Genomic DNA, 245,136 nt, shown 5'->3' with positions numbered 1-245,136 from the left:
AGTTTGTGACAAAAGGCAGTGGTGAACAGACAGAACACAGACTGCGAAGGAGGGGTGCAGATGTTTGGCAGCTGCTGCATCCCTCCATCTGCCCCCCTGGCCCCAGCACCTCTTAAACACCACACTTTAATGGAACGCTCCTGACCCTCTTGTGCGCTCTGCTCTGGCTGACACAGGCGGAGGGATTTCAGATGGCCCTTGCACAGGGAACGGCCGCTTCTTCCCGACAGGCCCTCCTAAAACCTTTTCACTACGCAGAGAGTGGAGTTTTAAAGGCTCTGTCGTTGGGATGTTTTAGGGCTTCAGCTTGCCAGGTGATTTTTATGACAATAAAATTAGACTTCAATGGCACAGCAAGGGAGGCTGCCAGACGGCTTAAGCTATGATTGCAAACAGAGGAAGGGAGGAAAGGAGGCAGAGCGTGTCTTGGGGTCTTCTACACTTAGCTCACCTTCCTGCCCATTTAATGTGGTTGTTGTACTCTTCAAAGGAGCTCCACTCCTCTTTTTCCAATGACAATTCAACATGGCTGAAAGCCTGAAAGCTTACATTAGCCTGCCACTACTCATTCTGTATATCTGATCCTCTATTTGCTTTTAAATGGCCTTTCAGTAGTAGCCTGTAACATATAAACATTTCTATCCGGTGCCTCAGATAGAATCAGCTAATGGCCGCAGGTGTTTACATTACAGCAGTTTCCAACAGGGGACTTGAAAGGGTCTTGGTTTCAGTTATAACTATACATCTTCCTCTCTTTCTCTCTCTCTCACTTTCTTTTCCCTCTCTCTCATTGTCTTACACTCATTCTCTTGCTGTAAGGTTGGTGAGGTCAATCCCCCCCGGTGCTTCTCCGACAACCCCCCAGCCCTTGGCTCAGTTTGTGCCCAGAGAGGGGCTGACAATCCTGGGCAGGACAATAGGAACAGACCCCCCTTTGTTTTGGCCTCCATGGGCCTGATGACAGTCACAGTAAACAGTGGGCACAGGCTGAGGCCAGGCTGGGTGAGCAGCACTGAGGGGCCTTTGACAAGGAGAACTAAAGCAGAAAAGCAGAACAAATGGTGTTTGAATCTTCCGTCAACGACACACACGGAGAAATATCTACCCATCAGTATTTTACACTAATCTCAATATTTTGTCTAAGATTCACATTGTTACTTCCATATTTAGATAACCAGTGATACACACTGTCAAGACTGGCACCATTACATTTCAGTAGCAAAATAAAACATGCACTGACATTTCTGGCCCTACCTGAGGACAGCTCTACATCCATGACTATGATACAAGGGTTTAACTATTAGGTCTTACAAAGGTAAGATCCTCACATATCATATTTACGGTCAATTGCATCTTCCTGTTCTCTGTTTAAGCAGATTTTACACTTATATTTCATCAACAGAAGCTCAAATTCTGCATTTGGCCTGGAGCACTTTGAGTGCAAACGCATTCTCTGCCCACCATGATCTAAGACAATCTGTGCAAATACACACCTCCACACTCCATCAGGTTGGAGCATGATACTGAGCTCTAAAGAAGACCACACAGCAGAGCAGTGAAACATCCCTGGAAACTATTTCACACGCCCACAACATAAAAAAAAAAAAAAAGCAACAAAAAGACACTTTTTATCTCTACATCAGACGTGACTAAAGTAATTTGATCAAGGACGAAGTTACAGCTATTGTTACTGCTATAAGTGATATATTTTCATTAAAATAAGTCTTAATTAGTTTTATATTCTGACAGCGATCACTGTTGTGAGTGTTTGGTCAGTAACCCATGCCTCTCCTTTCGTCCCGCTGCTCATACAGTAAATGAGAAAATACATTTTCCTGTATCCACTTTATCCACTCAGGACAGAAAACTCCATAAAGACGCGGTCCTGTCTGCTCGGGGAACAGGCAGAGAGCAGGATGCTCCTGTTCTGATACCTCCAACAACAATGGTGGAACAGGGTAAGCTACCACTTCCAGCACTCCCATTGACGGCTTATACTACCAAACACACTAAGTGATGAGAAACCCTTGAGGAAAAGAGAGAGAGCTGCCTCGAAAAAAGGCTGGTGGAGTGGTGGAAGTGTGGTGACGTAGAGCTAACTGTAAAACGGACAGGAAGTTAGATATATCGTCGAAAACACTTACTGCAGCTCTAAGGCAAGGCAAGTCACCCCCCACGATACTTACCTGCATTATCTAGCCTTTGTAAAGAGAAAAAACAAGACTACCTGTCTAATAATGATATTATTGGCTACTTCGAACACAGACAACAACAAAAAATGAAACTTCTTTGTATTAGCTTTAACTCTCAAGTCCAAGCTGAGTTTCGAGTCATTTATTTTCTGTCAAGTGAACTATAAGTCATCAGAACAGTGACTCATGTCGACTCAAGTCTACATCTTTACTCTACATAATACTGTTCTGTCTTTCACATCCTTTTTATCTCTGGTAAGAGTTTGTACTTTTCCCATCTGCCAGGTTATCTCTATTTAGGAGCTCAAAGCATGCGGTCAGAGGTCAGATTAATATTTATTTCATGTGTTGCCTCAGAAAGCAGCAGGCAGCAGTCCTTTGAAGGCCTGTGTATGCGGGAGGCGGATGAGGTTTGGCGGAGGGGGGTCTGACCAAGCAGACCCACAGACGATACAGTAAAACTTTTTTCAGGGTAAACTGACCCTCAAATGAAGCAGTGTGGGGTCGGAGTGCAAGGACAGGCGAGGGTGGAGGCGCATTTTTTTCCTCCGTCTGCCTGTCACGTCCACCCATGTCTACGTTTTTTGACTAAACCCCACTGTGTGCACCGCACAAACCAGCGCCCTGTTAAAACAGCCTAACCAGGTGGAGCTGAGCTATTGCAAATGTTCCCCTTCTGGTGTCTCACACTTCCAGGGGCCTCATGAACATATGAGACACAGCTGTGAGACAGGCAGGAGAAAGAGAGGGGGTGGTTATATGAAACAGCTTGAAAACATTTCAATTGTGCATCCCATTTAGGTTTCAGGTTTGACAGCATTAAATAAAAAACTGAATCCAGCACTGAATTATTATTATATAGTGCTTTTCAATAATTTTTAAGGTGTAATGTAACATTTCCACATTAAAATGTGTAAAAACAACTGAACCTCAGTGTATATTTTGTTGTAAGTTTCCAACAACATTCAGAGAATTTTGTAATTTTATTCAAGATAATGGTGTGTCTCATTTGGTCGCCTGTCACTACAACTTTAAGAGAAACATCAGATGATACTTCAGCCAGTGAGGAAGGAAGTTGTGTTGTTATCAGTCTACATGTTGTCCAACATGCACTGATATGAATGTTTTTTTTACAATGGAGAATAAGATACTTGGGGTAATTCATAATTATTACATTCCTAGTGAAGTTTACCGAGTTAGGTTTTTTGTTAAAACTCAAAAATATCCTGCTACCATTACATATATTTCACACAAGTGTTTGATAACCACATTTAAAGGATCATTACAAAAATAATGTGGCCGAATATCTGAATTTTTTACTTCCAAATATCAATAGTCATTGGCCCCAAAAATCAAGTATCAAGTTAAACATTACTTCATTTTTAAGGACTAATACTCCAGTTTAGTGTTCCAGATTACTTATTTAACTAAATCATTATATAATCACTGTTACATCACGCCAACAACAACAAACACGTCCGGGTCACAACTGGAGGTTGATTTGCGTTGTAGATGTATGTGAAATCAGCAAATTTGTTTATTTCTGGTGTCATTTTCAGCAGTAACTGTAATGTTTAATGATATACAGTATAGGTAAACATGTTGTGTACTCTGTCCTTTTTCTAGTATCTTTGATATACCAAATGTACCCAATAGCAATATCTCATCGATGAGAAGAGAAATGAAATAAGAAAATTAGAGTGTACGTAAGCTACATGACGCAGGGGATGTAAACAGACATTGTGATTTGTTCCATATGTTCTTTGATACATTTTCAGTTTCTGCCATAATGAATTTGGATCTACTACAACAACTACGCTTAATGGCAGCATCGCGTGTCCAAACGACATGCATACATTTTCTGCTGAGAAATACATGATTACTTTAGTTAAAAAAACTGCAACTAGCAATCCTCCTTGTTATCGCTCAGTATCTACTTTTGCCTGTATCCGGCATGTCCTGTCACTCTCGCCTCTGTCTGCAGCTGGGTATGGCACTCGGGAACACCAGAGTAGCTTGGATCTGATTCATAGCTCTCAGCACTCCGGCCAGACCCATCAGTTATAGCTGGTGTCGCTGACAGTCAGAGATACCGTTTTAGTTAAGCTTTGGATAATGCCTGGCTCAGAGGAGCTTATCCATTGCAGGATGTTATCACTCAGGCGCTCTGTCGCTTGTGTCATCGGCACGGAGTCCGAGCTTGACACTGAGCTGATCTCTTCGCCCGGGCCACATACTTATCAGCATCCATTACTGAGGTGTGAGGGCCTGATAAAGGTCTACCCAGCTCCATGCAGCTGTAGACAGAGGTCCCATTTAGATTGTTGTCTCTGCAGCGAGAGGCCTTGCCCCCTTTGACTCTTGCTTTCATCACTCTGTAAGGCTGTGTTGGCCTGTCAATCAGAGAGGACCCTGGGTGATCAGTCAGCTCCTCTTTAGGGGATGCTGGTCTGAGGAGCCATTAGAGAGGAGGCGGCATAGCCAGACTGGCCCAGACCCAGAGCTGATGAGAAACAGAGAAGCAGGAGAGCCTGAGGTGGAAAATGGGGGGGCAGAGGAGCAGGAGGTGGATGTGCTGAACTATGTGGATTGTGAGGGGAGGGCAGCTCTGTTTTCTATTTGTGAGGATTAGGTTGACAGATCTGTATTTAGTTTCTTTGGGCCTCTAGCTGCAGCTAATCCCCCTCACCTGCAGCGAGTGCCCCCGCTCTCTTTCCTCTGACCCTGCAGCCCCCTACTTCCCCCCACGTTCCCCCCTCCTGCCCAGCACAAACACTCATCCCGAGACAAGCACATGACTCGTTGCACTCTGTCTCCTCAGGTTAGGGCCTCACACTCGACACAAATCTCTGCCGGGCCAAAGGAACAGCAGGGGTCTCAGCCTTTCTGGAACAGAAGAAAAAAGGACCCCCACAACCTGTGGGCTTCCACATGTTAAGATTTTTTTTCATCTTGTGTGAGGGGTTGTCCCTCATCACTTAGAGATAGCAATTACTCAGAAATTAAGAGCCATTACTACGGAAGCAGCTTGTCAAAGCCACTCAGGGGAAAGGGGAACCTTTGGTAAAGCTGCACATTAGGAAATATTCAGGGTCAGGTCAGGGGCACAGACCTCTTCTCTTTAGATCCTGGCTCCCACACACTCCGACCAGGCCTTCACACTGTGAAAGAAAGACCGCAGTGCCTCGGCAAACACACACAGCATGCCTGCCAGCAATTCTTGAAGGTGGGAACTCTGAATGACCTAATAGTTTTCTAAGCTATTTCTCTGTTTTAACAATGAAGCGACATGACTGCAAGATGATGCAACAAAGGGACTGAAACAGGTTTTCAAGGATTGTTAATGAGGCAACATGTGAGATTTCCTCGAGGCGTCGTAATTATTTAATTTTGTTTGAATGTTTGGAGCTTAAAACAGCTGTTATTAGTCAATAGCTGTCAGAGACGGGACGCTGAACTGCCAAAACATTTACAGCATCTCACCGTGCCCCAAAACACATGTTGGCCAGCATTAGCGTACACACAGCCATCATCAAAATGATATTTAAAAATCACTTCCACATGGCTGACAGATACACTAATATTTGGTTTCTCTCTGGGACTCTAACCACAGCCGATTACCACCCACCAACCATACTGAAACCAACATACACACACAAACACATGCACACAGATACAGTAGACACACCTTTGGACATGTAGCAGCAAGCTCACATAAAGGGTCTCATTACTGAGTGCCACAGAAGGTGCTAATGGGGATTTTTCTAAATACCACCAGCGTAGGCCGTACTACCTTACAGCGATGAGGTGCTAACTGGCCCACACACATTCCTGGATCTTGTGAATGGACCAAGTTTGTGTACTGACCTTTAGCTTGGAGAGGAAGACAGGTAGCTTCATGCATTCATTTCCAGAACACTTTGTTCCTGGAAAGACATACAAACTTATTGTAGGTTACTAAGTCTGATATTTCTGCATTCTTAACCATGGCAATCTGATAGCACAAATAAGGAGAGGAAAAGATATAGGGCATAAAGGCAAGAAGAAAATCACAAGAGGTTGTATGAAGAACTTGTTGGCAGCATATCATACATGCAAAGTCATTTCTAGATAGAAATGTAGATTTTTGAGTCTCAGTAGATTTTTGAGTCTCAGTCTCACTCAAATACTGACACACAGGGATGCTGGCTGACCTGTCCTACAATCCCAACGCCTATTTGACGAGACTCAAAAATCAACTTTTCTTACATAGGACCTTTAAGTAAAAGCAGCAATACCACACTGTAAAAATACTCCATTATAAGTAAAAGTCCTGCATTAAAAATTCAAAAAAGTAAGGAAGTATTAAACATAAAATATACTTGAAGCATCAAAAGCAAATGTTTTCATTTATTTATTTTTATCTGACCTTTATTTAACCAGGCAAGTCATTAGAAAATTACTGAAATCCTCATTATGCAGCAAGTCGATAAGGTATTTACAGTGTGGTATTGCTGCTTTTACTTAAGGAATGTGCACTCAGTATGCAATCAGTCATTTTGCAATAAAAACAAATGACAATGACCCTTCATTTAGTGTAATAAATGGCAAAGAAGAGCAGCAGATCCTTAGAGTTAAGAAGCTAGTGCCAGCAAATGTTTGACATTTTTGCTTTAACCATTAATTGTCAAAATAGTTGGCAACTAACTTACTTTCGATTGACTAATTGACTAAATGACTAATCGTTCCAGCTCTAATGCAGAATGCCTCTTTCAGACTGCTAGTGTTACTAATTAAATTATTGCAAAACATAGTTGAAATTATGTTTCATACTGTATACTGTATATGCCCATACAGTACAGTTTTTTTCATATATATAGTTTCTTATAGTATAGCAGGCTATAATATATCACAATGCATAAACTGCCATGAAGTTATTCACTGGCAAGTCATTTGAGTAGTGTAAAAATGCAAAATGAAAGGGGTTGAATCAAAGTGAAAACAACAGAAGCAGAAAATGTAGATAGGCCTACTTAATTAAAGTACAAAAACCTCTTTTTCCATCCCCTCTTCATGTATGACAGGCACAATCTGGGGCTAGCTTGTAAACTGTCGATTTTTACACTTGAATCCCGTTCAGAAATAAAGTACTAAATAGGCAACATTTATGCATATTGTCTAAATTTCGTCTCACCCTTTATGAAGTCATTGTAGTCCAAAAACAAAGATATAAACACGTGTACTGAATCAAAACACTACAGCACAGGTCTTGAATTCTTCCGGTTGGAAACGCAGCCAATCAGTGAGCTGCGCAAATCACGCGAGATTTCCACAAACTCCACAGGCGGGAACGTCGCGTATGTAATGTCTTAATTAATCTCTGTAATTAATTTGTTTAAACACTTTGTAATAAGACATGATGGGGTGTCGTAGAGCGGACCTGTTCTCCGAAATTGACAAGCTCCGTGCTCAACTACTGCACAATGTCGAGGTCATGGCAGACCGCCAGCGTGTCGAAGAAGAAATCAGCCAGTAAGTTCACCTGCTCGGGCTGCTAGCTACATTAGCATGATGGTTCCCAGTGTAGTGTAACAGGTGCACTGGGATTCTCCAGCAGCAAAATGACAGCTGGCATTACACTTGCCCAATAGCCAGATTTGACTCTGTACTGTGATAATGTTACCACAGGGCTGCTGAGAGCTAGTTAGCTAAATAGCTGTATGTGAGCATTATGCTAATGTGGACATGCTAATAACATTATCAGACTGAGCTCATTAGGATTAAATGTCAGTAATGGTTTGTGTCTAACAGAGGTGTATAGCGTTGGTTGTTCTGACACATAATTACTTTTTTTCCCCCAATAAACTTAATTGACAAAAAGTGTGATAGGTATACAGCAAGTATGATAACAATAAATCTACAAATAACTATCCTACTGAGCAAAAACACATCAGAAAGACGTCTATTCAGGGTGACATCCTTACAGGGTTCAAAATTTAGACATCTTTTCCACTTCAGTCACAGAAGTCTAGGGTAAGAACTTGTTGTGGTTCAAAATTAAAGTTTTTTATGACGGACACATTTTACTCCATACAGCAAAAGCTACAGGACCTCTAGTTTCAACCTCTGTAGTCTAAACAAGGCATGCACTTTACTAGATGAGATATTCATCAGCTTTATTACATACCACCAGGGCCGTAGCTACCATCGAGGACACTGAGGTACTCATGTACTCAGTATTTTTTTCTGGGTCTTTGATATCTTGGTATATACATTAGGTAACACTTTCTAATATCTTATTATATATAATATAAAATACAAATTTATAGTTCATTTTATAGTTAATTAAACTTTAGTTAATGGTTATTTCACGGTGAAAAAGCAATAAAATGCTTTATCTACTATTTAGTAGCATTTGTTTATTGGAAAGTTGCAATTGATGTTCATAATAGTGTAAATGATTGATAAATACAGTGTAGTTTATTTATAAACATTATTAAGGCCATTTGAGAGTTGCAACTGATGTTTTTAACATTTACAATTGCTTAATAAATGTTTTATGAACCATTTCATTGTTTCACAGTGAAATTACTTAAATTAATCTAATAAACTATAAATGTACCATTTATTATTGATGGTTATTATAAAGTGTTACCCATGTCAATAAGTTATTTTTAGCCAATAAATAAGTTTAAAAGAAATAAGTCAAAATTGGCCGTATTTATTACTTTTCTTCTTTGTCTTCTGTTGGAATTTGCGTCCAATTTTCATCTATTTGCTGGCACTGAAATTATTTCCAGAATGCAGAGAAATGCAAAGATTTATACTATAGTCTTCAAAATTTTCTCAGTGGATGGGTGGAGGTGAGGGGCATGACTTCAGTATTTCTAAAATCCTGGCTATGGCCCTGCATGCCATGCTTTGGTCATCCAACCTTCATCAAGTTGGCTAATATTCCAAGGTTGAAGTTGAAAAAATGTCTAAAATTACATTGTAAAAACTTTAATTTTGAACCCTGTAAAGATGTCACTTGTGAGTGAACATCTGAAAAAGACATAAAAGAAAAATTTAATTCTGGCTCTCCACTGGATATCTTTTCATCATTGGCCAAGACGTTGAATAGATGTCTTTTTGATATGTTTTTGCTCAGTGGGATATGTATACTACTTGCACACATTAATACACCAGGTGGTGTAAAGCAAGATGGTGATAGGGGGAAAACATTTTTTTTTAAAGGAAACCTTTAAAGATATGTCTGATATAGATGATCACCTCACCAAAATTCAGCTTCTAGCTTGTAATTTTTTAATCATGAACATACAGTTTGGTTAAAAAAAAAAAATCAGTTAGATTGATCAAGTAAAACTGAGAGCAGGAATACCTCTCATATTCTGTGAAACAAAATCTTTTTTTCAAAGCAAAATAAATTAAGGTCAATGTGATCAGCCGACAATCTTGACACTTAACTCCATGGTTGTTTTGAAGACAAGCAAGACTAAAGAAAATGTACCAATACTGAGTCTAAATAAATATTGTCAACGATTTTGCAAACAGTAAATGCGGCGGTACAGTAGCTGTCCCTCTGTCTATTCTGGGCAATATTGCAAATCAAGGAACAACACTGCTTTATGGCTAAATGTATTTTTTATTTATCTGATTTTTGATGATTTATGTATCAGGTATTTAATTCATTGGATAAGTCGAAAAGAACCATTCCTATCTTATTGTTTTATCCATAAACCGTTTTTTTTTTTTTTTAGGTTTTTTTGTTTTTTCAAATTTTTCAGACATTTTCACAGAAATTACTGTCCGTTGTATTTTTCTGTAACGTTCATTTTTGATATAACGTCATCCCCTCTTAATTTCCAGGCAGGATGTTTTGACCCGCATTGAAAACATAATCCTAGGAATAGTGACCAGTCTGTCCAAAGATGAGGCCCCTGTCCTGGCACTGCCCAACAGATCCAGCTGGGCCAACGTCAGGTAACCTGACATAAACACTTTTTGGCATGAAAAGTTTTTCTCCCTCCACCAAGAACACTGCAGTCATTTTACACGCCAGCTGTGTGGGATCCGTGTAAGCTGTCTGGCCTTTAAAAGATAAACACACGCGGCCATGTTGCATAAAGAAACAAATAAACATTTACTTACATAGGTTTTGTTTTTTTTTGTGGGAGGTCAGGCCACACAAGAGGATCAGATTGCTGTTTAATTTCCTTTAAAGAGGAAACACACACTTCAACTCTGTCTAAATTTATATAAGAGGTGTTTGAAGCAGACTGAGTTGGCAACCAGGTGGTAGGGGGAAAAAAAATTAAACTTTGGTTCTGAGACACTGAGGTTGAAATAACTTCCTGCTGCTTAAAAGATGAGAGGGTGACAAGGAATTGAAAAGCACTGGCCTGCACACACAAACACAAATTTACTAAAGGCTTTAATGTGAGTAGACTGCAGAGACCTTCTACTCAGAACAAAGCAAACTGTCTGATCTTGTTTGGATCAAACTTTGCTGCAGCTTAAAGCACATTCTGGCCAGGCCCTTTCAAATGTGAGAACACCACAGACTAAACGCCAGAGGAATCAGGACTTTAAGGTACGAGGGAGGTATTTTCACAGGTAGCCCTCAGGGTGTGGGGAATTTTAGATGGCTTACAGGTGGGGGAGCGGACTCTCAAAGCTGAAAAAGTAAATGCAGCACACACAGATTTCTTTGATGGCCTCTTTTTGTAAGTTTCCATTCGTTTATCTTTCATTACTTCCTACTTAAGTTTTGACATCGCCATCGGGCTTCAAATGAGTTCAGGAAGTTGTGTCACCACCATTAGGAGCGACTGTGCTTCGTCCGTCGCTAAATTTGGTGAGAAGATGCACACACACCTCTGTTCTTACATTTTCTCATAGATTTTCTCTTCTTAACACTAGACATTCCTTGTAGACAAAAAAGCCTCTGCAGTTGTATTGTACTTCATGTGGCTTTCATTTATATTCATTGTGAACATATGCATAAACTGCACAAACGGCAGTAAAAGTCAGACTTAGTTTTAGGTGACAAATTGGCAGAGACAGAATATGTTGAAAGAGGCATTTAGGGATTGGTTTACCACATGGATATCCTAATTAAGAACAGAGTATGTTTTTTTCCACTCCAGTCCTTTTAAAGATGTGTTAAACACTCATGATCGTAATGTTGAATGTTCACATGAAAATTATTGTTTTTTTTCATTTGCTTCTTTGTTTAAAGCGCAAATTCTCAAGATTCTTTTGGTCATCTACAGACTCGTCCAGAGCAACTCATATGCTACGAAAAGGTTGTTATCAGTTCACCATTAATTCACATTTTAAATGATTACTAATACTAGATAAAATTCCTGTTCTGTGCATGGCAGTTGTTTTTTTTTTGTGACGCAGTTTCGTTTTACTTGGTTATTGCCGAATTTGCTGTACTGAGGATTTACATTTTATTTCCACAGAGACATCTATTACAACAATACACAGCTGTTTGGTTCTCAAAAAACTGTTGATAGTATAGTGGATGATATCTCCTGCATGCTAAAGGTTCCCCGCAGATCACTGCATGTGGTAAGTGTGTATGCACAGATTAATGTCAGCGACAGTTTACATGTTATGGCATAAAACACACACCTTAGACATTAAAACCTAGTAGCAAAATTCCTCTACATGTTATGCCCTTTTGAGTGCAGGTTTACAATTTATATCTATTAGTATAGTATAGTATAAGATATTTTCAGCAGTTTGGGCTGCTGCATATGTTAGCAAACAGTCTGTAGAAATAATATGATTCTACTGATCAAACAGAAATTAAACCTGAAGTCAGAGAGGCAGTGTCAGAAGTATTTGTATTTAGATATCTGTTAATCAGCCCAGTCGCCAGGATAAAATGTTGGCAGTCAAGGTTTCTGCAAATCACAAGATACATTCACATTCGGACGTGTCACATCATGTTCACATTACATGTTTATGACTTGACTTTCATACTGGAAGGTGGATGTAATGGTGGTGGAGATTCAGGTGAGAAGGCTGCCAATCCACTGACTGCAGTTTGAGACTGTGTTTCAACATTTTTTATGTATGAAACCACTGGATTGTTTTAAGGAGAACTTGCGATAATTTCCTGCTGTGTTTGTGGCAACAAAATATGGATATTTTTTACTTGAAGTTGGGACATATTCAGGCATGTTTGTGCTTTGACAAAACTGTGTTTTTCAGGGGTGTTTTAAGCCAGAAAAATATCTTTACCCAACTCTAACCAAGTGATTTTTGTGCCTAAACCAGAAACCTACAATGCCAACATATGTTCTGGCGATTGGGTTGGTGTTAATATGAGCATGCCTTAACGAGTGTGTGTGTGTGTGTGTGTGTGTGTGTGTGTGTGTGTGTGTGTGTGTGTGTGTGTGTGTGTGTGTGTGTGTAACTTCTATATCACTAGTCGGCCACTTCCAAAGGATTCATTTCAGGTGATCTGTGTTACATGGAGGAGGATGGCACAAGGATTGACTGCCACTCAAGCTCTGCAGTAAGTTCCATCAACAGCCTAAACCAACTGACTGAAACGGTCTTCATTTTACTACAATGACAAACATCAAGACTTAAAGGTATTCTGTGGAGTTTGAATTGATAAAAAAAAAAGTTTATTTATATTTGTCACCAAAACCTTAAGAAAACATTTTCAAAGCCTTTTGAAACTGCATTGTTGGGCTTTTTTCCTCTCTTCTACCAATTTTTGGCACATTACTGACAGCAACTTACCACCATCTGCAGTCAACAGAACAGTAATTCATACCATGTTACCCTGTAGTGCGTGGTATTAATGTTCCGTTGTGTGATACAAACAATATGCCAACAATACTCTGCAGCACCATGAGGTGTCAAGAACCCCACAGGGGGCAGGTGTTTCCTGCCAAACCAACAGTGGTACAACCAGGCTTATAACAAAAGAATCCATGAAATTATGAAATGAAATAAATTGAGACTTATTTTAACTTTTTTCTGTGTTTTGTTTTAGGCTGTTGCAGTTTCATCAAACATTGGTGGGATTAGAAGTATCCTTTGTGATTTGTTTGAGAATTTTACTCTGTGCACATGCCTGTGGTTAAATGATAGGTTGTTCAAAACAATTACCAATAGTTTTGTTGGATATAGAGTCCTTGGCTTTCTGGACTGTTGGATGGCTCTGTGAAATTGTGAAAGCATTTTTCATTTTTAAAATATTTTATAAACAATTTATTCTGAAAATAACGGACAGATTGTAGATAGTGAAAATGATCATTAGTCACCCCATTGTATTTTAAATGTTTTCTTTCTGTGTGGGGAGGACACTATATGGTTTTATGTGTGTTGTCCTTGATTCATGTACAGATATTGTATCATGTGCAAAATTTGTCATGATTGTTGAGAAGGATGCAACGTTTCAGAGACTTCTGGATGATGACTTCTGCACAAAGCTCTCTCCTTGCATCATAATCACGGTGTGTTTCCCTTTTTTCGCCACTACTTCTGTCAGGGATTTTGTAATTGTGACCTATTCATCTGAATGAAATGGGGGATTATTACTGTTCTGTATAAATAACAGGTGTGTTTGTGTGGATCAGGGTAAAGGCGTGCCAGATGTGAACAGCAGGCTGATGGTGAGAAAGCTTTGGGACACGCTGCACATCCCCATCTTCGCGCTGGTAGATGCTGACCCTCACGGTACACAACATCTGAGTGCAAAACCACTTTACCTGATACCTACATATTACCACACATTTAACAACACTTAACACTCTTTTTGTCTCCACACTCACATATCTCCCACTGAGACGGCAGATGTTAGCACCTGTCTGGTACGTCATGGTGCCTGGTCTGGCTGTTATTTCCGTTGGAGTGATCTCGTCCAGGCGGGATGGCTCTGTTTCCACTACTCTCCATACCTCTAAACCTTTTCCCATTGCATGGCGAGACACATGTGTAATGCTTTACTTTGTTCTAAGCTCCGTTACACATCTTGGAGGATAATTGCTCTGGTATGCCAGTGATTGCAGCGTGTCTCTGTCTCTCTTGATTTTCCCAGGGATTGAGATCATGTGTATCTACAAGTACGGATCAGTGGTGAGTCTCACGATGCCAGTTATTCCTGTCCTGTATGTTATCCAATGTGCCCTGTTCTGTGTGTCTCTGTTGGCAATATGCAATTATGCCCCTCTTTGAGTAAAAGAAAAAATTCACCAATCATCCATCTCAGAATATTTAAACTGACATTTTATGGATTGAAAATGTTTAGCGATGTCTTTGTCGATCTTGTGTAATCATCCCCATGTTCATGAACCTCATTGTGAACATGTGTTGGGCATAACCACATTATGGTTGTTACAGCACTGATTATCTGTGTGTTTATTTGAGATATACTCTTGTGTATAAGCATGTGGTGTGACTGGGCGTGTGTTTGTGTGCGCGTCGGTTTTTCCACAGGCCATGTCGTTTGAGGCCCACAGTCTGACCGTCCCCAGCGTTATGTGGCTGGGCCTCCTCCCCTCTGACCTCCAGAGGTTTGGACTCAACATTCGCTACTTCCTACTTCCTCCTCCTGCCTCTAATTGGGATTATATTCTGGGGACATTTAGATTGTTTGTTTTGGTTTCTGTTGCTGTCGCCCTCACTTTTTTTTTCCCCTTAAGGAACTGCGTCTGAGAGCATATTGAGTTTTAAGTATATGTTCCCTTGAACAAATTTAGGCCAAAATGGCTTTTTGACATACATTTAATTGTAGACTGCAGTTTGTTTCCTCCTAAATGTACACATAATAACTCCTCAATGTGAGTCTGTTGAGAATCGGAGGAAATCAATCAACAGAGCTGCCTGCAGGCTGCTGTCATTTTCAGGACATTTATTTAGTTACAGTATATGGAGTCAATGTTGGAAATCAATGTTTCTTTCTTCAGGCTGCGGGTTCCAGAGGATGCCCTGATCCCTCTCACCAGGAGAGATGAAAACAAACTCACCAGCCTCCTCAAAAGGCCGTACTTAACCAGCCAACCAGACTGGCAGAAAGAGGTGAGAGAAGAGAAAGGGAAAGAGAAAAGTACTTTCAGGTAGAGTGAAGGATGGAAGTCACACTCAACTTAGATTCAATTTCAAGTGACCTTGTCATAATGCAATATTTTAGCTCCATAACATGTGTTCTCCTATTTTAGTTATAATTTTAGGTCTTGCATCTAAATCGATGAGTTAAATTTTATCAAATAATGTCCCAGTGTGAGGGTTTAACAATTCATATGGATACTATCTAAATCACAGTTGCAAGTGCAATATCAGAATCAGAGGAGCTGAATTTTTTGATAAATGTCAGATTTGTCACAACATACAGGACCATTATAAATGAAGCATTGTGGTTCTACAGAGATGCCCTGATCTACAAATGATATTCTCCAGACGTAAGGGGACATGTTTGTTTGGCACAGACCATAAACAAAAATCACATCATCAACATTTATGTATTTTTTGCAGCGAAATGAAATGCAAAAATTACTGTTCCCACAAAAATTGGGTAAATGAGTAAATGATTAAGTTAAACTGAAATGCTATATCTAATTTTGTCCACGTTGCCACGTGTCTTCACCCAGCACATTCAGATCCTATAAGCCTACTTGGGGAAAATGTTGGTCTGAAGCACCCTGTTCCTTTTTCAAAAGTAATAGGCGTTCTACCTCACAGGTTTACACAGTTTGAACATTTTGCTCATGTGACACACATCGTAGGAATATGTCTGAGAGGACTCTTAACTCGCTGGTACTGAGATTTGGGTGAAAAAAGATAAACACCTGATGATTTATGCTTGTTTGTACTGCTTCCTCTTGTGCGCTCCTTAAAATTGCATGTTTGCTCTTGTTGTAGATGGAACTGATGCAGCAGACTAAGGTCAAGGCCGAAATACAGTCCCTGGCAGCCATTGCTCCTGATTATCTCACCAGCATCTACCTGCCCAATAAGCTGCGTTACGGGGGCTGGGTATGAGCACAATGCTGCCACTCAGTGGATTTACCAGTGAACTGCTGCAGCTGGTTGCAAAACTTGGGAAAGGTCTTCTATGCAACTGTCCTGCCTGACCTTGTTGGACAGATTCAAATATAAAGCTGGTGTGGTTTGTAATGTTTGCATATTTATCTGTGACTATGTGTGTTCATTTTTTCCAATTGTGTTTCAGAAATGTCTCATCCTACCATTAAAAAGATGTAATCCAATAGACAAGTCAGAGCATGTTTTGGTCTTTTGGTTTGGAGCCGCTATTACAAAGTCATCAAACACACTTTGTTGATTTGTTTTATTTATGGACCTAATTATTCTACAATTGTCTTACATTATTTACAACCTCTGAACATCATCACTATGCATGCTGGTTCAAAGACTACAAAAGAGCAGATGAAGTGATGATTTAATGGTTTGGAATTGGAGTATCTGTGAGGCTGTTCACTCATTAATGTTCAGCATACGTACACTGTAAAGACTTTTGGCTGCTTTTCTTTATATACTTTGTTCTCCAGCAGGTGGAGACAGTGTTCATTCAATGGTGGAAATGTGCAATATCATAAAGAGCAGCGTTTTAGATCTTTTAGAGATGTAATTTCATTTTATTGATATGTGCTTCCTCTTGACATGTTTATTTACTTACTTTAAACATAACTTCAACAGTACTTATGTGTTTGTCAAATCAAAGGAATAAGTTGTGTTGAGTAAATAAAGCAGAAAAGTTGTTAAAAAAATGGGTTTAAAAAATGGCTTTAAATTACTAGTGATGGGATATTCAGTATATTTACTCAGGTAAAAGTTGAATCACCACACTGTCATGAGTCGTTGTTAATGTTGTATTATGTTACGAAATCATTATTAGTGCTTGTGAACAGTACTTTGATATTGTAGTTGTTCATGGTTAAGCTCATTTTACTGCTTTATGTACAGTTGGGTGGTTTAATCTCCAGCAATTTCATAAATTGGTCATGGCCTCATTCTTTGAGATAAAATCATCATCATCATCATCATACTGTCAGAAGCGGCTAACTGGGAAATAAATGTAGTGGAGAAACAACAAATATTTGCCCAAGAAAAGAGTCAGAAAATGTGGAAATAGTCATATTAAGTATCTTGAAATTGTACTTAATTAAGTGCGCAAGTACTTTCCATTACAGTAGGGACATTTTCAGTATTATGTTACTTATATTGTCATTTTAACTTTAGGGCTAAATGGCAGTGTTGTCATGTTGAAATATTACTTTTGTAAAAGTGAATGTCACACACAAACGGTACTTTAGTAAAAGTCTTGAAGTATCTGATATTAAATGTACTTGAATCTGAAAAGTTATTTTCTGGCAATAAATGTACTCAAGTATCAAAAGTAGAAGTAAAAGTAAATTGTTCCCATATATACCTGTATGTTTTATTATTGGATTAGATATTCAGCATTTTTCTGAAGTGCTTTTTTTAAATCAGATTTCAGATCAAATAAAGTAATTTTAAACTCTGTCAGCAAAAAAGTAACAGACAATTCAAGCTCAAAATTGTAATGAAGTAAAGTACTTGAGAAAAAGTAGTCAGTTACTTTCCATCACAGCCAAAGAGATGAGTTCAATCAGACCAAGATGTTGTTATTTTACATAAGCCACTTCTAAACATGTTTAAAGAAAAAAAAAAATGTGTCCAGTTTAAGAGAAGTAAAGTGCTTCCTGTTTGGAATAGACGATCTTTGGTAGTGTTATGACACAGTCGGTGGGCGTGGCTCCATGCTTGTGCAACATACTACTGCTACGTCACTGCGGTGATCAAATGTCAGCTGAAGTTTCCTTAATTTGGAGGAAGGATCGTCTTCAGAGGAGCACAGCGCTGAGCACCGTTTGATTCTTAAAGGATAAAGCAGGTGAGTTCATGTTAGTACTGTACGAGTGAACACAGCAGGGACGGTTTACACGACATGTGCTCCAGTGTCATGTCCAGCTGGTTGAAGATGAGCCACTAAAGGGGTTTATTTGTTCCTTTATATGTTCCTGTGTACATAGATTTTTATGATATAGCTGTTGATGTGGATAAGATGTTTACCAAAATTGCCTCTGGAGAGTTGTTTTTGGCGTTGTGTTTGTCTCAGTTTTCAGCTTAATTGACTTGTTTTGATTGATCAGATTGTTGTCCTCTAACAGGTAAACAACTGAAATACAATGCCTGGCTAAAGAAAGTTGACTCATTTTGTACATGCATTTATAAATAATGTTTTTTGAGTCAAGGTCAGTTACCTAAAAGCCATCAATTCCCAGAGTGTTCACCAACTGTTAACAAAGACAAAATATATAATAGCATCATGTTTGACTTGGTGGATGGTCTGTAGCAATGACCCCGCCCCTGATGTATAACACATGGGATGTTTGAGGGTCAGTCTATCACAGTATCATCATCAAGATGGCTCTTCTTCCCCTCTGTCTCAGTATGTTGGACTGTACGTGTACAGTAGTAGTAGCAGCCAGACAGGTCCTTGAGAGGCCTTCCCCTTTTCCGCTTGTCAAGGACAGCTGACTCCAGAGTAGAGCGAATTAAAATAGTCCCATGGGCTTTTCACATAACATCGTCTCTGGTCTCACCGGTCATAGATTAGTCTGGTATCAGTCATGTTTCGCAAGACATTTTTCGTCTGTTACATGAAGGTGGACTGGGATGTGTTCAGGTAAGGATATGACTGTGTTTACCTAGAAAAAAGGGAGAAGGGTCGATAAAGACAGCATTTTTATGGGATCCGTTTTGGTCAAAAATATTCTTGGATTGTTGAGATGGCACCTTTTTACTGGATTATTTATTATTCAGTTAAGTTTTAGGAATTTTCTTTCATAACACTGCCTTTGCTATCTGTCTTTATTTCCTTGAAAGTTAACAGGAAAACTACCTTGACACATTGTTAATGTGCCCACCCTTTTGTTTTTCTCCTTCTTGTTTAGGTCAAGAGTGTCTCATATGGACGCAGTGATTCGTCGGTGCCCTTTCCTGACTGTCGTGCCCAGTGTCTGCCTGCAGCTGGCTGGGAAGTCATCGCTCGCGAGCTATGCCCAAAGGTGCCCTGTGATGATGGACCTGGCCTGCAGAGCTCCGGCCAGAGCTCTGTCCTCATCAGCTTCTGCGTCCAAAGGCAGGACCCCAAATGACGGTCGGTTGTAAGGCTGAGATTGTAATGCATCTTCTTCTTTGTTTTTTTACACCATTATAATTTGGATATGTACTCCTGCGTTTTGTAGATCAGAAGCATGTAGTCAGGTTGCCCCCAGGCCACGTCACACCACCTTCTGGCCAGGCTGTAGGCACCAAATGCCCTTTCCTGGCTGCGGAGATGGTGCAGAAAAACAACAGGGTAGTAAGAGAGGCCAGCATGGAGCTGCAAGAGGACGTCCAGGAGATGCACTCTGTCCGCACAGGTAAGCAGTTGCACAACCTCACCTGTAATTGGAAACCCTTGCAGTAAGACAGTTATGTAAATTGTGAAAGGTTATTGTTTGGGGCAAACACATTGAATGTTTTGCATTCATTCTTAATAGTGTGCATCTTTTTTTACCAGGCAAAGCAGACGTCGCGGATCTTATCGAGGCAGACGAGGCCAACAGAAGAACACCAAAAAGCCTTTTTAAACCTGCGTCTTCCAAAGTGTCTCACCTGCTGAAGGATCACCTTTCTGATGGTAAGAAGACAAATTCTTTTTGATAAATAACCATTCTCAAAAAATATGAGATTTTTTTTTATTAATTAATCCCTCCACCCATTTTTTTCCCTCATCAGCTGTCACCTTCCAGTATGACAGTTTTTTTGAAAAGAAGATTGAAAGCAAGAAGACTGATCACACATACAGGGTTTTTAAGACGGTGAACCGACGTGCCTGTACATTCCCCATGGCAGACGACTACTCAGCGTCCTTTCACGCAAAAAGAGACGTGTCTGTGTGGTGCAGCAACGACTACCTCGGCATGAGCCGCCACCCTAAAGTCACCCAGGCTATCGTGTGAGTAGGCTCTCTGATCAGCAGTCACCCATAAACCTGATTAGTGACGTAAAACAGACACAAAAAGAGATCGGTGATAATTTCAGATTCAGATTAATTTAAACTTTTTTATTATTTTTCATTTTAGGGATACTTTACGAAAACACGGTGCTGGTGCAGGAGGAACACGAAACATTTCAGGGACGAGCAAATTCCACGTTGAACTTGAATATGAGCTGGCTGACCTGCACGGCAAGGATGCTGCACTGCTGTTCACCTCCTGCTTCGTAGCCAACGACTCTACATTGTTTACTCTGGCAAAAATGCTCCCAGGTACATTAGATTACTCTAAACATTATGGCATGTGACCTACAGGTTCCTTGCTTTGTTTCAAAATTGCAATGTAGTCTTTCTTGATATAGACTTACATCAGAATTAACATTTATTTAATTTGTTTACCCCTCTAGGATGTGAAATCTACTCTGACGCTGGTAACCACGCCTCAATGATCCAGGGTATCAGAAACAGTGGCGTCAAGAAGTTTATCTTCCGTCACAATGACGTCAGCCACCTTCAAGAGCTGCTAGAGAAGTCAGACCCTTCCACTCCAAAGATTGTTGCCTTCGAAACAGTGCATTCAATGGATGGTAAGTGCACAGACAAGAAACTGTCAGTCTTATTTAAGAGGAAATCAATCAATTATTTATTCCTAAAGTACTGTGTGTGTTTTTCGAAAATTGTTAAAGGTGCACTGTGTAGTTTTGGGGAAAAAGTTTCAATCAGAAGAGAAAGATCTTCATTCTCTTTGTTTTCATAACTGAATAAACAAACTGACCTTTCATATTGTTTTACTTTGTTTATATTTGGCGGACCCTGCCACCTTTCTAGCCTCTAACACTGTTCTGGAGACCTTATTTTCTTTTGAGAAAAGCTTGTTTATTCAGTTATAGAGAAAATAAATATTTCTGAGTTTGTATTATTACCTCATTGATAATATAGATATTAAAATTCTGAGTTTGGATTTCTTCTCCAAAACTACATAGTGCCCGTTTAATCAGAAAACATTGAAAGTAGTATTTATTGCATTTAGTGTTATACAAACAGTATATACAAACACAAAATTTTATAACATTTTATGTTCCTTTATAGGATGCTTATTAACATCTTCATGTGTTATTAAGACTTGTTGAAGTGTTAATAATAGCATCATAAACACAAGACTTTAATACATATTTATAATAAACGTATTAACAATTATTAACATTATATAGATGCTTTAGAATGTTAATAAAAGCCTTATGAGTTTCTTGTAATTGTTGAAGCATTACTAACACATTTACTGACACATTGACACTGAGTTTAACTAACTTATCTATTATGTCATTGTTAAACATTTACAAAGCTGTTTTGTTGCTTTATTAAAGATTTAAATTTACTGTATTATGCACTTACTAAAGTTTACTATGCACTTATGTTAACTTAACACTTAAGTTTTGCATTTAAAGCGAGAACAATGATTATAAGAAATAAGGTTAATAAATCATTTATTATGCTTAATATTGAGCATTACCCAAATGTTTTAAATAATGAGTGTAATATTAACAAGAGTAATATAGCATTTAATATAAACAGATAAAAAAAAGTATGCATGCTACAGTAAATAATCAAAAATAGTCTCATTGTTCCTTCGTTCGTCTGAAGGTGAAACCCAGTCTCTCTGGAGCTAGTTCGCCTCTGTGTCAATAACACCAGCTTTGTCTCCGGGGCAACCAAGGCTACTAGATTTGATGTACTCAGCCACAGACTCTTACAGGCAGACAGACATTTTCCTGTCGGAGTGTATTACATGTGACTTAATGATCACACCACGTGACTTAGGATAATTTAGGTAAACATAGTTTCTTGTTTAGATTCAAATTCCCAATAAAATACCTTCACATATGACATATGAGTGAAGAGCAACCTTATTTAGACACCTAGTAAGTCTTGTTCTGGTCCAGCACTACTTTCACTTGTAATGATTATGTCTATTCTCCTCTATCGAGTGTCAATAAATGCTTTAATGTAAGTCATCCCAGTCTCCTGAACCTTCTCCAGTAACCAGTTGAGCAGTTCTCAAGAATTTCCTCTCACTAATGACCGCTGTGCTCTCTACAGGGGCTGTGTGCCCATTGGAAGAGATGTGTGATATTGCCCACAAGTTTGGTGCCATTACCTTTGTGGATGAAGTTCACGCCGTGGGCTTGTATGGGCCCAGAGGAGGAGGCATTGGAGACAGAGACAGAGTCATGCACAAGATGGACATCATCTCTGGTACCCTTGGTAAGCATAACTCTCACTAATGAGGGGAAACCTCTCATAACACCCTCACCAGTTACATATGTGCCTCTCTGACTTGTTGTGGGTTTTGTTTCCAGGCAAGGCATTTGGCTGCGTGGGCGGCTACATCGCCAGCACCAGCGCCCTGGTGGACACAGTGCGCTCCTACGCTGCAGGCTTCATCTTCACCACTTCGCTGCCCCCCATGCTGCTGGCAGGGGCAAAGGAGTCCATCAAGGTCCTGAAAAGTGAGGAAGGCCGGGTGCTCCGGAGGAAACATCAGAGGAGCGTCAAGCTGCTCCGACAGATGCTGATGGACTCGGGCCTGCCTGTGGTCCACTGCCCAAGCCACATTATCCCTGTGCGGGTAAGAAAATTAATAATTTATCCATTTAACTGGTGCTGATACAGGGATTCCTTTGCAGGACGGTCTCTCAGTCTCCAACCACAAGGCTTCCATGCCACTGTAACTAGCTGTTCATTTGGTTTTTGCTGTAGCGACCGAAAGATATACTTTTTACCGCTAAAGCTGAATAAATCTCAGTGTTACAGAATGCTTTAAAATGTTAATCGGACATATGACGAATCTGTTTTGCAGGTGGCAGATGCAGAGAAGAACAGTGAGATCTGTGACATCATGATGTCTCGTTACAACATCTACGTCCAGGCAATCAACTACCCCACGGTGGCTAAAGGAGAGGAGTTGCTGCGTATCGCCCCCACACCGCACCACACCCCCCAGATGATGTTCTACTTTGTTGGTATGTCCAGTATGAGTGTTGCCGAGTCAAAAATATCTGAAAATTGACTTTTAAGGAACCTTTTTTTCTGACAAATATTTCAAACAGTATTTCCCGTTGGGTTGAGCAGTCCTGAGTATATAAAGTATATTGTTGCTACATTGGATAGAGACAAGTAATTCATTGCAAACTACAGCACTGTTTGGATTCTTTTGACACTGTTTACTTAACACTTTTAGATGTATCTAATATCCATAATTAATGGCAAAGATGGTCGTATCTTCAGCTGTTCGCTCTCTCCACAGACCGGCTGGTGAAGACGTGGAAGGAGGCGGGTTTGGAGCTGAAGCAGCACTCCTCAGCAGAGTGTGACTTCTGCCAGCAGCCTCTTCACTTCGAGCTGATGAGTGAGAGGGAGAAGTCCTACTTCACAGGCCTCAGCCACATATCAGCAGTAGCCTGATATCACATCAAGCACTAAATCCTCCTAGTTCAAAATGCTATTTATTGTATTTAAATTTAACATATTAGACAGATTATAATGTTGTGTGTCACCAATGAATGTGTGGGCAAAGTGTTGAAATAAATGAAGTGGTGAACCAACACTTGTGAGAAAAAATGTATCATTATTTGCTTCATAAGGTTGAATACAGACAAGTGTGATACAGCCACTTATCACATGAGGCTGTATTCAAGTGTCAATCAGTGTATCAGTCAGCAGTGAGCTGTCACATGCATATTTTACATCAGCAAGTTGGGTATGACAACAACTAAACAACTAAGAAAATCTATAAGATCATTGTTATTAGTAATTAAACCCTTTTTAAAGCTGATATCTTCGCCATAGCTGCTCAGCTATAAGCGTTAGCGTGTAACCCGTCTGAATATGTGCATTAGCTTAACCATGTTTTCAGGATGTAAATCAAATCAATTTGGGATATTGTGGCTTTTGGAGACTTGAATTACACTCGACGAGCCGTATGGAGGCATTTTATGTTTATTCATTCACTTCAGTTGTTTAGGAGAACGCTGTTTTGCTGTGAAGCTCCACAAATGTTTTGTGGACTTGTGAAACTTCACCTGACTTTCCATCAGCATGGAGGTGAGTAGATAATGACTGAATTTTCATTTTTGGGGTAAACTTATCCTTTAAATTAACATGTTCTAACTCCTATTAAATGCTAATATGCTGGGTAAAAGCACCAAAGGCAATAGTATTGTATTATTGTTTATTATGCTGCCTTGCTGGAAAAAAAAGTCCTCTCTTCTCCTTTTCCCCCCGTAATATGAAGACTATGTTATGTGCAAAATGTGTTACGTAATGATCTATTTTGAATAATCTATTTGACTTTTTTATGCTAAAATATTTATGAAGTAAATAAATGGGCACATGGGATGGAATATCACCCAGCCACTCCAAGCCAGTGAACACACAGCATCTTTAATCATTAAGATGTTTCTTGGCTCTCTATTTTTATCTTTTAAGATTTAATGATACCCAGGATATTTATGTAAATACACTGTTTATGTAATGTATTTCAAAAAAAATATCTCATAGCAGCTAGAGCATGTGAGAGAACAGGACATTGCTTCTCCTAAAAAGTAGGTAAGTCCCTCAAAAGTCTGTTATGAGGAGATGGAGAAGCATTGGCACAGGCTACAGGTAATTTAGACAAAAATGAGTAGTCTTGATTGTAATAACTTGTTTTAATCATATCAACATCAAAGGTATATTACATATATTCTATTATTTTATTCTTCCATTGGAAAACATAGTGTTTTGGCAAAAAGGCAGAGATGTATCATGTAGTGGTGTTCATGTTTAATCAGCTTAAGGGCAGATTTGTGGTCGTCTGGTCATTCATTCATGAAACGCTCCTCGTGGCATTCTTGTTTTCACCACACGGAGGCATACTGAGTCTCCTGTTTGCAGCTGCGAGGCTGTGACGTCAGACACCTCCTCCCTCCTTTGCAGATGACTCATAGCTGGTGCAGCAGCTTTCATGATGTGCCACTAGATGGTATCAATGGAGAACAGGATATTGTGTTTCCCATCTAGATAACATGGGGGATCATATCGGTTGTAATAAAATGCTGCAAATACACTTCAGCGCCCCTCACAGCATGTGTCAGAGTGAGATTATAGAGCATTTTAAACGGATTGTCAGATTTGTCTGCCATTACTGTAGCAGCCTGGTTACTTTATGTCATTTTATTAACATTGTTATTGGCTTTATACATTTTCTATCCTGTCGCCTGTGATCATCATGTGTAGATAAGATTAGCTCAATAAAAAAGCCTTTTACTCCCACATGCAGAGAAACATCAATGGAGAAGAAGCCCTCCTCCCATCTGTCTCATCCCTGAATGCATCCCACTGTACATCTCCACGTGACAGGAGTGGGTTTGTGTGCCCATCGGGTGTGCGTGAAAGCCCTCAAAGCAGCACTTGACATGCAAAACCGGGGATACTGTAAAACACTGAGATCAAAGTTAAACCGAGGTTTCCTCTCTTTCCTCTGAGAGAATTACCATGAGCTCACGTTTGGAGCATGTTATGTAACCGAAGTGTTGGTGGAAGTGGAGCAGTCAGGTGACCACCACTATCAGCCTGCTCTGAAAAGCCTGATTCTCTGTGTTTAAATTCACTAATCTTGTTAGTTTTCGTGTCGATTTAGTTGATTTGGATATCAAATTTTGAGACATAATTGTTTGTCATTCTTGGATTTGTTCAATAAATGAGGTCATCCTTCACCCTAAGCCAACTCTGGGCTCATATAGTGAATCCAGTGTAGAAAGTCCCAGAAAGTACTTGCAGGAAATACTCTGATGTGTTTTGTTTGATCTCATTGTCACACAATATTTCCCTCATCCATCACTGTCTTTTATGGGTGCAGGGTGCTCAGTTCTTTATTTCTTTATTTCTTTATTTCTGATAGTCCGGGGCTGGCCCTACACACCTCCTCACTTCCTGGCGGAGAGTTCAACTGGAACAGCAATCATGTGGGTATGAGGGCCGAAGGCAGTGTGTGTGTGTGTGTGTGTGTGTGTGTGCGTGCGTGTGTGTGCGTTTGGCGTGTGTGTTTTTAAACTCTTGACATCATGTGGTGGCTGCCTGTTGGAGGCAGGTGCTGAAATGATTTCTGGTGTGGTGTAGTGTGGCGATGATATGGTGCCTGTTTGTTGTGTGTCGGACGATCAGTGTATGGTTGAGAGCATTTGTGTGTGTGTGTGCAGGTTTAGCTCTATTCCTCATTCTGTGTTAATCCTGATGCTCTGCACATCTGCGTCTCCCCCCACTCACGTGCGCAGACAGATGAGCTACACAGCTGAATTCCCACTGCACGCATCCCTCCCTCCCTCCCATCTCCTATTCCTACACATTCACACTTGCATTATTAGACACATCAGTGGTGAACTACGGGGATGCTGCAGTTGCATTCTAAGAAAGGATACCTATGCACAGTAGCATGTTTCCCTCTTGTGGTCAGCGTGTTATCTCGGGAGGGAAAGAAAAGCTCTCTCGATACACTTCACCTCCCAAATAAAATGAAATTGAGGAAGAGAGCAGTTTCAAGGGAGTGTCCGATCTAATAATGAATATTATCACGATGAGAGATAACATACTACCGTGGTAAAATGTTCTGCTGCTCTTCCGCAGAAAAATGCCCCACTAATTCAAAATAATCTGCAGATCAAGTGAAGGTCAGTGGAGTTTGCTGCTCCAGAAAACTAATGGATTCAGCCCATTTGTTAGTGCTTGTGTTCTGAATGGAGGATGTGATTTCACTGTAGATAACCCATTACACTTGTATCTTGTGTAATAAGCCCCTAGCTGTTGTAATATAACTTGTATTGCAGGGTTGCACGTGCACCCAAAAATCTGAACCATATATTTTCACTTAGAGGGTTACTTTTGAAACAAGTGAGATTATCGCAAGTTCTTGTTGCGTGTGATTTAAATGAAGAAGAACATGTATTTCCACAATCATTTGCATAATGTATAAAGAAAGTAAGTTAAAATGTGTCATCGGGTGCACCTGGTGCACCAGCGCAGCCAGTGTGAAAAAGTAGTCTGGAGTCCTGTACTGTTGTATATGAAATTACTTATAATAGCTATATAATTATAGTATCTGGAGCCAATTACTATACAGTGTATCACATAATTTCTGTTTTGTGAGAGCACTTTAGAAAAATGCTACATGGGAGAAGGAAAATGTGGCTGTGATCAAGAAACAACAATGCATCAATAAAGCATATTATGTGCAATAATGCAATCCTAACTAATGTGTCACACTAGTCAAGAAGTCCCAACCTTTAAAACTAAGTACAATGCAACTTGCAGCTATGCATTATGCAAGATTGTTGTCATACTTACCCGGACACACCTTGAGCACCTTGTCTAATAGTGATAATTAATAAGTAATACATTTTTTAAAAAAGTAATAAAAGTCACCCAATGGCATCACAAAGTCTGTCTGAAGTCTGATTTATCCCTTAAGACAAAATGTGGCACTGATCACAATAACAATCTCCTTCAAAGTCAGAATAAACTTGCTATAATACCACAAAGACTTGTTAAGAAATATGATTGATAAAACTGAGACCTCCTGGCAGCAAACTTTGTGATTCCTCTGCTATGACTTTAAATCATAAGAAATAAACTCCTCCCTCTTGAGTTGCACTACTGTCAACTCAAAAAAAAAAAAAAAAGAAAAGAAAAGAAAAAAAGAAAAAAGAAAACCCTCCCATGCATCGGAATGGTAAAGCGAGAATGTGCATGGAGGACCCTGGCACGATGTGGATGGAGTAGCTGAAGTTGGAGAGGAGATCACTGGCTTCGTTTTGAAACTTGCGTGTCGTAAATTAAAGTGTGAGCAGCTCTCCATTCGCTGCGGGGCAGGTCAGGACTCACTGACTCACTGATGGAAACAGAGAAGAGGAAAAAGGGGAAATCTCTTCGCTCGAGCAGAAGCGCCATGCACTGGCGGGGCATCATCTAACGCTCCTTTCTCGGCTGAAATGTAGTTTACCGTCGCTCGGCGGACCATGTAGTAAGTGTTTGTGCTTGCGTGTAGTATGATATTGAGTCCGATATGTCTAATGTGACGCCGAGTAAAAGCGTGGAATGGCTGCAACTCGAGTTAGAGTCCGGGGGCACTTCTCTGCTCCTGCTGGACTGCCGTCCACACGAGCTGTATGAATCATCCCACATAGAGACCGCCATAAACCTGGCCATACCGGGGCTCATGCTCCGGAGGTTCAAAAAGGGCAACATACCTATCCGGACTATCATCCCCAACCACGAGGATAAAGAGAAGTTCATAAGACGGTGCAAGACGGACACGGTCGTCCTGTACGATGAGTGCACGATGGGCTGGCAGGACTGTGGAGCTCCAGCGTCGGTTTTGGGTCTACTTCTTCAAAAACTATGGGAAGACGGCTGTAAGGCGTTTTACCTGGAAGGTAAGCTGTTATCTGAAGATTAAGATTAAGACATGACCGTAAAACATAGATAGTGTTGGTTGGTTGTAACATGTCTGTTACGTCAAACTGACGTCGCTTTAACGTTACAAGACGTTCTCTGAAGTGTTCTTATTAGCAAATAAGCTAGTTTTAGCGCAGCGGCGCTACACCTAGCATCGTGATAAACTGTATTAAAGGCTAGACATTCTTCAAGGAAGATGGTTTAAACTTTCCAAAACCGACTTTTGAATTTTAAGAAACAAGGCTGTAGTGTTCATCTCGGGGTTGTTGTTGTCTTCGGCGCTAAGGTTCATCCTGTGTTGTGGGTTTTGCGGTCTGTAAGCTGCTCAAAAGTTTGTGTGTTGTGTGTCACTGAGATTCTCAATTAAAATTCCAAAATGGCTGCGCCATGTTTTGCTCCAGCAGGAACAGGCATGCATTTCATGAATGGCCTTTTTTTTTGGGGAGGGGGGGTGACTTGAGTTACTTCTTTACAGGTCTGCTCCAAAAACCAAGTCATTCTGACATTGAAAATATGATGAAAGTGTCCCTTTTATTAATATATATATATATGATTCAACTTTATTGATTTGACTTTTTTTGGCTCTTGTCCAGGTGGATTTGTAAAGTTTCACACAGAGTACCCAGAACACTGTGAGACCCCCATTGACAGCTCCTGTCCCAGCTCCTCTCCTCCGCTGCCCGTTCTGGGTTTTGGAAATCTCCGCATCAGCTCCGATTGTTCCGATGGGGAATCTGATCGGGAGCCGAGCAGTGCCACAGAGTCTGAGGAGAGCCCGATCCCCAACAACCAGCCTGCATTCCCTGTCCAGATCATACCCTACCTTTTCCTGGGCTGCGCCAAAGACTCCACTAACCTAGACGTGCTGAGCCAGTACAACATCAAGTACATCCTGAACGTCACACCCAATCTCCCCAACATGTTTGAGCACGATGGCCACTTCAGGTACAAACAGATTCCCATTTCGGACCACTGGAGTCAGAACCTGTCCCAATTCTTCCCAGAGGCCATTTCATTTATAGGTGAGTAGGTTTTGTTAAACACATGGTCACACTCACACTTAACAGAGGATAAACGTGTTGATAGTGTGTACGTATTTAGTTGTTTGTTTTGCCATGAGGAGTATAGTTAGTATAGTAACCCCATGTTTGAGTACACATTTGACACGTGCGAGTATACAGGACTTAAACCAGAGTATTGATTAAGCGTTGTTTGCTGATTATGTATAATAATAAATACTTTTGAATAATTTATTGACAATGATTATTTGTTATGCTGGTGTGTGGAGGTGTTTGTGGGTTTTTATAGTGGTTTGCGACATGATGAATGTTCCCAACCTAACCGCTTGTGTAGGCTGTTATCGGTGTGTCTACTACAAGATCACAGAATTTGTTTAATGCAAAGTAGCAGCACATTGATGTTGAAAATAAACATATATTTTCCTGTTGGCGCCACAGAATGATTCAATTTTACTTTTGATTCGTCTCATCTCACCATGACTGCACCTGAAACCACAGCGTCTGACTTGTTTGTTTGGTGGTTGCAAGGCTGTGTGTCATGAACTAGTTTCCAATGGGTTTAGAGGTAGAATGAGGAAGGAAATGTTGTTTCCACCCTCTGGGGTTGTGTTTGATGGCTGGGTCATAGGTTGTGCTCAGTGTTGTTTAGTTCCCAGTTGTTCGCTAATGTCTGTAGTTAACGGGTTGTTAGGGTTGTTTGGTTTTAGGCTCAAGAGTTGATAATCTCATTAAGCAGCAGAAGCTTCTTTTACTATTATCATGCCATCTACATCCAGCGTTACTTCTGTCAAGAGCCAGAACAATGCTGACAACTACAAAAAGACCTTAAACACAGCAGTACAGGAAACAAATTATCAATGAAGATATGATGATAATGATTGAATATTCTTAAAACAGCTAAAGTATGTTTGCTAGGGATAGGCCGATTATCGGATCTGTAATTGAGAATTTTTGCGATCATTGGAATCTTTTTTTTTACTTTTAACAAAAGTTATCAAAGCAGCCGTCTTTTCCTCCAAACAAGTAATGGAGTGGAAGTATAAAGTAGAAGAAAATGTAAATACTCAAGTAAAGTACAAGTACCTCAAAATTGTACTTGGATGCAGTATTTGATTATAATTTTACATCACATCACAGGTTATTCAAACATTTTGACCATAAGATTTAGATTTTTACTGCAAATGCAAATGGTTTCAAATCAGTCCTTTATTACATATAACAGCTATCAGCCTTGAAAATTTCCAGTGGTTTCACACTTACAATGCTGAAACGCAGTCTTGAAGTGGCTTGGCTTCTTGTCTGTAACTCCACCACCATCCAAACCACCTCCTGATATGAAAGTCAGTTGGTAAACCAGTATAGTGAACGTGGTATGACGTGTTGTACAAATGTCAATATGGTACGTATATGTATACTGTATACTGTGGTTTGCGGAAACTGCCAACATTGTATCCTGGCAACTGGGCTGAATAAAACATATTATTTTGAATAATCTGAAAACTGCAAAGGAATGTTTCCTGTACTTGAATATTCCTCTGATAATTCTTGCTGACTGTACTTTTCCCTTCCTCTCACAGAGGAGGCACGGTCGAAGCAGTGCGGCATCCTGGTCCACTGCCTGGCCGGCATCAGTCGCTCAGTCACCGTCACTGTGGCCTACCTGATGCAGAAACTCCATCTCTCCCTCAACGACGCGTATGACTTTGTCAAGAGGAAGAAGTCCAACATTTCCCCAAATTTCAACTTCATGGGTCAGCTCCTGGACTTTGAGAGGACGCTGCAGCGCAGTCCCTGTGATAACCGTTCCACCAGCAAGGAGCAGCTCTTCTTCACAACACCGACCAATCACAACGTCTTCCAGCTGGACACGCTGGAGTCAACATGAAGATTGACTGGACAGCCCTTTTATTGACTCCTGTGGCGTCTTCTGAGGTTTTCTGAGCTTGTCAGATGCCTAACTAGCTGACACAAGCAGTAAGTCAGTTACAATATTTCTGCACCAAAAGGAACTACATTGATCTTTTAAAGGAACTGAACCCGTGTGTAGACTCCATTAAATTCAGTCTTGATGCCTTAATACCTAACATGAGGATGAATTTAGCTATCCACCGTACATGGCGTTAATCAATAGTCATGCACAGCCATAACAGCAGGACATTTCATAACTTTTCTATTAAATCTACGATTGTTGTTCGACTGTTATTTGTTATTCACCAGCTGTAAAGTGGATGTTTATGCATTGCTTTGTATCAGTTATGATTATTGCCTTGATGGTCTAAAAGGAGTCTTTGGCCAATCAGAATGTTTTCTGGGGACCAATCTGAGATGTTTTGATGGTACTCTAGCTGAGGGAAATAAGCTACTAAAGTGATCCGGCCTTGAATTATTGTCCAGTCTTTCTTCTGATGACTGTTGGCAGCTCTCTCGCAGCAGAATGGAGTGACAACATAAAGCTTTTTTTCTCATGCTTTAACTGCTAATACATTCACTAACGTCTGGTCAACACCATTATGGTAGGTAGTTTTCTTTCAGATCAAGTGGCCCCTTACGTGAGCTAAAACATTATTCTTCAGAAACACTCCTGTACATTCTTTTGCTTATAGCTGCGTTATTTTGCATGTGTTTATGTTTCTATGGTTGAAGCCTTGACCATACCTTAAAATGAAATTGAACTATATGTCAGTTGTCAGGTCAAGGTATAGCTTATAGGACTGGCTTTTGCCACAGTTGATGGAAACGTATGTATAAGTAATCCAGTGTATAAAGGAATGGATGTGTTCACCATATTTTTTACTCCGACAGTCTTCAGTCTGCAGCTACTCCTTCTGTGGCACAATAATGTTAAGGGAAACATGATGTATAATTAGCTGTTCTCTATTGCCAGTCTCGTCTCAGAACAAATGAGTGAGTTCGATGTATGAGAGGGAATGAAAGGAAATGAGTTTGACAAATGTGTTCTTACCTCACAGAGAGACATTTTCAGGGATTTTTATACAAGGCATCTGTATCTCGTCACGGCCTCTTAAAGTGCATCCAAGGGCTGTTTTGTTTGGTATGTTTGTAAAGATGTACATAAAATGTGGTTGTTTTAGGGGACATTTTCTCAAAATCATGAAGGATGCGAATGTCACCCTATTTTGACCCTTATGTATAGTATATGTAAAGCTAAATGTCCAAGACATTCTGTACAAGTTTATACAACAAATATATTGTATATTTTTACTTGAATATCTTTTGTTTGTCTTTGTTCTGACTCGTGTTTTTTTTTCTCTCCTGAAAGTCGATAGCACACTTTCATAAAACAAAACAAAAGTGGTTTTTGTGGTTGAGTCAGGACCTAAGCTTGTTCTGAGAAGTCAAAGTGTCCAGCCCCAAGGCTCTAGGTGTGGTCAAATGTCCGCTTTCTATCCACGCTTGATGCCTGGCTTCCTGTCTCCCACAGGCTTTCTGACACAAAGACAAGTGACAGGGCCAGATCTGTCAATACCACAGTGCAGACACACCCACTACCAGTCAGTCAAACAGTGCTTAGAGGAAGTGGAAGATGACACAGCATGTCCTCTACCACAGATATAAGACTTCCGACAGCTCTCCTTTGCAACTTTGGGAGAGATCAAATTAGCATCTGTTGCACAAGAGTGTTGCACAATACATGTGTGCCAGACTATTGTTAAACATGTTCTTTGTTGTTTATTATGATTTTATAACATTTATTGGCAAGAGTGCAATATCCTTTAAAAGCTATTTTAAGTTAATTGTTCAGCTTTTTTACAATTTTATGATACAGTTTATGAAGCCAGTGGATCTTAAGAAGCAATGTAGAGCAGTTTTCATAATAGCAAGCAAAACAAGATCCAGGTGTTCACAAGGTGACTCAGGATAGATTCATATCTTTGACTGTAAGTATGGATAGAGCTGCCAGGTCTGAAAAGTGAAGCCAACCGGCATTCTTTCCAGTGGCAAACGGGGACAGAACGCTGGTTTCAAAAAGAAGTCCGATTGTATGTAAGCTTATGAGAAAATGACCCTACTACTCACTTGATTTATTATCTCAGTAAAAGTTTCTCAATAACTTTATGGTCTGAATCACTACTAAATTTTTCTTCAGTACAGCATGATGTACACTTTGTAAATTATGGTCCCATTTAGAGTGAATAGACGATAAACCAGGATATGCTTTAGGGCGAGTAATGTGTCCTCAGGTTCTCTGTCAGATCCAATCAGTCCCCACTTTCACCCTCTCGTCCAAATATGGTCACTTCTGGTTCCAAAAAAACACGATGGCGCTGGCTGCCGACAGTAATCCACAAACCAATGGGTGGGTTTGCACTTGACAGATACACGTGTTATCACTAGTGGAGGAAATTTGTTGTGCTTAATTTGCTTCCTCACTCAACGATTAGACTTCTCAACGTACGAGTGTGTCACATTTATGTGTAAAAACGCTTCAGGTCTTATGTGTTACGTCAAATTTATGCTTCTTTACAGCTCCCTGAATGCTCCGTTGCTTTGGTATTGTTTTTTACCTAGTCTGGAAGATTTATTCATATGTTCTTAAACCGATGACAGAGAGTGAATTCCCTTCCCTGAAGAAATTATTTCATGAACTAGAGCCAAGCTTTCTAACTCGGGAAAGAAAAAGGGTGGGGAAATGTTCTGTAGTTGATCTGTGTTGCAGTTCACGGCCCAATAACTGCCACTCTTGTGGGATTTAATGACTTAAATGCTGCACTAAAACAGGTTTAGTTCCAGCTTCAGGGGCTGAGATGAATGAGAATATGGCAGCGGGCTAAGACTAAAATCTTCAACTTTCACGGCAGCGGCACAGCACATGAAGAGACTTGCCTAGCAACACCTCGCATTTGTGATAATAAAAGCTGTCGAGTGATGGGTTTTCCAGCATGACTGAACCCGGCTGGCCACATACCTGCAGGGCAAACCTATGATTAGGTTTGAAAAGACACCCACGATAAGGCAGAGGCAATGGATAGCTGCAGTGCACGAGCGATTGGAGAGCACTGCCTGGGGGTGACGGGCGTAGGAGCCATTAATCAGAGAGGTCTTATCTGTAACTGGTAGTGTGTATTTACAGTATATCTGCAGCACTGTAAAAGAGTAATGGGTGGTGATTTATATATTTACGCACAGCTTTCAAGACCAGTTTCTATTGCTGTTGCATGGTGGAGTGTATCCTCATGTACGGGATTCCCTCGAGGCTGCTTTTAGTGTATTTTGGCGCCAACTTTTCCATGCCGAGCGTCTGACCTGAGATTTAAGCACAGCCTCTTGCATTCTGTAATTATAAATCACTTTGTGTGCTGCTGCCAGCTTCAAAGGCAAGGTGTGGGGTCCTAACAGCTCCCTACTGTTTTTCCTCTGTTACTAAGTTACTCAAGAAAAATCAGCAGGAAACTCACGCCTGCCTCATGTAGATAGAAATTACAGATGAACTTTTCAAGTAAAACCTTTGATGAGAAAAATTACACTTTCCATTTATAGGGAAAAAAAGGATGCCTGTGTGTGTGATTCGCAAGCTTCTTTTTTTTTTGCACGCACAGTATGTTTTGTGTGACAGCTAAACTGAGTATTTTTGTCCTGTTATGATCACCCTTGAGGGGAAGCAGAGGCTAATGCAGTGCTTACTCAGCAGTAGTTGCTGGGGAAGCAGATGTGCATGAGACTGACAGGATTTTAGCTCGGGGATGTGGACGGGAGGGTGCATGTGTCTGTTTGCAAGCGTTGTGTGTGTTGCAGGGGCGAAGGAGAAGCCAGTCAGAGCTGGTTCACACCTGCTGCGGTTGTAAGAACATGCTTAGCATACTGCATGACTGACGGTAATTTCACAGCTGCTTCTGCCTCTGCTGCACAATAACTGGAGCAGTTCATCTATTCAGCTCACCACATAAAGAGAGTCAGCCATTTTTTTAGATGAGGAACAATTCAGAATTAATTAGTGTTTTGTATTTCTATAAAATCATAGGTCCAAGAGTTCTGTCATTTCTAAAAGGGCCACTGTTATCCTATTACAGATAAATGTTTGGCCATCCTGCCGTAAAAGCCAATCTCATCTGAATAACTGCCATCTTTACAGCAGGGATTTTTACTCCCAGCAGTCTCACTCTGTTCGTGTGCGGCAGATGTTCAGGGCCGAGAAGAATAATCCTAATCTCAGTATTTGGCCAGATGCTGACTCTGACATCGTGTCACTGAAGAGGGGATGACATCATGGATGCTGTGCTGTCCTCTGAGCCATGCTGTCTTTACTTTCTAGACAGAGCAGTATACAATCTATGCTTGTTAGCAGCTTACAGTAGTGGATAGTCACTGAGTTCATTTACTCGAGTACTATGCTTAAGTACAACTTTGAGTTACTTGTACTTTATTGTTTTCTTTTTCTGCTACTTCATACTTCCACTCCACTCTACTCTACTCCATCATATAATATTAAAGATTAATATAAAACTTTATTGATACTAAGGGGGAAAACATTTTTTTCAAGGTCCGATCTAAATTGTTTTCTCTCCTGTGTCTTTGACTCGGTTTTGCCTGGATAATCTAATAAATTCATTATTTTTCCCCTATCTGTTTAAAGACATGAAAAAAATTCAGGAGAAAAATGTGTGAAATCAAATGAAACAAAAAAAAAAGAAATTCTGCAGATATTTTTTTGAAATAATTTGTTAATTCACAACATTTTTTAAAAAGATTTTCATGTGTGAAACTGAGTGAAACAAAAATTTACTCGGTTTCAAGCACGAAAAATAAAAATTCAGAATTTTTTTTCACTCGTGTTCATACATGAATACATGTTTTTTTTTAATGTATATTAATAAAGCAACTAAGAAAGATTATCCTGGCACCAGTTCAGACAAAGAACAGATCAGACAAAAATGTCTTCACTTGCCGCTTAGCGCTTCCATAGAAATCCGCAACCTACAGAACAGAAAAACATCATCAACAAAGCAGTTTCCTGCTTCAACACTTAAAGTGATAATTACCCTATCCTGCAGTACTTTGGGCACTTATATACACACACACTTTTACTTGAGTGCAAGATTACTTCTTCCACCTCTGTCCGCCAGTTTATATGTAATGCTACCACCAGTGAGGATTCACTTGTCTGCTCTTACGAAATCCACCAAGTCAAACTATCTGGCAATCTCACAGGAAGTATCTTATCTCTCCAGGAACTCACTACAGATATCCAATCTTTTCAAAACAACTCTCACAACCCTTCAACTAGCTCTTGTGAAACATGTATGTCCTCCGAGGAGGAAGTAAAGTGTTAGTTTTGGCGAGGAGAATACTGGGTCATGTGTAAAGCACAGCCACATGGAATACTAGTGGCAGAGCTAGGCAGCCATCTGTTAACACCAGAAGTCTCTCATTCCGTGGCCAATTTCACCATCCGGTGATGTACAGTTGCTCGCGCACACCAAGCACCAAGAACAAAGTGATATTTGTTTGGAGTTTAATCTGTGGCAGAATGAATGAAAGGGAACATTCCTCGTGTCTTGCTAGACCCAACACAAAGTAAAGGTCATCTGTCTATCATGTGTTCTTGCTTAGGATCTACAGAGGAGGCCGTGCTGGGAACTGTCTTGCTGTCTGGTATGCCATTCACACAAGGCCATATGTTGCTTACAGTACAGAATCGCTGAGTGAGCCAAAGAGCATGTCTGTGCCTCGGGATGTGCTTGTACAACATTAGTGACCAAAATAATGATGTCACAGCTCAGAGGACAGGAATTTCCAAGTGTCTGTCACTTAAAACAAGCAAGTTAAAACCATTAGGGCTGCTGGAAAATGTCTTAAACTTAAAATGTGTCTTATATCTCCAGTAAACACACAGTTTTGTACTTACACTGTTAAACGTAAACTCTCATCCCTTCTTAAGTAGCTTAAGTTATGATTTTATTTTTTTAATACAATACACCTGTTCCAACTCTTAAAGAAAGTATACTAATTCGCTCTCTTCCTGCTGACTGTAGCTGCTTTTAGCTAATTAGCTCAGTTAGCTGTGCAGCTAGAAATCTCGACAGGGAGCTCAGAGCATAGGGTGAGTGTTGTCGGTGTTTATACCTCTAGAACTGGAGCTTTGGACCACCAGGAAGAGGAGATTTTCAGGCCCGGGGCAAGGGGAACCAGGAGGGAATGTAGCATCACAATGGGCCTGAGCTATACTATCAGCCTGTTGCTTCTTGAATTATAAAGTGGTCCTACTAGACAGGACTGGCCGTGCTAGCTGGTTAGCATGCTTGCTTCAGTAGATATCTTTTCAACACATTTCTTCACATTTTGTTGATCATTGTGGTTTGTCTTTGTATCCAAAGTCAATTAATTTCCATTTCAGGCGTCACTACATTTCAGAGGCAAATGCATTTTCTTTGCTCAGCTACATTTATAAGACTTCCATAAATACAAAACCCTCGAACGGCTTAGAAAACAGAAATACTTTTATATTTGTTGACCCAACAATTAGTAAAATGGTTGAAAGTAATGGTGGTGTATTTCCTGCATTTTAACATTGTAGTGAGCTACTGTTGCTTTACTTAAATGTATGATCTGAATACTTCTTCCACCATTTTACGCTCACATAAGTGGTAAAAATAGATAAACCCTCCAGTGGTACATTAAAACAAAACAATCGCTGTTATTCACGAACAGTTATTGTGGAATTTGAGCGTTCTGTGTCTTGTCGTCTTGCTCTTCTATGGGCCATTATGGCGGGGCAGTCCAGAAACAGTACTTCAGTGTTCTCAGCACCAGAAGTGGGATGGAGCATCATGATACAATATTCTGTCTGTTCAAGTTTGACTCGCAGTCCTTCCACTCTCTCTTTGTCTAAAGCGTTCCACTTCCTCATTGTGTATTTATGGAAATAAAAACAGCCTACCATTTGCAATCCAAAAACAAGGCAATCATCTAAGTTTCTGTTTTCATTCAGAATCAGTTAAAGTAATTTCATGGTTTCCTTGTGTTTTTGAAGAGGGGCATGTTGCTCATTGATGGAAGCATACAATCATAAACCAGACTGTCAATAGCTCAAACATCAGACATAGGAAACCATTATCACATGACCTAAAAAAAGTAGTTGACTATTGGCATTTTGAGAGCATATATTTATACATATATAAATATAATGTCATTGTGAATGGTGGTATGAAACATTTGCAAAAATTAAGCTGTGTTATTCTGCGTTGGACAACTTCCAAAACCATGTGATGTAGAGAAGCAAGAAAAACAGGAATCCTCTAAACCCAAAAGCCTGCTGGCTTCAAACCAGGTCTCCGTGTGTGGGCGGCAGTGAGATGGTATGAGTAGTTAACGCCTTCCAAGCTCTAAACCATGTCCGGGGTATTCCTCACTCTTCCGGGGATTTTATACATCTATAAATCACACTGAGCTGGGAAAAGGTTATGAAAACATCACACTGCTGGCATAGCTTAGTGGTGCAGTTTCAGGACAATTTCATGGTGGATCATGACTCTTATGTGATCTAATGGTTTGAGTGGATGATTTATAAATCAATAAAACACTAAAACACTGGAGCAGTGTGTGTGTGTGTGTGTGTGCTATACACAGCTCCATATCCGCCTGACTCACTCTTAGCCAATGGAATTACCCTTTTACCCAGTGCACACACACACACTGGTAGAATAAATCTGAATGAAGTCAGTTACATAACATTGATAGCATACTATTACCTATGTAAATCCCCTCTATCCCAGTCATTCTCAAAGGTCAGTGTTACATGGGTGTGTGTGTGCCTTACACACAATAAGGAGACAGGTCTTATGGTGGCTTATGTGTCCCTGAAATCCACGTTACCAAAGGTGGCTCAAAACCGCAGTGTGTGTTATTAACAGCAGGCATGAGTCATCAGGCCTGTCTTGCGTAACTGCGTCACTTCTCCACCCAACTTGCTGCTAGTGCGCCACACCCCAGATTCATTCACACACTCTGCTCTGCTGCTGCCCAGCCTCCCATTGATGGCAGGGAGAGCACTACTCATGCTGTTCCATGCTGCAGACGGTGGCTTATAGAGCTTATAAACAACTCTGGCAGCAGAGCGGTGCAATCTGTGTGATAAAAAACCAACACGTCAGATTTTAACATCTTTTCACTTGATATTATGGCTCGGCCCTAATGCAGTGTTTTTGTTCGGTGCAGCTGGACGGGAGATAATTGTGGATAGTGCAGCTGATGTTATATTTGTCAGATGTGTTTGGTCTGGCAGAGCAGCACTGCTGATTGGGGTTTAAAATCCCATAAGTAACACAGACCATTAGGATTGAATTGAGCGAACAGGACCCTCAGGGAAACAGAGAGGGATGGAGGGAGGTGGGGAGGCCTTTGGACGTTGTCATCAGTCAGGCCACTGACGTCACCCGCTCTCACAAAACACAGCCAGTGCCATTTCACATAACGAAACTATAGGACAGATCTATTGCACGATTTAAAAATGGTGAGTGCTTTTAAAAAATAATATGCACTTTTTCATTCATTCTGGAAATTAGAATGGGATTTGATATTTTTCAGATATCATAATGAACTTATATTCAGGGTCATTTTCAAAGATTATTTCAATCACCTTGAACATAAACATATTATCATTAAAACGTGTTAAGTCTACGTGTTTTCACAGACAGGGGAGTAAGTATTATCTATCTTTGGGAAGAGTGTAGCTGTGCCACAAAATCTCCTCATCCTCTGGTTCTTGTAACTGAGCCAAACAAACAGATAAGATTGTGCTTTCCTGCTGACATCAAGTGGCCACCGTGTTAACTGCACGACTCCTCGGCTACTAAAGCTGCAGCCTGTTTACCTGGGACTGATGTTTTACGCAACCGAAACATTCAGGATATTATCAATACGTTTTCTATTGTTTTAGCAGCGAATCCCTCTGAATGTGGCACTAGAGTCTAACATCACTTACAGAGATAAAATATATAGCTATTCTAGAATTAAATTAATATTTTCCTTTTCTTTTTACTGTAATCATCCAGATATTACTTATTTCAGAATTACTATTGTCAGAATTCAAGCTGTTTTAACAATAGAAGTGTCATCTCTGTGTGGAGGAACAACAACATTCTTTATATGGACAAAGGCATCTGATTGTCAACTGGTGTCGGTCAATCCAGATCCCCTAACATGGGCACTAACATGATTAGACATAAATAGCTCCTGTCTCAATAGACTGTGTAACTAGATACTTACATGGAAAACATGTGAATAGTCCACATGCCACAGACACCAGTCACAATAGAGCACAAATTACACATAAATCACAATTTTGGGCAGGCAGCACAGTTGCACCGTGACACCGTACCTTGATATCACAACAATAATATTTCAGGCCTCTGCTTTTTTATTTGCCTGGCGCAAACAGCAGAGGACAGGTCAGAGAGGAAGGCATGTGATCAGCTTGTAAAGCCCAAAGAGCTGCGAGGCAAATCGGGAATGAGATGGCAAAATAAGTGTTGTTTGCTTCTCAATAACAGCAGCTGATTTATTCTCAGGGTTATGAAGAGCAAAGTATTAAGATACACTGATGTGTTTCCACAAATAATAATAAAAAAACGAATGTTGTGAGAATATTTAAACAAAAAGAAAAATTGACACCTCTCTGACAAATGCATCTTGTTTATTACATGACCTTTCTTGTAGAAATATGCAGACGTTCCAGGGGCAAACAGAAAGTCCTGAGCGTGTTTTAAACATACAGAAATGTATGCAACGTGCACATCAGAACGTGTATACAGACTGGATCCAGTACATTGCTCTAAAAGTATGATTAGTCTCCCAGAGCCTGGGGTAAAAGCCATGTTGACACATGGATATGTTCTGCTTTGTGCATACATACATTTTCTGCCCAGCTAAACAATATCAGCCTCTCAGTGAGAAGATTTGCAAACTGCCTGTGGCACTATATGAGAATTAGTCGGAAACAAACACAACCGGTTCACTACGTGGGTTTATATAGAAAATATAAGTAATTTGGATACATTTACACAAATTCAGTATACATGGGCTCCAAAAGTAGTTACAAACTGTATTTACAACAATGCAAGAGATGGTAGAAAAATACAGAAAGCTACAGTAGGCCTATTCGAATGAATCTTGCAAAGTCGTTCCAATGTTTCAGTCAGAGGCATCCATGTCTTCAGGCTTCTGGTTTTGCACGGATGATCGTGGAGTCACAGAGAAATACAAAAAAATAACACTCTGGATCTTCTCTTGCTCAGGATTACTCCACTCCTTTCATGAACTCCAAGAACTCTGAAAAATGAAGGAAGACAAAGATAAAGATGCCTCTATCAAGCAAAAGTCATAATAAATTGACCTGTATTTTTGAGGAATAAGGAATGAATTATAGAATGAGTGTTTCAACAGGTCTTTCTCGGACTCCTCACCATCATAGTCAATTTTGCCGTCGTTGTTCTTGTCCCCGTCTTTCATCAGCTCCTCAATGTCGTCCTCGGTGATCGCCTCTCCTGTAGACTCCAGCATCATTTTCAGCTCATCCAGGTCGATGTAACCATCTGCGTTCCTGCACAATCAGAGGAGTAAAGTACATTAACAAACCCCCGTTAAGCCTCACAGATGGCACAGTGGAGGAGGTGGCGTGTGAAATGTAACCGATCATATACTTCGTTTAAGTATTTGAGAACCATCGCTGTGAGGAGAAAAAAAGTATAGCAAGTTTCCTCTTTGATTCTCTAGACGAGGTGTCTGGCTTACATGGAGTGGGTGTTTGAAATATTCAGCACTGTCAAAGAGGATTATAGAACAAACTACACGCTGTACTCTGCAGAGCTACTTGGCATTTTGTCAGTACACATAATTGCACAGGGGGAGCATACTTCGCAGGAACCACAGAGCAATTTCAAATACTGGTCTGCAGTGATTATCAGATGAAAGCATCATCTTGTTGTAGCTGTTTTGTCAAGTTCGGTATCTTTTACGTTTCAAGATTGTAAAAAGTGAACCACTCTCTTCTTATAATTCACCGGGGCGAACTAGCAGCAGGGTTCAGACATGAAACTCACTTGTCAAACATGCGAAACAGCTCTGCCAGTTCCTCCTCTGACTTCCCTTTGCTGTCGTCCTTCATGCACCTCACCATCATGACCAGGAACTCGTCAAAGTCCACCGTTCCACTCCCTGCACAAACACCATGCTTCATTAAATCATTACACTCCACACCACTTAACCACCAGACCTGTAATGTTCTCCTTAAAGGCCAAAGTTATGAACATAATCAAGAACAGTATTGGAACCTCTTTTAATGCAAGACAATGATCATTAAGTCAAAATCTTAATTTCCTGTATAGTATACTTGTCATTTATGTGGTCAAAAAAATACAGATTGTCCCTTTAAATGTCTCCTTAAGCAGCCTTATTTAAAAAAATATTATATTTGACAACATGTGATATAGGTTTATACTTTATCAAACAAACCCAAGATGTGATTTTTGCTTAATGTTTCATCATTGCATCTCATGGGAAAGTCAAGATGACTTGTGCACCATCTGATACGCATTTCCCTTTAATTCAGCCTGACACGTCTTGTTGTCATAAGATCCTTGACCATCATTTGACATTAAGTTCAGAGGCTTTGAACTGCACTTGTCTCGCAACATGATTGCGCAATGATGGTCCTGCCAGCTGGCCCGTGGAGACGAAGAGGTCAACAATCAATCAGCCCATCGTTTAGACTCTCGTGGTGTTTTGATTTACCGTCTTCATCCACCTCGTCAATCATCTCCTGCAGCTCCTCCGGTGTGGGGTTCTGGCCCAGCATCCTCATCACCTTCCCCAGCTCCTTGGTGCTGATGCAGCCGTCCTCCGCATCTTGTACGAAGATGTCAAAGGCAGCCTTGAACTCTGCAACACACAGGCAAACAACTCTATATCACTGACAAACGTGGTGTGGACCGGGACAAGGTAAACGATGATGTTTTGATGCATGCTTGAGTTTTTGATTCACGCACCATTTTTCTGTTCGTCTGTCAGCTGCTCAACCTGTAAGAAGAAAAAGTTGGAGTAGTAAAGGCTTTGTTTGCCTGATTGTACAGTATCGATTTTGGAAATTAGTTTATTCTGTATATTCTCAGTTACTGTCTGTCTGTACACCGTTGTGAAAAAAGTCAAATTTGAATTTGGGTTAAGATTTAAAGTGTGAAAGCAGCCTCTGGAATAGATTACTTCTAACTGTTTTGATATCTTTAAAGTCAACAAACGTAATATTTTGGTCCCACACCCTGGGCCATCCTTGACAAAACACAGAACCTATATATCATATGTGAGATCCAGTAAGAGGAGTTAAAAATAAACAGACAGGAGGATCAGGAACCACAGATAAAGCACACAATACACAGTGCTTTAAATTAGCATAGCTGTGGATCTGGACCAACAATGGAACAGTAATCCTGGAAAAGCTACCACGAATGAGAGAGGGAGACAGCTGCTTATGTAAGAGTTATTGTCTGTCGTCCACTATAAATTAAACACACACACATGCAGACACACGCTCGCACACATGCAATCCTCTGGTGATGATATATGAAAACACCAATCTAAACAAACACATGTAATGTACATTCCTGTGTGTTTTTACTGTCTCAACTGCGCCGCTCACTCGGGACGTGAGTGGACGGGACAGCCGCGCTCGGCCGTCCAGGCGGAGGTGGACAGACTCTGGCTCACAGATAATGCTGGAATTCAGTCGTGGGGGGTTTATCTAAACCTGAAGCCCTTCTCTGGCACCAGAGAACCACGGATGCAGAAGCATCTGAGCAACTGGCCAAAATTAGCCACGTGAAGTGGGACCGTTCCATTTGGAGTCATGGATGAGGCAGCAGAGTGCGGACCAGGGACCTGTCCTGTCGGTGACCTCCTGAGTGGCTCCTATCAGCTCTGATAGGGCTGAAGTAGGAGAACATCTAGAGACGTATATGGTGTCGAGGCTCTTTTGACATCAGCTGGTGATGGAGGCAATGTGCTGCGCAAGCCGCATCAACAGGGATTTGTCAACCATTCAAGTAATGTCAGATGTCAGAAGATCAAACTGACGGGGGCTTTTTTTTTTCTTTTATCAAATAAATACACAAGTGCCAGAATATCCCATATAATGGCCACTTATTATATTATTTCAGTCTAACATTGCAAATCACTGATCATGCGTCACAAACTAAGTATTAGGGATTATGGTTTGTGGTCCAAAACAACATCACTCTCGTACCAGATTTAGTCCACACACAGGTTTTTGGTGAGCATCCAACAAACTAAAATCACTTCATCAGAGGAAGCCAACTGCACACTTTTCAGCTGTATGTGTTGTGAGAGGACGTACCGCTGCCTTGTAGATGTCGTTCATGTTGGAGGCTCGTCTGCTGCCTGTCCTGACGGCGTCCTGGCACAGAGGAAGGAGGTACTGTCCAGCTCAGGGCAGGACGCTGGCCTCATCTTGGGAGGGTTTTATAGCTGGAGCCCGGAGCTGCTCTGGTCCCTCCCCAGGCGGACCGGCCTCCCCTCGGCTTGTGCCTCGGCGAGTGTGTCTGTGTATGTGTGTCATTTGGCCAATCTGTCACAATCACCGGGCTCAGATAAAAATGCAGCAGCTCTTAGGGGGCATAGTTTGGAATGGAATGAAGTGAGGGGGGGCACGCATGGTCCTAATCTCCAGGGAGGGGGCTGGAGAGACACTCAACATTCCTCCAGACCTGGACCAGAGATGCAGAGGGCTCAGGAGGTTGTGTGTGTGTGTGTATGTGTGTGGGGATGGTAGAGGAGGGTAGAGGGTGGAGGCCAGGAGGCAGACGCAGACCACAGCCAGCAGACCACGAAGTAAGGAGAGCTCTGTGGAGTCAGAGGAGAGGAGAGTGTGAAGGTGTTAACTGGGATTCAGAGTGACCTGATCATAAAGACTGGTATGTTCACGGGTGTTCATGGCAGACATTTTGACTTGTCGCAGTAGGAAAAGCACAGGGGCAAGTCATAACATTGAAGGTGCATTGTGTAGTTTAGGAGACAAAATATTTACAATATTAATGAGGTGGTAATACAAACTTGGAAATATTTATTGTTTCCATTACTGAATAAACAAGCTGCTCTCAGAAGAAAATAAGGTCCCCAGAACACTGTTTGAAGCTAAAAAGGTGGCAGGGTCCGCCGCCAAATAAAAACAAAGTAAAACAGTATGAAAGTGTGTTGTCCTTTAAGGTCAGTTTGTTTTGTTCAGTCACAGAAAACAAAGAGAGTTTGTTTATTTAGTTTGTTGAGGCATAAAGAAAAAAAAAAGCTCTTCTGATGTTTGTCTTCTGACTAAAATTTCTTCCCCAAAACTACAAAGTGCACCTTTCATGATGGGACTTCTTACATTGTTATCTGTAGAAAAATAAAGCTAAAGCTAAATAAAGCTAAATTAAAAGATCTGTTCACCCAAACAACAAAAATCATATTCTCTCTCCTCTCATTACCTACATATCTTTCCGTAAACAATGTCTATGACTGGATTATCCACTGACGTCTCGAGGAAGAGTTTCCAGTACACTGTTTTTCTACTGACAAAATAGATTCTGTGCTCTGTGGATTATCCGGTAATGGAGTAATGGCAACACTGTTTCTGGAAAAAGATGTTGATGTCAAATGTTTAAAAGTTGAAGTGATGTAAGCACTAGAAATAAAAAAGGCCATTTTATTTCTCCATTGTATCAGGGTGAAGGCAGAAATCTTGGAAAAACCAGGTCACATGAAATCAAAGATACCGTTTGGATAAATGGAAAAATGGTTCTTTTTAATTTCACTGAACTGACCTTTAAAAGGGGAAATATCATTGTCTCCACATACCTTCATTTATTTACATCAATGCACAATGATACTGTTATCATACACAGTAGATTTAGTAAGAAGAACACAACTCAGGCAATTCCCCACTCTACATAATTTATGAGGATTTCAGTTCTTAGCCTTCATGTGCAACAGAGATTTAGTCAGCAGAGGGTGCTGTTCACTATATATCGACTAAATTAAATTGTTGCGCAAGGCTGCCTCCGGATATCCAATTTATCAACAGTGGGGTAGGTGAGAAATCTGGGTCAAACAAACCAAACACTTGCAGACACATTTAAATTGAATTGTACACAGTGCAAGACTTTGCAGCATTTTTTCCCCCCCCATGTTCCTTTGAAACAAGGCCATCTCAATCACTTGACTGTGTGATTCACACACACGTTCACACACGTGCTCTAACACAAGCTCACACACTCACAGACACACACATGCACACACACACACACAGCATGCTGTGGCAGGCATTCTAAGTGACGAGTGATCATGCTGGTTTATAATGGGATGCTAATGGGGACTGGCACAGCTTACAAGCATCATACAGCCGCTCAGAGAGAGAGAGAGAATGAGAGGGAGCTCACACTGAACAACATACATGTCCAACTCTTACACAAATACAGACACAGATCTCCTGAAAGAGACCTCACATCAGTGCACATCAGTCACATGCAAAGGTGACTGGTGGCTCCATTTTTCCATGGAAATAGACAGGCGGTGAGGTTGGAAGGGAACGTGAGGGGGGAGGGCAGGAGCCAAAATGAGATTTTGTGCTGGTTCTCATTGTTCGTTTCCTCAGTCATTCGTCAAAATTTCATAGTCAAACCCCACAGCACCGCTTTGTTCGTGGCTGTTGGAATTCAGCACAGAAATGAATCGTCATCAGTGGCACCGACTCCATCAGCTGAAACCAAAAGCATACTGATGAGTCTACATGGTCAGCCAGACAGATTCATTTGGAGAGCTGAGTGCAGTCTGGTGGGTGCCAAGAGTAAAGAGCAGCTCTGCAGGGGGCACTAGATTCTAATGTAAAGCTTTTCTTGAGCATGCACACACGCACACGCCCCCACATACACACAAGCGGTGGTACCAAAGACTGGCACACACATCACAGAAAGCATATGGAGTGCTGTTTCATTGGAGCTCTCCACCAATTTCCTCTTACAGAGGAAGGCTGACGAAAGAGCCAGCCATCTCCTCCACACAGCGCAATCAGACAGCGCATCTCAAATCCACAATTCACCGCACACCGCTTTTTGAGGGGTTGCCATAGAAACTCTGCTGGGTAGAAGCGGGCAGAAAATGAGAGGAGATGAGCGGGGCTATTTCCCCCTCCACCTCCCTCTCTGCCTCCCTGCCACCACATTTTGTCCTCAGAGTGACTGTATTATTTTCTATTCTTTGCCTCCTCCACGCATACATGCACACATCAGAATTGCAGACAGATATCAGGGTCACAATTAGGGTTGACAATGGTTATATGTGCTCTGGAATCATTCATGCAAATTAACTAAATCCACAAGTCAAAATTATTGCATTTCACGTCTCAGTCTGAATGCTGGAATACACTGCCTTCGATTCTTCTCTTCCAACCAGGTTAAGTGAAATGTTTTGAAGTTGCACAGGCATGCACATTGTGCTGTGCTAATCCTGCTTAACATAATAATAGTTATCTGGCTGACTTATTATGTAAAAGGCTGAATTTTCCATCATCAATCAAAATCTCTTCCTGCAGAAAACATTATAGATTCCAAGAGTGCAATATGTCCAAATGCCCGAGGCGTAACATCTCATGCTGGCAGTACTGAATCAGCTGGACTACATTTGTGAAGATCTACTACTATACACAGCATACATCATGTCAATTTAAATACTCGTGTGATATAATGATTGGGTTGACGTGCAGCTGAGCTTGAAGCATAGGTCCTACGCTCTCTCTCCTCCTCCCCTCTGTGTCCTCACCTCCTTGATTGCCGAGGGGAGGAGGGGAGCTCAGCCTGTCAGCCTTTCTTTCTTTCTCTCTCTCTATCTTTCCCCCCCATCCTCTTTCTATCCATTTCTCTCTGTGTCTCCTTTCATTGATGAGCAACCTGTCAGCAGCTCCTGTTGTGGCAGGCTGTGAAAGCTCTGCATGTGACTGAGTGATACATAGTGTTTTTCACCATGAAAGCATCTCTTCCTGTCCAGTGAGTGCTTTATTAGAGGCGCCCAATCTCTGATCAGTGACAATGTCTAACCCAAATTGAGGGATTTGTCTTTGGAGATGAGGGAGAGGGGTAGTCTTCAGTTTGCTTCACTGCGTTCAGTGGCTCCTTTTCTGAAACTCTTTGCGCCGAGGCACTTGGCGTTACGCAGTGTTCCTTACATCAGAGCTCTAATGAGGCAGTGGCCACATTAGCTCCAGCGCCGATAGAGCCACGCACTAACTCTCTGCCAGGGGGCAGCATTTTCCAGTCCACTGGACCACCAAGTCGCCTACCACCCTTTCTACCCGAACCCACCTCCCCCTCTTCCCCTTCAACCTCTATAATAGTGTACGAGACACCCAGAAAAGATTTCCTTTCAGATATATGGCGGATGAAGTTCGCTCCGAGCAAGAGAGAAATTGTGTTTCTTCTATGTGGCAGCAAAAGGAGCGGTCAAGATTCAGTCTCCAGATTTATTGTCGAACAAGCTTTGTAGTGGCAGTGTTGTAAAAAATAAAATAAAAAGTGTTCATGTGCATTAAGAATCCAATTTGGCTCTTTAATGAATGCTGCACTAGTTGCTGCTAACTATTCATCTAGACAGGAGTACAATGTTTTTTTAATATTAAATAATATCAGTACACACATCAGTGGCCACATTTTCTGTGCCAAAACGTTTGCGTGCACGTGAGTGTCTCTGCATGTGTCTACATAGAGCCACATCATCCTGTCCCTGTGAGATCAAAATGAATGTTATGTTAGTGATTTTTGATAATGTACGTAAATAGAGGTGCATATAGGCGCCATGTGTCAGACGATTAATGGTCAGTTCTGAGCATCATTACCCGACAGTTAGATATTTTGTCTTTGTCTGAAGATTGTGCCTTTCTGGCAGGATATCTCTATTTTGTTCTGTAAAATCTATGATTTATAGACCGAACCTGACACATCAATTGCCTTGTTTGTCTGTTCTGAAGCCTCTCTTGCACTGACACATACGACAGCAGAGTCGAATGTTTGGTATGCTCGTAGCAAAGAGGATAATTCTTCAGGAATGGAAGGCTACCAGCGCTCCTTGTTTCTTCATGGGTAAGGGAACTGGTCTCAGGGATACGTCTTGAGAGGCTCCCGAGGAACACACGTGGTTTTCATGAATGATTTGAGTTCCTGGGGCCCAATTATCAGACACCTTAAGTGTCCCATGTCTTTGCTGAATTCCCTGCTGCCTGACATCCAGTTGTGCTGTTCTTCACAATATGCTTTATTCAGGCTGGAACACTGTTGTATCAATCTCTGTCTAGTTTGGCTTTTTGTGTGTTGCTGTCTTTTTTAAATGTTGTTTTGTTTTGTTTTTAATGCGGGGTGTGTATGTTTGTAGTCATAATTTCTCTTAATATAATAAAAATACATTTTATTTTATATACCGTTCATAAGCAAGGAAACTTCCACTGTACAGTGCCCTAAGGACACGTCGCTGAAGATAGAGAACTGTGCACTTTATCAATGTCTCTATGTTTGCTGGATTGAAATATTTTCTTCTACTAGGTGTCTAGAGTGGAGATAAAATATAAATGTTTCAAACTGGACATTGTGGTTTTGGAACACACAATATAGTCTGCTGATAATCATATAAATGTTGAAAAAGTGGAAAAGATACAGCAGCATTTTTGTGCCAGATGAACGATAATTACACTTGCTGTATTTGTTTGATAAGTCTGCCCTCTGTACGATGTATGATCAATCATGTCACAATGTATGAATATTTCACTTGATCAAGATAGTAAAATATGGATTTTAGGCCTCACGTGACCGCTTTTCAGCCAATCGTGTTTGAAGTAGGCTATGATGATGAATATGAATCGTGAGCACGGCTGTTGTTTCTCAATATCCATTTGTGGGGACGTGGAGGTGACACTTGAACTTTCTCGTGAAGGTATGCTGCGTTCAAATCAAGTTATTTTGAATGCACCTGTAAGGCCGGTGTTTCATTTTAAATATGTGATCTGTAAAATTGCACATTTATACCTGTTGTTCTCATTTTCATCTACAATAATTTTCCCCAAAATGAGATAATTAAGCCTCTGGTACATTAGTTTAACATTTCCATATCTGGCAATGCTGCACAGCAGTGGGGTTGGTGGATGGATGCATAGTCAATGCCACAAATATATACGGCAATATACGAGGCAAGTGCATGATAACAACATATATTTTTAAGCATTTATAAATGTATCCTATAACAAGAGCTGTCTGTCTTAGTAAAAATTCTCCCTGCGTGCACACACGACCACCCATGTTGGATTTGTCAGTGTCTCTGCTGTCTCCTCTTCCCCTCAAATAGCAGCTCTCTGAAATGGAATCATGGGCCCTCAGGGTTTCTGACAATGTTTCAGACATTCCTGAGTCAAATGAACACTGGTACAACTTCAATATTACATTTTTAACTCTATGGCGAGTATATTGAGGAAAAGCGGGTCACAATTGTACTCCTCCAACCACTGTCATCCCATTTTTAGATTGCCAGTTGCCTCCTTGAGCACAATCAAAGTTGAAAATGGAGAATGATAATGAAAACCATTAACAGTAGCAACATTAATATTGCAGATGGTCATACCTTTACCATTAAATACATTAAATATAAAAAAAATGTGAAATCATCATTTACTGGTTCATCAACAGGGGCCCTATTGGAAAATACATACAAAGGTAATTTATGTGTATAAAATGCAGATAAAAAATGTCATGCATTCCAATATTAACTAGAATGGCACTCAGTAGTGTGCATACCTACACAAGGCCGCACAGTGCCCTTTGACTCAATCAAGCCTAATCCAATAACAAACTTGAAAGTCCTGTATTAATCTAAATGTTGAACCACCCATTACTGCTTAACCATAATTTTCCCATAACCATAACCATAAAGTTCACCAGATCTATAACAGCTTACCACTAGGACGACAAAGCAATGCAGATGGAATCATAATCTCCATTGTGTTGAGGAAGAACAATCGATCTTCATTAAGATCGGCATCAAATTGTACTCACTCAACTAAATACGCCTGTTTTCATCCATGCATAATTCCGAAGATGTAAAAAAAAAAACGTCCTGTCTTGCAATGTTAAAGAAAGAAAAAAAAAATCATGGATCCGTCATTTTATCCAAATCCACACCAAAAGTTAATAGAGTCTATTCTGGCCCGAGACCCATCCCTCATCCAAGTTTGGTGAAAATCCGTACATGTTGCCTGACAAACCAACCAACCACGGCCACGGGTGAAAACAAAACCTCCTTCATGGAGGTAAAAAGGTTCATCAGGGGTTTTGAGGCACGACAGGAAACTTTGAAAAAATGTGTGTGTTTTAGAGAAATGTCTGGACAACCGTGTCGTGACACCCTGATGTTTTCCAAGGGATGACACCTAATGGCCTTGGGGACCCCCTGACTTTTCCTTTAGTTACACCAGCAGGTCAAAGTTGTCATTTATCCAGTGAAATATCTCAACTTCTACTGCATGAATTGGCATAAATCGTTGCACTGACATTCATGGTTTGCAGACTATCTGAAAGACTTGAACACAGACTTTTCCTGTTGCGCAACCAGCAGGCCATATTATATTTGACAGATGCCATTTTTGGAATGTGTAATGTCTCCAGAACTCGGCTGCTGCTGCAAAATTTGCTTCAGATATTGTGTTCTCCACAGGATTATATTTTGGTGATCCTCTTCATCTACTGCGGGTCAAAATTGAAATTCAAATTACATTTCCCATGCACAGCAAAGATGGTGAACATGGTAAACATTACACATGCTTAGCATCAGCATACGAGCATTGCCATTGTAATCTGACTTTAGTATTTAGCCTAAAGCATGAGTGTGCCTCAGTACGGCCTCACAGAGCATTTAGCATGGCTGTAACTTCTGTTCTCATAAGCTAGGTGCTGTATTTCTGTCCTGGTATTTGCTTTTTGGCCAGAGCTGATCTGTATTCTGTGTATTGATTCCAAGAGAAACTGTTTTGAAATGGCTCTAACTGGGATACTGCCTGCGCCTTGAACAGACTGTCAGCATTAAAGCTGCACCAAGCCAGATTCTATGTCACAATACACTGATAAAAGCAGCCTAGCTTTCACCATAAAATAGGAACACAAGAGAGAGAGGTTTAGGCTCATTTTTCGCCTTTGTTAGAAAAGGAAATTAAAACAAAGTTATCTCATTTACTGGTTTAACATTTGGGGCTTAGTGGCAGGTAGAGGCATGCCAGACTGTGAGATCTGCTAAATTTTCTCAATAAGGACTTAAAGTAATGAAGAGCGATGGAGTCTAGTAGAACCTTTGTGTGTATACTTTAAACCCAATTACCAGAATAAATGGTGGCAATGTAAATTTCTGCAATATAAAGTTGAAACTGTAGATTTATTTTTGTTAAAGGTGTTATTGATAACATTCAGCCACTAAAAATGGCGCTCCATCTCCCCCCTACAATTGCATCTGACCTTTGACTTTTACGTTTAATCTTGTGACAGTGCTGCTAACGCGCTAACCGCGCAAACACGGCTCTAAATGTTCCAAAGTCTCAACACCCAGTTTTGTCATCACAAACACGGCTGGAGATGTGCTGACCGCTCGTCAAAAATATTTTTTATTGCAACACACATGGCTGGAAATGTCCCAAGGTCTCCTTAAAAATATCCAGTGGTCCGACGGTTACAGATATTAAAAGGCAGTGCTCCCTTGTCACAAATATCTAGTGGCTTAACACATGTTGAAACGCAGTTGCGAACTTCACAACCATCCGCTTTGCCTCCTTATATGAAAGTCAGGTCAGGAAAACGTGATGTAAATGTGATATGACACGTTTCGTGGAAATGTCATGGTAAGCAGACACTGACCTGTTCAAATGTGAGAGTATAAGCGGTTTGCAAAAGTGTTAGCTGCCAACATTTTATCTTGTCAACTGGGCTTCTAATTTAGTCATTTCATGCGTTGTTTGTTTAATCTCAAGTCAAACAACAACTTTGGACGATTCCTGCTTTGCCCTTTGTGAGATGTGGCTCCAGAAGTACAGTTTTATTCGTTATACAATTCATGGAACTGTCTGGGGATGGATGCCCTCCAGAGGCTCATTCATAAGATAAATTGGCCTGAAATTCATTAGTCCTGCAGACAGTTTGTGTCTCCCTTTGTATGTCTCACTTTCTCTCCTGCTCTTATGTGCAAACACAGTCCGTCACAAACGCACACTAACATACACGCACGTCCCCTAATGCCCTCGTGTTCTTCCGTGTTATTCAGGGTTGCAGTACACTCGGGCTAAAAGAGGGAAAAAAAACACCTTTGCATCTGTCTGTGTAGCTGAAGTCCAGCCTGAGGCCTACTAGGCTTCAGTGAAGTGTGCTGTGATTTGACAAGGCCAGTGACAGGAGGCACTGTAAATATCCGGCTGTCATGTGACTCACTTCGTGGCCTCAAGGAACCAACAAAAGGTCAATGTTTCCTGATGCCATTGCCAACAACTAAATTATGTGACTTCATCTCTTGCTCATGCATCTGTCCCATTTTAGGGGATGGATACATTGGAGGTGTTGCGTCACTTTGCTCACACACTGCAATGATCATTCACATTTCTACAAGCATCCATACATACTCACTCACAAACACACACGGCTTTAGTACACAAGCTTATGTGCCATCTGGAGATACAGATATACCAACACACGTACCATCAGGCATGTGGCACATACTCACAACCTCTGGGTTTGTCTTCATACATGTCATGTCTGACAGTGACAGCGGCGCATTAACACGTCTGCACAGCTTCTCTAATAAAACAAATTGTGATCCATGTTCTTTACTCCACAAAGTGCAAAAGGTTAAACAGCATCATCCTCCTCAGCTGAATCAAAAGGGCAGTTTCTGTCGCAACTGCAGTGCCGCTACTGTGGATGTGTCTCTCTGCCCTAAAATGGCTTCAGGGTCTTGCATTTATCCTGCATGCTTTAATGTTTCCACCTCTGAGTGCTAATGCATTTGAACTTATGTGCAAAGGCACCGAAATTATTCTGCATGGAGGCCACAAAAATTGTGTGCGCAAGTAGACACACGAAAATAAATCAAAGCAAAAAACATGTTTCACATATATAGAAGCACAGTCAAATATAAGTTGGACTGATGGAAGGACAAACACAGCTGGGAAAGGAAGCCAGCGAGAAAATAGATGTTGACAAATGTCCAAAAATCCAGAAACTCTGTAAAGCCCCCAGTGGAAAAGCCCCTAATGGAATATCTGCCCATGTGCTAAAACACTCATCACACTGATTAATTGGGCAACTACAAACCAATTTTCCAGTCCGCAACTGGTCTTTGCTTGTGGAAAATCCAGCGCTCTCTAAATAAAATGTGGTTTACTGTGCCATGGGGAGACATGGGAGATCATGGAGGAAATAACTCGGATAGAACAAGAAGCCAAAGCACACTGGCGAGACTGCTAAGCCATGGGCGTGGAGGCAAAGGGTGGTCTAACTAGTTTGGGATTTATATTAAACGTTTATGTCAAATTGACAAATAAGCATTCAGCATCAGCCATTGTTGGCCAGGTGGAATTTCATGGGAACGTGGAAAATTGTATTAATTGCAGATCTAGTCAAAGTCACTTATTATATTAAAATTTGCTCTGAATTCGGGTTTCCTGCACAACCTCACAGTATCAACCAAGTCATCAAATTAAAAAGAACACTGTGTCATCACCTGGCCACTAGCGGTGCTTTATAGGCTAATGTTAGCAACCCATCTTCCTGCCCTGACAGCCTGCAGTGATGTTAGAGGAGCAGTGCAACAGCAGAGTCTTCAACATTCAACATTAAAAAAACATCAAAATGCTGGACTGTCATGCTCAAATCAGCAATAACAATGCAACATTAGCTAGCTAGCTAGTTGGCAGCTACCGAGTCATCAGCGGCTGGTAATGATTGATTGATGCTTGGTATCAAGAAAAGGGGGTCTTATAACATTTGGTTGGAAGTTTGCCTCTGAAAATATCTCGTTTGGAGGGCCATGTAGGCGTAACGCTTCACCCTTTCCGACTATCCCAGCGAGAATTGGGACACCCTACCCCTGGACATGAACGCACAAAATGGAGGCCTAAGGGCCAAGTGGTAGGGGTGTATTGGGATTGGGCCATGGAGTACCTCAGGGCTTTGTTCTTGGCCTTCTTCCCTTCCTCCAGAATATACTCCCTGCTGATATCAGACAGTCTGACTTTGTAGGTGAATCTATTAAGGCTAGTATTATTATTCAATGTTTGTCCTGCCAACAAGAACACTGTGAAGTTTCTGAAAACCACTGCACCTCCCTCACCCTCTGTTTGTTTGATGCACCACAAGCACATGAGCATCCAAGCTGTGTGCCTCTCTCACTCTCTTTCTCTCTCAACCTATTTTCTCCTCCTAGTCCTGTCTTTTGATTCAGTCTTCTCTGTGCTCGACCATCGGCCATCCTGCACCCTTTGTTTCCCAGTTGGTTGTCGGTGCCTCTTTCCAGATGTTTTGCATCTGGATCTTTTTCCTCCAGGAGATTCAGCATTACCTCCTGTCTCTCCCTCCATCTGTGTGTTTGTTCCCTTTCTCCCATCTGAGTGAATGGCTTTGCCAAGTACATGTGCTTTCACACAGATGTATTTTGTATAAATATGCCATTGTGGATATGCTGTGGCAGGTTGTTGGTAGCTTTGGAAATCATTTAGACAGCCTCTCTGTAACTCCACAGCAAAGTACTGAAATTCAGTGCTCAAGATTATAAATTCAGGAATGGCAGATCTGGTTAGTCAGATTGCCACTTTGGTCCAGACTGAAACATCTCAACAACTAGAGAATGGATTGCCAAGAAATGTTTGTGTTGTTCATTGCCTTCAGAGGATGGACCATAAACAGAATTTATTCACCTAATGCCCCCAGCAGGTCAAAATTCTCACTTCCTCTATGAAGTATCTCAACATCTACCAGATGGATTGCTGTGAAATTTTGTAAATAAATGAATGTTTTCCACATAACGAATCCTAATGAATTTGGTTATCCCATTTTTTTTCTTCTAGCTTCATCACAAGGTTCACATTTGTGGATTTTTGTAGAACATCTCAACAACTGTTTTATGAACTGCTTTGAAATTGAAATGAAATATAACAGCTTCTTTCAATACTTTTTGGTTTATGACCAAATACCTGCACAAAGAATGACATTCCCATGAGCCTCTGCTTTACCTTCTGTACAGTGCAACTTAGCAAACATTAGCATGCTTGCTAGGCTATACAGTTGGATTGTCATCAAGGCAAATATACATGCTACTCATGTAGAGTGTTGGTCACTGTGATATATCAAGTGTCATACAATCTTAAATTGCCCTTACAGGCAATAGTCAGCATGGCTTCATGACAGATGACACATACACAGCTGGTAAAAAAACAAACAGCTACAATGTTCATAAACGCTACAGAATAATGGTGTGATCATATATCCCCTATGTCTGCGGGGGTATCTCAAGCAGCTGCCGTTAGCGTTTCCTAAAAAAGGAGATTTCTCAATCTTAAAGCAACATTATGTAACTTTATTTAACCTTAAAAATCAGCTTCCAAATCCTTTTAATGGTACAGTGTCTTGTAATAGGGTGAATGGTGTCTCTGTCTCAGCCACTTGCCCCCCCTATCACTTGTTTCTGCACTATGTAACTTCAGTGAGAGGGTAGGATCACAGCGTTACACACATGTTTTCTTCAACATACAAGTTTTCAACACATAACATCGTTATGGTTTCATGAGGTTTGTTTGAGGTTAGTTGTTACAGACCTGGGATTTGTATTTACAACAGTGGTGCTGCACTCAGAAACTGTGGGGGATGCCAAATCGCACAAAATGCCAATTTCTACGTAGTGTTGCTTTAAATTGGCAGTAGACCACTTTTTTGCTTTACCTTATCATTCTGGAGTAAACAGTGATTGCACGGTGTAATGGCTGTAGAAAAATGACACCATCCATGTATAGATTGGTTCCCTATAAACCTCACTTTCATTATGCTATTCTGGCCCACAACCGGGCTCTATTTTCCCCTAAAAATGAAGGATTTGCAGCAAATAGCATTGCACAATCGAAACAGGAAATGCCATTGTTCCCTTTTGCTATCCGATCCAACAACTGGAATAACTGTGGAAACTCTGCATTGCAAAAGACAAAGAACTCCGCTGATGGAGGAGGCAAAGGAGGCGAAGAGAGAGAGTGTTAGAAACTGAAGTAAAACAAGGATGGGTGTTCATTCGATGGAAAGCGCCGGTATTGTGTCAAGGTCTGTTCCTCTGCTTGCATTCTCTCTCCTAGATCAGTAAGTACCAAAACCTGCCTATATAAATACAATCAAGTGTTTTACTTTGCCTTTTCAAAGCATTGAAATCAGGATTTCCAGGTCAAACTGGGATTCTAACAGTCGATTTTTGCTTTGGACAGTAGCCAAGCCGTTAGCTGTAGCCATGTTGCTAACACTTAAAGCAAAAAGTAATACCACAGGTAAACACAGCTTCCTAACAGCTTCCAAGAGCTGAATAGATCAAATCAAAAAGCACATTGTGTGTTTGTGTCTGGGGAAAGCTTGTGCTGGCATGAAAGTTTTCTTGCAGCTGCGAAAAAAAAAGAAAAGAATTTGCCCAAAATCTGGGATTTTGAAAAATGTTTTAGTTGGCCGAACACGTTAGACCAGATGTTATTTCCTCCGCTGAGACAGAATCAAAACGGCATGTCTCAACAGCAAATGAGTTTGGTCCTAACACACACTCATAAATGTTAAAATAGTGTTGATTGTTGCACTGCTAGATGTGAATTTGTAAGAACAAATGACTTATGAATAATTTATCAAGGGAATAATTTATTTATTTCAGAGTTCACTGTTTGCTGATGTATTGCACAAATGGCAATTAAATCCGGGGAAGTGACTAACGGAAAAAATATAACTTTCCGAGCTTTTTTTTTCTTCTTTTTATCATAATTGACCTATTTTCAGTCCAACCCACCCCGAACTCTTATAGTCGATTTCTTTGATGAAAGCGAGGGTTCATTGTCAGATGAACAAAATGAGTCCAAAAAACCCAAATCTTTCATTTCAGCCACTTGACACTTTTTGAGAACAATGTCTATCATATAATACCATTTTTTGACTTGACAACATCAGAGTTTGCTCTGAAAATAGATTATTACCACAGAGACAGGGTTGAAACTTGTGCTAATTGATTGATTAGTCAGTAATCCAGTGAAAATATCAAATACATTGGAGAAGCTGCACTCCAACATAAGGATTTACTACTTTTCTGTTCCACATCAGTGTTGAATTCTTGACAAAATAAGCAGTTTAAATGACTTTGGGCTGTAGTGACTTGTAATTAGCTTTTTTACTTTGTATAGACGAGGTGATTGATCTAAAAATAATTAAATAATAATGCAGTAGTAAGGTATTTAAGGGCAGAGGAACATGTAATTAAACACATGATGGCACTGCTCAACAGGCAATGTGCATCAGCTTTGGGACACAAACTCACCCAGGCAGGTAATTAATGTCTCGGGCATGCTTTTGGCATTTTTTTTTGAGAAGATGTAAGATGACAGCGACAGGCCAAATAAGTGTGGGTGTGATTAAGTTGCTCTCCTGGTTTATTTCAGAAGGCTGAAACATCTCAAGATTCATGCAGCACGTGCTTCATTTTCACTCGCCTGATTAGGTTGTGTTTACCTGTGGGCTCTGTTCTCCATCTGATGCCGGCTTATCTCAGGCTATCAGTGTTAGCGCTGACCAGGCTGATGGTGCTGGTGATTAGAACCATCTTTTTCATGCAATTAGCAATTACTGAAGCTCTTCTACAAGATGTTGAGGGGGTTGAAGAAGTGGTTCGGGATGGATTAAAGCTGACGTCAATGGCAAAATGCAAATTTGCTTCTCGAGCTTTATGTAAAAGCTCTGAATTGGGAGCTTAGCTGGGGAATTTTGTCCACATGCTCTAACCCATTCTTGTCAGTGCTGGAAGGATTGCGTGGTCTCACTGATGGGTTGGACGACTGGCTCCCTCAGCTTTGAAGCTGATAAACCTTTTAAAACCATGACAAATATTCTCCTGCAATTTTGCCAGAGGAAAGGCAAAGAAATGAAATAGGTAGCAGGCGCAGGAATATGAAAATTTGCTCCATCCACCTAAAACTCCCCACCATACAGCCAAGTTTTTCTTTTGAAGGCTGAAGTGCTTACTCTTGCAAACCTTTGAGCTCATACTACAGTGAATTGTCTCTTCTGGAGCCGTCTTCTAGATCTTAAAGGACAGTAACCTAATGCTCCTGCATCAATATGGCAGCAAATAATGTCACAGCATAGAGACACGCAGCGTGCAGTGGAACGGTGATCATCAGGCAGCATTTAACCGCACAACCTCCATGTCAGTGGCAGACATGGCTGGATGGCACAAGTTAGGCAGCAAGGGTGAGACATCCAGTCAGTTTCCATAGTGATGTGGTTGAATGGAGGGGATTAGCAGGGGCAGTGTGGTGGGAAAGGATTGCAGGCTTCTGTCAAAGCTTGCTTTGAAAGACCTCGATGTCGTGGCTCCATCCTATTTGGTGATGCTGATGATGGACCCTTCGTCTCCCTTCACTCCCCACTCTTTCCCTGATGCAAGCATGTTTTATGTGCACTGACACTGCTGTCCCCTTTTGTGCACCGGTCTCTCAGGTGTACAGTCTTTGATGTGCCAGTTGTTCACAGTAATGTACGACCCTCGTGCAAACCCTCCTGCCAGATCCAAAACAAAAACCTTCAGAATGAACTTGTTGCTTTTGAGGTAACACGTTACAATTGAGGTACACAAAAATGTGAGTAGTTACTCAGTAACCAAGTAAGGAATGACTCAGGATGGACTGGGAAATTAATGAGTAGCTAATGCTGAGTTACTGGAGAACAGACTGGGAGATAATATATTAATTAATCTGTATTATAATGTAATGACTAGGTAATAAATATCTGTGAATTAACATACTGACCACTTGAGTTGTTCCTGATTAACTCTGAACCAGCAGCTGAGTGGAATAAACTAGTAACTACTCATCAACTACTAATTACTTAATCATTAGTTATGCATTTTGAACACTCAAGTTAGTAAGGTAAAACATAATACTCAGTAGTTACCGAGTAGACTCAATAATAACTAATTACTTAATCATCAGCTACTCTTTTTGCACTTTCAAGTGATGTAAACATAATACTGAGTAGTTACCAAGTAGACTCATTAATTATTAATTACTTAAGAGGGCACAAAAATAACAAATGATTAAGTAATCCTTAATTATTAAGTCTACTTGGTAACTACTCAGTATAATGTTTTAATTTACTTGAAGGTGCACAAAAAGAGTAACTAATGATTAAGTAATAAGAAGTTAAGGAGTAGTTATTAGTTTATTTCACTCAGCTGCTGGTTCAGAGCTAATCAGGAACAAATCATGAAGAAAGACACAGAAGAGTAACTAATAATTCTCTAATTAGTAAATAATGAGTCATCACTAGTGTGTGCCACTAAGCAGCTGGTTCAGAGTTAATCAGACACAACTAATATTAATGAACTAATCATTACCCAGTGATTCATTTATACTGGATCTCCTCATCTGGTATCCAGGACCTCATCATTATCTACTATATAGTCCTCGAACCACAGCTATTCATGAATTACTTATTAACGATTCATTAATTATCAAGTCTACTCACATTTTTTTGTACTGTATTGAAAAGTGTTACCCACAACTTTTCTGTCATCCAAGTTTGACTCTACACCACCACAACATGTAGACGGTTCTCTCAGTGCACACTTAAAACCTCCCGATTATAATGCATGGATTAGTTTGCCTTTAAATCTGCAGGATGTGAAGTTAAACATGCAATTTTTGACAGTTCATAGACAGCAATTTTAAGAATGTAATCCTCATCACTAAAGCTAATGATTATGTCAAGTTAGCCTCAGTCAGTCTACATTTTCCCCTTCAAATAGCACTCAGTAATATGATAATTAATCAACTTCTCCCCCAAATTATCAGCATTGTGATTATTGTGGGTTGTCATTTATTTGTAATCAAATTGCTTTAATCCTATTATTTTTTATTTTCTATCTTTCACTCTGTAGCCATGGTTGTCATGAGGACTGGATGGTCATAACAAGCAAAGAATTATGGGAGCTGAAATGCAACCCCTAATTGCAAGATGAGCCGTATAACAAAGACAAAACCAGAGACAATTAAATTCTAGTTTATCCGATACTGTCCCTTTGATATGATAAGATTTACTTAATCAATTTGCGAAAGCATTTTATTAACATGCATTGAGGTGGATTAAAAAAATCAGTTTATCTCAAATATCTGTTAACTCAAGCAGGCATATGTACTGAACCATTCAAACTGAGGGCCTTTTGTCTTGTTCTATTACACACTTACCATCCTCATCCAAGGACAAGATTTAAATCCACACTTATCTAGCGTCATCACTGACCATCACTTAAGCACAATATTTATATTAAAAAAAAGTAATATATTCTCGTTAAGAAAATATAAAAAAGATACCATCAGAGAAAAAGGAATAGCAGTATCATTGCTCAGGTTCAGTGCCAAACCTGAGGCTGACCTCAGCAAAAATGGGATTTAGTCACAGGAATCAGAGCTTTCCAACGTGTGAATAGAGTAGTCTGCAATATATCAAACAAAAGAAATGTGTCACCCACTGTTCTCAACCATTGGACTCACAGTTATTTGCATATACAGTGTGTTCTTACTGTGAGTGAGTGATAATGATTTAAAGAAAACTAGAAAAACCTGAGAGTGAAGGTTAACATGAAGAATTAAGGTCTATATTTTATTCATTAGAGTGATCTCCTTCATTTTTTCAGCTCACTATACACGACAAAAGTGAACCTCTAATAAATTCTGTGTTGCAATTTCTAAGAATTGATGTTATGTTGGGTGAACAATTAATTTGGGAAGGTATTCTGAACATACAATTTAAACGTAATGGATGAAAATGTTAGTGCACCTTTCCGTTTCTATGAATGATTCTATGAATTCTTGCGGCGACCCAACATATTTCACGTACTGAATATATTTTTGAGAGGCAAGAGGGTTTAAGAATAGTAATTGGCTGAATTTAAACCAAATCTCAGTATTATTTATATTTAAAAAAATTCTAGCAACTAGGGTAAAATAACATGACACGATGGTTGGTCACCATTTCTATGTATCAGTTTCTTTTTTCATTTGAAGATCTACTTATTTTTAGATTGTTGTGAGCTCAGGGTAGCATTTATTTATCACAACAGGCCTCGTAATTGTGTTAAAGTGTTTGCTCATTTTGAGAATCAATCCTAACAGATTATCTCTGTAAATGAGCTTGTCAGCGATGGAGCCAGTATGTCCAATTTGCCACATAACCTTTTCAATATTGATAATATTGTTTATAGCAGTCGTTAAAGCTGTTATTGCTCGAGTACAACCATAAGCATGGTGCTGGGATAATTCATTTCAAAGGCCTTTTAATCCCTTACATGCATTTGTATGTCGGCGTAGATTTTTTGCGTCGCCTCGATGTGCTTTTTAACCCTCAGAAGCCTAATCTGCACCATTAATGGACTTTTTGTAGAAGTTAATTAACCATTTTCAATGATAGCAGCAGAGCAATCCCAGTAGAGAGCCATATAAGGAGGGAGAGACGGAGACCGATTATGCTGTTGCCTAGCAACACATGTACAAAATTTGAAGCGATTTAGTGCCCCCATACTGGTTATCATGGAGGTCATATGTTTACTAAATCCACACCGTGTGCTGGCTGTCACACAGGGCTGTCAACAGATCGGCACAGGTACCCGTCCCCGTCCTGCTTGTTGCACGCTGACGTGTTGATGCCAAACATGTTAAAGCAGCACCCAGGCTGGATGTTAAATCACGGCTGTCTAATTCCCTGGATTTGTGGAAACGGCATTTCCTTTGACTGAGTGGCAAATGCTACATCAGAATCCCAACAGAGGAAGAAGCAAGTCTTTTGCAGCAGTGGGGTTTAACTTCTTTGCATAGTTGATCCCTTCAGGAAGGTAAAATCAGGAAAAGAAAAAAAAACACCACAGAGGAGATGAACAGAGCATGCTCCACAAATTTGGTAGATGATTCACTCACCATTCCTGAAATATCATTGGCCAGCCCACCTCACTGATTCCTACATCCCACAATACTTCACTACGCATGTAAATAATATCTGGCAAAAGCTGTTTGTTATTAAAAAAAAAAAACTGTCCTCTCAGCTTGTTTTGCCTGTTTGTAAATTGTGTGTGTGTGCGCGTGAGAGAGAGAGAGAGAGAGAGTGAGTGAAAGAGAAAAGGAGGCATACAAAGAGACAGAGAGAGAGACGTAGGGAGGGAGAAAGAGAGAGGCGAGACAGAGCTGCTGAGGCACTCACTTCACAGCAATTTAGGTCATGCTAAACAAATGCTATACTAAGGAAGCACAGACAAATAAGAGCATCAAGCCTCGAAGTGATTTCAGCGTCTTCGGCGGCTATATACGCCGCGGAGATGACAATGTAGCGTTAGCTGCGTACACACAGGGAATGTCACAAGTGTCTCTGAGCAGCACGTGCAGGTGTGAGGTAAATTTCATCAATCATCCCTGCGGAGGGAAGACCAAATTAAATTGAGGGTTTATATAGAAATATTGTGTGAGCTGTTATCCAGTTATGCCTTACTTCCCCAGTGAAATACATGTGTGCCAATCCCTCTATCATCAAGACACAAGTGGTACACACACACACACACACACACACACACACACACACAGCGGTGCACTCTCTCAGTGCTTACAAGTCAAGAAAAATGTACAGCAGCAATCACGGTTAGAGGCTGATGAAAACAAAGAGCAGACAGCAACAGAAAAGAGGCTGCACATCCAGGCTTCTGAAAGAAAAAACTCTTTGTGGGATTACCTAATGAGACATATTTATATATTAAAACCCCTCACTTGCTGTCAAAACAAGGGTTTTGTTAAATATTTAGTGTTGTTTTGTTTTTGAATTGCGCTTTTCGGATTTTGATTCTACGCAGCCACATTTATCCAGAAAAAGAGGATCCTTTACCACCGTGTCATCGTCGTTTATGTGTAGCCTTGCTGCACATACAAACGCTGATGCACTACATGGGAAGAAAACCACCATTCTCACTGTCAGCAGTCACCAGCTCCACTTGCATGTTTGCAATGAAAAATAAAACGGGATGTGTACACAATTCCAGCAAGAGGAGAAAAACAAGCCTGCGACAATATGAATAAAATATGTGAATTGCTTATGATTAGCATACTAATGACTAATCATCATGCTAATTAGTTCATTTTGTGGCCTCAAATTGCAGCCTGGTGTTGAGGAATATGAGTGCATGAAAATGCATTGTGAAAGCTGAGAAATGCTCTGAGAATTGCACAGAGATTATCGAGCAGTTTAGAACAATCATCTCAAGGTATGGCTGTTAGGAAGCAGAGACGTCAGGGGAGAGAAAATGGAGGGCAGATTCATACAGAGGCCTGTTAAGAGTCACATAGAGAAGTTTTTCTGGAAAATGGTACATTAAATGTTGTTATATTCTTACACGTTCTTGACATCTTACCTGAGCTTGAGTGAAAAACACATTTTAAAAAACATTTTAAGTGCTGAATTTATTCAGTATTTCATCCGAGGTTGTCACAATATCATCGTGGGGCAAACAAATCCACGATACCGATATTATCGCGATATCCACAGAAATTTTGGGGGAAAAATGCAAGCGATCAAATCTGTCTTCCACTTTGTTTACTGTGTGATTTTGTGTCTTTTTTGGCAAATAAATTAACCTCAAAATACGAGTGTACGGAAGTGGAGAGAGAGTCGATGACTAAAACAAAAGTGCACAGAAAGAACAACTACTAGCAACTGAGATGAACTCATAAACAAAAGATGATATTCGCTGTATTATTAACACGATATTATCACATGTGTATTATTTACACAATATCAATATTTCTTGTTTTAATATCACGGTTATCATGAATATCGTGACACCTCTGATCTCATCTTTGATTTAATATTTAGTGCTTTTATTCTGATTATTCTGCTTTGTATTGACCAAACCTGTAAACAAAGCATTCAATCTCACTTTCAGTCATATTTCTCACCACATTTTTGGGAATAATACATTAAAGATACATATATATCTGGTTCTGTCACATCTGACAACATAATCACGATGAAAATGACAAGGAAACTCCACCTCACCAACAATAACATGATTTTTCCAGCCAGTGGGCCAGCAAAGAAGGCTGACCCAAGACTCAATCTCAGCCACATACTCTAAAAGCCATTACAAGAAAAGGGACGAGTGATCCCAGCCTAATGGAGCACGTACGGCATTCACAAGGAGCCAAAATACGAGCTTCCAGCTGAAATTAAGAGAGCGTGGGGCTGCGGGTGAATAGGGCAGCTGAGCTGGATCAAAAACCACGAGCTGCGGGGTTAGGAGGTCAGCTGGCTGTGCGTACATGTCACCAGCCTATCGGACATGCCCGCGTGCTCCATCAGCAGGTGTATAAATATGTGTCATGTTTCACACTCCGTGTCCGCGGGGACGGCAGCCCAGATGGGATTTTAAATGCTGCATTTCATGTGGTATCATTTAGTAGGTTAGTTCACCCCTCATTGGTTTGCCATCTGGTGCCCTCTCAGCCTGTGATAGAAGATTCACACTGGAAGTCTAAACGCCCCAGAGCCTGCTGCCAGATGAGCGTTTCCTTCCACAGGTTTACATTACAGTCAGGAGTGCGCTCCCTCGACCTCGGTGACATTTAAAAGAAAAGGAGGAGGGTGGGGTAAAAAAAAAAAAAAAGAGCCAAGACACGTGGAGTTTGACAACAACACAAACTCCAAAGCTTTACAGTGAAGTTAGAGGAGAGACAGCGAGGAGCCAACAAACAGGGGAGCAGAGGAGGAGAAAAAAAACTTAATATTCAAGTAAATCAAACAAGTGGGCCTATTTATGAACGCTGGGGATCACCTACCGTCGCGCCTCAAACAGACGAAGGGCTCCTTAAAGAAATGTTTGCGTCTTGATTCCACTTTCCGGATGGTTTCTTTAGGGGAAAAAAAGAGGAAAAATAAAAAAAAAATCCGCGGCTGGATCCAGTCCTCGCTGATTTGCTGCCCATGTGAACGTTGTTGTTGTTGTTCCCCTCCAGCCCCCCTCGGTGCTTTTCATTCCTTCAATTTCTTCTTCTCCTTTTTTTTTTTTTTAAATTATGAGCTTATGGTCCACGAGTTTATTCCTCGCACATCATCCCCTCATTTGAGGAAGACGTCGGGCTTTGGACGATTACAGGCAGAGTTAGACAACCAGCCAATGTTCCCTCCCTTTATTGACGGGCTCCCTTTATCACAATTTGCCAGATTTGCAGACAGCCGCTGACTGGCCTCACCTTCCCAACACACGCGTTTTGGGACCTGATAACGCCGCTTATATTATCCTCCATATGTTTCCATTTTGCACCTCGACCATACATTTTATAACTGGAGGGGAGGGGGTGTCATTTTGGGGTGGGGGTCACTTTTGTGTTGCTGGGGATTTATTTTTAAAAAAGGTGAATCCTGAAAGTGTTTTGGGGGGAATAAAGCTGAATTAAAGACTCAAAATATGACTTTGAAATGAGGAGTCAGTCAGTTTGTACACGTGAGAAAAAACTTGCCTGCCTATCTGAGGGAGGTCATGGCAAAAACAGTGTGAATGCATCGGTATTGGTATTCATTAAAATGGAGGGAAAGAGTAAAATAATTTGAAATAGTGACAATAAAACAAGCGCTGTAAGTGCGATGTCAGTGCAGCCTATAGATGAGGATGAAGAAGAAGATGAAGAGGGGAAAGAGGAGGAGGGGGGGGCGACTTTGAGATGACATTGAGGCTGTGTGGATGGGAGTTGAGTCTCTGGTTGTTGATGTTAGACAGTCGCACAAGGCGAAGCGGCTGCTGCCCGTGTTGATTCAGCCTCCTCCTCCTCCTCCTCTTCCTCCTCTTCTTCCTCCTCCTGGTCTTCAGCACTGCTCCCCGCTGGACAGCTCCTGCTTGGACACCTCTAACGCTGCATGGTCCCTTTAAGTCTTTTAATGGAAGTAAAATCTATTTATGTTACAAGAAATATTGGGAGTTTACAACTTCACCCACAGGAGGAATCTACGGATACCTCGTTTCGAGATTTGTGGCAGGCAGCGTATCCTCGGCGGCACAGACCACAGAACCATTGTGAGTACACTGGCTGCATGATTTTTTTTCTCTTTCTGCCTCTCTGTGCGCGTTTGAACCCTCATACGAACGAGTCTGCTTAATGCATGGTTCGGTTTTGTCGTCTTTGCAGCTGATAGTGAGTGCGATTAAACCCTGAATGAGACTGTCAATATGTTGCTGTGGTCAACGTAATGACTGCATGATGCGCTCTGCGCCGACATGCTATAGCCAATTAAATGCAGAATTGATCGCGGTTTGATTGTCTATTGGATGGTGCAAATGTCGAGACGCATTCTCGTGCGTGTATTAACGCGTTTGGTTCTCAATTAATCGGACAGAATGGGGTGGCTATTTGTGCAGCCTGATGCGTAAAGCTTTTACGCATTGGAGATCCCTTTGTCTCCACTGTGCGTTTTGTGTTCCAGTTTGTTTGAGACCTCTCTGTATCCCCGCTGCTTGCCTCTCTGTGTGTGGATAACTGTTGGAAGAATCTGCAGGTGGTAATTGGTGGACTTGATTATGCTTAATTCTCATAGGCTATTTGCTATCGCTGCGGCGCGTCTTGCGCTCGAAGTGCATGTTTTGGATCCTTTAATTTGTCTTAAAGTTTTCTCTTTTTTCGTTGATGTTAGTATTACGGATTTTTTTTCCCTTTTGGGGTTATTTAATCGCAGACTTTGTTTAGGCTATCATGTGTGCTGATCTGGTTTTGGCTGCTGTGCATTTGCGCGCAATCTGTCGTGTGTGTTTTAGTTATGGGAGCAAGTCCAACATGACTTTGCCATCGATGTTTTTCTTTTTCTTTTTGTTTTTTTTTTTTCTCTTGGTGTTTGTTGAGTGTGGTATGAATGAAAATTTTGTCAGGGAGCCAAATGTTCACGAGATGCTTTAATCTACGTTTGACTGCATATTCCCGTATCACAGTGTGTGTTTGGATTTAATTGATATTGATTTACTGCACCTGCCGAGGAGTGAATGCATGTAGTGCAAAATGTGTCATATTTGCTTCACAAGTAACCACATTTTCAGCGCCTCCTGAAAAAAAAAAAGAAAAAAAAAAACGACGACCAAAAAAATGCTCTATTCACGATTCCAGGTTAACGGCGACTGGCGAGCCGTGTGTGCACAGGCTTCATCTCCAGACATTTGGTCCTAAAGGTTAGGTCTAAAAACCGCGAAGCTGCTGTCTACGTGGACTGGTGCTGAAGCCTCCCGTCCGACTGCCAGGACCTCTGCCAAATCCAGAGACATGGCGACGAACGGCACCAAAACGGATGGACAAGTGACAGAACTGAACGAGGTGGCCACTAATAATGACAAGCCCAAGTCACTGGACGTGAAACCCGAGAAGCAGAAAAAGGCATTGCCTGACAGAGAAACATGGGGGGGGAGATTTGATTTCCTCCTGTCGTGTGTGGGTTATGCAATTGGACTGGGGAACGTGTGGAGATTTCCCTATCTCTGTGGAAAAAACGGTGGAGGTAAACACTATTTCTCACAGCTAATTTAAGCAGAACTGCACGGCCCAGTCAGCTCCATGATGCACATAGTCGAGCTTATCTTAATTGACCGTGTCGGTTGACATGACATAGAATAGAATGAGAATATCACCCACATTTGCAACCCTAATTAATTGACGTTGTGCTGTGTTGTTTTTTTTTTAAGTAATGCGTCAGTGCAGTTTGAGCCAAAGATTGGTCTTTTTTTTTCTTTTCTTTGTTTTGTTTTTAAATGTATAACTTGATCTACTTTTTGTCCATCCAGGAGCCTTCTTGATTCCCTATTTTTTGACTCTCATATTTGCTGGAGTCCCCTTGTTTCTACTGGAATGCTCCCTTGGTCAATACACCTCAATTGGAGGGCTTGGTGTGTGGAAACTGGCTCCTATGTTTAAAGGTATACACCTCACTGCAACTTAAATATTTATACCAGGCCTGTGTGAAATATTATTATTAAATTATCAGGATTTATGGAGGCCACATAACACACACATCCAATTGTAGTTTTACTACGCTGCCTAATTCATGTCTGTGTGATAGGTGTGGGCCTTGCAGCAGCTGTCCTGTCCTTCTGGCTTAACATTTACTACATTGTAATCATTTCTTGGGCCATTTACTACCTGTACAACTCCTTCACCACTGTAAGTATTACCCCAGCACAGGGTCACGGTTGTTATATATTAGTTCATGAGGAATTGTAGCCTCTGACAACATTTTAAAGAGGGGGAGAAAAAAAAAATATGCGGTAATTTTTTGTTTTACAGAACCTTCCATGGAGCACATGTAACAATGATTGGAACACAGAGAAATGTTACACAAACCACTCCATTGCAGATACCACCAATCTCACCAGTTCAGTGTTGGAGTTCTGGGAGTAAGATATTGACCGCTTTCTCTCGCTTTTTCAGAGCTTTAAAGTATCCTGCATGCATCCCCGAGATCCATAAAAGACAGCCTCCTCTGCTGCATGATTATTTCCCTGTGTGTGTATAATAGTCTTGTCGTCGCTCGCTCTGACTTGCAGGCGCAACATGCATAACATGACCGATGGCTTGGAAAAACCAGGCCAGATTCGAGTGCATCTGGCGATAACACTGGCCATCGCCTGGGTCCTTGTGTACTTCTGTATCTGGAAAGGGGTTGGCTGGACAGGGAAGGTAAGACGTTTGCCACATTCGGGGTATCCAAGACCTCCTATGCAACACTGGATCCCAATCAGGAATGGTGTGTGACAGCGAATGCAATATTAATCCATCTAATATCACCTCATCAATCATTCAGATTGCAGTCAGCATTGTCCAGATTTAAAATAAGAGAAGAGACATCAAACACTCATGTTCACTAATCCCACTCTGCCTCATGGTGGCTCCTCTAATTCCAATCCTCCTGACACAGTGTCTACACTGACTGTGGATTCATGATAGGAGGAGCAACACACAGCCATACGCTACAATCTGGTTTTGTCCTCTCCCTCCACTTGAAGCAGTTTCCCTCCCTTGTGGTGCCACATTTCGAAAAGTCTGGTGCATCACGTGACCATGGCAAATAAAATTTGTTTTGCTCATAACCCCCCCCAGCACTCACACTCGCTTGCACAGTGTCATGACTGCACGTAGACACTCAAAGTGAAAGCTGCAGTGATTTCTTTGCTGAATGTTTGGTCTCTTTTGTTTTTGTTTTTTTTTTGTCTGTAAGAGATGGAAGAAAATAAATCTAGAAAATCTTTACGAGCCTCATGAGAATGTCTGAATAGTGGGTGAATTCCAGATTTACAAATTTTGTATGCATCATAAATTTACTGGAGGTGCACTGGTGTCATCCATCCTGCTGATAACTGCCTCTCATTTTTCTTTTTATAGGTCGTTTACTTCTCGGCTACATACCCCTACTTCATGCTGTTCATTCTCTTCATCCGTGGGGTGACTCTACCTGGAGCTAAAGATGGAATTTTGTTCTATATCACCCCTAACTTTGAAAAACTCAAAGAGTCAGAGGTAATGGCGTATTATCGTGTGATTCATACCTATTTTCCTGCACGCTTGAGTGAGCAGAGTTCGGCCTCACGCAGCTAAATGCCTGTGTTCCTTTTGTCAGGTATGGCTGGATGCAGCCACCCAGATCTTTTTCTCCTATGGATTGGGATTGGGGTCACTTATAGCTCTGGGCAGCTATAACCCTTTCAATAATAATGTTTACAGGTAAGACCAGTGAAAAAACTGAGTGGAGGTAATCTGAATTTCAGAGATGAGAGAAAATTGTAATAGCTGAAAATGGCAATGATTAAATTTCTGCTATCTTGCTACATATTCACCCATATTTAAGACCTCGGTCAAGGATACTTGGTAAGAGCCATTAAAGGGTCTTAATAATGTGAGTTGCTGGCATAAATATAATAACAATCTTAAAGAGGAGGCTGTTTCTTGCAGGAAAAAAAACAACAACTATGATTGCGAAGCCTGAGTGTTTTCTCCAGCAGCCCCATAGTTCTGGGTCACATAAACAATCAGTTACATAAAAATAGTTGCGTTCATACTGCGGCCTTGTTTCAAATGCGGCCATCTTTCTTCATCTTTTATTACATTTTTTATTATTTGTCACGAGTGTCTTTTAAATTAAATCTATTCACGTCTGTCACGAACGATGGAAATGTGTTTTTGCCAAACGTGTACGATGAAAAGGAATTAATAGCAGTGATTCATTCTCTCAGCCGCCCGTTCAGATCTTAGTGTTTCCCGTTGTGAAGAAAACAAGTCAACTTAAATCTTTGACAACAGGACTATTTTATGTTTCCTCTCCCCAGAGACTCTGTCATCGTGTGCTGCATCAACTCATGTACCAGCATGTTTGCAGGCTTTGTAATCTTCTCTATTGTCGGCTTCATGGCAAATGTGACAAAGAGACCTATTGCCGACGTAGCAGCTTCAGGTAACTACAGATTGCATAAATGCCTTCGTCTGTTCTCTGCATGAGAAACATGCACGGTCATTGAGACTGACTGCTAAACATTGCTTTTGTCATCGCTTCCCTGCAAATACATGTTTGCAGACCCTGATGAGATATTATTTTCCTATTTACCATCCAGGTCCTGGCTTAGCTTTTCTGGCCTACCCGGAGGCTGTAACCCAGTTGCCTGTGTCTCCTCTCTGGGCCATTCTGTTCTTCTCCATGCTGCTCATGCTGGGGATAGACAGCCAGGTAAGGGCCTTGGAGATGATCTGCTCATGGGCTGACCTAAATATTTAAAATGCAGGTACATATCATGCAGCTCACCCCTGCTCTTTGCATGATAAGCATGCAATTTGCTCCTTGTGGACAGATATAGCTGAGCTCTGACATCAGCTGTCAAGTCTTTTTAATGCAACTTTATCACCTCCATGTGCCTGCAGGTTTAGCTGTCTGGGTTTCTTTCTTTTGCGCTTATTTGGGTTCGAATGAGGCCACAGTGACTGGAAAAAAAAAAATGCATACATGCAGCTATACGCTGGCTATGAGCACCAGCGCTTCAAAGTAAAAAACATTCATTTTAAACTCCATTCTGAATGTCACAGCAACTGAGCCTTTGCATAACAGAGCTATTACCAAAATGGCCTCCAAGAAGTGGATGCTTGGTCATTCAGAAGATTACGTTAGCGTTTTTGTCCCATGCTTTGGTGCACACTGCAATTCTTTGTCATCTCTCATCATCAGTCAGCCTAACTGCAAAAACAAAACTTCTTTGCTGGAGAATACATTCAGCAAAATATTCACAGAGGCTACAAAAAATAATAATAATGAATATTTCTGTTAAATGACATAAAAGCAGCAGATGCAAATTGTGCACAAATTCCCTCTCATGCTTAATGCCGTTTCTATGATTGTGTCCTTCAGTTCTGCACCGTCGAAGGCTTCATCACCGCTCTGGTGGATGAGTTTCCCAGAGCTCTTAGGGGTAGACGAGAGATCTTCATCGCATGTGTCTGTCTGGTGTCCTATGTGATCGGACTTTCAAACATCACACAGGTACAGCAAGGGCAGATCTCTTATGTTACCACTGACTACTAATGGTACGAGATTAAACGAATGAGTAATGGGATTGAAAGATGTAATTAAGAGATAAGAGGAGTAAAATCTATGCATCTATTTAAAGGGCAAGAAGCTATTTAAATTTTGACTTTATGCTGTATCTGTAAGTCTTTTTATGTCTATGTTTCTGCAACCAGGGCGGACTCTATGTGTTCAAACTGTTTGACTACTACTCTGCCAGTGGAATGTGTCTGCTGTTCCTGGTCTTCTTTGAATGCATCTCCATATCCTGGTGCTACGGTGTGTATCATCAGTATTTCATGCAATACAGCAAAACAAATATAAAACTATCAGTCAAAATGTGCATTTTTTCTTTGCAATTTAACAAAAGAGGAAATGGAAATATCGCATATTTCAAAAGTCGGGGTAAATGTGAAGGTTAGAAAGCATCACACCTATCCAGAGATATCTGTGCAGCTTCAAACGCCGTTCAGCCTCAAGGTCGCGAGCACTCATGTGTTCCACCTCACCGTCCTCATCAACATGCGTGGCAGACCGGCAGCAAATTGAAATAAATTGGATATGAATATTTTGATCATAGATTCATTTGTCTCGCAGGTGTGAACAAGTTCTACGACAACATCCAGGAGATGATTGGCTACAAGCCCTGTATATGGTGGAAGATGTGCTGGGTCGTGTTCACCCCTCTCATTGTCGGCGTGAGTGCTCTGCACTAATACAACCCTACATCTAAAGTCATGACATGAAAAATGAAACAATAAATAAAGTCAATATTACCTGCCTGCGGCCATGTCAGGCTGAGACAGCGCTGCCTCCAGTCAGTGGTGTCAGGATGCATAAAGTGTCTCATGTCTCCCACAGGGGGTGTTCCTGTTCAGCGCCATACAAATGGTTCCTCTCACAATGGGAGACTATGTGTTCCCAGGCTGGGGTCAAGGAGTGGGCTGGCTCATGGCACTCTCCTCCATGGTTCTCATACCAGGATACATGGTCTACATGTATCTCGGACTCAAGGGCACTTACAAAGAGGTGAAGAGTCTGTTTGGTTTGCTAGCTTTTGTCGTTAGATTTTTAGCGTAAGATCTATTCTGACTACTTCTCTCATGTAATTTCTCTCGCAGCGACTTCGGATAATGCTCCAGCCTCCTGCAGTTGTCAGGCGACCTCAGGAGAACGGACCCGAGCAGCAGGCGGAGACCAACACCGCTAACTTATCCAGCCCTGCCAATCCAGCCAATCCCGCTAGCCCCGCCAACCCAGCTCCGGCAAACCTCGCAAGCCCAACCACTCCGGCTCCTGTCAACTCAACCAGCCCCGTGAGCCCCGCTAACCCGACTCCCCCGCCAGCAAATCCACCTGCCGCCGCCACTAGCCCGGTGAACCCGGCAACTAGTCCCACCGCTACCATCACCACCACCACCACCACTACAGCAGCCAGTCCAGTTAACCCCGCCACCACAACTCTTAGCCCTACCAGCCCTCCACCCAACCCCGTCAGCCCGACGGAGCCCGTTAACCCCCCGAACCCGACAAGCCCGACCTCTAACCTGACCAATGCCGAGGCCAACGTGTAGACAACAAAGAAACCCTCATGGAGCATGTAGACAAAAAGAGAACATTACAAAGGACTTCCAAGATTTTAATTGATTCACCTACCTCCAGGGGCAATATGTGATCAAAATAGATTTTCAAACCATGTTTAATTTTTCTGCATTTGTAAAACCCAAGCCAATGATGTCTTATTGTTGGTTTGCATTCTGAAAAACAATATCAAAGACTGTTAGTGTTCGCAAATACAACCATAAATCTGAATAAAAAAATGTAAACATACTGTGTAATACTGTGAGAAAAGAAAAAAAAACATAGAGATATAGATTAGAGATTTGTTGAATATCTTCATGAATCAAGTAAATACCGTGTGAATATAGTAGATGAAGTAGTGAACAAAAATTGACATCATTGAAGCGTGCGAGGGATGGCGTCAATTTTATTGTGGATGTTTACTAAACCTCACACAGTTGTCTCTTTTCCAAATGTTGCACTCTGTGAGGTAAACTACAGGCCACAAGGCGAACGAGGAGCTCTGAGTAAGCACAATGCCAATAAGAAGTTCATGTTTAGGAGCTCTGGAGCAAACCAGTATTTGTTGCAAAAGATTTTTGTGTGTGAGAGAGACTGTTATTTTTTCCTTCCTTTTTTTTCAGTAAAAAAAAAAGGGAAAACTTTTATGTGATCGAAACATTTTTAGAATTATTTTTAGGATGTTTTATACTATATGTGTTGTGATGGAGGACCAAAATCAATAGGCAGACAAAAGCAAAAACTATGCCATTTAGTGTTCGGTTGGCAAAGCACAGGGTACAAAGAAGTACGAGTAAAAAAGAAAAAAAAGAAGAAAAAAAAGCACAGGGTTAGAAAAGTGATTTACAAACATCGACTATCCCTTAATGCTGACAGTCAATCCTGTTTACGTTTTGCATGCTTTCCTCAGGAACATCAGTGAAAAATTTCTGACATGTCTCCTGACAAACAAAAAAAAAAAAAGAAGAAGAAGAACAGAGACGGCCTTAAGCCAATACACCAATTTTCAACGAAGCCATAGTCTGTTTACATGACTGGGCAGAAGTACAAAATACAACTTTGTATGCTAGCACAAAAAACCTGGACCAACTCTGTGTTAAAGTAAAGTCATTTATTTTTCTTTATGTGTAATGATCAATTATAGTTTGATCAATATGTATTCAGCAATACATATGTAGATGTTTAAGGCCAGTAAGCAAGTGGTCTGTTTCTCTTTTTGTTTATGTTGTCTTTGCTTTACTAGTGAAAAGCACAAAGCTTTAATTTCCCCAGACTTTTGCCATGGCGTGTTAGGACAATGTTAGTTTGCTTCTATGGCAGCTACTGTGAAAGGCATCTGGTCGAACAGAACATGTTTACTTTGAAAAGCAAAACAACTGAGCGAAAATGTGAAATGGCTACAGTTCATGTCCTGTGAATTTTGTATAAAGTTACTCTACCACAGTTTTCTCTGGAACTTTGTTGTAAAACTGTACTGTGTAAAACATGTAACTGTGAATGTCTGTATTACATTGGAAGTTATTGTCTAAATGTTGAAAAAATGGAGTTGCTGTTTTCTGCAATAATATTTTGATCACAGAAGCTAAAGCACATATCTTACAGAAATATACGAAATGATGATGACAATGAAGATACTGACGATTATATTAAAAATAGAAACTATGTCTAGTAAAACAATATTGTTTTGTATATTTTTAACTGTCTCACTGCCTAATGTAAAACATAATATAAACATGATATGTATCTATGGTGTCACATGATAAAGCACGATTGTTATGTTATACAAACAGAAAAAGACTGAAAAAATAAAGAATTATAGAAAATATAAATACAACACAAGCCTGGCATATGTCCCTTATAGCATGTGTGTTTAGAGTAGCGGCCCCCGTGCTTTTCAACACTGTTATCGGGAAATTAGGTCAACCCCACTATCCTCTCAAAAGATGTATGCTGCTGCTGAATCCTCCTGTAGTAATTGGCTATTGTTCCCTCTCTTGTGGATAATCCCTGTAGAGTATTTCCAGTCAATAGGTCAAGGAAAATGTGAAACCAATAAACACACAAGCAGGGATAAAGAGTGGAAAAACAAAAATGTTGTGAAGCTGGATTCTTTTTTTTCCCGTGTGTTTGTTTGGTTCGAATGAGGCCAGGTGGGAGGTATAAAATCCAACAGAAACCTCTCCTCGGTAGTTTTGGGTGCACTCTACCATGGGGGTAAAAGAAAAAAGGACTAAACATTACAGTTAAAAATAAAAGGAAACATCAAAAGAGAACGAGAGAAAAAGCGTCTGAAGGCTTTCCTTGTGGTTTTATTGAGTGTCAGAAACACAAGCTGATAGAGAGGCCGCGGCAACAAAAACATCACCACAGAACAGCTCTTGCCCCGGGGCCTGGCGTGCCCACCCGCCCCATCTCCCCAACCTCTTATGGTTCTGTGTGTATCTCTCTCTGTTTGTGTGTGTGTGTGTGCGTGTGTCTGCATCTTCTCCCCCCACCTCCTGCAGTTGCTGCTTCCATTAGCTTCCAGTGTGATAAAAGAGACGGCACCAGCTGACACCACCACAATGACTCACCATGGATAAAAGAATGAGATGTCCCCTCTAGTAGCTTGTGGCAAATTGTGTGTGTGTGTGTGTGTGTGTGTGTGTGTGTGTGTGTGTGTGTGTGTGTGTGTGTGTGTGTGTGTGTTTGTTTGTGACAGAGAGAGAGAGAAAGAGAGAGAGGTCGGGGACAGAAAGCTGTGTGTTTGAGTGGACCGGGGGTTTGAATAATGCCCCTAACGGCACCGTGTATAAACTAGCCCCTGATGGATGACTTACTAGCCTCCTTTATTCCCAGTTGTGTAATTTAGCATCATTACCTACGAAAACCAGTCGCCACCGAGACAACCCCAACTGATGTCTTACGTCCACGAGAGCCATGGATCATCATTTTCGGCAGGGGAGGACAGGAGGAGGAAGCTCTTGATTAGTTGGGAGCAATCTAGCGGAACACAATTAGTCTTCTGTTAGAGGGCCAGCAATTTTCAGCAGCTTCAGCAGTGATGGATTGACCTTTTTTTTTTATATTACTAATAACAGAAGAATATACACTTTTTCTTGGTGTGAAATATGTGCTTTTTGTTTTTCTACCAGAGAGGACGACCAAAATTTGACCTATTTATGGACTTTGTTCTTTGTTTATTGCTGACATCCCAGAAATCTGTGACCTATCGATTGTGTGGCCTGATTAGGAATACCAGCTACAGTGCTCACTGCAGATATTTACAGTGTTTTGGCAACCAAAATGGTGCCTCCATATTATTTGGATTGAAAATGTTGATGTTAAAGGTGAAGTTCATCCAAAAATCCAAAATACATAATTTTCCTCTAACCTGTTGTGCTATTTATCTATCCTGTGGTGTGAGTTGCCAAGTTTTAGAGATGTCTGCCTTCTCTCTAGTATAATGGAACAAGATGCCAATAAATAAATTAATAAATAAATAAAATTAATAAATAATACATTTGATAAACTCAACAGCAACTTCTCTCTCCAGAAATCAGGATCTGGTTACTCTTGATAATCCACAGACCTTGTTGTGTGAAGTTTCCCGTGGGAATAATTTCCCTCTACCGAACTACACCAACCAACCTTATTACCGTGCAAACTATAATTATAATAATAACAAATTATTATGGTGCCGGCCACCAACCCAAAGCATCAGTATTTGACAACCTATTTCCAAAAGCTTCCATTGGGGGCGCTGATGGCAAAAACCTGATCCTGCTTTGTCACGAACTGTGAATCTACTCACGGATGAGAGGCTTAGCTGTAACATTAGCTAGATTAGTTAGCTAGCCTGTCATCCACGAGTAGATAGCCCACACCGTGGATCTGATAATGGAAAATCTGGATACAGTGTTCAGGGCTTGAGATGCATGCTTCCTTCTGCACTGTGATACGGTTTGCAGATGTAGTTCGGTTCTTCTTTTACTGTGCACAAAAAGTTCTGTGGATTACCTTGAGAGTCGGGGTCATGATTTCTATAAAGGTTTTTGTGCACCACAAGTCGAGCGCCATCTAGTTCCATTATGTTCTAGAAAAAAAGGCAGACATCTCTATCAAAACTTGGCGACTCGTACCAAAACTAGATGGAAAAACAGCACAGATAAGAGAGAAAATATGCATTTTTTTTTTATTTTAGGGTGAAGTGTTCCTTTTGATGTGGGGTTGTATGAGGTACTTATCCCTAGTCAGTGTATTACCTGCAGTAGATGACTGTCAGCTCTCCCCCTGTGTGGAGAAGCAGTGCGCAACGCCTACAGAGATGCAGAGCATTGTACTGCTAAACGGAACTGACAAGATGGAAGACGTATTTTAGTCACCTAAAAGAAGGCACACCTATAAAACGGCCAAGTGCAGCCGTGCCTGCTGTGCACTGTGTTATGCCTCAGATCAGCTGTTTGGGTTGGACTTTTGGTGCGTTCCATTGTACTCAGAACTCGGGGAAAAAAAGACGTCCAACACAGAATGGTGCCATGGAACGACCATCCAAGTCCGAATTCCAAGTCAAAAACACGGGCAAGATCCGCGTAGCCCAGATTTTTGGTGGCCCCTCTTTTAGATGGCTAAAATGTGTCTTGTTGTTGGTCCCTTTTAAATGCTCTGTTTCCCTGTTGGTGCTACGTGCTGCTTCTCCACACGGGGGGGAGAGCTGACGGTCATCTAATGCAGGTAATACACCGACCAGGGTAAGTACCTCATACAACCCCACATCCAAAGACCCCAACTATCACTTTAAATAACAATTCACCCCATAATATCTACACTGGATCACAGATTTTGATACTATGCTAGCTGAACTGGTGGCCAGTTGTGTATTGAGTGTCTACAGAGCGCCAACAGTTCACCTGTCAATCAGCCCTTCAACCTTTTTCCTGAAGCTGAGCCTCTAGCATCACTGAATCTGCAGGGTGACATATTCCAGTGTAACACCTGTTCCCATGATGACCTTACTGGTGGTCCAGTTGTTGACAATTTTCATTTTCAACCAGCGTGATTCAGTGTTACTGCTTTTTATTACTATCTTTTCATTTAGTCAGCCCATGTTCATTAGACAGCTTCCTCTTTTTTTGCCTTAACGAGGGAATAAAGGAAACGCCTCCCAAAGTCTGGGGAGTGTCATTTTCATTTCCTGTCTCATAATGTTGGTGATACGAAGCTGATTGGCTCATTTTAAGGGGCATATAAATAAACCTGACCATACGCTGTACACATTAATTGATATAGATAGCATTAATTATTGTGACACTATTCTCTTCATGCAGAGTCTCTGGGCTTCTCAGCTCCATTTTGTGGCCATGGATCTGAGCGAGGGGACATTGTTTGGTGTTTAGCATTTCTTGGCACTCTCTGTCGCGAGCCTATTTTTAAAGTTAAAAAGTGCTCGCAGTGTGGCCGCGAGAGAGGACACTGAAGAAGCAAACTGGTGATCCATGATGCTTTTATGAAAGGATGACAGAACGCTACAGCTTATAAACTCACACAGGCTGCAATGATTAATCCTTGTAGCCCACTTAGAGCAAGAAAAACTAACTCTGCTGTGAAGATGAAAAGGCTGATAATTATGTTTATACTTTCTCTGTTTTTAACCCCAGTGCCAAAGGATTTTCTTAATCGTAACGCCCTATTGGGTACGCAGTTGTGGGTCACCGAACCTGCATATTTTTGATGTGGATTTTGTGTGATGGCTTGTGACATTTTTCCTCTGATGCATTCGGTTTGGCCCCAGACTTCTGTCTGAGGTACACTCACCCGAGAATTCAAAGCAAATACATTAATGAATAACTAATCTTTGCAGATGCATGAATCTACATATCAATGTAATCAGAGGATGTTGTGTGCATGGCTATTTCCAGCAGAGGGGCTGAGAGGATGTCAAGCATGCAAAGCCTCTCTGCATATATGCTAATTGGGCTCCATTTTCCAATCTGAATATGAACCTTGCTGGAATGAACTTGTTTACCAGTTCACTTTTAAGGAGCCCAAAGTGCCTTTTTTTTTTTTTTGCACATGCACACAAACTGCACTGCTGCTTACATAGCACGCATTTACGCCGTGCAGCTGGCTGAGATCTGAGATTAATGGGTGCACGCTGGGACATGTGAAAATGTGGATCCCCATCCGATTTTGCTGTTTGATAATGTGTTCTCGTGACACAGCAAATATTGCCAGGCAGCCAAGCTCACAGGCAAGCAGAGCATGTGATTTCTGCACAGATGCAAATATCAGATTCTGAAGCATATGCCAAAGAGGTTACCCTGTCACAAATCATAAGTGCTTATCACACTCACTGTAAGAATATCTGTGGGTTTGCATTAATAAATCCCCCTCTTCTGGAAAATTATACAGACCCTTCGATTTACATTACATTACCCTCCCCCCATGTTGCCTCTTCTGGCAGCTCATAAACCTACAATATCATATGGAGAAACTCGTGCCTGTCTGTCCCATCTGCTGTCTAATGTAAATATTTTACTGTTTGAATTTCTCGTCTGTATTTCTGTACAAACAACGGTGCATTTTCCCTGCACATTTCAAAAAAAGGGGGAGAGCATTTTTAATCAAGGAATGTTGCAAAAAAGCTAAAAGAATCTGTGTAATTGAGAGTGAATTTAAAGTCACATTAAAAGGGACAATTTTAGCTAATCAGAAAACTGTCCCCTGCTACTTTCAGTTTGCTGTAGCGCTTCTTGTCTTTTGTCACAGCTTATAACATCTCCCCAATGTGCCAGAGGCTTATGGGGGAGTCATTGTAGATTACTGCCTGGGTCAAACACTGAATGCAAATCAGGCCGAGGAACAGGCGAAGTGAAACATTGGAAAAAAGAATCAGGGTGCAGAAACAACGAAATGTATTTCTTATTCTATAAATTTGTCTCATACTCTAAATGTCAAGTGTGTTCGTGCCTGCGCGCGCGTGTGTGTGTAGTGGCCTCAAAAAAGTCATATTTGAACCGACGTATTCTAATATTAATCCACTAATTCACAGGACTTGAATTGCTCAAACGTAAGCCAAGGGGAGAAATTCCACATGGTGAGCAAGACATGTTACTCTGCCGGGATGTCACGCACAGTGGGTGCTCTGGATGATCTTGTGCCCTGATGTGAAGCTAGTGGGAGGAAGGGGCTAGCTCTCCACTGAAGCTCCTCTAATGGCTTCCTCCTGGATTCCCTGCCCAAAGGGTTTCAGGCCCTGTGCTCTACCCAGGGCCTCTTTAGGCTGTGGGACTATGATAATAGCTGACAAATGAAAAACTCTGCCGACATCAAATGGAGTTATTTGTTTCGCTGCTCTTGCACAGAAATGACAACAGAAGACTCTGTGTTCCACTGAATTTCATTATTCTGCAGCTAATCTCTTGGAACTTAACCCCTCAGCAACAAGCAACGCTGCACCTCCGAGCACCTGTGTGTGCATGCATGTCGTACGTCTGCATGCACACCTGCGTTTGCATAAGCGTGCTCGTTTGTGTTACCGTGAGCACGGATTTACTGTATGCGAATGTGTACAAATACTCCTGTTGATTGTAAAGACAGGACCAGGCAGCTGCTCCAGGCACAGCTTTAGTAAAGACCTGCATTCTAAATAAGTTCTGTCAGATTACCCTGGCACACACTTAGCACTTCACTCTGCAGGATATTGGCTGAGTCTACTCGGTTTATTACAGCTGGGAAGTGAAATCGAGGTGGAAGGTGAGGAGCAGGTGATTAAAAGAGTTCACGACCCTCAACAAATCTCATTTTATCTCAAATAAACATATCGGAGCCGAGCAAATATGGATCGTAATGGATTGTATGGCTGATTTCATTAGTCTGACACATGATAAATGATATGTACATAGTGCAGGCGAGAATCACAGTTTCATTGTCTGTGTGTTTGTGTGTGCAAACAAAGGTTGATTTGATTCATTTTGGCACATCGTTATATGCAAATGTGACCAAGTGACCTCCACACGTGCTCCGCATGCTCTATCCCTCCTGTTGCACGACATTTTCACTCATGTAGTTATGCCCTTGACTGCACATTATGACTGCGCAGAATAAGACACAAATATTTAAGCCGACCCACATGCATATGTAAATACAGCCCTCCGTCAAATACGAGACAAAAATCGAGACAAACGCACGAGACTGCGCTCTGGGAGACATTTTGAAGGCATGTTAAGATGCTGTTTACTCTTTCTGACACATAGAAAACACATGGGAAACTTTTATAGAAGCACTGTCGTATGCAAACAAGCTCATTCACTCCCTGTCTGTCTCGCTCGCTTCCTCAAACAACACACTCAGGCACACATGATGATTAAGAGGTCTGAGGGCCTTCAGGCCACACTTGGACTTGGGACTGCGGTGAATCATAGCTATGATGTGGTGCATGCTTTCTATTCTGATCTGTCAGAGAGGTTTGGGAACTGTGCTCACTGATGAGTGAGCCGGACCAGGCAGGGCCACAGCCGCCTGCCCGGTCTGTCCTTCCTCCTCCTCAGGCACCTCAGCTCTGCTGCCTGCCTGCCTCCCTCGCTCCTCAGAGCTAAACAGTGACAGGTAAGATGCCCCGAGAACAGCCTGCACACTGCAGGGCTGAGAGACACAGCAGGGGTCAATGAGGTCAAGACAGAGCCGAGCAGAGGAGCAAACAGGCTGAAGACACCTGTGTTGCTTCATAAAGTCACACATTAACGGCAGAACCAACTTCTATTCAGCAGCACATGAGATATATGTTGACATTTGTGTAGAGAAGTTTTTACAAATGTCTGTTCTGATATATCATATTAAATTATTCAAGATTAAATATACATATTTGCTTATTTTAGTGTGTATTTTAGTTTGAAATATATCACACCCTCTCCTTTATTGAAGCATTTACAGAGAGGTATAACATTTGTATCATATATCTGTTTAACTTCCTCCTATAATCACAGAACGAAAGTATTTAGGTTAAGAACACATAACACACTTATGAGCAAAATCTCGTTTCATAATAAATGCTTATATGTCAGCGAACACAATGACGCATCTCAAATCAATCCAAAGTTCAACGTTGGATCAGTTCCTTCCAGAATAAAATACTGGCATTTTACGTTTCAGCAAACCACTGATATGTTCAAGTCTGTACGTGTCACACATACCGTACTGACATTTAGTGTCGAATCATGTTCACATTACATGTGAGGTGACTTTTGTGGAGGGGATGGAGGTGCCATGACAGCTGACAACTGCTAATGACTGCTGTTCGAGATGGCGTTTCACCATTTTTAAGTGCGAAATCGATGGATATCTCAAATGAAATGTAAGAACTAAGGTTGCAACAGTATGAAATGTTCATGGTACGATAAAAATATCACGGCTTCACCGTATACGGTTTCTAAAGTTTCTAAATATCGGTGGTTTGCAGAAACAAGCATTGCCACAATGTATTTTGCCGGTTGGGTTCAGTTTACCTCGATTCATTCAGATATCTTTTTAGCTGTGTCACAAACACTGTTTTGTTTCTTCTCCAACAAAGGCGATACAAGTTTCAGAGTCAGAAGCACAGATCTCCAATGAACAATATGCCCATTTACAACCGTTTCTGCTGCACCACCATCAGTGCAAACTCATGCACAGCCTGTACATTTTTAATACTTGATAACAAGCTCTGGGTCAAGATGGATCCAACAAACACAGCGTGGTCAGTTTCAGCCAGCATTTTGAGTTTTACCACATAAAAAAGAAAAATCTGTTGTACAACTGATCCAGTCTTGATGTGTGAAGTAATGCACCTTAAAACTTATGCAAATTTAATTTAATTCCTCGACTGCCACTTTCGGTTGAAGGTTGAAGACACCTTATGGCATAAATACCAAAAATATTTCAAAGTGCACGACAGCTATATATTGCGACACACACTTTTCACTTCTTCCACGACCCTTGTTGTCACGACACGTAAAAAGGAAGCATCTTAAATGGCCTCAATAATGTGAATCTTTGGACACAATCTCAGTAACCAAACTTTGGCTTGTAGCTTTAAACATCTTTACAAGTTAACAGTGATTGAGTTTGTTTCATGACACCTGGATGAAAATAGGAATTGTGGGCATGATTAACATTCAAGTTAGTTACATTTATTATGGCGCACTGAAAGCTCACGCATCACTTAGAGCACAGTTATGAAAAAGCTTTTTTAGGAGCAGCGACTAATGTGTTTTACAGATGAGACTTTTACTGAAAATTGCAAACCTGCATGTCTGAACATTAGCTCCCTCACCTTAATAGAAGCTTTATTTATAGCATGTGCTCCAGTCTTCCTCAGTCTTATGTCTGATTGTCGATGCTTTGGTTCTATGTTGCCTGTAGATCGTTTAATTTCCCCTACATATCATTTGACATGTGATTTTTGGATGGGACTTAATGTCTCAGATTCACATGACACTTGATTGAAAGTGGATGCATTACTTACAGTACTTCACTCACTGATGAGTCACTCATGAGACAGTTAAGCAAGTCAGTTTAAATGGGTCTCTGTGTTAAACCTTTAACATTCCTGTAGTTACTTATACACTATACATCATTTACTGTTGTTTCTTTGGGTTGGGTCAAAGATGGTAGTTTAGACACAAAGACACTATGATTCCCTCTTGAATCGTCACTAATCCTCCCTGTACTTGTGTGCAGTGTGCCACCTGTGGGGTGCACTTTTGCTTCACTGTTTCAAATGAATATAAAGGAGTTTGTTTTCTAGTATCCAAATCTCACTGGGGAAAAAAGGCACTAAAAATGTGACTCTATAATCATATTTTAGGAATAATAGTCTAACTGAAGAAATGTTTTAGCTTCTTCCTCAGTGTCTTATATTAAACTTCTGCTGCTCTTTAAATCATCCTTTTTCCCCCGTCATATTTCTATAAATACTGGCGAATCAGGGAGAGAATTCAAGCCGATATTTTAAAAACAAGACCCCGAACGGGAACTTGTAACTATCAAGTAGCTCTGACAATATGAGTGGAGACGAAGCATTGTGCTGGAGTGAAGTTCCTGTGCTCTGTCAAACACATCCTCTGGCAGGGCCTAATGTGGCGTGTGACACGTCACACCCTATCACTCTGCCTCACAGATGACCAGCCGCTTACGTATGCCGCGTGCACCACTGGATCCCAAACCAGACACTGTCAGGTGTGATAACAGTTTGAGTGCCAAACCCACATTGAAGCCTTGCCCTCTCCCATTCCCCCACAATTCATTTGATGCTGCAGCTGCACAGCTCACGATCTGCTATGCACTACTGCAAGCATGTGCTGTGCCCTAAAGATGCTTTTATTCCTGGTTCACCTGCACATTCCCCCCAGGCTGACGGCCAGAGATAACCCCGCCGCTCTGCTCCCTCGGACCAGTGAACCACTCTCCATCACCGGGGGGGTTTGCAGAGATAAGGGCTGCTGCTGATCCCAGCTCTGTGGAGGGGATCAAATACCAGCTGAGGTGCACTGTGGGGATACTCAGACAGTGAGAGACAGTAGTTGGATCCTGCACATATAACCTACATGCACCAAATCTAATTTATATTGTACACCACTGTACAACAGCTAAAGTTTTTCCCTCCTGTAAAGGATCTATCCTCTCATAATTGCACACTAAAGGCTCAGCTTTTTCCCTGTTCTTTATTTTGTCATTCGTGCCCCTCGGTCCAAAAATGTGCTGTCTACATTTGGCATTGGAGGTAAATGTTCCCCCAGCACACACTCATTATTTCAATCCTCACAAGGCTGTGGACAGGCCTGGCCACTCTGACAGCGTTTGATGCTCTCTTGCTCTTTCTCTGTGTCACAATTTCTTCCACTCGATAGAGAGAAGGTTTTGTTCTTTATTCTTTTGCTGTTTATTTTTCTTTTGCTTTGTATTTCATTTTTAATCAAGGCTACCTGGCTTTGTGTGCGAGCGTGTGGTGGAACATTTAGTCCTGTTAGGTTTCTTTACTGGTTGCTGTAAATTGTTCTGCTTATTCACACGTGGTAGAAGTAAAAAATTGAATTCTGCATCATGTCGAGAGGAAACCCGTCCACAATAATCATTTCATCATAATTGCGTCAGTCTTTTTTAAAGGGGTGTTTTTCCTAACGTAAAAGAGGAAGCCCCCCGTGGATATGAAGTTAAAGCTACACTGAATTAAATCTAAAAAAATGTTGTAGCTTTTCCGTGAGCAATATTCTTTTATTTAAATCAATCTCTGCCGTCGCCTTCCTGATTTTGTTGACTCTCCTGCATATGCGTACAACGATGCAAGTAAATGAATGAGAGCACATCGGAAAAGTGAGGTGTAAGATCTCTACGCCTGAAGCGTCTTTGTCACATCTTGCCGATCTCCTCTAACCTTCTTTTTCTTAAACAGTGAAACCTCTGATCATTCCCCCCATTTGCTCTGTTTGGTTTTCAACATGAAGAGGAATGCTGGAGCAGATAATAATGCGGTCTACTGTACAGTCCCTGGGTACTGAAGTCTGATAAAACAATGTGATGGTGGAAGAGAAGGAAAAAATCAGCAAGGAGCAATTTTTCTGTGCTGGATTGTTCTCTTTGATCTGGAGTGCAGTGAAAGGAGGGCATTATGTAACGTCTTCAGCACACACATGGCCGACTGTGTGACTGCCAAACACACGGGGGGAGTGGTAGTGATGGTGGTGGTAGTGGTGGTGGTGGTGGCGGTGGTGGTGGTGGGGTGCTGTGGCAAAGAGGGGGGGAGGAGGCAGACAGACCAGAGGAAAGAGATAGGGCCATGGAAGACAGGAGTAGATGGACGTGAGAGGAGAAACATTGCTGCTCATATGGGTGTTGGGTCATTTTCCTTATTAAGGCTGCTCAGTCAAGCAGCTGTAATGTGGGCCCTAACAAGCCTCATAATGAGACATGAGAATGCCCTTTAGTGATGGTTCAAGCATTTATCTGCTGCTCAGTGCCCGAAACCCACTGTCTCAATACACATCCTCTTCTGTCTGCTGTAAAGAGAGGAAATTTGGGTAATTACATGGGTCCTGATCTTGTAAGAAAAACATGGTCTCTGGCTAACAAGAATTATTAGCCCGTCGTATGTATGTCCTAATTGGAAGCAATTCATTATCTTGAAGGAACAACAAAACCTCACAAGGCGGCACAGTCATGCTATTGTGCAGCAGATGGCCCTTTAAATCAATCATTTACAAATCAATCAATAATACATAAAACTGTCAAATATTAAGCCAACTGTATCAGGAGGAAATCACTGGCCGTGTCAAGCACCATACGGCCGTACATCGGGCCAAATGTTCGCCGCGAAGCAGGTCAAAGATGGATGCAACATAAAGGAGAGATGTATTAATAGGAACCTGCCAAATCAATGCATCGAGCACGCCACACAAGAGGCTCAAATCAAGAAGGAGCTGTCTTAGCTGATGGAAGGAGGAAGTGAGGAAAAGGCAAAGAGCGATTGGTAGAGTGTGTCTGTGGTGGTGTGCAGCTGAAAACTGATGCTGAGATGGCCTGACAGGGTCTGTTTCTGTTCATTGCAAGACCGTTATCCAGAGTGACCGTGTTGTCTTCCCTTCCCTCCACAAAGGTTATGCCATTGCCAGCAGTCCACATGACACAATGAATGAGCCACAGTCGCTGAAGCCAGAGATGCTCATCAGGTCGTTCTTAAAGCACGTACAAAGCCTGCGCTCGATCCATACGGCGTTCAGGAGTCATTTATGGGTAAAACCAGGGTCGGATCTCAATATTTCCCCCCTTGTTTGCGACCTATAGTAAGGTTGCGGCTGCATTTTAGAAATGACGTGCTTGGTAATCGGGTGTGTTGGGCTGTCAGCTCAGGGTGCATGATCTTGCCAGCATGACTCAAGTCTGCCCGTGAGCTGCTTCCTGTGCCTGTGCATCTACTCCAGTTGCTTGTATGATCTATTTTAGATTCTTTTGCCCAAGGATGTGTGTGCATCCTCACAGCAGAGAGCCACAGAAATAAGAAAAAAAGAGGAGGGGGAATAGATAATGTTCAAATAATCTACAGGCAATCATGCAAATTCCCCAGACGTTGTGCACTCGGGGATGTTGTAGATAGGGGTGCAGCCTCGCATTCTGTTCAGGCACAACAAATTTGGAATTATGCAAACGAAGAATGAGATCTCTATCAGACGTTTGTGCAGGCTAAAATGTATGCATTATGTGTGCCAACATGTGTGACACTGCAACGACCGGTTTTCCAATTTAGTCTGTAGTAAAATTATTCATTTACCCAATTGGATTAATTATAAAGCCATTCCGTGTTCATAGGGCACCACGTTAAACCCGTTTTCATTGGTTCGTTCCTTTCATGCAACCGAGCAAGAGCAAAATGGAGAGGACAGTGTTTAACATATGTGTGTCTTGACCGTGTCTGAACGCAGCAGAGTCCATCCTGTTACGGCAATAACAGGAGGCAGCGACTGAGAGACCAGTCCTCCATCGCAAGCACAGATGTCATGCTCCTTGTGGCCTTCACACACTGAAGGGGCCAAGCAGAATTTGGCGTGACCCTGATGTGTCATCTTGATTTAGACACTAGTTCCACGTCGGCCACCAATGTGGCCCGATATCTGCGTGCGTGCATGTGTGTGTGTGGCTCTGCGATTGGTTTTGCGCAAGAAGGAAAATGTGGATCTCCTCTTCCATAATCCCACAAGAGCAGGCTGCCTTGGAAGGCATGGTGCAGCAGAAGCAGGGGCATTGTGGTTGGTGAATGCCTTGGTCTAATCTCGTGGAGGCAGTGGTCTGTTGGAGGGGCTTTTGAGCAGATTTGAGCCCGAGGGGTGAGAGCAACAACAACCAAAAAGGGGGGGAAAGACAAAATAAAAAAAGGGACCTTTCTTTTCTAGTTTAAAGATTTGCGTCATGAATGGTGCTCAACAAATTCAAATCAGCCAAACTGAAGTGGAGGTATACTCATTTACATTTTCATTCAGCCTTTAAAGATTCTATTTATAGCTTAAAATCTAACTATGGATATGCTAATCCTGCACAATGTTTATAATACATAAATACATCTACAATGAAATTTAGAAAAAAAAACGATCCTTTGAAGCAAGAGTCTGGGATCTGGAGCCATGTTGGAGCCAACATCTACAGTGCATTCTGCTCTCAGCATGAAAGTCTTGTTACCTATAGACCCGTTTTACATGCAAAGTACATTTTCATACTACTAACAGACCCACTGAATTCATGCTGCATCCACATCAATCTTCACCGAATGATGATGCTCGTGTCTTTGTTTGATCTCCGGGGACTTGAGAATTTAAAGCGGTGGTCGTATAAGTGGTTTAACGCTGCCATCTGCTGGCTGGGAGAGTAAGAAATCAGCTAATCTCTGATCCAACTAAAGCCTGGTCTCACAAGAGTTATTATCAGTCATATTATCCCATTTCCATTATAACATAATAATGTGGAGACATGCTTTCTAGGTCAATGCTTAAGTCTGAATGGAGCAATCCTCAACACTGAGTCATTAATCATAATCTGCCCCTTTCTCACTTAAAACTGATGGATTTTTCCACCAGCAATTTGTTACCATGACATCAAATCAACCAAACAACATCGAGGGGCCAAAGACATCAGCTGCTTGTCGAGAACATGATGATGAGGCCATACAATTCATCGCACGCACACACACACACACACACACTTAGTAGAATTAGAAAGACATTAAACATACAGCTGTTTCCGTGTTGGACAAAGGCCTCCGAACAGAGACACTGGGACAAGAGAAAGTTAAAAAAAGACTTAATTTCGGGTTATTTTGGACACTGTAAACACATTTTGTGATCCGTTTACACAAGAGTAGACCATTTTTATGCCGTGTTATTAAGGGAGAATGACAATATAAGGACTTGGACTACGACTGACGAGCTGTTTGGAGCCATTTCATATTTTTTGTTTGTTTGTTACATTTTAAAACAAGTCCCCATCTACTTCAGTTGTTGAGGTGAATGCTGCAGCTCTTTTGCTGCGACGCTCCATAAAATGTTTTGTGGACTACGAAACTTTGCCCATCTTTCCATCAGCATTGGGGGCGAGTAGATATTGACTGAATTTTTATTTTTGAGTTGAACTTATCCTTTAATACATATACCCTAATATAAAATGTATACATGGCACCTGTTCCTCCGATGTGACATGAAACATTTGTTGTAGGTTTTTTCTGAAGTATAAGCTAGTTACAGGACTTTAACACCAAAGCTGCTTCAGGAACAAACACCAACATCAGGCATTGTCCCACATACAAAAAAAAAGATTTAGGAAGCATTCACGGATACAGTGTAATCACACTTAACATCTAAGGTCTATTACAAAAGGACATTTGTCCGATGAGCACCCCTCGGAGCTGAAGAGATCTGACTAATTAGTTGGTAAATCAATTAAATGTGTGGCCGTGGCAGCAGTTGCCCAATGCTAACAGAGAATGATCTATGATGCCTGATTGCCTGGTTCAGATACAAGTGCCTTAATCAGTGTAACCACCTCATTAAAGACTCGAGCGTCAACATAGAAGCTGCAACATTATAGATTATTAGACAATCTGAGGGAGAAGCAGCAGCCTAACCTACACAAGTCAGAAATAACATGGTTTAACTAAGGACCCTTTTTACATATACTGTCTGCAACACAAAAGGTTTCACTATCATCCGGCCTGCCTTTGTAGCTACGCTTCAACTAAATGTAGGTCACAAGCTTTTCTTTAACTGGACAGAGACGTGTTGCCTTAAATCAGGCAAACCTCGCAAATAAAACAATGTGCAGTAACTTGTTTGCATTTTTTTTTATTTAGCAGAAAGGATGACAAGAAATATCCAAAAGGTAGGCATTTGTATGTTTATTTGGAAGAAATTAAGTACAAAACAGTGGCGTTTTCTTCCAGAGAAATAAGGACAAAAGTGAACAAGTGTTTGTTTTTTGTTTTCTACACGGATGACATGTGGAGCAGGTCCATTCTGCAAACAGTCTTTCAGATACAGGTAGTCTAAATGTAGCAATTAAATAACAATGGACTAATACCCCAAACATATTACTGATTATCAACTTGTGTCAAACAAGCAGATCCCTAAAAATCCCTAAATCCACTACAGAACACAGAAAGCTAAATAAACTCGTTAAACTTTTAAGCACAGGAGTCTTTCTGACGCTGCACCGAGAAAGTCTTTGAACAGAAGACCGTTTGTGTTCCTGCACTTATTACAATTGTGGGAAAATAATCAACTTTTAGAAATATTTTTTTTTTAAAACAACGCATGGTTAGAAGATAATGAGCATCCATGCTACATACGAGTACACTAACTCTGAAACAGAAACAAAATATCTATGATCATTCCGCGCGGCGCAATGATAGTCTTGAATGAGTAAAATAAAATATAAAGACAGGATAGTGTAACAATTCAAGAACGGTATAATATTAATACAAACGTGTATGTTTTTCACAGACAGTTAATGGACATCCCAAAAAAAAACAATCTGAATTTTGCAAGAACACATTTTTAATCAGTGTTGACAAATAGGTTACGATAAAGTAGAGAATTTAAGAAGGGTGAGAAATTAATTTGAAGCAAAAGTCAACTAAAACAAAACCACCTTTACTCAATAAAGAAGGAAGATTTTTTTTTTGCAGCTCACACCATGACATCACCTCGAATTAAAAAAAAAAGATAAACATACTTTTCACTTCAGTTGTGCTTTCTAGACACAATAAAAGTGAATGATAAGCGTCAGGCGATCATGGTGGAATGGCACATCCATATTGTTTGTGTGCATTAAGGGAAATCAACTGCTTGTCGTTAAAGGAAACATCCTCTGTTCTCATTAGAAGTCTGTTGTCGCTATGTTTGAGCCGAAAAGAGAGTCAACATGAAACCATCGACATGTTCAGAATAAATAAAAACCACTGCTAATAGACTGTGCTACAGAAGGTCCGATTTTAGCTGTATTCAGTCATGTATAAAGCTAGCTCCAAAGAATAACAAAGCAACGTAGCCCTTTAAACTGCATTCAGACAACCTTGCCAGAGGCTGTGATTTGTAGATGGATGCTACAATATACACCTACATATAGTAATGAAAACCAGATACAAAAAATATATTGAGTACAACTGTACCAGCAGTGAGTATTTTCTAAATTGTTACAGATAAAAAATAAATTCTGAGTAAATATATAGTATAGAATAAAGGTTTGTAATAGAAACCAGCTATTTGAAACATGCTTTCTAGCTAGACACAGCTACTATGATTGATATTAGTTTACTAAGTAATCAGCCACAGTGAGCATATAGACAGGAAACTAAAATTATTTTTAGTTAACAGTGGATTAAGTCCAGTTCAGGATCATAAAGAAGTCAGACTAAGTGTCCGCAGAAAGCAAAGGGGGGCAACCGGATCTTTAAATGCATTATCGCAATTTCAAAACACGAGGCGCATCGTAGTTCCACATGAAACTGGTAACCTGCTACCTAAACGGTCAGAAACGCAATAGCGCGGTGAGACCTGGCTGTCCTTTTCAAGTAATATAGATTGAAAAAGCAGTGTGATTTTTAGAGTGAAGACAGTAAAAGACCAGATCTATGGCTTATATATGTTGATGGGGAAAGGCAGAAGAATTTCTTTGGCTGTCAAGGCAGGTAAAACAGAACGTGCGCTCCGAACAACTGATCGCTTTGTGAATCTCATTATAAACGCAAAATAAAACCTATGATTGTGCAGCTAAACACTTTCAACCCAACCATTTCTTTTCTCCATGTCGATAGAGAGACTTTGCCAATTTAAGAAGTACAAATTTGACCTCGATGTTCACAAGGGAACAGCGTACGAGAGCACCGTGTGTCTGACATTGTTCTTTGCTAAAGGGGAAGTTGATGCTTGGGGAGAAATGACAGCGGCCAATCTCCTCTCTCACATGCAAACACGAAGGAAGCGATCATCGTTTTACTCCCTTCTACTTCATGGATCTGCTTCTGGGGATTGATGACCGCCACCCTTGGCCTTGATCTGGAGCCAGGCATCTCCCAGCGCCTTAGCAAAGTGGTCGTCCACTGAACCGGTGATGGACACCGAGTTGGACACGGGCTCTGCTTCTTTGTAGTTTTCTCCAAGGCTGCGACGGAAGTGCTCCTCAATCACAGGATCGCTGACTGTGTTAGCTAAAAGACATTATGTGTGGAGGAAGGAGAAGGAAAAAACCTGGTTATTACCACATGCAATGTATAAAAAGACACATCTGTCATTGCTCCAACAAGTCGACACTAATAATTTAGTTTGAGGAATATTCTGCCAAACTCTGGTCTGTCTGTAACTGCTTTTAAAAACTAGTCTACTGTCTAATGACATTTAAAGACTTACCATTGGTCTTCCTCTGATCAGCAGGTGGGCTGGGTGAGCAGCCGTTCATGTGGCAGTGTGAGAGGTTACAATTGCGGCTGCTTGCAGGGGCACAGATAATAACAGAGGGACGATTCTATAGAGAGAGAAAAGTAAAACACAATCAGCTTACACGGACACAGTACTACATAGGACTTCATACGCTCCTTGCAGAGGAGTTTAATTGGTTCACGTACCTGCTGCCGCTCTGCAGTCCCGCTCACGACAGACCTCTCCCTGCCACTTACGCCGATGTCGTGGCTACTTTTGGTCAGAGCCAGAGGCTGGTCTACAGCATAGCCAGAAATGGAAGCGTACAGGTGGTTCCCGTGGAGGCCGTTCGGGGAAGAAGAAGAAATTTGCTCCGCGGGAGTTCGGCTGTGGCTCCAGTGCTCGTTACGGTTGTCTCCAGCAGAGGGACGGGCCCTTGATGAAGAGAGTTAAATTAAACCACCGCCTTTTAGTGTGCAGTCCTTTCTTCTTAATAGTCATCTGTTGGAATTACTTAAAACGATTATATGCATGATTTCCCATTTGCAGACTTGGTTGTGCTGGTTAGTCTAACGTGTCCCCTTTGAGCACTTTACAGCCCGGAGGTGGTTTTTGCACTCCACCACAGTTAATGCTGTAAAGTGTGTATGAAGCTGAATGTTTTGACTCTTGCTCAATATATACATTTGTTGAGGATTTCTCCTTTTTCCCCCAGTTATATCTAAATCAAAATATGTTTCTGGTGTAGTTTCTCTATGCAATTCTACCAGCCATATGTACATTTTATGAGTATTTGGCTAGTGGCTGGCTAGTGGCAAAAATGAAAACATATAGAAGACAAGATACTGATCGCTCTCCACTGGCTCCCCATCAAATACAGAATCTGTGATCACTTACAAAGCTCTGCGTGGTCAGGCTATGTCACTCGTAGGTCTTAAAGGTCCGATCAGTGCTTGCTGGTGTTTCCTATATCTGTGAAAACTGATCAACTAACACTAAAGGTCTCTCTTTGTGGCATCTCTGCTCTTGAAAGGTACTATTTAAATAATGTAACTTACTTACGAGATACTCTGCACATAACTTAATGAATGAAATTAAAGGAACTGATGTGTTGACGATGCCAAATAACGTACGCTTTAGATTGTAAAAGACACTCACAGCTCAGTGGCAAACAATCTGCTCATTTTGGTCATGTGGTCGTTATCACAGTTGATTCGGTCGTCCATTTGTTCTTCGCCATACTTCCGCTTGCTCGGGCAGTGTGGAGGAGGCCCAGTTATGTTGGCCATAGCAATGGGCAGGGAGGGTGTCCTGGACTCATCTGTGGGAAAGGAATCAACAGTACAATCAAGCTTATCAAATTTAGCCTAAATATAGCAATCAGTACCTCACAGCGTAGAAAACAGTATAGCTGTGTACATCTTTCTCAATCGGCACACTAAAGATGATCAGGAAAAAGTCACCAAACTCAATCAAAAAAGGCAGAATTTGTGGTGATTGCTGGTATTTGCTTTAGACCATTTAAACATGTCCTTGTGGATACTTCTAAGACCCGTGTGTATTTTCTAACATGCTAAAAATGAGAGTTTTAAACTGTGTTTTAAGGACAGGACACCAAATGTGTCGTATTTCCGGTATTTCACATGTAACGTCAACGCAAACCAAAACAAATTAATGTTGCTAGTAAGAGACGCATTAAAGTTAGATACACACGATAAAGACACGTTACAGCAAGCAAAACACTTTGACACTTACCGTCGTAGTGCAGTCTCCCGATGTTATTGTTCATCTTGTCCAGGAACTGAGAGTTCAACAGGTCCATTCTAGTGAATAGCATTTACACGAACAGGCTAGTTGCTAACATCGATGTTAGCAAGATATACCAGCGAAGCCAACACAATCTTTTATCCTGTAGAAGGTTTAAAAGGAAATGGACAAATCAAAAGGTGAACGGGAATGTGAACGTTGCTTACATTTGAAGCAATTTAGTGCAAATGGCAAGTGCTTTATTGAGCTTTTAGCGGTTAGCTGACGGTGACGATACCAAGGCTAGCAGTACAGCTACCTAAAACACGTAGGCTCCGCTAACTGCTAGCTTTACTCGGCTAGCTTTTACGGCTAAGATGAGAAAGCTACGCTTGCCGAGATGGGTAAGTCAATTATTATTGTTACAATTAACAGTTTTACAAATATTGTTACAGTAGATAGCTGAGCTTAGTTAACTTATCTTAGTTACACGAGCTAACGTTAGCATACTCGCTCGCTAACTTTAGCTACTTTGTCTATGACACAAACCAAAGTTAGCATTAACTGCTAGCTGTTATGCCCCAACTTTGTAGTTAAGCTAGTTTTAAGGTTGCCCGATTCAACTCGCCACACCGAATAAACCTTGAATTACGCCTAGTGAGAGACAACGTACGGTTCGGTTATATTCAGTTGGGTTAATGTCCAACAACAAAACTCCTAGTTAAGTAGCGTGATAACAATTGATGTTACTCACTTCATCGACAAAATTAGCTTCACAGCCATAACACGACCATGGCTAGCCCAGCGTGCCTTCACTGCATTTACGCACTTTCCCTACTGCACCAACACAAAAGAGTGGTGAGCGGCCCTAGCGGAGACGAGGCGAACTGGGGGTGAAATCACCGTGTTTGGGGATCTGCTCGACACAAAAAGGCGTTATGACATTCAGCTAAAAGACACATTTATTCAATATAAACAGTCAGTTGCTGTGAACCACGGTGCGATGAGGAGTTGTGCCTATAAACAACATAACGAATTACGTTTACAAAACACTTAATTTAGCGACGCAACGCTGCAGCAGGTAACACAGAAAGTAAAATATAATACAAAATATATTTTATTTAAAAGTTTGACACGGACTACACATCGGCCGGACAAAAAATGTTTTTTAGCCATTTTTTAATGACGTGTGAGTAATTAGAAATAGGCCTACAAACAACATAACGAATTACGTTTACAAAACACTTAATTTAGCGACGCAACACTGCAGGAGCTAACACAGAAAGTAAAATATAATACAGAATATATTTTATTCAAAAGTTTGACACGGACTACATATCGGCCGGACAAAAAATGTTTTTTTTAGCGATATAAACCTTTGTGGAGGCTGGTCTTGAATCTGGACTCTAGATGTTCACTACTCCACTGCTGCCAGCTGATGTCACCCTAGCATGCATGGATGAGATCTACTGCACAGTGCAGCTTCTTTCAAGTCAGTAGACGAGTAAGATTGTGTCCATGTCCAGTTTTAATGGATATTTAGTTGAGAGGGCTTATCATGAGATCCTTGATTCAATCAGGGGGACACTCCTTGCCCTTTAACAGGGCAGGCTTAGTACATGTAGCAGATTATGAAGAGTATTCAGACAGGGTGACAGATTCAAACTGTGACTAGATTCGTGGTGACCTCTGAGCACCACAAGGTATTGATTATTATTGATCTGTTTCCTGAGCCATTTTCAAAATACTCTTAGTTGCCTGCATTGGAGACATGGTGGTCTGCAGTGGTGTCATCACACAGTCTCTGTTCCTCCTATGTTCCTTGTAGACCAATGAAAATATGTTAGATCAGCCTATTAATGTATTACAAGAGTACCAGTGGCTGTTCTTTGTCATACACTGTTTTTTTCTTCATAAATTAGTAATTAAGTTTTCTTTGTAGCTGCTTTTCGGCATAATTATATTAATTAGCAGGTGTTTTAGTGAAGGAATATATTGTACGCTGTGTTTCGGTGCTATCATAAACATTTCAATAGTTTGTGTGCAGAAGTGAATGTGTTTATGAAAATGTAATTGTGGATATGTGCTGTCCAGTTAAGTCTGATAAAGCAGTGATGTCTTGCAGGGAATTGCATTAAGTAAAATAAGTATCTATGTAGGGATTAATACATCAATTAAGGGAGAGGATTTACTGCATGCATCTGTGTCTGAAGGGACTGCTGCTGACGCTTGTCCTCTCATTCAACACTGCCCACCCGTCCTAACAGCCATTTTAGATTTCATGGCTGCATTGTACACACACAGAGATGCTGTGCATGTACACAGTGCGGGGGTGTAACACGAGGAACAGCGGGAGCAGCGGCAAGGCGATTGTGATGTAGGGGGCTCGGTATACCCTCTTTGCACTTACACTGGAAACCCCTCTATTATAAATGCCGTGGTTCAAGAAAGCATGACGCCTGTGAGGCAGGAGAAAATGGGGGAGGGGTAGGGAAAGCAGGCACGCCAGTGAGTGAGAGTGGAGTGAGGAGAGGAGGAAGGAGAGGCAGGGTCTGAGCATCGTTTGCAATGGTTGAGGAAAGCACGGTGTGAGGGGATTGGCTGAGGGAGAGTGCAGCGTCACTGCCAGTGAGGGGGAGCTCTGAGGATGCTCCACTGAACTGGGAGGGAATACAGTCACTGGGAGTTTGCATTGAGAGCTCAGCCATTACCAGCTGTACACTGAGAACAGGGCATCCGCGGCAGAATCATTCTCCACACCCAGTGCTTATTGACTCTTCCGCTCTCTCAGCCGCAGCCATGAATTATCTGCGTCGGCGTCTCTCGGACAGCACGTTCATCTCCAACCTGCCCAACGGCTACATGACAGACCTCCAGAGGCCTGACCAACCTCAGCCTCCTCCACCTGCCTCTCCCACCCCTGCCAAGTCTCCTACAACCGGGCCTACACCTCCAGCCACCTCGCCTGCTCCAGAGAAGAAACCTCAGCCAGCTCAGTCCACCGGAGCAGGCTTCTTCAGCTCCATCACCAACGTTGTGAAGCAGACAGCTGCCTCGGCAGGGCTAGTGGAGCAGACCCAAGTCACGACACCTAAGAAGTTCAAGATTCTTCTGGTCATCGATGAGCCACAGCAGGAGTGGTAAGATAATATGTTGCTCTACTCAGTAGTAGTAATGTCAAACCATGTATGGACTGTTGTGTGTTTGCTCATCCTTAATGCTGATGTACTCCTCAGGATTCATTTGAATGTAGTAGGTAGTTAAGGGTTAAAAAACACTGAAACAACATGAAGCACCCTGCAGACTAGAAGAGGCAGTGCTGCTGTGGTTTGATGCTACAGTATGCCAGTGTTTCGATGATACATAAAGACAGACCATCCAATGCCACCCAGCAGTAATGACATTACACCAAGATGGAGGCTACTAATGTCCTCTATATTGTCTGTGTTGTGAGAAATGTCTCTCTGTACAATTTCATTTTGTTATACACTCTGGAGCAACAGAAGGCAGGCTGGCTGTAAAAAAAAAAAACCCAGTGAAATAACTGAAATAATTGGTGGTGTATTTTACCATTTCTTAAAGATGGATGCTCCACAGGTTGTGCAGGATTGGGACATATGAATCAATGTGAATACTGCAGTGCTTTCCCTCCATCAATGGGGTTTCCCTTTGCTCACAGACGGCAGATCACGTGACATGCCCTGCGCTAACATGGGGAATAATTAATGTAGCTAGCTGCTGCAGCACATGGTGCATAGGGGTCCATTAGTTGATCATACAAGCGACCTGCCTTAGATAGGTATGTAAATACACAAAGTAGAAAACATCATCTGCATGCCTGCTGGGAAAAAGGACCATCATGTCATTCACATGAAGAGCGGGTTTACTTTAAGGCAGCCAGTGTCCTCAGGGATCTCGAGTAACTTGAGTCTTTGTCTGCTGTGGTGAGGAATTAAAGCGCTCTAAACGAGCGTGCACATGGATTTAGGGGAAGCTTATTTTACTGAGAGGCTGATATCCTGTCAAAAAGTGAAGAATATGATCATTCTCATCACCACATGATCAACACTTGTTTACACAGCTGACATATTTTCCACAGCAGTGTGTGTTTGCTCGAGCTGTTCAGCTGGGTAGTGCAACTGATGCCCCGCAAATTTGCACAATCCATCTGTATGATTTCTATTTCCTCCTATTGTATAGTATTTATGGACACTATCAGCTGCCATGTAGGGATAGAAAGTGGAAAATCGAATCACATCAGGATTAAATCACTTTTTTATGCATTGGACAACACACAATGTGGTAGTAAAATCTGATTATAACTAAGAAAAATGAGCTGATTCATTTCCTAAAACCACCCACTGTACTTTAAAGGAAACAGACTATCCTCAGACATATTTGTGCAACGTGCAGATGGCAAAAAGACTTAATATTTGGGATCCGTCATTGCGGGATGTCATATTGTATACATGTGCGTCACATCAAGGTTAATATGTTGTCTGTATCATGTAGAGACCATAAAAAGATGGCCACGGTGGCCTCCAGGATTTCATTTTACACCGATCAAGATACAAAACACACCAAATCACACAAATATTAGGATATAAGTTTTCCTAATTTAGGTGAACTCTCATCCTGTTTACGTGCGCAAAGCCGGCCATTTATCTAATAGAAACCTTGATCAATGTTAATAAGATCAAGACCATCGTCTGCGGGACGGATGCCAGCCGTATGCAGTCACTTGTTCCACATTTGTTATTAGTGGAAAGGAAAAACTGCTTGTTGTGGAAAAAGGATTACAGTCTGACGTGCCAATAACACTGGCAGAAGCAGAGAACACAATATAAGATATTAAACTAAAAACACCCCGTTCATCAAAGGTCATCCTAATTGAGAAAATTGAGTAGGTTGGCCTGAGAGTGAGGTAATGTTTCACACTCAGCGAGATCTGATTAAAAAAAGTCATTTCCTGCTTTGACATTATTCATGTTTTCTTATGCCAGGTAGTCAATATCATGTTATTTAACTCCCGTCATGAGCTCTGCAGACTAGCACTGCTCTTGTCTATCTAGTACACACCCACCAGGGAGATCGGATAAAATACTTCATTCAAAAGGCTTCCTCTGTCTGAGTGCTGCATCTATTTTTCATGGCTGCTCGATAACACTTGAGTGGGGAGTTGTACATGGAGTTGTACATGTTTCGCTCACTAGGTTTGGCGGACCTTTCACCCAGTAGTTGTAAGTCACTACAGCAGTACAAATCAGTCTTGGTCTACTCACAGTAGTGTAGGTCTGCTTCATTCAACATTCAGTGTTCTATAGCTTGAAGTTGTTTATGTAGTGCTACTGTTTGGACAATTAACTGTAATATAAGGAATTAAATATCACACTGAGAAGTTTTGAAGGGGACTATCTGGCAGAAGGTGCAGCCATCAGCCGTTTCAGAAAAGTCCTGATGTGTTCGATTTACTGCTTGTTTTGTATTCAGCTCTCACAGTAGTGGGACTAAAACTCTATAACTGTCGGCAAGAAGATGAAATGTCTCTTTATTTTATGCAGGTTTTGCCTAATATTCTCTGTAATGTTGGCTCTCCTTCAGTCGGAGGGCATGTTTACGCGCCGTATCTCATTGTGTGACGGGCTGTTTTTCATTTTTTCCACCCGCTGTTAATATGCGATGAGTCCTGGTGGCCCCGAGACACGCTGAATAAAATCAGGGAAGAGTCCTCCAGACTAATTGCATCTGGCAGAAGGTGCCACCGTCAACATCTATTCATCAGATCAAAATGATTCAAATCCCAGATGTTATACGGTGTACTATATATATATATGACACATGACAAGGTCACTGTGTAAAAATACTGTATTTTCTAAGTATGACACCACCCGTGTTGTTAGAGATTGTATGTAAATAGATTAAATTGTGTGTTATCCTGCATACACATTTGTTTCTTCTCATTCAAAGTGTTTACAAAAAGACACCTATCCAGCAAAAAGGAGGATTATTTTAGTGTCTGAGGTGCCTTAAATGTATCGTATCATTATGTTATGGTGTCATAATACTGAAATTTCTAACTTCAATACAATACCTTGAAAAGTAATGATAATTTTGATGCCACGGGAAATATTGACACAAGACAGATGGCTTTAGATTTCTGATTTTTATAAGATAAGATAAGTGAGAGGGCTTGTATACTGTGTTAAGAACAACAGCATCTGAGTTAATTGGAGGAGCTGGGGCCATGTGGACTTTACAGCGGTGCATGTGTGAAAATGCTGTCAGAGAGGGAAGCGAAAAAACGGAGCTAGTACTGGTGTATCGATACTTTGAAAACTGAGTAGTGAAACCATTTCAAATTGTTATGTTTTTGACAACACCAGCACAGACTTTGTGTGTAACATCCTGAGTTATTGAGAGCTCTGCAAACAGGGTATAAATGTAAACGTTCAAGGAGGCATCCAAATGTAAAATGTCCTTCAATTATAGGATCAGCCATAAGGAGAAAAGAGACATTAGCAGGGACACTTATCTGAATAAAGACTTTGTTGTGCAACAGGTTGTGTTAAGCAGAATGATTAGCTGTGTAGGATGAATCGTGTGCTGCTGATAAAATCTGTGATTGCCAGGGTCAAAGCACATTTAGCAACAGAAGCCTTCTGTCATGCAGCCAGTGTCTTCACTTGTTAGATGAAGCTGCAAGTTGTCCAGAGAGATTCCTTTGTGCCAGGAACACTGTGCCATAAATTGCTCTTATGACAGGCCCGGTATCACGCCAAGACTGGGCTGGACAGGAGGACCAGATGCCTTATTTATCAGACTAATGGCCGACACGTACTGCTTCCTTACTCTCTCTATGAAGTAGATTTAAAGTAGAGAGGCGTGGGGTCCTTTTACTTAGTCGCTTAATGTTCCAAATTGATAAGATACATAGGGGACTGTTTTAACTGGAAGCGGGACAGGAATATTTTGAACTGTGAGCTTAACCTCATTCAAACATTACCCACATGTGAGGGTGAATGTTAAGCAAGCGAAGTGATGAGACATTAAAATTCAGCAAGGACTCCCGCTTAAATGCTCTGGGGTGAATCATCCGAATGGAAATGTTCTCACAGCAATATGTAATTTGGCGATACTTAAACATTGCAGCCTGCAACTTTTAATCTAGTCACTGATGTATAGTTGTACTTCTGAAATTATAGAAAGAGAAACATTTTTTTGTTGTCTTATCTAGTTTCTCATCTTCAATTCAAGTCAAGAATACCCTTATTGATTCTTACACATGAATGATCCGAGTAAACATCTATTATTGGGCTCCTTTTTCTCTCTCAGTGAGCAGCTGAAGGCACAGCGCCCAGTGACTAACTCCAGTTTTAGGCCAGTGCTTTAGTCAAGGGCAACAACAGAAGTATTGCTAATTCAGGCCCACGCTATAACAATAATGGCCTTTGTTTCTGGATGAAAGCTAACTGAAGGACAGCACAGAAAGGGCCTAGATTTTAGCTAGAGGAGCTGGCTTCTGTGAGGGTAACTCTGCTGAAAGATCATGTTAAACATATAGGATGGTGTCCTCTTAGGCCTCTATGCTCAGTATGCTCAGCCATTTTCATACCTCGCTGCCATGTTTTGGAAACACTGTCTCAGTCTTCAGCATGTATTGGTAAAGAGCATTCATCACAGCGCAGAGTAGCTTTTCATTTTCCCAGATATAGGAGCGGTGATTCATATTTTAATACTTGTTTTCCGCCACAGCCAAATACATCCCCGTGCTCTAATTAGATTGGGGGATGAATTATTCAGCCTTACCTCCTCAATAAATATGCAGCGAGGGCAGGGTACATGACAGCAGGGTGATAGAAAACTAAGAGGAAGAGGAACTCCAAAACATGTCGTCAAAATATATCAACACAGCCAGACATCCTACAAATCCCTCGTGGATAAAGGTGATTTTATAGTGTTTTGCACCACACCAGTGTACCACTGATACACTGCAGTAGATGTCTGTTTTTTAAAGTCTGAACTCGAAAGCTGTGGAAATAGAAACCAGGCCCCCATTAGTATCGATTTTCTGGAGATCACACCAGTAGCTGTCAAAGCTCATGTTGTCAGGTTTAGCCCCTGCACACCAGTTTAGGGAGGAAATCGAACGCATTGCTGACACTGACAGTCACTGTGTGGATTCTTCAGTCTTCAGTGGTGTCAGTATATCGACACTAATCCATCTTAATCTTAAATCCCACGAGAAAGATTTCCCCTGCAACAGTGATCCGAGGGAAGAAAAGCTTACGGACCCACAGGTGTCATTTTTTATTCAGTATAAAAAAAACTGCTGAATCACTCAGTCACTCAACTCAGGAAAGGTGCAGCCATTTTCTGAAATTGTTTATTCAGTGTGGGTGAATGTTACCTCATTGCATCAGACCCCAGTGTGTGGTACTGTGAAGTGAAGGCAGTAGGGAATGCTTTCTTTGTGTGTCGAGTAAGCTGTCGAAGACTTGCCCTTAAAGGATAAGTTCACCCATAAATTATGAGTCAGACCTTATCTACTGAGTGTTATGATGATGGGAAGTCGGGTAGTCCACAAAACTTTTCTGGAGCCTCACAGCAAAACAACGTAGCAGCACTCTCAGCTGAAGTAGACGGGGACTTTAAAAACGGTGTTAAAAACGTCTTTTCTCATCATTTTGGGGTCTCTTTGCTTAGGGAGACTTGGAGTACACCGTATGAGCCGTATGGAGCCATTTTATGCTTTTTTCTTTAGTTTTTTTAATACGTTTTAAAACCAGCCGCCATCTACTTCAGTTGTTTGGGAGAATGCTGAGACACTATTTTACTGTGAAGCTCCAGAAATTTTTGGGTGAACTTATCCTGTGTTGTAATGTTTTATCACTATCCTCTTTGCCAGCTTAAAGGGTTAGAAAGACAGTGTGTCAGCATTTGGAAAGGCCTAAGAGGCAGCATTTGTCTACTCTGCGCTATTCATACACTCAACCAAATTGTATGTATTCAACATTGCTGTTAATTGATGTTAATTAACTGGAAATCTCTCTTTTTTCACATTAAAAGTTAATACATTCTCAATGTTTCTGTTTGAACCAGGGCAAAATTGTTCCGGGGAAAGAAAGTACTTGGGGATTACGACATCAAAGTGGAGCAGGTACGTTTCACCGAGCCAGTGATCCCCATTTTAAGTGATTATGCAAAACAGCATAGAAAAGTTTTAGTACTCTGTCCTCATATGCTTCTCTAATCATCTACCCCTCAGGCTGAATTCAGCGAGATCAACGTTGTGGCTCACGCCAACGGGACCTGCAACGTTAACATGCAAGTCCTCAGAAATGGTACCAAGGTTATGAGGTGAGACACACACCTACACACACACAGGCACACACAAGAAGCTAGAAAAGAAAGGAAGATTTATCCTCCAAACTGTGTTAATCAATAGGGACTCTGGGTATCTACCTCCAGCGCCGACTGCCTGATTCATCCACATCGCTGTCAGCACAAACCACAGTTTGACATCTCGGCCATAATTTTATCTTCTAGGTCATTCAAGCCAGACTTTGTCCTGATTCGTCAGCACGCCTTCAGTATGACCCAGAATGAAGATTTTCGCAACCTGATCATTGGGCTGCAGTATGGAGGCGTCCCAAGCATCAACTCCCTTTCTTCCATCTACAACCTGTGTGACAAGCCATGGGCGGTAGGCACTCAGCAGCCAGGGAGAGGGACAATAATAACGAGCTATTCTCTGTCTGCATTGAATTTGATCTATTTATTTTTTCTTACCTTTTTTTGTTTCCAGTTTGCCCAACTTATCAACACCCACAGGAAGCTGGGTGCTGAGAAGTTCCCTCTTATCGAGCAGACCTTTTACCCAAACTACAAGGAGATGGTGAGAACCGTTCATGTCCCACTTTCAGCTGCATCCAAAGATAACTTCAGAATTGATCAAAAACATTGGCAGATGATAAATGAAAGTATGATGATGAAAGGCAATTAATGCTTCAAAAAAAAAACAGAGGCAATGCAGGCAATCCAAATATAGGAAAATGTATCAGACAAGAAAGGAAATATTAAAAAGCCTTTGGTTAAATCATTAACAGACCAGTCATAAAATAGCCTGAATGAAACACTTGTAATCACATGACCCAGATAATAGCTCACCAGTTGAAAACAATCAAACAAATAATAATAGGAGATGACAGGACATTAAAGTGTACCTGCGCACAACATACACCCATATAAATAATAAAATCCCCTTAAAAGGCTGTGAAAAAGGGGAGCCTATACAGAAAACAAGACAAATCTGTATCCTCGTTGAGACCAGGATACTTTGATATCCAGTTAATGAATCCAAAAAGCTTCACTCAGGTTAAGTTTCCATATTCTGTGCTCTCCCCTGACCAAAAGTTTGATTGCACTCAATTCCCTCTCAATAACACTCTGCTTTTTTACTTTAGGTCAGCATGCCATCATTCCCTGTTGTTGTGAAGATTGGACATGCCCACTCCGGTATTGGAAAGGTATAGAGGTTTCACTTCTTGTAGTAATTTTAAAGATTGAATAATTTTGCTTTGCTGTATTTCTGGCTTATGTTTCACGTTAGACGTGTTAAATATACAGTATATGCTCATCATTTACGCAATTGGAATATTATCAAAATCATCAGGTATTTGTCTGCATCTATGTTGTTGCCTTGAAGGTTTTTTTAATCCTGGGAATTTCCTAGATCTGTCTCACATGTCTGGGTTTTTTTTGTGTACAGGTGAAGGTGGACAATCACAGTAAGTTCCAGGACATAGCCAGTGTCGTGGCTCTCACCCAGACGTACACCACCACCGAACCTCTCATCGACTCCAAGTACGACATCAGGATCCAGAAGATTGGCATTGACTACAAAGCGTACATGTATGTATAAATACGCTTTTGTTACTTTATCTTTATAAGTAAATGAGAAACAAAACTGAAATATATTTTTTTGTGCTTTACACACTCCAGGAGAACATCTATATCTGGGAACTGGAAGACCAATACTGGCTCAGCTATGCTCGAACAAGTGGCCATGACTGACAGGTGAGTGTTAAATAAGTGTCATTAATTCTGTCATGTGGATTACTAGCAAGCACCTACAGCTTTGTGAACCCACCTGCATCATATATTGTAACATGTTTTGTAGAAGTGACAACGGGACTGTGGTGTTTTCATTTTGCTGCCGTTTGCGCTGAGACGTGTTGATTGTCTTCTTCAGGTACAAGCTTTGGGTTGACACCTGCTCAGAGATTTTCGGGGGTCTGGAAATTTGTGCAGTCAAAGCTATCCATGGGAAAGATGGCAAAGATTACATCACAGAGGTAGGAGTCTAATATAATCAGGCTTGAACACTAAAAAAATGACGTTTCTGGAACATGCTAAGCTTTAGAAATGTCGCTTTCAGGTCAAATATTTCCATGTATTTTATAACTACAAGGTTTCCATCAGGCACTACTCAGTGGTGACATCCTCTATCTCTGCTATCCTCCTTGTGGTGCAGGTGGTGGGGTCTTCCATGCCCCTGGTAGGGGAACACCAGGCCGAGGACAGGCAGCTCATTGCTGAGATGGTGCTGGTACAAATGAACCAGGCAGCAGAAAACGAAGCCAATGCTCCCCAGAGACCCACAACCATTCAGCCATCCCAGGTATGGTAACGAACAGGCACAGAGATCGGAAACAGGAGGCTTGAGTCAATTTAGTAATACCATTAAAGGGGCTCTGTGTAACAATTAGTAGCTATTTACATGTATTAATCACTTTTTATTGGCCATATGTGAGAGGATTGTAACGTGATGTGACAATGAGACCTTCGCTGTCTCTCTCGGTTGCCTATACGAGCCTGTGGATGGTTTGTTTAATCCTGCTGGACTGTGTAGGACTCTGTGTAGGACTCAGGTTGGATTTTTCCGCAGCAGTACAAAGGATGTGACTTAGGGCACATTCTGGAGTGCCTCATCTCAGTGCCTCTCTCCGCTCCGCTAACAGAGCACAACAGTAGCTAATATTAGTTTAGAAAGTGGAGTCTGCAAGCATAAACCAACAACCAGCTTCCAGCACAATAACAGAAGTTCTACAGAGCCCCTTTGATATAATTATAATGTCCTATCTATTATTAGTAATCGACACTATGCTATTTTTTAGATCTCACTGCAAGAAAACACAGTTGTTGCTGTATGAGTAAGTGATTTATTTGTCTTTTTAGGGAACTGGCCAGAAGGGAGAGATTGTTGGCGAACCCACTAAAAACGGTGCCGGGCGCCCACCTCAAGGTTGTCTGCAGTACATCCTCGACTGTAATGGCGTTGCAGTGGGTCCAAAACCAGTCCAGGCCAACTGAGTCACTCAGGAGAAAGGGATGAAATCTCAGAGTCTAGATGACAATGACGTACCTTAGCTGGACACAAGCGCAGACGTGTGTGTGTGTGAATGCTGATAGCTGGAGTCAGATCTTGGTGACGTGAGCTCGGTGCAGCTGAGCGCTGGCCTGGACTGTGTTTTTAACTCTATGCAGTGTCAAAATGTACTGTCTACTCGTTGACCTGTTGATTTGTGTGCTTGTAGAGGTCACCTATGTTTCAGTAGCTGTGGTTTTTTCTTTGGGGCTGTTGTTGATGATGTAAAAAGCAGATTGTGCCTACACCAAGTTCAGTGCTGCTCTGTGCTACCTGTTTGACCCAGCAATGATTCTTTTAATTTTCCCCCTAAACCCCTCTTCTGTTTTCTACTTTGGTGTGTACCTTTAGATATTGTTCAAACTGTGGACTATCGTGCAGTTTGAAGTTTTGTGTATATCTCAATATGTATACAGTACGTGAGTGTGTGTGTGGCTGTAGTGGTGATTATTTTCTTACTAATACTAATAGATATTTATTTTTGTTTTGCATGATTGATACAAAGGCAGGTGCAAGTCAGTTATTAATGTCTGATCAAGTGGGATGTTCACGTAACATCGCTGTTTAACCCGAGCTGTGTTCCCTGTGATTCATGCATTGTGAATGTGTCATAAGAAATGCATATTATATAAGTTCTACAGGATACATGTATTCATTACCAAACATGCATTAACACAGTGAGTGTGACAGCGCACACTCCTGCAAACACGTACAATGGAAACAAACAGTGTGTGGCCTTTTATAAAGTTATTTTTTTCATTGATAACATCACTATAAAAGAGATTATATAGAGTTTAGGATACTTATAGATCGACACATAATACATATTAAGATTAGTCAAAGATATATTAAAGATTTTATTATGTAGGATGTTGTGCACATACACAACCTAAATATATTTGTATCATTTTGAACCAAAGAAAAAAAATCTTTACTTTGAATCAGTCTTTGCACTCCAGTAACCCACAATGTAAATATCAGTGAGGGGACTGTTAATCCTTCAGTGTGTCACACCAAGTGTGTAATTTCATCAGAGAACAGCGTTCCAAGACGGTACTTATGCTTTCAAATAGCCTGCTGTAAATCACACACCAGTGAACGGATGCTGCATTCACAGTGCCGTTTTCCTTTTGCGTTCGGTTGTGCTGAAGCAGGCATTACTGCTGATAAGGTGCATAATGTATGATCTGCCACGAAATGCCAGATATAAAAGTCTCCCCAGTTGCCCTCATGCTGGATATCGGCTATCGTGGTGGTGTTGCCATGACAACAATACAAGTGCTCTGAGGTTTTAGTGCGGACTGGTGTGCCCGTATTACTGCCATTCAAAGATTCAACACGTCTACCCTTAACACACTCCTCCTGTGAGTTGATGGAAAGTGCAATACACTTTTTACTCGATAATGTGTTTATTTTGAAATCAGATCTTCCATCGAATTGATTCCTAAAGCTATAGTCATCCACACGTCGAATTGTTTTCAAACGTTTTTACACAAATGTCACAATCACTTGGTTGTTGTCCAGCGGCTTTTGTGGAGGCCATTTCATATATATTAAATACCCTAAATGGTGAAACAGCTAAAAAGCAACCAAATCAACTGTAAAAAGAAATCTGTACCGTTTTCCAACAATCTGTTTGTTACTGTAGTATAAAATCTGTTTAGCAAGCTCTGTGTGTAATTCTTTTTCCGAGTTGTATAAAGTGCCATTGTATCTGTGAGCGTATCTTTGTAAAAGCCATGCCTGAGGCTTTATGAATGTGTTGTTCTGTTTAATAGGAAATATGCCATGGCATTGATTTCCAAGGGAGGAACATGCAGAGATACAACAAGTGCATGGATAGGCCTTGATTCAGTGATCGTGAGAGAATATTTAAGAAGTTCCAGCTGTTTTTTGGCCATTGTGTTGAGGTGAAACTAATATCGTCAGACCTGCAGGACTGTCACTAGTAAGGGCCAAGGTGGTAACTTGCTGAATATATGTACTTTTAAAACCGGTGTTGGACTGTTTAAATCAAGATCAGAATACAATATATTGTGGAAAAAGAATCCTTTCTGGATATTTCCCCTCTGTCACTGGCAATAAAGCTTCCTTTGCAATATTTGTTTGGTCTGTGTCCTCATATTTGTTATGTTGTGGGTCATACAATCTCATAAGGTAACAAAGTTACAGGTTTGATCAAATATGCAGTGAAGTGGGCTTTGCTTCCAATGCATGAAGTGACGCCTGCATTGTGATAATATTCCCTCTGCTTTGTTTGTGCCTTTATTGTGCCTGTCTGTCTTATGTGTTAACAGTGTGGGATCACTGTATTTGTTTCAAATCAGTTAATTAACAAACCAGTAATCTGTGAGAACACCTTTATAAATAAATGATGTAATAATGTGCCGGAATTAGACGGCAGAGTGGAACCTCAAGGATTTCTTTGAAAAAGGCCCGCTCTAAAGTAACCCTAACCCCCAAATCAACCGCGAAGGAAAAGCACAGAGACATCCACAGCTGATGAAAGAATCAATAGTCTGTTCAACTCGGTTGAGATTTCACTCGCACACTAGGCGGCCACTTTATGTAGTACACCTGTGTAATCTAATGCAATTCAATGCAACATTTCTACCATAAATCTACCTTGACGGCACTCGTAATGGTCAGTTTCTGGTGAAATTGACGGAAATGTACTGAGACACAAGTCATATTTTCTAAGTCTGATCAAAATTGTTTTCTCTCCTGTTTTTATGACGTAAGAACAGGTGAAAGAAAATAGCCAGGATAATCTCTCTAAAGTTTTTTTTGTTTCTTATGTGAAACAGGTGGGGGAAAATTAATTTTGCTTGGATCATTTTTGGAAGGTTTTTTTTTTTTTTCATCCTCGGAAAAAGGTGGGAAAAATGTTTCAACTGCCGAAACCTTTTATCCACCTGTTTCCACCTATGGAGGCTCTAAGGCCTGATCCGTTTTCTAATCCAGATGTTAATTGTTTTCTCTCCTGTGTTTATGACTGGTGGAATTTCAGGAGGAAAAAACTTTTTAATGTGTGAAACAAAGTGAATTTTCTTCCTCTTGTGATGTTTTTTTGTGATCGGTTTCACACATTTTTTCCCTCAAGTCATAAACACAGGAGAGAAAACAATATAGATCAGGCTTAGAAACATTTTCTTCACTTGCCCCCTCAAGGCTTCCGTATTTCACAGATTGATATAAAAAAATAACTAGAAAGATTATCCTGGCAAAACTTTTTTTGGCAGAATATTATGGCTGATTCAGAACTTACATTATATGCATCGTAAAATAATCTGTGTTGTTTTGTTAGCTGTTGTACTGGATTACATTAAATGAACTAATAAAGTGAGTGTATTTCCTATTTCCTATATATCCTGACTCACTCTGAACATGCAGTCATGATTCCCTTGTCTTACAGCAAATCCTCGTCCCCGATCAATACCTTTGGTCTGAAAGACACATCTACACCGCCAGTGAAGACACAGTCAACGCTGAGACCAATGGGGAAGTCCTCCAGAAGTCTGTTAACTGAATAAAGAAGCTTCATTGTCGACCTGTAGTGTAACCACACGTCCTCAGCTGTGTTTTTGCTTAGTGACTGTTATGTTCTATATTAGCTGTTCTGTTAATGAAATGACATGAGCATCTTTCAAATAAGATGTAGCCATCTATTATGAGTATTTTGGCTTATTTCTCTACTAGAGACGTCTTTTTAGTTGTTTATTTTCTGATATCCATGAACACCAAGAATGATCAATAATACAGTAGTAAACTTATTTTCACCTTCTGACCAGTTTCTAAACTGTGGCTATATAATTAGTAAATACTGTGTACTGAATAGTGGTTGTTGTGATTATTCTTTGTTTCTAATAATGTCTATTGAAGACTCAGAGTCAGTATTCACTGAACCTTGACTATGAGTTGAAGTAGTCCTCACTTGAAACCAAAAAGCTGCAGATGCCTGTAACAGTTGAGTTGTGAATGTGAACAGCTTCTCTTGTGTTTTGAAGCCAAAGTTCACAGATGAGATTAAGCAGAACATGATGTCCTGGAAGGAAATTAAATTTGATTAACTTTTCATCCAAATACGGGCTGTTTGATAGACACACTTTATATTACTTTCCAGTTAATACCTACCTTCCTGACATTAAGACCAGTATACTTTATTGGGCACATTCAGAACTAATCAAAGTTTATTAATCATTCATCTTTATTATTCTCCAGATTGCACCTCCACCACATTGAATGTGATCTCACAAAATTAGGAGAGGTGCTCAGAGACTCTATTATGACATTATTTGTTCAGTTTTATTGCGATATATTTTTTCATTTCTACTTAACAGCTAATTGGTGTCAACATCGCTCCGTCCCAGTGGAACTTTCTTCTTCGTCGTCTTCACCTTGGAGACTCTGTGTCGAAAACAAACACTTCACACTTCCTCCGTTCTCTGCTTTTATGCTAACTTACCTGATTTGTTGTGGTACACACCTTGGAAAACATGCATGCATTTATTACAATATTATCATTTATTATTACATGGTACTGAAACTTGTTTTGGTGTTTTTGAACCCTATTTTTTTATATGCAACACATACAAATGACCTGCAAAGGTCTGTTATTCCTCCAGACAAATATTAAGACATCTAGTTTGTGTTTTTCCACAAACAAGTAAATCTATTGTTGCTTCCACATTTAAAAAGTTGAGCTGCTGGTCACAATATGTCTCCTACTTTGCTGAAAAGTCCATTCTCAGTGTACAGTATGTGCACTGGAGGCTTTAGTTTCCCACATCACACTGGTATAAGTTGCATACTGGACCATAATTGGCTAACAAATTAGTTGTGATGTCATTAAGTCACGCTCGTACTCAGAAGAGTTACGCTCAGTTTTGAGGTGACTTAGGAGAAACTTCTTCTACTTCTTCTAGCGACAAACGCTGCACATCCATCGTTCTCCGCAGTGCAAGCACAAACATTCAAGTGATGCTTAAGGTGAGCAAAACACTTTGATACTGTGTATTATTTAAAACTTTAACTATTTAACCATAGTGCACAAAGCCATTTAAAAATATAATCTGTCGACTTCAATATTTCCATGATTTCTTGATGCGATCCCCTGTTGTGCTCATCCTCTTGGTATTCATGCCAATATAGACTAGTCAGAAGTTTGCCAACAGACATCAGCACTGGTACACTGTCTGCCTACTAATATCCCAAAATTAATGACATGGCTGCAGAGGCCCTTCTGAGTTTGCTGAGAAGTCTCATATTCAGACTATCACAGCTGCTGTTTGTCTTAGAACAGCAGATTTGTCTCGTTTGCGTAAACAAACATCTCCCACAGATTAAAATATGCTCTTCACTATGTTATTTGTAAGGCTTCCAGATGGTGCTGGTGTTTTTCTCTCTCGTAACAAGCATGCTGACCTGGCCCGGTGGTGGAAAAAGCCACCGGAGTTGTGACACCGTGGGCCCTGAAGCTCCAGCTGAGGAGCTTCCGTCTAGACTCCTCCCGGCCGTCTGCCAAGCTGCTGCTCAACACGAACAACTCGTGCCCTGTGGGCGCACACTGCACTGACCATCTGCTGAAGAACAGTGGAGGAGAGGTGCTTCCATCCCATAATGGAGAATGTCACAGAGTGGTGTGATAAACATGCACATTATTGAATATCATGTAATGTGCCTCATTCTTATTTTAAACACAACACAACATGTTTTTTCCTAATTCTCGCTGAATACATTAAAATGGAAATAAACAAAATAACACCATTAACATTGGTGATTTAATAGTTTAATATGTAGTGTTGACAACCCAGTAGACACTCTTCAACTTCCTGTTGCCATCTGGTGGTGGTTTTGAGGCACACATGCAGTGTCTGTGTTTTGATGGTTACATAAGAAGCCACTTTGGCTGCATGAGTGAGCCTTCACTTGTATCCACCTTTGAAATGACAATAACAACACACACACTTTCTAAGCAAAACACTTTTTTCATGTACAAGTGTAGGCTGCTGGATAAAGATGAAGGCCTTATATTATAGGCCCATTAGAAAGTAACACTCATGAATATCAAATTCAAGGTTTTTTTATTACCAGATAGAGTTGGAGGCCATTACAGAGAGAGGCTGTCTTGGCAGAGACTATTAAAATGATCTAAGGGCTTTTATTATATAATGGTGCACCACGTCTGGAGGTTGTGTTTGTCATAATGCATTAGTTTAATATAGAGAGAAATGTCCTTCCTTTTAAGACTCCATCGCCTTCAGGGTTTGTACGGTCCAGTCCAGTGAGAAAAACCTTCTGCCTGTGTACACTTACAAATTTTAAGGTACTTGTGCTTTACTTGAGTATTTCCATTTACTGCTACGTTATATTTCTAATCAACTACATTCCAGAGACAACCAGAATAGCACACAGTAGAGTGCATACCTCTGCCAAGGCCCAACAGTCCCCTTTTGTACTGAAAAAGCAGTCCAGTGGTCCAGAATTGCACTCCTTTAACACCGTTGGACAGTTTGAAAACGAATGATCAAAATCGACCCAGCAGAACCTTTTCATTCAACACATTCTTCTTCCTTTTCAAAACCGGGTACCTACATTACCCACAATGCAACTTAGCCACCGAGTGACATCCCGAGAGACAATTTATCAGATTACATGCAGCTTCCTCTGGAGCAACAAAAGGTTTTATACTACTTTTCCAAATATGCAGTAGTACTCCATAAGATTTGAAAACTTAAATTGGTGGAGTTGCCCTTTAATCACCTCATAACTCTTCAGATTTTTCTTGTGACCCTTTGGAGGGGCGGTACTCCTAGGTTGGGAACCATTAGACCAAACCAAACCACCAAACTGTATATAAAGTAGTTCAAACAGCTCCACCTTAATAAATACTTTGCATGAATACTTTTGATACTACTGCTACTGCTACTAGGTAATTGAATGCAGGACTTTTACTTGTATTGGATTATTTTCACATTGTTGTATTTACACTTTTATTCAAAGATCAGAAATCTGTTATTGATGATCATGCAGGTCTTTTGTGCCGAGGGCTGACACATCAAATTAACACCCAGTAGATGGAGCTATTGTCGGCCAGGGATGTAGGACATTTGTGCTCTGTTGGTTTCATTTTGGCAGCCTGTGTGGCTTGTCAGAAAGCAGAAATAGAACAGATAAACACATATAGCAAATCTGTTGTAAAAATAGACGGTCAGTTGATGTCTTATTGTGTTGCTCCACTGCTGCTGACGTGAGGCTTATTTCACCCTGCGATCGGCCTTTTTGAGATGTGATTCAAATAAGATGAAGATCTCAAAAAGCCTCCATCATGTTTCTTGCTGGGGCTCATGTCAAAGGGCAGGAAAAACATTTTTAAAAAATGCACTTATAACCATATTTAGTTCACAGCAAATGTACCCACATTTACTATAAATTAGCAGTTGGGACTCAACCAAGTCAAGCAGCCCTGCCCAGCAGGAACTACACGCTGGATGTTTACACTAAAACAAAATACAACTGTCCTCTCTTTCCACCACATGTCCCTCCCTTGCCGAATGACTGTTGTTCCACTGAGCTTGCCAGTGGCTGTGCAGTGCACAGGGGCATCAGCCAATGGAGGAATCCCCTGGTGGCGTGTCTGGACTGGATCCCCTGTGAGGTTACACCACGTTGCCACTGCTACAGCAAACATTACACCCTGCCACAAAGTCTCACACATGTGTGGGATTTTACTGTGTTTGTGAACAAGAAGAGAGGCAGTGTAATCTGATGTCAACTGGCCACATCACCTGCATTTAACATGAAGTTCAAGCTATCTTTGTCATCAATGCAACATACTGCAAGTTCAAAAGGAAGTAAGCAAAAGAAAAAAAGAAACATCTTTGGCAAAGAAGTTTAACTTAATTTTTATTAAAATATTGAATAGACAACTTTCTCACCAAGTTCACAATAAAACGTTTAACCTCCTGAAAGAGACATGATAAACGTACAAATTAGTTTCCAAATCATTTTAAATATTTAAGACAACCGCCAAATGTCCAGCTCATGATAACCTACCCACAGTGAAGACTGATAAGAATGTGTGTGTGTATCTACAGATCAGTTTACTCAGAGCTGTGAAACCGATCTGCAGACTGTTGAAACATAACCACTGCTTTTGCTAAAATGTGCAAATTCAAATTCTTCCATCGTCACCCACACTCGCTGTCTGACCGGCATCAATTCTTCCAAAATGACCCAAAAAAATAAAGACAGTTAAAAGAAGTCAAAGACAACATCAAAAAAAAGAAGACAACAATTTCCCATATCTACTCCAATATCATTTAAGACAATGAAAAATCAACTACTACTGTGCAACTAAATGGACTACATCCAACGGCTTTTGTTTGTGATAACAAGAGGTGAATTGTGCGGGATCTCTGTCCAGGCTTCGTTTCCTCTTAAGGCAGGTAAGCTTTAAAGGTCCTCTTCATCAGGGCGAGCAGATAGAAGGGGTGTGCTTCACGTCACTGAACCCAAATCAAGAGAGACGCATCCGTCTTCCTCTTGAGCTTCCTTCAGTGTCCATTTATCGTCGTCTTAGGTAGGTGTGCGTGCATGTATTTAAAATGTTTATCACCGTGGAGCCTCTGCATACTTCTTAATACGTGCAGCGATAAGCAAGGCACCACCTCTTCATGTGTGCATCCCACTGCAATCCATCACCACTCACTCCCTTCCACAGTAAATCACACTTCTCTCCGCACTTCCCTCGCTCCTCTTTTCCTAACACATTTTATTGATTAGCAAAGGTTTATGTAATGATTGCATGTATATTTTTAGGTTTATAGTGTACGCAGAGAGAATTTGGACGTACTGAGCATTTGGACTATTTCGGATATTTCAAAGAGGAGGAGGAGGAGGGGCAGTGCTGTCTGAGCGTCTAGAAAACAGGCAGTCTGGTGGAGGTCAGAGTACAGGCATTGATATCCTCAGTGTGAGAGGCTCTGTGCAGGGACGGTTCTGAGGCACTGCGGTTTATCTTAGGGAGGGCATGCTGGAGAAGCTCAATGGAGGACAGGATCTGACAAAAAAAAAAAAATGCACAAGAGAAAAAAGGTTAAGAATACTTAAGTAAGCTTGAAGTACAGCTTGAAGTCTGCAATTGCCAAGACAATGGCTCACCTGCGGGAAGAGCGGCCTCTCATCCTTGGATTTCTTGATGCAGTCGGCCACCAACCTTTTCATGGCTTTGGGGCAGTTCTTGTAGAGCTTGCTGAGGTCAGGGGACAAATAGCCTCTCCCCACCATGAAGATAATCTGAGAGGAGGGAGTCACAGACAGACGGACGGCAGATGAGACTGAGGCAGTGTGTAGAACACTGATCACAAGTCAGTGCGACAGTAAGAGACGCTCTGTCAATCCTCATACGGGCGGTGGGTCGAAGGCATCTAAAGTACATCACCAGAGCTACTGTGAAGGCCTGAGTGCATGATGCTGCAGAGATAGCAGAAGATAGCAAAGACGATAGCAGTACACTATGTACTTGCCAGGTCAGCTGAGTGCAAAGTCATTCTACAGCAGGGCTGTGGGATATGACGATGCAAAAGCGGCTATCATTTCATGTAATGCTTTAGCTTTCATTTCATTGTGCTGCAGGTCACACCGTTTACAGCAATATTTTTTGTCATTTGGAAAACACTTTGCATTCTTCCTTGCATGAAGACAACACCAAAAAACATGGAGGAGATTAAAACGTGACACAGAACAGGGTAATTCCGAACAGCACACAAAATATGGAGCTCGTACCTAAAAAGGGGCTACTAGTGTCACAGTTTGGGTATAAAGGTCTGACACTAACCAGAAAACCATACTTTGCAAATGATGCCACACAACAGACTCTGCCTCCACTGATCTCTTTTAGGCCTTTTATGCAAGAATCATGTCAAAGAGTACGGTGAGAGTCTATGAATGCAGCCACAAAACTACAATCTAGTGCTCAAAACAAACCCCACATTCAGACGTTGCAAGAGTGAGAAATATGCCTCACTATATGCTCATTTTATATCGGCTGTTTATTCATTATTTAACATTAAACATGCTACATTGTATGCATTGCTATCTGGATATAAAGTTACCCATATCAGCATATGAGGTTTTGGTCATACAGTCTTATTCTAGGGCACATTTTGTACAGCAGCTTTAGCCACATTTGAATACAGCCACACTAAACTGAACAAGGAGCCAGACACGATCCAGACCAGGTCTTGTGGCCTGCGGGATGACGAAAAGAAAACCACACATATGCACACCAAGGCACCCCTTTTCTCACACACGAACAGGGTTGTGTTACAGGGTCTAAAATTAGGCCAGTGGCTCCAGGGTGCCCGCGCCTCATCCACGGTGGGCCTTAGGCCAGCACCACAACCCCCTTCAGACAGCGACCCAGTGTGTTTCCACCACCTTCTGGCCTGGGCTCGCAGCCTGACACCGGCACTCAGGCGAGGAGCTTAGACACACCAAATCCAACAATGTAGCAAAACAAGGTAGCAACCCTGAAGGTTTGCAAATGTATTTTGCTAAACAAAAACAAATACAGAGTGTGTGGATGACAACTGACTATAGCAACATCAGGGTTTTGTGTTATTTAGTATTTAAGGTCTCTTTACTTAGAAAATCTGTGTGATATATTTCACTCCACTCATAATGGCTGGTGAAAATAAAATACCTCCGAGCACAATTTGAATTGTATCAAAAAAGTGAAGTAAACGATTCTAGAGAACAATAGCTGATTGTTGAGTTTCTTTTCCAGGTTGTCAAATTCCAGTGCTTTAGGTTGGTGACGCACGGCATCAGCGGCCTCTGAATTGTTTTCAAGCTCAATCAGCACACACAGATATTTCACCAAAACTTTTTCCATTTTGTTCGGGACACTGAAATCCTTCAGGACACACGAAACGGCACCAGAAACTTTGTGCATCTAATGCCTCGATTCCCACAGGCACATCTCTATGATCTTCGCATATTTGTTCCGCCCTCCACACTGCTTCATACCCCACCCAGAGCGTTTCAGAGGCGGAGCGTTATGCCTGCAGGCCATTGTTGACATGCATGATTGTGTTTATTTTGTCATTTTTTCCCTTGATATTTGTGCTTTTACCACAAGTGAGTAGGGTATGTATTTTAAATGTTTCCTTTTGTGTTTATTATTATTTTCTAATCGTTAGGCTATAGATCTAGAGTCTGCACAGGGTGTTTTACTTTGACAATTAACTGGATGCTCCATTTTGTTCTTGTGTCTGCCTTCCCGCCTGACTCGATCTTCTCTGTGCAGCTTGCTGCTGCCTCTTTCTGAAACATGCTGTGGTGCACCTGATAAAACCACGAGCATCGTCTAGAATGATTGCTATCAGTTCCGGTGGCCACGTCGCAGCCTGAATGCGATACAGACGTGCGGGTCATTGTCACCGATTTGCACCGCTGTAACACTTAACTATTGTCACCTGCTGTACATTATGTATAAATGAAGAGTGTTTACCTGATCTCTGTTTGCCGTCTGGGAGTATGGGAGCTCTCCCGTCAGGAGTTCAAAGAGAACAATTCCATAGGAATAGACATCAGACTGGAAGCTGTAGGGGTTGTTATCCTGCATCCGGATAACCTCAGGAGCCTGTGGACAAAAAATAAAAACCACATGGATTAAATTTTCTTTATTTCACTTTAGTTGTCTTATTGCTTTAGTGAAATCAAAGCTGTGGTACTGACCATCCAGAGAATGGATCCAGAAGGCTGCTCCACCTGATGTGAGCCGCTCCATCTGGCCTTCACTGTAGCGAGACCAAAGTCCCCTATTTTGACCGTTAGCCCTTCATGCAAAAAGATGTCTATGCTGCGGTGAAGGAAACACAGATCCTGAGCAGTGTGAGGATTATAGTGCTGTTATCTTTCACACAAAGTGCACACACTGAAATTGCAGATAGAAAAGGATACTGTTGGACTTCATGTCACGATGGATGATGTTCTTCGCATGCAGATAGCTAAAAAAAAAGAAGAAAAAAAATTAGATGACGTCTTGGTTCTTTTTAATTTGGTTTGTCAGAAAAACTCGGTTCTTCTGGACTTACTCCATGCCCTGAGCTGTCTGCCTGGCAATGTCTATGAGCTGGATTATCTTGAAGTTAGTCTCCAGGACGTGAATATGTTTGTAGAGGCTGCTGCCCTCACACCACTGGGTCACAATGGCCAGGTTGTCCTTCGTCATGTAGCCCATGAACAACAGGATGTTGACATGTCGTGTTTTCCTGCGACCAGAGGCAAAGGGGAAGAGGAAATCACCCAAACAAAGATAAGATAAACGTTTCAAATTGTTGAATTCTTTGCAAATCATCTTCATTGCAACTGCCAAACAGCTGAAAACCCGAGCTGATAAAAAGCTCAAATAACACTGTATCTGCGTAATTTCTTACCTCAGTACTGCCACTTCATTTCTGAATGCCTGGAACTGCTCAGGTGTGGGATCAGTCACCTTTAAAATCTTCACTGCTACATCACCTACAACAAATAAACTCTGCTTAGTGACCCACTAAACTCACTGTAAGCTCAAATGCAAAAGCAGTCCCACGTGCACACTGATCTGATTTTTTCATCCATGATGTGCGTCAGGTAACTCTTTTCAAACTGCAGTGTGAAAATATGTGAAAATGCGCTAGTGGTTACACCTGAAAAGTGCCATGCCCCGTCCAAAATGCATTCCTACCATGCCATTTCCCTTTGTATACAGTTCCAAAGGAGCCCGAACCGATGCGGGAGTGCAGATAGACCTCACTGGCCTCGATCTCCCAGTAGTAACTAGAGTCCCGCTTGTCCCTCGGCCTCTGCATGAACAGAAATCAAAAAGGGTTTTCCAATACAACACGCTTAAAAGTGTATCTTTAATGAAAGTCGCGGTTGTCTTGTATAGTGGTCAAAATAGCAGCAGTCACTACTCTTCCTCCCCACAGTATTATCGACAAATAACCGCTAACAAAGTTCTGCTAAGTTCCTATAAATTCTTCACAATAAAAGTTAGTGTTATCTAGTTATTAAAAAAGCTACGATGCAGTAAAATCAGGAAATGTTAAAGTTTTCACCAGCAGTAAAAAGTGAGACAGGACTCCTGAAACAGCTGAAAGCAAACTGGATATACAGACTTTTGAAAACATCTTTCTCTCTGGTCTCCTGCGCAGACATGAGTTGAGAATCACAACACACGCTTTGAGGAGGATCGCCAGGGTTGGCCGTAGTCCTGAGACTAACAAATCCCACTTGGTGGCGGGTCAGGCACTTTGGCCACACTGCAGGGGTGGTTCATCTCAGGTGTGGCTCAGCACAACTCGACACACTTAGGATGGTAGTTGAATCGCAAATCATCACAGGATGGTTTGACTCTGCACAGTTAAATTTGTCAAGGAAAAGCTCCACGTGAGCATCTTCGCTACGCTCAGAATGTACCTGTGAAACTTGGTGCTCACTGGTGCTTTAAATCAGTGATCAATTAAGACATCGTTGTGCACTTTCTGCACAGTTCAAAAACTGCAAGGCCCGGCCATGTTTACGACCACAACCCTGACCGAGCTCACACATATGTACCCAAGCATGGAGCTCTCTAAAGCTCTGCCCTCCAGCAGCTTCTTCTCTGCTGCAGCTGCTGACTTGGTCCTTCTCTTTTGCTCCATTCTATATGATTTTATCATGTACAAGCAAAATGACTGATTTTGAAACATAAGCTTTTTATAGAAACAACAGTCAATGTTATGTGTTACTCCCACCATAACATACAAGACGTAGAACTTACAATTTTATTTTTCTCCTGAGTGTTGAAGGACGTGGCCCTCTCTCGCTGGGCAGGTGCAGGGGCTTTGGACTGGGACCAGCCTGTAGGACTCTGGCTGGGGGAACTCCCCGCTTCAGGAATACAGAGAAGCAAGCATTTCAGGATGGAAGACTTTGGCTGTGTCCAAAATCAATCACAACAGGGGACTATATTGTGTGTCAGATGGGAAAACTTACATTTTTAGGATGTCACTAAACGGCACACCAAAATTCTAACTTGACATTAAGCCGTCACTAAAGAAAGGCAAACTTAGACTACACTAAGTGATGAGTATTGAGCAATAGTGAGTTTATCCCAAATCTCCTCCCTCATGCTTCCCCTTGCGTAAGTGTCACCCTCTTAAATAAGAGCTATGATGGACAATTTTAAAATAAACAGGAAACGTCACATCTGATCATGTACAAATGAACAGAAGTTGGCCCATCGCATGAATATAAGTCTTGCATTACTGCTTAGCTTTTACATTTCATTTCTTGGGTAGACCTCAATATCAAATGATGTGATGAGCAATTTCCATTTTTGAAAGGAGAGTTTCAAATGAATGCACAATCAAAAGGGGGAGATTTGTTGCAAGTGTTGCAGGAGGAGGTGTGGTGACATGTCGCTGACAGAGAGCAGATCGAGGACTCACCCGAGTCATTATCACGCATTGCATCCTGGAGAGACAAGAAAACACAGAAAAATTATGTCAGCGTGTGCAAACAGTAAACCACATGCTGTGCCGTCACTCATGTTTTGACTTCAACACCAAGATGTGAATGCAGATAGCCTGTTTGCAATGCATGACATTCAGACCGCACACAGACACTCTGCTTTCTGACCTTCTCTGGACTCTCTGATGAGGCCTCAACATAAGACTGGGAGAAGTGCACAATACCTACTTTCCTCTTCAGCCAGAATCTATGGCACCAGGAGCTGGGGAAGGTATTCAGGCAGTCTAGCTACTCCCCAGCAGGTTACAATACAACAAGCCAGTGAGGAAAAGGGGGGGAGGGGGGGGGAGGGACACAGTAAAGAAAAGTGAGGAAGGATGGATGATAAGAGTGATGTGCAGGTTTCTACCTGGACACAGTGAAATGAAAATACTCTACAAAGCATGCAAAACTAGTGGGCTGATTATGCAAGAATAGTGACAGTGAAAAGCAGGAACTGAACAGGAGGAAGTCAAGTGTCTCACACTTTAAAAACACTGAAATAAGAGAAAAATAAAACAGGCTCAACCCTGTCCAGGTGGATTACTTAACACAGAGGTAGATTAAGAGGTAGATAAAAAGCAAGGCGAAGATAGTTTGGATGCCTGAGGTGTACGTAGGAGGGCAAGATCACTCTCAGGCAGGAGATATTTTAGGAGTGGCTTCAACCTACAAGAGTATTCAAGGGGCCCATATGGTGTGTAGTTACCTCAATCATGCTGCTGTCTACAGGCAGGGTGGTGCTAACCATGTGGACGTTGGGCGTGGAAGTGGAGCGCTGCCTCTGGGAGAGGCCGCCCCCTGTGGGTGTGTAGGGCGTGGTGTAGTTGAAGGCGTGAGGGGTGGAATATCGATGGGCCGAGCTGAGAAGGTGCAAAAGGATCAAATATTAAGTAAGGCGGACCAGCTAATGTTTGACACACGACTGACATTTGACAGATAATTCAGTGACTTCTTTAAAAATTAACCGTCATGGGTGTGGCGGTGGTCGGTGCCTTCTGGTTTCATTTCTGTCATTTTCTCTCACTTTCTCATTCAAGCACGGTTTAATTATGTTGTGCGCTCAACAAACTGCTGCGACACATCCAAAATCAATGACAAGCAAGAAAGCACAACTGAAAAATGGCACTGTGAGGAAGTAGTTATTGGTTAATTTTGTTGTGGGCTTCCTCTTATCCCTTTTTTGGCAAACTTGACACTGTAGAGGTATTTTGCCCTTCGTGTTTGCCAAGATCAGTTCTGGCTCAGATAGAGAGTACAAAGCTCACCAGCCAAATATGATAATCTGCAAACAATCCAAATGTTGGTCTGACTTGAGATGTTTGCTTTAAAAAGCACAAAAATCTAAATTTTATTATGTTAAAATATCCCAAAACATTAACAAGAACATAGTTATAAATAAAACGTTCAGCTTTGAATGTAGTCAAAGTTCTTGGTATACCTCCTGTCACTGGATATAACTGTACTGTACAGTACTTTAGCTGCTGGTTCAAATGGGGACAGTTGAACTCCAGCTGTGTGACGTATATAAACAGAGATCATATTAAATCACACTTATGACCGTTGAATACACCCCTTGAAACTAATCCCCCTTTTGGCAACACAAACTTTGTTTCAAAAGAGTATTTTGAGATTGCTCTGCATGGAACAACTTAATACTTTGAGAGTGCTAATTTGGCAGCTCAGAGTGCTTTTTTAACCATTTTAAGCAGCCCTGAAACAACAGGCTCTTTTTACGCCTCTCGTTACATCAGCTCCTGGACTGGTAAGCCCCCATAAAGCTGAGGGCGTCATTAAAAAATAGGATTTACTTCAATTCAGATTAAAGTTCTTTACAGAAGAGAACACAGCTACACAAGTGTGTTAGAGTCAAATGTGACAAAAAACAGAAAATGACAGCATTTGGCTACAAAAACGTGCCAATGTATCTCCACCGCTATTTACAATATAATGATCAGAAACCTCAAATTTTATTCTTCAGTGACCCACGAAGACTTAAAAAAAACGTGTTTCTGCTTTTCCAGTGGTCACGTAGCACCCTGATTATGAGCTCTCCTTACAATACACAAACATAAACTAAACCAAATGATCCATGTAGAGACAGTGCAGTGGGTGACACCACTGAGTAGTTCATAGGAATCACTGGACAAAATCAGCTTTGAACGACACAACATGTGCATTCATGAATGCTGCCGTCAAAGACTCTACATGTGGAGTTTTAGACCTCGACTTGCACTATGGAGTCGTTTATTTATGAGGAGGTCTCCGTTTTCTTATTCTCGTGCACACAGGTGAGGACAAGTAATCTGTGCATGCAGAGTAGTCACATCTCAGTATGTGCAACATACAGTAAAGCATGTCTACATAATAAATGTGCGGGCTTATTTTTGGAGTTTTTGCGGCATTCAAGCTGAACGTTAAAGCCAAGTTTGTAGTCTTCCTGCCACTCAGTGGTTGTAACCATGATGACATCCGCCGACTGTGACATCACGTGCACGGCCCCTACTGAGCTCTTCAAGTTATGTGGTGAGAATTCCTGTTTTTTAAATTTGCAATTTCTTTATGGCAGAAAAAAGCAAAATATCTTAAATATCTTGTTTTTTTCCCCTTTATCCTGCAGCCCTAGTGAGGACGCACATGGGCCTGCACATGGGTGATGTGACACACCTTCCTGTCAATGATTTCACATTATTACATTGATTTACAGGTAGTGTGGTGACACGCCAGCAGGAACTGGAGATGTATAATCTTATATAGACTTTCATTTTTTTTTTTAATTGCTACAAGGGTGGGTGTCACTATGGCTGATGGCACAACAGTTAAATTGGATGTGTGGAAGTGATTTAAGTATGTTTTTTCTCTGAGTTTTCTTGAGAATATTTTGACGATTTTTGGGAGTGATTTCATTCTTCTTGTATCTGGTTGTAGCAAGAGAGCACTCGACATAGAAACAGTATTTGTCAATACCCAGCTACTGAAGATATATTATCCATCTTACACTAATAAAAAGACAAGGAGGATGGGTTAAGGATCATATCAAACATAAAAAACTAAACCTCACCTTGGAAACCGTGTTAAGGATTCCCTCATTCGCCGGGACGTCAGGGGGGGCAGGGACGGGGCACCACTATCACCAGGTGTTGGACACAATCTGAAGGTAGAGTGAGATCAAGAGTGAACCTCTCATAGTGTACAGTGAACGTCTGAGTGCTTAATCAAATAACGGCTTATCTCTTCGCTGACGGTGATATGGATCTTTTAATGATTAGCATCAGTCCTACAGCCTGCATTCAAATTTACACTAATACGCCTCTATTCTCAGTGTGAGTATGCAAAGCCATATACAATATGTGTGCTTAGACCTAATCAGAAGACCTGTTGTATCAGCAGAACTTGTGTCGCTTGTCTGCTTGAAGTACGGATCCTCATATTGGATTAGATAAAAAATTTTCATACAGATACCTGGTTTAAGACTGTAAGCATGTCTGTCAGTTGTGTAGCTACAATTAATTACTCTTGATGTATTGTTACAGAACGTGCCGACACGTTACTGACATGTGCTCTTATTTCGAGGTGAATACACTTACAGGAGTTGTCTGATATTGCTCCAGTCCACACACATCGTGGGCACTTTGGTGCTACAATGCTCGTGGAATTTGTAGCCGCATGTTTGGCAGCGGAAACCATTCAAAAGAAACTTCTGGCAAATATCACAGAACGCTAGTTTCAGGTATGTTTTCCGTACCTGAAAATGACAGAAGGAAAGTACATTTAATTTTTTTTTTTAAGCAGTGCCATTTTTTGTTTGAGTTCAAGGATATCGTAAATGCTTCAGTTACTCACAAAATTATGCGTCGTCAAGGGGACATGGTCTAAAACCTCCACCAGCAGCTCTTCCCCAATGAGGGAGGTGGAGTCGGTGTTCCAGTCCATCCGTAACTTTTTACTGTTACAAAATGGACAAAAGGTTTTACATGAAGGGATCTAAAAGCAAGTACAAATAACTGTAGCAGATAAGAATGTGAATTGTATGATCTCTGATCTTCTGAGTCCTGAGCTCACCTCCTCGGTCCTGGATGCAGCCTGAAGACAGCGCAGCACTGAGGCTGCAGCCCTCTCACCTTTAATGCTTTAATCAGGCAACTATACAGAGTCATACCTGGTCGCACGTTTACCTAAGGGACAAAGAAAAAAAAAAGTATTAGTTCCTTTTTTGCCAGCCAGGATGTAAGCAGCTTAATTTGCCTTTAGTTATCTGCTCACCACAGTGCGCTGCTGGTTTGGGAGGTAGACACGGATAGTGCTGCTCGTCTTGGAGTCGGGCATCTTGCTGTCGTCTGAGGAGCGACGCTGGCAGGTAAAACTCTGGACCATGGTCGGGGAAAGGCACGGGCCCTCGAACGAAGGGTCCTTCATTCCAAAGCCGTTGCTCAGGGTCTTCCATGCTCCCTGGAGGTGCTCCATTAGTATCGCCAAGTGCTCGCAATGGTCTGAAAAAAAGGAAAACACACACGTAAACACAAACAGTATTAGAAGTCCGAATGCTTAAAAGCTGACATCAACAACTGACTACTTAATCAATATTACATTAGTTCTCTTTGTAAGTAAGGATCTTCCTCTGGAAGGATGTTGGTGGTGTGCAGAGTCAAAGTGTAAAACACTTGTTTGCAAAATGAAATTGAATGTAAAATGTTTCTCAAATCTCTTTTAATAGAAAACTTCATATGAATGCAACAATAAACGGTCGTCAGATGTTAGCTGATGGCTTCTGAGATTGTGAAAGAAGTCCTTTTGATGGTATGTAGTAATGGTTTCATTTGATAGTCTCTACCCAAAATCTAGTTTCTGTGGGCGCTTTTATATCACTAAAAAAAAGCAGCTGTGGTTGGCTTGAATGCATGTCACTCAAAACTGATTTTAATGATTAAACATTTTCACAGCCAAGACAAACATTGCCAAATAACAATAGGTTTGGGTTACGCCGTCGAACACTCAGTTGGTGTAATCTCTAAACATAATCTTACCGAGTGCAACCACCAGCCCTCTTGGCGTGATCGGGGGCATTTAAGCGTCATGTCACTGTTTTAGTGGCAAGCCTTTCACAAGTGTGACAGGAAAAGTAAAGAGAACATGTACCATCTGACCTCTTTAAGAGGTGCTGCATGCTTATTAAACTCTGGGCTCAACCCTGCATTATATCAAACTACAGTAGTAGTTTTAATACCACATGCATTTTTGGCAACAATTGTCCTCTCCTTTTCATTTAAGAGGGGAGCACCAGAGCAATGCAGACAAAATAATCCACTCAGACCAGGAGAATCTCAGGCCATCACAGAGGTCAGCCGTGTTATTTACAGTATATGCTTTCAAGTCACCCTTTCTTCTGCACGGTCAGGCGACACATATAAACACAATAGCTTTTAAAGTACGTGAAGTATCACAATATTCACATGAAGGAATAAAGGGGAAAATACTGGTAAAATAAATAAAAACATGTGGGCTTCTCCAGGGGGAAAAAAAAAGAAAAGAACTTAGAGCCTGTACAAACACAAACACAGGAGTTTCAGTGATTCCTGGTCTTCATCTTCAGTGTGTATACTTTCACCCTGCAAAACACCCAATTATCTCTGGTCTGTCTTTCACAAAGACCTGTCAACGCTTAAGAGATGATTCACTGCAGTTAGTGGTTAGCTGTCACAGCAGACATACCAGTATGTCAATAGCAGGGGACAGAGAGGAAAGAAAATGAAGGAGAAAAAAAGCAAGGACTTGGGACGATTGTGGGTCTTCCAACTTTCTTCCCACCATGCTGCATGATAGTGTGTTCAAAACAAGTGCTGTGATCCATCCAGAAAAGAGTATCGACAAGAGGAATGCGAGGACCAGAATAATTGGACTTTACTCTCGTCTGCTTGCATCTGTTCTACATAAACAGGTCAGTCTACATAACACAAGTCAGCTTTAACGGACACACGGCAAGAGTTGCAGCCACATATGAGTTTCTGTGGCTCGACTGAAGTCTTCAGCTGTAGGTGAGAGCAATGTCAGCAGGTTAGCATATTTTGAGAGAGCTGGACACTCACAAACTGGCTTTTTAACGCCTTCAAATTCAGTCCAATTTACTAGTAAACTAAGCCTACAACCGAAATGCGTGCACGGTTTGCACAACTACAGTAGCTATTAGTAGCTACGTGTGTTTTTATAAGGCCTGGCAGATCCAGTTATTGCTGTGAAATTGCCCGTAGGCCCTCACAGGCGAACTGTATCGCCAAACTTCACTCCACAGCTCCGTAATCGCCCTCCATTCAAATCTCACCCAGTCCTAATGCATGCCTCGGTCATGTGCCTTGAGGAGAAGCAAGTTTAACAGTTGTAGTTAGCATTTCCGAAACATAATTCAAAAAGAGCAGCGATGCTAAGAGCCAGTAGCCTGTGTGTGCTTACCAAGAGAAGTTAGAAAAGTTGTGCTCCGCCATAACTTCAGGAAAAAGTGGCGTCGGTGACATCATCATATTTGCAACGCATTCAAAGAAAAGGGGGAAAAAAAGAAAAAGGAAAAAAAAGTCGAAGTTGGCAAAGAAGCTGAGATTATATGAAACAAACTTGCATCCGTTAAATGTGGCAATAATGTAAGACGTGAAGGTCACAGGCGGGTTTCTTTTACGAGCCACTTAAAACAACAGAGGAAAAACTTTTATCTCCCGGCCGCGGTGAGAAGCGAAAAATCCGTCGGAACCTCAAAGTGACACGACGGAGGGATACTCTTAAAGTCCCGTGAAGCACTTTCAAATTAAAACTCCCGTCGCTTTTCCTCGCCTGCGCTTCGCCTTCCAGTCAATATTTACGTCGTTGAGGAGAAGAAGGTGAAAAGGTTTTGAGTTGGGAGTCGTGCGTCCGTCTGACGCCAGTGATTGAAACAGGACCTTGCAGTCATAACAAGAGTTGCAAGCATCACTCACACTGCGCAGCTACCGCACAAATGTAAGCCCTCCCACTTCAGTGAAACCGTTGTTTTTGTTTAGAAAATATCAACTTTTTATTTATTTATTTATTTTAAATATTGGGTTCTTTATAAATGAGCATAATCTACATATATACTATTTTTAAACTTTTATTTTGCAGGTCACGTCGCTGTTGAGCTCAACCTGGCAAGGGTTAATTCAAATTCTCATAGACTCATGCGTATGAAACATTAATAGTTTATACTTTAAATGCGTTTAAATATTAGTTGCTGTCGTATCTTTTGAAAAGCAAAAAAAAAAAAAAAAAAAATTTAAAAGAAAAATCGTCCCACTAACAGTTTGGAGTAAAGGAGTAATCCATTACTAACTCCCAGTGCGCCATCATCTGGAGATTTGAGGACAGTGCAACACAGCCTTGGAAATTATTTTCTAGCTTTCCTGATATTCATATTACATTTTGCACAAACAGACAATAAACAACACAACTTCTGTGGGCTACAGTCATAAAAAAAAAGGTTGCACCTGCAGTCAAAGGTGAAGATTGGTTTAATGACAGAAATGCATTTGAAATGATTTCAAACACCAAAACAGGTTTAAACATAAGCTTTAATTAGGCCAAGTTAGGCCCTTTTTCTACTCCCTGAAACAGTACAACTGTGAGACCATACCCTCCACACTCACCATGTGTTCAACATCTCCGTGGCATCCCGGTCTGGGTCCCCTGAGGCACCCTAATCACAGTTAGGTCCTTTCAGCGAGCTGAAGTTGACACCATCTGAGAATAAAACAGCCTCGTCAACATCAGCGCGTCTTGTTCAGCAGACATTGCTTCAATAAAGCAGCAGCAGCAGTTTGAGCTAGAAAACCCAAATCACAAACCCATCTCATATTCCAGTTTTAGCCGTTTTATTATCATTCCACCATCTAACTTTACAATTTAGTCTATTTTTTTTAAGAACATTTTCTAACAGATAATCCATCTAACAAATGACAACAGAACAGAAATGCCAAATCCTGTTCCTGGGAAGATGAGGGCAGGGCTTTGTCATTGTGGAGGGTTTTAAGGTACTCCACCCCACACGCTACTGTACCACTGTATTTCAGTCAACGTGCGATAATATGCCGATACATATCCTAATCATTTTAAAATTACGCACCACAGGCTGTGATATTTTCCTCTGTTTTGTATTAAAGGTTGTGCTCTGCAGAATAAACAGCAAAGGAGATAAGAATTGCTATCCGAGAGCTTTCCAGGCAAAGCCACCTTAAGACTGAGATGAATGCATCTTTCCCACTTATTGATCTTGACTGAGCACTCAGGCCAGTTAGCTGAGATGCTTGCAGCTCCCATGGATTGTTGTCTCTATCAGTTCTCTTGTATTCATAATATGGTGCAGTCCGGACTCGTTAGACAAGGAGGTTCTGCTTCAGAGTCATGATGTGTTTGTGAAATTATCGGTCTTAAACACATTCAAATTCATTTTGATCATAGGTTGTTAAAGCCTATTTAAACTCTCATTCTGATTCCAGAGTCTTTGTTGAAATTGTCATTTCAAGTGCAAACATTGATTCATCATTTTAGTGATTTTGACTTATATTGAAAACATTTTGAAGGCGCTTGATTTCTCAGAGTCAAAGAAAATCCTGACGTATGGACGTGCCACTGTTTCTCACAGACTATAAATTGCATTTTTACTTTACTTACCTACATATTTACACCAACATTTTCATCTGCGTGGTTAGTTTTTAACCAGTAACAGTGGTAGCGTTTACTGAGAACCAGACATCTCTACACAATCTATTGCACTGATTATTGTACACAAAGCATTTGAGTCATGTAGGCACTGTGGGCACTGCCATTGATTTAATCAAAAGCGTAGATGTGTCAGAGAAGTTGAAGCTGAGAGGGGTTAAAGAAGAGGTTAGATAAGATAATATATGCTTTATTGATCCCACAGGGATTGAAATTTGGATTTTACAGCAGCAAAAGAATAGAATAAGTAGAGGTAAGTAAAGAAACCTAAAAAATAAATTGTAATAAGTATATGAAATACAATAAAAGATGGATAGATAGATAGATAGATAGACAGACAGACAGACAGACAGACAGACAGACGGATACTTTATTGATCCAGAGGGAAATTTAGACATCCAGTAGCTTATACGACACATACAAAACACAAATACAAACATAAAATAAAAAGAAAATGAGAACAAGAATTTAAGAGTATGAACAGAACATAAGGATGAGAAACACAAACAGCAATGAAGTGATAGTCTAGTCACCAGAACTACTTACTGTCATGCCACAGTATGTGCAGACTGAGGTAGTTTAACTGTACAGGGGGTTCAACAGTGCGTGTATTGTCGATTAAAGTGATTAAAGTTAAAAAGAAATAGATAGATAGATAGATAGATAGATAGATAGATAGATAATCAGAAAAGAAAGAAAGCAATTGTGCGTGCACTGCATATAGATATGAACAGAAGGGCAATTATCAAAATCAGAATAGATTAAACACAAACTATGAAAGAGCCATTAAATTCATCAACAGATTACAGGAAAGAGCAGTTTACAAACAGTACCCACCACTATTGTTGTATAATTGAACTAATAGTGCAAAATCGTGTCAGGCAAATTGACTATTGTTATTATCATTATTATCCATATTATTATTATTAGTATGATTTGGGCTTTAGTAGCTGAAGTAGTACCATTTCTAGTATGAGCCTAAGCACATTGCTATGAGTAGGACCTGTATTCTCTGTATTATTTGTGATTTTAAGACGTTTTAATGTTAAAAATGAGGTAGGTAAAATGGGGCCAGTCGATTTATGGAAAAGGGACCGTTCCGTGTCCACGATTGGCTGATTAATAGAGGCGGTGTCCAGAGCTTCTCGTGTTTGATTGGCTGCTTCCAGACTATGTAGCCAATGAGCGTGCAGATTTTTTACTGGATCCTGTGAATGACAATTCAGGAACTCCTGCTCACACCGCATGTAGCGCAAAGAAGGAGGCGTAAACACTGACATAGCTAGGTAGCCAGCAAGGTAAGCAACAAAACAGCACTACAATCCACGTAATCGGTAGAATTTATGTATCTGTGAACTTTAAAATGTGACATGTTGACACTGATTATAGCGGAAAATTTGATGTTTGCTTTGTTTCCTTTTGTAAAAACGCGCTGGTTCGGCCTGCTCGTACTAACGGGTTCACAGTCCGGCCTGCTACCGTTATCTAGCTCGTCACAACGACTTTGCCGTGTGCGCCCTGCGCGGGAAATTCTGTTTTTATCGTATATTCGCTTCAATACACGTCGGAAACCATCTACGGTAACCCTTTATCGCAATAAGTGTTAGCTCGATACTTTCTTACTGGCGAAAGGAGATCGGTCGTCGACTGAACCGTGCTTCTTGGTCGTGATCGTGAGGTGGTCTTGCTAGCATGTGCTAGCCAGCAGCACCAGTGTCTCGCGAGTGCGCAGTGATTTCAACGTGACTAGGCCAACGTTATCGTAGCTTCAACCTTTGGCATTTGATTCTGTTTTTGCAAGCGCAGAAACCCGCTGAAACACGTAGCTCAGGCCCCTTTCTTGAAAATATGTCGCATTTGGGTGCTTGTAAAACCAGTCGAGTCATCTCAATATCTAGTAGACATCGGATTTGTTATATTAGCAGATCACAATAACACGATGGGATGTGACTGCCCTCTGCAATTAGCTTCAGCTAGCATACAACCAACAGCATGCTTTCATGGCCGTTTCTGTAGTAGCGAGTGGCGTGTAGCATTAAACTAGCACAAGTTATCGAAAAATGACCTAAACTCAGCTGTCTGTGCTCTGATGGAAATGAGCTGAAAGCTAACGTTACCGGACAAACGATATATTTAATAAGTATTTGGCTCGTGTAGCACTTATGTAACCCAGGCTATAATTTGAGGCCAGGTGGCATTTTCTTTACCGTTATAAGAACAAGGAGCAACACGTTAGCCTTTTCAAATCTTACACATAGGTCATTTTGACTACCTGGTTTTTGCGAGATCACTGCGTCGTCTTTATAGGTATCAATCAGGAGGAGCTTGATTACTCATTAACTCACATTCTTCTTGACTTGATGTCTTTAGCACCGTCAGCAATCAGAAGTTTGGCCTCACAACATGTTCCCATTGACGAAATCGTGTAAGTTAGCTTAGTAGGTAGCTGTAGTGTGGTGGCCAATTATAATAGACTGCAGCTAAAAAAAAGTGTACCCCCCCTCCTTGATCGTAGATTAGATCCCCCCCACTAGTCATGCTGAACTGACTCCTGCAGTACTGGTGTGTGAGTTGTGTAGTATTTGACTCTTACGAATGGTTAAAACATGTAAACTGAAACATGATTATCTAAAATGGTACACAGTAGATATTTTTATACCACAACATTTTTATTGTTTTTGATTGTCAATGATCAGGCAATTTTTGATAACATAACTCAAGACACCTTGTGTACACTAGCTGCACCACAAATCAGCTGTTCATTTACTGTTTTGCACCAGTGTGAAGGGCTAAATCAATGAAAATGTCACATTTATTGATCACAGGGCTTTAATACAGCATATTACAAAATGTCTAAGTCTAAACAGATTCCGGTACAAGATTAATGTGCCATCTTGATGCTTTTATGTTTTAACATTGTACTAAGAAGCTTTCTGCACCTAATTTGTGCCAGAATTTAGAAAATGAACCTTAAAAAGCTTTCCATATCTTCTCAATATCTGCCTGTGACATGTATGATTATACTGTTCAGGTGCATAATTAGGTTACACAAAATTAGATGTTTTTGCCACCAAACTAAGTTGAAAATCAAGATGGCACATGGCAAAATAATCCAATCCCAATCCACTGTTGGAAAATAATTCCCTCCCTTTGTGTGTTTGGTATGAAAGCCCGGTAAGATTAAATGCAAAAAAAAAACAAGCTAAATGCAACCAGTGTAGGCGGTGGGTGTGAGTTCCTAAGTGTATTTATAGAATTTTATTTTGAAATTACTTGTTTACTAATGTGTGTCATGTTTTTATTTAGATAATGGAGTGTGGCGGCAACAGCGAGTGCTTTGGATGTGGCCGCTCGGGGCACTGGATCAAGAACTGCCCCAGTGCCAGCGGTTCACGTGGACGTGGCAACAGGGGCCGAGGAAGAGGCAAGGGTACTATATATTATTCAGGCCACACCCAGTATCAGATAGTTCTCACAATAACCTGGGTTACATATTCTTTTGTTGTCTTTGTAATTTATGGCAGTAAATGAAAAGTCTGAGAAGCAGTTTGAAGTAATCCCTTTTGGGTTGTGGGAAATTGTGATGAGCTTTTTTTTTATTATTATTTTTACATTTTATAGACTAAACGATAGATCAAAATTAATTGATAACAAAAGTAATCATTAGTTGCAGCCGTAGTGTCTGCACACAATTCCACATGGAACACATTAATTTGAGGAGAAGCACGTGGGGAGGGCCTTTCTTCTAAAAATTGCAGCTTTCTTTTTATTTTTGCATACTGATCTGTCTGTGTCATTACAGAGCTGTTCTGTTATCGGTGTGGAGACCAAGGACACATGGCCAGGGACTGTGACCAAACTGAGGATGGTGCGCAAGGCAATTTTATTTATATTTATTTCAATTCTAGTTAGTTTTTGTGAAGTGGTATTTATTACCATTAACACTTTGATTTCCATGCTGACTGCTATTTGTATTCCTTCATTTAACAGTAGTATTTTGTTTGCTCTGTTCAGCGTGCTACAACTGCCACAGGAGTGGTCACATTTCCCGGGACTGCAAGGAGCCCAAAAAGGAGAGGGAGCATCTGTGCTACACTTGTGGCAAAGCCGGCCACATGGCCCGTGACTGTGATCACGCCAACGAGCAGAAGTGCTACTCGTGCGGTGGGTTTGGCCACATCCAGAAACTTTGCGATAAGGTGAAATGTTACAGGTGAGTCTTGACGAATGGTCCAGTTGGTAAACAATGACCCTTATTGTATTTAGCTTGAAGGCCACTGTGGCTGTTTTTTTTTTTTTTCTTTCTTCATCAATAACCTTTTCTGTCACTTAAGAAACTGACAACATCTTTGTCCCCTAGGTGTGGCGAGATCGGTCACGTTGCTGTGCAATGCAGTAAAAACAACGAGACTAACTGCTACAACTGTGGAAAGCCAGGCCACCTGGCAAAAGAATGCACCATTGAAGCCAGCGCATAATCAGTGAACCTCTGTTGCCCCTCCTTTTTTCAGATTGATGGTTGGTTGTATTATTTTCTCTGAATCCTCTTCACTGGCCAGCGTTTGGCTAACAGAGGCTAGTCCCAGGCCAGTGAGCCTCTTGACATGTTATACAATGAAAGGGGTGAAAAAAAATATCTTTCTGCATTCAATACAAAAAGTTTTAGTTTGGTAGCGGTGTTTATGTATAATGCTTTGTTAAAGAGCCCCCCTTTCCAAGCCACTGGTGATCAGAGATGAATAAATGGGACGTAACATACGGGAATCTATAGGACCTCTGAGCTTGTGGAAAGAGAGCCTCAGTAAAATGAGATAGAAGAAGGGAGTAAATGGAAACCGAACTTCCATGTATGGTTATTTTGGTTTGTTTTAGTGGGATATGAGTTGTCCAAGAGAGTGAGACATGGAAACAGGTCATAACATGATGCATTTCAGCCCTGCAAGCAGCTAAGCGGGCAATAACAACCTACATGTTATATTGCTAAGATATAAAAAATTTTGGAGGTATAAAAGAAACACGTTCTTTTATAGAAATCTGTTTACAATTTAAATATCACTTGGTAGTCCAAGGTAGACTTTTCCTTTTAAAATGGCTTTGGAATTTTTTTTTTGTTACCTTGGCAAAATTTAACATCATGAACAGTTGTCAGAACAGCAGAATTAGGAGTTATTTGGGAATGAAAAAATGTTTTCACAGAAATCAAAATGTTATTTTTGTACAATATCACTTAGTAGACTACTGTATAAATACCATTTGCTTGTACTCAGTTTTTAAGTCGGAAGGAAAGTGCAACTGAAGTCCTAGAAAATAGAAATGTAATTTTAAACTATCAATAAAGCTGGAGGAGCACGGGGAGGACTTCTTTTGTCTGATTTCAGTTGATGTGTTTTGATGCTTGTTCTTTTTGGGAGGGCCTTTTCTTTTACAGCAGTGACGCACAGTTAATCCAAATGTAATCGTAAGTGTAATATGCAATATTTTTTGATAAAGGTAAAATGTAACAAACAGGATTATAATGTAGTGCTGCAGAGATGCCCTGGCCTACAAATATTGTTCCTCAGACTGTTATGCTTTATTTATTTTTGGCATTATTGCCCTTTTTTTGCAAATTATTTTTTGACCCTATCCTGCAGACTGCCCGATCCAGTATACACCTGTAGGTTAACAGTATACTGTGTTTGCTCTTAAAACATTGGTCTGTTTTTCCTTTTGTTGCTTTGGATCCCTACGATTCAACCACATGTGTTGCCATTATATTTGTGCAACCAGCAAGTTTAAAAAAGGGCACTTGCATTGTAAGGTTAGTTAAGTCTTGGAAGGGGATTCTGCTGCCTTTTAAAGGCATTCTCAGTCAAGGGGCTATCCTTTGCCCTAAGCCAAGCGTTGATCCTTGGGTATTTAGCTCCTTTTCACACACACACATTGTTAACCCAGGTTTTTACTAGAATTTTGTGTCTATTCTGTCTACTTAAGCCCCACGTTGAGTGGATTCTCGGGGGATAACCCTGTTTCAGAGCAGGCCAGCAAACCTTTGGCTAAAGTTGGGGTTAGCCCACTTTCCTTAGCCTGGGTCTAATAAGGTCCCTGGGCTAAGGACAGTGTGAAAAGCCCTCAGTGTGTTTGGTCTGCAAACATTTAGCTCTTTTGTGAATACGCCTCAGAAAGTCATCTTTATTATCATATCCCTACCATTCAATCACATGTGTGCACCCACTCTTTGTTTAAAAAAAAAAAAAAAAGGGTGTTGGTTAAAAACTGGGACTGGGATTCTTCCTCCTGTGAGAGAAGGAGCCAGATTTCCTTTCCTTGCAGCAGATTTAACCACCCTGAAGCACATCCAGGACACGAGGGCAGACCGCTGCGTGTCACACCAGTGGCTGAACCGAACCGGTTTTGCGTCCTGAAGGTAAAATGGAGAAGGTACGTCGGGATCCATGTTGTGCGCCATGCTGCAAATAAACCTCCAACCATGAAACATGTATACACACAAATACAGCGGTGATCACACACAGCGCAGATGAGCGTGAAGGAGATGGTGATGTGGACGCTTTTGTGTGTGCACGCCGCGCTGATCCACGGAGGAGCTTTTGCGCACAAGAGGCTCGGTAAGCTCCACCTCGGTGTCTAAAATGGCAGCGGGGGTTGCTGCGGCGGTGCAGATGCGGCTCTCCGGCTCCTTCCGGCTGAGCTGCAGCAGGAGACCCTCCTACTCCTCATATGTCGTCATCGGGTCTCGCCCAGTCAAATCATACGCGAGAAAACATCTGAGGAAAAAACAAGCCGATCATCAGGCAGCGCGGCCGGAGCGAGCCGGCTTCAGGCTTCCTGCGGGCTCCATTTGCTTTCTCTTCTTTCTTTCTTTTTTTTTTTTGTTACCATAAATAAGATGAGGGGACTCCTGTCGTTTTACCGGAGCCTGCACACCCTGAGTAACCGTCAAGCCAGACGAAAAGCTGGGATTGTCGGTTCTCGGTGCGGGTTTTGCGGAACTCATTCTAATAGCAAGGTACGGTTGGAGCTGTTGCTGCGCCCTGCGCTCAGGCGAGCGCTGTGTGTTTGTTGACGAGGCGATACTTTATACTGAACTGTGTCCGGGGGGGTTTTTAGTTATAATGTGTCAGATCGACGTTGCATACATACAGTGTTGCATGCAACTTTCTCAGATGTGGAGGAGGAAACAACAGCAGGGGGGAGCTGGCATCAGGGAGAACAGCAGCAGATGTAGCTTATACTGTATTTAACCCCTCATGAGATAAACAATAGCTGAGACACTGTGTTCCTGGTTTGCTCTCTGAGCCCCAGCAACAGAAGAAAACACCAGAAAACAAGCGCCAGAGGATCTTATACTAGCTGTTGTGATAACGTGATGTTAATGCAGCCAAACACCCCAATGTACAGCTGCTGTGTCACCACAGATTTCCCACCATGGCTTCTCTATGGCTGCCCTGTATGTTGCAGAAAATAATAAAGGGCCCATGTGATGATGTCATAATGTAGAGTCTGCCCTCTCAATGTGTGGAAACAATATTATAACAGACATGACACATTCAAAAAGTACATTTATCAGCCACATTAAAGCCCCTTTAGGTATTTACTGAATCACCATTTCACCCCAATTCTGATCATTTTTAAAAAAGTATCACCCAGCCTCCATTTTCTTCTTCTTGTGTTGCTTGTTTTCCACATTTTCTCTGATGTCTTGCCGTCAGTTTGACTGATGAACCTGCATCTGTTCCCACAGCCACAGCCACGCTTCGGGCTGTTGTTCGACATCGATGGCGTGCTCGTCCGGGGGAGGATGCCGATCCCTGCTGCAAAAAAGTCGTTTGAGAAGCTGGTCGACTCTCAGGGACAGTTTTTGGTGCCGGTTGTTTTTGTCACAAATGCAGGGAATTGCCTCCGGCAGACAAAGGCAGACCAGCTGTCTCACATCCTGGGAGTGCCTGTGAGTTATCAAAGAAATAGTTAAAGAGGCTTTATGAATGTGTAATTTAGTTCCTTTTTTTGGATGGTGTCCCTTCTCACTTGTGTTATTAACCCCTCCTAACACTTGATCTATTTCCAGATTACACAGGATCAAGTCATCATGTCCCACAGTCCCCTGAGGATGTTTAAGAAGTTTCATGACAAGTGTGTGCTGGTGTCAGGACAGGGACCGGTCCTGGAAATTGCTAAAAAGTATCCTTGAGTTTTGCTTTGTTGTGTTTTCTGTTTGTGACCTATTTAAACCACATGCTGCTTTTCATTTGTCCTTAACACTGTGTCTTTAGTGTGGGCTTTAAAAATGTTGTCAGTATTGACATGCTGAGGGAATCATTCCCGTTGCTGGACATGGTGGATCACAACCGGAGACCTAAACTGCCGGTGAGATATTGAAATCTGGTGCAGAAATTCGTTGCTTAAAAAAGCATCAAACTGTTTTTAAGTTAAACACAACAGCACGTGTTTAGTGTCTCTTCTTTTATTTCAGTCCAATCCTGTTGGCAACCTTCCGAAGGTAGAAGGTAAGAGCATTCACCTCTGGTTTCATCTCAAAGGTTCTTCAGTTGTGCGTTGAGTTATTGACATCAACAAGATTTTGTGTCAATCTTTGAACTCCACATACAGCTGTGATTCTGTTCGGGGAGCCGATTCGATGGGAGACCAACCTGCAGCTGATAGTTGACGTCTTGCTGACCAACGGTAACCTCGGCAGCGTTCACAACACCCAAAGTAATCCTCACCTCCCCCTGCTGGCCTGCAACATGGACCTCATGTGGATGGCCGAGGCACATTCTCCACGGTAATCTTTAAAAATCAGCGCTGTCACAGAAGATTTAAAAGAAGGATTTCATTTTTTAACAATAGCAGCTAAAGCACAGTGTCCTCTGTCTTCCACTGTTTGTCTCAGGTTTGGCCATGGGACATTTCTTGTGTGCCTCGAGAACATCTATAAGAAGATAACCGGTAAAGACCTGAAGTACGACGCTCTCATGGGGAAACCCAGCGAGCTGACCTACCACTTTGCAGAGTACCTCATCAGAAGCCAGGCCATGCAGAGGCAATGGAAACTTCCCGTCACTTCCCTTTATGCGATAGGGTAAGACACCAAGGTTGTTGTCCGTATTGCAAATGTAGTTAAAGTGGCAACAGGCAACTTTCTCACCTTTCAGTCTTCCAAGTGGTGTTATTGTTTCCGCCGCTGCTGCAAAGACGACTAGATCGTTTCCGTTTTTTTCTCAGAGCCGCAAATAACAACAACACGGGACAAAACGTGTTTTTTCAGTCATTAAGTCTATAATAGAGACGTGAAAGCAGACAGAAATGCCAGGCTGCCAACCTGACTGGATCACCAGTTAGCCTTCCTTTTCTGATGTCCGACAGAACTGCATAGTGAAAGCGAGGTTTATCACTCGTATTTGCCAGTTAATGGAAAGTGTGTTGGCTCACATTTGAATTAAGGTTTGCAATTTTATCCAACTGAATACTAATCTGGTGAGAAACATCATGTGAAAATACAGAACTCCTCCCTCTCAGTTACCCGCAAGCGTGTTAGTGAACATGTCACACATTCCCTCCAGAGCTTGCATGTTTCACTTCAACTTTTTTATCACGAGTGTTGCTGCTGTCGTGCTAGTACAGCTGCTCTGCGTTTGTGTGTCAGCACTATGTGATTGCTTTAATTGCTCCTTGAACACAGCAGAAAATGAACACTTCCATGCACATACAAGTACCAGTTTTGTGCGTACTCTGAGCGATCTCTTCCCCCTCTGCACTCTCAGAGACAACCTTATGACGGACATCTACGGCGCCAATCTGTACAACCGCTACCTGGAGGAGAGAGTTGCCAGGAAGAACCCCAAAGCCATTGCTAAGATGGTGGCCGCCACAGGGTCCACCACCGCCGTACCCCAGGAGGAGGAGATCGACAATTTGCTGGAGAGCGAGCTGGCGCTGCCCTCTGCCACTTCCTGTAAGTCTGTCCTAGTCTGCACTGGGGTGTATAACCCCAACGCAGAGGTGCCGTCTGACGCAAACCACTGCATCAAAGAGACTGTGTTCCACGGGCACAGGGACTTCAGATTCGACCCCGGGCTGGTGGAGCCGGGCTTCATTGTGCACGATGTGGCCGATGCTGTCGACCTCATCTTTGAGCAGGAGAAGTTTGTGCCTCAGTAGAGTTTTGAGCCAACAGGTTTTGTGCGGGTGCTTGTAGAGGGAAGGAGGGAGTGGAAGCATTAAACTGTGTATACCACTTAATGCATAAACCTGTAGGAGCCTAACACTGTGGACATTGTTTAACCACCTGACAGGGCATTGACGACACATGGGTCACGTTTTAAACTTTCAACATTCAGACAAACTTTAGAGAAAATGAATCATGTAACTGTTACTGTCAACCGCTCTTTTTATATTGTTTTTGTGATAGTCTTAAATTACCTGTTTTTCATTAAGGAAAAGTGTCGAACAGCCTTATTTGACCTTATTACTAAGTATTTTTTTAGATGATAGTAATGTTTTAGATAATTACAAATCCTGAAATCATCCTATATTTATTACAGAAATTGAGAAGTGTTTTTAAGAAGCATCAGATAACATTTGACCTTTATTCTTGAGGTGACTTTTATTATTGCATTTGTAGTCATTTGTTTACCCGTTTATCCTGGAAAATCTATGCATGAATATAAGAGTAATACTTGTACTGTAAAAAAGAAAAGAAAACAACTGTTTGATGTGCAATATTGTCCTCTAATAGTACTGTCTGTCTGTCTGCATTTTGTCTAGTTGTGAGAGCCTTGACCAGTATTTGCACAGATCAGAAACTTTCATCTTTGTTAAATGTTACCATACCTTCCTGCCATAACCTGTTTATTATGATGTAGAAACTCATTTTTATGCTTTAAGATTTTAACTCTGGAGGCAAAGCTAACGAGACATTTATTTAGATACAAGTACAATGCCAATCGAACGCTTTTACGGCGCAATATTTGATCATTTGTAGCCATTTACTCATTGTAAATACTGTAACTTAAGGAAATATAAGAAATAGTTGGACATGCTTTGCAAAGTTTTGTTTTTTCCATCAAAAATGAGCGACAGCTTATTATAATTAAAGGTGCACTATGGTTTTGGGGAAGAAATCTTTATGAGAGGACAAAAAAAGATCTTCATTGACTGATTTCTTTTTTTTTTACGCCCTAAACAAACTGAATAAACAAACTGACCCAATTTTGTACTGTTTTACTTTGTTTATCTGTGGCGGACCCTGCCACCTTTCTAGCTTCAAACAGTGTTCTGGGACCTCATTTTCTTACAAGAACAGATTGTTTATTCAATTAAGGAAAAAATAGATATTTCTGAGGTTGTATTAGTACCTCATTAATAATGTAAATACTCAAATTCTGAGTTTCTTCTCCTAAACGACACATTGCCCCTTTAAGCATCTGTAACAGACAACAGAGTGCAGATTTGTCTTTATGTTACTCATCAGCTGTAAGACAAATATGTCACAAGCATAGACTGATGAGTATCTAGGCATTTTCAATTCGGTCATTTTCAATGCAATCAGCAGCCAAAATAGTTCTCAGAACTCAAGTGTTCTAATGTAAGTGTATTAGCACATTATTTTAACATTATTTCTTGCTACAATATAGCACGTTATGACATGCAGTGTACAGCAAACCACACTTTTCAATTAGATTTTTCTTCATCATTTTATCTGGTGCATTCCACGCCTGAATGAGTAACAATTCCCTGAATATAATTAGGTTGTAGTGTAAGATTAAAAAAAAGCAGTCACCCAGAAGAAGTGTTGAAAAGTGTTAAAAACAACTTTATTGGAAAAAAAACCCCAAAGCAATCTGTTGTGCTGCCTTGTTACTGACCTCAACTCTGTTTGTCACTTGTAGTATATTTGTTATTCCTCTGTAGTAGAGAAAGACGCCGCTCAGGTAGGTTTATCTTTATATTGTGCTTCTTGTGCAGCACATCCAGTACCTGCGGCAGTAACTCCATGTTATGTGGCATAAGTGGCTTTTCTAGATCCTCTGTACAAGTGAGAGAATGAGAGACCTCTGACAGCCCGGTGTGCAGCCTCCTCCTGCGTTTGGGCCTCTGTAAGCGCGAAGAGTCAGCTTCCAAATCTGAATGTCTCTCATCTATGTACAAGGTGATGGTGGACACTTTGGCCAGTCTCAAACACAACAGAAGCAGGACAACAATGCAGCAGAGCAACACTCCCATCATGGTGTTATAAGCCCCATTAGTGCATCCTTTGAGGGCACAGGAAGAAAAGAAGTCGTCACTCAGTTCAGTGATGGCTTTCAGAGCCACAGAGCTCGGGCTGGCACAGGTGGGCTCCCTGGAGACGATAGCCCGGTTCTTTAGCAACCAGCTCCTCAGGTATTGGATCCTGCAGTCGCAGTGAAAGGGATTCCCATATAGGGAGACCTTTTTCAGTGCAGTGAGTCGGTCAAACAGGCCTGGGGTCACTGAGGTGAGCCGGTTGTCCTGCACATGGAGCTCCGCGGTGTCTGAGGGCAGATGAGTCAGCTCCATGATGCTTAATGAGCTGCAGTTCACTTTAAGGCCAGCAGGCAGGAGGGCTGAGGGCTGACCAGGAGTTCCTGCACTTGATGGGGCCAAGCAAAGGAGAGCAGCCAAGCTTATACAGGAGAGCATCCTGTGGGATAAGTAAAAGATTATTCCCTCTTGGCGCTGTTATTTCCAGCTTACATAATAGTAGGAACAGAGAGGATGTTTTATAAGATGCTTACAGTGCAGTATTCAAGTAAACAAGACATAGTCCATGAAGCTGTGTATCAGGACACGTTTAACATTAAAGGATAAGGTCACCTGAAAATTAAAATGTTGTTAATATCTACTAACCCTCATGCCTATGGAAATTCAGGTTAAGTTTTGTAGTCCACAAAACATTTCTGGAGATTCACAGCAAAAACAGCAATGCAGCACATAAAATGGCTCCATACAGCTTGGCCCATGTACTAAAAGTCTCCAGAAGCCCAAAGATCCCAAATTGATTTGAAAAGATGTTATTTATGACCTTTTTAAAGCCAAAATCTTCACTGTAGCTGATAAGCAGAAGGCATCCCGTCTGAAGTGGTGCACAAGCTCAACCGCGGGTCAAGGGGTCAAATAAGGCTTCGAGAAACTTGGATTATGCAGGACAAGCTGTAGGCTATGGAGCCATTTAATGTTTTTTTCACTTTTTCAAGTCCCCATCTCTATCTTCAGTTGTTTAGGAGAATGCCGCAAAGCTGTTTTGCGGACTACAGATAATGACTGAACTTTCATTTTTGGTTGAACTTTTAACCTTTAAGCAACAAACACTCAGTCTATATTCAGAATCTTCTTCAGTTTTTATGCCAAAAGAAATACATATGACGCAGATATTAGATATCCCTGTGCATGCTTTAGCTGTAACAAACAAAAAATATTCTGATTTAGCAAAATGACACAGTGGATGTAAAACTGCTCTTTTTATGACAAAAACAGACAACAAACCTTTTCAAGTCAAGCCAACTTGGAAGTTACTTCTTGTGTTGCCGGTCATCCTTCACATATCATTATCTATCCACTGTTTGAATCCAATGTTGCATTCGAGCATGAGAGCATTTCAAAAGTTCCTCTGAGCCCATGGTGTCCCTGTTCTCTAACTGACGTGTTATTAAACTCTGAATTACCACACACCCAAAAACAGTGACGTCAGTGCGAGGAACGCACCAATAACACTGCATACTTATGATGCATTTGACATGAAGGGAATCCATCTGCTTAAAAGAGATAAGAGTTAATCTATTAGGAAGAGCGGAGGGGGGCTATCTGAAGCTCTCCCACACAGTGTTCATTACTGACATCCACTGTGGCGCACAGGGGGCACTTTAGTGCAAAAATATAGCTGGGGAAATGAGCAGCTTTAGTTTATCTATGATATATTCTGAAAGACAAATTCTGAATGAGCTGGAGGCCAAAGAGAAAACTCTGAGCTGCAAAGAAGGTTGGACATAACCAGTGATCCAAGAAAAATCTACAAAGAAAAACAGATTTTAAGCTGAGAGGTAAGAGTGTGAACAATCATTTGCACTCATGATCCTACGAGGAGCTGTGTAGCAGGTACACTTTGCACCCATAGGTGGTGTCATGGTACAGATTTCCCTTTTCACTTTATAGCACTTTGATGCATGCCCTCTAGTGGAAATGCTGCCACACTAGTGGGAAGTCATGTAGGAGCCTGGAGGAGGAAGATACCAGAGCCGAGAGAAAAGGCACTAATGTGAAATGCATTATATAAAGAAAATGGAAAAGAAAGGGTTTCGTTTGATTCACACTGACAGACCTGGTGCTCAATAAAACAAAAACAACACATGCGTACCATAAGTCATATATTCGTTTATTTTGCGTTCTCAACATTGTCACAGTTGAAGTTTTACAATAACTGGGGTCTTACTGACTCACTACTCACTGTACAAACAGAATGCACATATAAATGAGGCCATTCTTGTCTTTTCCTTTTTTAAAATGTGTCTCGCGCCAGACTGAACAGCTTGCAGCTGGATGTGTGTGTGTGTTCGTCTGTTTGTGTGTGTGTGTATGTGTGTGTGTATATGGTAGGGGAGGTGCATGTATGAAAAGAGAGCTGGGTGTAAATGGCAGCGGACTTTCTAACAGTCTGTTTTTGATTTTCTACAGCAAATGTCAGTTCAAGACAGCTGGAGGCAGAGACAATCGATATGTTCATAAATCACCCCTCTGATCCATCTACGAGGTGGCGATGTATATACATCCTGATCTTGACTGCAGATATCAGAATAGAGTACTGATCATATACACATTATGTACAGTTCTTGTAACCCCTGTCTTGGTCCCTTTACAGCTTCATAACGACAGTCTCCTTCCAAGCAGTTCATCAGTTTGCACATCAAAATCCCATATTTACACGATGAAAGCCCTCAGCAACAGAAGTGCAATGTTCTTTATGTTTGTAATTTACACAATGGCTTTGTTAATGAAATGCATGCTGAGCTGCAACAACTACCAGCCAAACATGGAAACAACAAGAACACATCAACATCAGGGAAATTCCCCAAACTGATCCAAAAAAGAAACAAACGAGAAGTCAAAATTTATAGGCTGATTTTTTTCTCCCCCCCATCAGCTCACAGTGAATAGGACACATGATGATCCATGCAGTGCATCGTTGGGGTACCTTCTCACAAAGAATGACTGAAGACATTTGAAGCACTACAACACACACCAGAACAAAACAGATTCCTCGGTTTTACATCATCCCAAGATTTCAGAATTATAGCAAAGATGTGAAATCAATGGAAAGACACATTCAACTGATCATTGACGTCCCAAATGTGATATGTCTGTCGTCCGAACGTCCTTTTGTTCATTCACATGAGGAGAGATGTGTGAGCGTAAGCCTGACTTATGGCGATGGTTTTTATCTGTGAATGTTAAAATACATTTACAACCTGAATATTGGGACAAACAGTTTACTGTCACTAATTTACACACTAGAATAGACTCTTATTTGTAGAACGTAGAAAGTTATTCTTTACATATACCCAGTTCCTTTGTTCAGTTTGCATTTTGTTGAATATATTTGCATTTCCTGAAAAAATGAAAGTGTTCTTCCATATGTGCTTATCCAGCAAAATATTTCTGTTCAGCCCAAAGAGAAGCATATTCCTTTTATTAAAATATATACACACATTCCTCTTTCCACTGTGAACTGTGTAAGTAAGTATTTATATATTCTTAAATGGAAAAAACCAAAGTTATTTTTTCACCTGAATCTCATCCTGGACAAAAAAAAAAGAAAAAAGAAAACAGACTTTCACTCTCAGTACAAGTCTGCATTTTTCTGAACATGATTGCACTTAAACTTGCTATGGTAACACTGATTCGTTATACAATGTGCAGAGGATAGCCTCACATTAATAACATTACATGCAAAAAATCACTCACTAGACATTCCACTGAACTCCGAGTCTGTACCTCTCATAAGACCACGAGGACAGCCACACATTAATTTACAGAGAACGACTCTGACAGGGGTCGAAAACAAAAAAAAATATAAATAAATAATGACGCAACATGGGAAAAAAAAAAAAAAAAAAGCACAAATTGGAGGGACACCTTGTTCTTGATGTACAAAATCAGTACAAAGATATTGCACATATGATAGAAAAAAGATGAAAAAAATACTTTACTGTGTAAGAACTGATTTTATTAACTCACCAAACCTTGTCGGTGACTTAAACAAAAACTTACTAAACAAGGCAAAAGAAGATTTCAAATTTCTGTGTTTTTAATTTGAGGAGTCGAGACGTGCAGCTGTCACATACGTTAAAGGCAACAGACTTGACATGTTCAACGCCTTCCGAGGGTCCATTTATTGTCCTTTTACTCTTAATCTACATTACTTTTTACAGTTTAAGCAGCCACAGTATGAGTAGTAAACTGAGATTAAAACAACCAACCAGCCCGGTTTAGCGTTCCAGAGAGTTGACAGGAAAAGTCTGCTTTGAGGCTTCAGCCGCGACACACAGCACAGCGTTTTGAGGCCCATATGCAACAGCTGCCATCCATCCTCCTGATCCATTCGAAAGGCAAAAATAGATTATAGGCCGGACTGAATGGGGAATTCACTCCTTTCAGATCTACATCCTGTTACCACAGAGTCAGTATAATACTGATAGAATTCATTTTTGCTGATAATAATAATTGTAAGTATAATCTTACAAATTACTTTACGCACAATATACTGTACATGAAGTCTTGACTAAATAGATTATGCATTAATAATTGGCACATTTATTTATGAGAGCTAGGAGACAACACATATAGCTGTCATCTACAGTAAATACAGCACTAGAACTACAATGACTGAGACGGTCGCCTCAGTTGTTTAACCTCTCCTTTGATTTGAGTTAGTGTGAAATGATTATATCTTCACTACGTATGAGCTTCTACGGGAGGCGACGACAAATTGCATTCATATGATGGTGAGGATCTGCAAACCAAAGAGTTGTAAGTTGACTTCCGGAGGGGCTGTGCGCGGGAAACGACGCCATCGCTGTGACAGAGAAAACAGTCAGCCGCGTTCTCGTCTCAGGTCGTCTTTCCTCCTGATTATGTGAAGGTAAGACAGGTTATTGAGGGAATGGAGGAGTAGGGAGCGGCTCGATGAGAAAACACATTTTCTCTACAGCCGTCGCGGCCAAACGGTGTGTGTGTGTGTGTGTGTGTGTGTGGAAAACATAGAGCATCTTCCTGTACAGAACCCCCTCCCCCCACACGAAACCCTGACGGGGCCAGGCCCATGATCAGGCAAACTAGTAAAAGGCCCCTGGTGGAAGATTTGAGTCCGATTTCCATCCTGCATATTAGTTGGACCTGGAGGTGAAAAAGGTGACTGCGTGTGTTTCCATCACAGCAGCAGTAAAACACAGTGGACAGGCCATAGAGTTATGCTGTCAGTCCCTTTGGTGTAAGCAATTGTCCCTCCTTCATCAAGTCCCCTCCTCGCTTCTCCTCTCTGCAATAGGAGCATCACACTACGGTGCTGATGCCACTGTGTTTGGGTTTGGGTCCGCCAGGTACCGAACCCGCTTGCTGACTGTGGTGGTGGGGAGCATGCTGGGAGTGTGAGGCGTGATGGGAATGCTGGCTGTAATGGCTGTGCTGTGAATGGCCGTGTTGGTGTGCATGTGAGGAGTAGGCCGGGTGCTGGTGGTACTGCGTGTGGGGAGGGGGGTGGTAGTGGTGGTGGTGGTGGTAAGGCGGTGGGTTCTGTGGGACTTGGCAGTAGTGGGAATGGTGACCGTGCTGCTGGGCCTGCCCTGGGTGTGCTACCTGTGCTGTGTGGTGCAGGTTGGTCGGGTGGGGCTTGTGGGATATGAGGGTGGGGTGACCGGGCGGAGGGAAAGGAGGGTGGCCCTGGGATGACGGTTTGCCTCGCTTGCTGCCAAAGAGCGACCCAAGGATGGAGGTCGATGCTGAGTTAGGGATGGAGGGATGGCCGCGGGGTGCGCCCTCACGTGGCGTGGTGGCTCTCCGGCGTGTGTGTGGACTGCTAATGATGGACCCCTGCAGGCGGGAAAAAAGGTGACAGCACGTCCGTGAGACACTGTGCACAACAGCTACTCAACTGCAGCTACAAGGCACCAGCAGGATGAACTCACAGTTTTCTTATTTCAGATAAACAAGTAGCAAAATGTTATAGGGCATGCAAATGAGAAACTAAAAATGTTTTCATGGTAGGCAGCAGCAACGCTAGGAATATTTCAGCTTCAAGATGAAGGAAGCCTCTGTTCAAAGGAGCTAACTGGCTTGAAACCGTATATCTGTAACAAGAGTAATTGTATAAACACCATTAAGAGCATAAATAATGACATTAACAGGGGAAGAAAAGACAACATTTCATCTTCATTGCAGTCAGTGTGCCAAACCCTCTAAAGAGTCACACATGCAACTTGTTATAATCAATGGAGGCATAGTTTCCACATGCAGAGGATGTGACAGGCAAACTCGTCATCCACACATTCAACTAGAAGTCAGAAGGCAGGAGGAACTAAGCTCTTTTGTGCAGACTTCACAACAGGCCTGGACACTTTCCCCCTCTTTTTCTGGGTCCGACACTGCTCACTATCCAGGTACGAATTCTCCTAATAAAGCGTTTCCTTTGGCACATGCTTCATCTAAGACTGGAGAGAGACCGTATGACGTCTTTGACAGCAGAATGAAATTTTCAGGGTCCCAGACTTCAACCCAACACATGGACTCATGGACACATGGAATGAGGGAAAGATGAATGAATGAAATCCACATCTTTAGAAGTCCTTGTGAAGCCCATCGGCAGACCTCTCTGACTGTGAAGGCTACGTTCCTCCCTGAACCTTACAACATTAAAGAGAAGTTGTGGATAAGGGGAAAAAAGAAAGACCCGGACAGAAGGAGGGGCTGCAGGAGATGTACAGTTTCCTAGTGTCTCACAGAGCTACAACCCTGCCACAGAGAGGAAGAACCAAATGAAAACCGCTTGGATGTGATTGAATGAAAGACAGAGACAGGCGACAAGGGGAGGGATCAGAGGAGGGGATTAGTAGAGTCATGCTTGTTTGAAGATAAAAGTGTATATTGGTCATATAACATGACCAAAACAGGAGATCTCTGGCTTCCACAAAGGGGCAGGATCAGAGGCAGGCAACCCATGCATGCACACTAACTGAGGCAAGCAGGTTATAAGGCATCCCAGGAAGGAAAAATAAATGATCCAAACAAATGGACTGAGTCTATGAAGCAAAGGAGGTGTAAGACCAAAAAATAAATGGTGTGTTTTCACAGTGCACATCATCACATAGAGAGTAGCTTGGATACCAGCTGCTTCCAACTTACTTCCATATTGCTGTCTAGTGATCCTGCACTGCTGCGACGCCCCCGCTTGCCTGCCCGAGACATGCAATACCACAGATTAGAGATCGACAGCACTCCTGGATAGACTACAGACGTTTAGGCCGCCCGCCAGTCCCGCAGGGGGCAGTGCAGTGCATTGTGACTGTGAGTAAGGTCCAAATATAGGGCGGGAAAGGGAGAGCGCGTTCAGGTCTGGGAGGGTGGTGGGTGATAGGTGGGATTGTGGCTAACTGTAGTGAAGTCTTTACTCTTGAAAAACTGAAGCTGCAATGGAATTACAGTGATTTAAGTTTTGAAACGCACTTGTCCAAATGTCCATAGGGAGGTTTTACCAAAAGATTGCGAGCTACGTCTTTAAAAAAGGGCTGATGCCGGAGCAAATTTTTCCATTTTTTTTTTTTTTTTTAGTTGATTAAAGCGTGACAACTCCTTCTTAATGTTGTCACAAGATGTAGATTTGCAAAAAGGGTCAAGGTTGGCGAAAAGCCAGTCTCAGTGACAGTCACAAAGGAGGAGACACATCAAAAGCAATACAGTGGTCGTTGCACATGGGATGTACAGGCATATACAGGTCTGAGGGCGAACAGAGCACTCTTGCCGTTGTTAGGCACACTCAGCCAATGATACATGACCAATAATCACACATATACAGGAGAATACCTGATGTGTATGGAAATAACACAGTAAATACACATGAAATGGAGTATGGCAGGAAAGGAAAAAGAAAACACTTAACAAAAATGACCCCACTAACATGCCACATCCTGCATCGGAGAAACACAGGAGACAGGAGGGACTTCTACAGACTTCTTCGCTGGCTGACCTATCGTTTCCCACTGAGGAAGTGATCATAGGAGCAGAGCGTATCGTATTACCAACACTGAGGCAGACCCCTGACTGGATTTCATTTTGTTATCAAGTTAATCACCCGATAACTTCACATAGCTGTTATCTGTAATGAATGAGATGTATTCTTGCTTCAGAGACGGAGCGGCCGTGTTAAACACTGATATTCATGGATGTGAGATGACTGTTAACACCAAGTCTGAGGCTAAAAATCTTGATCTTGTCGCTGGTGCACATCAGCACCGATTTGTTTGGTTCACAAATATACGTGAGAGGAGATGGCACATGATGTTTGAATACAACTTAACATGGGATGTCTTTGGATAAAAACAAACTTAAGAGTGCTGAAAAAAAAAGTGACGATAAAAACATGAATGGAAATGTTGAGAAAGAATCCGGATGATCAGGGGTGAGAACTGCCTGTCAATTTCATTCATCACTGAGAAGACAAATCTGGATAAAAACTGCATTTCTGAAACAATTCTTCTCAAATAAGGTCCGTATTCAGTCTTTGGATCGGAAAAAGGTCTTGCTAAAACAAAGTATGCAGGGTACAGGAGAAGTTAAGCATTAAAGGACACATCGTCCAGACCAAACGATCCAGTCATGGGTGAGTTACAAAGTGGATTTAACTTCTAAAAATCAAAGTATGGTGCCGTGAAACAACATTTTGCTATTTTTATCCCCTTCATGTCATCACAGAGAGGTGCGTGACACCTGGCTGGTAAAAAGCAGGGGCTGTACCTGCTTCGGAGAGGTCTCGCAGGGAGCTGCTGAGCGCGCTCCTCTTCAGGCCCTCTCCCATGGCGTAGGTGTCGTCCAGACTGGCGCGGTTCATGCTTCCATTTCCGGCCTCCTTCTTCAGGCCAGAGCTCTGCGACATGCTGGGCCTCACCACCCCCTTCTGCTTCTCCAGCTCGGCTGTGGAGAGGAGCCAAAGGAAAGACTGAGGTAAGTGGCAGTGGTTTTTACATCTCACTCGGGCCAGGGAACTTCTCTGTAATGCACTCAGCCACCTTTCGCTGTCTGAAACTCATTATTGATCTTTATAATTTCCAACATCCTGCTCTTGTATGTCTTAACAGAATTGCCTCTTGAATGTCCAGAAAATAAATGCTCTAGCCATCCTGTGAACTCTGTAAAAATTCTCCCTCGTAAAGTGCCACAGTTGAGTAATGAGGACCATGCCCTGTTTCTACTTTACACAGCCTGAGGTAGACAGAGGAGAGGAAGAGGGGGATGGGAGGCGGAAAAAGAGGGCAGCTCACACTCTATTCTGTATTTCTCCATTTCCTGGACCTCGGCGATGGACTCTCGTAGGTCATCTGTGAACTTCTTGCGATCCTGGGGGTTGGGTGCGTTGAAGTTGATGAGGACTTTGATGTCCGCACCTGGTATCGCTGATGTAAGCCGGATTCCATTTGGGTAATCTGGGGCAAAGGCAAACAGAGAGGGAGAGACATTTATACAAGGGCCATTGATCAAAACCAAGTAAAAACACATTGGGGCAAATCTGTCTGAAGTCTGGGGTTTAAACAATGTCACAGCCCATTGGTTTGACTTCCCACTCCTGCTGGATGTGTTCCTGCGCTAAATCAAACCCTGTGATGTAAACACTGTCGGCTAACACGCCACAGAGGCGAAGACAGAATGAAAAGAAATGCCACTTACACTGGTTTTCAAACAGCATGACTTGCATCCCGTACAGAGAGAAAGACTGTCTGAAGCTGTACGTCACCGAGTTCTTCTTTTTCTGGAAAATCTTGGTTACCTGAAATCATGAAATATAATATTTTAGGAGAGGAGAGGAGAGGAGAGGAGAGGAGAGGAGAGGAGAGGAGAGGAGAGGAGAGGAGAGGAGAGGAGAGGAGAGGAGAGGAGAGGGCTTTTACCACTAGGAGGTCGTTGAACAGGAAGATCTCCCGCTGATGCAGGCCGAGCTTCTGGAGCTTGTTGGGATCTGGCACTTCAAACAGGCGGCAGTAACACACCAGTCGGCGATGGGGCAGCGACAACACCTTCAAGGTAAAAAAGAAAAGAGCACAGACACTTTTCACACTTCAGAGGTCATTGTTGCCTCGGTGTACGAGGTAATAAGGTCCTTTGAGCAGAATTTTTTGCATTCTTAACAGCATTAACACACAAGGAGACGTTGCAACATATTGGATATACTGTTTAGGACTGCCACTGAAGATTAATTTCATCCTTAGTTGATTTTTTTAAATCAATGAACGGTTTGATTAGAAAATAGGGATTAATGTCAGTTACAATTATCTAAAGCCAAAGTTAGTGTCTTAGTGTTCAAAATAAGTATTTACCACAGCAAATGTACTGTAAAATTGGCATTAACAAATTACAAAACATTTTAGTACTACTAGTGCAAAGTCAGCGCCTCGCTCCTCCCATAAAAATGATCAGAACTAATCATCCCCCTAAAAAACTGGGGATCTACAGTGTAATCTGTGACTGAGAGGCATCTGCATGGCATGCACCCAGCAGTGATGTACACCCTGCTGAGCACAGAATCTGTAAACACTCTGCAGCTCAGTGCCACCCAAGAATTTATGTGTGTCGGTTCTGCCTCCAGGGTTCAGCAATGACTGCTCATCTCTCGATGACAGATGTGACGCTTTAGGGGGCAAAAGTTCCCGCCTTTGACTCTGAAACTACCTGTGTGATGTGCTGTAACTGCAATGTTCTGAGACAGGAAGCTGTGCACATGCATGATAATGAATGAAATATGATTTATGGATACTTACACATCCCAGGCCGTGGTGGAGTGATCCGATCTAAAAAAAAAAAAAAGTAAAGACAAAGAAGTTATATGTTAAATGCAGCTTTTTGTTTTCTCTTGCTTATGAAAAACAAACGTAAGGATCTTTCCTTGCAGGCTGTGCGCCTATAGCCTATTTAAGTTGCCATGACGATATGCATGTATACAGGGTGGTGGTCTTTCTATGCTGCCGGACTCGAGGGAGTCCGTAATGATGTTGGAATGAAAACAGATCCTCCCTTTAGAGGACCACTCCGTGCAGCACCAGTGGGCCTGATTATTATGGAGAGGAATTCCAGCGTGGTTTTCACACTAAAGTATTTTACCGCGATTCCTCCTGAGCTTTTAATTCTGTGACGAGGGATCATTTTTCAATACGTTAAATTATTACTGGCAGAGGAACCCATCCATCCCGCAGGAAACCGACTCACACAAAGTCCTCCATGCACGACAAGCTTCTCCCCGAGGCTGCATAGGTTAATCACACTTTTAACCTTCACACATGAAAGAGACATCATTGCACGCAGAATAATGCAGAAATGCTGTTCCGGCCCGCTCCTGAGGGGTTGGAGCACATGCACAACTAAATGAGATAATAGCTCTTGGTCAGTATTCATGCACAGAAATTAACTGACTTAATGATTAGTGAAACAATCAAACTCATGCTAGCGGGTAATTAACTTTGCTTTAAAACACTTTCCCTCTAAAACTAAGGAAGAACTATAATGCAGGATAAACTTAGTGTAAAGTGCTAAGGCAGCAGAAGGTGCCCATTTTTCAACGGACAGCAGCATTAGGTGACATCTCTCAAGGGCTTTGGGTGTGTTAAAATCACCAGCGTGAAGGTCTAAGCCCAGGCATGTGTCCGCTCTCACACAACAACACCCAAAGGTACACTTAGATTTTTCTGAATCACACTGTTCCTTCTATGGCTCAAACTTGTCAGTAAATCAAGAGAAAAGTGGCATTTCAAGAAAAGGAATCAAGCAAAAGATGCTTCAGAGATTAATGTCACACCTTGAAAATTATAATAACTTTTAGTGAACTTTGTAGAGTAGATACTCACCGGTTTCTTTCCCACAATGAGCTTCTCGACCTTCTGCACCTGTGAGACATGGTCTTCGTTGGTCTTCAGCTCGCGCTTACGGATCCTCTCATAGATGCCGACCAGAGTCTCCCGAGGGATATCTTCCCCGTCATCCACACCTGGCACACAGGGGAGAGCCGAGTTAGGGCCGTCCACACCAAGTTCATTATAACAATATCAACATGAGCTTCCGTACTGACGAATAAGAACGTTCTGTAAACTGCGGTACCAAGCACTTGCTGTGGTCCCCAGCTGAGTTGGCAAAATAAGAGTTTTCATATCAGTGCATACTGGCCAGTTTATACGCTGATATGATGCATCTGTGATAGGCCAATATCAGCCAACTAATATATCGGTCGGGCTCTACTCTTTATATTACAGCACTAGAGGGGTTCTTCAAGAAGTGACACTAGTGGAGTAACTAAGGCGTCAGACTCAAAAGGGTTTGGCCACTGATCAGGCTGTGCAGGTCAACCATTCTGTGTGTTCTATACAGTACACAAGGATGGTGAAAAGAGGCAATAGAGGTGGTGCAAGAAAGAAAGAATAAATATTGGATAAATATGCTTACGTAGTGTGGATGGACTGTGTGCATTGTAAGCATGTATGCAGGCCTACATACATTATATGCAGTGTGTGGGATTTTTATTGGCATATTATTGACACATTTTGCACACCAAGCAGGATTTATATTGAGCGACAGTGCATGGTGATGTGTATATGTATGTCCACAGGGATGTTGATCAATGTGCATTGTCCCTGGAAATAAAAAAAAACAATAACAATAAAAAAATTAATAAAAAATTGACCAAAGTTATTGTTCGCCACTGTCGTTGTCGTCCTCCCAGCGGTGTGGACTTAAAGGTGCAATATGTAAGAATTGGCCATCTGTCAAATTCATACTCAAAACAAAAAGGAGGATATCCCCTGAGTAACCACTAACTGCTTCTCACTAGAGCTAGCGTTATTAGCAGAAATGAGCTCAGTTAGCCGTGCATCTAGTGGTCCAACTAGGAGCACAAGGGGAGTAATGTACACTGTTCATTATGTCCTCGGGTGTATAATTCATGTGCATAATGTACATTTTCTACCTCTCAAATTCTTGATAAAGTCCTCCAGCTTCATCTTCCTCTCGGGCTTGACGTTGGGGCTGTACATGTCAGTGTTGAGGAGGATGATGGCGAACGCCAGGATAAAGATGGTGTCGGGGTTTCTGAACTGCCGCACCACCGTGGGGTTGCAGATGCAGTAGCGCTGGCTGGAGACGTGAGACAAGAAGGACAGTGTGACCCATCACGTACCTCAGATTACAAAACGCACACAAACTCATGAATCACGCTTAATGTGAAGAAACATTTTCAACACTTCCAGAAGAAAACAGAAGTAAGGCCAGAACACAGCTGTGAGGAAACTCAATGACTTTTCAAAAGAAGAGTTTACATAAAATGCTTTGAGTGGCATGAGCACAAAGCATTATTATACACGCATGCAACAGACAGATTGTCTTTTATGATTGTGTACATATGAACACACACCCTCCTGTCTTTCCTCAAACACAATCATTCATTGTGATAATCGCTGGCTGAGGATTGCTTCTTTCCTCTGTTTTCCCTGTGCAGTCATCGGCCTGTTTTCCATGTATGTTTAAATGCTCTGTGTCAGTGTGGGATCTAACCTGAAGGCTTCGATGAGCCGCTCCACCTTCTGGGCCTCACCCTGAACACGGATGTGGTTCTGAAATTTCCTGAGAGCCTCGTCCAGCTCCATGCCCTGGAAGTCCATTTCGTCTACCACACAGCTGGAACATAAGGGGACAGACGGAGAGAGAAAATGAAACACAAACAACACCAATTGGCGTATATCTTAGAGGGCTTAGCTGGCCTAGATTTATCATGGAGGATATCTCAGTATGTAAAAAATAAAGACGACGAGGAGGGATTTCTGGCCACACTGTTGCCATGAGTCAATCTTAGCATGGAGGATCTTAATGTGTTGTGTTTGAGGAGTTTTTGTGCCACGTCTGTCACTCTTTCTCCTTTCCTTTTACTCAGACAATGTCTGTCTTTGAGTTGTATTGGAGTAGAAGTATAAATGAGCATATAATGGAAGTACAGCACTTCAGTAAATGCACTTAGTTACATTTCAAAATTAGGTTTAGGGAGGATGACGGGAAAATGATCATACTCACTCCAAGACATCTCTGTTGAACTGTTTCTGTCGATTGCCGAGAAATTCTCCGATCATCTGCCGGCTCAGGCCCTTCCTCTGCAGCAGGAAGTGAGCCACACCAACCGGTGTGTCGGGGATGAATCCCCTCTCAGTCAGGTACTGGATGCCCTTTTCTGGCTTCCTGATGAATCCAACATTACGACGCAGGTCAATTCAAAAGCCAGTGAAAAAAATCTGCTTAGGTTTAATCCTGAATTCTGAGAAAATACACATCTGTAACTCTCTGAGGTAAATTAGAGCAGTGATGTTTACCATAATGATCTATCAACTATTGATTATCCACGTCTTAAGATGAAGGTAAACATCTGGGCATAATCCAAACAGACTGAAAACATAAAATATGTGATCAGTGATTCTGAAAGTTGATTTAAACTGTGTCAAAATGTTACCACAGCTCTAACACAGACACAACTGCAATGTCAGCCATAAATCACAGGTCATGCTTATGTAGCGTCTTGTTCAAGTGAGGAAAGCCTTTTCTCTGACACATACTGTCACACCCAAAATACTTTTGAATTCGATTTTAATGCAGCTGCGTACAGTTTATAGGGCAACACACAGTGAGCTAATGATTTTCCAAGAGGCTTCTCAGGCCCTTAACCACTGCGAACACAGGTCAAGCGCCTGCTCCTTCAGAGCTGAGTACCTACTTGTTGAAGAGATTCAGGCCGATGCGGTAGTGTCTCTTGCGGATAACATCGTTACTGAAGATGGGCGAGTCCCAGCTGTTGCGAGTCTCCTTGTGGTAAGTCTGCTTGCTGAGCGTCTGCTCTCGTAGGCTGTCTCTCGAGGAGGACTCGGAGCTGCAGTTGATGGTGTCGTTGGAGTTGGATGTGCTATTGATGCTGTCGTTGTCGCCATCAGAGAAGTCCGATTCTGACTTGCTCTGTCTGTTGGCGGAGCCGTTGATGGCTAAGTGGCTTTCCAGCTGGCGGTGGCGGTGGCGCAGGGGTGCGTCATCGTCACGGGAGGGAGCTCGTGGCGGGGGTCCGTGGGAAATGTGTTTGGGGCTCGCCTGGGATGACGTTACGATGTGGCCGTGGGGTTCGTACACAGGCGGCCGCTTGACAGAGCCGCGGTCGGACCGGTCGCTGAGCTCTGCTGAGCTGTCACTAGGAGGTTCTATGGTCAACAAAGGAAGATGGTCCATTCTAAGACGCTGCTCTTGGCACTCCAGAGAAGGAGTGCTGCGGCAGCTCGTGTCTGTGTCACGACCCTCATCTTTGGGGTCAATGGGCCAGTACTCCTGGGAGGAGTTGACTGACCGCAACCGCAAGTCTGATTCTGTGCTGGATGGCTGGTCCCCTGACCTCGACAGAGCGATAGAGGGGGACATGTCCTCCTCGTCGATGAACAGGGTAACATCACTATAGGATGCCATCGTTTCATCGTGCAAGCGTCCGGCTGCCCTGCGGTGGGACTTCACCTGATAGGGCACCTCTCTCTCCACCTTAGAGCAGCCCATAGCCTCTGGGTCAGGACCCTCATCCCCCTGAAGGCTGCGACAGTTCAGTGCATCATCTATTGACTCAGCCAGAGACTTGACCTGCCTGGAGAAGGCGTCCTCCAGCTCCGTGATGGCATCAGACAGGTCACCCTGCTGGGCTTGGTGAGACGCCATGTTGGCCTGTTGGTGGACCTCTATATCTCCACATTCAGACTGCACCATGGACAGCGGGGTGCCGTCCTCTGTCATGGACACCTGCCTCCCTTCAAAGTAGGAGCTGTGCACTTTCTCAGGGCCCTCAAACGAGAGCTGCATCCTCATGTTGGAAAGAACGATGCGTCTGGACATACGGTTCTCAGACATAGAGCTCCTGAGACGTTCAAAGTTTTTGTTCATCTGATACTGGCGGAAGGCTGTCTGGATGGTGCGGGCCGCATGCCGAGTTATGAATCGTCCACCATATTTACGCTCCAGCATCTCCACCTGGAGAGAAGACGGAGTAAATTAATTGTGAAACTGTGCCACCCAGGGAATATTTAATTGGATTTCTTAACTAGTTTATACATTCTTCCTCCTGGATGTCACGGATAATTCACTTCCCCCAGTTATCAGTGGCCCTGTGGCAATCTAACAACACTTTTTCCTCCTTTATTTGTTCCACGAATAATCTCACACAGCAGGGTTTCCGATAACTAAAGACAAATTGCATGTGACAATTCTTCTGAGGCAAGAATGTAAGAAACTTTGACCAACTCCAAGGCAACTTTGAAATTACCTGTTTGTCCTGGAGGTCAGCCGAGAGCTCATAGCTCTCCGAGAGCGAGCGGGACCGCTTGATGGCTTCCTCCTCGGCCTGCTTACGAAGGATGGACTGCGAGTGCTGGAGCTTGGGCCGACGGGGTCTTTGAGGCCCAGGCTGGACTCCGTGGCTGTAAAGCGGGCTGTCAAATCGGTCAGGGCTGATAGCCGAGCCGTGAGTCACCGGGCCTTGGCCATAGCTGGCTCCACCATCCAGGGAAGGGCCACTCTCACCGGGCCGTCCATCCCCTTCCACACTGCAATAAGAAAAGCAAAGGGACGATTAGAGATTTCAGCTTCAAAGATGATAAGAAAATATACATAAAGCCCAAAATCACAAATCACAATTTGCTTCAAGCGGCTTCACAATCTGTACAGCGTGTGACAACCTCTGTCACTCCTAAATTTGTTAATGAAAATGACATTTTTCAGTCAGAATGTGATTGAAGTATTATCAGATTAATCGCTGCAGTCTTTCTGATCCATCTTATGAAATGTCAGAGCACAAAGTAGCTTAACTTCAGGGACTTACAGCCTAAGCTTTTTTAAAATGAGTCTTAATCAGTAGTCTAGTAGTATCAGTTAAGGAATAGACAGACAAATATGACATCACAGAAGCGAAATGTGTCTGTGTGTGAGTGAGTGCAGCCATTTTTGGAATGTGCTGATTCCACAGCTTTATGCAATATAACCCCCATTTCATTCAACTTAAGCTGCCTAATACTCGCACTTATCTCTGTAATATAACAATAGAGTGTACAGTGTGACTAAATTTGCTGTGCTACATTCAGAAAATACAAATGCCACGTAAACACTCTTCAAATATTAAACACATCCAGACATCCGTTGTCCTTGTGGCGTTAGCTCTTAAACAAATAAATGGAGAAAGAAAAAACAAGAGGTTACTCACTCACTCTTACATTCTGCCTCGCTACAAGAGGGCTTCTTATTGCGAATAGACCGTCTATTTTCTATGAACAGCCAACTCTTCCTCCAAATCTTGTCCACCATTCTTTCAGTGAAGCGAAGTCCAGAGTACACACGCTCCTCCAGGAAACCAAAGTTTATGCCACCTTAAGGGCCAATCAGTGACCGAAGAGAGTTACACCATGTTTGCCGGAGCGACGACACGCTGTTCCAATGCACGTTACAAAGTCCAGTTTAGAGGTGAATGACAGCAAACACAACTTCAGCAGCGGCCCCTTAGAAATGGCTGAGAGAGTGGGTGTACGCGGCGCCCACCTGCTCAATAACTTACATTACACTAACTAACACTTCTCCTCCTCCACGGTACATTGCGTTCACCGTCCGCTGGCAGCCTAATGTGTTTGAACTGTGACTCGACACACCCATACAGTGTACACAATCCACTTCCTTCATTAGACAGCAAGCAGCAACCGATGCAGAGTGAAAAAGTGGAACTGAAAATGGTCAAAAGTTTAAACAGCAGTTGGATTTGTCCACCTGCTTTGTGACCTTTTACTCTATACTGAATATAAATGTACTGATTTGTGACACCACTCAGCACGGCACTCATTCATGGCCCACTGTAGTCTATGATTATTTAAAGCCTCTTAGAAATTTCAAGCATATTGCCCGTCTCAGTCTGCTACAATGCACATGCTGCAGTGCAATATAAAGTAACAATAAATCCGAAGCTTACTGTAAGTGATTACAACTGAGTCACTTTGCATCTCTGCAGGGTTTCAAACACTTCAGTTTCCTAAACCAACAGAAACACTTTCGGAGAATGACATATTTTCCAAAAGAGGCACTTCTGCTTTTTAACAAATTTTGAGCGTGAAATATTAAAACATGCTGTGGCTGACAAACTACCACCAATTATTGTAAGGCAGCATCCAAAAAAAACTTGGAGTTTGGATGCAACTGGAAATATTATTATGTCGTGAAGGAGCGCAGGTGTTCACTTCCACCAAATGCTGCAGCAAAATTAATTCTTGTGGCCTCCCTTCCTTCTGTCAGAGAGTGGAAATGACCCATTCAGTGTTAGCCGAGGCCACCGCGACACAGGAGAGCTTCACGGTAAGTAAATGCCGAGTGACTCCCTTGTGGCAATAGGTACACACAATGTTCACACAGCTACAGAGAAGAGACCGACATAAAACCTTGCACAACGCAGTGGAAGTAAGACTTCATTTCATAACTGCCACTGGGACGAATCTCCCCGACCATCTGTCGTGGCTCACGGTGACGCTCTCATCCCTGAAGTTAAAAGTCGCACCTTGTGTGCTGTCACAGCACCAGAATACAGCCGGTGGTAATTTTCAGTTTCATGATTTCTTCATTAGAAGTTTGATTACTGACCTGGATGTTCAAGGAAATGAAGGAACAAATATGAAAATATAAGATGAAAATGTAATTTTTTTTCATTCGGACAGTATAGTGGTGGTTTGTTCGGTCAGTCAGTCGATCCACCACTTTGGTCCGGACTGAAATATCTCAGCAAAATACATTTCAATTTATGTAATCTGACAATATGACTGTGGGGAAGAGAGCTGAGTCTACATTAAATAACTGAAAACACAAACTAGACTGATTTTAGGAGCTACTACAGTGTTCCTTCGGGGTTCGCTCTCTCACCTCTTTAACCCAAAAAACATTCAAGCCACAAAATCATAACTACAACTCGACAGTTCTGGCTTTGCCTTCCCCCAGCGGGACCAGTAGCCAGCATCTCTCCTTCCATTTTGTTCTTTTCTGCTTCACATTTTACCAACCAGACATCCTGACTGTGAGTGACTGTGGGTGTGTAAGAAAAAGAGAGCGAGAATAAGTGCTGCAGTACTTTTTTGCTCTGAGGTCATTGAACACTGCACAGAGTGAAGTCAGCTGCTCATGATGGCGGGAAAAAAGCGGCAGAAAGGATGAGAGAGCAGCGTTTTAAGAGCTGATGTTTTACGCTGTAATGGATGTTGAAGGGGAAAAAGAAGCGAGCAGGGGAAGTTGCAGGGGAGGTTTTTTCAAGAGAAGAGGCAGAAATGACTCCACATGGCTCAGGCGGAACCAGTCATGTCAACATGTTGTAGTCGAAATGTATGAGGTTTGTGCAACCGACAGTGAAAGGTGCAGCATGAAGCAATGATGGCTGTTCCAGGACCACTTCCTGTTAGTGGCTGTCAACTCCTTGAAATATGATCGCACAAGGACTGCTGTCGCTCAGTCTGGCTCTTTATCCACCAGGAGCCTCTGTTAGCTCCGATGTAGGCATGGATAAGCATTTCAGCTCAGCTGGCAGTGATTTTCAGCCATGGGATTCAGGGATTTTGGGGGGTGGGTTTGAGGAGGGGGGGTCAACCATCTCCCTTTCTCCCCTCCTTCCCTCTCAACACATCCTGAACAAACAGGCCCAGACCCCTACCCAGGCCTCAACCCCTTCCATCAGTCGGACCTAAGGGAGAAACATTCCTCCATCCCGGAAAAGAGGAGTCACATCTACAGGAGTTCTGGGAATAGAAGAAAGCTAATGAAGTGCAGGCTGACGGTACGGAGGAAGGGAGAGCTGCAGTGTGGAACTAACATGACTGCCAAACCAAGTCACAGAGAAGACAGAGAAGTCTACAAACTATGCTATGTGCCGGCATGTTTTACCAATCAAATTCTAATTCGTGTTTAAGATGTGTGGCTTTTTGTTCTTTTGCTTTGGCTCTCTTCAAAGCTTTGCAGAAAATATAATTGACTTCCCCATTCAATTGTAAATGTAAAAGCCAGTGAAATGAGGACTATGCTAAACATTTATAGAGAAGTCTTTCCACATGCACTGCAACAGCAATCTGATTACTCCTTACCCACCTGTTTACACTTGCCTTTGTGCAATTTTGATACCATTTAGTTCTGCTTTGTGTTGTTTTTACTCGTCTTAAGTGAATTTTACACTTGTTGCCTTATTTTTATTGTTAAGTTCTACTCTTGAAAGGTCTATCTATTTTCAGAAACACTGGTGTGAACACAAAATCCAGTCTTTAGCCATATAAATATAGAAAAAAGAGGATGAGGAACCTCGTGTATGTATGAAGTATTGTTACTGGATGAACACATTATGCCATCTTGTATCGGCAATATTCAAATACAAAACCACCACGGTTGCTAAGGAAGTCTGATCAGCTCGCTGAGGTTTATTTTTGTTCACTGTGGTGCACAAAAGGCAGATGGTGATGGAAATCTGATTGCTTGCCAAACTTCATGAGGGGGTCTAAGATAAAATATGTGTAATAACTAGGGCTGCACGATATGGTGAAAAAAATCAGATTGCGACTATTTTGAGAGACACTGCGATGGAAATGTGAATGTGAATAGTGTGAATGATCATTTTTGCGTCACAATTTTCATTTTCACTGATAAAAAAACATTAAAACCATGATAATATAACATTTGTTGGGGTATGTACCAAACAATCATGTTCTCTTAAGTCTGGAGAACATGACTGGTAGATTAGGGCATCAACGCGTTGCGAAAGTTAACAATGTTCTTAAGTACCACCCAGCATTATAAAATAGAGGAGAGTAATGTTTCATATTGAGTAATCAAAACACTGGAGCTCAAGTTTATTGCAATTCATTGCAAATCCAGTGATGGGCGATAATGTAGAGCCTTTTGAAGGCTCTCAGTCAGAAGCACAGCCTCTGATTGGTTGGCAGATGCAGCCCAGGCATCATAGGGACTGCCAGTAGAAGCCTAACAATCATGCTCAACAAACAACAATAACTGTTATATCACAGATAACATTCAGCGTTGGAATTATCAATGTGGATTTATTTTAAAAAGTCTTCAATAGGACACTTTTACATTACTTATTTATTGCTAAAAGTGATACATTGCTGTACCCCCAACACTAATGGGGACTGGTGATGGATGGGTAAGAGGTTCTGTTTAAAAAGAATACCTCGGAGCGGCTCATTTAAAATAATAACAAAACAAAAAAAAACTGAATGAACGTGAACTAGTTCATTTTTGGGACTTTGTGAATTGAATTGAAAAATTGCTGCTTCTAGCAAGTTTGATAATATTTTGATCAACTCTGCACCCATAGTAATAGCAATAAAGCAAAAGACGTGAACGCATTATCAGATTTCCTGCCTTAAAGTGACAAGTGTGTCATGTAAACGTAGCCAGTGAACTGGCCCTTTAAATCAAATCAAACAGCACTTCCTCTATCACACTTCTGGCCCCACATGCGCCGACAACATGTGCTCCAGCACAAACAACAAAAGCAGATTTACTTGTCTCCTCAGAGAGCTCATAAATACAGATGCACGCAGCAGCACTCAAAACACAGATGTGAGGAAATGGATTTTTCAGGTAAAAGGTCAGGAGACCACACGGTAACACGTTAATGAAGTCGAGCGTTAAAAGGTGAACCTGCCAGTAAACACTCAGGTGTATCCGTCATTTCAGCACCAGTGACCATGCTAATGGATGATTTTGAAACGGCTATAAAAAGACAGCGAGGGAGCAGGTTGGGGATTTATAGTATGACACAGCTGCAAACTGGAGAGCTGCACTGGCCAGCAGACTGACAGTATCACTCTGGAGAGTCTGCAGCAGACGGCGTACAGTCGACTGGAGCCTCGTAAGACTCATGGTTGGACTACTGTAAGCTGTACACTTCAGTTTGCCAGCTGTCTATGAATCAGAGACTGTCATCAGGCATCTAATCCAATCAGAAACCAGCAGTCTTGAATGGTATCTTCATGATTGCTGAATGGCTCCCATCCACCAAACATTCGGCCTGATTACACTTTTGAGTTGAGCTGTTTTGAGAACTCCAATCACAACCTATTAAGGACAATTAGCAGTCATTACATTTTGATGGATAAATGAAAGACACCAGATTTTGGCGTTACAAAGCCAGTTGATTAATAATTAGTGTGATTTTTTACAGCCTTCGTCACGTTGTGCTTCGGAGTTTCAGATTTGTTCACGATGAATTGTAATAAAAGCCTAATTAGCACACTGCAGATGAAGAAAATAAAAAAAAACACACTCCACTGAAAGTGTTTGAGTGGTTTGATGTTTTTTTTTTGTTACTTGTTAAAGTTATCAGAAATCAATATTCCCCTGTTAAGTGCCAGGCCTCATTCTGTCTGAGTCAAATCATCACTCCTCCCCCCTTCTCCTGTCAAGACACATACAACAACAACAACAACAATGAGCCGCTGTCAGTATCTCACACTAATGAATAATTTAATTATTCAACACTACACTCAGCACCTGCCCTTGAAGATCCAGCTATAAAAAAAGCACGCAGTCACGGCCAGCGAGCGGGAGGGCCAGGACACACCACAGGAATGCCCTTCAGCCGAGCAGGAGTGCAGAGGGGGGAGTACAGCCCGACTCACAGATGGATTCTGTACAGTGAGACTAAACACTCTCATGATACAGTGACTCAGAGTGGGGACGTGATCTGTTTTCCATTTTGAGGGAGTCAAAATTGAAATGGCAGACCCTGCTTTTTTAAAATTCATGATCTTCGTGACTGAGCTCGCTGTCATCTTCCAGTGTGCATCATGTGAAGGCGCAAAAGAAGAGTTCAGCATGTGATCCGAGCTCTTATCTCGAGCACACAACACACGTCTCTCTGCTGTTTATCAAACAAAGCCTTATGAGCTTTAGCAGCCCGGTGTAACCTCATCCAATGACAGAACACACACACACACACACACCAAGACAAACACACATTTCACACTCTCCCATGACTCTTACCAGCCATTCAGCTCCAGCTCCAGCAGCGACTGGGTCTTCTCTGAATTACACTGCAAACACCACATGCTGGCCGGCACTCACAAGACGATGTACTCCAAACATAAGCAGTCACAATCACCAGTCCCCATTACTGCCTCTGACAGACAAATCTCAAAACTGCCATCGTCTACAGCTCTCAGCTCTCTGCTACCTCCAGAAGGTCCCATTTCCCAGCTCCCTATGGATGGTACATATCAATCCTAAGTGGCAGTCTGTAATCTCTGACAGACAAATGGAGCTCTTTCTTTTTCTCTGTCTTCCTCTCTGTCCGCCGTGCGCCGGGCTGGTAGGAGTATAAGGGGGGCGGAGGCTGGGAGACAGGGGAGTGTGGGTTTCTGCCAGACCCGGAGCAGTATGGAAGGGGGCGGGGTGCAAGGAAGGGGGTGTGTGTGAGAGTGGTGGCTCTGTAGCTGGGTAGAAAGCGAGAGAAGGGGATGAAGTACCTCCTGCACAACTCTAATCATGCAGGAGAGGGACACACAAATGAAGCCGGAGCAGGGGACGTGTAGAAGACGAATCACGTTTTTTTAAGCCGTGTTATCGGAGAGCGCGAGGAGGGGGGAGCTCGAGACAGCGAGGGTTGGGAACGAGAGATAAAGCAAGGTGTTAAAAATCACAGAGAGGAGGGAGGGGGAGAGAGTGACAGCTTGATCCAGTTAGGTGCATACAGGTAGAGCAGATAAGCAGCTGGAATGGAACAGGTAAGAAACAGGTAAAAGGTTAATGTATGAGGAGACGGTGGTATAAAAGAAGGAGATAGTGTCGGTGGAAACGGGGTTTGGAAGTTGGATGTCAGCGGTAGCTTTCGTTGGGCTTTTTTTACACAAAAGAAAAAAAGGACTTGGTGGGTAGGGACAGCAAATACACGAGAGCACCTCTATTAATAGAGCCTTTCAGGGTTGAGAAGTGACTGTTAAGATGTGCACTAAGAAAAGACACAGAGGATTCTGTGTCTGTCTGCGGCAGGAGATCACAGTGGAGCAGACGATTGTCCACCTCTAGCCTTTCTATTTTCAACCTCCTTTAACTCACTTTTGTTTTTTTGGAGAATGCCGCACTGCTTAAACACCAGTTTAAGTACGACTTGCGTAGAAAATCACTTATAAGTGGTTATTTATAAAAACCTTACGTTGACGTGGATAACACCTTGTCTCTAAGCAAAGGGTAGACTCGATTTAAAGGTGCAATATGTGAGATTTTCAATAATGAGCTAACATTGTGATCACAATGTTAAGAGATAACAGTAAACAACATCAACACTCCCCCGGTGCTCCGAGCTCCCAGTCTGGGCAGAGTCTGCTAATATGACTGCCAACCGCACAATTGTGAGGGGAAATTGTAAGGTGCCCTCACTTTAAGTTGAATCAAACCATCAGAAATAATCAGAAGATAAAGTTCAACCACAAATTGCAGAAAAACACTGCTATAACCGAGGCCACAGCTTCGCACTCACAGCAGACCCCAAACTGATGGTTCTACGTCTCCGGGCTCCACGGCGTTGTTGAGACAGGCCAGAGACTAATCACCCCTCTGAGAGAAGGGGGTTGGAGTAAACTGCCCCCAAGTCAAAGGTATTTTCTGTATAATGACAACAGGCACAGGAAACAGAGGAGAATGGCTCCCACATGGAGCCAGTTTACAGGGACACCAATCATCCACACACACACACACACACAAACACACACACAGACACACGTCTCTGAAGGGAGATGTAGATGTCCTCTAATTACAGGCCTGAACCCCTAAAATGATCACCTTCTCTGGACTGTTTTCATCAGAGACTTCAAACAGCAAGATGCAGACGCAAGAAAAAGCAAAACTAAAAGGAAAAAAAACCTGCATATCTTAGCATGTGTTATAAATCACAGCAGGGGATACTTACAAACCTGTGACTCAGGCAGAATAATTATGTGCAGACAGTGACTGGCCAACCGATCTATTTCAGTTTGAGACCTTGGCCCTGGACTCTGGCGACTACAGCTGCTAATGCCTCGCGAAGCTGCTGATACTTTACTCAACTTACAGGTCTCACCTATCAAGAAATCTCACCGCTATTACTCGAATCTACTTATTCCTGAACGCCTACAAAACAAAACAAACAAAACTGGCATCCTCGTTGTTTAATCATTTCCTGACACGTGATCATCCAAGAGGAGCAGACGGAGAAATGCGCGCGTGATCCTGGATATTAGCCCACAGCAGGCTTTGTCTTGCTGGCGGACCACAGGGAGTGGCTAACCAGAGTTTATTTGTTTGGGAATGAGATATGAAGCAATATCATGGTCTCATTTTGAAGCCAGGCACATGCCACATATTATCCCCGAGCGTGACATGATTGTTTCGGCATGAGGCTCAAGGGCAGCATCAGTTTTAGCATCAACGAGGGCTCTGCTGAGATTACACAATTAGATCATTTCCAAGGTAAAGCTGAGCTGTAAAAGTTTGCACAAACTTGTGGACACTCATGTGTTATCCTCTCTGTCTGCCTCTTCCTCCTCTAGTGTTACGACCCAGTCTAGCCGTCCCGTCTGGTGAAGGCCCACTCCATCTCCTGAGTCCTGGCTGCACGCCGCTCTGCTCCAAGATGATGTCATTGAGAATTCCAAGCAGAGGCCCACTTTCTGCTCATAAAACGCCATTTCTTCAACTCAATACATATGGTCTCTCTGCATTTCAGCTCCTACTCTATCACCCCCCCACCTTCTGTTTCCCAGACCTCCCTCCTTTTCCTCTTCTTGTTTTAGCATAAGGAAAGATAGATACATTACACATGGGACGAGGCCAAAGAGGCATCCGCGGGTCAGCCGCACACAATCGCCTTTATCAGGTACATTCCCACAGCTATAGCACCTGAACATTATCTGAGGAACAAAACAAACGTGTATTTTCTGATTGCAAAGAGAATGAAAAAATAAAAGAGCAGAGGAAGAAGGAACAAAGGAAACGGCGGGGGAGAGAACAGCTTCCTGGAAACTTGGTCACAAGATTTTGGAACTACATGCTCTGTCTACATGACATCATGCGCCGTTTCTCATTATCTGCTTTTGCTGGATGCCGAGCGACTGAGACCTGCTCTAAGAAACGGAAAATAAAAGGAAAACTCAGCCTTTGCCTGGTCTGGAAACAATTAGAACAGTCTGATGTCATAGTTTGATACAACAGTATACTAAATGAGATGTAGTGGCCCGGGTTAGCAGTGGGAACACTGAGGACTTTGTATAGAAGGAGGGGAAAAAAGAAAGACAAAAAAAAAACACATTTTTTCTGTAAATTCTGAGGAACAAAGAATTTCTGTGCATAAGAATGATCTGGCAGCAGATGTATAAATAGAGCTGAAACGAGAGTAATTAAAGGATATGCTGCCTCTGCTCATCACATCCTGGCTGCAAAGCTGAAGCAGATGTGTTGCTCTTGGGATCCTATGGGAATGATCAAAGATCATCAGTGGCAAGTGATGTCTGAGAGGCTTTTCTCCTGTTCATACATCACTTTAATTCCAATACGGATAAAAACAATCTGTTTGTCCAGACCCGTGAGAACTGAAGGCTGAGCTGCAGGAGAAAACTTCTGAGATGAGTCTGTCGCATCAAAACATTATTTTGAAGAAACTTAATGTTGTTTTTTTACACGACTGCTAGCAACAGATGTATCCCTTCCGCACGACTAGGGCTGGGTATGAATCTTTTGAATGGAAAGTGTTTGCAGAACCAAGTGCCAAAAATTAGCATTGAATGGTTGGTCTAAGAGGACTAAGAGGTTGTTAACTTTTTTTAAAAAATAGGTCAGCATATAACCAGATGATTTTACGTCTCAGTCGGATTTGGTCAAATTTAGAAGTGCTAGTACTGTAACTGGATTATTTACCCTTGCTTCTCATGCTATGAGCTAACCGTCTCCTGGCAGCAGCTTTGCATTGCAGATGAGATGGTTTCACAGAGGGACTGTAATGAGATGAGATAGTTATAGACTACACTTTATCTAGGGAACATTGTGGCTGCCTCAGTTGACAGAAAATTTAACATCAACAAGTTTGTCTTGTTGATGAAAAAAGGTTTGAACATGAGAAACACGTTTAAATTCCTTCTCCTATTAAAGTATTAGTTTTGCATATGTGTTGAAATTCAGGTGTCAAGTTTGCATTAGTAAGAGAACATTTCAACTAACTATATTGTATTATACATTAATCTGTTAATTTTTTTCACGACGAACCGCTCGATCATTTAGCTCATAAAATGTCAAAATTTGTGAAAAACTGCTCATCACAGTTTCCCAGAGCCCAGAGCGACGTCTGAAAATTGCTTCTTTTGTTCAGCCAACAGCCTAAAATCAAAAGACTCTTCATTTATTGTCACAAATGACAAAGAGCATCTGCAAGCCCTCACATTTTAGAAGCTGCACTGCAATCGCTCAATATTCTCCAAAGTATATTTGTCTCTCAGTTCATCATGTAGAAAGTAGCATTTAAGTAACAAAAAGGACACTTGTTACAAAAAAAAAATAGTTTTCATTATTCTTTTCCACAGAGAATATATGAAGTAACTGAAAAGATTAATTGGTTATCAAAATAGTTGGCAGTTCATTTTCTTTAGATCGACTGATCAATTAATCCACTCCTTGACCAACAACTGGTATTAAAGTGTCCGCTGGGTCAGCCTTCAGACAAGAAGAAGGATCCAGGTTTGCTCCTCAGTCTTTTCTGGGTGGAGCTGTTCCTCGTCCTCTCAGTGTTTGCGTAGGCTTTCTCTGGTTTCCTCTCACATTCCAAAGACATATGCCAGTCAGGTGGGGTGGAGACTCTAAATTGCCCTAAAATATAAATGTGGGCATCTGGTGAGTTGTCCTGGGCACTTCTCTGCCATCCTTGAAATGAGTGGGCAGAGAAACTGCAGGAATAAAATGACACCCTTACGATGGAAACCAAACAAACCTTTACTTTACGGCTCAACCACATGTTTATGCACTCCTTTTTCTGTGTGCATGCAGCTCTGTAGAAAATATATATATTTCATGGAGCCGTTGCAAACACAGGGCTCCGAATGGCGTGCAGTCTGCTGATTGCATGCATATGCTATCGCGCTCTCTATAAAGGGCAGATACTGTAGAGGTCACATATTGTGAGTGGGCCCCGTTTGTCCATTTATGATATTTTCCTTTCAGTTCACTCCATTACCAGATGCCATAATTCTCTGAAGCTCTTCACTGAAGCCCCTCCTCCAGCACAGAATACACTACAGCACAATTCTCCCCTGCTAAAAATAGACCCATGTGAGGTGACACACTCTGGTAAACACACTGCGAGGGAGTCGAACAATGCAGCGAAGAACAAGAGGAGGAATACACATTAACGCAAGAGAAAGCACTGAATGCTCCGCTGATTACATCTTATTATCGCTTCCTTTGTGGCAGGCCGATGTGCAGCGTTTGTCAGTGACACTGTGAAATTTTGAGGTCAATTGGAAAAGCAGTGCAAGACTTAGACTGGTGTCTCCAGTGGTTAGCGCTCAGAGCAGAACTGACTTTGAACGTGACACACAGGGGGTATAAATACACACGGCGGTCATGATAGACACGGGAGCGTGGCACCAGACAGACAGACAAAACAGGCCAGACAGAGGCCTTACATGCTGAGACTTATTCCACAGTGGGGCTCTCAGAGTGGCAGTGCCACCCACTGGTTAGATACTATACTACACGCTCCATTTAAGATGTACACAAGGCCCAAGGGGGGGGGAAGGCATGTGGCAGTGATGTCATTCAGGACGACTGAGGTCAGACGTGTTTGTCATGGTTGCAAATTGGAAGGGTGGCTGCCTGGGTTATTCAGAGGCACCGGGGTGTAAAAAGACCAGATTTTTCTGGTTGGGGACATGTGAAGGGGGAGTGAGGAATGAGGGGCAATAATCTATTTAAGGCAGTGGCAGACTCACACCTGTCTCAAGTCTCACAGAGAAGGTCCTGTGGTTCATGTGCCGGGAAAGAAGATGATCATCAGAATGTCAAACACTGAAGATTGGATGTATACCGTGTATTTTTTATTCAACAGATTTCCTGTTATTTCAATGCAAATATCGTGCAATTACCTTTTTTTTTTTAATGACTTAATAATTTAAAGGTACTGCAAAACATTCAGATGTCTCAATCCTCGACCATTTTAAAGCCCCACGGCCTCCATAAAGCATCTGCCTCCCTGCCTAATAGCACCACGGGGGCCAATCAATCACTGAACAGTCTCCCGTTTTGTCTAACATCAGCCAAACACTTTTAAAATCGGGTCTCTCTGCCGTCCTGATTGCAGAAGTGATTTCCAGGAGCCATCCATCAGCGTAATCCTGCAGAATATTAAAAAACATATCTATCCCTTGATATAAACCAGACATGATCCCAAAATAATTATCTATGTGTGTGTGAGTGTGTGTGTGTGTGCGCGCGCTTGGCAACGCAATCAATTTGAAGCCGTGAGCTAAACGACATCACTGAACTGAGTAAATTGACTGGAAGCCTTACAATGATAATAATTGCTGTTTCAATCAGACTCCATTCTATGCCGCCTGCACCAGTGATCAGATAAATAAGCCGATGATCTCAAACATGTTGCGTTGCTCAATCATTCAAATCACTCACGAGATCTCATTAGCAGTCGAGCATGAAGTGGTGTTATGGTGTTGGAGAGCTGATTGTGGTATAAATAAGTTTCTTGTAGACAAACAGACGTGTTTATCGTGCGGAAGGCTTTGAACTGACGCTTGCTCTTAAATTAAACTATGGATGCATATTTGACTATACAATAGGAGCACATCCTGCTGCATAATATGCTGACACACATGAGGGATTAGTGGTGAAGAGAAACAGATAAAGGGAGGAAACACACATCAAAACCACTACATTCCTACAACACTGCCATGGTTACATTCCAGCACTACTCACCTCTCCACACACAGCTGTCTAATCACTTTAACAGAGTTCGCCTCGCTTTGCTTTTCTTTCAGTCCAGCCAGGACTCCAGTTACTCGCTGCTCTGCTCTGCTCTGCCACCCTTCCCTGGCAAAGCCAACTGTGCCTCTGTGGCGTCCGAAGCCCACGGCAGAAACACTGCGGCTATTGAGCCCCGAGGAGCACCTCCCGGCTCTGCCGTCTACACTGGCACAGGCCGTTGTTTGTGTTGGCACTGCGTATAAAGGCAGCCTTTCTCGTGTCTGCTCCATCACGCCTTTCCAGTCTTTGATTAGGGAAAACACAGTCACTGAACAACAGGGGCTACCCTTTAGCCGTGAGATGTGTCAATATGTCAGACTCGGCGGTTTTCTCTTTGGGACACAAGCTTCATGAAGAGCCTTTCAGATTCTGTTCCATGTGGAAGTAAAAGGACAAAACGTATTTCATTTTAATGGCCCTCATTAGGCTGACAGTGACAGAATAATTCAGGAAGCATAAATGTTATTTTAGGAGCAAGTTCCCGAAACAAGAAGACCGAATACAGATGTGGGTTAGTGAAGGCAGCTAATGAGTATCGTGTTCTGCTGCGCAAATACTGTTAAGTCGCCCGAAGATGAAATATTCACATCATGTATTTCAATACGGATGTGCCACGGAGGAGCCCCTGCTGTAAAGATAAACCTCGTTTCAAGCCCAGTTCTGCTGCGAGCCAAGTCATTTAATCAACTTAAACATAGCAAAAATATCAGACTACATGGGTTAACCCCATGAAAACTGATCTTCAGCAGGTGGCCCTGAACTGGCTGCAGGAGATCAGAAAGACATTACGTTACATGTCTTACAAAACGTGGTGACATTGTATTTTTTTTTGACTACGCAACCTTTAGGCTTAGGTTGTACATATTTAAGGGATATGGAGTATTTAAAGATACATCAAGAAATGACAAAAATACCAATGCAGGCACTGCCCATACACTCACCTGCACTATTTATGTTCTCATACTCCATATAGCTGCCCTATAGTGTATTAATATTTATGCTACTGTCCATACTGTATATATCTGCTCCAAAACGTATCCATATCCAACTTGTAACTGCTGCACACACTGTGTATACAGTGTATCGTATTCATTCTACACCTGACTGTTATTCAGAAGGTTGGAAGTAACAAAGTACAAATTTTTTTTACTATACTGAAGTAGATTTTTCCAGTATGTGTACTTTACTTGTATTTATTTTTCTGACAACCTTTTTACTTTTACCTTTCTTTTACCTTTCTACCTCTGCTGTTATTTACATATCTCTTTACATATGTACACAATCTTGAAGTAGCACATCTAGTTAGATGCTAAACTACATTACGTTGCCTCAGTTCTTCTGTCCAATGACAATAAAGTTGAATCTAACCCCATGTAATACTCCATACTTTACATCACTGACAGGCAAATCTAAATGAATTCTACTTTATCATCATCAAATAAAAACTTTTTCATGAACTTTTGGCCCCTAGTAGCAGGAGGTTTGACGAATTATGAAAGTCAGTAAGAGTGAATCTGCTGTGTCAGGATCCCATTTGTCAAAAGGAAACCCTGACGTCCCCACATCCAGGCTTAAAACAGCCTCCACCCCAGTCCAGGTCATCAAAGACTGAACAAAGGATCAGTTTACAGGTGATAAGAACTTCACCCAGCCGCAATGAAAACTTAATCAGGTGTACTTAAATATTAATTGAAAGCCACAGCTGAAAACACCCCAACAATGAAAGCCGAATTAAAAAAGAAATAATTAATGATTCTCTCTGGCTTATGTCTCCACCAGACGTGCATGTCAAGGTACTGGGAGGGTTGAAAATGATCCAAAACAAAAGAAGAAAAAAGTACTAACTGGTCAGTTCTTCATGTTTTCAAAGTAACACAGACAACCGGGAAGCAATCAATCACAGAAAAAAAGCAGTGAGATAAAGCAGTCATCCTCAATCCACGTTCATTTTGCTCGGGAATGCGAGAGGAAGCCGAGGAAACCTTTTGTGCTGAGGAGTGGATTTATGTTGACATATTCCAGTGGAACAAGATATCCTGAGTGTGCAAGTTCCATTCATACCACATTTCCACAAGACCTGCTGGGTGCAAGTCAGCAGATCTTATATTTCAACATATGCCCCATTCAGGCAGGACGTGATTCCTGGCTTTACAGATCGACGGAGACATTCTGAGAATAACAAGAAGACTCAAATTCGTGATAACAACCCCTTCAGGAGGAGGTTGCACAGTGGCGTGTTTATTGTTTCATTTCTCTCAATGCCTCCCATGACCTCCACTTGAGACACTGCCAAGGCATTAACAAGAGAGCTGCGCAGGGGCATGCGGATTAATTCACCGTCTCTATGACAAACTACCTGACAGCGGCTAATGTCGTTTGGCTTCCATTTAATTCATACACAGCAGAAGCTTATTGGACGGTTTCTAGCTCACATTGGAAGTCAATAACGACAACAGTCCTGCAGGGGCGAGCTGGAGAAGAGCCAGCCACCCTTATCATACATCAACATTAACACAAAGCTCGCAACACACCAGCGCAGATCAGAGGTGTCTCGGTATAAAAAAAAAAAAGACAAATTCTTGTCATTACAGAGGAATGGATTTCAAAGATGGGGTAAATTTGTCTGCAACCTCGGCTGTATCCTTGGAGGTTTGATGTGCGCTCCATAAAACCTACTGTTTTATTGCCTAATAGCACAGCGCAGGTCTCTGAAGGCTGCAGGACACATCGATCTGCTGACACTCAATTACTTATTAGAGACCCCCGTGGTGGCTCTATAAGCCCGCAGTATAACAAACCGGCACCTTCATGCAGTTTATCCATCTTGTCACATTTGTAATCATGTAAAGATACATCAGTTTCAACAATGGTGATTAAAAGGGTTAAATACTTTCTCTCCAAAGCATGACTTATGCTTGGTTTTCCTTGGATGTGCTAATTCAGCTAAAAACAACATGTAATATATCTCAGTTGCGTCTTTACGTCTAGCAGAGAAGAGCAGCATTTTCATTCATTTGGAGTAATGTTTCCTGACCATCAAGACACACTTCCAAAATAAACGGGCTCGGACACGGATGTGGAAATATCAGCAGTGAGAGAGGATGTTTCTCTACCTCCCATTTTCTGTGATCCGACAAACTCCTCGTGGGCGCAGCAGCCAGGAGACCGATGTGTTTTAATTTGTCTGTTTGGACTTTGAGGCCTAATTCTGTCATCATAATCAACTGAACTTCCTCACAGCCTCAGGTGCCCATCAGAAGCAGGAGGCTGTATCAGCGGAGAGCGATTCTCACGCCCACACTGTAATCTCTGAATGACGCAAAAATCAACACGGGCCATGTGAGAATGTTTTCTCTTCTGGCAGAGTCGATTTCCCTGAAGTTGCTCCTACAGTACAGTTACAGTTAAGATTCTGGGAGTGCACTTGGCTTTGGATTTTGTGGGAAAAAAAGGAATTTGTTTTGTCTACACTGTTTTACATCTGGTCCACCTCAGATTATGAGCGGTGGATATTCCCACATCTGCAGTGTTGAGTTTACATCAGGGGGACCTATATGCACCCATACAGGTGCATTTAATATATTAGATTTGGCTGGTTTTCCATTGTCGATCCAGTTCCAGCGAGTAAAATCTCCTTGTTAAGATCAGAGTCTAATGAATATCTATTGACTCTTTCCTCACTGTTTGTAAAACAACAAAGATGTTGTTCATGAGACATTCAGGTGCTAATTCAGCTAAAAACAACATGTAATATATCTCAGTTGCGTCTTTACGTCTAGCAGAGAAGAGCAGCATTTTCATTCATTTGGAGTAATGTTTCCTGACCATCAAATGAATGTAAGTCCAATATTCACGCTAAGTTTGTCTGCCTGCTGTTTGGTGCTGGGGTTTTTTGGTGATTTTCATTGAAAAGAGCTGCCTGCTGCAGCTGGAAACAGTGCTGATGAGAGCAGTGAAAGTGAAATAAGCCATAAAAGCCATAAAAGCATGAGCTGAGAGACGATGAGAAGCTGAGAGGGACTGTATTCGGGAGATAATTATCTGTGAGATAATTATCTGTGGGTTCATCTCTTCAAGCAACCCCTTTCACATTTTTATTAGATCCATTGTTAATACAGAAACACAGCAGCTTTCAGTCATCTATGACTTTGTTGTTTACAGAATCTAAAACCATTTAGTGACTAGGGCTGCAGGATATGGCCAAAAAACCTTATTGCTATTATTATGATCATTGATCATCATTTTGTTCATCTAGATAATAGGCTATTGAACCGCTACCTGTATTTTTTGGAGGTTTTTGAACAGGTCTGAGTCTCTCCTGTCTGCCTGTGGAAAGTCTTCTTCTTCACTTATTTGAACACTGACTCCCTAATCCACCCTCTGCTTCACTGACTGCCACTGTTATCTGCCAGACACCATGTCATGTTGTCTGCATACTAAACTTTGCAAATACTAGAGTTCAATGTTTTTTCTTCATTTGCAATGATTTTAACCATAGCAAAATGATTGACGGGGCAACTATCGCTGTGGTAGGACGTGTCAGTGCGCCTGCAGATCGTCCACGCTGGGTGTAGCTGAGCCTAGTCATGGTTTAAGATCTAAATATTTGAGCTTGTATCGCCATATACGATTTCCAAAATATGAAAACTTTTCTTTGTCCTCTAAGCTAACAACCTCCAAACCTTCCTGCAAAAGCAGATACCGTTAAGGTTTGCAATATAGTCAGTCGACAGGAACATAGTTCAGTTCGACAACATCAGCCTTCCAGTAATTTCCCATCTTGGCTGTTCAACAAGTCCACTGTGTAAATAAGGTCGATTGCCTCACTTAAACCTTTAACCAGTTGATTGCGCAGCATGTTACAAAGATTTTGCAGTGACAGCTGGGAGGGACAGTTTCCGAGAGAGGGACACGATGAGTCAGCAGCGATAACAGGATGAGATACTTTTCCTTTTATAATCAGTTCTTGTTTTTGGAACTGAGCACTAAGAACTCAGCCGTCATCACCGCATTGAGCCACACAGGAGGACCAGTGTGAGTGTGAGAGGTCCACTTTACTGTCAGCTGGTCCTTCTGTTCAAGCCACAACATCTGTTCAGCATGGGGTTGGGATGCTTTCCGGGAGATGCTTGCTCTTCAGTGTCGCATTTAAGCAGCTTTGAGACCTTATTTCAACAGAACAGAATAATGAGCAGCAGAAAAGCCAGTTCACCGTTTTTGCGATTACTTTGCATTTAATGATGAAACACCAAGGAATCCTGTGTAATAAAAAGGCAATTGAGATTCATGGTTGCTGCACTGTGCCTAATGATCCCAGAGGGGAATTCTGCCTTTTTATTTGCTGTACCGCAAAATGTAACTATGCAACGTCCTGCACCAGGACGACATGATAACAACACATGTGAGTTGATGGAGTGTAAACAGAGGGCAGAGGAGGAGGAGATGGGGGATGACAGCAATGGACTGAGGGGAGGACAGAGAGGAAGGGTCGAGTCGCACGTGACACACAGAGCAGCTCTGTATTCTCGAACCATTCTCATGTACAGCATGATTGATGAGGGAGAAGCTGTCTCACGCTCTGTGCATCTAATAGGCTTTAATGATGTTCGCGCCAAGCCATCCGTTCTGTTAGCAGGTCTAATGAGAGCAGGTCTGAGTGGACCGTGCACACACAAGCTCATCGTGGACAATTGGGGAATCATCAGAGGTCCTGCTATAGGTTTCACTGAAAAGATGTCAACAGGATGCTTGACATGAGCGGGACAATCGGCAGGAATGTGATGTGAGTCAGAGAGATGTCAGGGTGAGAAGTGGGGGGGCTCGAGGCACATAAATCAGGGAGAAGCTGATGGCTGAAGGGCCAAAAAGCAATCTATTGGAGTTGTATGGTTCATATAGGAGTTGGCAATTCACACACATTTGTTTAAAAAGACAATGCATGTTGATGAAGACTTTCAATAAGAGACACGGATGAACAGAAACTACTCTCCCTCCCTCCTGGCACTGTGCATCAGCGTGAGCGTGACATCAGACTACAGAGCAGCGGCGTTGTGCTCCCCGGTGCACAACAGCTCTATGTTACACACTTTTCACACAAATACACTCACACGTTTACTGTCCTTTTATTGCATTCATCTCTCGTGTAGGGCTGAAACTAATCTTTTGATTCACAATATGAAAAAACACAAGAATTGAAATTTCTCCAGATAACTTTAATAGATTCATTTGGGAAGAATTAATCATTCTATAATGCTTGAGGTGATTTTGTAGGGGAGTGCATTTTTATAAAACAACCTAAACAGGCCCTGGTTTGTTTGGTAATTTGATCAATAATTATTGTGGTCCGCTGAGCAAGCAGAGCCTGCATGTCATCCACAAGCAACAGAAACACCCATGTATCAAAGGACCCTTACATTGGACTAAATTATGTTACATTAGACGGACGTTTCATGGAAAATAGGAACTGTGTTTGAGGTAATTTGCTGCACTTGACATTGCACATCCTGCGACGTGACAATTATGCATGCCCACATTGCAATGTTGATGCTGAAAAGAATATATTGTGCAGCCTGGGTCTATAATATGTCAGAAAATAGTGAAAATGTCAAAATTACCTGACATAGCTTGTTATATCCCACCAGATGTCTAAAAACCACAGGTATAAACAGAGAGAACAGAGAAAAGTAGAAAATTCTCATAATTAAGAAGCTGAAAACAGAGGATGATTGGCATTTTTGCTTGATTAATGACATAAACTGCTGGTAATTAATTTTCTGCACCACCTCACACCTGCAGCGTCTGACAATGTATACAGCTGCTGTCTACCTATATGAACCTGCACTTCCCAGCCGGAGATATCACGCACGCACACACACCTGCAGACCAGAGCCCACCTACCTCCACACATCTGTCTCCGAGTCGGCCCTCTACAATATGAAACGAGATCCGGGTTTTGATGGCAAATTGCTTTTTTACAGAAACGTAAGGTGACCGTGGTTACTGGAACGCCGGCAAGCCGAGAGACTGGGAACCTCCATCTGACTGATTTACTCTCCACTAATCAGCACATTCCCCCCAAAACGTCAATGAAAAGAGGAGGCTCTCTCCTCACACAGAGCACCCTCCCCTTGCCTCGCTTATCAGCCTCGCTCAGCTGTGTCTCACTCTTTCTTTGAATCTCTCTCTTTCTTTCATTAGTCTATCTTTCCACCATCAGCTGTCCTCTCGTTCTCACCCTCCCTCCTGACATGCCTTCTCTACCCCTCTCCGTGGTCATTTATTCAGCTGCCGTGTTGATGTCTGTGGTTCAGCGGGGACATGTGCAGAGTCTGTGTGTTGCAGCTCTGCAAGGTCACCGATTGTTGTTTTTTTTTCCTTCCCCCTCCCTCTCCAGGACACATGGTGGTGCCGAAGGGGAAATCTGAGCTCTCAACCAGAACACATCCTCAGACAGCCTGAGCACCATCCGAAATGGAGTTAGATAACAGGTCATCTAGCAAACTCTTGGTGTTTGAAGAGAAATTGGGAAATAATACGCATTTATAAAGACAAAGATAAAGGTTTGAGTTTGGATACTCAGAAACAGGTGGAAAATGATTTTCCTACATTATCAGCCAATATTGATACGATGTCTTTAAGCAACACTGTCTCAGATTGTCGTCCCGCTTTTGTGTTCTGCTCAGGCCAGTTCTGTCCAGTTTGCCATAGCTGATGAAAAAAAAAAAGCTGATTTATAAAACTTATTTTTCTCTTTATGTTAAAGGTGCACTATGTAGTTCTGGCGAATAAAGATCTTCATCGACTGATTTTTTTTTATGCCCTAACAAACTAAATAAACAAATTCTTCATTTTCATGACTGAATAAACTGAATAAACAAGCTGACCTTAAAGGACAACACAATTTATTAATGTTTTACTTATTTATATTTGTTTAAAATCCTGGTGTCGTGACAACCTTTCTTTATAAAATACTTTTATGTAGCTGGCAAGAATATTTCATGCCAGAAATCATAGATATGTGAGTCTACTAAAAAATTACTCTTCATACTTTTGCTGCCCGGTCAAATCATTATTATATCAGAACTGTTAAGTAAACCTTGGCAGTAAATCTCTGAAGCATCTATCTGGGAGAACAGCCAGAGAAACAGGCTCCAAGGCTGCAGCAGCCTCTGCGGGACTCCAGACAAGGCAAGAGCCCCCATCTGCCTCAATTTGTCTTCTCTCCACACCGATGGCTCAGAGTCGAATCAAGGAACGCTCATTTATTTGACTTAAAATATCTCCCATTGTTTAATTACTTAGCTCTCTGCCCTTGACTTCCCCCGCAGCAGAATGCCCAGATCAGTGGAATTTGACAGACAACTTTGTCTGTTTCTTCGTGAAAAATGCAGACAAACTATCCACCGAGTTGGAGGGAGATTAACATAAGTCCGATATCAAGTGGTCACAGGAGGTTTTCTCAGAGCTGGAGGCTGATCTCTGTCCTGAAGTGTCTCGACCAACAGATGGAGCCAGCGTACAGCCAACCATGCACAGACTGATGTAAGGTTTAGGGATATATGATCAAAAGACTCCTACTCGTCTTCATCAAGAGGGGGCAAGGAAACAAGTTTGACGTAAAAGTAGAGCAGCGGTGGGAGTGTTACTGTTTAAAAAAAAAAGAAGGAGAAAATGTGCATGGAGAAAGGAGTGAGAGCCAGGCCTACATATAGTGAGCGAGAGGAAGTTTAGCCTGTAGTTCCCGAGGGAGCTCATTTAAGCTGCAGGCGGACATGTTCTGGTCTGTGCGAGGAGACAGGCTTGATCTCTCAGATTTATTTGTCAGAAATGATGCTTCAATTCCAGCCTTGACTGGCCCTCATTTTATAAAGGAGCCGGCTCCTGTGTGGGTAAAAAGCCCCGACATCCAACAGTAAGTTGAAACAGGACGATATGATAATGATGGCACTGATGATTCTGAATAATTCAACTCCTGTGCACCCCTGATTTACTGTCTGTGTCAGATTAATTGCAAAAAAATCAATACAGATTGGAAAGAATGAGCCTTGGTGAATGATGTCACAGGGCAAAATAAAAATTGTCATGTGACTATGGGAACCTGAGTGATGCACACATTAGATGCGTCTCTGTGGACAATGCCTCATAGATTGAAAGCAGGATTTGTCAAAATTGCATGCACGTGCACAGATCTCTGAGGCCAGTTGTCAAGGCAACGGCTAAGGCTGACAGTAAAAAAGCACTGTCCACAGCATTACTAGCATTATTATCGCTGTCTGTGTACATGCAAAAGCACAGACCAGCATTTACACGAGGCTCCGAGCAATTAGTCCAAGCAGGATAAACATTTATCTTTAATGTCTGTTTACCAGCTACAGTCCCAGCCTCCCTGACAGCATGGTTATTTCACTCTCATGCAGGGACGTGTGCTAATTTCATCAGTCATGAGTCCACGCGACGCATGCAAAATAATTCAGCTCATGATCAAATATTAGTTTATGAGAAAAAAATGTTAAATTCAGCTTTTAATCAGTCTTAAATAATGAAGCCACAGAGTATACAGGCGATTTATTTCCCCTCTTCCACTTGTGCTAGAAATCATTAACGTACTTATCATATTAGCATTGAAAATCTTGGACAATGATGCCCTAATGTTTCGTCTCCTGCCCAGAGCTGTATTTTACCCATTTATTCGCAAATTCATTGCAGGCTGAGACAGAGCTAAAAGCCCCCAAAGGGACCACTCTGTTTTATAGAGTAGATGTGCTGTTGTGCCATTATCAACTCCGCCCCGTCCCCTGACCCTACCCCACCTCGCTCATTTCTGACATGAATCAAAACACGCTCTGGAAAGTGAGGGTCTGCTTTGTCACAGAAAATAAAAGTCTGTGAATTAGCCGCAATTATGAGTTGTGGAGGCTCAGCTTGTTCACAGTTGTACCTTCAGCGGTGCAGGTAAATGACTGAACACACTCGAATTCTCATTCATAGAAAAGCGCTGAGCGAGATTAGCGATACGATCTGAAGACGACGCATGCCAGCCTTCTGATTCTGCAGCAGAGCACTCAATTGTAATTCCACAATAATGAGCTCTTCTGTTTCAGTCTGCTGCAGGTGCACACATATCTGTGTGAATCAGTCAGTGTCACAACAAAACTGACACTGCATATATGCATATGTGCATGTTCTCGTGGCTTAAAGACCACAAGGTGCAGAGTGTGTATAGAAGAGCTGCAGTGCAGCAGCATGAGCTCATCACTCTTCTCTTCTCTCCCCTCCGCCTTCAGTGCCCCCCTTCCACCATCCCCCCCCCCCCTCACGCTCGCCATTACATAAGTTAATGCAGCACACACCCTCATTATTCTCCAGGCTGCCGCTGTGAAGACAAGCAAAGGAATATGTCATCAAAAGTGGAATAACAGCGAAAACGCCACAGAAAGAGACAGCGGCTGTGTTTCCTTCTGAGCTTTCACAGTCCCCCACTGATCACAGAGAACAGAGCGGCGCACAGGCAACACATTTTGGCCCTGCTTTAAATCGTATATCGGATGTACCAAAAGGAAGACATTACCATTTTCTTCCCAACGTATGCATTTTCCTCATCAGACACCTCGGTAAACACCCCGGACATGAGAAGTGCTCTCTCTAGAGGGTGGCATTCTTGAGCATTAGAGTAAACAAACTGGCTTCCTCAGATGATTAGCATTTCAAAAGCTGCACAGCTCACCATGAGCGCTGTAGATACTGCAGCAGAAGCTATTCTCCCAAATATATTCCCCCATAATGTTGCAACCCTGCTGCAGCAGAAAACAGCAGTAGATGAAGAGACCTGTAGTTTATTCTCAAGCATTTCCCCTAATGGCAACTTATTTGTGAGTGTAACAGTCAGATGTCCTTTCAGCAAATAAGGTAGCCAAGCCAGCTAAAAGGTAATAAAAAGAGGAGAAAAAACTATCCTCCCACACAATGCTGTTGTCCCTGTGGGAGAGACACAAGTGTAAATTATTCAGTGGTGTGGACACTGCCTGCAACATAGATCAGAAAATGCCTGTGCATAACTAGTCCTTTAGAAGTCAAGCAAACTGAATCGCAAACACATATCTAGCTCTTTTTCAAGTCTTGGGTGCTGGTAAAAAAAAACATCCCTAATGATGAACCCCGCTGCACAAGCCAGCCCATGGCAACAGCCTGATGATATGGACTGTTGCAGTGTAAACCTGTTTTCCACTGGATAAGCATTCTGATGAGCAAAAATAAAAACAAACAGGTGAGCAGAAATACGCTGAATCAACTGTGAACACCTACATCTGGGCTTGGAACCAGTTCGTGCGACCTTGGTATGAAGATGATCACTATAATTACCAAAGGAAAACACTATGAATTTGATCTATACAGCACCGACTCTGCGAGGCAAGAAAACCAGTTGACTTTTCTGTTCTGGCTAACTGCATATTAAAACCGCCATAACAGCCTCCTCACGTCTCTATCGTCCTGACATTTCTGACCAGAAATACAGCTTCCATCCTAGACACGTCTAAGCTTTTCCACCCCTGAGAGTATTTTTTTCACTCACCACAGTGGAACTGCAAGCTCGCTTTGGCAGGTTGCTACTTTTCCATTACAAGAAGTTCCTCTCAGCCCCCCCAACAGAAAAAAAGACCTCACTCGTCATAAAGCCAGCGTACCAAAGCAGGGGACCAACAAAAGGGTCAGTGCCTGCTCTCATTTATATCTACTAGCGCGAAGTTGAGTCACCTACTCTCCAGATCCAGGTCAGGCCAACACCAATTTGTGGTAATGTCCCCAGAGACAAGTCCTGTTGGAGCCATTTACCTATTATGAAGCAGTTCAGTTCTGTCAGGAGGTGTTTAACATCCCAGTCCATACAGATGAGACTCTGCAGAGCTTCCTCCTCTACTCCGTGGCATGGATACCCACTGTGGGACGAGGAGGCACGAGTGACAGGCTCCAGATCCACACGCATTAAATAAGTAATGCTCTCGTCGTACTCTCTGACACAGAACCAGAGTGAGATCAGATGTACCCCGGTGTCTACGGTGTCAAAGCTACGGGATCAATCGCCTCGTTACTTTAATGTCTCAGATTTTTAGCAGGTTAGCGTTAGCATTCAGGATGTTTATAAAGGATCGTTTGTTTGTTTTCTTTTCTTCCCCCATGGTCCGTTGAACAAAATGGGAAAGGAGGAGGATAAATAAAGGATAGACAGCAAAGTAAGGGGAGAATACAAGGACAGGCTGAGGAAGGAGGAGCTGCTGTCTGTCCCAACCTGGCAACGGGCCAATCAGAGTGTACAATCCACCAAATTGTCACGAAAATAGCCCAATTTTATTGTTTTTATTCAGAAAAGGAAGTTTTTTGCTCTGTCAGTATAATTAGGCAAACAATGAAGTCAAAATATATAAAATAAAACTACAATGGCACTTGTTAGAGTGCATACCTCCACCAAGGCTCAACAGTCCCCTTTAATTCAATCAAGCCTAATCCAATATCAAATTAAACATATTTAAATCCGGACTTTTATTTGGATTTCCATCAAATTGTGCTCACTCATCAATACCAGCCATTTAAATACACCAGATCCATGAACCATACAATGTCCCTTTATCCAGAGCCACACCTAAAGTTAATGGGGTCTATTCTGGGCCGAGATCCATCCTCCATCAAAGTTTGGGGAAATCTGTTCAGTAGTAATCGTGTTAACCAACCAACCAACCAACCAACCAACCAACCAAACAACTGACACAGGCAAAACATAACCTCCTTGGAAGAGGTAATGACAGTGACATGACAAGTTAAAATAAAATAACAGATGTAAGCTTTTGCAAGTCTTACATCACAGAGTTATGACAGAATAACTGAAGTAGGAAAAAGTGATTTTCAATTTAGTTCCAATAACCTGAAATTTGATTTAGACTTTTATCAGTTATCACTCTTTGGGGGTCAAACTGAGCCTGCTGAACTTACAGTGTAGCTCTTTTAGTCTCAATTATATTAATCAGATGAGAAGAGGGAATATAAGGATAGAATAAGACATTTTGACCCGCCTCATTAAACAAACACTCAGCTGGGTGTGTATCAGGGGGTATTTTGTCTTATTTGTGACAATGTGTGTGTGATGAAAGTGGTGCTGTGCTGTTTCTGATATTTGTGTAAGAATAATTCCTTTTTCTTTTTGTCTGTATAAACTAAAGTATTACTATCTGCTCCATCTTTATCCTATATCCCTATACATATATATGTGTGCCTGTGGTTATTTGTAAGCATATGTGTGTAGGTATGGGTATATGTGTATGAAATGTGCAATATAAATAAACTGGACTTGACTGCTTGACGTGATCAAAATGCTTCAAATACAATGGGAAAACTTTTTTGTTTGTTTGTTTTCGTCTTTCTGAATTCTTTTTCTCTTCTTTTTCCTCTTTCCTGAAATGTATTGTAATCATTTTTTGTCGATGTACTGGGACGTAACCCTTTAAACTTATATAATGAATTTAAAAAAGGAGAAAAAAAGAGAAAAAACAGAACATGTTGTATGTATTCGCTGGCAATTTGAGTGAGTGACTCATACGATGACCTTCTTGTATATTTGCTTTGTCAGCCAGAAAAATGAGAAATAAAAACAAACAAAAGAAAAAACTGAACAAATTACAAAGAAGCAAAGAAAATCTACAACAGGAACAACTATAAAAATAATTTTAGTGCAGAAAAATAGGAAACATGAAAGGCCTGTATGTTTGGAGAAGTCACCATTGTGTGAATTACAGAAGTACTCCTGAGTTTCCCTGCAGGCTGCATGACTATAACCACACGGTGACTGTAACAGAAAGGTACAATGGAAGACACATTACCACATAATTCCATCCCTATGTACTTTGAATAATAAGATTCATAAAGAAAATCTTTTATGTTATACAGAATAATGGTAATCTCAGTGTTCATTCAGAGAGAGATTTGAATCCTGTATGTCAGAGGACAGTCCCGCTTTATGGTAGGACAAAGTTAAGTGATAATAAGGCTTAAAAGAGATGATAAAAGAATGGCCAGATTATTCTTAAGTCTTTTTTATCAAAGACATGTCCTTGATAAAGTAGACTGCCTTAAAAGACCTTGAAAATGTATTTTCTGTTCCCTCTCCGCCTTTTCCCAGCTGTGTGCCAGTGATAATATATTTCCGTGGTTCTGGAAAAGGAAACCACCAAGCTTGAGCATATAGACAGGAATGTTATTTGATCAGTCAGACGTCAGAAATATCTGCACAGACTGCTGCGGTCGGTCGGAAAGACAACCGCCACTTACACTGCAGGCCGCTGCCATCCACGCTGGTCAATGCAAGATGGTCTCCTACCTTATAGTTCGGCTGGTAATGCAGTACTTCCACATCGTGTCCCATATGGCAGTGACATCACCGGAGGCATCAGACATGCCCGAAAAAAATGCACATGGCACTGGGAGGAAGTTAAAACAAAGTTTAAAAAAAAGGAAAAACAACTGCAGTAACTCCCCCCTAAAAGAGCCGCAAAGAGTACAGTCTGTGCTCACTCCCTCCTCGACCACAAATTACACCCCACATCCTTCACTTTCCATAGAAAAACCCGCAGAGAAATTCATTCTTTTCGCTGCTAAAGTTACTTTGTCTGTGCCTCTTTTTCGAAAGTTCTCCCAGCCCTGGTTTATGTTGGGCTCAGAGTTGCTGCTCTAGCAAGCTGCCTGATGACCAAGTAAGGTAAAGGCCCAGTACATTACAGTATAGCAGAGGAAAATCATCCCTCTTCTGAACAAAAGCTCTCCACCCACAACGAAGCACACACCAGTCCTCTTTCTCCTCTCTGCAGACACCCCTTCCTTTTTTGTTCCTTTTTGAGCTGTTCCAATGTGATCTTTAACTCATCTAGTGCTCCCCAAGGGTGATGGGCAGGGCCTGTGTTGTGTGTCTGATGTGCGCTTGTGTTTATGTGGAAGTGACTCAAGGGATAAAGAGAGAGAGGGAGAGAATCAGAGTGATAGATGGAGAGATAGAAAGAGCATGGGAGAGCTCTCAGTCCCTGTGTGTATGGTAATACTTGGGCCCGTGTCCAACAATCACACTGCTCTCAATGGGAAGGCCACGCAGGAGGGAGGGTGAACCCCAGTTCAGCAGCTGGGAGAGGCTGTTTTGAGTTACTACACTGACCTTGCTTTAACAACACGGTCTCAGTCCTGGGATACAATCTGACTATGTTTTACACCAGAGCCCGAGCAATGTAATGAGTTACACCCAGTGACCAGGATATTCCAGTAACCCTGCAGGATTAGACACATAACGAGTTATTCACAGTGTGTGGAAACAAAAAAAAAAAAAAAAAAAAAATCAACAATCGTCCTAAATAATTCCGAAGCTCAGTGAGTCACAGACTGAGATCAGCCATTAGCAGCAGTTTGCAAAGGATTCAGTTAATTATTTAAAACTAAGTAGACCACACAGCTTTTGAAGTCTGATTTGAAATGCTACACATACAACCACAAAATCAAAAATCAGACTAAAAAGAGACGACTATAATATCATTTGGTATTGAGGTAGCACCTCCAACTGGGGGGGGGGTTCAAAGACGAGTTGCCAGCTAAATCGGTGATGCATTATTAATGAATCACGGGCAATACTGTAATCTCACCTTCAGAATACTAATGCTTATGACAAACTGTGTGTTTATATATGTGTGAAGGCATTAGCATATAGAGATGTGACAGAAGGCGGGTGCCCCTGGATTTCACAGATACTGGATCGGTGTTTCCACACCGGAGCTCGCCTCTGATTCAGACATCAAACATCTGCACGACGGGGCGCGCATGAAGGAAACCGCTAGCTGCTGCAAACACAGCCGGTTGGATCTTACTGGTGTAGCAGGAGGAAAACTGGACGAAAAATATTCCGTGCAACTGCTAAATTATCCTTTGAAGCTGAAATTGCTGCTTGAAATGCGTGAGATTACAGAGCGTGAGTCTGATTGGACTAAAAGTGAAGAGCACCTTGCTCGTCATGGAAAATCTATCCATTTCTGTATTTTTCTATGCATCTTCAACACATCTTCAACAATCTGCACATCAGTTTGAGGAGCTGTATGGAATGTGGAGCATCAGATATATGTGTCATGAAGGCAGTAAAGGGTTTATTTTAGAGGTCTCAACACAGCAGCAGGGGGATGGGGTGCATAATTTACACTGAGTGCGAGGGAAGAGTTTGCACCTTTTAACATACCTGGGAGCTGTGAAAAAAAAATACGTGCGGCAAAACCTCTAACATGTTAAATTTAACGAAAAGGACATCTGCAAGCTATTACATATCTTGCATCCTTGGATTCACTGCCGTGATTTACAGCTTGAGGTGTCACCAAAAGACATTAAATCAAATCTGGTGACATGACTGGCACGTTGTGGTGAAAGAAGAAGAAATCCCAAATCACATTATAGATTCATCAAAAAAAATGGATTTCTTCGTCAACCTCGATGCGAGCCGCAGAGCTAGACTCAGTAATCAGGCGTGGATGATGCAGTAGGTGAAGGGTGAGCGAGAAGAGGTCCCAGTGGGACAGGAATGAATGAATTCAGTCAGAGCTGGCTCGTCTCGTTCTTTTCAGCAGTGCCAGCTCTGAACAGACAACCGACACAAACAAGATCAGCCCAAGCGCCAAGTTACTTAACCAAGTGCTCCTACAAAATAACAGCCGTAACCTGGTTCGCTCAGAGAAATCGATAATGGTTCAGCCAGCTCGCACGCCCCTGTAATGTCTCTCTCAGTCAACGTGCAGAGCTGAGCACCACAACAGTTTCTCTATCAATCAGCCATGCTCGAGTCTGTTTTAAAACATATTGATTTGCTTAATGTTGAGAGTACTTCAACACAAGCAGCAACTTCAACAAGCTCACAGCACTCACTCACAGAAAATTAGGAGTTGTCCGAAACGCAAAGCGCAAGAAGTACGAGAGATGATCTCAAACAATCATGACTGCAGGATTCCGCCATTTTTTAAACATACCTCTTGTAAAAGTTGTTGTGAGGGTGCAGACACAGCACATGCCAGTAATCCAGGCAAAACGCTTTGAACTTCCACATCCTCAGCTCAGACAATCAACAGGGCAGAATAGCAGTGGGATCCGACAACATTAAAAGGCACCACGAGCGCAGGACCCTGCTCATTTCTTCAGCCAGTGAATCCCTGGCATGGACGTCAGATCTGTCCTCCTCTGGAGCTCCAGCCTTGCGCTGCCACTGGATGACCGCCTGAGTGGTTTTAACCCGCCCAGAACAACCGCATCACTCCTGGACCTGTCTCAGTCATCACCAACCCAAAAAGCCAGGCCTTCTAGGAACCCGCTATGGGATTGGATCCAGTGTTATTGTTTGAGATCCACCTTCCCAAAATAAGCACTAGTTTGGCTGCTTTGATTCTGTTTTAGCTCCTATCCAGGTCAGTCAGTCTGTCCTCTGTGCCGGTCCCTAAACACAGTGCGTCAGCCCAGGATCCTCTGAGACATCATGGCTACAGCCGGAGCTCTGCACCGCTCCAGCAGGCACAGGTACTGGAATGTGAAGGAGCGTGGATACGGGGAGGAAACCTCCAAAACTCGCTCATCCCTGTTCGAACAGGCACAGACTCACTGAGGATCATCAATGGCCTCCTCTTCTGTCTCCTCCTCCGCTGCTAGAACAAACTTTCTAATGAGGCTGGGTCTTTTCTCTCACTCTCAGCGCGACTCTCTCCTCAGCCATCCTTCTCCTCCTTTTTCTCCTTCCTCCGATGAAATCCTGAACCTTCTCTCCTCCTATCTCTGTCCCCCCTTCTCCGGATCCTCTCCCTCTTGCTCTCTCTGTCTCCCTCTGCCTCTTACAGCTGCTGCCATCCACACAGGACCTCCCAGAAATGTGCCGATTCTGGTTGCTGGGCAACACTACCGTACTACTGAAGCTTCAAATGGAAGCCTCAGAGAGCAGCCTGCGATTGGTCGGTTTTTCAGCGGGGAGGGGCTGCTGCAATGTTGTATGACCACATGAGTTTATACACATGCTTTGTTCAAATAAATATGAGCTTCAAAAGGGGCACTCTTCTCTTGTGTCTAGTGAAGGAAAGGAAATGTTGCATAATTTGACTCATCAAGGTCATGGAAGCATTACAGAAGATACAATTGCACTTAAACTGTTTGAGCAAATGCTCGGTTATGGTCAATTGAGTGACTCATGAACCGATTTCTAAGTTTGAGAGATGAATGACGCAATGGTGGAAGTGAATTTCCAGTGTTTTAAAGCTGGATCACAGAAGTTTGTGTCTGAATGAGCAGCATGTTTAGACCTGCTGCAGCGCCTATAGGAGAGCTGTCAGACTCGGACACGTTAAATGTTGCTCTCTTTTCTCGCCAAAGGGGGTTTTGCATTTGAACACAAGCACAGTGCTGTTCTTTCTCTGCCTGAGGTGCAGTGCCACGCTGCAGTGCCACCCAGTCCCAGCAGTCATGGGAAAGTGGTGTGGGAGGGCCTCTCATCAATATTCAGCCACTGTCAGCGTCCGCACACACATAAACACTGGCAATACCACGTATTTACACAAACAATCGGAGTGGCATATGCAAACACAAACGCACAAATAAACAAACATGCATTAATGTGTGTGCATATTTACACATTTTCTAATTGGTATAGCTAGATCAGCTTCATCTCACAAGTGATCTTCGCATGACTCTTTTCACACGCCTCCTGGCACAATATGGGCTTCCTCTGTTTTCCCAAGCAGACATATAGAAAGGCCAGGGCAGCACAAAGGCGATACTGAGAGCATGTGAACAAAAGGGATACCAAGGAATGAATTAATCTACGCACCATTCATCAGCCTTTTGTCACAATTCAGGCCTCCTGTTTAACACACACCTCACAGAAAATGACCACACGGTCTGTTATCTGCACTCTTCATCTCAATTTGCTTTCAGGGAGTTAACCTCTCACGTTCTACCTACAAAACAAGTGTGATTATCTTCCCGTTCAAATTCCTGCACTCAGCTTTAGTTGTTTCACATGAAATACAAATAATCTAGAGCAGATTATCAGATGATATTTAGCGACAGAGATGAATTCAGGCTGCTGCTAAAGGGTAGCTGACTGCACTTAAAAGTATTTTTGTCACTCTTTCCAAAAGCTGATGTTCATCAAGATGATTTACTCATGTGGGTCATGCCAGATGGAGAACCCTTTTAGTTCTCTGTTTCTAGTTCATGTGAAGTTTGCCTTCAGTGGGAAGTGTGGGTGGAAACCCCACTGTTCTGTGCGAGAGTCTGTCAAAGCAAAGAAGAGCAATTATTGCAGCACTAACTGGCATAAAACACAGATGGTTTTAATTCAGGGAGACGGGACCGGCTATTATTTGTTTTTGTAGGTTGAAGAGTTGAGGAAGGGTGTAAACAGGCACAACAGGATATGACTTAATAACAAGATGGATAGACTGCTCAACATGGCATGCATTGGCATGCCCATGTGTGTGTGTGTGGTGCCTGGTAAATTAACATTCTTTCCACTATTCACGATGCATGCCTCTACCTAAATCGTGCTAGATGTGAGCTAACATGTGCAGGCTGCCAGCGTACAGTGTATTTCAGTGTTTGACAAGGGCGCGGTGCATCCAGTGACACATTACTCACTAGCATTTTTGAATAGTTAAGAGTGGAAAGAGACAGAAAATATGGGAGGAAGGAGGGTAAACGTGCACCAAAGCTGCCTGACTGGTTTAAATCCGGGACCTTAAAGCTACATGGTTCCATAGAAAGTGCCTCAGCCTGCTGGGCCATCAGACCACACCCATTCCCCATTAAGGAATAAGTTCAGCTACAAATGAAAATTCAATAATTATCTGTTTTACTGTGAAGCTCTACAAAACTTCACCAGACTTTCCATCTACATGGGGAGGAGTTGATACATTTTCATTTTTGGCTGAACTCGTGCTTTCATTTTGATGCTTTTTCCACCTTCGTGATGTCCTAAACCTTTAACGTCAAAGCATTTCTGCAGAGGTTAGAGTCAAGGTCAATTATGAAATTGGTTGCATAATCCTAGCAAAAGCATGTGTTTGTAAGTCAATATTTGGGTAAGAAGTATGTAGAGGATATGAAAATATGACAGATATTTGGTGAGGATATGAAAATATGACAGATATTTGGTGAGGATATAAAAATATGACAGATATTTGGTGAGGATATGAAAATATGACAGACAGTTCCTTCCTTCCTTCATGACTGTAATGTCCATTGCACTGCAGGTGGATCAATAACAATCTACTCTGTCTAAGAGATCAAAAGACCATAAAAGACAGACAATTATATCTGCTCAGCCATCAAACTGAATAAATGATCTGATGTGAAAAGCCTTGCGACAAACTCTTATTGTCTCCATGTGAGTGCTGCAGGTGCATCATACTGTAGGACACTAATGCAGGCCGATATTGAGCATTTCAGTGCAAGGACCCAACCTCTCCCTGCGACTGACCCAGTCAATTGCTGATAAGCTGTCCTAAAGATTTCACCATGATCCATGCTGAGCAGGAGATGTACAGTCAATAAGCACTTCAAAAGAAAATAGCCTGCCGCAGAAAATCCTCCAGTCAAGTGTATGTGAGAAGTAGTGAAATGGGGAGCTGAATGAAAAGTAGAGGACATGGAATCCTCATCAGCTTGGAGAAACAATCCATGGATAAGAACCTGGAGCAAGGACGTGAAGGATATAGACATGTGAGAAGATGACAGCTGTGGGTGGACGTTAAAATCTACTTTTTCTGCGGGCTGGCCATCCTGCCCACAAAAGAGCCACACTGGGCAACAGCCTTCACCCTAACCCTGATCATCTGTCTGTCCTACAGGCCTCCCTTTCAAACCGACAGCAAAATAAACATCATGTATCATAAATTAAAAGGTGTGTTGTGCTAAAAATGCATGATAAAAAATGTAATCACCACAAATAGGATTTAAAGTATACAGAGGAACCTCAGCTCTTACTTGTCCTTCACACATACATGTGTTAGAAAAGTTCACCCCCTGGTGGCCGACTGGAGTTACTGGCACGCTTTCAAAGCTTGAGAGTCAGTGAGCTGATGTGATCGGGGAAATGAGGAGTCTGACAGGCATGCTGATTCACTCGGAGCACATCCACACAATACATCATGGAAATGAATTTATTTCTTATTCATGCCGCATCAGAGAGGCATTCAATAAGTGGCATACCTCAGATCTCTAGTGGCCGACTTGAACATCTCTACACAAAAACAACATCCATTTAACACAGTTAATGATGGCTGCATGGAAAATGCTTCAGGATGATTTAGGGTGGTGGTTTACTGTGTGAAACCTCAACTCTTTGCATATGGGCGTCACTGATGTGTCACGCAGTTTTGCTTCCTCGCCTGTTTGGGATAAAAACATAACTCCTGCAGTCAGCAGGGAGATACCATTACTGACAAAAAAGGGAGGCACAGAAGCATGCTAGTTTATCCTACAGGGCAGATAATATCGTCTCATATCATTTTACAGGGCTGCTCAGGGGAGAAAATCTTACATGAAAGTTACAGAACAGTTTGCATGAGCACAAGCACTTGCACCACACAGATCGTACAGTACAGCTGTTTAGCCCGCAGCCTGAAAGCAGTCGTGCAGGAGATAGGTGGAGAGGAAAAAAAGGGACAGAAGGAGAAGGAGGGTGTGAAGACAAAACTAGGAAGAGAGAGAGAGAGAGAAAGACACACAGAGGATGAGGAGGGGAGAAATCCATAATAACAGCAGACTCACTCCTCCAGCTTTGGCTTTGGATTAAAGCAGAAAGCGCAGGCACAGACACAGAGAAGTGAAGAGAAGGAGAACAAAAAAGGGAGGAAAAATCCTCTGTGGCTGGTTGGAGGTGGATCCCACAGTCTCCGGTCTCTGCCAGCTATCTTTAAGGCCTTTTGTAACCTGAGGCCGGGCAACAGAACTGATGCAGAGCGCCGTTTTCCCTGTCGATACACCAGCAGAGCACGCATGTCCAACACGGCCAGCTTTACGTGACAGTAGTACAACACTCAAGTCTCCTATAGAACAGAAAAGGTGGTTGCATCACTGTTAATAATTATATATATGCTATGTCGAATGATGTGTACGGGCTTATAACTGAGCCAATTTGAACGCTTCACTGAGTCACCATTACAAATCCCTGATAGGATTTAGTGTGTCCTGTATGAAGTAAGCACTGCACGCACAGAAATTCCAGAGTCATGAAAGTGACAAACATTGATATAAAGAGAATATTGTATAAGCATGAGTCAGCTGGTATGCATTCTGTAGGAGTGTCTTAAAGCGTTTTCCAATTATAAAACAGTAAACAGAGCACCATGGAAATAAGAACCAATATGCGAGATAACATGCTCAGTGATATCTTGGTATGGTTGTTATTATATAACATTGTTGCTGATAAACATATCCTCATATCTGTTTTTATTTTTGCCAGAGGAACAAAATGTTCTGGAGATTCATCCTTTTCTCTCCTCTGTGCTGTTGCTTCTGACGTTGCTATTGGCAAAGGCAGGGGCTTATTATGGGCTGTTTCAAACCACGGATGCATCAGGACTAGCTGCTCCCTGGAGGAAACTTTAACTCACTGAGATGTGCCCCTGAGAGCCCGGCGGCTCCCACTGGTTTGATAATCCTTACACATGGCTGACACGGCTCCAGATGCAAAGTCAGCCACCGAAAACTCAGTGCCAGCCTGCAGATGTCCAGCTTTAGTGTGCAAATGACAGCCTCTGAGCTGACCGAGCTCAGCTGGAGCCAAGTTTGTGCTATTTTGGCAAAAGCCAAAAGGCTGCTGCTGCAGCGTCGTGTACAGTGTGGTACAGTACCGTACAGTAGGCAGCTTGGCTTGACAGACTGATCGAGTGTTTGAGCTCTCTTTACACCTGCACTGTGGAAACACCTCAGTGAGGTGATTCTTGACACTCAGATGATCTATTCTCATTTATGGCGTTCACTTCTATTCTGGTCTGTTCTGTCAGATTGTTCTTGATTGAGCAGGAGTGAAATCGAAGGGTGTGAATGTCAAAACCATTAGGAAGAGATCAAACAGCTGATCAATACATGGGCTCTAAAGTCCTTGGTGTAATCACTGAGGTAATAATGTTGGCGCTTTAATGGCTACGATCATGTTCACTTTACAGAATGACTGTAATCATTTATGGCAGTGGAATGTTACTATAGCTATCAGTCGAGGGAAAAATCAAAGGGTTATTATGGAGGCAGGCCTGTACGTACATACATACAGCATGCAGCCCTGCTTTAACAAGTGACTCACTCCCAGCTCTGGCCCCATTCACTGATGCCATATGAACTGACAGCATGCTCTGTGCCAGCCCATGTGCTGGTAATGCCAGTGTATTGTATGTAGTTGTTGTCTCATGCAATAGCAGTATGCATCCTGCAGCTGAAGTCCCCGGTGGAGGCATATTCAGAGCTATGCTGGCAGTTCTCTTTGTCTGCAGACCAAGCACACTCTGCTGTCAAAGGCTGAGGCTCAAAGTGAAGGAATATGCTGTCAGTGCCTTACAGCTCTGGTGACGCACTCTATTTTTCATCAGCGCTGGCGTCACTTGAACGGGGGCATCGCATTCAGAACCCTCTCAGCCAATCATGGGAAATGGGCATTCCTGCTGTAGTGGCTTTATAGCACGAGTGCCCTCTGAGAATGAATGGCATTATCTCAATGAAGGTTAAAGCCCATTGATGTTTATTAGCCACCTTGTCAGTGCAAATGTTGTCTGCTGCGTAGAGAAAAGCGATAATGAAACCCAGAAAACTGAAACTCCTGGATGTGCAATGTCACGGACAATAAAACTCCAATGCATATCTTTCATTATCTGGAATTACCAAAATGAGCACATTCTTTAGAAAGCGATTATTGCTTTTTCATGCACCAGTCAGGTTAACAACTACTAAAGAACAAAGTGGGGCAGCAATCCCGGTGGAAAGTATCTACAGATCCATGTCATAGCCCTCACATGGAACCAACATCAGCTGTTAGCAGGTGTGTCTGATCTCGTCGTGTGGTGAATTAAGACCGACCATTCGCATTGTTTTGATGATATAGCTTTGTGACTCTTGTTCGTGTTGTTCCTGGGACATCGTTTCAACTTACAAAACAGCGTCAAAAACCACACCTGGAGCAAACCGTTGTGTCTGAGTGGGACGTGTACAGGACTCTCACTCAGGAGACTGGTGTTTGTATCCCGTTCAAAACATTTTATCATCCTGTTCACTTATAAATTTCAATTTCTTTTTATTTGTCTGTCGCCGTTTGTGTAGGTTTAGGGAATGGAAATACTTTAAGAATCAAGTATTTTAAGAATATTAAGTAGGTTAAGTTTAGGAGAACATGGTTTGGGTTAAAAAAAGACCCGCTTTGATCGTTTATTATAGATGCCTCAGTTTTTCATTCTCAAACACACTGAACATGAAGAGAATGCATTTTCAGGGCATGCATGTTTGTTCCACCATGCTAAACTGAACCAAATACGCTTCTTGATGTATTTTCAAGTATTGTACCCAAGGCAACCTCTGCATCCCTCCAGGCCAGAGTAGTGGAGTGTAGTATCCTTAAAGGCCGTGGAAGCCTTCGGCTAAGCTCAGTATATCCTCGTCTTGGCCTCCCAGTGTTGTAGGCACAGCATTAGAATCCCAGAGGGACTGGGGCTTGCCAGCGATGATGAAATGACATTTACAACAGCACAGACTCGTCCCGCTCCAGCTCCTCATTAAAGGGGTATTGGCTGGACACTGTGGGCCTCGGCCTGTTTGACAGACCAACCAACACATTAGTGTCAATGTTTTGCACATCTCCTCTGTCCCTTCAGACAGCAAATGTTTAACAATGTCATCGAATTGCACCACAGTTTAACCTTCCTGGGCTCTGTCCCTCAGCCCGGTCATGTGACTTTCTGTGGTTTCTTTGGACTAAAGCTGGAAGGAAAGAGATCAGCAGCTAAAGTATCTCATAACCGTAGCCAGAAGGAGATGTTCAACTGCCTGTTATGAAACAAAAACAGAATGCAGCATGTAATAAAATTATAATTACTGGTATGCAAAAGGAACTTGAGAAACTGAGGAATGCATTCATGGCTTAATGTGCGTTGCACACATGGAAACAAGACAGAGATTTAAGTCAGTGAAAGGCAGGGGCAGATTGCCTGTGAAGGACTCAGTGGAGACCCATGAAGGTCTCATATTCATTAAGATGACTGATCCCCATGTATGGTGCTAGATCATGACATGACAGGGTAATTCAGCTCAGCGTTATGCACCAGCTGGTAAGTACATGTGTGAAAAATTCAAGTGTTCACGCACATGGGGCTGTAAAGGAATGAGAGGCTGCAAAGTGATGCAGACGACGCGCACTACAGCGAGGGAAGCAAACTTAAATGTGCCTCTGCGGAGAAACAAGGCAGCAGAATGCTTATTCAGCTAAATACTGAAGGAGTTGAGTACTAGGCTGTGTGCCGAAAATTCACATACAGCACTATAACAAAAACACAAACCCCCACATGAATGTGAAATTAATATTGTCCACCTTTCATCCGAGCAGGACTGACACATGATTTACAGAAGTACAGATGCAAGATTTCCACACACGGACCGAAGGATTTATCACCATCCCCAAAATAACAGCTCAGCCCAGCCGCATTTTAAACACACACACACACACACACACACTCTAGCAATGCCACACACACGTACGCATTGTACAGATCACACACGAGGACACACTCACACCCACAAATATACGGCAGAAGCTGTGAGGAACTCATGCGCCCAGTACGAGCTGTCACAGCATCCTCCAGAAATGAGTCATTTTTCCCAGCCGCCTGAGGCTCCTAAACCATCGCTCACATGACTCTGTTGTGATTTTAGTCATAATGGTCGGCTCACAAATGCAGCACAACACACGTTTCACCACATGTTATTGATCCATCTATGTGAAATTTTTCGCATCTAATTCACACAAACATGTTCCGCCTCGCCGCCCCTCCCAAGGAGAGAGACATTGTTTACTAAGAGCACAGGAAGGGAACATGAGAGGGGTCTGGATGCCATAAGTGACTCAGCAGAGACACTACAGAGGTAGACACTGTGTTTTACACCACCACCCACTCAACTGCTGTCTCCATGAATGGGAGCTACACCAGCGCCGCCCAACCTTGTCTACCTATCTGAGAGCATTCATGCTGAACATTCTACTCACATGTCGTAGAGCCTGTAACCCATGGCGGAGCCCGGTCTGCTCCCGGGGTCCCGCGTTCGCCTGGGGTCCGTGCTGCTCACCACGGCGCGCCACACGCTTGGCTTGTCCATCCTGTATGCTGGTCAATGGGACTCGACGGTGGGATGGTGTGCGCACACAGGCTCACTCACATTCACTCTCCTTTTCCTCTCCCTCCCAGTCACAAACACAGGCTGCCTGATAGCAGTGTGTGTGATGTAACAAGGAGCATCCAAGAGGCAGGCGGCTGGTGGGGGGGGCTGGTGATGGTGATGGAGGAGGAGGAGGATAAGAAGGGATAGGGGGGGAGGTGGTGGTTCATAGATTCAAGAAGCTAAAGGAGCTGTCTGTTAAGCCTGATGTCTGATGAGAAGCTTTAAAGGTGGATGACTGATAATTCTTCACAGGTGCCAGTGCCTGGGAGGCTGCCACTCCTGAATGAAAAGCAAAAGGACACAACCTGCAGGAGAGCCACTGGGAGGTTTTACTGCCTCTCATAAACACAGAAGCATCTGCGTACGCCTCTCTCCACCCTCTGATCTGCTCTGAGTAGTACAGTCCTCAGCAGGGCCACAGGATTGGCTCCTTGGTCTCCATAGAAACAGGAGGATGTGTCAGAGGTAGGGCTCATTATCATGCCTTCTCTCCCCTCCCTCCCATTTTGTTTTCACTCCCTCTCTCCTCTCCTTCTCTCTACTTTCTCATTACTCTTCTTCTCACATACTCGCACCCCTTCCCCTCCCTCTCCATCTCTTTCCCTTCTGGAATCAATGCACTTTTTTTTTTTTCTCTGGAGTGTCTTTAAAAACAGATGAGGCTTTCTAATGAGTCTAATGAGGAATGGTGCACACAGGTAAAGGTATTGTGAAGGTCTGGGTTGATGATGTTTGCAGAAAAAAAGACAGATGAGATAAGTAAAGGAAAACCAGGAGTTGTGTTTCTAGACTTTATAGTGTCAGTAACACGAAGTTGGTGAAGCAGAAACGATGTGGCTTGCACAGAGATTGCATCATGAACAAGTGATGCCAAAACCAGAAAGGGAGTGTGAAATATTAAGCAGAAATAAGGCAACATTACTGAAGAGTCCATCTTAATTCTGTTGCTGAATGGAAGTTTTGACCACAAAATGTGTCAAAATGAGCGCCAACTAGAGAGTGTAGACTAGTTTAAGCCACATGTCCACATGATGAAGTAGATGGTCCTGTTGTTGACACCTTCGCCAGGTAACAGCATCCAAAGCGGAATGGTAGGCAGGCAGCGGGGTGTCTATGGAGACGAGCTCTCATCAGGACTTTACAAAGCCACACACACACACAAACACACAAACACACACACACACACACACACACACACATACACACAGTGGAGACATAGAAACGCTGTGCTGATGGCTCACAGTCTCCAGGGGAGGATGCCTTTCATCCCGGACAGACTCGATGGCACACAAAGGGCTGTCGATGTATCGAGTGTTAACACCGAGGTAAGTAGTGCTGTCAGACCTTTGTCTTTTTGTTAATTAACTTGTGTAGTGGCTAATTGTAGATGTGCGTCATCTCGCTGCAATTACACCGCCTGTGTAGGTTCTAATTATCAAGCACGAGTGTTGATCCCTCCAGCAGTGACATGAGCCCGTCTTCGCTGAGCCGTCTGTGTGTGCACACACTTGTTTGTGTGTTTGCGTTCACCTGCTGAGCGCAGAGTGGAAACCCTGTACAATTTCTGACTCCAACGTTGTCCAACACTTCACGTCCACATATCCACAGCAGGATTGCTCTATTGCACAGACTGCCATCAAATTTAATGTCGGTTAATGCTTCCTTTCCCTTTCCATTTTGGGCACTCGACGAGTTTTGCTTTCATGGCCACCCTCAGGCCATCATATCTGCCTTACACACAATATGTCTCTTAATGTGGAGGCCACCACGCCAATACATTTACTGAGCCAGGTCGTGGTTGAAAGAAAGACCCTCATTTTAATGATCACAATACCTTCCTTTGGGTTGAGGTTTTTAGCCCTTTTACACAAGGCTCTACGGTTAAAGGGTAACTCCACCAACTTTACACATTAAAGTGTGTTTACAGGTCTTGAGGAGTACTACTGCATAGGACAAAAAAGTAATATAAAGCATATTGTGGCTCTATTGAAAGCTGCATGTAATCTGATACATTGCCTCCAATGATGTCACTCAGTGGTTAAGTTGTATTGTGGGTAATGTAGGCTGCAGGTTTTGAAAAAGAAGAAGAATGCGTGTAATAAAATAGGCGACCATTTGTTTTTAAACTCTCCAACAGTGTTTGAGGACTGCAATGGTAGACCAGTGGACTGCTTTTAAAAAGCCTGGCACCTACATTACCCACAATGCAACATAGCCAATGAGTGACAGCACTGGAGGCGATATAGATGCCACTGTTTTCACACATGCAGTTGTCCTCCCAAGACCTGTAAACACAATTTAATGAGTAAAAAAGGTGGAGTTACCCTTTAAAACACTGACATTTCTTATCCACTGCTGGGTGTACGTACGATTTCAGCCTTTAACAAGCAGGTGTTTGAAACGGTTACCTCCTCATTCCTTAGCAGGACTACTGTATAGAGCACAGAGACACTTCATTAGCGAGGTGTTCCAGTAAAACTCAGTTGTGCGTACGTGTGTGTGCACACATGGCGAAAGGTTGTGGGGGGAAGGGGCTCTGGCAGGGGCAACGGTGAGCTCCATTCTCATCCACACCGAGTGTGTATCTACACACCCCGAGCTGAGTGTTAGTAGTCAGGGCACACACGCACAGACGGAGGGGCAGAGCGGTGAGCAGGATGCTCTTTCAAATTGACAAATAACCTTAAATTCATGGTTTCAGTGATACCCTTTTCAACACAAGAGTGCAGGCTTTAATGCCCCCCCACACATGCACACACACATTCAGAACAAACACAAGCACACACAAAGGAGAACATGTCGGAGGCTAAAGTTAGTGTTGAAATTGAATTTTCTGGTCCAGCGTGGCCCTGCAAACATCAAGACATTATGCTTCATGGCCTTTAAGATGTAAAAATACTGCATATGTTTGCCTTCTTGTGCCAACCCCTCTGCTCTCCGCTGTCACCATATGGCCCCTTTTAATCCAGCTGGCCTTGGTGCACGATGTGAGCTGCTGGACTATAGCAGTCGTACTGAGTGCAGGACTGTTTGCTCAAGGCTTTCCAGCATGGCAGCGCACAAAGCACACGCAAAGCACAGACACACTTGTTACATGCATACACGACGAGCACACTGCAGAAGCTTTCACTGTCACAGGAAATGCATACTGATGAGTTCCATCCTAATTGCCTCGTGTCTGTCCTCCTGGAGAACGAGCCAACTGGAGATCTAACAGCTTACAGTTACTAAACGTAAGGAAACCAGTCTGATAGCATATGTTTTACTGTAACTGGATCCACATTAGCTTTCACAAAGACATCGCTAGTCTTCCCGGAGTCCACATAAAGACAACAACAATAAAAACATACAATAAAACAATGAAGGCAGAACAAGACGAATAAAAAGATCAGAAAATGAATGTAAAGACTCTAGAAATGAGAAAGAGAGACAATAGCAGCTTGAAAACAATAAACAACAAAAAGAAAACAATCTAAAAAGGTTCCAAAACAGCAATACCAAACTATCATCTATGGGACATGATCGGTTTCTGTTTTCTGTGACTTTGAGAAGTAAAATCAACTTTATATGTCAGCGAGGACAATATTTCAGGCAGAAGAAGCTCTATAAAGAACAGCCCTCACCGTACGATTTGTTCGTGGACATGGCAACCATTGATAACCAGCGCTCACCTGACGTGCATTATACGTCTGACAAAAACCAGTGAGTAACAGTTTCTCACAAAAGAACAAACAGATATGCATGCTGCGTGGATAACAGAAGACTTTATCTTTATACACTGTTGGCCGTGAAAAGTGTTTGCACATCCGACACAGATTAGGATGGAATTTGATGATCTTAACATGTTTTTTCTGCGGCACATGACCAGATGACTCTGCAGTAACTCCAGGGCGAGCAAAACAAGGTCAATCACAAAAGATGGAACATGTGCGGAACATCTCCTTGAAATTGCAAGGCCCTTTCTCATCATGGGAATCATCAGTAAATTATCTAATTAAACACCCAGTGGAGTGGCATTAGCATCCCTATTTTTCCAAATACAATACATTTAGTTTTCGCAGTGTTGCACTTATGTTAGTGAAGTAAAGGATAAGAAGGCATATGAAGATTGGCATTCGTTTACTCTGGTGTCTTTTCTGGCAAAGCAACAAATCGGTTCATAAAATAATGAATCTGCAGACCAATCATGAATAAAAATGTGATGTATGCTGTATATATCCGATAAAAAAGAAGACAAACAAAACTCAAGAGTTTCTCAGCTGGAATTGAAAATCACAGACTTTCCTGACATCGCTTGTTTCTGGCGGAATTGGCTGTCAGTCTCTGCTGAGTTGCCTTGGCTGATATAAAGACAGATAGCAGAGATATAAAAGTGCTGGAGATCACAAAAAGCACATTCTGTACACTTAAACTTCTCATCACTTTATTCCCATCAAAGTGCGTTCTGTTTGTTCTCCTCTGACTGTGATTCGCTTTCTTGGATCTTATCGAGCTTTAACAAGGGAAACAGTATGTTCTTTGCGCAGTGTTTTTGTATTTTCTCTTTGTGTAGGAACAACAGTGCTGGTGGGACTGTCTGTGCCTAATAGTAGAAAGCATTATTCAGCCCTCAGCTGAGCTGCTCTGCAGGGGGTCCCGTCTCCTCTCTTGAGACTCCAGCCCGCTTCAAATACATCGGGAAGAGAGAGAGAGTGACAGGGATAGAGACAGGTAGGAGAGAAGTGACGTTCACCACAGCACTGAGAGCTGCAAACCACAAGATGGCAGTGCATCACCTCTGCATCGGCCTGATGTCATCAATGTCATTACTGATGTTGGGACATGTCCCTCGGGTGAGGAAAGCGGGAAAAACACATGTTGTATGCTTAATTTAGCAACATTAATCAAACATATGCAGTGTCGAAGAACTATTTTCAGTGAGGAGAAAGATGCCACGGCACTAAGACCCAGGAGCTAACATAAATTATACTGTTAATGTGCTTTACCACAGCATATTTCAGTTAAAGAAAACTCCAGAGCCCATGTTAGCCACAGTTATTTCAGCCTTCTTATGCTCGTTTTTCAGGAAGCTGCTCTGATTAAAACTATGACGGAAAACATTTTTCTAACCACTCCAATTAGCATCAACAGCTGGAAAAACTGAACTCCCCTGAGATAGGACCCAACCTCTCTACCCTATGCCGGAGACGAGGGGTGAGAGGTTTAGTATCCCTGCTGTTTTGTTTTTTTCCATGTAACAACACAGCGCAGCCTCTCTGTAGCTCGCTGGCAGAGGGCACAGCGCTGTGCACAGGCTCCTTCTGTCACTGACTTGGCCTCAAGCCTGAGGACATCAGAGGCAGAAGACAGACGAGGTTCTCATCGCAGGCCAAACAAATAAAGAGCTGTCTTTCTGTCTCGGACGGTGAAGCAGAGACAGAGTCATCCTTGACCCTTCAGACCTGTGTTGAGGCTCTCTGCTGCCATCGTAGATGTTTCGACTTCTCAATAAGCAGTGATGCTGATGTGAAGCTATAGCAGCACCACTGACACACATCTGATGATTTCCAGTGTTGGAAGAAGTACTCAGACTCTTTACTTAAGTAAAAGTACCAATACTGTAAACTGAAAATACTCCATTACAAGTAAAAGTCATTTAAACCTTACTTAGAAGCAAAATCTAAGTATCAAAAGTACTCATTAGGCAGAAAAATCCCCTACATTGTATGATATATATTTTAGCTGGTTGTTAATTATTCTCTATACACTTCGATGATTCCCAACCTAGGGGTCAGGCCCCCTCCAAAAGGTCAAGATGGAGTGTTGTCAGATGATTAAAAAGGGTTGAAAAGAAGAAAAACCAAAGTTCTGCTACACAAATTAGTATTCATTTTGTGAACTTTCTCTAAACTTTGTTATTTTTGTTATTCTCAGTCTATCAGCTACTCAAAGCCATTCACACATCCACTCAAGCACAGAAGGAACATCCATTAGAAGCAATTTGGGGTTCAGTATTTTGCCCAAGGACACTTAAGCCTAAGCCAAAGTCAGGGATCGAACCACAGCTCATTTTCATTTTTTCCCCCAACTAAAAGCTAATTTTTGTAAGTGGTCACCGGCCGAAAAGAACATGCACAATCTTCATCTGAAAGGTAACCAATAATCTCAGCCGTCTAATAAGTCTACAGGGGTAAAATGTGCAGTAATTTTTAGCCATGCTAGTGCCGACAAAAATCTTTTATTTTCTGGTTGTTTGGGTGTTTTTAAGGAGACATCCCCAGCTGTGATTTTGGCCACCAAAAAAAAGAAAAAGCATTTTAAGCAAAAAAACATTTTTCCTCAACTTAACCACGTTGCTTTTGTGCCTAAACCTAACCAGACCATCAGCACAGCATTGTCACAAGACTGGTTTGAAAATTGGACCGAAAGAAACGTTAAATTGGAACGTAACGGAATGTAAGTTTTCTGAAACATACATTGTCCACATTTATTCTGGCGATTAGGTTGATATTTGTCCAATAGGCTTATATCCACTCCTAAAACAACAGTGACACCCTTTGTCATCATCACTGTCTAAGTGAGAGAGATCATTCTAGCCAGCATCAAATATCAGCTGATAATATTGGCCAGCCGATATATGTCAGGCTCTAGTATTTTCCATGGCATGTGAGTCTTCAGTCAGCCTTCAAATGAGGAGGTGATTTAGTATTTATTATGCCCTCTATATGCAATATCACACATACAAAGGCACAGTGACAAGCTACTCCAGGGCTCCTTGATCAGGTTTTTCGGCTTTTGCATGTCTCATTTATGCTTATTATTGCATGACCCATTCTATTCTCACAATCTCAATCTAATCCCTCTGTCGTCTGCACTTTCTGCTCCTCACCCGCAGGAGATTTCTTCCCCACAACACACAAAGAGATCATACATTCAGCAGCAGTGGCATCTTGTTAATATCTCATTACACCTATGCCAGACAGATCCCTCCTTTTGAGAAGCGGAGCTGGAAAGGCAGCTGAGAACAGGCGATCATGCTCTCCAGTCTTATTTCCCGGGGAATGGTGTGCTACTCCTTGCTCCGTCACCTCATCCCCGCGAGCCCTCCCTCTGCGCGATGCGAGCAGCGATACAGAACTGTGGAATTGCAAATGCCTCCAATCAGACTGGTGGATAGATCTGAAACACTCAGCAGGCCCTGTGCATGATATTACAGAGGCACGGAGCTGATGGAAGGATAAGCTATGTGTGAGAGTTGCGCCGTATCACTAATCTCTCACTATATCTACTTTACCAGTGAAAGTGACAGTGTGTAATAGAGAGAGAGCAAAGCATCGGTTGAGAAAAAAGGATGCTCCAGCATGTTTACACTGGGCTCGAGGCACATCAGCTGCGCTTGAATCTTCTATAACAACTTTCAAAATCACACTGTCACACATGATTTCTTTCCTAGCTATAGACACCTGGGTGTCTTTTCATTACTGCTGAAGAGCTGCATTTACCTCAGGCACGTTGCAGATTACACAAACTCCAGCCCTACAGAGATGGAGCACAAAAAACACACACATTTTGTTATAATTAAGCTGCTTTTTCATGCGTACAGTGTGCAGACTACGAGAGGGGTTTTCTCCCCATCCGATGAAAGAAAATACTAGTGATTAATATTAAACAAGTGCGCTGCGTCTTCCGCTGTCACCATAACGTTGAAAATGTCATGACCAATTACTGAGACGGCCTGCTAGTTGATATGTGTCTCAAAAGGTTTATGGTTGAAGCTACAGAGTGAAGGTAATCTTGTGCTTCCACACCGATACACGGCTTTTGCCTTTGAATAAGCAGATATCAAACTGACAAGAGAGTTGGGTAACGTCTTCACAACCCGAAGACCTTGAACAAGTGTACAGTGTATTCTTCTGTTCAGTCTTCAAATGGACACAGGTAAAAACAAGACCTCTTGGTGGAGCTAATTATTGCAAAGATATCGATTTAAAGTTAGTCAGTTTTACTGCCTGGAAAAAAGGCAAAAGCTGCATGTTTTAAATGTGTAAACAGACATTTTGCAGTGAACCATGACTGAATATCAGATGGTGCAGCATCAATTTAAATCAATCTAATCTTTAAATAGCACAGGGCCTCAAATTTCATATGAAACGCAGCCAATACTGTCACAGACTAATGCTGGCCAGGCTTTATTGTATTGTGTCACAATCCTTCAGAACCGTTTATGTGTGGCGTGGCCTCTGAAAAACAATGAAGGCACACACACAAAACAGCAACGCATGCAAACACACACATTGGGAATTTTTCTCTCTCGGCCAAAAGGCTCAACTGAGTGAAGTGAAAGGCACATGGCACAAAGAGCCTCACATTCTCCTCTGTTGCCGAGACTCAAAGCAACTTATCATAAGCCACATGGCCGTTTGCAGGCCAGAATCAAAACTGTGTGTTTTCCAGTGATCGCGCCTCACAGCGCAGCACGGAGCCTGTAATTAACTCTTAGAGAATGTGATGACGAAACAGGAGCTGGGAACTTCAAAGACAGCCCAGAGCTTTTCCCAAGAGTTCAAACACATGATGGAAGTGGGCCTTCTGTTTCATAGGTCTATTAAATCATTGTGCAGTTGTGATTTCCCATCTGGCGAAATCAAAACTTTACAATACTTACAGCAGTAAATAAAAAAGGGCCAGTAAAGAAAGAATTCATACAACTGGCTGGATTTTATGGGAGGCGGAAGGCACTTTCATTACTGCTTTTTTTAAACCGACACTAACTCCTGCACACAACGACTGCTCCTTCATTTACAGAGGACTGTTTGCTGCCACATATAATAAATGTTTACTGTGTCGTTAAGCCCTTTTCCAAATGACCTCAGATATTGTCAAGGCTTCACAGAGGAGGAAAGCGGCATGTGGAATACACACAAAAACAGATTCAGTACAGGGTTCATGAACCTATATGGTAATACTTTTCCATTTTCTACAGCATGTGTCACCATATTCACCCCTGCGGCTGTGTCACAGCCTCATGAGCTGCCCTCCTGCCTCCAACCGTCACTAAATGGCACGCTGGCTGTTTCCAGCAGGCAGGCTGGGGGTCTGTGATCCCGCCAAGGCAGGCAGGCCATTCTCAGGAATCAATAGGCTCTGCAGTGGTATTATTAGAGGGCCTGGAGATAATCACAGGTTCTGTTCTGAAATAGTCATTCACGATAATGAATATCATTAAGCATCTGAATTATTTAGACTTGAAATGGAGCTCCTGGTTCTGCTCTGCCCTAACGGTCTGACGTCGAATCAGATCCCAGAACACAAATAAACGGAGCAGGGCGTTATTAGCAGCTTTATGACCTTTCGGTACTACCCTGGGGGCTTTAAGAGCAGGATATAAACGGCTTGCAGGAAGATTTACACTTACCCATGACTGCCTAGCCTTACCTTTATCTCCTGTAAAGCCCCTGCATGTATCTATTAATCAAATTAGATGTGTTTTCCTAATTGAGAAGAAAGAAAGAGAGAGGTACAGATAGATAAACAGAGTCAGAGAGGGGAAGAATACAGAGAAGGTTTTTTTTGATCGAGTGGGAGAAGGAAGGAATCAAAAGAGAGGCGTGAAGTAAGGAAAAAGGAATAGGAGAGCATCTTGGGTATTTAAAAGCTTCCATTCAGCCTTGAGCTGGGCTCGATGGGTGCAGAGAGGTCTTAACTCTGGACAGGACTGAACTAGAAGGCAGCTGCAGGCAGTGAATACAGCAGCTACTGCACAGGCAAAACCCCATTCAGAAAAAACACGCTTTTTTTCTTCATGTGGTTTCATAGCACCGAGGAACTGCCACAAATAGAGGACGTTTCCTCTATTGATGAGGCCATCTATATTCCTACATCAGATCTGGTCATATAATATATGACACTGCTGCTTTTGTAACACTTCCTTTCAAGTTGCAGCCACATGCCTTCAGATAAATTCAGATTATTTTCCACTCACTAGACCGTATAGAGCAATTATCCTGTCTCACAATAAAGCTGCAATCCTGCATCCCCATTGGCCGGGGCTGACTGCTCCACTTTCACTTTCTCACCTGACACGAGCACACTTCCTGCTCTCACCTCTCGCTGCCGCAGAGCACTCGAAAATCAGCAGTCGTGGCAAGACAATGCGAGCGGGAGAAATGTAACAGTCAAAAGACAAAAGAGTGGGGGATATTGCCACAATGGTTTTACTTTTATAACGGACCCCTACACAGAGGCAATGGAGGAGGACATGGGGAAGCGATTGGGACTGAAAGAGAAGGAGGGATACGAAAGGAAAAAGAACATTTAGAAAATGAGGGAACTTCACAGCCTTCATAGGTAATTGTAATGTTGACATTGTGTCCAGTAGGTTTGGCATAGAGCCTGAAAAGAAGACAGTTGGGTGGCTCTAAAGCTCACTCTGCCAGTCATAGCAAGCGCAGCTGAAGCTATCTGCAACCTGGATTCATGAATTTCATCCTGTTTTCATCCCCTTTCCTGTGCGGTATAACAGATATTACACTTGTATTGGCAGTTGAGCCATTCTTGTACCCAACGGCAACCATTAAAGAATCCATTTCATAAAGTCCAGTCGCTTATAGTACTTCTCCTTCTTTCATTCAATTAATTCACTTTTAACTTTTTTAACATTTTGCTCTTTTATGCCTATATTGCTCGCCCTCTGCTCCGGGGTCCAACGGTGCTGGAGAGCAGCGAGGACAAGTCACGATTGGAAAGACATTGAACACCTCGAGGAACACGTTAATGTGATGTGGGCTGTTCTGATAGAGGTCAGGTAATCTACCTCTTCCGTTCAGCTTCAGATATTCTAATATACTGGACGCATCAATGCACATGCTACATCCTGGTTAATTTTACTGGGTGGAGATAACAGTGTGTAGTCATGTGTGACACCCTTGGAGTCACATTAATGGAAACACTTCCCTCTCCAAGGTGCTGAATCCTGCAGCCAATGGAATTTCGTCCAGACTTTTTTTTTTTTCCCCAATTTTCATCTGAACCAAGGACGGCAAATTCAGATATGTAATTTGGTCAGTTAACGAAAATAGAGTGATCAATAGTGGATTAATTACTCAATCAGCAGCAAATTAATCAGCGACAATTACGATATTTCATTTTTTAAACTTGTCAAATCAAGCAAAAATGTAGCCTTGTTGCTCCTTCTAGTCTTAATTATTGTTTTATAATGGTTTAATCAAGCAACTAGAATGGCACTCATTAGAGCACAAGCCTCCACCAAGGCCAAACAGTCCGCTTTAATTAAATCAAGCCTAATACAAACTCAATAGCCCTGTATCACACTAAATTCAAACCACCCATAACTGCTTTACCATAACTTGAACTCACCAGATCTGTAACAGCCAACCACTAGGACAACAAAACAATGCATATGGAATCATAATCTCCATTGTGATGTGGAAAAGTGATAGGTTGATATAATCCGTTCACTAGTTTTTGTATAATCCTGCTGACAAACCGACCAACCACCAAACGGACACATGTGAAAACATGACCTCCTTCGCAGAGGTAAAAAATAAAGTTTTGTTGCTTTTATGTGTATTTCAAATTAAAAGGTCTAGTGTGTAGGATATAGTGGCATCTAGTGGTGACCATGAAAACTACCACAAATAAACATCCCTCCCCTCACGCTCCTCTTCCAAGCATGTAGGACGACCTATTGTGGCTGCTAAAACATTCGAAACACACGAAAAGCCCTCAACCAGTGTTTGGTTTGTCTGTTCTGGGCTACTGTAGAACATGGCGGCTCCGTGCATGAGAGGCTACCATGTCTGTAGTTCATTCTAAGGTAATAGCTTTAAATATCTTTGGGTTTTGCACTGTTGGTTGTAGAAAAACTAATTTAAAAGACATCACATTCAGCTGCTGCAACTGGTGATGGACATTCTTCATTTGATATTTTCTTTTACATATAACTATTAATTGAAGAATTGAGGGGAAAAAAAACAATAGACAGATAAACATATAATGAAAATAATGATTAATTGCAGCCCTAAACGAAGCTTATCTTTCTTGTGCAATCACTGAAAGCTGTTTTAATTAAGTGCTTCTTGGGAAAAAAAGGGACACTGTAAACTAATCAGTGTACTGGAGTCGTTTGCTTTAACAAAGCCTAATGGACCAAGAAACTTGGCAAAAAAAGAAACTTTCCTCCTTACTTTCGCCTTTTCTGCAAAAATTGTGCGTTTTCAACAGAACCACGACCAGAAAAAAACACTGTCTGTGTGTTCTGTCCTCTGTATTACACAAAACAAGTTCTGCAAAGACACAACGATGTTTCCCTTTGTGCTCCAAGCATTAGGATGCTCTGCCTATTACACTCTGGAGGCACTGAAGTGAACACAATCAATTTGAACAGTTTGTGGGCTTATTGTTGTAGTTCTCGCTAATTTACTCTACGCTGCTTCTGCTGCTCATCTTAGCAGGCTTAGAGGCAGAATTATCATAAACAGTATCGTCGAACATCTACATCATTATTTAACTAAACTCACTCAAATATGCACGTTCAGGCATGGCAAATAAGCTATCACATCTATGCTATTACGCCGCCTGTGTGGCTCTTTGGCTGATCAAATGTTGCTTCTGCATGTGATTGCTTTGTTCCCAGGGCAGGAGGCAGCGAAAAGAGAGGTAGATGGCAAGAAAGAACAGGTAGAGAGTAATATGAAAGGAATGCAAACACAGAAGGAGAGGTAAAGAGAAAGTATTCAGTAAAAGCAACGATTCCAGTGAATCCCTGGGGTTGGCTGCTGTGATTACAATCTAACAGCCGCTCTGCTAGCACTGAATGGTTGTCCCTTGAGATTGCCCCAACGCTGAGATTAAGCATGTTGAGCCAGCCGGTCTCTGTGAGCAACTCTGCTTCAACACCAAAGTTGCCCCATTAATTCCCATTACCTTCTTAAACTTTCCGGAGTTGGCAGGAATTAGTGAAACTTTTAGACGACGGCAGCATCTAACAGATGTCTGAAAAGAACAGAGGCTTAAATCAGCTGAGCAGAGCAAGTCATTTCTTTTTTTTTTTTTGCAAGGGAACTTTCTGCCGACTAATGCTACAACTACAAACACTTTCTATAATTCAAAGTTTCCTCTAAAATTTTCCAATATGCTCACTCAAAACAACTAAAACGAGTGGAGTGATTCAGCAGACTGCGGGGCATGGCACAGCAGCTCACAAATGGCACAACAATTAATATTTCACTTCCTCGCTTGCTTCTAATGCCACACAAACAGACGCCAGAAAATACAGCCACAAAGATTAATCGCCGTGTGAGAGCCTCGCACAGCCCCACTGCTTCAGTGGGGAGTGATTACACAACATTTCTGCCACATTTTATTTTCATGTGAAAAATGTTGTTTTCTAGTGCCACTCTGGTTTACAGCGCACAACACAGAACCGCAACATCCTGGGATCAAATCACGTTCAGGACCTTCATCACTTCATGTAAAGGTGCTTCCCTGTCTCGCCAAAGGATCTAATGTGGAACATGACAGGAAAACAGCGGTGACCAAGGCCTTTATGATAAATGTCTGCTTACTGTTTGATTTATGCCACAACTTTTCAGTTCTGTCACTTATGAGTGAGAGTGTGTGATTCTGACCCTGAACAAAAGGGTTGAGGGCATGCATTTATAACACAAAATGACATTCATTGTCATCCACACGATAAAACTACCAAAAAAGGCAGCATAGCCAGACATATTTCCACATGCTTTGTCAGAGCTGGAGAAAGGTCTGGCTGCACCAATTCTCATTCTGGTATAAGGGGAAAATAGCCCTTGCTTGCTTGTACTTCTGCAAACCAATCACAATCATCCCTGATGACGCAGGGCCCAGGATGCAACAATAGTGCCTCTGCAAAATCGTGTCAGTGAGAACTTGTTTTGCATATAGGGAGGCAAGCCCATTGGTCGCCTAACATAGGAGAGCAATATCTAATTGTGGAAATATTGTCTCTTTTTTTGAGACTTACTCTTGTGCTGCTACTTATTTCCCTCTGTACTGCTGTGTTACCTGCAAATTTCTCCCAAGGGGGATCAATAAAGGAACATCTTATCTTATCTCATCTTACCTTAATAATAATAGTCTAATATCCAAGACATATCCACGAATTTCCTGTCGAGGTTTGCAGGGAAACGATTAAGTGTGATCCTTACAGTGCTCTGGGGAACTAGCTTAAGTAACCAAGTATCATAACTGATGCACCGGCAGGCACTTTCAAGGCTTAAGAAGGGCTGGGCTAAGCGGGCTAGTGATATTGCAATCGCAAATCTCTCTGTGAATTCTGCACGACCTTGCAACTTTGTCCAAACGATGCATCGTTATGATGATTGGTCAAATTTGCAGAAAAGTTGTGATGATTGGACAAAACATTTACAGTCGTAACTGGCAATTGCAACTTCGTGGAGGGACTGAAAATTAGTGTAAGTGGTATTTACTAAATTTGCGAACGTAGATCTTCATGAATGAATGAAAGGCTTACCAATCGCTCTAAGAAAGAGGATTAGTGTTCCGTTACCATGGAAAACGCCGGTTCAGGTGAAGTGACATGACATCCTGGAAGTCGCGCTCATAGATTGCAGCCATAAATTGCGCATTGTATCACAGGAGCAATTAATAAGGTGAATACTTTTTTAATATGTTGATAATTACCTCTGGGAAACAGCAATAAAAAAACCATCTGAAATTAACCTGTAAAGTCAAATGATGATATTTGATGGGAGCATGTCCCCTGTGATAAGGCACGGTCATCATTTGCTAATGAGAGGCTGATTATTGTGATTCTGCGTGAGACGGGTGAGCCTAAACAGAAGCAAACAACGCTGCTGGGCTGAAGAGGAAAAACAATCAACCTCCAATCACAGCCATCCTCTTGTTTACAGTCATGATCCATTTAACCTATTAGCTTTCAGCTGTGCTTGAAAATTACTTACAGAGCAACAATCACATGGGGACTATCAGAGAGAGCACAAATAGAACAGCAAAAAGCATATCCTCATTTCTGCAGCGTTATCAAGGTCTAAAAACAACCCACAGATATTCCTACTCATCAGAAACTCCTTTAAAAATAGAACGAAAAAAGAAAATGTTCCCACTATGCATTGGGATTTATTTTGGGGCTGCACATGAGCCAACAGTGGGCTATGGATTAGGAGCACATTGCTTTTTGATGATGAAGCACACAGCACTACTGTAGGAGGCATCTTTGAAACTCTCTCCAGCCGTTTGAAGCCCCCAAGTCTGTCCCACCGATGCGACTGACTGCACTCATCTCTTTGTTTTTTGAGGCTCTCTCAAGCTCCCAGCTCAGCACAGGCTAATGGGTGAGCAGCAATGACGGCTCACATAAGCAGGGATCATATTTCATTAAGGCTAAACCTAATGATCTCTTTCTATAGTGCATTTGGCCACCGGAGTTCATTATACGAATCAGGAAAACAACAGTGCAGGGCTGAAACTGCTGTGTCATAAAAGGCTGATGACAGGAGAGCAGCTGCGAAGACTCCAACATCAGAAGACAGCGAAGTTTGCAGACGTCAAGCTGTCACGACTGATGCATCTGCCACACAGAGGCTTATTACCAGGGCAGCCGTGATGACTTTTAGATTAACAAGGCAAGAAAAAGACTGCTGGGAAATTGGTGCTGGAAATGCTGCAGTACTCATGGGACAAACATTAAGCACATAATCATAAAAAATAACATCTTACTGTACCCAAAGGACGCCGACTTCCATTTGCGGCATGGGATGACTCTTCTGCGGCCTTCAGACACTAAAATCCCAGGATTCTCTATGACTTCCACAGGTAGGGAGGCATGTCTCCTGTGAAAGAAGAAACCAAATTAAGACAAAACACACTTCTCAGACTGTAGACACAGAAGGGCAGATGTAAAACAAAACCTTTAAATGTCATGTGACTGCTCTGAATTATAATCATCCGCTTTCCCTCAGAGGTTTTCTCACTGGGAATACGTGACTCTGTGTACTTTCACCGATTATTTCAGGACTGTACTGCATTCGACACACAGTGAACCAGGTACTATCAAATTCTGTATTTCAACTTCTTTTTAGGAGGAATTGCATCAAAGGGTATAAATATTCCACTTAAAAGGCCAGATCAGTGTTTGTGTGCTTTGGCCCATTGACTGCAAGTTGTACACAGTTTACATTATTGATGATAGTACTTTTGATTTTGTTACAGTATTATTGCATGTCCTGCATATCAAACTACAGGATGATTCAAACAAGCTTGGTGCATTTAAGGTATGTGAAATCCTATACTGTGGATTAGACAAAGCATCATCTCTACTTTGATTAAATTAAAGGTGCAAAATAAATGAAAACTCAGAAATGTTATATTTACAATATTAATGAGGTAATAATACAAACTCAGAAATACATATTTTTTTCCCATAACTGAATAAACAAGCTGTTAGTTGTAAAATAAGGTCCCCAGAACACTGTTTGAAGCTAGAAAGGTGGCAGGGTCCACCAAATATAAATAAAGTGAAAAAGTACGAAATTGTGTTGTCCGTCAAGGTCAGTTTGTTTATTCAATTTATTCAGTCTTTAAAATCAATCAATAGAGATCTAAAAATGTCCTTCCCAAAATTACATAGTGCATCTTTGACTAGACACATTTCCAATAGCCTTTTATCAATTCAAATTCCTTTTCTAAGGTTCGTGAGACCTCCTTCACAAAGACTTATTTCAACATTGTAAATGGGTTTTCCAGGTAAACAGTATTTTCATTTTCTGCTACTTTATACTTCCTGGCTATAACTAGCAGCCTGGCTACAACTGGCAGCCTGGCTACAACTAAATAACCTGGCTATAACTAGCAGCTTGACTATAACTGGTAGCCTGGCTATAATAAGTAGCAGCTTGACAATAACTGGCAGCTTGGCTATAACTGGCAGCCTGGCTATAACTAGCAGCCTGGCTATAACTGGCAGCCTGAGTATAACTAAGTAGCCTGGCTTTTACTAGCAGCCTGGCTACAACTGGCAGCCTGGCTACAACTAAGTAATAAGTATAAGCTGTAATAAGTAGCAGCTTGACTATAACTGGCAGCCTGAGTATAACTAAGTATCCTGGCTATAACTAGCAGCCTGGCTATAACTAGCAGCCCAAATAGCATAGTGAAAGCGAGGCCTACAATTTTGGCATGAGCTCCGTGTCTACTTAAAAATTTTCCCCTCATTACTTTTGAAGAACTATCAAAATAGTACGGTACACTTCAATTTGTCAATTTGTTTTGTGTTCCCAAAAATACTTGTTTGTCTATTTTTGACTGTGAGCAGTAGCAGCCACAAAGACATAAATGGAAAAAAAAAACAGGCCATTTGAGAATTAGCTCATGAAATGTTGAAACATGCTGCAATTTAGTGAGAAACGATTGATCAAAGAACATAAAAGATTAACGACGGGTAGGTTTCTTTGTAGTATCAGTGTGACTTCACTGTGCATGCTCTGTGTGCTGCGGTTCAGGCACTGTTGTCCTCTACCGATCGTTGCTCAGACACTTCTCATCTCCTTCCACTGGATACCATTTCCACAGAGACATTTCTCTCTTATCTATTGTTTGTTAGGGTTTTCACCGAGCTGTGCCACCTTTGGGCTGGCTGTCTCAGACAGGCCAGGCATATTCCTCAGGCTGTCAACCTGCAGTCAAACAGCAGCGGCCCCCCAATCTCTCTCAGGGGAAGAGGTTTTTCTTTTTTTCATCAAAATCAAAATGCCACAGCTGGCAGCCATCGAGCTGATAGTCTGCTGCCAATTTGATTTAGGCAAACTCTGCATGTACATACAGTATGTTGAATAATTGCTAATTTTCCAGTCAAGGAAAACCATATTCCAAATAACATTACACAGTATTACACTCATGCATTTTGTAAAAGCATTCGTGGCAAAAAGAATTAAGCATCCTTCATTCTTTAACATAGCTCATACTTTGGCTCTGTGTGAAAAATGAGGCCCTGAGTATATCAATGGGCTAATTGTGTCGTGGCTGCTGCCATTTGCTGCTGTTTCGGTATAATGAATTATTAATCCCCAGAATGCTAATGTCTCTGCTCTGGCTGAGTTGAGAGCTGTGAACCTTGAATAAGTGTGAATATTCTTCCCATCTTCCATTAGTTACTCTGATGATGCTTCAGAATCCAACACCCAGACCTTGTTTCGGATCTGTCAGAGTAATAAATGATGCACAAACAGCCACGGTTCATAAAAAGAATGGCAGCGAATTTCCACCGAGGAGAGATGTTCGGCTACTTAAGAACCATGTCCTCCATTGTCTTTCTTTCGCCATGCATGCTGCATTTTGTTTAAGTCCCGGTGTTTTCAGAACAATGATTGCGACCTGGAATCCTGCTTGCTCAGTGGAAAGGGACTCGCACAAGGACAAACACGGCAGGCTCGTTTGTCCTGCACATCGAAGTTGAGCATCGCTCTCCATAGCAACAAGAGAAGGCGAAGGAGACGAGAAAAGACGATAGGTTTGTGTGATCCCTGCGGAGAGCTCCGGCTGAGGGTGAGAGACAGCACTAGAACGGCCCTGAAACACAGCGCTGTCACCTCTCATCCCCGTGGACAAATATCAGTTCAAACTGCCCTGACGCGTACTGTCACTGCATCGGAGGAGCGGCCGGCTCTTTTTAGGTTAGATTTCTGTGTGAATTAAGCACAGTCCAGTCCACTCATTGTTCTGTTTTAGAGACATGTCCTGCCTGAAGACAGAAAAACTGCAGCTCAGTAGCTTCAGCAAATGGCTCATCTGTTAGAGGCAAAAGAAGAAGCGAGAGTGCAGTCTCTGAAAATTGTTAGTGAATTCCTCTGGTACGTCATTCTGCTTTGTAAATCATCCCACAATTTTACACTTAATGCAACAACAAGTTGGCCCGAATGAATATTTTAATAGACTGGAAACACTTGGCTTACTGGTGTTATTATGAGACACACTTTGAGAGAGGTTTTGACCTCCACAACAACAGCCCAGCAAAGCTTATTCTCCTCATTGTCATCTCTGCAATAACGGGGACGGCTTTATTATCCATGCCTCTCTGTTTCCCCAACTCTCTGTGGAGAATTATAGGGAAATAAAAGCCGCAGACCTCACAGTGGCTTTCCAGAATACCTCCAGTCACTCACTATGCTGCAGTTCTCCGACAGGCTACTCAGGCATTTGTATGCATTGAACATATTCAATAAAGACAGACGTCTCGCAGTCATGGATACACTTAGGGCTGAGCAATACGGCCTAATATCAATATTTTGCATTCAACATTGTAGGGATGACAATGACCATAACAACTGGTACTAAAACAGTGAGGCTTTTGATAAATAACCATCAGTAATGTGGATATAATATAAATATAAAGTGGGTAAAAGCAAGTGTACAAGTAGAACAGTCTAGTTAAAAAGATCTCTTAACTACAATGCAGCCTCGGCCTGGGCGATGAAATTATACAATATGATTCATCGATGGCAATAAGAAAATAGTATAGATGGAGATTCAATGGAGAGGTACTCAGCTGCAACACTGTACGACAAAACATCCCCATAACTTATAAAGGATGACCTGTGTGCCTTGATAAAGTGGTTACATTCAAAATGAAGAGGCTAAATTCAACCTTTTTCCACTTTTTCTTTAAAAATGATCAATAATAAATATCGATATCAACCTATATGAACCTTCACTTTCGTGATAAACTTTTCGTCCGTATCGCCCAGGCCTAAGGCACCACCCCAAACACTATGAAATTTCAATTAGCCTCTCTGTTCTCAGACACTCCAAATGAAACAGCTGCCATCCGTCATAATAACCCGCTCACAGTGCACAGGTAAACAGGTATAAATAACCACTGCACAAATGGACTTTCAATGGTAGACAACAGCACAGCTTTTATCCGGCACTCTCATTGCAATTGCTGTGATAAAGTGTCGGACTACTCCTATGCTATGGGCTGTTGCCGCAGGCTGGGTTTATGAATGAGTGGCTTACAGAAGTGCATGAGGGAGCCGGAGAACATCTTATCATCAGACGTTCACTGAAGAACAATCCAATAAAAGCGGGTCACTGAGGCTGTTGAGTGCCCGCCTGCCTATCTCACCCAGGTTCTAATCACATCTGAATGAAGCCATCCATTCTGATTACAGAACAGCAGACCAATTAAACACCGCCATGTTGTTATTCCTCTCTCATTAGCCACGGAGTGTGTATGAGAATAATCCCCCGCCCCCCCATCACCGGCAGGGCCAATCTCTCACTCTCTCTCCACACACAAGTACAAACACACACTCAAACTTCTATCAAATCAGTGCAAAGCAATCCTTCGGGAGCACAGCTTATTTATTTATAGCGCCTGTGCCAAGTTCAGTGGCTCCTCCGTTATTAATGATAATGAAACCTACCCAGCAGTGTAACGTGCAACATTTTAAACAGCCAGCCTCACTTGTGTCATCGTGTGGCACATTAACAGGGTGAGAGATGTAAGTGACTGTAAGTCTGCCGTGTGTTGTCAGCAGAGTGCTGTGTTGGCAGTTGTAGTTGATTCTGAGCAGCGTCGAGCCCCGATACAAAAAGGGAACAGGGAGCCAAGATAAAACCTGTGACTGTTCGAGAAATTCCCAGCAACGGTTACAGCGATTTGAGACTTGCTGCTGCCTCACTTTAAAGAGATGCCACAGAATAATTACACTGAGACACTTATACTATATCCATTGGGAGAGCATTAGAGGCAGTAGCATAGTTTCACTGAGTGCCTATATGGAGCAGTGTAGTGGAGCTCTGTTGTATGGAAGCCAAGAAAGGACACACATAATTTAAAGTTCATATACATACTGATAAAGCTAAACTTATACCTTTGAAATATTGTAATTTGAAACCCATCTATCTTGATTTATCAGGTTTGAATTCCCCGCTGTATAAGTTTAAGGAAGTCATATGACATTTTGGAGTGTTCAGCTCAAGCCCCCATGAGGAGCGCCTGGCTTTGTAGGGCCAAACCGGGCATTACAACATCACGTGATGGACCCAAAAAGACTTTTTCCCATATGCTATTGTGAAAGAAGCGACTGTGACTAGAGCCATTCAGTCCAATAAAATTTAGAAAGTCTTAAAGAGCCACTAGATACATTTATTTTATCCCCATCCAAGTTAGTCGGGCGCTAAGCCGGAAGTTAGACCAGGACCCGGGAAGTCAAGCTTTTATAGCTTCAAAACGCCACTGAGCAGCGTTCATAGGAACTAACGGGGCTCCACCTCCAACAATGTGTCCAGATGTAATGTAACATCCTTGGTTCAGTTATGATTTTCATTTGCTAAAACAAACTTTTTCTTTCTTAGATCGTATGACTGACGCTACCTGACAAGCAGAGGTCTGATTGATTTGATCAAGTTAATGTCTGTTCTGTTATATGACAAAAGTTCCCTTTAGAAACCAGACAATTTATAATTTGGCATAATCAAATGACATTTTCTACAAAAGCATAACAAATGTTAGCAGCATTATTGCACACATTAAAAAATACAAAACACAAAAAGGGCACTTCATAAACACCAGTGCTAATAGTCAGAGTGAAACTTAGGTGTCTTCAGAGTCTTAGTCGTAACTGCAGTGCATTTATACAGATCTAATCGCCAGACTTCTCACATTGATCACTCTCATTGTGAACGTATCAATAAAATACCTGTTCAATCTTAATTGAAATCTCCTGATTGAAATGAAGCTCAGCCTGCAACCAGTAAGACAAACTGTATATGGGGCGAAAGTGAAAGAAAGGTGTTTACCTGACTGTCAGAGTACATTGCTGCACATCACCGTTGTGCTTATAACATTCCCTTTCAACCTCCCTTTGCTTCCATAATTGGAGTACGAGCAGAATTCATTCATGTATGTGGGACAAGCTGCACTTATCTCTTAATTAATGTCTTTTTTTTTAATGCAGATCAGCCTGTCTTCAATGTTGTTAACGAACACAGCTTTGTAGTGGAACCACTTTGCTGCTCTGCATTGAGACGTAAACAACATCTCCCATTTACTGTAGCATCTGCTCTTGTGGTTGTGGATGTACTTTAAATATTTTGGCAAATTGAAAACTGAATAGGCAGAGTGTTATCAAACACTTTTTTTGTGAAGTGCTTTGTAATTTGGTTAGTTTTGATGGATTCATTCATTCACTTGTAAAGTCTTTTATCATTCCTTTCTTTTTCTGTCCAATTACATATAATTTAATAAACAGTTTTTCGGCATAAAACACCTTGTGCATCTCGTCCAATTTACATGTGCAGCCCTGCTAACTCGATAGAGAGGTGTCAAATTGAGCAGCTCATCATTACTACAGTATCACCAACTGCACCTGACATAGTGGGTGATGAGCTGCTCTTGATGCTTGTCATTGATTTTCAGGATCACTGCCATCGTATCTATTGCTTAACCCTGAGCAGATGTCAGAAATCACTTTAATTCAGACATGTCATGGCTTTTGCATCCAACCCTTGTATGCGGCTGCCAACGAGTCACATGACACAAAATGTTGCCGGTAGAGATGTGCACGCGCGGGAAGACTGAACCTCAGCTCGTACATTAGGACAATAACGATGCTGGCACGGCAGCTTCATATTAATGAGGAGAAGATTCCGGGAACTGTGGCCAAATTCACAACCAAGCATGGCATGCAGGGCGCCGCTGCCATTTGGGAGGTTTCCAACCACATCAAAGCATCAATTTGGTGAGATGGGATTGTTTGCCTCTGAAGCTTGTCCTCCATTTCTCCTGCTATGCTTTTAGATTTAAGCAGCAGCAGCACTGGTTCAGACAGCGCCATATGGAAAAAGTTAATTCCATTATAACTAGAGGGCCGTCTTCTGATGTCAACACATACATTATAAAATGTGTTATGAGAAACCTTGTCCTCATTTAGTGTTCATGACAATAGTTGAAGGATGTATGGAGATTATTTCAGATAATGAAAAAATGCTAGCTCTATTCATTTATAAAATCTAGTGTTAGAATAATGACAACAAACAATAAAAATCAACAGAGTTGCAACAATTAGTTGATTAATGGATTGGTCCAATTGAAAGAAAATTAGCTTCCAGCTGTTTGATAACCAATTCATTGTTTGTTTGTGCCATTTTTCAAGCCATAATATCAAACATTTGCTGGTTCCAGCTTCCTAAATGTAAGGGTTTGCTGCTTTTTCTTTGACATTTATGATAGTAAATGAAGAGTTGATGGGTTTTTTGGACTATTGGTTGGAAAAAAGAAGCAATCTGAAGATGTCACTTTGAATTTGGATGAGTGTTTTTCCCAATTCCAACTGCTGAATACCCAAAGGTGTAAAAGTAGCACACACACAAATCTTCAGGACAAAGTCGACAACTTTCAATTTCACCAACTGATTCCGGCCAACACACTAGACTAGACTGAACTGTCCTGGCTTCAGACACACCATGATGCCTGAAAAAGTGAAAATACTTTTGGTTTACCTCATCATTTTATCCATTAAATATTTTTTTTGCCAGACAAATATCAGTATTGAGAGCTGCAGAGTAAGACTGAACGCCTCTCTGTTTGCAGAGATGTGTGTGCACGGAAAACAAAATTCTCCAATGGGAAACAACAGCTAATGACTTACAGTATTGAACACTGGCTTGTTTATTATTTCAGAAAATCCCTCTTTTGTCCACAAGCAATTTAACTGGAGGCAAAGTTTTGTAACTAAAAAACAACTTCTAAATCTGAAAATGACATTCATTCCAGCATACAGATGTTTTGAGGGAGATTAATATTTGGCAATCCACCTAGAACAGTAAAACTAAAAGTATTAAACATTGATGAGATTTTTTTTTATTCAACTGATTTTTAACATAAAAATTTGATGTAACCCATTTTCTACTTGGATTTTTCCCCCCTTTTGTACAGTGCTGTTCGTAGGGAAGGGACTGAGAAACTTCACATCTCCAACTCTTCTGTGCATACACACACACACACACATTTTCTGGGATGGTGTAGAAACAAAGGCTGGCACACATCTCCAGGCTGTGGCCCTCTGGATTTAGCTTCGAATTTGTGATAGGACAGTCAGAGCAGAAGAAAAACGGTCTGGGCAGCGCAGACAGTCGAGCACCTAAGGGAAGAACGGACTTGGCCTGGAAAATTTTGACTAAAACACAGGCTCCATTACACTCTGTTCAACTCGTCTAGACACGGCCGGCTCCTCAACACACAGTGCTACAGAGGCAGATGAAGGGGCTGTTTGGATCCCACAGTGAGGAATCCCTAAAGAGAGAGGCTGCAGATAAGGAGTGTGTTTTCCAGTGAGACAGTACATTCAAGCCATATTTCTTGCCTATGTTCACAGCAATGATCGATTCACATTTCAGTTCTAAATCAGTCCACATCTTCACTCTGTCAGCAGGGACCCCTACAAATCTCCAGCCACTAAAGTTCACACAGCGAACAAGCTAACAGCTGAGGAATGTGACCTTGGACTGCACTTGACATAAAATCTCATCATTTCCTCCACTCTGTAATATCCACAAACAGCCATAACAGAAACCTTATCAGCCCGACCTCGGTCCTTCAGACAGAGGGATAGCGCCATGATGTGACATTCAGCTTTACACACTGAAATCAAAAACACTTACACAGCACACTGTCTTCACCAAAGCGTTTTCCAGAGCAAGGTGATTTTTCCCACCAGGATTTAGAAGTGTTTTTTAGAAAGAAAAAGGATGAAGACAGAGCACACTGTTGGAGTAGTTGAACATACCTGACCATTCTGGAAGAGTCAAATTCAGACCTGAAAGACAAGAAAAACACTGGTTCACTGATTTTGTTGAGCAGGTAGAAACAAGAAGCCGCAGTATGTCTGTAATGCAGCTAAAGACATGAACAGTAACAAAACGCCTCACTGACCACCAGCGCTTGATTCAGCATTTACATTGCAGCTGCCAAGTTTAGCTATTTGGCACTGAGGTGCGACACTTCGATCAATCTAATATCCTAAGAAATGCTCACACTTCAATTCCAGCTACAACTTACTGCCGATGTGACATTCATAATATTAGAGATGAAGATTCGACTGGGTGTCTTAAAAATGTCTCCTTATCATGAACAGGGCATCTTTCAAAAGTCTTTTTGTGTTGTGGTGTTGATTAAACACTTCTCTGGTCTCTTTGGTCTCAAATATTATAACAGAAGAAATGTCACAGTTGGAAAATCACACGTGCAAATAACAAAAAAAAAATCATAGCAAGTCAACTACGACTCCCAAGGTACATTTCAGCGAGAAAGACAGAAGCCTAAAATTCTGTTATATACAACGTGAGTGAAACTTCTTCTTCTTCTTCTTCTTCTTTTTATATGTATATATTCTGGGTCAAGTTTGGATGAATGCACCAACTATGGTGATGGCTTTTTCTCCATAGCAATGACAAGCTCAGCCTCATGGGTATTGGAGTATAGAGCTGTCTGCCACTCCAAACTGACAAGACCAAACATAATTTCTCAGAAGAAGTTTAAATAAGTAAAATGGCAGCCATAAAATGAACATATAGGATTGTTATTGTTTACAGTTAAGTAAAAATTGAGGATGTCATTTAAAAAAAATGTTTAAATGGGGATTTAAACTGAGGAAAAACATTACTGGAACCTGCAGGCAGCTCCTACATGTTCTCACTCCCGACTCGTCAAATACAGCGGCTCGGTTAGTAGCCTTAATCTTTAAACTATGTCGTCAAGTAAGCAATAATACATAATATATAACATCCATTAGGACTTTCAAAATAAAGCTTGCTGAAAACATTTCAAATATTATGACTTTTGGACAGTTATTAATATTGTGAAACGGTTTCTGACTTGGTTTAGGCATCAAAACTACTTGTCAGGTTTAGAAAAAGATCATGCTTCGGGTTCAGTTACATCACGTTAACTTACTTACGTAATATAACTTACGAACAATTCAATCTTGAATCTTGATCACATTTAGGACACGAACTACGGTCTCTTTTTTATGACCTGTCAAACCACCCTCCAGCTCTTTGTCGCCCTTCATACCACTGCACTAGAAGCGCACCTTCAGACGTGAAAAATTAGCAGCATAGGGCCACTGACCAGGCTGCTGTATTTGATCTGTTGGGAGTGAGAATGGGCTGGCGTTTCCCACTGTGACAAGGCAAAACTGTGGGAAAAAAAGGCCTATTTCATTGCACAGATGTAATAAAGTGCTGATTTAATAGTGCTCAGTTTGACACTTGGGTACGTATTTTTATATCAAACTTCAGGTATGTGGTAAACACATTACTTCACCTTGGCCCCAGTTATGGTGTCATGCGTTTGCTGTCATACACTGTGTCCTACATTTCCGTCATGAAATTTCATTAGCGATACACTGCAGTAAATGGCTCTCCAACAGCAAGACAAGTACTCTTTACGTCACAGAAATAAAATGTAGTCGGTTCTGTGAACCACAGCACTAAAGGGCAATAAAGTGACTGCATGCCTGTATGAGGGCAGATTTACGAGCCCCTGTGTTGCCTCTTTTCACTCTTCACATGGAGAAAACAGTCGGCTATTCATGGCGGAACGACAGTTAGTGACTGATTGTACCGTTAGGTACTGTAGCTACAAAAGGTTTCTTCTTAGAGGGGCTGCACTGCTCAGAATATGTTTTGGGTTTGCTCAAAGAAAAAAAACGATCCTCTCTGCTGTACAACGCTCTGATTGACAAGTGATCTTTTTCCACCTTTCTTATCACTCGTCTGATACTTTAATTTCCTTTCTGCTAGTTGTGCAATCTTCTCTTTACTCTTTTATTACTCAAACATTTGCCTTTGATTTTCTGGTATATGATCAAAGATGTTAATGACTCCATAAAGCACAGGACAAACTTATTACCACTGGTGTTTTCATTACAGCAGAGCCCATTATGATTGTGTGAGTGAGGCTGAGGTGAGGACTAGAGCTCGGTCAATAGAATGCAGCTGTAGGATGAGATTCATTGGCACACATGCTGCAGTCAGGATTCAATGGCAATTACCAAAGCTATTGATTGTTGTGTATACAATGCATCACTGAAAAAAATGATCAGAGCAAGACCATATTTCACAAATCTCTTCGCTGAATGATATGTCCATCTTTTAAAGCTCCTTGCACTCAGCCATGTAGAACAAACATCCTCAGAGAAAAACCAGAGTGAGGAAGAAGTGGTCAGAACCCTGGACAGCTCCTGTGTCCTGCAGAAAGGCCACTACAAACTACTCCTCCTCCTCCTCGTCCTACTACAACTACTACATCTCTTTTTCATGAAATCTGTAATGCCCGCAGTCCTGCAATTCACATGAGTTGCCTCTCTGAGTGAATCGGAATCAATGGTCAGTCTGAACAACTCGGAGTTGTGCTGATTGGATCTGAGGCAAAACAAGGTTACCACAAAGCGTACTAGCTCTTTCAGAATGAGACGGGCCCATTGATGAAGTATTAATTAATTTTGCTTGCAGCCTGGAGAAAGCTCATTTGTCGAGCCGTTAAATGAACGAATTCCACATTTTACGACCTTATCCAAGCACAATCTATCATCCACTCGATGACGGGGTTAGAGTGAAAGAAGAGTTAGGATCTGGGAAGTTAAAGTGTTGCAGAAACACTGGCTACGGAGGTTCATCCAGGTGCAATCCCAAAGACGTTTTAAATTATGCATGGAATGCCGAATCCCATTGGAGGTATCAAGGCACAGGAAGGCCTCCACAAGCTGTGAGATAGGTTTCACCCACGGTGGCCCAAAGAGAAGCCAGCTCTCCAGCCAAAGATTTAAGACTTCAACCCAGCTGCTTCCTTACCACAAATCTTACACTGCTGTCTTCACCACTCCGTCAGTGTCCTCAACCTGAACTTTACCTCAGGGCACATAAGTGCACATGCATGGCATACGTTTGTGCCCTCTTTGTCCTGTGGCTCAGAGTCTGTTGCATTGAGGACAGCCTGTTTCCTGTTGTGAGGCAGGAAACGGACAGAGGGCACAGCCAGCGCAAAAAAAAGAAAAAAAAAATGCTGACTCAGACTTTATCAATCTGCCTTTCTGCAAGAGTAAGTGCAACTGGACACGACTGTAGAAATGCACCAGTCTACTCGTTTAATCATAGCTGCCTGCCCGGCTTCAAATGAACCGAGACGTCATATCGTGAAGGCCACACAGATTCAACACCGAGCTGCCCACGCATCCCTGTTATTTCTCAACATGTTTACGGCCTTTTTTTTTTTTTTAAATAATCATTTCTGTACCTTCATACATCATAAAGGCTTGGGACACTTTTCCCTTAAGCTGTTTTACTTTCCTCGCCTCTTACAGGAAAGACTTGCTCCAATGTAATTATAAAACCATTATTTGTTTTTTTTCACTGTAAAATATTGAGTAGGGCTAAGCCTTGAAGAAATGGCTTCTAGCACTTCATCACATTATCGCCTTTAATATGGCAGTAACAAAAAAAAGGCAGAGTGCTAGAGCAATAAAGGAAATGGCTGTTTTCCTTTCCTGAGCTCAGAAGAAAATCTGAGGTAATTACAGTTTGTCCAAGCTGTGTGACTGATGGCGAGTTTTCAAAAATGTCTTTACCTACGTTATTTTCTCCTAATATATATATTTATATATTTTATCCTCTTTCACCTTTGAAAAGAGGATACGCAGCCTTAACTTCAGCTTTGGCGATACCTGAAGACGCTAACAGCAGGAAGTCTTTAAACTGAACTGCTTAGACCAGAGTTATTTAAAGTTACCCAAACAGTTATTGGGTTCACCGAGTCTACTGTGTCATGCGGCGGCAACCGTGACAGGCACGAAACGCTTCAAGCTTCAAGCGAACGAACCCCTTCAAGCCGTGATGAAAAAGAATAAATCACGTCTGAAGTAACACTGAATTTACACAACTTTCTACCGAAAACACAACAGCACTTCGTGCAATTTTGTGGCTCTGGCCTCCATTCATTACAATGTCACCAAGTGATCAATGACTCGAACCGGCGGTCGGCTACAACAGCTCATTCACACTGACAGGTTCCTCAGAGGCACACCGTGAAGCTTGACGGTCTTGTACAGTATTTCATAGTTATTGTCAGTATTTTATAAGATCCATTTTTCTCTAAAGGAGCACTGCGGCCGAGATAAAGCGTGCAGCATTTCAACATTCGATGTAGATTTTTACTCTTGCTTGTCTGATGAGGTCCATGCATGTGTGCCTTTATGCCCTATTCCCTTGCTTTAGAGCTTTTTCTCAGTCCAGTGCATAAATGAAGGGCATTCATCATGTGTTAGGGCTCTCCTCTCTGTATTACTGCGGCCTAAATGATCTGTATTAATCAGAGACTAATTACAAGCAGAAATGTGTCTGGCTAAGCAGATCTAATGAGTCAGTCCAGTCCTCTGTAGTGGTTTGCTTCTCATGGTGCCGTCAAATTATGGATCTCTTAGGAGTTACTGGTGTGTGACCCCCCGCTGGCTGTCTGCCCCTGCAAGTAGGTAGGGTAGCAGTCTTTCACACACACACACTTGCATACACATACACGATTGTACATATTGCTGAAAATGGCTCAAAACAGGCCACCTGCTTCCTTCAGCCACTTTCATTTCTCATCATCTACTCATGTCACATTGCTCTGATAGTCAATATATTATTTAGACAAAATGCCAAGGAGCGTGAAATGTGCCGGCAGAGGAACCGGACCTTTGAGGTGATTGATATTACGACCCTGTCATTCATCAGTATTCTTTAGAGAACTACCGACACCATTTTTTCCTTCCCGATACCCAGAACTAATCTGATACCAGTGTTTACCCCACCACCATGCAAACACACGGTTACGTTGCGGCTCATTTCGAAGGGCGTGGGTCTGCTGCCATATATGTTTTTTTACTGTTATTTTTAACAACATCATCATGAACTTTTACCAAAGAAGACCAAGGAGTCCTGACTGTCACGGACTCATCTGCGACGTCACAAGAAGCTTTTGGAAAGCTGTCAAATCACACTGGGATAACATGAGTTTTCAGGTTTTGCAGGAACTTGTGGAGACCATTCGAGGTCAAGTGCATGCTGTCATTAAAGCCAAAGAGGGACATGGCAACCACTCAGGTATTCATTCAATCTCTCATCTGTCTTGGCTGTGTATAGGTTATACTGTACGTGCCAAGTTGAAATCTGAAAATGCACAGACTGGGGCTGTAATCTCCCAACATCATTCTGATATTTCTGGCCAAATATCCTGGCGGGAATCCTTTAATAAACTCTCCTCCGACCTGGTATTTCAAATGTGGATAAAATCCGAAATTTTAAAGTCTGATATCAGTCGGATCTGACTGTAAAATCTTAGAGCCTTGACGCACTTGTTCGTGCTGAAAATGTAGTCGTGCTTTCCCCCAACCTTGACTCCACTAAACACTTGACGTAAAACAGAGAGCTGGATACAAGAAAATCTCTCCTTCACTCTGGCTGCATTCCTGAACATATTGCTAGGATTTAGATCAGCCCTTGGAAGCTCCAGGGCAACACAGAACACAAACAGCAGTGCAAACCAGCAGCCGGAGTGGAAACACAGATTATAGCCCCATCACCGATGAGTGAAAGCAATGGGAACGGTTGAACCTGCACTGTAGCTGGACAGAAACCACACAAACACATGAATCAGCAGCAGTGATGTTGTGTTGTTTACACGGCTTCTGAAACTACCTCCCAAAGAATTTTCAGCCCAAATACTGGTTGTCAAAGGTCTAGCCAGCTGTGAGAAAGTCCATGTTTGACATCCACCCACGATGACAAAGAAGATGTGTGAGCAGTAGCTTCCTATCTGTGTTTAGCTGTTGACTCAGCCTCCACCTCGTCAGCGATCCATACACATACACACACACACACTCCCACTTGGCAGGAAACTAGTGGCAGCCTTTCAAACTGCTCTCCACAGGTACTACGCTACAAATTGCCTTCGATTCAGCTGCTGCATCAGCTGGTTTTGACAGCTGCAAGATGAATAATTGGTTCAACTGTGAAGAAATAAAGAATGAACAGGCAACCATGCAGTAGTTTGGCCTCGCTGCTTTGGTGTTGATCACACTTTGTAATGATAAAAGAGGGAGGGGAGTGGTGTGAAGACTTGGCTAGATTTAAGTAAACAGGCTTTTAAGTAAACATACATTTACAGTATACATTTAAAAGATGCTCTATCAAATCTTTCTCACTAACTGAAAATTGAGAACTACTTTTCATGGTTCCTGGTAATTCTGTATCCTGGGGAAATTATAACAATAGAGTCGGTGCAAAGAGTCTGCATCTAAGTCTAATCCTGTTCACTCAACAACGTTTCACTAACAGACATGTAAAAATACTAAGTTGTGTTTTTCTTTATGCTAGGCTAAGGTAACCCAAAATGCCGTACTATTCCTTTAAGGTATGTGTCACTAAATTCACCTTAATATCATCAACTAGGCTAACCTTGTTAGAGTTTTCTCGTAAACAAAGTTTCTGACATGTCAGCGTTACTCATCGAAACATAGTTTGTGTCGATCACGTTGACGCATTGTTGGATGGATAGGACAATTTTTTTTACATTCTGAATGTTTGCATCTATTCTTCTGGAAATGGACCACAATTTACTAGATGAACTAGGACTGGTTGATACAGCCTTTTATATATTTTTAGGCTTTATCAGAATACACAATATACATCTTTATATTTTAAATTCTTCTCAACCGCACTTCAAAAAATGATAGGACTGGGCGACAGAATGAAATATCACAATATTTTTGACCAAATGCATCAATATTACAATGGTGATTATTGGTAGCCTACTTTCACAAAATAGCCCATTAACACAATGAGATTTTTGATAAATAATCATTAGTAATGTGAATATAATGACTAAGTGGGTAAAGTATGAGAACAAGTAAAACAGTCTGGTAGGTTGAAAGAAACATACACCAATTTACTATAATGCTGCCTTACATCCAGGAAAAGACAACATGTATGTCCTGTCAGTATTTGACCAGTTGGGAACGAGACTCAAAACTCAACTTACTTACAAATCGGTCATTTAAACTATCATTTAAGACCATAAGGCAAGCCGTTCACTGAGGTATTTTTTTCATAAGCTTACATACAGTTGGACCAGTAAACTTGCCTCCTGCTAGCTGTTGGGAAAATTGCACGTTTATGTCGCTTCCACACTGGCTTCATTTTCCAGAGCCAGATGCTCTGTCCATATTTTCTACAGTATATGATACCAGCACACCTTAGTTTCACAAGTATGTGGTTGTTTATCCCTTCACTTCCTATTCACCGATCACACGGACAGAATGCGAATTAAGCACATGGCTGTGCTTCCACACCATCTTGATTTCTTTCTAGCTAAGGAACAGGAATCTTAAGCAATCCAAAGCGTGATGTTTCTTTTAATAGATCCCTGAAATGAAGCCATGTTGTCCTGCTCATGCTCTCCTGCAATCTAAATTGAAAACAGTATTATGAAATGTCAGACGGATCATAGCAGGGTTTTTTTTCCACGCTCTCTTTAAAAGTTCAATCAACCTGAGACGGAGCTGAAGAGTTGAGTTTGTTGATTTAAACGTAATATGGTTGCTTGAGCTGTACCATCCGACCCCCCTTGGAGTGGCCTTTACCACTAACAGCATCAGGTAGAAGCAACAGTGCTCATTAAAGCCATTATTATCCTTTCTTGTGGGACTCCAGCTACATCAAAAGGACACAATCCAACCTTAATAGGTCTGATTGAGGGAATCAGAAGTCAACAATGCCTGGCTTTTTTCCAGCAAGACTGCGGTCACACTGAGACGCAAGGAGGGCCAGTCCAGTCCATTACCGATGAAGGCAGTCTGCATTTGATTTTGAGTGCAGGTTGCAAATAGTCTTCGGCCATTGCTAGAGATTTATAGGGGGGTCTGAATGCAAATCATCCCTGCGCAGACATTAATCTGCAGGGGTATTTCATTAGAGGGGGCTTTGCAGGAGAGATGGAGTTCATGTGCTCGTAAATTTGGTTTGGCACACTGATTGTTCAGCAGATCGCCGGGTAAGTGAGTGGACGCCAGCAGCCACGGGAAACAGCTTTCTTCATCATGCTAGGATTTCCTGCCGAGGGGGCTCAAAACACACGCTAAAGCTGTTAGGCTGGCTCGGGGTGAACTATTTATTAACTTGCCAATCACTGCTGTGCTGCCCTCCGGGTGCAGGTACAGCTCAGTGAGGTGCAGGAGGGCTCGCTTTGGCAAAAACCTGGTACCCACAGCCCTAAACATGGTGACTTGCTGAGGGAGCTACGAGTCTTGTTTTCATGTATTTCTGTCTGTCATTGTAAAGTTCATTGTTGATTTTCCCTTCCATGTACAGTGCTGGGCTGTGAAAGAGAATTTCCCCCTGCGGACAATTAGGTCTAACTAACTATTTAACAGTCTACAGGCTGCATCCAGGGGATTTAGTAAGGGCAGCTGAGGTTAGCAAATTACGGAAGAGAAGCCAAGACACAGTCACTATAACCAAGACAGATGCCAATATAAAACCACCAGGGACTCGAGAGAGAGACTTCAGTGCAGGCCACAATCGACAACCTAAAAGAACCCTTATCAAATGCTTAAATATCTATTGATTAACTCCTCTGACCATTAAGTCCTCTGGCTTGACTCCAAACTCCTCAGAGATGTGCTGTGTAACAGACAAGATAATGTTGAAATGGACTGAAACTAAGAAACATACACAAATGGGCACAAAAAATGTAACATTAAATTTGCTGCTCTTCTAAAGGCCGTCAGTGTCTACAGTACACAACTCAAGCAGCATTATGTAACGTTTGTACCTTAAAAAACAGCTTGAAAATCATTTTGATAGTAGAGTGTCTTGTAACGTGGGGGATGGTGTCTCTGTCTCAGCCACTCCACCCCCCCATATCTCTTGTTTCTGCACTATGTAACTTCAGATCGCACAAAATGCCAATTTCTACACAACGTTGCTTTGATAAAACACTTTAAAATAACAAATTAATTTTCTTTAGATTTATGTTTATCAATATCAGCTAATCAGGTCTGACATGTTGATGTGTGCCTTATTTGTTTGCCATCCAAGTGTCTCTTTATGATCACATTATTGATTAGTTTCTTAACTGTCAAATGGGCTTGCAACTATCAATTATTGCCATCATTGATCAATCTGTTTGGTTTTGTTTGTAAATAAAACATTTTAAAAAGTCCATTTCAATTCTGTGGAGCCCCGAGATGATGTTCTCAAATTTCTTGTCGTGTCAGATTGTAAAGCCGACTGGGGCAATGTGATTTGTGATTTGGTGGTGAGGGTGAAGAGTGCAACCTCCCCTCACCTTCCCTTCACAAGCGTGTAGTAGAACATACGGTGGCTGCTTAAAACATGAGAGGCCCTCCCGAGAGCCGGTTCGTCATTTCTGGGATACCGTAGAAACGTGAATCGATTTTCTGAAACGTGATCTTCTGAACTTTCATTGCAGTCATTGATTCAATGTTAGCTTAGCAGCGAACTACAGCAGCAAATGAGACCAACCAGCACACACCGTACAACTTGAGAAGATGTTTACGGTATTTGACTTACAGTTACAGCGGGGCAGCTCAGTTGGAAAAATAGATATGATGGTTGGGAGGCCCACCTGCGACATCTGTTGGTTGAGGCTTGCCCCGGGCTTATATCAGAAAAGACATCTGGTCGCTGACCCACGCCACATTGCCGAGTCTCAACGCCATCACACCGGCCCGATCAAAAGATAATTGCCACCGGGCCGAACAACTTTTCTGGGGGAAACCCTGATTCTATATACAATTAGATAATAAAAGGTAAAATAAATAGGTTCAACACAGCAGTAAAACAGGAATGAATCACACTAAAATGGATTATCAGACCACTGTTTACAGCTAAACACATGTTTTTTCTAACTTTCATCTTTCATCAAAAACCGTTATTTACATAACCCTGCCGCTGCTTTAACTTGTCCACCACATACAACTTTAAGGTTGTGAGCATCAAAGCAGTTGTAGTTAAGCAGCAGCTGAATATGTGCAAAGAATATAAATCACTCTGCAAAATATAAAATACTGTACGCATTGCCTGTGGATTTTCTTTATATGTCTTTTTGTATCTCACAACCCCTTTGAAATGGTAACCAGGTCACATCCTGGCACACATCCTGGCCCAGATCCAGCACAGAATCAACAACTCAACTGCTTTGCTGCTCATTTATCAGCATTGAGCTCCATTAGAGCATTTACAGGGAGAGTTGGAGTTAGCAATGATTTGTCATGTAATTCATCAATATTTGATCACTCAAGATTACTCATGCTTCTCCACTGGCTGTGATTCATGCTGAATTTAAATGACTGCCTGAGAAAAAAAAAAAAAATCTATCTCCACAAACACTGCCGCCTCAGCCATCACACTGAAGTCTGACACCAGTGGTTATCCGAGATACAACACTCATCTGAATACAATTTTCCGTGGTAGTGCCTGCATTGTTTCAGCAAACTATTAATATCCAGCTGTCTTGTATGGTGTAATAGGTAGCAAATTACAAAAGGGCTACGGGTTTAAAGAATAGGTTTGAACACAGTTTTAGTAACATTTAAGAACATTTAAAACAAGGCTATGCAGAGAATGACAGATCAGCTCTATGTCATCCCAAATACTGTTTACACTCGGCTGGCTATCCAGGCCTGGGACGATGTTTGAATGCTAAATGTGGGCTGGCAGATGCATCCACCAGCGCTGAGATAAGAAATGAAAGCACTTGCGGACACTATTCCCCTCCGTGCACAGGTCAGATGACAGTTTCAGATCCTGGTGGATCCACTTCGATTAAACGAGCAGCCTCTGCTTCATAATGCAAGTAACAACATCCACTCTTCCAGTTTTATTCAGACTAACTTGATTACTTTGTTTCACTTTACTGATTAAAATGACCAACCAGAAACCCAGGTGTGTGTGGTTGAAAGTCTGCTTAAACGCTTAAGTCAGTCAGAGTTAAAAAGGTCCAATTTATTTTAACTATTGTACAAATTGGACCTTTAAAAAGGCTCTGTGAAACTTCTGTGCTGTGCTGGAAGCCGGTCATTAGTTTATGTTAGTGGTCTGTACTTCCAAACTAACATTAGCTACTGTTGTTCTCTGTTAGTGAAGCAGAGAGAGGCACTGAGACGAGGCACTTGAGAACGTGCATAAAGTCACATCCTTCTGACTGTCACGGAAATCCGACCCGACTCCTTCACAAAGAAATCCAGTCGAGCAGCATTTAATAACTTAAACAAATCATCCACAGGCTCGTATAGGCGAGAGAGAGACGTCAGGTTACGATCCGCTCGCACACGTCCATTATAAAAGTCATTAATACATTGCTACAAATTGTTACACAATTTGGCTCCGTTAGCTGCTCATGAAAAGTCATTTATGACTTATGTGTGCTATAAAAACTTGCCATCTTGTATTACTTGTCATTTAATTCCTAAGTGAACACAAGGGATACAAGAAACTGTAGAGTGCTGTTAAAAACAAACACCATTACGAGAGAAAACTGCATATGGTCAGCATATATACTGTCGGACTAAAGGGCTGACAAGGCAAACCTCATAGGGGCCATGAAAAGAAGAAACCTGATATGTGTGAGATGGCTAATTCTTGCCCGAGTGCCACACCAACCATCTCTATACAAAGACTTTCAATCTGAACTCAAGAAAGTGTGAATAAAAACTGGACTTCTTGCCACTGAGAGCGACTCCTCCGCTGCTGATTCTGCTCAACCAGCACATCGAGGTTACAATCACCTATGTGGACGAGTTTATAGATCCACATCGGGGTCAGTGCACACCAAGATGATTTCCAATACCAGCACAGCAGCCGCACATCCTGAGAACCTGACCGACAATGTTACCCAGGAGCCTGCTCTGCAGACCTCGCAGAGAAAAGTGTTGACTTGGCACCACAGGTCCCACTATCAGTGGTGCATCAGATTTCCTGCTCTCTGCATTTTGTTCCTAAAACAGAGTAGAGAGGAAAAACTGTGCAAACATCATACCAGGAAAAAGCTTTCCATTTACAGCCAACCTAAGATAGCAGCTAACAATCTCATGAATCATTCAGTAGCAGCAAATTCTGTATCTGTTACTTGTTTTGGAGCAGAATATGACTGGTAAACACGGTGTAAGTTTTCTTTTTTTCCCCCCTCCAGTCACTTAATGATGATATCTACAGCCAAAAGAGAACTGCAAGCACGGCTCACAACTATTTGCATATAGCATGAACAAACAACACACTGTACTCAAGAGGACTGTAATCAAAATAAAGCGTATACGGTAGCTGACAAACACGGGAACCGAGCACAAAAGAGGGATGTAAGCTTCCGACTGACACAGAAGTCTGACTGCTATTAACATCCCTTGTGAGAGTAAAAGTGCAAAGTGACTGGAAACCACTACTGCATGTCACCCTGCACACGCTGAACAAGAGCGTACATGTGATGGATTTAAACTGGTGAAGACATTTAAGCAAAAGAATGTAAAGCAGGGTTACTCAAGGCTACATAACATGCCAAGGAAAAATATACATAATATAGCCTCACTGCATCCTCACACCATCACCCCCTGCTATGTTTATTTTTCCTCCTAATAAAAGTTTAACACGCAGCGTGAGCTCAGCAGTTAGCTCTTGCCACAGCAATATGATCCAGAGTTCAACCCTGACTGGGTCCTTCCAGCGCATATGCTCTCAAATTCTCCCACAGGGTTCAGTGAAGTATAAACCCGTCCCTATAATCAGCATCAGGATGGAAAATGCCCAAATGCGTCTCCAGTTCTGTTTGGATTCCTGAGGTGGTGATCACAATTGTGGAAAAAAACATGATATGGGGATCTGTTCCAAGTTCAACTACCAAGGAATTACAAGGAAAGAGCTTTGCCTTCCTGAGGAACTCGGTGTGGTAAATAGGACACTTGCCAATGATTACAACCTCATATCTATCTCCTATGAGCAAAACCACAGTGTAAGAGGAATAGTATGAGAGTTAGATGAGAAGATCAACACCATATTGATGAGAGTTAGCTTAGCATACGTGTTTAGGCATAAAGATACATTTTTAAAACCCCAGTTTTTGTACAGATGCCACTGCCAGTAAGCAGATTTTTTGTCACCTCGACAGAGCCAGGCTAGCTGTTTTCCTGTTTCTAGTCTTTATGCTAAGCTAAGCTAACTGTCTTCCAGCTGAAGCTTCATATTTAGCACGCAGACACGTGAGTGGTATCCATCTTCTCATTCAACTTGAGACAAGAAAGCAAATAAGTATATTTACCTAAATGTTGACCTATTCCTTTTAAGGTAAAGGGTGCAACATGTAAGAAGTCACTACCTGTCAAAATCCCCTGTAGCTGCCACCTAGTTAGCTCAGTTAGCTCTGCAGCTACCAGTCTAGACTGGGAGTTCAGTTCAGAGAACCGGGGGAGTGTTGGTGTTTACACTGTTAGCACAGGAGCTTTGGCCCGGGAAAGGTCTGGGCTAGCTGGTTAGCATGCTAACTTCAGTAGGCTATACATCTTTGCAACACAATATGAAGACGTCATAATGTCATAACTGTTATTGTTTTCAAATTCTGTTGATAATTTTAATTTTGAACTAAAATTCGTACATATTGCACCTTTAAGCGACTGACGGCTGCAGGGACTTTTTTGTGTTTTGCGGATATCTCTGTTGATGTAACTGCTTTCTCCTGCTTCCTTACAGTAGGCGCCAGTCACTTCCTGATCACTAAGCTAAAATGACAACCACCATGGGAAGAGGGGATGAGGGCAGACTTGGCAGCACAAAGAGAGCTGTGTCCACATTCTTGGCCTGATGTAACAAAAAAAACTTTCAGTTTGTCCTGTCACTAGAAGCCGGATGTGCCTTGTCTCCATTAATGTGAATGATACTGTTATGAAGGACATCAAGGCAGAGCCAAGGTCTGAAGTGTGTCTGTTTAAACAACATTAGCATTTTCTATTTGCCGATGATGTTGATATAAAGATATGTGATCTTAACGTGGTTTGCATTGGGAGTGTTTTTCAGCTGTCTCGTTATGTATTCAAAGTGAGCGGCAACAGTGAGTCCATGGCACTCAGCTGAGGACAGAGGAGGTGGACATGTTAGGGAGTACTTTTCAGAAATTTTGACGGTAACAAGTCTCCATTTCTCCAATAGACCAATAAATCAGTCAGATATTTTTACCTGTCTTGTGTGTGGTGTGAGTGCCTATTCTGCGGTAAAGTTTTGCAATTTTCAAAACAAAGGTATGTAAATGTCATCATCGTCTAAACTTTCTGTTCTTAGAAACCAAGGAAGACCTTGTACTGTTTTTGAGCTAGGGCTGCACGATCTTTCCATAATAATGATAACAATACATTTTATTTATAGGCGCCTTTCAGAGCACTCAAGGACACCTTATGAGACAAAGTTAAAAAGAGACAGTAACGTATCAAATATCAATAGAATCATACAAGGCAATGGTATATGATACAAGCTAAACTCAAGAGGGGAAAAACTCAATGTATGCGTAATCACTATAGTCAGAAACAGACGGAGTATGCCAGTTTGAAAAGCTGTGTTTTGAGGTGAGATTTAAAAGTCGAGAGCGAGTCAATATTGTGAATGTCTTGTGGGAGAAAGTTTCAGCGGCTGAAGGCTCTGGACTCCGTGGTAGTCAGGCAGGCAGATGGTGTAGTGAGTTGGATGCAGAGGAGGATCTGAGAGTGCGTGAGGGGGTGTCGATGTGAAAAAGTTCAGAAAGATACAGAGCAGGTGGGTTATAACGGGCTTTAAAGGTGAGAAGCAGAGTTTTAAAATCAGCATGATATTTAACAGGGAGCCAGATGCTGCTGAAGAACCAGACTGATTTTTTCCAAGTCTGGCCACATTAAAGGAGACATATAATTCTCATTTTCAGGTTCATACTTTTATTTTAGGTTGCTAATACATTAGGTTTACATGCTTTAGTGCTCAAAAAACACATCAGTTATCTCACTCTGACCAGTGCTGTAGCACTATCTTCCCCCTCTTTCTGAAATGCTCTGTGCTGGATTCACTCTTAGGTGCAAAACTAGCTGCCTGGCAATTATGCAAATGTGTGACATGGTGATGTAGTGCGATGTCACAGAATTGAAGGCGGGACTACTGACGAGGAAATTAAGGCAGAAAAGGAGCTTCTGTCGGTGCAGACTTCCAAGACCTTTTACATGCATAAGAACCCGCTGTACATAACACACTGAAGGAAAGGAGGAAAATGAAAACGCATAATAGATCCCCTTTAAAATATCTGTTATTTGTATATTTCATAGTCTGGACCAGAGAGGTGAATCGACCACCTAACCAATCAGCAGACAGACACTGCCATCTCAAGATCAAGGTCGCTAGCATGGCTAAAAATAACAAATGTCCGCCACAAGTCATCCGAGCATAAGATGATGTAAATGGTTTTAACCTTCCAGCAGCTGCTCAGACCTCCCCTCGGAGGTTTGCAGTCAAAGACGGATTAGGAGACGACCCCAAGCCTGGGAATTCCTGGGAATCCCTCAGGAAAAATGCGTAAAGCTAGAAAAGATCTTCGCTGCTCTGGTTGGCTGCTGCTACTGTGTCGCTGACCTTGGCAAGTGGCAAAAAAATGGAGTACAGTCCAAGTACACACTATTTAAATCCCATTTCCTCTGTTCTGAAATGACCTTTGCAGATCTACGAGTCAGTCTTGCTTAAGAACACTGCATTCTTTAAATTGCTCGCCGCATTTAAATGACATTTTGAATCCTGTATCCTCCATAAACCACACTTTACATTATTAACAGCTGTCATATTTCATCAGGTTCACTGGGGTAATCACAGGCTCCTCACTAACTTCTCCGTCAGTCTACGAGATCTGGACTGAAATAGTGTTCAGACACTGTGACGGCACAGAATGAGGGACCAATTTTCCAGGGAAATCAGACAGAATACTCCAGAAGTGCCCGACAGCGATTTATAAACAGGGGGCACACTAAAGGTCAGTGTTACACTCTGTCCTAATCTCATGAGTCTGGTTTTATCAGCCCGCAAAGACGTACAGTCCATGAGTCATCAGTATTGATTTGCTGCCAGTGAACTTCATGACACTCACATGCCCCTGGCCGCAAAGGTCAAGCATGATCACATGATCCTGCAGACTGTCACAAGCTGAGTTAATGTCTGCATACTGAGGCAGTTTGGAGCTACAGCCATCCGAGTGTGAACTTGCGTAGGAGGGAGGGTAATCCTTGCGGGCGTGTCTGACTATCAACGTTTTTACCAGCACTCTCGATATATAAAGCTCTATGGCATCTGCCCTACCTGCTCTGCCCGGCCTGGGGCTTAACCCATCGCCTGCAGATAGGGGCCAGCCCTGTAACATAATTGAATAACGAATCCATCCCAAGTCCGTGCCTTTTTCACAGGGGCTGGAGCTATTGCATTCCATATAACATGGATTAATGTGCCTGTCCATGCACATGAAATCCTTTAAGACCTTAAGACCACTGAGGGCTATAGCATAGGAATAATTTAGACTTCAGTTTGCTGAAGTTACAGAACCTGACAAGTACAGGCGAATGAAAAAACAGCGATGCCAAAGCAGAATAATCACAGAATTTAAAATATGGATTGACCGATTTTGAAAAAAAGAGCTAAAGTAGGAGTAATTCTTTTATTATTTTATCGGCAATCGGACACAAAAAACACTGATATCTAAAAAAGGAAACTTAGTATCCAAGCATGATTTAGAAAAGATTATTCATGCCTTTATCTCCTGCAGGCTGATCTACTGTAATCCACTTCAAACTGGCCTCTCAATAAGACCATTAGACAGCTGCAACTCATCCAAAATGCTGCTGCTCAAATGTTAACACCAGGAAGTGAGAACACATTTCTCAGGACCTCAATTCTCAGATCCTTGCACTGGCTTCCAGTTGAACACAACATTGATTTCAAGCCCCCACTTATTGTCTATCAGTCTCTTAATGGTCCAGGCCCAAAATACATCATAGATATGTTGATGGTGTAGAAGACAGATCTGCAGGGACTGGTCAGCTAGTGGTGTCCAGAGTTAAATCCCAGCATGGTGAAGCAGCTTTTAGCCATCATGTTGCCCACCGTTTGAACCAGTTCCCCTTGGAACTAAGATCTGACCTGAACTGTAGCCATTTTTTAAAAGGTGCACTGTGTATGTTTGGGGAAGACATTTTGATCACAGGAGAAAGATCTTCATTGGCTGATATTTTTATGCCTTGACAAACTAAATAAACAAACTCTCTTTGTTTTCATGACTGAATAAACTGAATGAACAAACTAACCTTAAAGGACAACACAGTTTCATACTGTTTTACTTTGTTTATATTTGGCGGACCCTGCCACCTTTCTAGCCTCTAACAGTGTTCTGGGGACCTTATTTTCCTTTGAGAACTGCTTGTTTATTCACTTATGATAAATCTAAGTATTTCTGAGTTTGCATTATTACATCATTAGTATTATAAATATCAAAATTCTGAGTTTTTATTTATTTTCCAAAACAACATAGTGCCCCTTTAAACTAAACTAGAGACTGCACTTTTTTCTCCTGCTTTCAAATAACCAGTTTTATGGTGCTTATTTTGCCTGTACTAACAGGCCTCTGTGTATGATAACGTGCTATATAAATAAACTTGCCTTGGTACTGATAATCAGCTCAGCCCATAATCAATCTATATATGATTTAAACCTCCGCATCTTTAAAAAAGCTTTTGTACATGCACACATGCATAGAACCATTAACATGTCTGAATCAGTGTGTAATTTACATCATATCTCAATCTGAACTTGATCTGCTCATCATTTCAACTGTACAAACAGCTGAATACAACCACTAAAGTAAAAAGGTAACAGCTGGACTGGAGATCAGTCTGTGAGGGGAACTACTGCCTTGTCCACAATCACTCACAATGGTCAGACATTCTCTCTTGCATGTTTCCAGATATGGTCAGGAAAGCTCTGAGCTGTCCACCAATACCCATTTTCTGTAATTGTGCCATGCGTAATCCTCGGACCCATTTTTCCATCAGCAAACCCCAGTAACAGGGAAGCGTCTGATGCTCGTCTAGTTGCAACTGCGGATCACTGTGTGGCACTGTTGGACATGAACTACTTGTGGTCTGAATGATTTAGCAAGAATGACTTTAATCAACTACAATGTGTCACTTTTAAATACTTATGAAGGAAATCGGTTAAATATAGATTATTTGATTTTAATAAAAAACAACATGACACGATATCAGATCTTACTTTTCCTGTGTGATGTGCTCCTTTATGGCTCCCAGAGTGACCAGGCTGTTGCTGCCCTGCAGCAGCCTGCAGGTTGCCAGGTGCCGCTGGTACTGATCCTTCAGACAGGCGTTCTCCGTGCACAAGTCGGACACTTGCTGCTCCAGCTCCCCTATCCGTCCCCTCTGCCTCTCCAGCAACTCCTGCTGGGTCTCGATGATCTTGTTAAGCTCCTTCAAATATTCCACAGCCCTGGTAGGGTTCTCGGTCGGGCTTTCCATGTCGCTCCGAGTGCCTCTGGTTTTTGCGCCGTGGTTCCCTGTTGTCTCGGGGAGACGCTTCTGTGTAGTCCAGGCTGGGCTTCAAGCGCAACAATTCTTCAGTGGGTTGCGCCTTTTACGCCTCGCCATTGTTTTAAGTCGATGTGGGTGACAATTCAGGATGTGAAACACTCCCGATACGCGCGTTAGAAGTCCCCACAGCGCAACAAACTAAAAGCCCCTAATCACGCGTCAAGCTGCGAGTGTCAGCAGGCATCCAGACTATCAATCAAACAAATGTGGCACAGCGCACCGCGCGGATCGGACCTGGCTCCCCGTGAAGTCGGGCTCTTCCCCCTGTTGGCAGCGCGGTGTGACAGTTCCTCTACCTTTCGCTCCTCCATGCCGTTCCCGTGACTTTTCGTAAACAGACGCTGGCTGTCAAGTAGGCGGGGTTTTCAAGTTTTATGAATCCGCAGGTCGCATTGAGCGCAATCACGGCTTTGCAGCTGCTGGAGGATGGGAGGTGAATTTAGAGTTTGTGCGCACATGTTTTTTCCACCCTCTCCTCTGTCAGTTCAGTGCATCTACATGCGTGTTTTGTGTTGTGCAGGCGTGCGCATGAGCATGCATCCTCATACTGCACACAGAACATCACACATTTTGATGACAACTTTGCTGCATTGTAGTCCT

The 245,136-nt window shown here is 42.0% G+C and overlaps 12 protein-coding genes across 23 annotated transcripts; 7 read left to right on the top strand and 5 right to left on the bottom strand.

The window, feature by feature from the left end:
- Window positions 1-7,529: 7,529 nt before the first annotated feature.
- spo11 (SPO11 initiator of meiotic double stranded breaks) lies at window positions 7,530-16,431 on the top strand. The gene is made up of 13 exons (XM_073470489.1): window positions 7,530-7,703; window positions 10,041-10,154; window positions 10,940-11,028; window positions 11,413-11,479; window positions 11,642-11,750; window positions 12,619-12,705; window positions 13,195-13,231; window positions 13,548-13,657; window positions 13,781-13,880; window positions 14,242-14,279; window positions 14,640-14,716; window positions 15,110-15,221; window positions 16,062-16,431. Exons 1-13 carry the CDS (start codon window positions 7,588-7,590, stop codon window positions 16,179-16,181), a joined length of 1,176 nt encoding a protein of 391 aa, XP_073326590.1. The 5' UTR covers window positions 7,530-7,587; the 3' UTR covers window positions 16,182-16,431.
- A 1,550-nt stretch (window positions 16,432-17,981) lies between these two features.
- LOC140999816 (5-aminolevulinate synthase, non-specific, mitochondrial-like) lies at window positions 17,982-23,816 on the top strand. Its single transcript, XM_073470358.1, has 11 exons — window positions 17,982-18,075; window positions 19,139-19,344; window positions 19,433-19,609; window positions 19,750-19,869; window positions 19,968-20,187; window positions 20,315-20,499; window positions 20,634-20,813; window positions 22,324-22,488; window positions 22,584-22,852; window positions 23,084-23,246; window positions 23,531-23,816. Exons 2-11 carry the CDS (start codon window positions 19,155-19,157, stop codon window positions 23,686-23,688), a joined length of 1,827 nt encoding a protein of 608 aa, XP_073326459.1. The 5' UTR covers window positions 17,982-18,075; window positions 19,139-19,154; the 3' UTR covers window positions 23,689-23,816.
- Window positions 23,817-27,972: 4,156 nt separating this feature from the next.
- Window positions 27,973-32,960, top strand: LOC141000445 (dual specificity protein phosphatase 7-like). The gene is made up of 3 exons (XM_073471191.1): window positions 27,973-28,691; window positions 29,307-29,735; window positions 31,310-32,960. Exons 1-3 carry the CDS (start codon window positions 28,322-28,324, stop codon window positions 31,615-31,617), a joined length of 1,107 nt encoding a protein of 368 aa, XP_073327292.1. The 5' UTR covers window positions 27,973-28,321; the 3' UTR covers window positions 31,618-32,960.
- Window positions 32,961-41,985: 9,025 nt separating this feature from the next.
- Window positions 41,986-45,117, bottom strand: tnnc1a (troponin C type 1a (slow)). The gene is made up of 6 exons (XM_073470671.1): window positions 45,094-45,117; window positions 43,733-43,763; window positions 43,479-43,625; window positions 42,788-42,902; window positions 42,152-42,288; window positions 41,986-42,017 (listed from the first exon to the last, which is right to left on the bottom strand). Exons 1-6 carry the CDS (start codon window positions 45,115-45,117, stop codon window positions 41,986-41,988), a joined length of 486 nt encoding a protein of 161 aa, XP_073326772.1.
- A 24,231-nt stretch (window positions 45,118-69,348) lies between these two features.
- On the top strand, window positions 69,349-75,195 carry slc6a1a (solute carrier family 6 member 1a). Its single transcript, XM_073470148.1, has 14 exons — window positions 69,349-69,580; window positions 69,864-69,995; window positions 70,139-70,239; window positions 70,363-70,472; window positions 70,623-70,755; window positions 71,458-71,592; window positions 71,693-71,796; window positions 72,399-72,523; window positions 72,681-72,793; window positions 73,466-73,597; window positions 73,798-73,900; window positions 74,219-74,319; window positions 74,483-74,650; window positions 74,743-75,195. The coding sequence occupies exons 1-14, from the start codon at window positions 69,349-69,351 to the stop codon at window positions 75,193-75,195; spliced, it is 2,142 nt and encodes a 713-aa protein (XP_073326249.1).
- Window positions 75,196-92,075: 16,880 nt separating this feature from the next.
- On the bottom strand, window positions 92,076-97,203 carry vgll4a (vestigial-like family member 4a). 2 transcript variants are annotated; one of them, XM_073470191.1, is made up of 6 exons: window positions 97,109-97,203; window positions 96,364-96,517; window positions 95,767-95,929; window positions 94,815-95,043; window positions 94,600-94,714; window positions 92,076-94,400 (listed from the first exon to the last, which is right to left on the bottom strand). In XM_073470191.1, exons 2-6 carry the CDS (start codon window positions 96,443-96,445, stop codon window positions 94,201-94,203), a joined length of 789 nt encoding a protein of 262 aa, XP_073326292.1. In that variant the 5' UTR covers window positions 96,446-96,517; window positions 97,109-97,203; the 3' UTR covers window positions 92,076-94,200. The 2 variants fall into 2 exon arrangements, with proteins under 2 accessions (XP_073326292.1, XP_073326291.1); XM_073470190.1 differs by lacking the exon at window positions 97,109-97,203 and adding an exon at window positions 97,028-97,044 and having other exon boundaries at window positions 94,100-94,400.
- syn2a (synapsin IIa) lies at window positions 96,432-110,884 on the top strand. Its single transcript, XM_073470189.1, has 12 exons — window positions 96,432-96,758; window positions 99,146-99,494; window positions 105,454-105,511; window positions 105,620-105,711; window positions 105,901-106,057; window positions 106,160-106,249; window positions 106,818-106,880; window positions 107,123-107,265; window positions 107,356-107,430; window positions 107,606-107,708; window positions 107,888-108,034; window positions 108,592-110,884. The coding sequence occupies exons 1-12, from the start codon at window positions 96,755-96,757 to the stop codon at window positions 108,724-108,726; spliced, it is 1,416 nt and encodes a 471-aa protein (XP_073326290.1). The 5' UTR covers window positions 96,432-96,754; the 3' UTR covers window positions 108,727-110,884.
- Window positions 110,885-116,673: 5,789 nt separating this feature from the next.
- Window positions 116,674-134,454, bottom strand: raf1a (Raf-1 proto-oncogene, serine/threonine kinase a). Of its 4 annotated transcripts, none has more exons than XM_073470853.1 (18): window positions 134,383-134,454; window positions 130,966-131,059; window positions 127,586-127,812; window positions 127,385-127,497; window positions 127,166-127,268; window positions 126,910-127,067; window positions 126,384-126,473; window positions 124,032-124,185; window positions 123,262-123,286; window positions 122,592-122,701; window positions 121,515-121,632; window positions 121,225-121,309; window positions 120,883-121,059; window positions 120,749-120,795; window positions 120,524-120,642; window positions 120,297-120,428; window positions 117,944-118,078; window positions 116,674-117,842 (listed from the first exon to the last, which is right to left on the bottom strand). In XM_073470853.1, the coding sequence occupies exons 3-18, from the start codon at window positions 127,784-127,786 to the stop codon at window positions 117,702-117,704; spliced, it is 1,908 nt and encodes a 635-aa protein (XP_073326954.1). In that variant the 5' UTR covers window positions 127,787-127,812; window positions 130,966-131,059; window positions 134,383-134,454; the 3' UTR covers window positions 116,674-117,701. The 4 variants fall into 4 exon arrangements, with proteins under 4 accessions (XP_073326954.1, XP_073326955.1, XP_073326953.1 ...); XM_073470854.1 differs by lacking the exon at window positions 134,383-134,454 and adding an exon at window positions 134,310-134,324; XM_073470852.1 differs by lacking the exons at window positions 130,966-131,059; window positions 134,383-134,454 and adding an exon at window positions 129,767-130,266.
- Window positions 129,114-137,395, top strand: cnbpa (CCHC-type zinc finger, nucleic acid binding protein a). 6 transcript variants are annotated; one of them, XM_073470860.1, is made up of 5 exons: window positions 129,114-129,257; window positions 135,344-135,461; window positions 135,840-135,905; window positions 136,052-136,250; window positions 136,398-137,395. In XM_073470860.1, the coding sequence occupies exons 1-5, from the start codon at window positions 129,129-129,131 to the stop codon at window positions 136,513-136,515; spliced, it is 630 nt and encodes a 209-aa protein (XP_073326961.1). In that variant the 5' UTR covers window positions 129,114-129,128; the 3' UTR covers window positions 136,516-137,395. The 6 variants fall into 6 exon arrangements, with proteins under 6 accessions (XP_073326961.1, XP_073326959.1, XP_073326960.1 ...); XM_073470858.1 differs by having other exon boundaries at window positions 135,840-135,914; XM_073470859.1 differs by having other exon boundaries at window positions 135,344-135,467.
- Window positions 137,396-138,806: 1,411 nt separating this feature from the next.
- Window positions 138,807-143,245, top strand: LOC141000399 (haloacid dehalogenase-like hydrolase domain-containing 5). The gene is made up of 8 exons (XM_073471124.1): window positions 138,807-139,043; window positions 139,779-139,982; window positions 140,103-140,215; window positions 140,308-140,401; window positions 140,508-140,541; window positions 140,645-140,819; window positions 140,928-141,116; window positions 141,799-143,245. Exons 1-8 carry the CDS (start codon window positions 138,924-138,926, stop codon window positions 142,193-142,195), a joined length of 1,326 nt encoding a protein of 441 aa, XP_073327225.1. The 5' UTR covers window positions 138,807-138,923; the 3' UTR covers window positions 142,196-143,245.
- Window positions 143,246-143,828: 583 nt separating this feature from the next.
- gp9 (glycoprotein IX platelet) lies at window positions 143,829-145,656 on the bottom strand. The gene is made up of 2 exons (XM_073471125.1): window positions 145,541-145,656; window positions 143,829-144,698 (listed from the first exon to the last, which is right to left on the bottom strand). Exon 2 carries the CDS (start codon window positions 144,695-144,697, stop codon window positions 143,903-143,905), a length of 795 nt encoding a protein of 264 aa, XP_073327226.1. The 5' UTR covers window position 144,698; window positions 145,541-145,656; the 3' UTR covers window positions 143,829-143,902.
- Window positions 145,657-146,405: 749 nt separating this feature from the next.
- Window positions 146,406-244,797, bottom strand: iqsec1a (IQ motif and Sec7 domain ArfGEF 1a). Of its 3 annotated transcripts, XM_073471047.1 has the most exons (16): window positions 244,205-244,795; window positions 225,631-225,660; window positions 216,568-216,675; window positions 160,620-160,899; window positions 159,048-160,327; window positions 158,357-158,518; window positions 157,844-157,966; window positions 157,260-157,426; window positions 156,148-156,287; window positions 155,068-155,097; window positions 154,201-154,326; window positions 153,980-154,079; window positions 153,577-153,738; window positions 153,053-153,229; window positions 151,445-151,494; window positions 146,406-150,136 (listed from the first exon to the last, which is right to left on the bottom strand). In XM_073471047.1, exons 1-16 carry the CDS (start codon window positions 244,462-244,464, stop codon window positions 149,600-149,602), a joined length of 3,732 nt encoding a protein of 1,243 aa, XP_073327148.1. In that variant the 5' UTR covers window positions 244,465-244,795; the 3' UTR covers window positions 146,406-149,599. The 3 variants fall into 3 exon arrangements, with proteins under 3 accessions (XP_073327148.1, XP_073327149.1, XP_073327150.1); XM_073471049.1 differs by lacking the exon at window positions 151,445-151,494 and having other exon boundaries at window positions 150,038-150,136; window positions 244,205-244,797; XM_073471048.1 differs by lacking the exons at window positions 216,568-216,675; window positions 225,631-225,660; window positions 244,205-244,795 and adding an exon at window positions 161,553-161,712.
- Window positions 244,798-245,136: the final 339 nt, after the last annotated feature.

This window comes from Pagrus major, chromosome 7 (assembly GCF_040436345.1).
Source record: "Pagrus major chromosome 7, Pma_NU_1.0".
Classification (NCBI taxonomy): domain Eukaryota; kingdom Metazoa; phylum Chordata; class Actinopteri; order Spariformes; family Sparidae; genus Pagrus; species Pagrus major.
Note: the sequence above shows the minus strand (reverse complement) of the source record. Positions and strands in the feature narration are given on the sequence as shown.

Excerpts from the sequence above, each read along its gene's own strand:
- spo11 (XM_073470489.1), top strand. The coding sequence starts at position 7,588 with ATGATGGGGTGTCGTAGAGCGGACCTGTTCTCCGAAATTGACAAGCTC. Across the intron at positions 11,480-11,641 it reads AACTCATATGCTACGAAAAG|AGACATCTATTACAACAATA; the intron begins GTTGTTATCAGT and ends TTATTTCCACAG. Across the intron at positions 13,881-14,241 it reads GGTAGATGCTGACCCTCACG|GGATTGAGATCATGTGTATC; the intron begins GTACACAACATC and ends TGATTTTCCCAG.
- LOC140999816 (XM_073470358.1), top strand. The coding sequence starts at position 19,155 with ATGGACGCAGTGATTCGTCGGTGCCCTTTCCTGACTGTCGTGCCCAGT. Across the intron at positions 22,489-22,583 it reads CATCATCTCTGGTACCCTTG|GCAAGGCATTTGGCTGCGTG; the intron begins GTAAGCATAACT and ends TTTTGTTTCCAG. Across the intron at positions 22,853-23,083 it reads GCCACATTATCCCTGTGCGG|GTGGCAGATGCAGAGAAGAA; the intron begins GTAAGAAAATTA and ends TCTGTTTTGCAG.
- LOC141000445 (XM_073471191.1), top strand. The coding sequence starts at position 28,322 with ATGTCTAATGTGACGCCGAGTAAAAGCGTGGAATGGCTGCAACTCGAG. Across the intron at positions 28,692-29,306 it reads TAAGGCGTTTTACCTGGAAG|GTGGATTTGTAAAGTTTCAC; the intron begins GTAAGCTGTTAT and ends GCTCTTGTCCAG. Across the intron at positions 29,736-31,309 it reads AGAGGCCATTTCATTTATAG|AGGAGGCACGGTCGAAGCAG; the intron begins GTGAGTAGGTTT and ends TTCCTCTCACAG.
- tnnc1a (XM_073470671.1), bottom strand. The coding sequence starts at position 45,117 with ATGAACGACATCTACAAGGCAGCG. Across the intron at positions 42,289-42,787 it reads CTGTTTCGCATGTTTGACAA|GAACGCAGATGGTTACATCG; the intron begins GTGAGTTTCATG and ends CTGATTGTGCAG. Across the intron at positions 42,018-42,151 it reads CGGCAAAATTGACTATGATG|AGTTCTTGGAGTTCATGAAA; the intron begins GTGAGGAGTCCG and ends TTCATTTTTCAG.
- slc6a1a (XM_073470148.1), top strand. The coding sequence starts at position 69,349 with ATGGCGACGAACGGCACCAAAACGGATGGACAAGTGACAGAACTGAAC. Across the intron at positions 69,996-70,138 it reads ACTGGCTCCTATGTTTAAAG|GTGTGGGCCTTGCAGCAGCT; the intron begins GTATACACCTCA and ends TCTGTGTGATAG. Across the intron at positions 72,524-72,680 it reads TGCCGACGTAGCAGCTTCAG|GTCCTGGCTTAGCTTTTCTG; the intron begins GTAACTACAGAT and ends TTTACCATCCAG.
- vgll4a (XM_073470191.1), bottom strand. The coding sequence starts at position 96,445 with ATGCTATTCACTAGAATGGACCTGTTGAACTCTCAGTTCCTGGACAAG. Across the intron at positions 94,715-94,814 it reads GGACTGCAGAGCGGCAGCAG|AATCGTCCCTCTGTTATTAT; the intron begins GTACGTGAACCA and ends CTCTCTCTATAG. Across the intron at positions 94,401-94,599 it reads TGATCAGAGGAAGACCAATG|CTAACACAGTCAGCGATCCT; the intron begins GTAAGTCTTTAA and ends AATGTCTTTTAG.
- syn2a (XM_073470189.1), top strand. Across the intron at positions 107,431-107,605 it reads CAAGTGGCCATGACTGACAG|GTACAAGCTTTGGGTTGACA; the intron begins GTGAGTGTTAAA and ends TGTCTTCTTCAG. Across the intron at positions 108,035-108,591 it reads CAACCATTCAGCCATCCCAG|GGAACTGGCCAGAAGGGAGA; the intron begins GTATGGTAACGA and ends TTGTCTTTTTAG.
- raf1a (XM_073470855.1), bottom strand. The coding sequence starts at position 127,786 with ATGGAGCACCTCCAGGGAGCATGGAAGACCCTGAGCAACGGCTTTGGA. Across the intron at positions 122,702-123,261 it reads AATGCGTGATAATGACTCGG|CGGGGAGTTCCCCCAGCCAG; the intron begins GTGAGTCCTCGA and ends GTATTCCTGAAG. Across the intron at positions 121,633-122,591 it reads CTCAGGAGAAAAATAAAATT|AGGCCGAGGGACAAGCGGGA; the intron begins GTAAGTTCTACG and ends CTGTTCATGCAG.
- cnbpa (XM_073470857.1), top strand. The coding sequence starts at position 129,129 with ATGCTGCATGATAGTGTGTTCAAAACAAGTGCTGTGATCCATCCAGAA. Across the intron at positions 135,468-135,839 it reads GGGCCGAGGAAGAGGCAAGG|AGCTGTTCTGTTATCGGTGT; the intron begins GTACTATATATT and ends GTGTCATTACAG. Across the intron at positions 135,915-136,051 it reads AACTGAGGATGGTGCGCAAG|CGTGCTACAACTGCCACAGG; the intron begins GCAATTTTATTT and ends TGCTCTGTTCAG.
- LOC141000399 (XM_073471124.1), top strand. The coding sequence starts at position 138,924 with ATGAGGGGACTCCTGTCGTTTTACCGGAGCCTGCACACCCTGAGTAAC. Across the intron at positions 139,044-139,778 it reads GAACTCATTCTAATAGCAAG|CCACAGCCACGCTTCGGGCT; the intron begins GTACGGTTGGAG and ends CTGTTCCCACAG. Across the intron at positions 139,983-140,102 it reads CTCACATCCTGGGAGTGCCT|ATTACACAGGATCAAGTCAT; the intron begins GTGAGTTATCAA and ends ATCTATTTCCAG.
- gp9 (XM_073471125.1), bottom strand. The coding sequence starts at position 144,697 with ATGCTCTCCTGTATAAGCTTGGCTGCTCTCCTTTGCTTGGCCCCATCA.
- iqsec1a (XM_073471047.1), bottom strand. The coding sequence starts at position 244,464 with ATGGAAAGCCCGACCGAGAACCCTACCAGGGCTGTGGAATATTTGAAG. Across the intron at positions 158,519-159,047 it reads GGCCTGAATCTCTTCAACAA|GAAGCCAGAAAAGGGCATCC; the intron begins GTAGGTACTCAG and ends TGGATTCATCAG. Across the intron at positions 156,288-157,259 it reads CTTTATCAAGAATTTGAGAG|GTGTGGATGACGGGGAAGAT; the intron begins GTAGAAAATGTA and ends CCTGTGTGCCAG.